Source organism: Tenrec ecaudatus, chromosome 10 (genome assembly GCF_050624435.1).
Source record: "Tenrec ecaudatus isolate mTenEca1 chromosome 10, mTenEca1.hap1, whole genome shotgun sequence".
NCBI classification, from domain to species: domain Eukaryota; kingdom Metazoa; phylum Chordata; class Mammalia; order Afrosoricida; family Tenrecidae; genus Tenrec; species Tenrec ecaudatus.
This window is the reverse complement of record NC_134539.1, coordinates 31,274,303-31,562,660: the sequence shown is the minus strand read 5'-3', so window position 1 is coordinate 31,562,660 and position 288,358 is coordinate 31,274,303. Positions and strand designations below refer to the sequence as shown.

The 288,358-nt window shown below is 41.7% G+C and overlaps 3 protein-coding genes, 4 non-coding genes and 6 pseudogenes across 18 annotated transcripts; 9 read left to right on the top strand and 4 right to left on the bottom strand.

The window, feature by feature from the left end:
- Positions 1-6,646: 6,646 nt before the first annotated feature.
- DCAF12 (DDB1 and CUL4 associated factor 12) lies at positions 6,647-32,927 on the top strand. Its single transcript, XM_075560046.1, has 9 exons — positions 6,647-7,047; positions 8,121-8,375; positions 17,350-17,556; positions 19,542-19,602; positions 23,420-23,613; positions 26,853-26,918; positions 27,900-28,062; positions 30,177-30,355; positions 30,805-32,927. Exons 1-9 carry the CDS (start codon positions 6,970-6,972, stop codon positions 30,961-30,963), a joined length of 1,362 nt encoding a protein of 453 aa, XP_075416161.1. The 5' UTR covers positions 6,647-6,969; the 3' UTR covers positions 30,964-32,927.
- Positions 32,928-72,311: 39,384 nt separating this feature from the next.
- LOC142457849 (cofilin-1 pseudogene) lies at positions 72,312-72,788 on the top strand (annotated as a pseudogene).
- Positions 72,789-78,900: 6,112 nt separating this feature from the next.
- Positions 78,901-202,150, top strand: UBAP2 (ubiquitin associated protein 2). 12 transcript variants are annotated; one of them, XM_075560037.1, is made up of 29 exons: positions 79,150-79,275; positions 100,684-100,909; positions 116,631-116,770; positions 136,315-136,392; positions 142,253-142,363; positions 147,323-147,479; positions 152,001-152,081; positions 160,493-160,547; positions 162,821-162,924; positions 168,579-168,631; positions 173,029-173,096; positions 176,543-176,732; positions 179,378-179,588; positions 182,588-182,829; positions 183,051-183,220; positions 186,983-187,196; positions 192,008-192,047; positions 193,911-194,094; positions 194,882-194,951; positions 197,354-197,549; positions 198,019-198,182; positions 198,453-198,500; positions 200,140-200,218; positions 200,338-200,543; positions 200,760-200,856; positions 200,943-201,050; positions 201,182-201,249; positions 201,333-201,524; positions 201,614-202,150. In XM_075560037.1, exons 3-29 carry the CDS (start codon positions 116,672-116,674, stop codon positions 201,707-201,709), a joined length of 3,381 nt encoding a protein of 1,126 aa, XP_075416152.1. In that variant the 5' UTR covers positions 79,150-79,275; positions 100,684-100,909; positions 116,631-116,671; the 3' UTR covers positions 201,710-202,150. The 12 variants fall into 12 exon arrangements, with proteins under 12 accessions (XP_075416154.1, XP_075416157.1, XP_075416152.1 ...); XM_075560036.1 differs by lacking the exon at positions 100,684-100,909 and adding an exon at positions 111,232-111,387 and having other exon boundaries at positions 79,153-79,275; positions 198,019-198,110; XM_075560034.1 differs by lacking the exon at positions 100,684-100,909 and adding an exon at positions 111,232-111,387 and having other exon boundaries at positions 79,153-79,275; positions 201,348-201,524.
- LOC142458980 (adenosine 5'-monophosphoramidase HINT1 pseudogene) lies at positions 92,263-92,781 on the bottom strand (annotated as a pseudogene).
- Positions 104,311-104,584, bottom strand: LOC142457848 (ATP synthase F(0) complex subunit f, mitochondrial pseudogene; annotated as a pseudogene).
- On the bottom strand, positions 142,469-142,599 carry LOC142460538 (small nucleolar RNA SNORA13). Its single transcript, XR_012786726.1, has one exon. It is a non-coding gene; the product is annotated as a small nucleolar RNA SNORA13 (small nucleolar RNA).
- Positions 150,941-151,265, top strand: LOC142460172 (cytochrome c oxidase subunit 7C, mitochondrial pseudogene; annotated as a pseudogene).
- LOC142460529 (small nucleolar RNA SNORA5) lies at positions 159,519-159,654 on the top strand. The gene has a single exon (XR_012786718.1). It is a non-coding gene; the product is annotated as a small nucleolar RNA SNORA5 (small nucleolar RNA).
- LOC142460660 (small nucleolar RNA SNORD121A) lies at positions 176,841-176,921 on the top strand. Its single transcript, XR_012786826.1, has one exon. It is a non-coding gene; the product is annotated as a small nucleolar RNA SNORD121A (small nucleolar RNA).
- LOC142460662 (small nucleolar RNA SNORD121A) lies at positions 193,190-193,269 on the top strand. Its single transcript, XR_012786827.1, has one exon. It is a non-coding gene; the product is annotated as a small nucleolar RNA SNORD121A (small nucleolar RNA).
- A 1,075-nt stretch (positions 202,151-203,225) lies between the features above and the next one.
- UBE2R2 (ubiquitin conjugating enzyme E2 R2) lies at positions 203,226-274,252 on the bottom strand. Its single transcript, XM_075560031.1, has 5 exons — positions 273,539-274,252; positions 222,415-222,501; positions 220,148-220,245; positions 209,057-209,191; positions 203,226-206,386 (listed from the first exon to the last, which is right to left on the bottom strand). The coding sequence occupies exons 1-5, from the start codon at positions 273,713-273,715 to the stop codon at positions 206,167-206,169; spliced, it is 717 nt and encodes a 238-aa protein (XP_075416146.1). The 5' UTR covers positions 273,716-274,252; the 3' UTR covers positions 203,226-206,166.
- Positions 219,161-219,348, top strand: LOC142460171 (NADH dehydrogenase [ubiquinone] 1 beta subcomplex subunit 1 pseudogene; annotated as a pseudogene).
- Positions 225,949-226,542, top strand: LOC142460170 (geminin pseudogene; annotated as a pseudogene).
- Positions 274,253-288,358: the final 14,106 nt, after the last annotated feature.

Genomic DNA, 288,358 nt, shown 5'->3' with positions numbered 1-288,358 from the left:
CTGTCTTCAGGTAAGTCCCAAGCTAGTGGGAGAAACAGACATGAGTACAGGTCATTATCATAAAGTGTGATAAGTTACCTGTGAAAAAGTTCCATGTGAGCCAAGAGGAAGGGTGTCTTAGCCAGGCCAGAAGTTGAGTGATGACAGAGAGGACCAGGTCTCAGAAAAGGTGGTGCTTGAGTCCAAGGACTTAGTGTATTGACCAAGAATGATGTGTTTTTGATACTGAGATGAGTGGACAAAGGAGAAGCATTTCTTACTTTGGGGAGACAGGTTCTAAATTTTGGCATTAATCAATATATTTAATAAATTAATTTAATCATTTTACTGGGGGGCTCTTACAAATCTTACAAATATATATTTTTAATTCCAGAAAGTGCTAGGCACGAGACACACAATGGTAGCAAAAATAGCTACACTCCCTACTTCTATGGAGCTTACGTTCTAGTGAGGGAGAAAGACTTTAATCAAATAAATCACAGATAAATGTAAAATGCTAATTGTGGCAAGTGCTACAAAGAAGCATTTGGTGTAATGAAGGCAAATAATGAGGACTAGGGTTTGTGACTAGTCTAGGGAGGATGGGAACACTTCTCTGTGGGAGTGATGTTCTAACAGTGATCTGAAGAAGAACTAGGTCTTCCAGCAGGAACTGCGTACCGAGCAGTGGGAACGCTGTGCCCGGGCTCTATGGAAGGACTGAAGAGCGACAGTGTGGCTGAAGCTGAGCTCAGAAGAGGACTGTGGCACGGATGAGACTGGGAGGCAGCCCATGCAGGATCTCATGGTCCTGACTCAGTTCATCTGTATCCCAGGAGCAAAAAGCAGGCATGGAGAGGGTAAGCATGGAAGTGGGTCAAACATGCATTAAGACAGACAAAGCTGTCTGCAGAGTGCCAATAGAATTCTCCTTTTTTTAAAGACTAGAGCAGCTTCAGAAGCCTTTGCAAATAGTTCGAGTAAGCAAACAGCAAACACAGTGCCTTGCCTAGGTGGTCATGATGGTGATGGGCAGGGATAAACTCCAGATATTTAAAAGGTAAAAGTCATTAAGACTTGTGTAAGGAGAGGATGTGAGAATAGGGAGAGAAAAGGATGTTTTCCAGGAGTTTGTATATCTGGAAACTATTTTTGTTTGTAGTGCTGAGACCATAGTGATGAATTGAATGTCCGCTCAGATTAGATTAAGGTTGTGGTTTTTTAAAAATGTTTTCTTCCCTAGCATGATTATCTCTTTAAACATCCAGAGAAAGCGCCTAAGTGGAGGATTTTTGAAAATTTATTTCCATGGAAGTATATTTGTATAAGGAGCCCGGTGGCATAGTGGGTTACGCCTTAGGGCCTTCACTGCAAAGTCAGCGAGCTGTTCAAAACTAACACTCCTCAGGAGAACGATGAGGCTTTCTACTCTGTAACGATTCACAGTCTCAGAAACCCACAGGGGCAGCTCTATTCTGTCCTACAGATAGGGTCACTGTGAGGCCGAATCAACTGAACGGCCGTGAGCTTGAGTTTATATTTATATAAAAGAGTGCTGGTGGCACAGCAGTTAAAGTGCTCAGTTGCTAACTGAAAGCCCAGTCATTCGAACCCACCACTCCACGGGAGAATCTAGTTACAGGCTTGGAGACCCTTTAGGGCAGACCTTGTCTGTCCTATGGGATTGCTGAGTTGGAATCAACTGCATGGCGGTGGGTTAACAGTAGAGGGCTTCAACAACACAAACAGTAGAGGACTTAACCATTGCACCAATAGGGCCCTTCCCATATTTCTATAAGACCCCAAATTGAAAATGAACAGCTTGATGGATTTTTAAATAGGCATGCACTAGAATAATCACCAACAAAATCAAGTCATATATACATTCCCAGCACACACAAAAAATTCCCCATTCCCTTCCCCAAATCAAAACCAAACTCACTACCATTGAGTCAATTCTGACTCACAGCGACTCTATAGGACCGCGAAGAACTATTTCCACGGACTTCTGGGACTGTAACTCTTTGGGGAAGTAGAAAGTCTTATCTTTCTCCCTTGTGGTTTCAAACCACAAGGACCCCAAGCGTAACAAATATTCTGATGTCTATTACTATTAATTGTGTTTGTTTTTTCACTTCACAAAAAAAGGAGTGGGGGATAGATTGGAGAAAAATGGAATTAGATAGTATATGTTGCTTGGAGGGTGTCCTGATGGTTATGATTTGAGCTACTAACTGCAAGGTGGGCAGGTCAAAAGCACCAGCCGCTCCAAGGGAGAAAGATGAGGCTTTCTACTCTTCAAAAGAGTTACAGTTTCAGAAACCCACAGGGGCAGTTCTACCCCGTCTTATAGGATTGCTATGAGTTGGAATCAACTCAATGGCAGATTTGTTTTTTTTAATTGCTTTGTGTTTCATTTCACTCAACTTTGTAAAATTTACCCATGAATATTCAGTCATATATATTGCTGTGTGGCATTCCATTTTGTGAATAAACAATAATATATCTGTTATGCTATTGACATTTAAACGATTTCCAATGTGGGGCTCTTATGAACAAAGTTGCTGTAAGCATCTTGAACTTGCCTTTTGGTGGACATACAAGGGGGTACCCAAAGAGCCGTGAGAGAAAAGGTCTACTGGGAAGAGCTTTCCTAGAACAAATTTTCCCTGCTAGGCCAGCATCTAGCAACTCACTCTGAGTCAGTGCACCAGTGCCGTTCCCTGAGAAGGTTCTCTCTGGCCACAGTGAATTTTTTCATAAAAGCAGTTTCGCTCAAACCTCATATTTTGTGGCCAATTTAAGAGAACAGGGTGCAACCGTGAAATTTTGTTCCTGTGTAGGAAAAAATGCCGACACTGTTGTGATGTTGAACACAGCTTAGGACACTGGGAAAAACGCAAGTGTACGAGTGGTTTTCTCATTTCAAAAAAGGTGAAATGCCGATTGATGACAAACCTCATTCTGGACATGCCAACTTCCCGAACTTAGTGCACTAGTATGTGAAGACCAACGACGGACCATTGAAGAGATGGGGAAGTTATCTGGACTGTCTTGGAGCTTGGTTCAGCGAATTTTAATAGGACATTTTGGGGATGAGAGAGGTCACTGCAACATGTGTGCCCTGGGTTCTGACTGACCAGGAAAAAGTGTGTCAAGTAGAAACATGCTGTGCTTTGAAAGAACAGCTCCAAAGTGACCCAGGCTTTTTTCCCAAGGTCACTACTGGTGAGGAGACAGGGTGTGATTCTTACGACCCTGAAAGCAAACATCAGTCAAGTCAGTGGAAGATACCATCAACACCTCATCCCCAAAAAGCTCATCAAGTGAAATCAAAGATCAAGACGCTCTTTTTTTTAAAAGATCATTTTATTGGGGGCTCTTACAGTTCTTATAACAATCCATACACCTATTTGTATATATGTTGCCATCATTATTTTCTAAACATTTACTTTCCATTTGAGCCCTTGGTATCAGCTCTTTTTCCCCCTCCCTCCACTATCCCCTTTGTGATCCCTTGATAAATTATATTTTCATATCTTATACCACCCACTATCTCCCTGCCCTCATTTGTTTTTTGATGTGAGGGGGATAGTGCATTCAGAGTTCATTCCACTAGGTCAAACTGTTCATCAAGTTTTCTATTTAGAGCAGTGGTTCTCAACCTGTGGGTCTCAACCCCTTTGGGGGAGGTCGAAGAACCCTTTCACAGAGGTCACCTAAGACCAGGGGTCCTGAAACTTTTTAAACAGGGGGCAAGTTCACTGAGGGCCCTCAGACCTGTTGTTATAGTCCCTCGGACCATAGTTTAAAAAAAAAACTCTGAACAAATTCCTATGCATACTGCACATATCTTATTTTGAAGGCAAAAACACCCGGCGGGCCAGATAAATGTCCTCAGCGGGCCGCATGTGGCCCACGGGCCGTAGGTTGAGGAACCCTATTTTAAAACTTATTCCTGATGGTCTTAGGAACCGAGACACCGCTCCTCTGTCTCCAGGAGGGTCTGTCCACATGTAGACACACCCACATACAAGTATCCAGTGTGGACTGTTTGTTACCCATGCTATACTATGCTTCAAGACAAAATTTCATTTAATTGTAATTAAAAATAAATATTTTGCAATATATAATTATATATTGTTTTTATGATTAATCACAATGCTTTAATTGTTCAATTTGTAACAATGAAAATATATCCTGCATATCAGATATTTACATTATGATTCATAACAGTAGCAACATTACAGTGATAACGTAGCAACGAAAGTAATTTTATGGTTGGGGGTCACCACAACATGAGGAACTGTATTAAGGGGTCGTAGCATTAGGAAGGTTGAGAACCACTGACCTAGAGGTTCTGAAAAGATTGCAAAACTGCGTGACAAAAAAGGCCTGATTTGTGGCAGACGGGACTGGTTTTGCCACGACAATGCACCTGGTCACACAGCCTTTCAGTGAATCAGTTTTTGGCAAAAAAAACCAAAACAGCATGTCTCTCTTGCCCCACACACCTGACTCACCTAACCTCACCTTATGCAACTTTTTTGTTTCTGCGAATGAAGAGGGACATGAAAAGATAGCAATTTGACAACGTAAAGGAGGTGAAGAAGCCAACGGAGGTGCTGTGAGCCATCCAAACAGATGAGTTTGAAAAATGTTTCCAAGAATGGAATCTCAGATTTGACAAATGTACTAAGTGTAATGGAGAGTATTTTGAAGGTGATAAGGTTGTTTTGTAAAAAAAAAAATTTTACATAGCTTTGGGGAAAAAACAGTTTTGGGGCTACCCGCTCATATATACTCATTTCTGTTGGCTTATCAGAAATAGAATTGTTAGCTTAGCTTTAACAGGTGCTGGCACCGATTTTTCCACATTGGTGGTATCACCAATATGCCCTCCAGCAATGTGCGTTCCAGTCATTATAACTCATTGCCAATTCTTGCCAGTCTTTTAAAAGTAACTGTGAACTAAACTTCCAAATAAGGAGCCTTGGTGGCACTGCCAGTTAAGTGTTAGACTGCTAACCAAGGCCAGCTATTCAAACCCACCAGCCACTCCCACAGGAGAAAGATGAGACTGTCTGCTCCCATAAAGATTTACACAGCTTTGGATATATCATATATACATAAGTATATATTCATAAGAATCAGGATTGACTTGATGGCAGTGGGTTGGGTTTTAAATTTCCAAACTGACCCTCATTTCCACAAAAATTGAGATCTGCTGGAAAGTGTTTTCAAGGGTGATTCCTAGGCTGCAGGATCCGTCAAGATGAAGCATGGGATCTCAGGAATGAGTCTGCAGCGTGTCTAGTTGCACCCTTGTGACAAGAGCAGAGGAGACCAGGATCCCGGCAGCCCAATCCTGGAGAGTCTCAAAGGAATTCCAGGCTTTTGCCCAATGGGCTCCTGGGTCATGCAGGGCATTGTGAGGCAAGAGAGAACCAGAACAGCAGGCTCAAAAAAGAAACTGACCCACTCATTGGGGACCGGCCTGAACAAGTAAGATGGGTCTGCCTTTCCCAAATGGCATGAGGGGTTGATGGCAGTGCCCACTGGGGATGACCGAGGACCCTGCCTCAATCTGATTTGGGGTTCGGCTTAGAAAACAAATGCCAATCTCCTTGTAGGCAGAACTTTCGATGGGCCAGCAGAGTTCCCTGGAGGCAAGAGGCCTGAAGCCTGAAGGGACCAGCAGGTTAACTGGGCACCACAATCTAAGACGCCAGCCCCAAGCAAGAGCATCCTGCTTCTAGAAGGGTTTCTTTGCCTGAGGAAAGTGGTAGCTGGCACTCATACTCCTTCCTGTAGGATCTTCTGGAAATGGAGGCAAGGGTGATCTTGCAGAAGCCCCCTTGTTTGGCTAGGGACCGCTCACAGTCCACATTAGCTGTTCAACCTCCCTTATGGGGAGGAAAGCTGGGCCCTGAGGGAGATGCGGGCTGTAACCACTGTCTGCCCCTGCAGTACAGGACTGCATGGGAGACATAGGAAACCTGAACTCCAGCATGAGGTCTATTTCACAAAGAACAAGAAACTGTGTGTACCCTGGACGGCAGGTCATAGGACTCCAAAGGCGGTGAGGTCAGCGTACGGGAGAGGAAACTGCGCAAGCCTGCCACACAGAACCGCAAGGGTCCAGCGAAGTGGGGGAAGGAGGGGTAACCGGAGAAGGCGGGCGGGACACCGAGGGCTCCCAGGGGTGGAGGCCGGAGGCCCGAGGGACAGCCAGGGCTGGTGGTGTTGGGGAGGATCGCCGCAGAGGGAAGGTGCGGTCGATCTGGCCCAGCAAGTATGGACTCCCTGCCGGACCGCACCCTGCGAGGGAAGCGGCTTCGGGCTTTCCCCGCAGCGCCCGGCCCAGCGCGACCGGCCCCGGCTGGTGATAGGTCCACTAGAAGGGAGGTACCCAGTGGGGGCTCCCGGGTAAAGGCGTGCGCTGGGGGCGTCCTTCCCGGAGCAGGGATGGGCGTCCTCGCTGCCGGGGGCTGGGCAGGCTGGGGTCCGGGGCCAGGGTCCAGCCGGGACACTCCCTCGGCCGCTGGCCGGCCGCTGGCAGCGGGCGAGGGGGCGGCAGGGCAGCAGCCACTAGTTTCCCCGCGGGCGCGAAGCCCCGCCCCCCGTCCTTGCCGAGTCACCGTGGAGACGCGCTGCGAAGTGCGCCTGCGCGGGGGTGGCTGCGCGCGGCGGGGGAGGGGGTGTTTTGGTTGCAGCCGCTCGCCGTCCTTTTCAGACTCGGTCGACCGAAAGCTTCGGGTTCCGGCCTTGCCTTCCGCGGCCGCTCTTGCCCCCCATTCCCGGCTTGCCCTCTCTTTTGCCCGCCGGTCCGCCTCCCCTTTTTTGGCTTACCACCCCGGGGCCGGGCCACTCTCAGGGCCGGGCGCCCTCCGGTGCGCGGCCCCGGGGCCCAGTATATGACCCGCCGTCCTGCTGCCGCTCGCTCCCCCCGCCCCATGTGGCTGCGGGGCCGCGGCGGCGCTGCCCACTATGGCCCGGAAAGCAGTTAGCAGGAAGCGGAAAGCGCCCGCCTCGCCGGGAGCCGGGAGCGACGCTCAGGGCCCGCAGGTGAGGGTTGGGAGGGAGGCTGGAACCTGGGTGTCTAGGCCAAGGCATCAGCAGTGGAGGAGGGTCCGCGGATGGGACGAGAACGGGCCCCAGAGCTGCAGTCAGAGGCACAGGACCGGGGAGCCAGGCCTGTAGGGCCAGGAGCCGGCCCGCAGGAGTTCCCTCGGACGCATACAGGCCGGAAGATTAAGGAGCCTAAGGAAGGGGAACTCGGAGATGGGGCCGCCTCCTCGGGGCCGTAGCCGGGTATGGGGCCTTGGAGGAAGAGGGAACCGAATTGGAAAGGGATCAGGAACCAAACCTCCAAGGAGATACATTGTAGGAGAGTGAAATCGGCCATCCAGGGGGCCCGGGAGGCGGGCAGTATTCCTAGGTCGACGAGGAAAGTGCCTTCCTGTGGATACGCACGCCTTGAGTGTGGGCCCTTGGGCACTTCGAGCTCTAGATGAAACTGCGATCCCCAGTTCAGGTATCAGCTCTAGACCGCCCCCTTCAGAGGGGCAGACCTTGGGGGACACAAATGACTAGGGCCCCCTTTTCCCGCAGCCTCCATCCCGTTTGTGCTTAATTTTTGAAATTCTGCAGCTGACTGGAGCGAGTGCGTGACGGCAGGAGAGCGACCATCCACCAACCGTAGAGCATCCCCGGAGGAGCTAGAGCCCCTGTCTGGTCTTGGGTTGTCCTCCTCAGGCTCTGTGGGGGGTGGAGTGCAGGCTGAATGGGAGGAGGGGGCAGGCAGAGATGCAACCCATGTTGGTCTGGGAGTCACTCCCGAATAGCTCTGGGAAATGTGAATGCCTCGCTCCAAAACTGTGGAGGGAACCTGACATCCTGTTTTCTGCTTCCATTCCCTTGTAGCCTTGTGATTCACACAGGTAGGTTTGACTGTGAGCAGCACTGTTTCAGTGTTGGAAAGGTTACACTGCACTTTCTGGAGCGAGCTGCTTGTATTGTTGCTTTTGTTTGTCAAAGCTCCAGGATGGGTTCTTGGTGTTATTTCCCGAATTACAGTAGAAGCCCTTGTTCGGAAGATAAGGTAGGCACAACCCTGATTTCTAGTTTGCTCTCCACAGTTTGGCTGGGATCACTCACTTCATAAAAGGAAAAGACTGCCCCCAGTGAAGAGGTCCTTAGTGTACTACCTGAAGGGCCGAGAAGTCAAGCTACAGAGCGAAGCCAGCTACTCCCGAGTGTTGCATGGATATGCAGCACAGCAGCTTCCCAGTCTCCTGAAGGAGCAAGAGTTTCATCTTGGGACCCTTAATAAAGTGTTTGCCTCTCAGTGGCTGAATCATAGACAAGTAGTATGTGGTACAAAGTGCAATACGGTAAGTGAGGGGTCTGGGGAGACTTGCCCTTTCTTCCCCATCCTGGATATGTGGCTTCTCAGGCTCTAGAACCTCTTGGGGATTGAACCCCCCCATCTTTGGGGAAGGGATAGTTTTACGCGTCTTTCTAGTGCAGCGGTTCTCAACCTGTGGGTCGTGACCCCTTTGAGGGTTGGGGGGGGGCTGCGTCAAACAACCCTTTCACAGGGGCCGCCCAATTCAGAACAGTAGCAAAATCACAGGGATGAAGTAGCAACGAAAAGAATTTTATGGTTGGGGGTCACTACAACATGAGGAACGGTATTAAAAGTTCACGGCGTTAGGAAGGTTGAGAACCACTGTTCTAGTGCCTCCTATCTCTTGACGGCTTCTTCCTCTTGTTACTTTTCCTGGGCCTACATGGCTTTTCTTTCAAGTTTCCAGAGGAGCCTCTTCTTGAGGCCTATTCATGTCTCAAAATGCTGCAGTGTTTAGTCTTTGGTTTTCCCCCCCACCCTTTCTGCTCTGCTCAGGCCTCTTCTAGAGCTTTGTTTTTTGTTGCTTTTTAAGAGACTCGTAGGGCATCATTCAGGTTACGCGAAGATGAAAACCCAGCATTGCCTGCCAGCCTAAGGATTGCTATGTGTGTATTTCAAAGACCCATGTGTTTAAAATATTCTGTAATAATAGGCCATGAGTTCTGTAACATTTAAAATGCTTTTCTGACAATGCAAGTATTTTTTCCTTTAAAATTTTTTATTAAGGTGAAATTCACATACTAGAAAATTATCTTAAAGTGAATAGTTTACTGGCCTTCATTCACTCGTAGTGTTGTACAGCCACCACCATCAAGTACCAAAACATTTTCATCACTTCTTAAGAAAACCCCTAACCCATCAAGTACTTGCTTCCCATTCCCCACCACCACCCACCCCTGGCCCCTAGCAATCATCAATCTCCTTTTTCTATAGAATTTTTTGTGTTGGTCAGCTCATATAATTAGAATGTAATGTGCTGTAGATCGTTTTTGATAACTGGAGCGCTGGTGGTGCTGTCAGGTAAGCATTTGACTGCTAACCCTTACATGATTGGGGGTTCAGACCTACCAGCTGTTCCCAGGGAGAAGAGCTTGCTTGCTCCCACAACAACTTAAAGCCTCAGAAACACTCTACAGGGTTACTGTGAGTCGGAACCAGCTAGATGGCAGCCAGTCAGTCCGTTGATTTAGCATAACGTTTTCAGGCGCATTCCTTTTGTATCAGGTGTCGATGCTTCTTACAACTGAGCAATGTTCCATTGCATGACACCACATTTTGATTATCTGTTGAGCAGACGGTAGACATTAGATGGACCTGTCTTGTGAATAGTGTTGCTAAGAACCTGCTCGTACGTGGATTTGCGTACCTCTTTGCAGTTCTTTGAGTTTCTAGTGAGACTTTAAAAAGTGCTTGGAAAATGGGGTTGGAAGATAGTGGAATTTTTCTTTGAACTTTTAGAACTCATTTATGTAGGAGTGGAAGTGCGGGTTACGTGGTGAGTCTACATTTATTTTTTGAGGCGCCACCAAACTGCTTTTTCACAACTACTAAACCATCTTCTATTCCTTCAAGTAACAAGAGACGCATGGTTTCTGTTTCTCTATATTTCTGTATCTTTATGTCGTCACGATCACTTATTTTTTTCTTTTTAAATAACCATGCTATACGATGAGGTGTGAAGTGGTGCCTGGCCATCTTTTCTTGTGCATATTGGTCCCTTGTAAAGGAAAAAATGTCTATTCAAGTCCTCTGTCACATTGATTTGATTTTTTGTTCTGGGTCTTTGATGCCCTATACATGTTCCCATCCACACCTCGTGATCAACAGGCTAGTGTGCATTTTTTCCCTGTGGGCTTTGTTGCTTCTGAGCTAGATGGCTGCTTATTTACCTTGAAGCTTTAAGACCCCAGACACTTTATCTTTTGATAGCTGGGCACCATTAGTTTTCCTCACCACATTTGCTTATGCACCCGTATTGTCTTCAGTGAACACAGACACCGATTTTTAAAAGTTAAACAATACATAGGATTGAAACAGGTGCAAGTAGCATGTTGTGAAAAAAATATCAAGTGAAAAAGCCAGGACTTGGAGAGAGGTCATGATTCTGAAAAATATGTGAGGAAAGATTGGTTCTAGACCCATATCTGTTTCCACCCCACCTCACGGGGTAATGTAGTCCAAGGCTAAATAGAGTGGGCCTGGGCAAAGAAGCGTCTTAGGCCAACTAGAAGACAGTTTGCTCTAGGTGTTCTGGGGCAAGAAGTCGTCATCCTCTGGTGTGTGTGTAGACGAGGAAGTAGGTAAAGATTTGAACATCTATTTTAATGAAGGAAGTAATGCTGTGGCAGTTGGAGGCCATGCTTCTAGTTCCTCTTCTGTTAAAAGGTTGTCAAGCTTATACAGAGACTGCATCTCTGAAGAGTGGCAGCTTTCCGCCACAGAAATTCCTTCTCATAGTCTCTCAAGCTGTTCGCCTCAGTGGCCTAAGATGGCTGCCATCAGTTGTCTCTGGAAGTAGACAATTCAAGAGTTAATCTCACCCCCACACAGGCCCTCAGAGTATGTACATAGCAGTTGCCCAGCAAATAGTTGCTGCTTTGTACACAGAATTAGTCATCCTCGTGTCGGCTTGAGTTTGTTGCCACTATTTTGAAGCCTGAGTGAGAGCTGGTGACGTGGTTCAGGAGAAAGACAAGGCTTTCTACTCCCGTCAGCAGTTACAGCCTTGGAAACCCACAGGGGCAGCTCTGCCCTGTCCTACGGGGTCGCTGTGAGTTGGCATCGAGACGATGGCAGGGAGGTGAGACGTTTTGAAGACTAGCACAGTAAGCAATGAAGATATCATTTAACCTTCCCTCATACCTGCTGCCTCTTGTCATCTTCCTGCATCTTTACGATCTAAAGTGTTTGTGGCATGGGGCTGCTTCCTTGTCTTTTTAAAACTGGAGTCTGTTTTTCGAGAACAAAACAGGGAAATCTTGGAACACTTGTTTTCTGGACTTTGTGTTTGTTTGCTTTTGGTTTTTAAAAACAACTCACTGCCATTGACTTGGTGCCAACTTATAATGACCCTATAGGACAGGGTAAAACCTGTGGATTTCCGAGACTGTAACTCTTTACAGGAGTAGAAAGCTCCATCTTTCTCCCAAGGAGCGGCTGGCGGTTTTAAACTCTGACCTTGCAGATCACAGCCCATTGCATAGCCACTATGCCTTTGGACTTTGTGACTTTGGAATAATGCTTTAGAGAGGCCAGTCAGACCAGTGCCGTGGTGAAACTGGGAGCGAAATGAGGTGGTAAACTTGGGATAGTGACAGTGAAGAGATGGCTGTAACAGACAGGTAAAATCTGCAGATGGTGACCTATTGAGAATCATTGCAGGGAATAAATCAGATTGATTCTGATATCTTAAATCTGGGTAACTGAAAGAATAACAGGATGAGTACTAAGAAGCAGTATTTGTAGAGAAAATTAGTTTGGTTTTGTGCTTTCTGTGATTAGTTTGGGAGAGGGAAAGAATTAAAGTTAATAGGGTGGAATTGCTTGTGTGTTAAGTGCTAAAAGGAAAAACATTTGGTGCTGTGAAGGCAAATAATGGGGGAGAGGGTTGTGACTAGGGAGGATGGGAACACTTCTCTGGGAGAGGGCCAGGGGTCACCCCTTCCCCCCCCCCCAAAAAAAAAGAAAAGCTCCACTGAGCCGAGCTTTCCTAGTACACGGTTTTCCCTTCGGCAAACATCTAGCAACTCTGAGTTAGTGCATCCAGTGGCTTGATCGCTTGAGAAGGTTCTGTCTGGTCACAGTGAATTTTTTCATAAAAGTTTCGCTCAAACATCATTTTTTATGATGGCCAATTTAAGACAACATTGTGCAGCTGTGAAATTTTGTTGGCTGCTCTGGGTAAAATGCTGCAGAAACTGTTGTGACAGCTTACAAGGACAGCGCTATGAGAAAAACAAGTGTACGAGTGGTTTCCTCATTTCAAAAAAGGTGAAATGTCAATTGATAAACCTTGTTCTGGGCGTCTGTCAACTTCCTGAATGGACAAAATTTGTGCACTTGTGTGTGTGAAGACCGACAATAGACTATTGAAGAGTTGAGGAAGTTATCTGGACTATTGAATTTTAATGGAAGATTTGGGAATGAGAAAGGTCACTGCAATTTTTGCGCCTCAGGTTCTGATTGACCCGGAAAAAGATCATCCCAGACGTATTTTTCCAGCGTCAGTACTGGTGAGAAGAAGACAGGGTGCTATTCTTACGATCCTGAAAGCAGACATCAGTCAAGTCAGTGGAAGACACCATCGTCACCTCACCCCAAACCCTCATCAATGAAAGACAGTGCTCATTTGTTTTTTTATGGGAAGGGGATGGTATGTGTTTTAAGTTCTGAAAACATTGCATAACAGTGTGTGACAAGACCTGATTTGTGGCGGATGGGGGACTGGTTTTGCCACCACGACAGCCATCAGTGTGCCAGTTTTTAGCAAAAAACAGCATGCCTTTCTTGCCCCAGGCACCTTACTCACTTCACCTTGCTCCGTGCACCATCTTTTTGTTTCCACAAATGCAGAGTGGCGTGAAAGCACAGAGATACAACATAGAAGAGGTAAAGCAAAAAATGTGGGAGGTGCTGTCACTCATCCAAACAGATGAGTCTGAAAATATTTCCCAAGAATGGAATCTCAGCTATGACAAATGTATTAAGTATAATGGAGATTAAGATGATAAGACTCTTGTTAAAAAAACAAAAACAAATTTTAAACATAAACCTTTGGCGGGGTGGGAATGCCAGGTTTTTTGGAAGTGTTATTTCGGCCAGACAAGCCTCACTTTTTCTTGTTAAAACATTGGTGAAAGTGGCCTTGTCCAGTTAACATGGATGACTTCTCTTGGCTGGTCAAAAAATTGAACACACATCTTGGGGGGAAAGGAGCATTGTAGGGTTCAATAATAGTATTGGGTGCGCAGCTAAAGGAGTCCTTTCTCCACCCCATTCGCACAGGAAGTGTTTTGGAACTCAAAATAAGAGCAGTTTGCTCTTGGTGTGCAAACATGTTTGGGAGATATTGAAAAAATAAGAGAAAAGGGATTCAATTAGTGTTTTAATGACATTATTGAGAGTTTATGATCTCTTAATATACCAGATAAATAGTTGATATTTAAGGCTTCCTATTAATTATGAGGAAACTTCCACTTGGACATACCATGAAGGAATGAAGCGTTGAGACTGTCCTGTGTAGAAATTGTTCTTTTCTGGATAATTTCTGTATTAAGTGTGGTCTACGTGAATGTTGGAAAGGGGGAGGCAACTGCTGTCCCTGGTTACGATAGAAGTCAGTTTCTATCTTCTGTAGGAAAAATTCGGATTTGTATGAGTTCAGCCTAGTAGGCCAGTCCTTTTACTTAGCTTTTTGTTTTTCTGGTTGGTTGGCATCACTTGGCAAAATCTTAGGCATAATACCAAAGCTGACTCTCAACACTTAATTCCGTTTTTAACAAGGACCTCCAGAGTCAGGGTTTAGAAATCAATTTACTGGATTTTGCTATGAAGCCTGTAAAGAACTAATGTCACTTAAATCTAGTATGATCATAAATTATAATCATAAGTCCCTTTTCTGCAGTGTCTTGTTTCTAGTGGGGAAAAATTAGAATTCAGAACTTACTATGAAGTGACATGTGTGGTCTCAGCCAGCCTGTCTTCTGGAGAGGCACTTTGAATTCAGAATTCAAAGTGCAAGAGATCTTGACGTAGTACAGGTACCTGAATTTGAGGTACATGATGTTCCTGGCAATGTTTTATATTTAAAACAAAAAACTGGCAACAACATAAATATTCTCTAGTAGGGAGTACATTCAATAAATACTAGCATGCCCATGCAGTGAGCTACCATCAAAGATCATGTAGAAATATGTGTATTACTTGGGAAAGGTGTTAATGCTGTACAGAAAGTAAAGTACAATGTATGGGATCACATGAATAAGTGTAAGACAAGTGTGTGAGTGGGTGTGTGTAGTGGAGGACCTGAAAGAAATGCACCCCGTTGTTCACTCGGCATCCCGTGGTAGTGGTAGTCACTCATTTTCTCGATTGTGCTGTGTTGTTTTGGTAATTGGAGACACGCAGACAGCATGATTCTTTTCGAGTTTGTTGAGTTAGCCACATCGCCTCGTTCTCAAACAGTCCAAAATGTTGCCTGTTACGGAGTCTTGCTTGCTCAGACCAGCTTGGGGAGCTCATCCTGTACAGCAGGATGCAGGTGGGCAGGCAAAACAGGGTTTAGAGGTAGACTGGCCCCTAGAGTCCTGTTATGCGTGTCTTTAAAAAGCTCATTCACTTAGCGCATGTTTACATATCAAGTTAAGTTCCCCATTTGACAGTTTGTACATGAAGTTTTCTGTCACATTCGTTTTACTTATCACAATATATCAGTATCATATTTAATTATATTAAGTTTGTTTCCAGCAGTCTAGTTTCCCTGCCTGGTTATCACTTTGTGTCTCTTTTTGAGTGCGGCACACCCAAGAATCATCTGTTGTCTATAAGCATCACCTGGGGCTCTTGTGGAGCCAGACACCCTGATTCAGATGTTCTGGGGTGGAAAGGTACATTCTTTTTTCATCAGAGGATCTAAATGGAATGTACACATTCAGTGCCCTGCTTTTAGGTCATCGTTGACTGTTTGGAAGTAGAGACCAGCAGAAGTGTCTTACTCGGGAGATTTGAAGAACTCAGATCCTACTCTCTTTACTAAGACCCAGATCTTGATGCTGTGAACTATGTTGGGCCAATTGACAGAGTTGCCCTATGAGACTGTGCTCTGTATTTTTACATGGTCCATTGTATGGCTTTCCAATCCCCTGGGCGTGACTAATATACTGCACTGTGATTGGTACTACTGACCTTTTTTTGTCGTTGATTTAGGATATACACATTTTCCATGGAGATTGTCTGCCCACGTTGTGTTGTTTCTCTTTGGCCTGCCTCCTTTGCTCTCCTCTCTTCCTCAGTGTGAGACAAGGAAGGGATTCCTCTGACTGCACTTGCCTCCTACTTTCCAACATTCATGTCTGTTGAACTGGCCTTTTGCTGCTGACTGCAAAACTTTATCTTACGTGCCTTGGATGTGGGTTTCCCTCCATTAGGCTCCAGTGTAAAGACCCTTGAGTTTTAGAAACTTTTGCAAGGCTCCCCCCTTTTTAAAACTCGTTGGTCTTTATGTATACATATTTGCATGCTTCTTTCTACGCAAGCACGTATTTATGTAGAGATGTGCTCATTCGTGTTAGTCGTACTAGCACCCCCCACTTACCCCGAAGTCCCAGAGTGTGAACTGCAGGGAGCCGGGTCACTTCCAGCATCCCTTGCCATGCTCCTGGTTACTGGCCGGGATCCCACAGTGTCAATGAGGAGCAGCCTCGCTCTGGGACATGTTAGAACAGCGGTTCTCAACCTGGGGGTCGAACGACCCTTTCACGGGGGTCGTCCAATTCATAACAGTAGCAAGATGACAGTGATGAAGTAGCAACGAAAATAACTTTATGGTTGGGGGTCCCCACCACACGAGGAGCTGTATGAAAGGGTGGCTGCATGAGGAAGGGTGAGAACCGCTGCCTTAGAGGAGCTGCGCCTCCGTGGCCCCTTGTCAGAGGGCTTGCAGAGAGGTTCTTTGGTAGCTCATCCACATCCGTGTTGTTCCCAAGACAAAGCAAACCGATTCTGTCCTTTACGTGGTGGTCTGTCATTCCTGTGCAAGGATGAGAGTGAAGTTGGGGTAAGCTCTTGGTTTGTCTACAGACCCCTAATATCGTGGTTTGTCATCCAGTGCACAATCTTTTATACACCTTGCAAAAGTAGACATAGTAATAATTAGTAGTAGCAATAGTATTTGTTAGGCACCTAGTCTATTCCAAGCTATGTGTTAGGTACTTTACAAACACTGTTAGATCTCTTAGCAACCCTATTGTGGTTGTGGTGGTGTTCGAACTGTCGCACGCCATCCTCCCAATTGTTCTTTTTTTTTTTAATTTTAATTTTATTTTTTAAATTTTTTTCTCCCAATTGTTCTTATGTTTGAGCTTGGTGTTAAAACTATGTCGAGCCATCTCTGGTTTTTGACCTTTTAATTTGCTAAGCATGATGTCCTTTTCCTGGACTGGTCTTGCCTGACATCATGTCTGAAGTACATGAAACAAAGTCTTGACATCCAGGCCTCTAAGGAGCACTCTGGCTGTACTTCTTCCAAGTAATAGAACCCCTGTTAAGTTCATAATGTTAGACAGGTTTTATAGATGAGAAACGAGTCGGGAAGATTTAAGTGACTTGCCTGAGCTACCACAACTAAGGTTACCATTGTGGCATTCAGCTCTATCTGTCCAGCCCTAAAGCTGGAAAGGTTGAACAGAAGGCTCTCTCGGACGTGAACAGATAAAGCCTTTTCCACTCGGACTTACCTGGTTGGTGGAAATGGAGCCGTGTCTTAAGGCTAGATTAAAAGAAGTCTTAACACTTTAGCCAGCTCTCAAACTCCATAGAAAAACTCAGATTTTCCCAAGTGACAAATCCATGTAATGGTATCACAATGGTTTGACGGCACACAGCAGCCATGAATGAGCAGAGGAGGTTTAAACTTACAAGACATGTCCTAGGGGACGGGAGCTATTTTTTGGTATTTGACCTAGTGCAAGACATGTGAAACCATCTGTGACTATCCAGGTGGAGTTTGTTGCTTTCTCATTTGTTTATTTAACACATTATACTTAACCTCTAAAAATTATGCTGTCTTTACTAATTTTCATGTTTTATTTGACTAGTAGTCTTAACTGTGCCTTTACTAATTTTAGGGTCTCACATGGAGTACACAGTATGTGATGGGTAGTTGAGTGAATGGTGTGTGTTCCAGTGTGAGTCACATTCAGTAGAAACGGTTCAACCTCTTCATCCCTTTTATCTTGTAGCTGTTTGTCGTGGATGTACAGACAAGCCAGATTACCAAGATTCCCATTCTGAAAGACCGTGAGCCTGGCGGAGTGACCCAGCAGGGCTGTGGTATTCATGCCATAGAGTTGAATCCCTCCAGAACCCTGTTAGCCACTGGAGGAGACAACCCCAACAGTCTTGCCATCTACCGGCTGCCAACACTAGATCCTGTGTGCGTGGGAGATGTAAGTTTTCCCAGTAACTTGCAGAGGGGGTCTTGGTCTTATGATCAGGGCCCGTGTAGCGTGGGCCCTCTATTCACAGGCCCTCCTGGAAAGGGGTGGTATTCTTTAGATTTCTCCAGACTCCAGGGGCATGGGGTAAGGTGTAGGGGTACAAATATCAGACCAGAAACTAGTTTCCCTATCTGGAGTACCAGGTATGCTGTGTGATAAAGGAGCCAGTGGCAGTGGATAGGTAGGTGTCCAGAGAGTGGTAAGTGCCTTGGACAGAAGTAAAGCAGCTTAAGGGGATAGGGAGGGAGTATTGGTGAAGAATGCTCTGGGACTATTTCGGAAGAGAATTAAGGAAGACTACATACCAAAATGACGTTCTGGCAGAGACAGAGGGATCATGAAGAGCAGAGGAGCTGGTGGTAGCCATAGTGCTAGGGGCCCAGGGTGGGGAGTGGGCAGTCCACGTGGACTGGAGGTTGGTCGGGTGTTGTGTCTAGACCTCCACATCAGACACTCACCAGTAGTAAAGAAGTTCCAGAGCTGTGTGTCCACTGGGCATGCTCAGAGGGGTGTCAATTTTATTCCAACTCCTCAAGTTCCTCGAGGAGATGGGGGAAAGAGAGGGGGGAACCAACAAACTCGGACATGGGAACAAGAGATCTGAAATCAATGACGAGGCCGTAGAATGCCTACCTGGTCGGGTTGGATCAAGTGCAATGTAGTCGAGAGGAATTAGTGAGCGCTGAATGAAGGTCGAACATGAAAGCGGGACAGGAGGAACATAAAAGGAAATAGAGGGAAGAATTAGGAAGCAAAAGACATTCATAGAGGAATAAATGTAGGCATCTAAATATATTAATATATAACCATAGGGATATAGGTATATGTACATATGTTTATATGTTAGGTATTTAGGTAGCAGATGGACCCTAGGCCTCCACTCAAGCCCTCCCTCAATGCAAGAAATCTTTGTCCTAATATCTGGGGATGCTCATCTTCCAGGCACGATTGCTGAAGACAAAATGGGCATTTAAGCAAATGTGGTGAAGACAGCTGGTGGTGTTTGGCTATTACAAGATACAGCATCTGGGGTCTTAAAGGCTTGAAGTTAAACAAAGCAGCCATCTAGCAGGGAAGTAACAAAACCCACATGGAAGAAGCACACCAGCCTGTGTGATCACGAGCTGTCAACAAGATTAGGTATCAGCATCGGAAGAGCTAACCAACCAACCATATCAATGCAAATGAGGAGAGTTGGAGTGGAGACCCAGGGCCCATCTGTAGACAATTTGACATCCCCTCAAAGAAGGGTCACAAGGAAGGAACGAGGCAGGAATCAACCAGGATGCAATATAACACTGACAAAACACACAACATTCCTCTAGTTCTTTAATAGTCGTTCTCCCCCACCTCCCAGCTATCATGACCCAATTCTACCTTACAAATCCGGCTAGACCGGAGCATGTTCATTGGAATAAATAAGAGCCCTTGACACCGGACTCTAGGATAGATAACTCCCTCAGGAACAGTAATAGGAGTAGCGACCATGAGGGTAGGGGGAGGAATTGGGAACTAATCCCAATGATAAACATATTAAACACCCCTCTGGGGGGGGTGCCCAGGGACAAACAACAGAAATGTGGGTGAAGGGAGACAGCAGACAGTGTAAAAATAGGAAAATAATAAGGGAGGGAAAAAAGTTGATATCAAGGGCTCAGATAGAAAGGAAATGCTTTGGAAATGATGGCAACATATGCACAAATGTGCTTGATACAATTGATGTATGGGAAAAAAAACAATTGATGTATGGATTGTTATAAGCTATAAGAGCCCCCAATAAAATGATTTTAAAAAGACAAACTACAAATTATGTCGCTGTGCCATATGGGTTGAAATCACCAGTTGTAATTTTTAGAGATTTTTCAGTCAGACTTTTAATCTATATTTCACTAACATTTTTTTTTCCCTTTACCTTTCACTCTCCCTCAACCAAGGATGGACACAAGGACTGGATCTTTTCCATTGCATGGATCAGCGACACGATGGCAGTGTCTGGTAAATTTGCCTTTTTGAAGGGAGCTTTGCTGTAAGGGAGCAGTAATATGGTTGATGAAATGCTTGATAGCCCAGAAAGAAAAATCCCCAGGGTCCTGGAGAACATGTTTTCAATCGGAATTCTTTCTCTGGCTTACCATGTGACCTTGGATGAGTCATTTGCCTTCTATCCTAACTTCGTCTGGAGAGTGGAGCTTTCTCTCATAGTCATATGCGGTCTTGTTCCAAATTGCACGCATGGTAGCCTCAAGGTGTTTGTGGGGCTTCATTAAATACTGGTTGTGAGAATCTTTTGGGAAAGGTAGATGTGCTCTCCAGAGTATCCAGAGCTGTTATCTTCCACCACTGTGTAACTTAAATTTCTTGGAGATAAACGCTGAACAGGATCGGGTGAATTTCTTTTTCAGTGTTGTTAGACCTGCCAGGAAAAAAAAAAGATGTGGATAAATGAGTTCAGTGAAGATGACCTTCGTGAATGGGCTGTACGGCAAAGTCAACCTGTAGCAGATAGAAGGAACTGACATACTCTCTTGGTCTTTAGAGTGTTGTTGGAAGTTTTTCCCAATCATACAAACCAAAAACAACAGATAACATCACCTGGAGATAGAAAACGCTTCCTGGGTGCCTACTGCGTCCTGGAGAGTAGGTGCAGAATGCTAATGGGCTTTGTTGGGTTCCCTAAATAAAGATGATAACGACCTACTTAAGGTTCCCAAAGACAGCAATCACCAGTCACTCACTAAGTACCTCACCGTTGTTTCATCATTCTCACAACCGCAGGAGAAAGCTTGTATTGTCAGCCTTCTTTTATAATATGGATATTTAGATTCAGTGGAGCCAAGATTTGAATCTAGATCAACCTGATTTTAGAGCTCATGTTTAGAACTACCTAGAAAGCTAAGAGAACATACACATATTTTCTCTGGATTCTTAGCAAGGCAATGGAGAGTAACTAGAAGGGAAACTATATACTCGTGTATAAGCCGAGTTTTTCAGCACAAAAAATGTGTACCCCAGCGAGGTTTAACATCTCACACCTGTTCCTCCGCTGTTCATTCAAAGCCCCGCTGACACTGCAGGGCGTTGAATGTTTGTTTACTCACATCTTACCAATCAGAGCCGTCCTATGACATGGACGGCTCCAATTCACAGAAGCACCCGTAGTGATTCACTTATGCTGGCAGCTGAACTGGTAAGGATGTGTCTGTGACTGCGCTCCGTCTCTCCCCTCTGGTCTCTGTGTTAATTCGCATCCTGCATTTCCACCCTAGGCTTATACTCGAGTCAACCAGTTTTTCTGGTTTCCCAGGTAATAATTAGGTACCTCGGCTTATACTCAGGTCGGCTTGTATTCAAGTATATACGGTAAGTCAAATAAGGACGCATAGTGGCAGTTCTGGTAACAGCAAATTACACTATAGAACGCTAACCATGAGGTCAGCAGTTCGAAACCACCAGCCACTCCATGGGAAAAAGATGAAAGTTCCTACTTCCATAAAGAGTTATATTCTAAAACTAAAAAAAAGATTTCCATTCTTGGAAACCCACAGGGACAGTCCTACCCTGTCCTGTTGGGTCGTCATGAGACAGAATTGACTCAGTGGCAGGGAGTTGATAAGTTTTGTAGAATGTCTCATAAATCTGTCAATTAATTTTCTTCTGTACTTGAACTCTTCTGTGTCTTAAATTATGCTAATACCCTTCCATATTTCTGTCGGCTTCTATTTTTGTCTCCCTTCCAATCTTGCAGTACTTTCCCTTAGTATAAAAGCAATAATTTCCTTTTGGAAGAAATTGTAAAAATACCTATCACCCACAGTATCACCAACCAGATAAAACCATTGTTGACATTTTGAAATATAGCTTGCTTTTTATTCATTAACTTACCTTTATTTAATGACCTGCCTTTTTCTGACACATAATCTTCATTGACAAGAAATGAGATAGCAGGATGGATAGATGAGTGATTAGACAAGCAGACCCACACTTCACTTCTTGGGATGGTTATGTTCCAAAAGACCAGGTCACATTATTCAAAAGTAGTGTTCTAAAAAAATTGTTATACAAAAATGACCATTTCAGTGATTGTCACATAGAGAGAGAGAGAAAGTACATCATTCTATAACTATTAAATTTTGTCATTAACAATTGCCAAACCACTGAGAATCAAGGCCCCGCCAAGCTGACACATAACCAAAACCATCACAGCTAACATTACTTAATTGATAATGGTCAGCTGTATGTATGGGCACAGTTATTTTTGAATTCTTTAAACATTTTAATGCATTTGCACGTTTTTATAATGAAACGTTTGGGGGGTTAGATCACACTACACACCTATCTGCCTCTGTCACTTTGATAGGTGATCTTCCAGGTAACTTCATGGTGTCTAGGATACAATAGAAACACCCCCCCCCCCAAGAGCATGCGTGCTGCTCACTTCTCCAGCGTCATCCGGCGCGTGCTCGCTTACTGTACTGCATGCAGGTCTCCAGATGCGCTTCTTTGGTCTTGTTGGAGTTTCAGATACACATGGGAAACCCCCCTCTCTGAGTTCTTGCCTACTACCTTCATGATGCAAACAAATAGGATCTATTTCACCCATGGTAAATAATTTTTACTGTGAAGCATTTGGAAGATTTGTAATGGGGGAACGGCAACTTGTGGTCTCAGAGACGCAGTGGCAAACAACTTTACTGGAAAAGGATTTAATTGGAGCGGTGACATAGTTTTCGGCTTCAAGGCCTGCAGTGTAAATAGGTCAGAAAACTTCCCCTTATCTGCACATCTCGAGCTCTTCTTGCCCTCACTGCAGCCAATCCTGGAACTTTGCTAGAAGGTCCTTCCCGTCTTACCCTCTGCTACTGCCTTGCGCTCCCAAGATCAGTTTTTCTTTTTCATCGTTCTAGCAGTTTCTAACCTCAGATCATTTTTGTCATTTGAGTCAAACTAGTAGGGGTTTCAGTTGAGGAAGAGGCAGAATTTTTAAATAACTTTACCCCAATTTGTTGTTCTTTTAAATTTAAAAGAAGCCTATTCTCATTAGAAATTTTAGAAAATACTGAAGTTAATGTTCTACAATAATGTGAACATTTCCCCTGTCATTAAATATCTCTCTCTTTCCCCCGCCCCCTCCTAGCCATCATCTACTTGATGGCTAGAACATAACCTTGTTGGTGGACATGCAGATTGTTCTGGGTTAGCATCTTTTTATATAGGTCTTCCTTTCCCATAATACACATCATAGTGGATTGTTTCTAGGTTGGAACTTACTGTAGATTGCTCAGTTGTTCTCTAGAAAGTTTAGTCACAGCAGTATATTCAGGACTTCGTATTAAAGAAAAATATTCTTGGTGTTTTAAGTACTTCATTGTTATTTGCTAAGTTTAAAAAAATCTATTTTGAACATGCATTTTATGTAAAATAAAATTGTTTTTAAATAGAGGATGGTGGTCCCAGTGGGTCCATGGAAAGCCTTTAGGAGGCCCATGAACCTCCTTGAAATTGAATGTAGAATGTGGCGTGTGCGTGTATTTTTTCGTAGAGAAAAAAGGAGTCTATAACATTGCTATGTGAAAGTGGTCTTAAAGAGCCAAAGGTTGTATTTTAATTCCTGTGTCTTGGTTGAATCATCCCCTCAGTGTGTCTATTGGAATTCATACTGTTTTATGTTTTGGGGGTAGGGTAGGCTACCTGACTCAGCTTTAGCATATCTGAGGATGATGGATCAACAGCTAAATTCAGAAAATCCATCTTGTCTTCTGTGGGACATGGCGATTTAGACATTTCTGACATCTGTGGTCTTCTTGCTTTGCAGGCTCACGCGATGGCTCCATGGGACTCTGGGAGGTGACAGATGACGTACTGACCAAAAGTGATGCGATGCACAGTGTGTCCCGGGTCCCTGTGTATGCCCACATAACTCACAAGGCCTTAAAGGACATCCCCAAGGAGGACACAAACCCCGACAACTGCAAGGTCCGGGCTCTGGCCTTCAATAACAAGAACAAGGTATGAGCTTATTAAATTATCCCTGAAACTTGTGGTTCAACTTCTTGGCTTAGCTCTTAAAAGATGTATTTTCATTTCCCAACCAGTGTTAGGGGCTTGCTGCATAGCTTGATTCTCTTACCACAAAGCATCTGTTTTAGAGTTATGGGATGTCGGTGAAAAATTAAACCCGCCCTTTAGACCAGGGGTAGGAATTACCCAGCCTGGGGGCCATATAAAGTCCATAAAATCATCAGCACCAGCCAACACACACCTCACCAGGGAGAAACGGTTCCAGCCATCACGTTAGGGGTGCGTTAATTAAATGCTTGACCAGATATAGCAGGTTAATTTTTAAGTTGATCATTTCATATGGTCCACAAATGATGTTATAAATATCCAAATAGCCCTTAGCAGAAAAAAACTTCTCCACCCCAGCTTTCAACCATAGGTTCCCAAACTTAGTGGGCCTTTGCCCCCTTTTCAGGAAAATATTACCCTTGCAGTGAAAATATTTTGTATATAGCCTGTGATCTGGGCTAGACTGTAGGTATCTGTGTTTGCAGCCCTCCTGGATCATTCTAGACCCCACCCCTGCCAGGGTGGATCACTGGGAATCACTACCTTAGACTGATCTCAGGGTTTTTCCCTGAGTAATCTGTATTTGTAGATCAGTGACAGTTTTATGGATTGAATTATGAAACCCCAAAATTAGGTGTTACAATTCCTAACCTCAGTCTCAGAAACCCTAAGGAATAGTTGTGTTCTAATAGGGTCAGCATGAGTCAGAATTCACTCAAGGGTAATAGGGATGGAATGAAAAAAAATGTATGGTATAATCCTGTTGGGAATATGTTGTGTTTTTTATGCTAATGCAGCAGGAATTTATATATGGTGTGTCTTGAGACAATCTCTTAATATATAAGTTGAATAAACTCACAAACCTATTCAGAAATGCCAAGTCACACACAGACTCTGAGAATGAGGACTTTCCTCAAGAGCCAGCAGTGGAAGAAAGCTCCCTGAGAGCTGACACCCTGCATTCAGAGCTCTAGCTTCGTGAACTGGGGGAAAATAAATTTCTGTTTGTTAAAGTTACCAACTATCACAGCAGAAAACCCACCTCCTTTGACTGAGGAAGGAGGGCACAGAAAGAACTGAAGGAGGAAACATGTGCCTCCTGAAGTTTCACTGACAGGAAGCAGACCGACAGAGCTACGTCTGTTGACTTCCAAGAACAAAGAAGCATCCTGAGATCGAGCAGAAGGAGCACACGAAATCAAGCTGCCCCAGTCTCCAAGGGTGGGGCTCTACTTGTGGGCGTTCAAAGGATAGGACCATGGTCTCTTGAACTGCTGATCAGGTTGCCCTCTCAGTGGGCCTGGGAAATGGAACTGAAGGCCAACGAGCCTCTACCCTGAACTCAGAGAGTGTAGTCAGCACCCAGAGTCTGGAGGCGAGGGCCATTGCCTAAATGGCTTAAATTATTCTGCTGGATGTTTTGTTTGTTTGGTATCAGTCATCCCATCTTCCCCTCCAATTTATTCCATTTACAGTGGAAATGTCTTTCTTGTGCCTGTTCTATCGTAGTACTTTAGAAATAGATAATTTTTAACAATGAGCTGATAGCAAGGGCTCAAGTAGAAATGATGATGGCAGCATAAGTACAAATGTGCTTGACACAATGGGTGAATGTGGACTGTGATAAGAGATGGAAGAGCCCCCAATAAAAGTATTTAATTTTTTAAAAAAGAAATAGATAACTTGCATTCTAAATCTCACAGGTTCAATTTGTATATATGTGGATTAGGTACCAATTAAAATGTAAAATATAGAAATAAATCTCACAGGCCCACAAATCAAGGGGAATTTTGGCTCTGAGTTTTGAACAAGCAGTTTTTCATAGGGTTATCCAGTCAGGGAAATTTAGTCCCCATCTGAAGAACTCCATTCTAGGACTGAAGTTAAAGGGAGCTGGCAAGCAGCTGATACACTGTCTTGTGATGACCAACTGAGTCCACTTGGTAGTGGACGTGGAGAAGGTAACCTTGGTGAAGAGACTGGCTGAGTTTGGATGTGTTCCATCGGCACCTGTTGACCTAACTGTCAAAGGCTGGGATGAGAGAGGAAGAGATTGACTGTGTGCTGCTCTGAAATGCAGGGAGGTGTGAGGATTCCCAGTGTACAGCTTTGACCTAGCCAACAGTAGGTGGGGACAAGCTTACCAGAACCTGATAAATGAGAAGAAAGATGGTGGACACCAAGAGCTGGTATAGATTGCTGCAATATATTATGGCTAGCTCCCAACTAGGCTTTTTTTATAGATGCAGATGTTCAAAGTTCAACTGAAACTGAAAGAGATTATAGACTTGGAATAGATTTAAGCTTTTGGAGTGATATGGGGTGTTTTACATGTGGCAAAGACATGAATTTTAGGGGCACCAAAGTTGGAATATCATGGATTGAATTGAACTCTTCCAAAAATATATGTGTCAGTTTGGCAGGTGCATGATTTTCAGTCGTTTGGCACTTGTATGATGATGTAGTTTGGTAGTTACGTAATGATGTGAGTTGGCGATTATATAATGATGTGAGTTGGCGATTATATAATGATGTAGTCATCCTGTATTGTAAATCTAATGAAGTGGTGTAGGGTTTGGTGTGGCTCGATTTGCACTCTCAAGTACCTCCTTCCTGAAGGCACGCCCTTGCACGAATCCGCTTTTATTTTACAAGGAGGTGCTTCAGTAGGTGGGATCTCAGTGCTATCAAGAAAAAGGACCAGAAGTGGATCTGGGTCTCTGAGCTGAGAAACTCTTGGGCACAGGGGAAGATTGACAGCAAGGTACATGTTGAACGCAAACAAGGGCCTTTCACCCACAGTTGGCAGAGAAGAAGCCTTCCCCTAGAGCCAACACCCAGAATTCATCTTCTGTGATGAATTATGGACTTCCTGAACTAGGAGAGAATAAATTCTGCGTGTGAAAGCCATCCACTTGAGATAGTTCTGTTCATAGCAGCACTAGATAAATAAGACACCAGGATACCTACCTCATTGCTAGGTCTTGGATTTGTTTTTTCCTCAGGAAGCACCCTCAAAGCCGTCTAGTTGCATTTCATCAGGACACCGAGATTGCCCGTTACTTTTTACTGCTGCTGGGATGGCAGAGAAGAACAGGGAGAGCTCAGCTTCCTGGTTGATACTGGGCAATAGTTGCTACCTATTGGACTGTAACCTGTGTTTTGCATTGCTCTTGTAGGAATTGGGAGCAGTCTCTTTGGATGGCTACTTTCATCTGTGGAAAGCTGAAAATACACTGTCTAAGGTGTGATTGATGAGCCTTCGTAACTTTGCCTGATAATTCACTGTCTGGTTAAAATACTCTACTTCTCCTTGACCTTTCTCGTTGTCTGAAACCCCATTTCTCCAAAGGGAATAGAAACCTCTGTCCCAGTCCGCTGGGCTTTTCTTGAAAGGAAAATGCCTGTAAAGTGATTAGAAGCTGATTCCTTCAATGGAAAAGGCTGCCTGGGAGGCTGTTGGCGTTAGTTGCCCTCATTCCACAGACATTTCTGACTACTCACCATGCTGTGTGTGTGGAAACACCCGAGTAATAACCACTGGCAATTGAAGGTCAGCTAAAGTAAGATAGACCAACTCTGAAGTTAACCATGTAAGTTAATACAAATGGAGTTAATGTACAATATCTGCCATCAGTTTTTTCAGAGAGTCAAACACATACATGAGTCTTGCCCTCTTTATAGCTCTGAGGCCTTTGCTTCTTACTACTTCTTTGTCTCGCGAGAGAAAGCAGACCGGGTCCAAGCAATATCGTTTCTTTTGTGTCACAGCCCCTACCTCCCATGAGGATTTGCTGAATGATAAGGAGCCAAGCCTAAGACCACTTGAGGTTTTCTGGGTTGAGTCAGTGCCAGGAGTGTGCTTTCCCAGGAGTGTGGTTTCCACCTTGATCTGATGAACACTGAGGAGGGTGGTGGCTCTTCACAGGAGAACAGGCTTTAGTCCCCTGAGGTTCGACCTAGAAGCAACCTGTAGGCCTTGGCCACTTCCCTCTCCCTCCGATCATTCAGTCCCAGATTTGTCTCCTAACCTATCCTTCTTCTGTACCTGGAGCTTAGCCTGTTATCACAGCCTCCTCTTCAGTGCCTTGGGGTGGAGCGGGGTGGTATTTACTTATTCAGGGCTGTTACATGGCTGGTGTGGGGAAACCCTCAGAGGTGGGAGTCTGGGAACACTGCCCCCTTAGGCTCTCTGATGATACCACAGGTTTCTTCCGTCTTTTCAGCTTCTCTCCACCAAACTGCCATATTGCCGTGAGAATGTCTGTCTGGCCTATGGTAATGAGTGGTCAGTGTACGCAGTGGGCTCCCAAGCACACGTCTCCTTCTTGGATCCACGGCAGCCGTCTTACAACATCAAGTCCGTCTGCTCCAGGGAGCGAGGCAGTGGTAAGAGTGCTCAGGTGCTCCTCGGGCCCCCAGCCATGTCGCAGAGGAGTTTTAACTGTAGGTGTCCGTGTTGGTGTAGCCAACAAGGTTGTGTGTGGAACAGCTGGGTGTGTGCTGACTCGACCTACAAATGGCCTGGGTTTCAAAATGCCACATGCAGGTGTGTGGTCACGGAAATCAACTGTCAGAGTGCTAATGGTTTCCAGCTTCCTTCACAGAACTTTGCATATGCGTCATGTTGTTGAGGTGTGGGAAGGAATTGTGGTGGTGCTGCTGCTGTCTTGGGTATTTGACAGGACAGAGTGTACTGCAGATACGGGCAGCATGTTGTATGTCATACCTCACTAAGCTGAACAAAGTATTCGGTTTAGTTCTGGCTAGTGGGTGACTATATTGGAGGAAGAAGTAAGGCCAATGAAACCCAGGATTAATGAATCTACAGGGACAGCAAGTTGAAAAAGGCGTTCGTGGGGAGGGGTGGGTGACGGTGGTGGTGGAGTGAAAGGAAAGGAGTGTGCATGTAGAAAAAGGATGTTTGGAAACTGATGGGGGGTAGCAATTACACAGCTTTACTTGAAGTGATTGAAAAATGGAATGATATGTTATATGTATTAGATCCCAACCAATGTTTGTTTTGTTTTGTTTTTAATTAAAAAGAAGTAAGAGGCAAGGATGGCAAGACTTTGTCTTAGATACTTTGGACGTGTTGTCAGGAGAGACCAGTCCCTGGAGAAGGGCCTCGTGTTTGGTAAAGTGGAGGGGCAGCAACAAGGAGGGAGGTCCTCCAACAAGATGGATTGACACTGGCTGCAACAATATGGGTTTAGGCACGGGAACAATTGAGAGCATGGCCCAAGACCGGGGAGTGTTCGTTCTGTGGTGCTTCGGGTCTCTGTGGGCCAGAACCGACTCGAGCACACCTAGCAAATGAGCAAAACAGTAGGCGACTTAGACTTCACTCAGCCTCCATCTTTTACAGCATATTCTCTTAGAAAGTGGCCTCACTGTCAATGAGGCGTGACACTATCGGAGGGAAAAAGAGACTTGGGTTTGTAATGTGCTTCAAGGTTTCAGAATGCCACCATTGCTGTCACCTCAACCAAGACCGCGGTGGAAAGCACTTAAGAAAACGTGTGTGGACCCCAATTTTGGGGTGTGATTGAAGCCCCAAACAGTTGTATCATCTGGCCCAGTGTCTTACAGCCTGGTGGGAGAGAAATCTTTCCTGAGGGTCTTAGCAGATACAATGTGGATCCCAGTTGAACCACAACTTGTCAAGAAGCCTGTATTACTGGGTTCATATTACAAAAACGACTTTTCTCTTTGGATTTACTTATTTTGAATTATACTGAGACCCTCACATTTTGAAGCAACAATATTTGTAATGAGTAGGAGTCAGTAGGTTTGGCTGGACTGTGTGTGTGTGTGTGTGTGTGTGTGAGAGAGAGAGAGAGAGAGAGAGCGCAAGAAAGCAAGAAATTAAGAGAGAGAGAGAGAGAGCGCAAGAAAGCAAGAAATTCTGGTCACTGGTACTGGAGGAGCTTACCACCACAATATTTCCAGGCATCTCTTACGTGTGCCAAGAGGCAACTTCCAGTCCTGTGTATTTGATACACAGGTGGAACCAATACGTTTTTAATTGTGGTGCAAATTGTCATGACAAAACATTCACCAATTCAACCGATTTTATGTGCACAGTTGAGATACATTTTTCCCTGTGATCCGAGTGATCCGATGGCTGTCTAAAGTGAGGCAGTGCTCCGATGTAATGGTTTGTGCTCTGATTTGCAGTCTACACTGGAAACACGATAGAAAAGAGCTTAGAATTGGGAACAGTGACTGCAGAGTCAGTCTGGAGGAGGCAAGGACAAATTGGGGCGTGCTTTTCGTTGGGGCTGAAAGTGTCTAATCGCAGGCACTAGCAGTCCTCCACGGCTTCACAGAGAGTTCCTGTTGGTGTGTGGATGGGCACTGTGGTGTCAGGCTTCCCTTTGGCTTTTGCTGGAGCTACATCTGTGATTGGAAAGCGGTGCCATGGGAACATGACACTGGAGAAACCAGGTCAGCAGACGATCTGGCCTCCCGCTCCCTTACTGCTTTTCTCTACCTCTCAGGGATCCGGTCAGTGAGCTTCTACGAACACATCATCACTGTCGGCACAGGGCAGGGCTCCCTGCTGTTCTACGACATCCGAGCTCAAAGATTTCTGGAAGAGAAGTTGTCGGCTTGTTACGGGTCCAAGCCCAGGCTAGCAGGGGAGAACCTGAAACTAACCACTGGCAAAGGCTGGCTGGTGAGTAACCCCCTACCTGCGATGCTTACGGGACAGTGACCGAAAAATTGTCTGCACTCTATACCCCCAACCTTGCTGGCACACATACTCAGGTAGTTTCTCATGGAGCAGAGAAAGCCAGATTCTGTCCCTTGATTTTGTTTTATTCCGTACTTCTCTGTTGTCTGTGGGAGCACTGAGGCCCAGTGACGTTCACTGATGGACCAGGATCCCACCAGGTGGTGGTCGAGCAGGAAGGAGAGTGCTGCCAGTGTGTTCATTACTGAGCAGCTCAGCCCCAGCTCTCCTGAAGACCGTACGTTTGTACAGCAGTCTTCAGCAGGGTGTCCTCCCAGATTCTCCATCCTCCTGGCCCTGCTCACCAGGAGGCCAGAGAGTATTCTTGTCCCTCCCCGGTTTCCTCTTCCTTAGCCTGGGGTTGCTCACAGATTCTCTTTCTCTCCTCTTAGAATCATGATGAAACCTGGAGGAACTACTTTTCAGACATTGACTTCTTCCCCAATGCTGTTTACACCCACTGCTACGACTCGTCCGGAACGAAGCTCTTTGTGGCAGGAGGTCCTCTCCCTTCAGGGCTCCACGGAAACTACGCTGGGCTCTGGAGCTAAGGACCACTCTCCCCAAATGCAGAGATTTACACTAACTTCCATCCTCAGTTTCCTTGTTTCTTCTTTTGATATTTTTCCTTTTCCTTTCTTGCAGTTGTGTGAGGCTCTCAAATTTTAGTGGGAACACCAGGCTTACCTTGTGGTTTAGGCATCTGACAGGGAGAAGCTCTGAGCAGGAATCTGAAGGGGCCTTCTCCCTTTTGGTAATGAGAATTTCACTTTATTGACTTTTATGTTTGTTTCTCTCCCAACATTCTTATTTGTCCCTGTTTGTATTCTTTCTCTAAGTGACACACGCTCTCTCCTCTTTAGGCCGACCCAGTCATTCTCACCCTTACTTCACTCTTGAGGTAGGGCTCCTTTATAATTATGTGGTTGCTGTCAGACTTTCTGTGAAAGTTTGGGGGCTGTGTGTGTGTGTGTGTGTGTGTGTGTGTGTGTGTGTACACGCATGCACTTGAGTGTCTGTAGATACTGTGTGTCACTAAAATTACCTGGAGTGAAAAGTACTTGTAATTAAAATATTTATAAAAGAAACAACTTTATTCACAGAGTCTAGCTTTAGGGCTAGTCTTTATCTTGTTTTTTAAAAGTCTGACAACACTGACTATATGAAGTGGAAACAGCTCTCCCTTGGGAAAGCCTTTGAGTTCCATTCCAGGCTTCCTGGGGGGCCCCACGCAGGCCTCCGAAGTGATCCAGCCCCTACCTGTCCTCCCACATGTTTGTCCCCAGGTGAGAACGTGTGTGTATGCGTGCGCATGCACTTGCTTGTGTGTCACTAGCACTTCCGCCCACCTCCTGTTTGGTTAGCCAGTGGCCCCTCCCCTAAAACGTCAAGGTCTCCGTCCATCCACTTGCAGCTCTGCGGTGAGTCAAAGGCTTGGGCACAGTCTGTCCGTAAAGAGAGTCTCCATCTCAGACATGCACCGCCCCTCCAGCAAAACCTGATCTGTTCTCCCAGGGCCTTGGTCCAGGGGCCTCTAGTCCTCTAAGGCTCTCACATACTCAGTCCCCAGTCTCCCCAGTGGGTTTTGCTTTTGTTTTCTAAATTGATGTCCGTCTGGGAGGTTGGTGGGTGTGGCTGTTGGAGTGGGTGCCTCGTGTGTGGAGTGTGTTTTCTTGATGCAGGGGGATGGGATTGAGGCCCTCCTTTCCTCCCTCCCTCCCTCCCCCCCTTCCTGTTGGCTCAGCTCTGGAGTGGTGGTGGGGTGGCCTGCAACCAGCGCCACTGTGCATGTGACGGCATTGATGTGGTAGTATTGTGTCTGTTCCTCCCTTGAACTATCTGTGTAGGCTGAGGTTCTTAAACTCACAGGCAACTGACTGACCATGGTGTCCAGTTGGTCCCTGCTTTTTACGCATCGTGCTGCAGATAACAGCTGTTCCCGCCCACAAATTCCTCCTCTCTAAGCACATACACCATGTCTCTGTCAGTAGCCTATCCTGGAGAAAGGAAAAGCCCTATTTTTATGCCGGCACCCGCTTCTAAACTGCCCTCCCCGGCTGCCCCTCTGCTCTGGGGGCCCGTGGGAGAGTGGAAAGAGAAGTGCACCCCTGCTGTGGTTGTGACTGCAGGGGTGGGGACATGGGAAGTCCACCCTGACTTGGTGGAAGGAGGCAGGCACCACTGATTCTGATTCTCATCTTCTAACCTAGAGAAATAGGTGCTATACACAGGGAATTAAGCAAATGCTGGATGCTATCGAGCTTTTAATTGTCTTAATTTTTATTTCTATTATTAAACTACAAGCTGTAGATTTCTTAGTTCTCACAGAACTTCTATTATTTTAAACCAACTTGTATATTGAAAAACAAAAACAAAAAAAACCTTCAGTAGGATGTTTTGTACTGTTGCCCGACCCTCTTCTGTGATGGTTGATGCGTTTGATTGTTTGAAATTTTCTGTTTTTAAAAATGTAGCACTTGACTTTTTGCCAAGGAAAAATAAATATTATTCCAGAGCCAAGTAGATTGCGTGAGTGTTTCGCCAAGAGGATGCAGAAAAAGCCCCTCGAGTACTGGTTGGAAAGGGGGTGGAGGGGAGCTGGGGGTGGAGGGGGGAATAGGAGTTCCTTGTGCTTGGAGGCAGCTCAAGTACAGAGAAATAAACAACACCTGCTTATCCCTTGGCCCCAACTTTGGCCCAAACTGAGGGTGAATATGCCCAGGGGGCGTAGTTTGGTACCTGGGAACGAACGAACACAACACGCTGAGGCTGGAACGTTGTGGGTCATCTTCACTCTCACTCTGGATGCTGGACCGGCATCAGACTTCCTTTACGTACATCAGGTGTGGTGGTGGTTTCAGTCCAGGGAGCCTAGCGTGCTGAGAGTGGTTGCATGGTGCCCTGTTAACGGGCTATTGTCTTTTTGTTTCGGGGGTGGGGGGACTGAGGCCATATAGCCTCTCATATTCGCTGCCTTCAAGTTGATTCTGAAACTGAAGACACAGGGCCTGTGTGGGTAACCAGCTGAAAGGCAGGCAGGCTACTGGGTCAGACCACCACCCTCACAAAGTCATCTCTGCGAGGCCACGGGCCAATTCCTCTGCCACGCGTCACTTGTTCCCAGCAATGCACGCTAGACACAGCTGCCCTTTCACCTGCTGTAGGGACTGGTTCCGAACAGAGACCTGCTTGATCAAAAGCAACAAGGCAGGAAGTGGCGGAAGGTGATGGAATGGAAGGCCCAGTGAAATGCATCCCCAAATGCTGAAGAAACGTTCTGTGAAATAAGACATTACATGAATTGGACTTTGTGTGAAACCTTTATTGTACTCTGATCCTGCTTTCTCTACGTATCTAAAGCAAGCATCTTTTCTTAGCAGCACTCATAAATGTACTGAGAACTCACTTTTTGTATGGTCTTCATCCCATGTCATTAACAGTTTCTCATCTGAAGCAGGCCCTTTCCACGTTTTCATTAGCCTTAGCTTTTGGTGAAGCCAAGCATTTTAACAACAGAATTGTTGCATCTGTTTTTGTAGAGTCTGGGGATTGTCACATGTGAAATACTTTAATTGCCATCAGTAGCTTTCACTAATTTTCCACCTTGTTTAGTCAACCTGTTCTTTTTCTTCCAAATCAATAATACTCTCTTGCCCCCAGCTGTTGCTTTCCCTAGCATGGATTTTGCTCTGTTTGGAAACCAGAGTACACTTACAGTCGTCATTTTGAAAACGAAACTATCCCACTGAAGAGATGTGTCCTGTGACTGGTGACTGCTGCCTACAAGGCAAAGCATACGCTTACAGGTAACGTTCTAGGTAGAAAATACAGGATAATAAATACATAAACCCGTAATGGGCATTTATTAAAACATTCAAGTCATTTATATTACAGGTTATGGATGTTCTGAGTCAGTCCCACCTGAATTTTGTGAGGCCGTATCAGGAACAGATTTGAGGCATTGACTCCTAATGACAGAAGCCCTGATGAGCTGTGGGAAAACATCGTTCGTAAAAGAAAACAAAATCATTAAAAAGACAGTGAAAAAAAGATCAAAGATGTCAGAAGAGACTGGAACTTGCTCTTAATTATGAGTAGTCAAAGCAAATGAGAGGATAAAGTCAAATCTGGAAATCAATTTCAACGGTTACCTACCTCTTGGAACATGTGGGTTTTTATCTTCTTTGCATTGAATTGTAATGCATCCTGAAGGCTCCAATCCTTGATCTTCCATCAGGAAGCGCCTGAAGTCCTCACCTTCAGCAAGCAAGGTTATGTGCATATTGCAGGTTGTTAATAAAGACTTCCTGCAATCTGGATGCCACATTCTTCATATCTTGCAGTTTCTCTGCTTGGTTGCCCAGCACACATATTGAGTAAGCATGATGAAAGGATACAACTCTGATGCCCACCTTTGAAACCATGCCGGATTCCCTAGTTCTATTCCCACAACTGCCTCGATCATGTTCTGCAAGAGCACAATGTGTTCTGGAGTTCTCATCCTCAAGGTAGTCATGATGAGCACTGGGTGACCTAAAACGGTCCCAGCACTAATCCATAGTTCCAACTAAAGATAAAGGAGCTGTGAGCATACTCAAATGGGTATCCTAAGTAATCTTTGCTATGGACAACATTCTGAATTTTCAAACTCAATTTTGGCACAAAATACAGAGCACACCCACTGAAAAGAGGACCAAGAAAGCTTTTAAAACCACGTAATTTCACAAACTGCCCAACTCAAAACTATGCCATCAGAAAAACATACTAGTTGTTTACTAAAATAGCAGCCCTGTAAAAACCAGGTGGTAGTTGGGGATGATGTCAACAGTGCACTCCCACGTAGACATGGGGTTAAGCCTGCCAAGTGGTCGTGTGATGACTCCTCGCGGGGTATGTGGCCTTTGGTATAAAAGAAAGGGACTTCGGGAACTACTAGTTCTCTGTTACTTCTCCTTTCAGCTTCTTAGAACTCTGCCTGCCTCAAGGGCTGCGTAACACTGACAGCCGCTGGTGACTGGCCATTTTTCTACTGACTTTGGGTCTCCATGACTCTAGCCTATGATCTTCCTGCTTCCCGTTCATCATTCTGTGTCACCACCTGTGGCTGCCTAAGTCTGAAGAGGGACTTACAGATTAGCAGCAGACTTAAGGACTTGAGCTGCTTACAGATTAGCAGCAGACTTATGGACTTGAGCTGGACTGGACTACGATGTCTTCTTGATACGTAATTATTTCTTGATCTAGATCTCATATAAAATGAAAAGTTCAAAGGGCAGCTCAAAAAAAAAAAAGCCAAATAGCTTAATGAAATGTGTAAAGACCTGGAATTAGAAAAAAGGGAAGAACATGGTCTGCATATCTTAAACTGAAAGAACTTAAGAAAAAATTCCAAGCCTCGACTTGAAATCTTGGGCAATATTTTGAATGATGCAAAGAATATTCATTCACTGTACCAAAAAGAATTAGTCGACATTCCACCATTTCAGGAGGTAGCTTATGAGCAAGAACCAATGGTGCTGAAGGAAGAAGTTCAAGCTGCAGTGAAAGCAATAGCCAGAATCAATACTCAAGGAATATCAGTTAAGATGTTTCAGGAAAAAAATTTTAAATTTTTAAATAAAATGTTTCAGCAAGCTGATGAAGTACTAGAAGCACTCACTCGTCTTATGTCTGGAAATTTGGAAGACAACTACTTGACAACTGACTGGAAGAGATTCATGTTTGTGTCCATTCCAAAGAAACGTGACCCAACAGAATGTTCAAGCTATAGAACAGTGTCATTGACATTGCACGCAGGTAAAATGTTGATGAAGGTCATCCAACAACAATTGCGGCAGAACATTGACAGGGAGCTGCCAGAAGTTCAGGCCTCATTCGGAAGAGGACATGCAACAAGGGATATCATTATTGATTGCACATAGACCTCGGATCAAAGCAGAGAATACCAGAAAGATGCTTGCTTGTGTTGTTATTGACTGTGTAAAGGCATTCGAGTGTGTGACCATAAGAAACTATGAGCAACCGTGACACGAATGAGAATTCCAGAGCACTTCATGGTGCGCAAAAAGAAGTGTACATTTATCAAGAGGCAGTTGTGCAAACAGAACAAGAGAATGCTGCATGGTTTAAAATCGGGAAAGGTGTCTGTCAGGGCTGGATCCTTTTTTTTTTTTTTTAAACAATTTATTGGGGTTCATACAATTCTTATCACAGTTCATACATATACATACATCAATTGTATAAAGCACATCTGTACAGTCTTTGCCCTAATCATTTTTTTCTCCTCTTTTCTTTTTTTACATTTTATTAGGGACTCATAGAACTCTTATCACCATCCATACGTATACATACATCAATTGTATAAAGCACATCCATACATTCCCTGCCCCAATCATTCTCAAAGCATTTGCTCTCCACTTAAGCCCCTTGCATCAGGTCTTCTTTTTTTTTTCCCCCTCCCTCCCCTTTACCCCCTCCCTCATGTGCCCTTGGTAATTTATACATCGTTATTTTGTCATATCTTGCCCTATCCGGAGTCTCCCTTCCCCCCTTCTCTGCTGTCCCTCTCCCAGGGAAGAGGTCACATGTGGATCCTTGTAATCAGTTCCCCCTTTCCAACCCACTCACCCTCCACTCTCCCAGCATCGTCCCTCACACCCTTGGTCTTGAAGGTATCATCCACAGGGCTGGATCCTTTTACCACACTGGCTTAATCTGTATGCTGAGCAAATTTTCAGAGAAGCTAGCTAGCTTATATGAAGAAGAGTACAGTATCAGGATTGCAGGTAGGTTTATTTATTAACCTGCTACAAGCAGATGACAGAAGCTTGCTTGCTGAAAGTGAGAGCTTGAAGCACTTGCTGATGAAGATCAAGGATTGTAGCCCTTCAGTGTGTGTTATGACTCAATGTAAAGAAGACCAAAATCCTCACAACTGGGCCAAGAGGTAACATCATGATAAATGGAGAAACGGTGGAAGTTAAGGATTTTGTATTACTTAGATACACAGTCATTGTTTATGGAAGAAGCAGTCGAGATAAAAAAATATGCTGCATTAGGTAAATTGCTGCTATTCTAAAAAAGACCTTTTTAGAATATTGAAAAGCAAGGTTGTTACTTTGAGGACTAAAATTGCCTTTGGCCACCCAACCCATAGTTTTTCCATTGTTTCATAAGCATGTAAAAGTTGGACACTGAAGAAGGAAGACTGAAGAAGAATCGATGCGTTTGAATTGTGGTGCCAGAGAAGAATATTGAAAGTCCCAGGGACTGCCGAGAGAACAAATAAACCTGTTCTTGAAGTAGTACAGCCATTGTGGTCCTCAGAGTAGGGCTTCATCTTACATACTTCACATTGTCGAGAGAGACCAGGGTCTGGAGAAGGACATCATGCTTGGTAAAGTGGAGGGGCAGCGAAAGAAAGGAAGGATTGACAGTGGCTGCAACAGTGGGCTCACGCATAGGAACAATTGTAAGAATGGCTCAGCGTTCATGCTGTTGTGCATAAGGTTGTTATGGGTGTAGCTAACTCAGGGCACCTACCAACAACAATATGTTCTGTACCATTGTATCCCTGGCTGCATAATCATTTGGTGTACAAAAGACTCAATAACGTGTCGCATGTTGGAAAGAAAACAAACCCTCGCAGTTTTCAAGTTGATTCCCACTCAGCAACTCAGCAGGACCGAGTAGAACTGCCCCTGTGGGTTGGCCAGGCTGTAAATCTCAACAAGAGCAGAAAGTTTCATCTTGCTTCATTTGAGGGGCTGGTTTTAATACTGCTAATCATGTGATTAGCAGCCCAACTCCGTAACTCACTCTGCCGCCAGGGCTCCATTAACTGTTGTTAAATGGGCATGTATGCACTAGAACATTGCCAGCACGATGTTGCTAGAAGGGGCATTGTGTGGCACGTGATGGTACATGCTTTCTAAAGTATGAGATCAATTAGACAGTAATTGATATTTGTAAAATAGTCCCTTGTCACCTGATCTGACCCCACCACACCAAGGCAAAACACTAAGGGTGTGCAACAGAACAGCAAGGGGAGCAGAACAATGAAGTCTCTGGGAGATGCTGTGGGGCCAGGGCATGGCACCCCATCAGACTCGACCAGAAAACACTCGTAAAGGTCAACAACAGACCTTAAATTATTTACAGGCTTTTTCTCTTGTTTGTTGTTTTGTTTTGTTGCTTTGTTTTGCTTTTCCTTGTTTTTGTGCATATTATTATCTCTGCATGTCTATCTAGATAAGTGGGATAAGCAATCCGGAGGAGAAAACAACAGGACCAACAGTTCCCAGGGGGACATGGGAGAGGGGGAGGCAGGGAAAAGGAAAGGAAGTGGTGTTAATAAACCCAAGGACAAGGGAACACCAAGTGATCTAAAATCAATGGTGAGGAAGGTGTAGGAGGCCTGGTTGGGTTTGATCACGGTCAATGTAACAGAAGAATTACTGAAACCCAAATGAAGGCTGAACATGATAGTGGGACAAGAGGAAAGTCAAAGGAAACAGGAAATAACTAGAAGGCAAAGGGCATTTATAGAGGTCTAAATACAGGCATGTACATATGTAAATATATTTATGATGATGGGGAAATAGATCTATGTACATATGTTTATATGTCTAGTATTAACGTAGCAGATGGATATTGGGCTTCTACTCAAGTACACCCTGAACACAAGAACACTTTGTTCTAATAATCAGACAGTCTGTGATGCTCAACTTCCCGACATGATCACTGAAGACAAAATGGGTGCATAAGCAAATGTAGTAAAGAAAGCTGATGGTGCCTGGCTATCAAAAGATAGTGTCTGGGGTCTTAAAGGCTTGAAGATAAACAGGCGACCATCTAGCTGAGAGTAACAAAGCCCACATGGAAGAAGCATACCAGCCTGTGTGATCATGAGGTGTCACTAGGATCAGATATCAGGCATCAAAAACCTGGAACAAAAAAATCATATCATTGTGAATGAGGGTGAGTGCAGAGTGGAGACCCAAAGTCCATCTGTAGGCAATTGGACATTCCCCTTAGAGAAGGGTCATGGAGAGGAGACGAGTCTGGCAGGGTGCAGTATAGCACCAATGAAACATACAACTTTGCGCTAGTTCTTTAATGCTTCCTCCCCCCAACTATCATGATCCTTATTCTACCTTACAAATCTGGCTAGACCAGAGCATGTACATGGGTACAGTTAAGAGCTGGAAACCCAGGGAATCCAGAACAGATAACCCCCTCAGGACCAATATTGAGAGTAGCCATACCAGGAGGGGAAGGGGAAGGTGGGGGAAGAAAAGGGGAACTGATCACAGTTATCTACCTATAATCCCCTCCCAAAGGGATGGACAACAGAAAAATGGGTGAAGGGAGACATCAGTCAGTGTAAGACATGAAAAAATAATTTATAAATTATCAAAGGTTCATGAGGGAGAGTGGGAGGAAAAAAATGAAAAGCTAATACCAAGGGCTCAAGTAGAAAGAAAATGTTTTGAAAATGATGATGGCAACAAATGTACAAATGTGCTTGACACAATGTTTGGATGTATGGATTTACATATGTATAAGAGTTGCACGAGCCCCAATAAAATGATTTAAAAGAAAAAATATATTCCCTTGTCTAACCACTTCTGGAAAATACAGATTAAAGATACAAAACTTTCTTTCACAACTTCTCAGGTCCTTATTTGATTACCGTAGAACTCACATTCCAGGAAACATGCTCAGAGAAGGCCTAGGAGATCTGGGTGGGCCTGACCGGGGCCTCTGGCCTCAGTGGAATCTTGGCGTGGCTCCCATTTCCCAGCCAGACTTTCCAGCAAAGTGTCTATCACAGAAGGGCTCTGTGGACTTTGTGGGTCCCTCCATTTCCTGCCTGCAGTCCCTACTGCCAGGCAATGAAAGAACTTCCTTGTATTCCCTTCAGGCCACATGCCCCATTCCAGATGGTCTCTCATTGGCACCTTCCATCATCCTTTGAATTCCTTCTAGAGAAGTTTATGGAACTCGACTGGATTCATAACCTTTCAAGTTTTGTTGATGTTCCTGGTGCTAAGTATGTTTTAATAAAAACGGAAGACTCTCAATCTGTACTTCTCAGAGACCAGTTCATAGCAACCCCATGCTCAACAGAAGGCCCGGTCCTGCGCTCTCCATCCCCATAACTGTTCTTATGTTTAAGCCCTTTGTTGCAGCCACTGGGTTGATCCATTTTGTGAAGTGCCGTCCTGTTTTCCACTGCCCTCCATCTTTACCAAGTGTGATGTCCTTCTCCAGGGACTGGTCTCTCCTGACGACATGTCCAAAATATGTTGAGACAAATTCTTCCCACCCTGGCTTGTAAGGAGCATTCTGACTGTACTTCCAAGACAGATTTATGTGGGGTTTGTTGGCAGTCCCTGGGACTTGCAATATTCTTTGCCAACATCATAATTCAAATGCATCGATTCCCTTCTTCGGCCTTCCTTATTTAGCTGTAGCCCAGACAGGTCCTAAAGCAGGAGCCCAGAAGTAGCAAGTCTGCATGTCTGCACCCTTGGATTAATCAAGGATTAATCTTGTTAGGATCCGTTTATGACAAAAGTGTTTTTACCCCCTTTCATTTGGCTGGGGTCTCACTGCCATCAAGTTGATTATGACTCATAGCAACAGAGTAGAAGGGCCCTGTGCGTTTCCAAGACTGTAACTCTTCATGGGAGTAGACAGCTTCATCTTTCTCTCTCTTTTAACTTGGGCTTTTAATGCTGGAACCACTAATGAAGCCAAAGGAAAGCTTGAGTGTTTTGATTTTGCATTTCCCTCAGCTTCTGCAAAGAATAATCTGAAGAAAGAAATGTGAAGTTCGCCCTAAAGAGAGAAGTGAGAGCTGAGTCCCTCTCATCTCTCCAAGACAGAGGTGAGAGCAGTCCTCCCAAAGGCCCACGTGGTCGTGCCTCACATCTGAACACTCCCTGTGATTTGGGTGGGATTGGTCAAGTCAGGATTTTAAAAGGATAATGGTACTCATTAACTGAGCCGAGAGTCACATGTTTACTGCGTTTCTTGTTAAGCAGAGCTGTAATGAACATTTCCAGTATGGACAGAAAGAAAACAAATGATCAACTCGTGTCGTAAAGAAAATGAACTTCCCTCACTTCTGGCTGTTTTGTTCTCAGCTGGTGGCAGCCTACACATAATACTAGAATGAATAATAATAATGAGCCTGTGAGTCAGCAACCGACAACTGTTTGTTTGCGTCTTTCTGCTGAAACTTCAGAATCAGTGCTCCAACCAGTATACATAAGGTCCTGGGGTGTGGGGGTAGAGCTGTCATATTACCTTATTTAAGCTATCTCTTTTAAAACATCGCTCTTCCCTCACAGAGGGGTCTAGGGAAGGAGATGAGTCAGTCAGGGTGTGATGTAGCACCAGTGAAGAATACAGCTTTCCCCCAGATCATGGATGCTTCAACCCCCCCCCAACTACCATGATCCAAATTCTACCTTGCAAGACTGGATAGAGCAGAGGTTGTACACTGGTGCATCTAGAAGCTGGAGGCACAGGGAATCCAGAGTGGATGATACCTTCAGGACCAGGGGTGTGAGGGGCAATACTGGGAGAGTAGAGGGTGAGTGGGTTGGAAAGGGGGAACCGATTACAAGGATCTACATGTGACCTCCTCCCTGGGGGGCGGAAAACAGAGAAGGGGATGAAGGGAGACGCCAGATAGGGCAAGATATGACAAAATCATTATAAATTATCAAGGGCTCATGAGGGAGGGGAGAGCGGGGAAGGAGGGAGGGAAAAAAAAGGACCTGATGCAAAGGGCTTAAGTGGAGAGCAAATGCTTTGAAAATGATTAGGGCAAAGAGTGTACAGATGTGCTTTATACAATTGATGTATGTATATGTATGGGTTGTGATAAGAGTTGTATGAGCCCCTAATAAAATGTTTAAATATATATATATCGCTCTTCCCTAAGGGGACGCATGAACCTTCAAGTGTCGACCACTGAGAGTAAGAGCAAAACCTCAAAATAAGGATTCTAATTGCAACTTAACGATCATACGCTTTGGAGTAATTCTCTTTCCTTCTCTGGACAAGAGTTTTCTCATTTTAGAAAACGAGTTTAGATTAGACGTCAGGTGAGTATCTGAAACCTTAATGTCCACATCAACTCTTCTGATGGTGCAGGGAAGTCAAAGACGAATAGGACGTGGTCCCTGTCTTCGGGCAGTTTGTCTTGAAAACAGGTAACCACTGCAGCAGGGATGGCTAGAGCAAGTGTTTGTTATGTGGCTTCATTCCTAATGGCTCCAATGAAACACCAAAGGTCGTAGAGGGTTGAACAGTGTGACCCCAGAAGTCAGGCCTCCTGCAGCTTCAGAAGGTGATCAGATTTGGACATAGGGTGTTTGCCAATATAGCTAAGGTAAGGATGGAGAGGCACTCCTACTGGATTTGAGTAGGCCCTAGAGCCAATGAATGCCCTTATAGGACAATGGGACACCTAGAGGACACTAAAGATGGACACCGAAGTTGGAATGATACCCGGGAATGCCAGAAGCCCCAGCAGTTGGGAAGAGGCAAGGAAGGATTCTCTCCTGGAGCTTTGAAGGGAGCACGGCCCTGCTGACACCTTGGGTGGGTGGAGACTTTAAGCCCCACTCCCCAGAACTGTGGGAATAAACAGTTATTTTAATCCATCTGTTGTTTTAATCTATCAAGATTTTGGTGATTTGTTACAGAAGCCCTAGGAAATAATACAAGAATATTAAGAATAAATGTCTGAGGACATTTTTTATATAGATTTATATCAGATCACACTTGAGATTTAAGGAAAAAAATGTCCTTTAATGCTCTAAGGATGAATTACACCGACACAGTAAGGTCAAGACTTGGAAAAGTACACATTAAAGCTCAGAGCGACACTTAAAGTGATGCTACCTGAGAAAACCTTCTCTCCTGCCCTCCTCTGATGGCTCTTTCCTGCCCCTCCTGAAGTGTCTCAACTTATTTAATTGTAGGTCATCTTTTCACAGTCCGAACTGTGTAGCATCTTAGGATGTTCTTCCCATCCTGAATTTGACCACCCAACAACCAGTGCTAACAACATGTCTTCCTTGCTAGCAGGAGATAATAGGAGATTTAGCTGAGATCATTCAAATTTCCATACTGTAGAAGCTGCCTGTGCCCACCTATGCAGACCTGGGGTTATCACTGGAGGCGTAGTGAGGCTCTTTGAGGATCATTGATGGGTGGGTCAGCAGATAACATCAGCACTGGCATTAATGGTCCTAGGCTACTGGTTTAACAGGACTGTGGTCTTTATGAGAAACCTTTAGCTCAACTCATGTGTTGCCATGATTCAGAACCAACTGGGAACTGGGAACTTGACAATATGGTATTTGTTGCCTTGAAAAATGATTTATTATATCCATTGACCCAGTAGTTTCACTTTGGGGGATTTAAGGAAATGTCCAGGCAAGTATACACAGATATATGTTTAAGAACAGTCACAGATCTAGTTTATCAAGAAAATGATCAATAAAGATTATAGGAGAGGGGAGGGCAAAGTAGGGAAGATGAACCATAGGCTAGAGGGTTAACAAACACTGACTTGGGCGAAAGGAAGAGAGATCGAAGGAAGGGGTTAGGGTAAATTATTGGAATGGGGTTAATAAGTAGTTTAACCTGTTGAAGACAAAATTGATTATCCGAAGTGTAAAACCCTTACCTAATTCACAATTTTTTTCTTTTTTTCCCCCCACAATTTAAAAATTGTTTCAAAACAAAATTTAAGGGACTCAGGTCAATCTTGCCACACACACACACACCTACAAAAGAGAGAGATCAGATTACAACCAGGAGAGTGCAGTAGGACACATGTGCTTCTGTGGACCTGCAGTTCGTGCCCGGTTCCTAGACGCAGTTCCTAGGCACAAGGTCAGGGTTTCTTTTAGAGCAGAATGATCCACATGAAAAACAGGAGTCCACCCAAGCTCTTGGACTTTGCCATCCAGAGTGTGTTGCAGAATGAGGCCTCGGCCATTGCCTCTCTGGAGTGTCTGCCCCAGACAAGCTCTTGCACTTTGCCATCCAGAGTGTGTTGCAGAATGAGGCCTCGGCCATTGCCTCTCTGGAGTGTCTGCCCCAGACAAGCTCTTGGACTTTGCCATCCAGAGTGTGTTGCAGAATGAGGCCTCGGCCATTGCCTCTCTGGAGTGTCTGCCCCAGATCTCTTCCCACCCCTGTTCATGGCAGCTGTTGTTGGGGGGCCACAGAGAGACAGTGAAAGCCATGGTCGGGGCCTGGCCCAAGCCTCCCCATGAAATCTTGAAGGCTGCATTGGATGGTCTTGATATCTTGCTTGCCCACAATTTTCAACCCAGGAGGTTCAAACTCAAAAGTGCTGGATTTACAGATGAATAAATACCGACCCAACTTCTGGAACATGTGGACAGGACCGCAACAGAAGAGTCAGAGGTCACCCAGCCAAGAACTCAGACTCAAAAGAGGGACAAGCCCATGTCAGTAGGGATGCATTAACTACTGACCCCTGTGAAGGTGCTAGCTGACCTCCGCTTTCAGGAAGAATTCCCAGGTGAATTCCTCACATTCCTTTATTGACAGAGTGAAGCAGAGGAGGGATCTGCCACACCTGTGCTGTAGGAAGGTGGTATTTGTTAGGGATGTACTGTAACTTCCTATTATAATTATTGGGAAGATTCTGTAAGTGGTGCTTCTGGGCTCTGTTCAGGAGGTGGAAGTGCATGGTAGGTAGGACCTGCACAGCCTCACCTTGGCTCCTTACCTGGCCAGACGGTCCACCTGCATATACTTTTTCTCTCTGGATGCACCCTGGATTGCTCACTCCCCGGGGAGGAGGAGGAGCTAGAGAAGCTACTTGACCAATTCACCCCTCAGCTCCTCAGTCTCCATCAGCTTCAGCACCTCATCCTGAACTCCATCTTCTTCATCAATAACCGCTTCTACCTGCTGCTCAGACGCTTGCAGACCCCCTTGGAGACCCTCCATCTCAGTCCTTGCATGCTGTTGGAGCATGACTTGACATACCTCTCCTCGTGTCCCTGGATTTAAGGGGTGTACTCAGGGGTGGTGTCAGTTATGCATTCCTCCTTGCCCCGCTGAACAGGGTCTCCACCACCTATGTCCACCTGGACTTAGCAGACTGTGGCATCCAGGATGCTGACCTCAATGACTTACTGCCTCCCTCAGCACCTGCTCTCAGCTCAGAACATCGAAGCTATGTGGAAACCCAGTGTCCATGGCTGCCCTACAGGACCTGCTGGTTCACACTGTCCCAAGGTGTAAATTTACCTTTCTGCAGCTTCCTGTCCTTCTACCTTGCTATGTGGGCCCCCAAGGAACTCTTCCCCAGGGTACTCTTGAAGAGGTGATGGGAGAGCTAAGGCTGACCCTGCAGCCCAACAGGCCCCTTGCAGTAAGCTTTACTTACAGATTGTGGTGCAAAGTTTGTGATGCTTCTGCATTCAACTGGACAACTGATGCCATGAGAAGATCCTCTTCTTTGCCATCTCAATCCTCAATTCGGCTTCTGGACCTCAACGCCATTTTTGACAGACTAGTGTTTCTTATATTAGTGAGGTTTTGATTGGGTTCATGAGGATTAGGTCACGTTTGCTATGGTTAAGACGAAGGTTGGAGGTATAGCTTAATAATAATACATCTGAGATGACCAGCATGACTGAAGTCAACCCTTGATGGCTTCACGAATCAGTCTTCTGCAAGAGATGGAAAGGTAGATCAGCCATCAGGTAAGGGCCATGCTGACTCCATCGAGAACCAACAGCCAGGGGCAAAGTATATCCCTGTAAACCAAGGCCCCTGCCCTGGGCACATGCAGGATCTAGGCAACAGAGGTGCCACAAAAAATGGAGATCTTCTAGTACTGCAGGCTCCCAGATGTTGCAAGGTGACAAGACCTCCCCCCACCTCCTTCCAAGAGAGAAACCCACTTCCCACAATTGTGCCCTACCTTTCTATTTCCTACCACTTGCAGTAGACGACAATAAAGGCCTGTTTGAGAGAGAGAGAGGGAGATCACCAGGTACTACTTGCCTTCTGATAAGTTACATATGTAAGAATATATCACCTAATTCATCAAGGAATTTATTACCTAAGATATATATTTTTGCCAGAAAATCAAATTTAATTTAAACAAGCCTCTTGATTGATCAATTCTCAGAAAATGTTGCAGAGAGAGGAACATAGTAATGTACATCAGAGATGAAGTCAACCACATCCAGAAGGGAAAATAGGACCTGGCTTCTTCAACAAATCACGAGGAAAGAGAGGAAAGAAAACTGCTAAAGATGACAAGAGCAGGGAGGAAGCCTTCGAACTGATGGCGATGATGTATAGACAACTCTTTCTAAATGAGATTTAACTATGGAAGTGTGTGATATGTGAATCTTTTAAAAAAAATTTTATTGGGGACTCGTACAACTCTTATCACAATCCATACATCCATCCATTGTGTCAAACACATTTGTACATTTGTTGCCATCATCATTTTCAAAACATTTTCTTTCTACTTGAGCCCTTGGTATCAGCTCCTCATTTTCCCCTTCCTCCCTGACCCCTCCCTCATGAACCCTTGATAATTTATAAATTATTATTATTTTGTCTTGTCTTACACTGTCTGACGTCTCCTTTCACCAACTTTTCTGTTGTCTGTCCCCCAGGGATGGAGTTAGATGTACATCATTATGATAGGTTCTCCCTTTTTACCCCACCTTTCCATTCCCCTCCTGGTATTGATACTCTCATTACTGGTCCTGGATTCCTTGTGTTTCCAGTTCCTATCTGTACCAGTGTACATCCGGATCTGTAAGGTAGAATTGGGGTCATGATAGTTGGGGGGTGTGTGTGTGGAAGAACTACAGGAAAGTTGCATGTTTCATTGTTTTCTATATGTGAATCTTATATCAAGGAAACTACTTAAAAAAAGAAAGAAACCAAATTTGACCTATGGTTACCATGGGTGAAAGAGGAAGAGTTTTTGCTAGGGGCATTAAGTTTATGTTAATGGTGGTGGAAACATTTGGAGAGGGACATCAATAATGCTGTACACCATGAAGAGTATAATCAATGGGACTGAATTATATGTGTAGAAGTTGGAGAGTCTTTTGTTGTGTATATTTTTGCTAAAATTGAAAAAAAAAACTTGAATAGCAATGAATATGTGGGAAAAAGTTCCAAAATTGATTGTGGTATAGATTGTACAATTCTTCTTGATATGATCGAACTATTGTATTGGATGATGTGTGGATGAAGTGCTAATAAAACTGTTTAAAAAATTATAAGAAACTGAAAGACACAGCAAGCAAATGAAATGTATAGACTGTGTTTAGGTTTTGATTCAAAACAATCCCATTGTAAAAAGGTAATCAGAGAAGATTTAATGCTGATTAGATATTAGAGAATAGCAAAGACTTATTGTCAATTTTTCCAGGTATAATAATGGTATTGTTTGGGGAAATTCCATTTTCTTTTGAGTTTATCTTCCATCAACTTTTTGAAGCTCCACATGCACTCGATGCCATAGATAGGATGCTCACTGCAAGTCACCCTATGGGGCAGACTAGGGCTCCTCCCTCAGAAGAGCTGGTGCACCCAAATCGCTGACTTGACAGCAGCCAGTTCACAACCAGCTACAACATCAGGGCCCGCCCCTCCTGTAGGGCGTCCGTCCGTTATACCGTGGTGGACTGCATCTAGTCAATCGTGACTCAACCTGACCGCCTCTGGCTGAGCAGAGCCGCCCCAGGGGTGTTCTTCCTTGTAGTTGCCAACAGATTTCCAAGCCTTTCTCCTTCAGAGCTGTTGCTCGCCTTTGAACCGCGAGCGTCAGGTAAGCAGCCGCGCGCTTAGCCACTCACCAGGAGGGCTCTTTTAACTTCATTCCTCTCTAATTTTGTAATATTTGAACGGGTCCTACCCGCGTCCCTTTGCATGTGGGACATCTCCAGGTGTTGCTATAGAACGATTGCTCATGAAGTGATCAAATGGACACAAACCAATTTCTAGAGTCCGATCTCTCTTTGGTAAAATTCATGCATGTCTCCCTTTAGGCACGGGAAAAATCTGAAATGTTATCCGAATGTCAGTAGTGATTCTCTTGGCAGCATTCTCTCCCCCCCCCCCCTCCTTTTTGCTTCTCTGGGTTTTCTAGTAGTACCACTGAAAATGTAGCCCTTCTTAGTTCTTCTTCAACATGTATTGTTTGTGAAACTAAAAAAACATAGTGAGAGAGAACAGAGTACTTATTGATGACCCCTCTGCTCAGAGAGCCTGCAGCACTCTTCTCTTCTGCTAACAGGAAGATTCTCACCCTCTGATGTAGTAACCCAATTTGGCTTGAAGAACTCCATTTTGTTACAATTGCCCTCTCGTGTCCCTAGTCCCACTTGCCCACAAATACTCTTGCCATATGAGCCCCTCTCAACTTCCTGACAGACTTGGACCCACTCCACCAAGGGCCTTCTAATCCCTCCAATAGCCTGTCTGCCAGATAAACAAGGAATGTAGTCAATCTCGACAGACCCTGACTCATTTGCAGGTGTCCCCTCCTGACCCCTCCCACCGGCCGGCCTGATAAGTAATTAATGTAAGGACACAATGTCCTCTCCCAGTCTAGCTCCCTGGGTTGACTCTGGTATAAAGCATGTCTACCGCACTGACGAGGGTCCAGAGTGTTTTCCAGGTGCTAGATCCTCTCTCGACCCAGCTAGTTGTAATAAAAGGCTTGTTCTTTAATTTTAATAAAGTGGTATGGTTTGATCTCACTCCAATATTACACTTAAACTCCAGCCCTGGGCACACACCTGTGAGGCTCATTCAGCACTGCCTGGACTTAGGGACAAAGTGGCAGGAGAGTATGGGAGATGTAGGCTAAAGCGAACGAGAAGAAAGTTGTCTTTTGACTCATTTTAGAGCTGTTTCAGTTTTAAAGAAAAGAAGGTTGCACTGAAGATACAGGCCGGGAGAGTGTGGGGGTCTGTCCACACCAGCGGAGCAAACTAAGAAGGAAAGAGAGGCCGAGGCGGAGAGAAAGAACTCCGTCCGGATGATACTCATGCTCAGAGAGGGCCTTAGGGCCGGCCCCACCATAAGACACAATGTCCCTTCACTGGCCCACAGCACTGCAGGGGACAGCACTGGAGACATAGTGCAGCAATTGCTCCCAGTATGACTCCCCAACACCGGGAAAAGCATGAAGGGACCACAACAGAGCAGCAAGGGGAGCAAAACAAGAAGTCCCCCAGGAATCCCCCAAATAGACTTCAGACTTGTAGGGCAGGGCTTGGCACCTCATCAGAATCGAATTGTAACATACTTAAGGGCCAGTAGACAGACTTGGAACTATTTATAGGCCATTTTCTTCTTCTTTTTCATGTCTATCTATATAAGATAGGCAAGATCAACAATCCCGAGGAGAGAACAATGGGACCAATGGTGCGGGCCCTCACAGGGGGGAGGGGGAGGGGAGGGAAAGCAGGTGGGGAGCCAACAAACCCAGGGACAAGTGAACGATGCCTGGTGGGGTTTGATCAAGTGCAATGTAGCCAAGAGGGTCTTAAAGGCTTGAAGTTAAACAAGTGGCCAACTAGCAGGGAAGCAACAAAGCCCACATGGAAGAACACACCAACTTTGTGTGATCACGAGGTGTCCATGGGATCAGGTATCAGGCATCAGAAGACCCAAAACTAGCAATCTTATCTGTGACCATCGGGGGGGGTGGGTTTGGAGTGGAAACCCAAAGCCCAGGGTTTCCACTCACAGGAAGGGACAAGCCAGCCAGGGTGCAGTATAACACTGACAAACCATACAACATTCTCTAGTTTTCAGTGCTTCCTCCCCTGGCTATCATGACCCCAGTTCTACCTTACAGATCTGTCTAGACCAGAGCATGTACACTGGTACAGATAAGAGCTCTCCATACACAGAATCCAGGCCAGGCAAAACTCTCAGGAACAATAATGTGAGTAGCGATAGACCATGAGGGTAAGGGAAAGGCAGGGGGAGAAGCGTGAGAAAGGGGGAGCTGGCCTCAATGATCGACATATAACACCGCCCCACCAGGGTGACGAATGATAGAAACATGGGTGAAGGGAGACAGCAGACGGTGTAAGATATGAAAATAATAATACTTTACAATTTAACAAAGGATCACAAGGGTGGGAGGGTGGGGGAAGGAGGGAAAAAAGAGGAGCTGATACCAAGGGCTCAAGTAGAAAAAAAATTTTTTTTAAATGATGATGGGGACATATGTACAAATGTTCTTGATATAATTGATGCATGCAAAGAGCTGTATGAGCCCCCAATAAAATGATTTATTAAAAAAATATAAAGGTGAAGGGGAATTACACGAGTTTAATACATGTGGCAAATCCCCTCTGGCCACGGACCAGGGTTGTGAATAGCCTGACTATATGCAGAATTCACTGGAAGTGGATGTTGAAGATGCAGTTAGGTTAAAATTTAGCATCCTATCAATTGATTTTCCTTATGATCCATTTAATTTTGTTCTAGTTTTTCATATTTTGTTTCCTATTCAATTGAGGTTTTTATCTGTTTTAGTTTGTTGTCGTTAGCTTTTTAAAAATGTTTTTCTGTATATGAAATCCAAGATAGGTAAATCTATAGAGAGAGTAAGTAGATTAAAGTTCCTGGGGGGTATGGCAGGGGAGATTGGGGGGAAATAGTGAGCTAATAACAATGAGGACAAGAATGAAGAAAATATTCTAAAACTGACTGTGGTGATTGATATGATTGAATTACTGAATTGTATAGGTGAATTCTATGCCACTAAATTCTGTTACTAATAAAACTGGCAATACCAAAATTGTTTTTTAATACCTTTACAAGTATCTTAAAATGTCCTTTTAACAATAAATGTGACGTTATTTCTCTTATGGAAATAAAAAGAAATAGAAAGTCAAGGGTTTTGAAATCGATAAGCCGATGCTGTCGAAATTGTTATAGATATCTTCCCTTACTGAAAGATTTTTTATTGTGTTTTTAAATTCCTTTTCCTCATTGGTTAAACTGAAATAAAGCTATGAAATATATTACTGTTTTTAAAAAGTAAGCTTACACCAATACGTCTGCACTTCCACTAAAGCATGAGCCTTGGTAGGCCCACAGGACATCCTGTCCCCTCCGCTCAGACCAGCATACTCGTAGCTCTTTCTGTGTCCAAGTTGCTCCCATCTAACTCTCCCTGTCAAGCAGCCACCTGCTTAACCATGGAGCCACTAGGGCTCCTTTCATTTCATTCAGCTCTAATATTTAATGTTAGGAATTTCCGTAATAAAACTTTTTTATAAAAGAAGAAAGAAAGTCAAACCAGACCCTCTCCCTCCCGTCGAGTCAGTGCTGGCTCATGGCGACCCTATAGGTCAGGGTAGACGCGCCCCTCTGAGGTTTTCCCTAGCGCAGCTCCCGACTTCCAGAAGGGTCTTTCATGATAACCTCTCCTTTCAGGGCGCCTCCTTCCAAGGGCTTTGAACACGTGAACGAGGTACAGTTGGTGCACTGGTGGGGCCAGGAGGCCCAAGACTCCATCATATACCCAGTAGGGGGAGCCAGAGCTTAGTTCCCAGCCTGGGAAGGTGCCGCCAGTTGGCTGTAATACAACACAGGAATGAGCAAAACCCACTCTTCTTCAGGGAGGAGGGACAGGCAGGGCTGTAGCGCGAGCTCTGAAGGAAATGTTTAGTGTTTTTGTTGTCCCTTTCCTAACTGTGATGTTTACCGGGTAACAGTTCAAGGCCCATGCTCTCCTGAGCATTTTTGTGTGGGTTCGATTTATTAAAATATGATTATATACAAAGGGTAAAAAATATATAAATATGTACATACACGTCTCATCTCAAAAGTGTGTGCATGTGTATGAAGCCAGATAAACGTTCAAGTGATAAGGATGAGATGTTGCCATTGGATTCCCAAAGTCCGTGACTCGAGTCTAGGCTAGAGCAGTTAGGTAAGAGGCACCTCGGAGAAAGAACTGGATCTGAGGATGAGGCTCCGCGTCAAATCCTGTCTCGAATCCTTAATCAGCTGTTGGACCATTAGAAAAGCAAACTCACCGCCAATCGAGTTGAGTCTGCTCATGTAGGACAGGGTAGAACTGCCCTGGGAGTTTCCCAGACTAACTGTTTACAGGAGCACAAAACCCAGTCTTTCTCCTGTGGAGTGGCTTGTGGTTTTGAACTGTCGGCCTTTTGGATTGCGGCTCAATTCATCGCCACTGCACCACCAGACCATGGGCCATAGGTGGTGTTCTCGTCCCCACTGAGCTGATTATGAATTTCTGCCATAAAGGATAAGAACACAACTGCCAGAACCCCACTTCCCGTGCCTGTAGCAGAGCCTGTCTGTTGAGAAACTTCAGTCCCAGGGAGGCGTCGGGTCTCCAGCACTTCAACACCCCCCAAATCATTCTTGTACCATCAAGAGCAGGGAAATGGGTTGGCGGGAACTTGGAAAAACAAAACAAAATGAAACCCAAAGTCCTCAAGCCTGAACCAGGAACCTCTTCCCTCCTCCTGGTTTGTCCCAGACCGGGCAGAGCAAGCCTCCCCAGCGGCCTGACCCAGCACGTGAGAGCGCCAAGCAATGTGGAGAGAGAGGAAGGCTGAAGGGCTTCTCAGGGAGCGTGGAGAACTGCTGGGTGCTGAGCTGGCCGCCCTGGAGCACAGCCCCAAGCGAGAGGCAACGCCCTCTGGAGCAGAAGTGGCCATGCTGCTGGCCAGGCTCCGGTGTTCATTCGGTTTGCTGGCCAGGCAAGGCCCAGCTCTCCAGGGTCACTTTGGGTCAGTTTGGAAGCAGGTGTGGATTTGGTTTTCCTGAGCCTCTCCCCTCCCTGGGTCGCATGCTGCCACCTGGGTCGCTGGCTCTGGCTAGTTGTGGCCTAGAGGGGGTGGCATGTCCGGGCCTGCAGGAACTGGTTTAACTGGCTTCAGAGAGTCTTGGCTCCACCCCAGACTCCTTTGCCTTTTGGGTGGAGCTGGTGGGATGACTGGGGCAGGAGGAGACACAACAGGGTCAAAAGGGATGTGGAGGTGCACGCGGACCTTGAAGACATCAATGGGCTCTGAGAAAGGAGGACAGGACCCCTCAGACTTCCCTGCACGCCTCCCAAAGGAGTGCCCCACAGGGCCCTTCTGCTTCCAGGCCCTCTGGGCTTCTCCTTTGAGCACCACTTGCAGTGGGTCTCAGCTTGAGCCTTCAGAAATGGCCTGCCTAAAGAAGTCTCTCCCCCTGGTCTCCTGGACCCCACCCCACCTCCAACCCACCCCCCGCCCCCTCCAGCAGCCGATGCTTCTAGTCAGGCCTCATTCCTTGTGGTTCCTTGAGGGCCGGCCGGGCCTGAACCACCAGCTCTGTGGGAGGTCACTGTTGGGCTGAGGAGCAGAACAGCCTCTGGAAACCTCGGGCCGGCCAGCTCTCTGACTCCATCAGAATGTGACAGCCCGGGTTCGAAATGGCAACGCTTCTGACACTTGTTTGCAGTGCTCCTGGTGGCCACTTCTAGGCCCAGGTTCCCAGGCACAAACAGCACGGCTGCCGTTCAGTACAAAGCTGATGGTAGGTGTGCTGCTGATGCCCCCGCGTCCCCCACGTCAACTCTCCATCAGCGGGTTGCCCCCTCTCTGGCTTCCTCTGAGATGCAGTCAGTGGGTCAGAAAAGAAGAGCGAGAGATGCGACATCACACCCCTCCCCTCGTCCAAGCAGGATCTGCACCCGTGTCCCCTCTGCTGCTGCTCCTTGTCCACACGGGCCCAGTTGTGTTGGGTCCCCTCCCTGTCACTGGTTCCAGAGTGCCACACCATCCTTTGTTGCCTTGCTCTAACTCTGCCCCATCGTTTCACAAAGAGATCCTTTATTCGGACAAGTATTATTGGAGGCCACTGACATAAGGGAAACAAAAACAAGATAAGGACATTCACCCCAACCGGGAAAGACTCCGGAGACTGCTGAGGCAGGGAGGGTAAGGGAGAGCAGATAAAACGGGGCTTTTATCTTTTGTTGAAGAGGCTTTGCTTTGGCGAAATGGAAGCTAGCAAGGCGTCCACAGAGGGAGAAGAGAAATCAAGGAGCGGGTAAGGTGTCAACTCTTAGGGCATTTGGTTAGGAGTTTAAGCTGCTGAGCACAAAGTTGATGATCGAATATAACCCCCCTCCTAATTTCCAACAGAAAAGGGTTTAAAATAAAGAAATAAACAGACTGTTTAATAGCCCCCCCACCCACCCATCCCTACCCCTTGATTCTTCATCTACTTGTTACCAGGAGCCTCACTTAGTTCTACCACTCGTCTGGGGGATCCTGGCAAGTATACCCCATCTCTCTTGGCCTTGGTTTCCTCATCTGATTGGCTTTGCGGTCTTCCAACGCCTAGAAAATCACACAGGGAGACAACAGGTGCGCTCAGGTGGTAGGTGTAGCTCCTACACAAATGTGTATTCAGGAGAATGTGGGCCTGAGAGGGAAAAGAGGCTCAATCAGTTCATGGGCATTTGGGTGCAAAATCCCTCAGAATTAAGAGTTGGTGGGGAGAAAGGCAGGCATGCCTCCATCTGGGTAGCGTGAGTATTTGTTTTAAACGTGGACCTTTTCAACATATTTTCCAAAGCTGTGGCATCAGCTTTTCCTTTATCTTCAGTTCTGTTTGCATTCTGTTAGAAAATAGCTGAGAATTCGCCAAGGGTGTTTTTCTTTGCTCTGTTTCTTTTTATTGAGCCTCTGGGTCTCTCTTTATACCTTTGTTTCTTTCTATTTCTCTTCAGTAAAGCAGAGAAAGGGAGGGAGAACAGGAGGAGGAGGAGAAGGAGGAGGAGGAGGAGGAAGAGGAGGAGGACATGTGCAGACATTTGTTCCCCTAGGGCCCTACTTAGTAGCAAGGGAGAACCAGAACATTCTTAAACAAAGGCTTCTGGCCAGCACACAGAGGAGGCAGCCAGGACTGACCAGCGCCTGGAACTGCCAGTTGCTGGAAACTTTTGGCCCCCCGAGAAGAGTTTTAGGCTGAGGCCAAGGCTGACAGTTAGTTTTAACTTCCCACTTTGATCTGAATCCATTTTGGAACACATCCACCTGGCCGTTTCTTTCACTACCCAGGTGTTTTGTACCTGTAAATGCAGGAACAACTGCTTATAAACCAGAAGGAAGGCTGAGCTTTCTCTTTAACTGGAATCAGGATATGTTCTGCAAGTTTTCAGAGCTGGAAGGACTTCAAAGATTATTTATAAGTAAAAGCCCTGTGTTCTACAAACGACTAACGAAATTCCTGAGAGGAAGGGTCTTGCCCCAAGGTCATAGAGTCAATTAATGGCAGAGCTCATAATAACAAAAATGTGCACATTGTCCAGTTCTGCTCTAAGAGTTTCTCCTATATTAAGGCACTTAATCCTCCCAACAGTTCTATAGAGCAGCATTAGTATTGTCATCTCATCCAGCGATGGAAGAACGGGAGAGGTAAACCAACATGCATGCCCAGAGTCTGTGTTCTGCACTCCGTCACTCACTCTACTACTTCTAGAATGGTTGTGAGGACTTGAATCCAGGTAGCCTACCTAGTCACACTAACTAGTAATAAAGATGAGGAAGGAGTGTGGGAGGGCAGGGGATGTAGTGTCCTGCTGACCTGACTGAAGGCAGAAAGCTTGGGGCAGAGCAAAGGCCTGAGAAAATATTCAACCCTCCGTCTTGGGTCATTTTGCCTCTGTCTACGTTTTGCCTTGGGCTTCATGTGAGCCCAGGTCTTGCTGAGCTCTCCAAAGAGCTCCAGTGAAATGAGACAGGCATCGTTTGACCTCATCTCCTTCAAGGAATCTGCATGCCACAAAGCCCTAAGCAAATGATCCGTCACTCCTGATTCTCAGCACTTCTTTCTCTCTCCGTTTTTTCCCTTCTCTTTTTAAGGCTCCCGCACCTGTGGAAGGTACATTCATCAAAGCCTAGGAACAGTGGCTGAAGGCGACTGTGTTAGGCCTGGTTGTCTAGGGAAACCGATCCAATGACACTCATCTATGTATAAGAAAGAGCTTTATATCAAGAAGTATTTTATATCAAAAGAACAGCAGCCCAGCCCAGTCCAACTCAAGGCCTCAGGCCAAGGCAAGCCAGCATCCGGGAAGCAGGCAGATCACTGGTCTGTGGGTGCAGAGTTCTGTGGATCCAAAATCGGTGGAAACATGACAGGTCACCGACAGCTCTCAGAGTTGTCTGCAGGGTCCCAAGGGGCAGGAAGACAATGAGGCAGAGAGAACACCAGGCTCCCAGGTTCCCCACTTATAAGACGGACACACCCTAAGGAGGCAGCATCAGGGTGTGACCTGATTGACAGGCTGGATTTGCTGAAGGGGCAGCCCTGGGCAGATCACATGAGCTACCACCACCCCATTGCCTCAGCTGATAGGGAGCAGAGGTGGACAACTCCGTGTCCTCCAGTGACGTGAAACTGACAGCATTATCTGACTTGAGCAACTGAGTTCAGCTCTTTAAGACCTCTCTTTCATCAAGTTGCACTTGGAAACAAGACACAGGTGCACGGATAATAGGAACAGAAGCAAATAGTACTACAGTGCGCTAGGCATAATGTTAACTATTCCCACTCCTTCGAAATATTTTAAAATCTTGATTTTTACAGCGGAGGAAATGGACTTATTAGATTAAGTCATTTTCCCAAGGTCATAGGCTAGTAGGTGGTAGAAGGGGTTTGACCCTAAGCAGAACAAATCCAGAGCCCACACACTTGATGCCTGTGTCTGCTTCTGTAGGAGCTGAGGCAGCCTGGACGGTATTGGGTAAAACAGGGGCAATGGTGGTCACGCTAAGCCTGAGTTGTAGAAATTAGAAGTCATGAGGGCTAGGAAACTGGTGGTGACAAGGAAAACGAGCAGATCTATAGGGAGGAGCATGAAAGGGGTGGAGGGAGCACCATCCAAAGACCTCGGTTCCCTAACTTCAGATGGATCCTTTTCCATTCACACAGGGTCTTCATTTGAAGTCTGTTTCTTGAGTTTTCTTTGTGTGTGTGTGTGTGTGTTTTGGTATAATGTACAGTGATACCTTAAACTCCAAGCTCCAACCTTCCACTACTTGCACAGCAAAGTTAGAAAACAAGCCAAACCTCTGCTCAGTGTTTGTAATTTGGCTTGATGATTGAACTGAAAATCCAACTTGAAAAAACCCGTATGGGCAGGAGTGAGTCACACGCGGAGTCTCAAAGGGGACACACAAGGGTGATACTTCAGTCCAAGTGCCACTCTCTCTCACAACATATAGTGCAGTGTGTGTGTTAGTGCATGAAAATATTCATCGTTCATTGTCTCTCTTCTTTTGCTTTCTATTTGAGTGAAATAGTGTAACCCAGGCTCCCAGGAAAGTTGGTGAACCAACAGTAAAGCTAAGAGGAAAACTGTGAGAACCATGGTAGTTAAAGAACTCATTTGAATCAGGTTGCTGCTTGTCTGATTTGGCAGTTGAATACAACGTGACCAAGTCGACATTATCAATATTTTGGAAAAAAACATATTTGAAAAAAAAAGTGTGGCTCATGTAGTGAAAAGTGTGAAATTGTTAACCAAGAAACAAACACCCAGACCATGGAAGACACTCAGAAGTTACTGCTCATTTGGGTACATCAGAAACTACTCGATGTGATAGTGCGTCTGAGACAGCCCTCTGCGAGAAGCCTAAAAGACTCCATAGTAAATTTATCAGTGTAATTTTTGGGCCCCAAACGCAATTATCTGAGTTTCCATCATTTCTTTTTTTTAAAAAATCTGTAAGAAAGAGCTTTATTCAAGAAGTAATTATATGTCAAGAAACATCCCAACTCAGTCCATAAGTCCCTCTTCAGACTCATGCAGCCACACGTAATGATGCAGAATGCAGGAAGATCACAGGCCAGTGGATGCAAACTAGTGTAGATCCAATGATGGTTAGTAACATTGTAGGCTCTTGCAGCAAGCAGGGTGAGCCAGCAGGCAGGTGAAGGCGGGAGTGGGGCAGGGGAGGCTCTCAGAGGAACTTCTGAGAAGGCCACGCCCACCAGGAGGCACCATCAGACTGTGACTTGACTGACAGGTTGAATGTCAGCCCTACACATTTTTCCCACCATAATTCCTCATAGGGTAAATAGGTTTTTGAACTTTTGGGTATTTGAACATGGATTTGGAACTGATCGGATTCAACAACCCGAGGTATCACTGGTTATGATAAAATAAAATGTAGAGTTATGAAGTGTTCAATTTGTTGAGTTTTGACAATGTATATACACCAGGTAAACCATCACTCAAAATGAGACACAAGATATTTCCCTCCTATCTAGATAATTTATTTAAACCTCTTTCTGAAACTATCTACCATGATTTCCAACTCCCACCAGAGACAACTACTTTCTGGTTTCATGTAAATGAAATTTTCATTTTCCAGTTGATCAACCTTAAAACCTTGGCGCCATCCTTGACCCATCTCTTTCTCCCACATCCCACAGCTACGCCGTCAGCCTTTCCTATCACATAGCTTGAAAGATAGATCTAAAATCCACCTGCTTCTTACCCATTCCACGACTTTGTCCCCCTCATCCAAAGTCACATCTGGATGACTGCAATGACCCCCGACAGATCTTCCACTCCCTCTCTTGCCCGCTCCCTCTATTGCCTGATCTTTTTAAAAATATAAATTCAGATTAAGACATACTCTGTAAAGCTCTCCAATTTTCTTCTGTGTCTCATAATAGAATAGACCTCAAAGTCTCTACTGTAATCTACAAGGTCCTCTCCACCTTTGCAATCTTTTAAAAATAGATCATTTTATTGGGGGCTCATACAGGTCTTATCACAATCCATACACACATCCACTGTGTCGAGCATATTTGTTGCCATCATCATCCTCAAAATATTTTCTTTTTACGCGAGCTCCAAGATCAGCTCCTCGTTTTCCCCCTCCTTCCTCCACCCTCCGTCTCTCACGAACCCTTGATAATTTATCATTTTATTTTAATATCTTACACTGACTGATGTCTCCCTTCACCCACTTTTCTGTTGTCCTTCCCCCAGGGAGAGGGTTATATGTAGATCACTGTGATCGGTTCTCCCTTTCTCTCCCCACCTTCCCCTCACCTGTTGAATCCTAATCTACTGTTTCCCATCAGCTTACTGCATGATCCAGTCAAACTAGTTTAGCTGTTCCAGGAACACGCAAACATGTGCTCACCGTTTACAGCTTTTGTCCTTGCTCACTCCTCTATTTAGGACACTCTTCACATGGCTCACTGCTGTCAGTTCCTTCAGGTTATCAACTGTTATCTTATAAGAGAGACCTGCCCCGACCACTCCATCCAAAAGAGCACATTCCTCAGACACGCCTTCACCCTGACTCTTCCTAATTTTTTGTTTCCTCACATTATATTATATGCCTGTTTCATTGTTTACTGTTTCTTCCAGTGGATTTGTTGGTAAAAATAGCTAGCAACTAGCTTTCTGAAAAACAAGTAAACATACACAAAGAAACTTTACAAGCTTTGAGGGTGGCAGAATGGAATTAAAAGATAGTAGACTGTTGCCATGAACTTTTTAAAGACCTGGCATGTACATACATAATTGTACTAAAATTTTTTACTAATATGAAGACTGTAAACACAAAATTTACAAATAATTATTCAATGTAGTCACTCTTTAGTGTAAATTCCATTTTCTCATTGAATACTTTTATTTTTGTGAAGCCTCGTTTCCATAGTTGATCTATAGTTGCAACTGATTCCTGAGTGTAATACTAGTATTGATTTAATATTGGTTGGTATTTTTATTCATAGAGTAAGATAAAAGCATAGGAATTTCACTAATTCATCAACAAAGTGAATTTTTTTGGTTGCTACTTTTTAAATCATTTTATTGGGGACTTGTACAACTCTTATCACAATCTATACATACATCCATTGTGTCAAGCACATTTTACATTTGTTGCCATCATCATTCTCAAAACATTTGCTTTCTATTTGAGCCCTTGGTATCAGTTCCTCATTTTTCCCCTCCCTCCCCGCTCCCTTCTCCCTCATGAACCCTTGATAATTTATAAATTATTAATTTTTTGTCATCTTACTTACACTGTCCGACAGCTCCCTTCACTCACTTTTCTGTTGTCCGCCCCCCAGGGAGGAGGTCATATGTAGATCCTTGTAATCGGTTTCCCCTCTCCAAACCACCCTCCCTCTACCTTCTGGTATCGCCACTCTCACCACTGGTTCTGAAGGGATCATCTGTCCTGGATTCCCTATGTTTCCGGTACCTATCTGTACCACTCTACATCCTCTGGTCCAGCCAGATTTGTAAGGTAGAATTTGGATCATGATAGGGCCGCGGGGAGGAGGCGGTGGAGGGGACGGTGGAGGAAGCATTTAGGAACTAGAGGAAAGTTGTATGTTTCATTGTTGCTACATTGCACCCTGACTGGCTCGTCTCCTATCCTTCTGTGAACAACTTTTTTTTTTGCTGACTTGGATAACAGTTTTGTTTTGTTTTTAACTTCTTATTGTGAATTGTGTGAAAGGTTACAGAACAATTCAGTTTTCCACTCAACAAGCCATACACAGATTGTTTCATGTCTTTGCAAACCGCACAATGTAACATCATTATCCCACCTCCTCCCGGTGTTTCCTTTTCCAGCCTTCCATCTTTCCTGATGAGGCGCTCTGGTGGTTAAGCTGTGGGCTGCTTCCCAGGAGGTTAGCAGTTTGAAGCCCTTGGATGCTCTGAGGGGGAAGGATGAGGCTTCTCTTCTCTTAGAAACTTACAGTCTCAGCCACAGGAGCAGTTCCACCCTGTCCTATAGAGTCAGAATCGACGCCAGGGCAGTGAGTGAGTGATTTTTCTTAACCCATCTGAACTTGGTCTTTGGGAATTTGCTGCCCTTTTGATCCCAAATGGTTGCTAATTCTGAGTACCTGCTTTCTTAGTGTTATTATTCACCACAAATTTGGCTGAAAATTGAGCCATAGGGGTGAGCTCCCTTCCAAGCCTGAAGGGTGTCAAAGGGTCATAGTCTCCGGAGTTTCACTAGTCTTTATCTGACCAGTAAGACTGTTCTTTTGTTTTGATTTGGTTTTTGTTTTTAATTGGGAGTAAATCTATATATTATTCCATAGCTTAATCAAAGCCTTTTTTAATGATTTTGAGTTTTCTTTCTGTGTAAGTCTGGGTTGACTAGAGAGACAAATTTAGAGGCAATCTTACGTGTATAAGAGAGAGCTTTATATCGAAGAGTAATTGTATATTAAGAAAACATCCCAGCCCAGTCCAGATCAAGTCCCTAAATCTGATGTTAGCCCATGTGTCCTATACCAGTCTGTAAATTCCTCTTCAGATTCACACAACACATTGTTAAAGTAGCTCTTATTATAGCATGGATGATTTCTGAACACAGAGTTAGGATGAAATGCATAGGAGAATATGTGCTATTATATAATATTTTTACCTTATAGATATGAGTGTAGGTAATAGTATATCATAAAAAACAATTAGAGCTTTGAGAATGATGATGGCAACAAATGCACATATGTTCTTGACACAATAGATGGATGGATTGTGATAAGAATAGTATTAGCCCCAATTAAATAATTAAAAAAACAATAGAAAATTATAAAGTTGGAGTATTTACTATCTTTATTTTTAATATAATTTGCTTAATGGTGAGTTTCTGTAATTTAATTTTGAAAACTGACTTGGAAAATTCCAAGGAAGTGAACAATTGGCTCTCTTGAGCCCAAATCAGCTGACTCTAGCCTACATTTGGTTTTTCTGATTAGAATGTAAAATCCATGAAAAGAATGTCTGGCATATGATAGAGACTCAAGAAATACTTCTTTTAAAAAAATGAATGTTATTTGAGTGGCATTTGGTTCCTTGCCAACCACAGCGCATCACTAAATTGATTTGGGGAAAGTGGAGGGTGGAGGCTGGGCATCATGAGCTGCTGTTTGCCCTTTACATCTTGTCTAAAGGAGCCTGGGGGCAGGCTGGATGATGAAGGGGACACAGAGGGAGTCCTGAGATCTCCAGCGCTGCAGGTAGGGAGAATGAGAATATCAATATTGTTACTTTGTTGCTCCACAAAACCACCCTTATTTTAAAAGTTGCAGACCTGCTTAAATTCTTGCGATGGCTCCTAGCTCCTTCAAGATGAAATTCTAGCTTCGTCTTTGCCACTGTGTTCTATACTCCCAGCTCCAGCCTCACAGGCCACTCCCCTTCCCCTGAACATGCTCTGTAGTTTCCTGTCTAGAGATCTTTGCCCATGGGAGAGTTCCTACGGGATATGCCCCTCCTTCTCTGTCCCAATCGTTTCATATCCTGCACACATAGTTTCTCTTGAGGGCTTAGCTCAGAGCTCCTCCCCCAGGCACAATCTCTATTTCCATGCACCCAAAGAATTTACCTATCTGTTTCCCTGCAAGATTAGGAAAGCCTGGAAGACAGAATTCGATTCACTGTGTCCCAACGCTTTTCACGGTTTCAAGCACTGACTGCTTACTTAGTGGGCAACGAAAACGGTTTGTCCAGGGGGCAGCCTACGAAAAGGAAAGCCTGGCAGCTAGTTTCTCTGGGCCTCAGATCCCTCTCTTTAAAAGAAGGGTAATGTTTCCGTGCCTGCCAGGAAGCTGGAGGAGAGAAGCTGGTGAGTCATTTCCCAGATCCATGACCTGACCCACTTCACAATTTTTCCTAGAGCAGAGACTGCTATCTGAAAATGTCCAGAAGCATAGTGGTTTATCCTTCCACCCAAGGGCATTTGTTTTTAACTTTAAGAAGTCAACAGGTGTAGTCATTTTGTCCCTGCAAAAGGCCATACTTAACTATCCTTGGCCAGGAATAGGGACCAAGCGGCTGGGAGATTAGTACTTGGCTGGGGGAATGTCTGAAAAGTCAGACTGAACAGGTTGCTAAGCCCCCTCCTCCCTTCTCCAGGGTTTTCAGGGAGGTGTGTGCCCTTCAAACCTGGCTGCGGAGTGTGCGCCTCGGAGCGAATCTCTCCTGAGGACTGCCATGTGTACGTTCCCTTCAAAGCTCCATGGCGGAGTTTCGTTCACATTTATTCTCTGATTGAAAGTTGACATGTAAATGGGTGCTGAGTGAAGATATTCTTTAATACCCACAGCTGGCCCACCCTCATGTTGACAGAACCAGTGCCATGTTAGCAGAGGATCTGAGGGGGTGGCCTCGTCATTGAAAATATCAACCCGACAACCTGTCATTCCACTATTAGAGCTTAATTCCTCAGGTGTCTCTAAGGAGGCTTTTCGGCTTCCGGAGACCTTGACCAGCATTCAACTTCCTATTAAGAGGGCATTTTAACAGAAGGAAGCAAATAGGCTGTCATTCAAGTAACCATACAATCAGATGCCACTCACCTCTTCAATTTCATCTTCCACCACATAACCCCCTAAATAATTCTCCCCTCTGGTCAATCTGGACTCAAACTGTCGAACTTGTGGTTAGCAAGCTCAAGGTATAACCCACTATGCCGCTAGAGTTCCTTCTTTTTTTATTTGGCACCTACTTCATGAAACACTGTGGTAGGGTATCTTTATGTATACATTTGCATACATATATAAAAAGAACTAGTCGACATTCCACCATCTCAGAAGGTAGTATATGAGCAAGAACCAATGTTGCCGAAAGAAGAAATTCAAGCTTCACTGAAAGCATTAGCCCAAAACAAGGCTCCAGGAATGGATGGAATATACACACTGAAATGTTTCAGCAAGCTGAGGCAGCCCTGGAAGCACTCACTCATGTATGCCAGGACATTTGTAAGAGAGCTACTTGGCCAACTGATTGGAAGAGACCTATATTTGCACCTATTCCAAAGAAAGGTGACCCAACAGAATGCTTAAACTATAGGGAAATATTATTGATACCACATGCAGACAACATGTTGCTGAAGATCATCGAACAACAGTGGCAGCAGTACATGGACAGGAAGTTGCCAAAGGTTCAGGCTGGATTCAGAAGAGGACATGGAACAAGGGTTGTCATGGATGATGTCAGATGGAACTTGGTTCCAAACAGAGAATCCCAGAAAGGAGTTCACTTGTGTTTTATTGATCATGCCAAGGCACTCAACTGTGTGGATCGTAACAAACCAGGAGTAGCCTTGAGAAGATCAGGAGAGGGATGTCATGCTTGGTAAAGTGGAGGGGCAGCCAGTGGAAGGTCTTCGACAAGATGGGTTGACATAGTAGCCCAGGCATCAGAACAATTGTAAGGATGGCAAAGGACTGGCAGTATTTTGTTCTGTTGTGCCCAGGGTCACTATGGGTCAGAACCAAACCGACTCAATGGCACCCTAACAACAATAACAACAATTATTTACAACATCCTGAACAGAACTGGGCACATGGTAGGCAAAGGATAAATCCCAGGTCAAACTTGCCTCAGATCCCACCCGTCTCTGTTGCTATTGTCACGTTGGTTCTGATTCACGGTGACCCCCAGTATGACACAGAGAAACACTGCACCGTCCTGTGCCGTCCTCACACTTGTTTTGTTATGTTTCGGTCCATTGTTGCTAACACTGTGTCAATCCATCTTGTTGAAGGCCTTCCTCTTTTTGGCCACCCCTCTATTTCCCAAGCATGATGTCCTTCTGGGACTGATTTCTCCTTATAACACTTCCAAAGTACATGAAACAGGGTCTCCCCATTCTCGTCTCTAAGGAGCATTCTGGCTGTACTTCTTCCAAGAGAGCCTTGTTGGTTCTTTTGGCAGTCCGTAGTGCTTTCAATGTTCTTCACCAACACCATAGTTCAAATGCATTGATTCTTCTTTGGTCTTCCTTGTTCAATGTCCAACTTTCACATGCACTCTAGGATTTGTTAATTCCTAGTTTGGATTTGTAGCAGGGTGTGTATTCATTTCTACATCTTCCTAATAAGCAAACTGTAGAAATGCAAAACAGAGAGTTTATACAGGATAATTGAAAAAGTCACTCTTCTTTTTAAAGACATTTATTAAGTATACATATCATGGTGTGTTAGACTGGGTTGCCTACAGAAACAAATCTAGGGATACTCATATATGTGTAAGAGAGCTTTATACCAGAAGTAATTATATATCAGGTAAACATTCCAGTCCAGGCCAGATCAAGTCCATAAGTCCGATACTACTCCATAAATCCCTCTTTAGACACACACAGCCAGTCACAATGATTCAGAATGCAAGAAGGTCACAGGCCGGTGGGTGCAAAATCTTGTAGAGCCAATGGAAGTGGACGCATCTCCAGGGCTCTGGCTGCCATCAGCGTGGCTCGAAGTGGCTTATAACAGGAAGGTGAGGCGAGAAACAGAGGAGCCAGCCTCCAAGAGCCATGCATCTCCCACACTTCGAATCAAGCTGTGACCTGACTGACAGGTTAAATTCCACCCACATGGCTCATCCAGGAGCCATGCTGGCACAGAAAAACCTAACTATCACACAAGACTAGATGCTATGCTAAAAACCACACCAATTTCCAATTGTGGCAACGCCATACATTGTAGAACAGTGCATGGGGTTGTGCAAACAGTGTGGAGGTGGCCTCCTGACTCCTTTGGCTTCTCTAGTGACACAAGGCAGAGGTCAGACATGCCTCCACCTCTATCTCTCTTTACCTATTCTAAAACCAACCCTTCCCCCCACAGCGTTCTATTTTTCTGCTGACTTTGATCATTGTTGCAATGGTAACACAGAACTCACAGACAATACTTACAACTAAAGGGGCTTATTAGGTGAGGTAACAGGTCACCACAAGCTAGGATTAGTAAGCAGTAAGAATCCAGTCATTGGCCCGCGGCAACACCTCTCCCTAGTCAGTAGCCAAGTCCCTCTCCAGTCCTCAACCTCTCAGCACATGGTCCCTTGGCCTCTTCCTCCAGGGTCCTGGAAACCAGCCCATTGCTCTGCCCCATAGTCGCAGCACTAGTGGCTCCTTTGTTGTGTTACATGGTCTCCTTGCCTTGGCCCCTGGTCTAGACCTGGCTTCTTTGTTCTGTCCCATGGTTTCTGTGCCACAGCCTCTGGTGGCTCTGTCTTGGCCTATGCCACTTCAGACAGAGATCTCAAATGTGCGTCACTTCCTCTGGTCCTAGTGTGTGCCTCTGTGTCTGAGACAGCTCTTATGCAGAGGAACGGCTTTGATGGTGTGCAGTTTTTGATTTTTAGGGGACCATACTCCCAAGGAAACAAAAGGGAGTGGCTTGGTTCACCGAACCCAAAACTGTCCTCAAGACAATGCCGACTTCATGTCGACCCTATAGGACAGAGTAGACCTTCCACTGAGAATTTCCAAGATTATAAATTTGCAGTGTAGAAAGTGCTGTCTTTCTTCAGAGAAGCTGCTGGTGGTTTCAAACTACTGACCTTGAATTTAGCAGCCCAATGCATGATCACTATGGCACCAGGCTCCACCCTTTACTAAATTGGAGACTTATGCTCACCATAATTCTATCCATTAGCACAGCAGAGAACTCCCTTAAAATTGGGATTATAGCCACAGGGATATAAAGTGCAAAATTAAAATATATCCTAAAAGGAATGATGGCTAGAGGGCCATATGAATTGAGTACAGCTCAAGGGGTTTTAAGGCTGTGCCTTTTGGGAGAAGATCACCAGCCCTTTCTTCCATTGTACCTCTGGGCTGGTTTGAACTTGGTACTCAAATGTTTGCACCACATAGGGTCTCTTGATCCTACATTCTAAACAACTCGAACTCATTAGCATCAAGTCAGTTGTGACTCAGCGTAGAACTGCTCCTGCAGGTTTCTGAGACTGTAACTCTTTTTTTAAAAAAAATCATTTTATTGGGGTTCATACAACTCTTATCACCATCCATCCATCCATTGTGTCAAGCACATTTGTACATTTGTTGCCACCATCATTCTCAAAACATTTGCTTTCTACTTGAGCCCTTAGTATCAGCTCATTTTCCCCTCCCTCTTCGACCCTCTCCCTCATGAACCCTTGAAAATTTAAAAATTATTATTATTTTGTCATGTCTTACACAGACCACTGTCTCCCTTCACCCACTTTTGTTGTCTGTCCCCCTGGGAGGGGATTATATGTAGATCCTAGTTATCAGTTCTCCCTTCCTCCCCGCACCTTCCCCTTAACCTCCTGGTATCGCTACTCTCATTATTAGTGCTGAGGGGTTTATCTGTCCTGGATTCCCTGTGTTTCCCACTCTTATCTGTACCAGTGTACATACTCTGTTCTAGCCAGATTTATAAGGTAGAATTGGGGTCATGATAGTGGGAGGGAGGAAGCATTAAAGAACTAGAGGAAACTTGTATGTTTCATCGGTGCTATACTGCCCCTGACTGGCTCAGCTCTTCCTTGTGACCCTTCTGACAGGGGATGTCTAATTGTTTGCAGATGGGCTTTGGGTCTCCACTCCATGCTCCCCCTTTCTTTCCTTTCCACTCCTGTAAACATCAAAGTCTGTTTCTCTTAGTATGGAAACCTTTTCTTGATTAAAAAAAAATGGTGGTGATCTCATAAAACAATTGTCTTTTTGTGATCGACTAGTTTCTTCTCTTTTTTTTCCCAATTGGAAAATTGCTTTGCTTTTTATCCATGTCAAACACAGATTTATTATGTAGGTCTGAATTATGAACTCTCAGAGGCCCATAGTTGAATCTTTCATTCCCTCTGCAATATCCATAATAAATTATTTGTTGTTTCCCAGCACTTCCTATAGCAGAAATCTCTTTTATCTTATAAGGAATATGCGTATTGCGCACACTCAACACTGAAGGCCACAACATAAAAGACCACAAAAAGTTCTGTGCTTGAAGAACACTTCACTTGCAAGATCACCTTCACAAATAGGTAGGTACCAACGAGACTCCCATGAACAGAAATTCTGTGCTCACCGTTTTTGTGCCATATGGGCAAAGACTCCATTTGCTCCTTGCTGGTGATAGAAATAGAAGTTGGATTCTTCCGGTACCACATGTTGCCGATGCATGTACAAGAGGCAGGGAAAGTTACTGTGTGTCCAGAACAGAGGACGGCTTCTCTAATAAGAAGGTGGAGCCAGGAGAAAGAAGGCAATCCAATTCCCAGGTTACTAAATAGAGAAGGTCTAAGCCCAAAATCTTTACTTAAATAACCTAGATGGGAAATTTAGAGGCAGACTGACCATTCTCCCTATCTACACTAATGATTATGTCATTTCATAAGTTTTTAAATGATCTATTACTGAGAAGAAATTGCCCTTTAAAAATACTTTTATTGGGGGCTTTTACATCTCTTATCACAATCCAGACATTCCTCCAGTGTGTCAAGCACATTTGCACATATGCTGCCATCATCATTTTCAAAGCATTCTCTTCCCACTTGAGCCCCTGATATCAGCTCTCCATTTCTTCTCCCTCCCTCCCCCACCCACCCTCCCTCAGGAACCCTTGATAGGTTATAGATTATTTTTTCCTTATCTTACATTGTCCTCCGTCGTCCCTCACCCACTTTTCCATTATTCATCTCCTTGGGAGAGGGTTATAGGTTGATTCTTGTTATTGATTCCTCCTTTCTCCCCCCATCCTCCCCTAATCTTCCTGGTATCTCTTCTCTCCTTGTTGGCCCTGAGGGGTTTATCTATCCGGATTCCCTGTGTTTCGGGCTCTTATTTGTAGCAGTGTGCATGCTCTGGTCTGATTTATAAGGTAGGATTGAGGTCATGATAGTGGGGTGAAGGAAGCACCAAATAGCTAGAGGAAAGTTGTGTGTTTCATTGGTGCTATACTGCACCCTGACTGGCTCATCTCTTCCCTGTGACCTCTCTGTGAAGGGATGTCCAATTGTCTACAGATGGGCATTGGGTCTCCACTCCATGGTCCCCCTACCCTCCCCATTCATCTTGGGTATGGTTTTATTCTGGGTCTTAGATACCTGATACCTTATCCCTTCGACACCTCGTGACACAGGCTGGTGCTCTTCTTCCATGTGGGCTTCATGGCTTCTCAGCTAGATGTCCGATTATCTTCAAGCCTTTAAGACCCCAGACGCTATATCTTTTGATAGCTGGACACCATCAGCTTTCTTCACCACATTTACTTATGCTCCCTCTTTGTCTTCAGGGGTGATCAACTAATTTCACTCAGCATAATATCCTCCAAATCCATGTCATGAGGTGTTTCACTATTATTCTTGAACGATACATTGTGTTTGTACCAAAGTTTATTTACCCATTCTTCTACTGATGGGCATTTAGTTTGTTTCCATCTTCTCACTATTATGAATAGTGCTGTGATGAACACAGGTGTGCATATGTCTGTGGTATGCGCCTTGTTTCTGTAGGGTATATGCCAAGTGCTGTATCAGTTTTGGGGGGAACATTTTAATTGGTATTTCATTAATTCCAAGAGCCTTATTTTTTGCTAATGCCTTCAGTGCAGCTTGGTCTTCTTTATTTCAATACCACCAGTTCTTCATCATATGTTACCTCTTGAAATGATTTGATAGACACTGATCTTTTTGGTACAGTGACTCTGCATATTTTTCCATCTTATTTGGGTACTTCTGCATTATTTAATATTTTGCATAGAATTCCTCAGTATAACAGTTCAAGGCTTACTATTTTTCTTCACTTTTTTTGCTGAGTGTATCCATCCTTTAGCTTTCTCTGAGCTTTTGCATATTTTATTATGATGCTTTACTTTGCATTCTTGATTTGCCTTTTGAGATTTTGTTTAGCTGTTTTACTTCATTATTTTTTCCATTTGCTTTAGCTATTCTATGTTTAAGAGCAAATTTCAGAGTCTCGTCTGATATCTACTTTGACCTTTTGTTTTTTCAATGAGCTTTGTTTGCTTTATATATGATCTTGATCTCATCCCAAAATATGTCTGATCTTCATTCATTAGCATTCATTTGTCAAATCTGTTCCTGTGATAGTCTCTAAGTTCATGTGGGAATACTCAAGACTACATATTGGCATATTGACATTATCTTATAAAATGTTCATAGTTAATTGTGTTGTGTTGTGCAGTATGGACTCATGCGGTTATGCAAGGTACATAAATATACATTGTACATATAAAGAATTATCAATGCATTTATGAATAAATGTAATAAATAAATAAATACATGTTTTGCATTTTTGTAATTGGTAGATCAATTTGACTTGATCATTTTATAAGTAATCCGCATGCTGGAAAAGACCAGATGACATAATTTGACACCATTTAAAATTGAAAAAAAAAAAAACTTGGAAGGAGAGTTGATTCTTCAAAAGGCTTTTGAAAGTATCAGCATGTGAGCAGTAATGTAGTTTCCACAAAAAATAATCTGTCACATAACCTGTTAATTTTGATTTTATATTTATATTTTTGTAATTAAAATTGATTTGTAAATCAGCTTTGATCTGATAGTTGTATCAGAACTATGAGAATTAAAGCATGACTAATTTAATTTCATTAACATTTATATTACATAATAAAATTATAGCTAAAAAAAAAGGAAGAGACTAGATTTGGCCTACAGACTAGTTTGCTGATCACTATTCTAAAATACAAAACTTTTAGGATCCCTAAGTAAGATTTTAACCATTAATTAGGGCTCTGTAAGTATTGGTGGAACCAAATAAAGTTCTTTCTATAGTAGTAGTTCCTTACAATTTTTAAAGTTCAGTTATTTGAAGATTTTCACACATATTATCTTAAATACATTTAAAAACAGCCTGTATTAACTCCTTAGCCTGAAGCAACAAGCTTAGAAAGGATAAGTTATTAATTAATAGGGTCTGATAGGAGCTTGCTGGATTAAAAATTTTTTTAAATTAAAATATCATTTTATTGGGGACTCTTACAACTCTTGTTACAGTGCATACATCAGGCATGTTTGTACATATGTTGCCTTCATTCGTTTCTAGACATTTACTTTCTATTGAGGCCTTGGTATCAGCTCATTTCTCAAACACACACCCCACTCTCATACCCCACTTGCTGGATTTTTAGGGAAATGGGCGCGGATATTATTACTGGAGTCTTTTTGATCACTGAAAACAGGAAAAGACAGTGATGTTACTTGTTTTGGGTCAATGTAGTCAAGGGTCAGCATACTCAGAGCTCAGCTGACTTGGGGATTTACTATTAACTAAATCGACCTCCCACCACTTCTCCGTGTATCGTCTTGTGGTGGCTTTTGTGTTGCTGTGTTGCTGAAAACTGTGTCACTGGTACTGGGAGGGCAGGGCCACCCATAGCGAACAGGTTTCAGCAGAGCTTCCAGACTAAGAACAGACTACAAATAAGTCCACTTCAGAGGAATTAGCCACTCAAAACCCTATGAAGACCATGGAAACATTGTTAGTTAATGAACACCTAATGGGCAGAAGCAGAACACTGGGAAAGATCATGCCACAAGATGAGTCCCCGGGTTGGGACGTACTCGAACGTGACTGAGGAACATGTCACCTCAGAGCTGAGTCAACCATAACGATGGTGATGTGGTAAAGCATGCAGGAGAAAAGCTTTAGGAATTTTCATTTGCTGATGGGGCCTGGCTCAAACTGAAAGCAGCTGCAAACCTCTTATTAACTATCAGAACTTAGAATGTACATAGTACGAATTTAGGGAAATTGGAAGTCATTAAAAATGAAATAGAATGCATAAAGGTTGAAATTCTAGGTGTTAATGAGTTGAAATGGACTGGCATTGGCCATTTTAAATCAGAAAATCATACAATTTACTATGCCAGGAATGGCATTGCATTAATTGTCAAAAGGACATTTGAAGATCTATCTTGAGGTTCAGTCGGGTCCTAGCAGCAGCTACAGCAGCTCCCATCTTTTCTGCCTCTCTTTGCCATTCTCCTCTTGCTTCCAGAAACATGGCCTCTGGTGTGGCTGTCCCCAATGGTGTGATCAGGTGTTCAATGAGACGAAGGTGCAAAAGTCCTCGACACTGGAGGAGGTCAAGAAGTGCAAGAAGGCCATGCTATTCTGCCTGAGTGAGAACAGGAAGAACAGCATCCTCGAGGAGGGCAAGGAGATCCTGGTTGGGGACGTGGGCCAGGCTGTGGACGGGTCCGATAAGACCTTCCTGACAAGGAATGCCGCTATGCTCTGTACGATGCCACTACAAAACCAAGGAGGAGAACCTGGTGTTCATCTTCTGCGCCCCCTCGAGTGTTCACCCTTTCAGAGCAAAGTGATCAATGCCAGCTCCAAGGATGCCATCCAGAAGAAGCTGCAGGGATCAAACACAAATTACAAGCAAGCTGCTATGAGGAAGTCAAGGAGCGCTGTACCCTGACCAAGAAATTTGGTGCGGCATGGTCATCTCCCTGGAGGGCAAATGCTTGTGAGCCCCCTCCATCCCTGTCAGGAGCATTCTGCAGCCCCAGACCTGCCCGTGGGGGCTGCAGGCTAACCCTCCCTGCCAGACCAGAGAGGCTGAGGGACACCAGCAGGGAGAGGGCAATCCCTTCATCCCAGTTGCCAAACAACCCCCTCAGTCCCAGCCCCTGGACCACCCTCCTCCCTCTGCCCTGACAGCTCTGGCCTTCTCAAGTGGCTTCTGATATTTGATTCCTCTGTTGAAACAGACCAAGTTCCTCCCTGCCACCCCCCACCCCCAAGGCACTACAGCTTTTTTGGGGGGAGACTGTATTTTGATGACCACTGCCCACCTCACCCCTCACCCCATCCAGTAGTGACTTGTGAGTAGTGAGTCTGTACTTGTTCATTTAGCACTGTGTGCAAGTAGAAACTTAAGATGACCCGCCCACGCCAGCTGTTCCTCCCACCCCTTCCCCACCCCCAGTTACGGACAGCCACTTGTTTGGGTCAATGAGGAACCTTCAGTTAAACAAAAATATATCTATCTTGAAGGACAATGCTGTCTGTAACAGGATAATGTCTATCCAAATACAAGGAAATCCAATCAATACAAATGTTATTCCAATTTATGCACCAGCCACTAAAACTAGTGATGCAGAAATTGAAGAATTTTAAGTCTTCAGTCTGATGCCAATCAAACATGCAATCAAGATGCATTGATCATTATTGGTGACTGAAATGTGAAAGTTGGAAACAAAGAGGAAGAAACTGTAGTTGGAAAAAATGGTCTTGCTGATAGAAATGAAGCTGGAGATTGAATGATGGAATTTTGCAAGCCCACCAACTGGTTCATAGCAAAACCCTTATTCCAACAACAGAAAAGGCAACTCCACACATGAGCTTCTCTAGATGGGATCCACAGGATCAAATTGATTATATCTGTGGGAAGAGATGATGGAAAGGTTAAATATCAGTAGCTAAAACCAGGGCAGGGGCTGATTGTGGAACAGATAATTAATTGCTCATATGTAAGTTCAGGTTAAAGTTGAAGAAAATTAAAACAAGTCCACAAGAACCAAAATATAACTTTGAGTATATCCCATCCAAATTTTGAGATCATCTCAAGAACAGACTTAATGTATTAAACATTAATGACAGAAGATCTGGTGAGCTGTGAAATGACATCAAGAACATTCTACACGAAGAAAGCAAATGGTCATTAAAAACTATTAAGACAGGAAATAAAAGATCAAAGTGGATGTCAGAAGAGACTCTGAAACTTGCTCTTAATTATAGAATAGCTAAGGCAAAGGAAGAAAAGATGAAGTCAAAGAACTGAACAGAAAATTTTAAAAGGCTGCTTGAGAAGACAAATTAAAATATAAAGAAATGCACCACCAAGACCTGAGGACAATATCCCTGCTCAGAGCAGCCAATGCACAGAGAGGACCATAGGGCTGGCCCCACTAGGAGACATGACTCTCCTCACTGACTCATAGCACTACGGGGGACAACACTGGAGACACAGTGAGGGAATTGCACCTGATCTGACCTCACCACACTGAGGTGAAACATTAAGGTCATGCAACATAACAGCAAGAGGAGCAGAGCAATGAAATCCCAGGGAATACTAAATCTAGACTTTGGGGCCAGGGCATGGCACCCCATCAGACTCACAGGAAAACTCTCCTAAAGGTCAACAAACAGACCTGAAACTATTTACAGGCTTTTCTTTTTTTGTTGTGGTTGTTTTGTTGCTTTGTTTTGTTCTGTCTTGTTTTTGCACATATTATTATCTCTGCATGTCTATCTAGATAAGATAGGCGGGATAAACAATATGGAGGAGAAAACAACAGGACCAACAGTTCTGGGGTGACATGGGAGAGGGGGAGACAGGGGAAAGAAAATGGGTGTTAACAAACCAAGGGAAAAGGGAAGAACAAGTGATCTAAAATTGATGGCGAGGAGGATATGGGAGGCCTGGTAGGGCTTGATCAAGGGCAATGTAACTGAGAGGAATTACTGAAACCCAAATGAAAGCTGAACATGATAGTGGGACAAGAGGAAAGTTAAAGGAAATAGAGGAAAGAGGTAGGAGGTAAAGGGCATTTATAGAGGTCTAAATATAGGCATGTACATATGTAAATATATTTATATATGATGATGGAGAAATAGATTTATATGCATATATTTATCGGATTAGTATTAAGGTAGCAGATGGACATTGGGCCTCCACTAAAGTACTCCCTCAATGCAAGAATACTTTGTTCTATTTTTTTTTTAACGTCATGACTCTCACCAGATTACGTTTTAATACTTGGAAAGTAATGTGGCTAAATTAATGTAAAATGAATGAATTAAAATGGTTATTAAAAACAATATTTAAAATAAAGGATTGGTGGTTAGAAAAAAATAGGTTTTACCTTTCAAGTGCTTGGAGCAAAAAAATGTGTGAAAGGAAGTTATTACATTCTGGGGAGAAGTTATTTAACTCCAAATATTTTCAAAATATAAATCTGTACAGAACACAAATATCTGCATTGAGAGCCAAAATAAATGACTTTCAAAAATGAAGTGATTCTGCTGAGCAAGAGTAAACATTCCAAAGAATGTAGTCATTTACCCATCTTTGCCTAGACTCTCAGGGTATCGATACTTTGTTCTATTAAACTGCCATTCCATGATGCTCACCTTCCCAACACCATCACGGAAGACAAAGTGGGTGCATAAGCAAATGTAGTGAAGAAAGCTGATGCTGCCTGGCTATCAAAAGATATAGCGTCTGGGGTCTTAAAGGCTTGAAGGTAAACAAGCAGCCATCTAGCTCAGAAGCAGCAAAGCCCACATGGAAGAAGCACACACCAGCCTGTGTGATCACGAGGTGTCGAAGGGATCAGGTATCAGGCACCATCAGAACAAAAAATCCTATCATTGTGAACGAGGGGAAGTGTGAAGTGGGGACCCAAAGACCATCTGTAGACAATTGGACATCCCCTTAGGGAAGGTTCATGGGGAGGAGATGAGCCAGTCAGGGTGCAGTGTAGCAAGGATGAAACATACAACTTTCCTCTAGTTCTTTAATGCTTCCTCCCCCCACCCACTATCATGATCCCAATTCTACCTTACAAATCTGGCTAGACCAGAGGATATACACTGGTACAGATAGGAACTGGAAATACAGGGAATCCAGAGCAGATGATCCCTTCAGGATCAGTGGTGAGAGTGGTGATATGGGGAGGGTGGGGTAGAGAAGGGTGGAAAGGGAGAACCTATTACAAGGATCTACATATAACCTCTTCCCTGGGGGACAGACAACAGAAAAGTGGGTGAAGGGAGACGTCAGACAGTATAAGAAATGACAAAATAATAATTTATAAATTATCAAGGGTTCATGAGGGAGCGGGGAGTGGGGAGAGAGGGGGAAAAATGAGCTGATGCCAAGGGCTTAAGTGGAGAGCAAATGTTTTGCGAATTATGAGGGTAATGAATATACAAATATGCTTTACACAATAGATATATGTACACATTGTAATAAGAGTTGTATGAGCCCCTAATAAAATGACCAACAACAAAAAAAGAAACACAACTTTCCTCTAGTTCTTTAATGCTTCCTGCCTCCCCCCCTCACTATCATGATCCCAATTCTACCTTACAAATCTGGCTAGATCAGAGCATGTCCACTGGTCCAGATAAAAGCTGCAAACACAGGGAATCCAGGACAGATAAATCCCTCAGGACCAATAATGAAAGTAGCAATACCAGGAGGGTAAGGGAAAGGTATGGAGAAAGGAGGAATTGATCACAATGATCTACATATAACCCCCTTCCTGGGGGATGGAGAATGGAAAAATGGGTGGAGGGAGACATGGGTCAATGTAAGACATGAAATTTTTTTCACAAGGTTTTGGGAAGGAGGGAAAAAAATGAGGAGCTGAAACCAAGGGCTCAAGTAGAAAGAAAATGTTTTGAAAATTTTGTTAGCAACAAATATACAAATGTGCTTGACACAATGGATGCATGTATGGGTTGTGATGAGTTGTAAAAGACCCCAATAAAATGACTTAAAAAAGGAAGAAAATAAATGTACAAAGACCTAGAACTAGAAAACCAAAAAGAACACATAGTATATCTTAAACTGAAAGAACTGAAGAAAAAATTCAAGTCTCAAGTGGTAATATTGATCCGTTTTTAATTTAAAATTGATTCTATGAGCAAAATATTGAATGGTGCAGGAAGCATCAAATAAGATGAAATGAATACAGATTTACTGTACCAAAAAGAAGTAGTCTACATTCAACAATTAAAAAGATTTTTTTTCATTCAATAATTTTAAGAGGTAGCATATGAGTAAGAACCAATGGTACTCAAGTAAGAAGTCCAAACTGGACTGAAAGCATAAGCCAAAATTAAGATTCCAGGAATTGGACTACAAATTGTAATGTCTCAACACGCTGATGAAACACTTGAAGCACTCACTGGTCTATGCCAGGGAATTTGGAAGACAACTAATTGGCCAACTGACTGGAAGAGATCCATATTTGTACCCATTCCAAAGACAGGTGGTCCAACGGTGCACCAGGGTTGTATTCTCTCACCACACTTATTCAATCTGTATGTCAAGAAAATAATTAGAGAAGCTAGATTATATAAAGAAGACGATTGTGAGAGAATTGTTCCATTGCATCCATACAGCAATAACTGCTATCAATGAGCTTTTAGGACTCGATTACCCCTTAATTTTTCTGGTTTTAGGTAGGCCATCTCTTTTGATAAATGATATAAATTTAATGAAAGCTCATAGGTACAGTATGACTGGCAAAGAAGAGGCAGACTTTTTTTTTAATACAACCGAAGAGTAAATTGAGACCATAGCTAGTACAAGGTTACAGAGCTAATATGTGGTATCGGATCTCCTTTTAATAAATCTCCAATACTCAAATACCTTGTCCTTGTAAAAGTGAAAACATCATAGATTTGACTGTAGTCCCTTCTGACTAGTGCCCTCAACCAAAGAACTCCTTGGAGGCAGATGCCAGGTTTGTGCATATCCTTTCAGATGTATTTTCTTGTGCTTCTTCCACTCAAGTCCTTGCCTCTTGAGATCTAGAGTAATTTTTATCTTAGACACTCCTAAAATTTTCTATAAAGCAAGAGTACACGGAGGAGGTAGACTGAATAGAGGAGGGAGATACAATCCTAGCTCACTATCAAAAGGGGAGAGGTGTTGATAAGTTCACTTAAAGGAATCCTTTAATTCTAAGAAATAAGAAAGGCTTCCTTTGAAATGTGCAGGACTGTTGATAGTTTCTTTTTAAAAACTATGTTGTGAACTTAAAATTATCTTTTTTATTTTCGTAAGACGGTTAAGGTTTCAAAAAATACAACTCTTGAGGTTCAAATAAAAGGCCAACAAATGAGAAAACACTTAAAACCCTAAAGCACTATACTAAAACTACAAACTTCCTTATACTCGATTGTAGGAGGGCCAACTGGGTCAGATCTTATAGCGAGAAGGGTGAGAGACAGAAAACCTGATGCGAGCGTCTTAAGCCGTGAAAGAATTGAACCTAATCCTTCCTCAGGAGATGTACTGTAGCATTTCATGTTTGCAGCAACGGTTAACAGATGCTAGTCTTTCCACACAGAAAAGGACTGGGGAAATGCAGGACGAACTGGAGCACAAGTGAGACACGACTGAGCTTGAAAGGTTCTTCTGCCGGGGAAATTTCGGAGCCGAGGAGGGCTTCAGGAAGGCAGCTTCGCGGGGCAGCGGACACCGCAGCAAGCCGTTGGCCTTTTCCCGCGCAGGGGGCGGGGCAGGGAGCAAGCCCGGGAATTTGGCGGCCGTGCTCGCCCTTCAGAACTACATCTCCCAGCAGGAACTAGGCTCGGACACCCGGCCGCGGGCGCCCGCTGGTGTCAGTCCTACAAAGCAGGCCAGTCCGCTCTCCGTCTGGGCCTTCTCTTGGCGCTAAGCTCCCGGCGGCTCTCTATGAACCTAAAAGGGAAAGGCTGAGGCAGCGAGGGCCCCTGCGGCGGGGCATGCCGGAAGCGGTAGTTCGCTCGTTCAGGCGGGCCTGGAATGGCTCGCCCGCATCACGTGACACGCGGACGAGGTCGCGGCCGTGCGATTAGTGGTGCCTTGTGAGGTCATCTCCGCGCGACGAGCTTCGGTTCTAGGGGCTCCTGGAGGCGGTGGGTAATATTTCCCCAACTTTGCCAAGTACGAGACTTCCTCTGTAAGCGGCCTCAGCTACCCCGGTCCCTTTTCTCCCCACTGTGGGCCTCGCTGCTTAGAGCAGGGCGGTGGCCGGAGGCAGCGGCGCGCGTCCTCGGAAAACGGAGGCGCCGCGCGCCAGCGACCTGTGGTGACCCCGCCTTCGCGGGTGACGTACAGGTCACGTGACGGGCCGGGCCGCCGCCGCCGCCGCCGCCGCTTTGTAAGAGGCACATTGGCAGGTAACGAGCGGCGGCGGCGGCTGGCGGGTCCCGACTCCAGCGTGAGCAGCAGCGGTAATTGCCCCTCTTTGCCTCGCCTTTTCTGCTCCAGGCCCTTGAGCGTTGCGGTGTTCGCTTTCTCGTCCTCGACGCAGCTCCTCTTTGCCCCCAACCCTCTTCAGACTGCCCCGGCGCCCACCCGCGAGGACCGGGCCGAGCTACTCTCGCCGACTGGACGCGTCCTCTGAACGCTCAGGCCCGCGCGTCCCCTTTCCTCTCTCGGTTGCTCCAGTCCTCCTTCCTGTCTTCCCCCCACCCCCCCATTCTGGTTCGACCGGCCCCACCCAGACCCTGGGGGCTCTTCCCCTCCCCCCCAGGCTTCTGCCCTGGAGGGTGTGGTTTCTCCCACCTCGGTCCCTGCCAGTCCGGAGGCGCTCCCGCGCCACGCTGTCGCTCGCATCCTGGCCACTTTTCTGCTCTTACGCCCGTCGCTGGCTCTGGGACTGGCCGTCTTAGAGCCAACTTCTGTGCTCTCTAGCTTTACCGCCACTTCTCCTGCCGGAGAGCCTGGGGCTCAGACCCCTGGGACCGTTTTCTTCCTCAGCCCCGGTTCCTGCGGTCTCCGGCCGTGTCACACACAGTGTGCTCTTTAATGTGGATCTGCGAGCTCTTTGTGAACCGTGAGTCGCTGTCCTACATATTCAAATGCTGCATCTTTCATTGCTCGATGACAACTCAGTTTTCCTTGCCTCTGAATCACTTTCTCTCACTGCTTTTCTCCCCCCTCCCCCCCCCCTCCGCAGGCATTCTATCTAATTAGTTACCCAGGCGTCTCAAATTCACTTCTCTGGACTCTTACCCTTGTTTCCTCTGGGGATTGATCCCACCATCGTTCCTGTTATTCCTGTTTGACCTAATTCTGTAGTTTACTACCGCCTCTCATGGGCTTTGTTTTTTTTCCTCATCTCCAAAGTGTCCGTACACTCTCAGTATGCGGGCTTTTGTCTACTGCGCCAGCGCACCCTAACAGTCGGGAACTTTGAAAGTCTCCATAAATTACCCAAATGCCATCTTTTATTTGAAGATGTTTATATATAGATAGATAGATATATCATTCACTTTTTGGGTGAGCCCCTTTTAAAAGCAATTTCTCTTCCATTACGATAACACTGAGTTTTCCCTACCCGGGAGTTAGTGTGTTTCTCTCTTTTCTGTCATAAATTGTGTATTCCTTTTACTGTTAATTTGATTGGTACAGTGGATAGAAGATGACACCTAACCTTCCCGTATCTTAGTCATTGGTTGGGTAGATTGCCGTGGTCCCCGTACATCTCTGGGAAAGGGAGTAAAATCCAAGCTGGAAAGGATACCATCTTTCAGTACAGTAAGAAGGCTCCCCTGCTTGTGGAACCCTTGACCGGCGCATCCCTTTTTTGCTGTAAATCTGCTCTTTAGGCAGAAGTGACTAGTTTGCCCCTCGTGTGCTGCTCTGATTTTTCCTCCTCATGACTATTGCACACGGGATGAAAGGTGACCTCCGCCCAATTTCCCACAGTTCTGATTTCTCTTCTTTGTGACCCTCAACAATTATTAAACAGTTAAAAGAGGGGAGGCTTTTGGATGTGATTGAAATATGGCTGGAATGGTGGCTTGGGAGATATTGGGGCCTTAGGAAGGGCTGTGGTAATTGCCCCTTCTGCCCATTTCCGTCTGCTGTGGTTTCCTCTGGCCTCTCTTTAAATGTGGGCTGGACCGATCAGCAGAAAGTAGTCACTTGGAGCTGCCTTTACAGCAAGGCAGAAATACCACCACCTCTGCTTCCCTTTCCTGGTAACTGGTGCTGCCTGTGTAGGGGCTCACCAGCAGGGTCTCTCTTGGTACTATCTTGATAGGCTTTAGATGGTTTATGGGACAGATGGTGGTAGAACACAGAGAAGAATGGACTTAACTGTCTGTGTTTCAAATATGCAGTTGTGTTTTCATGGAAATCGGTTGCTGTTTCCACCCCCTTAAAGTATTTACTGGACGAGAAAGTACAAACCTATTTTGACCATATGAACTGTTTTGAAATATTAATCTTAACCCTAGGCATTTCATTTCTCAATAATGACTTAAGATTTCCTTTGCGATAAGATCTTTGTGTGTGTGTGTGTTGAGGGGCGTATATTATAAAGAATTAATGACTTCAAAAGAAACAGTCTGTATGAATGCACAAGGTTGTGAAGTTCCTCTGGTCCTCCTGGTGAAGTAATTCGTATGTCAGCAAATCCTAGCTAGCCCTTAGTTGTGAATTTGAGTAAGTGGAGTGTCCTTTAAAGCCAAGTGTTAGGGCACCTGTGGTGTTGACTGGTGTGTTGGTGGATCTCTGATAGATTTTAGAAACAGCTGTTGCCCCCCCCTATTTAATACCCCCCCAAAAGTGGAAGAAGGCAAAGAGAGGGAGGACCTGTGTCACCATGATAGTTTTGACTCAACTATTAAAGTATTTATTTGATAAGTAAAGATCAAAGAGCCAAATTTGTGAGGTATGTTTTGACATTACTTAACTAATGTAAATGACTTAACTAATCTTATTTGTTTTTCTTGACAGTGTTCCTGTATGTCCTGTACTTTTTTTCTAGTATGAAAATGCAACATTCATTAGTTTTGATTTAACACTTGATGCTTGCAAAATCTTAAACTTTTAAATCATGATGACTATTCTGAAGAGATTTCAGCACCAGTGCTAAGATTTGTACATTCAGTGTGTTTGCAATTGACTTATTAGCCATTTACTAGAGTATATAACACAGATTTGTCATAGATCAGGTCACCGTGTTGACCTCTAATTAGGACGGAGCCCCTAACTACTCAGCTTAAGACATCCAATGTGCAAAACCACAAAAACCATCATACTTGTGTGGCTCCAAGAAAGAGCTTTGATAATAAGGAAAATAACAAGTTTCTGTTTCCCATTTTAATCACTGAAATCTCTAACAATGACACCTGCTATGTGTGACAGCAAATGTCTTGTCCCCTACTTTAAAAAAATGTTTTTAATTAAAAGATGATTTTATTGGGGGCTCTTACAGCTCTTATAACAATCCATACACCAGTTGTATAAAGCATATTTGTACATATGTGTCCATCATTATTTTCTAAACATTTACCTTCTAGTTGAGCCCTTGGTATCAGCTCCTCTTCCCCCCCTCCCCTGTCCTGTACTTTTTTTTGTGTGTGTGTCCTGTACTTTTTTAAGGAAGGAAATTATTTTAGTTTTTAACTTTCTTAGTATAGCCTTTGAAGCGTGAGCTGGTGGATTTATGGCTGCCACAGCTTGTGTATCAGACTGAGTCCCATTTTTCAAATAACTCGTTTTCTGATGGCATTTAAGTATTTACTTGACTTGAACCGAGTTCATTTGGAGTGAATATTTGGATTAAAGAGAGGTATTAAGTTTTTTTTTAAAATTTTAATGCTATTAAGTTTAAGACAGAAATACTTGTGGGAGTGTGTGTGTTTCCCCTCAGGTATTCCAAAAGTTAATAGGACATATTTTTTATTGGATTTGAAAATTAAAAAAATTATTTTTGTGGCTGTGAAAATATTTTTAAAAGAATTGTGGAGGAGGGATTTCATTTGGATTTAAAGCTTTGGATGGAACTGTATTTCCCGCTGTTAATGTGGTAAGTGTCACAGAGGTATGACCTCACTTGCAGTTGTGCTGCCCTCATGCTGCACATACACATTGGAACAGCAGTAAGCCCTTTACTGCTTTGACAAGTTCTGTGTCGTTTCAATCTTATATCAGCTTTAAATATTAATGGTATGAAATGTGTGAACTCTTAAGATGGTTTAGTTGTTTCCTCTTAATGCTTTGCACTTTTCTGTTAATTTTTCTTTTCTCTTAATTTCTCTCCTCTTTTCTCCCTCCACATCCCTCTTTTCTCCCCTGCAATTAAAAATTCTCAACACTCCATCTCAGCTGAGAAAGTTATGGACCCTATTCTCTTGGGAGACCAGTCTTCTGACTCTTATTTGCCACTTGCCCCCATAACAAATACACGTCCTTAGCAAGCAGATTAAACATTACATACATTTACAACTCCATGGGCTTGAGCAAGGTGTACATGGGTAAGTGAGCAAACATTGATACCCTGGTGGTGGTTCAGGTAAGCTTTGGACAGCTCACCATAAGGTCAGTGGTTCAGGCCTGCCAGTCACCCTGTTGGATCTCTTCTGTAAAGATTTACTTTCTTGGGAGCCCCATATAGTGTCTCTAAGTTGGAATTGGCCCGATGGCACTCCGTTGAGTTTTTGGTCTATTCACGCACAGGTTTATTCCAGATAAAATATTTAAACATGTCTCTGTGATCAGTGAGCGGCTGTAGATAAGTTCTCTCACTAATAGACTTGTCTTAGTCTCATTAGGGTACTTTCAAAAAGAAAAAAAAAGGTCTAGTCACAGCAGTGGCTTCATTTGGGATCTGCTGGGCCAGTTAAATTCAAGGCAGAGAGGTCAGCTCAGATTATTTGGGATTTCAAGAAGGTCATCTTGATAAGTTTTCTTGAAGGATACAGGTGCTCACAGGGGCTTCCTATGAAGACATTTGAAGAAAATTGCAAACTGCATTGGTGAGGGAAAAGAGCAGGAAAGTTGTGTCCAGGAATTTTTATCCACCATGACAGTGTGCTGCTCATCTTTCAAAGACAGCAAGGGCTTTCCTATGAGATTTTTGTGGGGCACCTCCCACCCACCTACCACATGCACCCGATCGTGTTCCTTCTGATTTCTTTTCTCCAAACTCAACATTTTAAAGGAATCCCTTGAGGCTGCCAAAGCTGCATTCAGGTGTAAAGTGCAGAAGTGAAAGGGTTAGAGAGATGGAAACTCCACTTTGAGAAGTGGAGCATGGATTTATTAAGAAACGTCATATTTTGACAATTTTAATAAGGGCTCATAAGATTTTTGTAGCAATACTTATTCTCATATAGTTCTGCTTGTACATGTGTGCTTTCCTGGCTACCCTGTGTGCTCTTTGAAAGGTGGGATTTTTCATTTTGTAACAGTGTTGGCACTGTAAAATCATTAGACAAGAGACTGAATGAATGCATGTTTCACTGAAACAGATTTAGAAGAAATGTTTGGCCTTTAGGATTTATTGGCAAGCTTAGCTTTAAATTATTTTCCAGACCAAACCAGATTTTCCTCTATTTTCACCAATTTATATTATCAATCTCCAATTTAGGGTATGTTTTTGGATCAGATGACAACAATTTTACCCCAGAAAGTAGAGCTGTAGTGTGAGACTCTAATTAGACAATCTACGTGAAAAGCATTACTATCACTTTCTATTTCTCTGTGATTTATAGTTAGAAAATTTGAGTCATTACCCATTTTAGAAAACCTGAAAAAGACTATCACAGTTTAACATTTCAGTGTAAATCTTCAGTCTTTCCTTTACATAAAGTATATATATATATTTTGAAAAGTCTTATAATATTGTGCTTATATATATTTAAAAATACACTGTACATTCAGAAGGTGATATGAAATGCAAAAGTTCTTAAACGTGTAGTTTTTTTTCCTTTTTTATTGGGGCCTCTTACAACTTATCATAATCCATCTATCCATTGTGTCAAGCACATTTGTTTTTTGCCATCATCATTCTCAAAACATTTTCTTTTTGCTTGGTATCAGCTCATTTTTCCCCTCCCCCCATGAACCCTTGATAATTTATAAATTATTATTATTTTGTCATGTCTTATATTGTCCGACATCTCCTTTCACCCACTTTTTTGTTGTTCATCCCCCATGGAGGGGCTGTTTGTAAGATCCTTGTGATTGATTCCCCCTTTCTACTCCACATGTAGAGTTCTTAAAGAGATTAAATGAACCATTCAAGAAGTAGAACATTAAAAGAGCTAGAACACTACTACTTAGACGCCTCTTGCATATTCCTTCTCTTTAAAGCTTTCCTTTCTTTTCCAGAGGTAGCCATAACCTCAAACTTGGGTTTGTTAATGAGTTTTTAAGAGTAATTTTTGCCCCATGTATATGCCTGTAGATATGTGGTTTAATATTGCCCATTTTTAATCTTGTTCTAAATGAATTACGATCCTTTTGAGATTTGCTTCTTTCACTGTTACACGGAGATTCACCTGTGCTGACTGATAACTGTCAGTCATTTTCTGTAGTATGGTATTTTATTTTAATGAACTTTCACAGCTATGTAGCTCTTCTATTGTTAATGGGTATTTGCCTTATGTCCAAATTGTATAATTACAAATTGCACTTGTCTCCTGGTGAACATTTGTGTCCCATCCTCCACCGCCATTTTCTCAGTTCAACTGTAGACCTTGTCTGAAACACACAAAAGTTGAGTGACTAAGTGACTATTTTTGATTTTTTTTTGAGAATGGTACATAAGCTAACATCAGTGGTTCTCAATCTTCCTAATGCCACGACCCTTTAATACAGTTCCTCATGTTGTGGTGACCCACCCCCGAAAATTATCTTCATTGCTACTTCATCATTGTAATTTTGCTACTGTTATGAATTGGACGACCCCTGTGAGAGGGTCATTCAAACTCCCCCCCCCCCCCCCCAAAGTGGTTGTGACTCACAGGTTGAAAACCACTGCTCTAGATGCCTAGGGAAGACCTTTAACTTGCTATGTACAGTGGATGTGCCCCAGGCTTTGGGACTTCATTCTGAAGACAGTGAATTGTACTTCTCACATCCTTGCCAATCACTTAGTATTGTCTTAGTTTCTGGGAGGAGTTCCAGTGGGATGTTTTAGACAGGGAGGGGCTTCAAAAAGTTTGAAAAAGACTTTTTCCGCAAACTTTTAAAAGTTTCCATGTATATCATTTTTGAATATCATGTAACTGGATTTGTATTATCACATAATTGAATTTTTGCTTTTTAATCTATCACTTTCTCTTAACTGGAGCAGTGATTGTTAACTATAAATATATGGAATATGTTTCTGCCATCACATTTTGCTTTCACCTCTGGTTTTTATTTTCCTGTGTCTTTTAACTTTTGAACTTAAAAATTTTGTTCCATTCAACTTTTAGATAGAAAAATTTTCAGATCTACCAAATAAAAATTGAGAGAAGAATGAGCATACCTAAATGCTTTACCTAAAGTCACTTCTTAATATTTTGCCACATTTGCTTTTCTCTATATTATGCTTATCTTTTAAAAATGTTTTGTTTTGGAGAACAGATATGTTACATAACACTTGTCATTTCAAGATTCTAAAACACATGTTGGCTTGAGGAATGATCTGAAGGTAAAGTGCAAACATGACATCATGGTATTGCCCCCAAACGTTTCAGTGTGAAGTGCTTCTCTTACGTTCATAGCTACAATAGTAGTATTCCTAGGAAAATGCATTAATGACTTAATAATATCTGATTTAATTCCACATTCAGATTTTCTGTCATACTTAATATGTCTTCTATAATCTCTCCTACTGACTCATTAAAATTTCTTTGTATATTTCACTGAAGTATTCTAATGAATCATTCATTTCTCAAGTGATTATTTTCTCACTTATTTATCACACATAACTTCATCCAGATTATCTGATAAGTTGATGATTAAAAAAACAACAACTCTGAGTCAGCCTTAACTCATGGTGACTCCATGCATGTTAATAGAACTACTTATTGCAAGATTTTCAATGGCTGATATTTTGGGAAGTGAGTCACCATGTCCTTATTCTGATGAGACACCTCTGTGAGGAATTGAACCTCCAGTCTTTTGGTTTTCATCCATGTGAGTGAACATTAGAACCAGCCAAAAAAACAGCTACTGTATATACTGGAGTATAAGCCGACCCAACTATCAGCTGAGGCACCTAATTTTACCACAAAATGCATTAAGAATGTGCTGAAAAAATAGGGCTTATCCACGAGTATATATGGTACTTCTGTTACATCTCCCATAGTAAAGTAAAATGACCAGTTTATTATAGGGAAAGTGTAACCATTTGGGCTTTGGGGAAGACTAACAATGTTTTACATATACTATTCACTGCTATAAAGATTCCAGGTTTTGAGACACTGATGAAAGTTTCTCTTGTTGTGTCGGAATGAGGCTGAATTATTAAATGTGATACAGACTTAGGTAATTCATTCTTAAAGCTTAGTGAAATGCACTCTGTGAAGTGCTCAGAATTTAGGTTAAACAGATTAAGTCTGAAGGATTGATACTGTTTTTAAAATGATATGTGCTCTACAGGTGTTCACTTGAACAAAGATTTATTGGGGTATAGTTTTTCAACTTAGTAAATTTACTAAAAACCATTGACATCTACATTTAAATGAAGGATTTTATGATACTTAATAAATTATATTTTAGTAAAATTACTTAACATTTTTGAGCAAATAGAGTCAATATTTTAGAATAAACAGATTTAACAGACAAAAGTGGCCTGTGTACATCAATCCTCCAGTTGTCACTACTATGATAGTTATTACAGCTGCTCCATCGGAGAGATAGATGTCAGTTTGGTTCTGTTCTGTAAAGATTACAACCTTGGAAACCCTGTGGGGAAGTTGTACTCTGTCTAGTAGGGTTACTGTGACTTGGAATAGACCCACAGCGGTGGGCGTGGGGAATGGTAGTGATGTGGATCCAGGCTAAGCAAATGTACTCCTTCCATACCTACCTGGAAAGTTGGAAGTTTTAGTCCATCCATAGGTACCTTGGAAGAAAGGCCTGGTGATCGACTTGTGAAAAATCAGCCATTGAAAGAGCCCTGTTGGAGCTTGAGCTGGAGTCAATCCCACTGCTGCTTTTATTTTATGCTGTCTCAGGCTTGAGAGGAAAAGTACTTGGCCAAGGTTACCTATCTAGTAATTTGTGGAATCCAGGCCCATCTGACTTCTAAACCTGTACTTTTGAATATAATCTTCTACTACAGATAGGGCTTGAACCCATCTGGACTACTGCTGTCTGTGAGCAGAGCCATTGGACGGGCTGATAGACTTGGTCAACAGGTCTGTCCAGTCGAATGTCCTGGACTCGCTAGAAAGGAAAATGCACTCATTTGTGGTATGTAAGGCTGAGGCTTTTCACTGACTGGGTGAGGGAGGGGGGCTGTGCAGACTCAGCCCTTGAATTCCCAGGCCTAATTTAATGCGGCTCTCATTTTCATCTATTTTATTGTTGGAATTTAGCCACACATTTGATTCAACTTTTGTTGTGTGGCTTAAAAAAATCTGCTTTTTAAGTTTTCCAGGCTGATTTTGCTAGCTGTTGTAATAGTGAGCTGGCCCCTCAGCCCTGCTGATGTATGTACATCTTCTGAGGGGACCATACCCACAGCAGTGTGGAGTGGTGATTGATACCTTGTGGTGAGCAAAAATAAAATTAAACTGAAGAACTCAAATTGCTGTGCTAAGTGTTCCTAGGAGGCCTCAGAGTTAAAATTGACAGAGTAGAAAGTACCATATATATTTGAGTATAAGCCAATCCAACTATCAGCGTAGGCACCTAATTTTACCACAAAACTGCATTAAAAATGTGCTGAAACTTCGGCTTATACATGAGTATATACAGTAATCACTACTCACATTGAGGAAGGGAGGATGAGAAATGGGGTATGTTCGGCATGTGGTTGAAGGCGGAGGCTAAAGCATGACTGTAAGGTAGAGGAGCCATGGTGGCGCATGCCGCGGTGCCTGACTCCTAACTGGTTTGAACCCACCAGCTGCGGGCACTGTAAGAAACATGGCAGTCTACTGCTGTAACGATTTAGTCTTGAAAACCATATTTAGCTTGGTCAAGGGATAGAATTTGAGGTGAGGACATTTAGCTATCTATTACCACTTTCCGTGAATATCTAGAAAGTAGCCCCCCCCCTCAGTAATCATCTTAGCTAGCACAGAAGTCATTCTGCAGTTTGCCAAAAATGAAGCGTATTTGAGGTCTTCCTCTGGACTCGGTTCTGTGCTGGGATGCTAGAACCCACTAGCTGCTCTGGATGAGACAGCTGAGGTCTGTTTCCGTAAACTTTTATAGCCTTGGAAACCCAAAGGTGCAAGTACCCTGCCCTATAGGATCTTATGAATCAGAATTTACTCAGTAGTAGTGGTTTTTTTTTTTCTTTTTAGTCTCTAAAACTTGACAGAAAAGCCACTAAAAAAAGAAAAAAGATTGGTTTTAAAAGTGATGATTTTTAACTGACACGACCCCAAGAAAACCCCCCGCAAAAAAACCCAAACCAACAAAAAACACTTGAAAGATTGCTTTGTTCCTGGATTTAGATTTATTTTTCTTTTTGGAAAGTAGCCGTATTCTGCCTTGAAGTCATGCAGATACACATTAAACACTGCTACTTTGGTGAAAGAGGCCAAGGACAAGAAAGCAAGCAAGATGATAATGATGAATTTACTTGCTTCCTAACCTTGCTCAGGTTAGAATGGCTTCAGACTAATTCCCCACCTAACCTGTCACATGGTTACAATAACTGAATCAGAAAAAGTTAAATCAAGTTTGCTTATTTTAAAGAGTTTATTTTATTATTATTATTTGTTGAAGTAAGGCCCTGAGAGCAGTTGGTTAATGTACGTGGCCTCTAACCGGAAGGGTGGACGTTGGAGTCCAACTAGAGATGCCATGTAAGAAAGGCCTGGTCATCTGTTCCTGAAAAATAAGCCGTTGCAAACCTCAGAGAGGTTTTTTCTCTACTCTATGGTGTCTACTCTAACACACCCTGGGGTTGCCACGAGTTTGCCATGAGTTAGAATCCACTCCGTAGCAACTGGTTCTGAGTTTTATATCAAAGGTTGAAGCCAAAAGAAGTCTTGGTCTCTAAAGAGTTTATTTTTATAATACATGATTCCTCAGCTATGCAGGATAATTGCGATGTTATAATTGCAATGTACCTTTGCTTTTCCACAAGCATTTATATGTTAATGTTCAATGATAACAGCATCACACAGCCATGTTTAGTGCGTCACAGTGATGTAAAACAGCACACTGACAGGATAAATACAGGTGTTGGAGTAATGGAGTTATAGGTGGTGATTCTGTTTTCTTTCTGTTTTTTAAACACCGGATAATGGCCATATAGCCATTATATATATAAACTAAGTGAAATTATGCTGTTTGCTACTTTATCATCTTTTAATTTGATACTCAAAGCAATTTTTCCTTTTCATGTGATTTGAGTAAAAGTTTAGAGAAATTTGGTTTTCCATTTACTGTTCATGCATTTTGTAATACACAATTTGTATTGCCACATTGATGACAATTCCTGCAAGTAACAACACTGTTCCCGCTACCCTGTGTTTATCATTTCTCTTCCTCTTTTCCTACCCCTTCCTGCCTTCCTAGTATTATCTCCTGCAAACACTGCCCCTTTGATCTCGCCGGTTGATTGTTCTACTGTTCCTATGGAGAGAGCCCCTCCCAGGTGCCTATTGTTCACCTTTTAGGTCTGATGAAGTTGGGGTGGGGTGTGCTTCAGGGTCTTAATTTCTTTGCATGAATTTTCTCATGAGAAGGCAGTGGTTGGAGGCAGTGGTTCTCAAACTTCCCTGTGAATTAGATTTAAAAAAAATAATTAACAATTTTTATTGGGGGTTCTTAAAATTCGTATCACAATCCATCCATCCACCCATTGTGTCAAGCACATTTCTACATGGTTGCCATCATTTTCAAAACATTTTCTTTCTACTTGAGACTTTGGTATCAGCTCATTTTCCCCCCTCCCTACCCTCTCTCCCTCATGAAACCTTGATAATTTATAAACTATTACGGTATTTTTTCTTGTCTTACACTGTCTGATGTCTCTCTTCACCCATTATTTTGTTGTCCATCCCCCTGGGAGGAGGTTATATGTCGGTCATTGTGTTCAGTCCCACCCTTTTCCCCCCACCTCCCCCTACCACTCCTGGTATCACTCCTCTCATGATTGATTGGTCCTGAAGGGTTTATCTTGCATGGATCTCATAAGTAGGATTTTTTGTTTCAGACCTGATTCTAAGGTCTAAGGAGGGTCCTGAGAGTTTTTCTCAGGAGCTCTGGGACTGCTGTTCCAGACACCAACCACTCTGAAAACCACTACACCATTTGTTGTCCTGCTTGCACATTTAGAAAACTGGAGAACTTTTCTTTGTATTCTAGAAATGAAGAGATAACTAATATTACCATAGTACGCACCTATTTAAAGTATACAACTCAATGGTTTTAGTTATTCACAAGATTATGCAGCTATCTTCATTGCCAAACTTCGGAAACTTTTCATCAGCTCCCAAAGAGACCCAATACCCAGTAGTAGTTTCTTCCGTTTCCCTCATCCTCCCAGCCCCTGGCAATTATTAATAGACTTTGGTTTCTATGGATTTATCCCTTTTGGATATTTTATATAAATTGAATTATATAATACATGGTCATTTGTGACTGGCTTTCTTGACTAAGCATACTCTTTTCCAAGTTTCGTCCACGCTGTTGTCTATATCCGTACTTCAAGCCTCAGTCTTTGGGGAAGGCCATCATGTTTGGTAAAGTAGGGAGTCAGTGAAAAAGAGACGTACCCTTAACAAGATGGATTAACCCAGTGGCAGCAACAGTGTGCTCAAACATAGCAAGCATTATTATTATGATGGCCCAGGACTAGCAAGGTTTTTATTCTGTTACACAGAGGGTCCTTATGAGGTGGAGTGGATCCCACGGCACCTAATAACAATAAGTTAGTATTTTGTGTGGAGATACCACATTTTATTTACCCATCAGTTGATGGACATTTTGTTATTTCTGTTTGGGTGATTATTGGGTGTACATGTCTCTGTGTGGCCATGTTTTCAGTTCTCCTGGTTATATATCTTAGGAGCCCTCATGGTGCTGTGGGTTAAACACTAGGCTAACTGCACGATTGACATTCAATCCCACCAAAAGAAAATGATGAGGCTGTCAGTTTCTGTAAGGATCTACAGCCAGCCTTGGAATCCCATAAGAGCAATTCTGTGTCCGGTAGGGTCGTTACTGAGACAATTTGACTCCATGATAGAGGGTTTGGGAATAGAATTATGTTTAACATTTTTTAACCATTCAATAATGTCTTTTATTACATATGGGGGTCCCCCCCAGTATTCCCTTAATCTCTCCATACACAGGCAAATTTAAGGGTACTGTTGAATACATTTTAACTTGCTGACCTGATCATTGCCTAGAGAAGGGATACGTTTCCCTGAAAGCATGCTTAACCTGGAGGCCAACTCATCTGCCGACCACCGAGAACATGCAGATGGACGTGATAGACAGACTGTTCCCCATCCGAACCTTCATTCACCACCATTCGATATCCCTTGTTCAGGTCCAGGCCAGCTGCACATTTCTTGCCAACAATCATTAAATGTCCAAGGAGACTTTCATCATCATCTTGTGACAGAAATCTGGGAAATGTACTTCTTCGGTATCACCAGAAAATGTGTTGGTGCTTGTGGGGAAATGTCATGAAAAGCAAGGCACCGGTCGTCCTCAAAAATGATCTTGGCTGGGATTTCTTTGTGGATGATCTTTCTGAAGATTGTGTCGCCGCCAGGCCGGGCCACCTGAGCCTTGGTGATCTCCTCGGCCATCTCGACCTCCGGGCGCGGCTGGGGAGGGAGGAGCTATGTTTAACATTTTAAGGAACTTCTAGGAGAGCTTTAGGCAATACTAATGTCTGAGTCCTAATCTGAGCAACTCTGATTTTAATATGATGTGGCCTCAGGCTTTAGACATTCCTGTTGATGTTCTGTGCCCTTGGGATAGTGACCCACCATTCCACAGTCTTAAGCATCATTTGCTGAGAAAGTCGTGATACTTCTGGAGATACTGTCACATTGCCATTGGGACATGGATAGGATGGCACGGTAAAAGCTGTGTGCTGGCAATTCTGGGTGAGGTTTTCTAGTATTTCATGGCGGCTTGGGTTTTCTGAGCTTCTAACTTACCATTCTATTGATTCTCTGACCCATTGTGTATCAATAGGCTCAGAACCAGACAGGTGACAATAGCATAATTATCCTGTAATTCTTTGTTGCCATAGCCCGTGAGGGATTTGGAGGGTTTTAGAAATGCAGATTGAAAGGAAAAAGACTGAAGATTTGCCTCCATGTTTGTAGTGGGCACAGATCCAGGAGGAGCCTAGTGATGATATACTGGGAGGTAAAAGGGATCTGATAAGTAGCCCAAGGAAAAAAACTGCAATATGGGAAGTCTGTGTGTTACTAGATGAGGAACTTATTAATACTGCTTTCTGATTAATGGATGATGTGTGTATAGAAGTTTTTGATTTGGGTACATTTTAATACATTTTACTAGTCCTTATCTATGCAATTGTAAACTTTAAATTTTAAAATTATTTTTATACTGGGTTACATTTGCTTTTGAAATTTGTATTGGGAACCCTTAATCAACCATATTGCTTACACACATATAATAAGATAGGAAAAAACATTTCTGATGGAGGAATTGAATGCATAGTATATGGAATTTTTAAAAATCAGAAATAAAATTATACAATGATTCTTGCATCAATTTGTCAATAGAATCTTTCAGTATTATAACTCAAGTTCTTTTGTTTCTTTTTGTTTCAAAACCGATTTTATTGGGAGTCAATACAGATATATTCCAAAGTGTAAACTTCTAATGAAGATATTGTTTGAGAGGTACTTATTTGAGTGTAAAGAGCCCTGGGGTCCAGTGGGTTAAGGTTCTAACTGCAAAAGGTCAGTGGTTGAATCTCCCACCTGCAGCGGAGAGTGCAGGACAGTCTGCTTCTGAAAAGATTTATGGCCTTGGAAACCCAGTGGAATAGTTGAGTTCTGTTAGTCAGTGGGTTTGATAAGTCTTGTGAATTGTATTTTATCAGCTTGTTTTTGTGTCCTGAAAGAGGGCTTTTAGAAGAAGGGGGATAAAGACTGATCATCAGTATTCAGCGACTTATCAAGGGTTTGTAGGGCGAAGACTCAGAAAGTACCTGCTGGAATGAGGATCTTTGTTTGAAGACTGTTCAGAGTTGAGAAAGGAGCAGGAGGGGGTGGGACAGATGGGTGAAGCACCTGTAGGCAGTTAGGTACTTTCTGTCCCTGACCTTAAGTAACCCAAAAGGGAAATGTGACTAGCAAATCATTTCTACTGCTGTGTAATGATCAAGAGTTCACCAGCAGTCATCTTTTCCATGGGCAGATTATGTGCATGGAACAGCAGATAAAGTTGTGGCTCCCCTGCCAGTCAAGCCTGGGAGTTGGGGAGTTCATCCTTGTCCACCAGCTGCTTTAGGCCTGCCCCTGCCCGCCCTGGCAGCTGTGAAGAATGAAAGGGTCAGCTTGGTCAGCTCCTGGCATGCTAGGCACTAGCAGTTGAGCTGCATGGAATTGAGTCTCCCAGTAGAGTTCCTTAGTCCCCTTGCTACTTTTCTCTCTTGGGTTGAGAATGTAGACTTCCTTTTAAGAGTTTGAAGATACTTGGCCCAAACCTTTTTGCCCTCTGCAGTAATTAAAAAATGGTCTCTGCAGGAGGAAGTTAGGATAATGGATATTTTCTTAATAGAGAAAAGGAAGAACACAGATTAGAAGCTAAACAAATAAAAATAAAACATTACAGTATAAAGCCAAAGAGGAAGGGCACCTGTGGGTATATGAAGGCTAGGAAGCTTGGTGAGATTCTGGCCCAGAAACAGATCTTTCTCACCAGATGTGAAATATGCAGTGATGGCAACAGCAGTTTGCCGCGTATAGATGAGAAAGCTGGGTTTGAGACTGTTCCAAGTTTGTAATTGAGCAGTTCGCTTTGAAGTATAGCATAATAGTTAGGAACATATTTTGCCTTCATCACTTACTAGCTGTAAATCTGTTTAAATTTCTTGTCTCTAAAATAGAGTAGTAGTGATATGTGTCTCAGATTGCTTTTGGAAAGGATAATGTCCCTTAGTGTCGTGTATGTAAAACATTTCGAAAAGTGGGTGGCATATAGTGAACAGTCTATGCTTGCTGTTACCATCATTGTTTTTTTTAAGTTTTTTTCCCATCATTATTGTTTATTGGTTCTAGACTTTTGGGCATAAGGGGATATAGATGGAGGACACTAGACCCATCCTTGGCTGACTGAGAGAGAACTCCCACACCACTGGCCTCATAAAGGAATAGCATCTCTGTGGGTGTTCTTGATAAGGGAGACTTGCTTGTTGAAATAACATCCTGTTTTTAATGATGAACCCGTTAGCCCATGAAGTAATTATCTAGATTGTCTGGATTAATTATTAATTAATTTTGCTCTTCTGTAATGTAATTTTATTAGATGTTGTGGATGATGTAGTCTGTGTGTATGTTTGGACATGTCATAGAATATGTTTGAAAAAAAAAAAAAGAATATGTTTGAGTATATCTTAGAAGTGACTTCCAAACTTGACATCTTTTGATACTGTCTTAACAGTTAGAGCCTTTTGGTACTTTCAAAGGAAAGAAAACTTTTGGAATGGGTCAAAACAGAAATACTGATTATGTTTTTGAGTGAAGTTTCTATGAATGAACGGATGCAATGTTCGACAAGGGTAAGTCTAAAAGTGTTGCTGTTAAGGTCCCAGTACATGTATGAACAGGCTTATTCCAAGTTAAGACATGTTTCAACACATCTCTGCGGTTAGTAGATGGCTGCAGCCAAGTAATATGTATACCTGCAATTTGAGATTTAGTGATCGATTCAAAATTCTGTCAACGCTGGGGGAAAAAAAGTCAACATTGAAATCTTTCCTGTTCTCAGAGTTAAATCAACAAATCTGTAATTTTTCAGAGTTATCAAATGTTCCCTTGTTTTTCCTTAAGATATGATATTACCTGGTTTTTAGATAAGTTTCAGCAGGCAGTGTTTTACGTACCTTAAAATGAAAGATTCTTCTGATAAATTTGTAGTATTGGCTTATGGAAATCTTACTAGAAATGAAAAAAAAAAGAAATGCAGGTGGCTGTTAACCATTTTCATTTCTTTCTAATGAGATCATTTGAAAATGCAGCTGTTTCACTGGCTATCTTACCATCAAAAAAAACCTTGGAGGGGGGTGGGAATCACTTTATAGAACTTTTTCTAGAAATGTCCAGAGAAGACTTTTATGATTTACTCTACAGTTTTACGTTCCTTACATTACAAATAATTTACAATAGTCTAGTACTTTAATCTAGGAAGCTTTAGATGGTATTTTGCTGAGTTTGTTTATGAGAGGCTTAGACTGTATTAGCATTCTTACTAATGTTAAAATCTACCACATCTTTAATTTATGCTGAATGAGGTGTGGTAAATGTGGCTTTTTTGTGTTGATTAGATTGAAATAACCTGGTGCTCTCTGTAGTTTAAACCTGAGATAGATATGTTGGAGTTTCTCCTGAATTATTTTTAGAATCTCTTGCTCCTGTCTGTTTCTATTCTAAGAATTCTCTTGGAATCTGTTCTGGGATAATAGGACTTGTGGGTGTGGAGAGTGTTAGAGGGGATGGAACACAGCTGTAACCTGAATTCCTATGATCTGGCAACTGGGTGCTGGTTGTAGAAGTGAAGAGTTCTTATTTACTACACATAACTTTCTAGAAAAAAGCACATCGACGTACCTCAGATGACAGTGTTGACAGTATTGATTCTTACAATATAGCTTCCCTGACCTAGTCATTTTCACATTCCAGGGATGTCAATAATTGTTAAGGATGTTCATTATTATTTTGGTAGCTTATGATGTTTGCCTTAATTTACAAATTGGCTATCTTCAGGAGTTTTACGTAAAATATGAGAAAATTGTTTGAATCATAGGGTTTTAAAAAAAAAGTTTGTAGAAAAATGATATTAAAACGTAATGGGATTTTTCCACCAATTTTTAAAGCCCCCAGTATGTCATGGAGTTCTGGTGGTGTAGTCGGCTATACACTGAGCTGCTAACCACAAGATCAGCAGTTTGAACCCCCCAGCTGCTTTACAGGAGAAAGATGAGGCTCTCTATTCCTGTAAAGATGTAAAGTCTCAGAAACCCAAAGGAGTATTTTTACCTTGTTCTATAGAATTGCTGAGTTGGAATTGACTTGATGGCAGTAAATTTAGTGTGTCATGGTAACTTTCTGCATTTTTTGGTATCTATCTTATTTCCCCTGTTCTTCTGTAAAATAGTAGTATTACAAAAGTTTTTTGCAGACATCTTAAGCATTAACATTTTTGGTTGACAGGACAAACAATAACTTAGGCATTCTAAGTCTTTACTGGAGCAGAAAGCCCTGTCATTCTCCTGGGGAGAGACTAGTGACTTCGATCCGCTAACCTTGCCGCTTAACCACTAAGCCACCAGGGCCCCTCCTTATGCTTAACTTTAAGATGCTTAGAATTGCAAAGGATTAATGCTGAGCTGCACAGTGGGTTAAGATCCAAGGCTTGAGCCCATCAGCTGCTCTACAGGAGAAAGATGAGGCTGCCTGCTCCCACAAAGATGTACAGTCTCAGAACCCTAGAAGGTCACTCACTATAAGTAGGGAAACAGCATGATGGCAGTGGGTTTGGTTTGGGTGAATGCTGGGGTGGGGTGACTTTGGAAATAATCAAGTTGATCGATTTGGATCTCTTCACTATACAGTTATATAATTTGCATATCTGAGTATACAAAAAATGCTAACTAATATAATCATTGCAAAACAATTCACTTTTCTCTAAGTACAATCAAAATTATAAAAGCACTCAAACCAAACAAATCTTAGAGTTGTTAAAGCAAAATGTGTACTCATACTGACCGACTCACATGCAAATGTAGATGGAAAATTAAAATCAATCTACTGGCCATGTGGAGTATTCTAGTTAATTGAGTATTTGCTATTACCATGTACCTAGTGGGCAGTGCAATAATTTCCCCATGGCTTTTATCTAGCCGTTCAGTTAACAGGACCTACTGAGAAAATAAAGTAAACGGTATTACACAGCCAAAAGGGAAAAAAACCTGCCATACCCTTTCTAGCTGTAGTTTAGTAGGTTTCAGGAACATAAGTTTTCTTGTGATACCTGAATTGGTATAATTATGTTTAATTTTAACTCTAAGAAACACAGATCTAAAAGGTAATATATTTCTTATTCAAGGCCATGAAGCTATCTAGAAATTCTAGTATAATTTCCTTAACTTGAAATATATAACATTTATGAAAATAGAGGTACGTAGTTACAGTGTTTTGTGAGGTATCCACACTGGTTTCAGAAAACAATTCTGTTTCTTGTTCTTTTGGGGATCATTGGCAGTGCTATATAATGTCTTTTTTAGGTAATTCGTAATTTCTATTACCAACTATCAGCACCTTTGTCAAATGTCTATTAAAGCTGGTAGTGAACTGAGGGGAAGGGAGAACAAAAAATTATTGAATACCTTTATGATTCTAAGGATAGGAAGGCCAATCAAATCTAAACTAAATATAGAATAAGCTAAAATACAAATGTACAAATGTACTATATAGGATCCAAAGAAAGCTAACATACAAAGTTTTCGGAAATATAACCCTGCAAACTGTCGCCTAGTTTGCATCTTTTCAGTGAATCTTAAGGATCCTTGGTGGCACTGCTGGATAAGCGTGATTCTGCTAAAAGCCTCGAAAACACTGTATATAGAGATACCAATGGAATGTGATAGAAACTTAAGGGTTTGTCAGTGTGATGTAACCTGTTTTACTTCAGGTTATTATGGCCGCCGCCCCCCCTACCCCCGCCCAAAAGAAAAGACCCAAGAGCTTTGCATGAGGAATAATCCTTTTTATTTTATTTTATTTTTTTTAAAGAATAATCCTTTTTAAAATACATTTTAAAAGTATGCATTACTCAACATATTTTTAAAAATCATTTTATTAGGGGCTCATACAATTCTTATCACAATCCATACATACACCAGTTGTGTAAAGCACATTTGTACATTTATTGTCCTCATCATTCTGAAAACATTTGCTCTCCACTTAAGCCCCTGGCATCAGTCGGACAGTATAATATATGAAAAAAAATTTATGAATGATGAAGGGTTCATGAGGTAGAGGGGAGTGGGTTGGGAGGGGGACAATGAGCAGTAGATATTAAGGGCTCAAGTAGAAGGCAAATGTTTTGAGAATGGTGATGGCAACAAATATACAAATGTGCTTGACACAATGGATGTATATGTATGGATTGTGATAAGAATTGTATGGTCCCCCAGTAAAATGATTAAAATAAATAAATACATTAAAAATCATTTTATTAGGGACTCATAGAACTCCTATCACAATCCATACATACATCAATTGTGTAAAGAACATTTGTACTCAAAATTTTTAAAATTAAATATTGAGTAACTGGAATAGAACACTTAATTTTAGATGTAGTCGATTTTAGTATGCTGATTTTCAGAACTATTATAATAAATGTGTAATCAGTGATGCCTGGTATTAATAATATATATAATAATTTTAAGGAGCAAAACAGATACTGTTAGCAGTGGTTACACTTTGGGCTGCTGCCAGCAAGGTCAGCTGTTTGAAATCACCAGGTCTCAAAGGGAGAAAAAAACGAGGCTTTCTACTTCTGTAAAGAGTTAGTTTTAGAAACTGACAAGGGCAAGTCTTGCAACATGTAGATTTTCCCGGTATGTTTGTAGCTATTATTCATTAATTTTGTTGCTTTATAATATTCCCTTTAAAAATGGTTTTATTGCCATGTAATTTACGTGTTTTATAGTATTTCTTTGTCTGTTTGTGTATAAACAGTGTTTGGTTGTCCCCTTGATGATGATTCTTGGTGCTGTTGTTGGGAGTTGCCATTGTGCTGTTGGGGACAATAGAATAAGCCGCCGAGGCCTGCACCACACTTGTGGTTGATACCAGAGGAATACACTTCGGAGCTTTTGAACTTAGTGGGAAGTTTTCTTTTAATTTGTTTTTTTTTCCCCCTGCATGAACTTTTTGAAGCTCCCTTGTGTAACTGAGCAGGTACAAATCAGGCAATGAATTGCTAAGTCATAAGGGATATGTAGTAAATGTGTGTTTTCTTTCATTAGATAATACCAAATTGTTGTACAAAGTAGTTAAGTCAATTTACATTAGGCCAGAAATGGATGAGAGTGCCTATTATATTATAACTTACCAATATCTACTTGTATAATTATTGTTCTAAGGAACATGTTTTTGGTTATTATTGTTTAGTTTGGGGGCCTGTCTGTTGTTTGGCTGAAAGGTGGTGTCTGGAAGTTGCTTCAGTCCCAGGTGAGAAAGGTTTCTTTTTTTTTTTTTTTAATATATTGTGAAATATTTATTTCTAATTACAAATTGAGGTAGTTTATTGTGCCAACCTGGCCGATAAATACATGTGGGATTAATTGAAGGGCTGAGAGATAAATGGCGAGCCTTGCCTTTCCTGTCTCTTGCTCTTTGATCATCGGACCAGTGTGCTTTGCTTGTTTTTTGCCTCAATTTTCAAGCTACATGACCTGTAGGACAGCTAACCTGTGGACTGTGTCGCTGTAATTTGAGGTTCCTTCAAGACCTGCTTTGCCACAACATTGGAATTTACATCTGTTGAGCTGGGGACTGTCGGACCCTGTCATCTGGCTGACTGTTGGTGACCTGCCTTGCTGTTTGCCGTCTGTGCCTGGATAGCCTGAATTTCTCTCAGAGGACTACCTGGCGGCCCTCAAGACTTGAAGGACTGCCAGTGTCTCACAACTGTCTCAAGGGAATGAGTTGCACTGAGCCATTGGTACTGCTTTATAATTTAATTAACTGTTTATTTCTTAATGTTATCTATCTATCTGTATAAATATAAATATATATATATATATATATATAATTGTTAGCATTTTGGTTTTGTTTCTGTAGAGAACCCTAACAGAAATAAATGAAATTTTGTCTTGAAGCATGGTGTAACATGGCTAACAGTCTTCACATTGAATACTCGTATGTGGGTGTATCTGCATGTGGGCGGGCCCGTCTGTAGACAGACAGAGAAGTGGTGTCTCGATTCCTAAGACCATCGGAAAAATGTGTTTTCTGATGGTCATAGGCCATCCCTGTGAAAGGGTTTTTTGACCCCCGTGGAGGTTGTGACCCACAGGTTGAGAACTGCTGCTCTAGACTCTAGAAATTTACCAAGTAGTAGCAAGTGAACTTGAAGTAGGACAACAGAGATTTAAGTCCTGGCACCACCATTGTCTGCGAGAAAAGTGTCTTAAGGTCCTAATCTGGAGGATTCCTCCAGCCTCTGTCAGACCAGTAACTCGGTCTTCTTTTGTTGGCTCTACGTTTCTGTTCTGTTCTGTCTGGGACCCTCTGGGTTTTAGATATCAAAGTTTATTAGTGGTTCCTAGGGTCAGTGCACAGAAAGTGCGGGGATGGAAAACTACATAGATCATGGAATGGCACACTTGCAAACATTCTTTTAATTGCTGTCAATAAAGCTTAAACCAGTAAATAACTGAACGGGCAAAAGTTGTGTGATATACAAGGAGGCTTCAAAAAGCTTGTGGGAGACTTCCATTATTTTAAAATTTATTTGCAGTCATCACTGGAGCTATATCTTGCTGATTTGTTTGCTGACCTGCTTTTCCACCTGCATGGCCAGGCGCAGGGCCTTCCTGAAACCTTGGAAGATTGAGAGGTGCTTGGTAAAGTTGGCAAGGGTGGATTCTACTTTGTTCTCAATGGTCTCCAGGTCATAGTCAAGCTGCTTGGTCATCGTGGGAGAGCTTGCTTTCAGCTGAAGAGGTGCAAGGAGTCTCGGGCAAAAGACACATCTATGTGAAAACGGTGGAGGGGGGTTAGGAGAGACAAAGTGAAGAGTTGGGGAACCCCGACCCCCAAAGCATGGAACCCTCTATTTTAATCCTAGTTAGAGCAGTGGGTCATGTTAGCTGGGCATCATCTAGTTCTGCATTTTGGGCTTTGTAGACTGTGGTTTATGTGGTTTAGTGGCCCTTTGGACTATTTGCTCCCTTGAATTTTCTTGCCACTTTAGACAGGAAGAGTTGGGTTTTTTTTTAACATCATTTCATTTGGAGGCTCTTACAATTATTTTGTTTTTTTAAAAAAATTATTTTATTGGGGGCTCGTACAATTCTTATCACAATCCATGCATACATCCATTGTGTAAAGCACATTTGTATGTTTGTTGCCCTTATCATCCTCAAAACATTTGCTTTCTACTTGAGCCTTTAATACCAGTTCCTTATTTTTCCCCCTCCCTACCCGCTCTCCCCTCCATCATGAACCCTTGATAATTTATAAAGTTTTATTATTTTGTCATATCTTACACGGTTCAACATCTCCCTTTACCCACTTTTCTGTTGTCCATCCCCCAGGGAGGAGGTTATATGTAGGTCCTTATAATCGGTTCCCCCTTTCTACCCCACCTTCCCTCCACCCTCCAGGTAGCTCCACTCAGCACTAGTCCTGAAGGGGTCATCCGTCTTGAATTCCCTGTGTTTCCAGTTCCTATAGTTCGGTACCATTGTTCATCTTCTGGTCTAGCTAGATTTGTAAGATAGAATTGGAATCATGATAGTGGGGCAAGGAAGCATTTAAGAAGTAGAGGAAAGTTGTATGTTTCATCGTTGCTACCCTGCAACCTGACTGGCTCATCTCCTCCCCACGACCCTTCAGTAAGGAGTGTCCAGTTGCCTACAGATAGGCTTTGGGTCTCCGCTCTGCACTTACCCTCATTTAAAAGGATATGATTTTTTTGTTCTTTGATGCTTGATACCTGATCCCTTCGACATCTTGTGATCGCACAGGCTGGTGTGCTTCTTCCATGTGAGCTTTGTTGCTTCTCAGCTAGATGGCCACTTGTTTAGCTTCAAGCCTTTAAGACCCCATACACTATATCTTTTGATAACCAGGCACCATCAGCTTTCTTCACCACATTGGGTTTGCACACATTTTAGACAGGAAGAATTTTTAAGATCCCAGGTGCTACTCATCAATGTAGCATACAGAACATTGTCTTTATGAATTGTTGTGGCAACTGGCATAGATGTGGCCCAAGTCTATGGTCTCTTGACTTCAAGTCCGTGATTTTCAATTTTTCCACAAAATTTGTAACGCTCCCCACCCCCATGTAAAAATATTTACAACCTGTTAAACAAATCTTCAGTTTGGTAGCTCTGTCTTATGACCTTCCACATCCCAGGGTCAGAATTTCTTTTAGATAGTATACTAATGAAGTAGAATGTATGAAATGTGAACGCACAAATTTTGGCATCAAGCCACATGCATATCATTGCAGCTACATCATTTTAGTTACTTATGACTATTGTTTTATTCTTTCACTTTTAAATAGATAACTTACGTAACTTGCACAGATAATAGGGAATTAAAGTGGCTCCTGGAGTATCTAATAACATAATGACGATTGCTGCTATTATATTTAAATTGTAATTCTAAATATTAAGTGTACTTAGCTTTGTTAAGAATACTTCTCTTTTATAAATTAGTGTATGTTTATATCATGCCAGTTGACATAGTTCTATTTGTACTTTTATACCCCTTTCCATAAATATTCTTTGGCTTTAGAACTAGCCTAGTACAAGCTTGAATGTAACTTCCTTTTATTCTTTGTTGCTAGTATACACAGCAAAACATACACCAATCCAGCTGTTTTCACATGTATATTTCAGTCACATGAAGTTGGGTTTGCGTGTTGCAACTGTTCTTACAACCCTTTTGTGAGTTCTTCGTCCCCTATTAACATAAACTTAACTGCTTTTCAAGTTCCTGTCTAATCGTTCTGTTGGTGTGGTCATTTGGGTCCCATTTTGATAGATCTTAAAAAGAACCATAATGCTCAAGGCAGACATTGTCAGTTCAACTGTTTACATGTGTGCAACTTACATCAGAGACATCAATCAGCTGTGCCACCCCAATCACTGTAAACAGAAACTTAGAGATCTGTAAGCAGGAAGTCTCCCTCTTTCCTTCCTTCCATCCTGGTGACCACTAAGACATTTTGGTCTCTCTACATATTTGCATGTTCTCGTCTTTTTTTTTCTTCAGGCCTGCACCTTTTACTGGGCACATTCTCAAGGGCTCTTGCCGGGTGGAGGGGAGGGGGTGGTGGCAAGGCAAGTGGTCTGACCAGGAAAGCAGGCCGCCCTCACCGCGGCATTCTCAGTGGTACTTCCGTAATCGCGCGTGTTTGAGCTCCTTGTAGGGTAGGCAGTAGCTGAAAACCACACAGGCCGCCAACACCATGGACAGGCCTGCGACGCTCCCCTTCCTCACGTTGACATACTTGCTATAATACCGATCGTAACCTCTTCGAAAGGTGCTGACAATGCCAATCGGGGTGAAGTCCCGCATCAGCACCCAGCTGGGCAGCTCCGAGATCCTGACATCCAGGAGGTGCTTCTCCTTCAGGGGCACGGGAGACGCCATCTTTCAGTCCTGGGTGTCCGCTGCGCTGGACCCGTTCTTGTCTTTTCATATGGACGACTTATACAATATTTGTGCTTTTGTGATTGACTAAATTACATGTCATATAATGTCTTCAAGCTCCGTAATTGAACTTGAATTTCTTCTCATCTGCTTGATTTACCATATTTTTACCCAATATTGATTTCAGAAGGTACTCCACCCCCACCCCCACCCACTCCCCTCAGGTGTTAACTTTTAAAAAAGTTATGATTAGTACCAGTAAGTGTTCTTTCTGATTTCCTGGATTGTGGTCTTTCTACTGTGCCTTGATCACAGAATTGTGTGCTGTTTCTTTGATGTGTGGATTGACTTCACATCTCGACTGCTTTGCTTTCCTTAGGATCATAGCTTACATGTGAGTTCACATGGAATCTGCTTCTCTTTGTTAGGAGACTTTTCTTTTTCCATGACACAGATTTTATTCTAGAAGGACTGAGTGCCCATTGCCTGCCAAGTAGGTCATTCCTCATGCTAAGAGTTGGGGTAGGGGTTGTTATTTTTCAGTAGCTAGCTTAGCCCCTCTTGGCCACAGTGGGGGTGGGGTGAAGATGGTACAGTCAGTATCAATGCCTTGAGTAATCACCCCCCTACCTTAATTCTCATTTCTAAATCGTACACTTTGAAAACACTCCTTTAAAGATTGTGTCTCTAATTTCATACAGGTTACTTCATTGTTTCTGGCTTCAATTCAGGATGTGATCATGTTTGTTTTTTGTGCTTTGCTGGGAAGTACCATTGTAGACCTAGAATCTTTACCGTTTGCAAAAAACTGGATGCAGAGAGACTGGGGTGGGGGTGAGGGTAATGCAAGGCCCCTAAGGCGTTATTCATCAGGTAACTAGGAGCATGCAGATACTGAGATTCCTACTCTCATTTTTCTTTCATTTTCAAATGATTACATTGGTAATGGGGCAGTGGGGCCTTTTAAATAAAATTTCACTATAATGTGATACAACTTGAAAAATGTAAAACATGTCATTGAGTTGTCAATGTGCAAGTCCTTGTGTTGGCAGATACTGATGTGTATGTTTTCGCTACAACTTAAAAAAAGCATGGGGGAGGAATACTATTGATTGAGGATTTAGGTACAAATTATTTTTTCCCTTGAATAAAATAATAATGCTCTTCTGGGAGCAAAGCCAGTGATTTTTGGCTTTTGGGGAGCAGAGTTGTTTTTTAAAAAAGTAGTATGAATTTTAAGATTTTGTTCCATGATATATTGAACGAATTATATCCGATCACGACTACTGTTAAGCTTTTTGATTGTGGGGAGATACCTGTAGTCACTTAGGGGATTGGGAAGGGTTGCTTATCATGGGTGGACTTAGGTGAATTTAAAAATGGCCTGGTGGTAGTATCTGGTCTTTTAAGTACAAAGGAGAGGAAGATTAGGATCAACAGCCACCTAATGCTGACATGCCTTCCTCTAACATTTTTACCAATTCTGACCTCAGCCATCCCTTCTGGAATACTTTCTACATCTTTGCTGGGGTTGGCCATTTATTGTAGTTCTGGTTGGCCACACAGAACTTCCAACACTCATGATAAATTATGGATTTTGGGGGGGAATGTAACAGTATCAGTAGTTTAGTATCAGAAATAACAGGATATAATTCTTCCATCAGGACAGTGTCTTCTCAGCTGTGCCTGCAAGCAGGTCTTCATTCACCCTTGACTCCTTGGCCTAGCCTTGCCTTCTTGTTCAAAGAGTTATAGAACACTGTGCACTGCTGATTAAGTGCCCAGAGACACCCTGTTCTACCAACAAGCTTCATGCCCAAGGTTCCCGACTTTCTTGTTCCATAGTTGGGAAGCCCACTGCTATGTCTTGTACGGTCTCTTGATTCTGCTGCCGCCATTTCTCTGCCATTGCTTCTTGCTTTCCCGGGTGTCACAGTTCTTTGTGTCTGTTTTGTGGGTTGAGGTGGTTAAATAGAGGGATCTCAATGGGTTTAAAAGACACAGTCCATTCCTGGCTCTTCTTTCTTGATTTTAGTGAGATCCCCTTTTCTGCCTCTGGCATAGTCCACTTGAATTGACCAAGACCTATGTTAGGGTTCCATGTACCTTATTTGCATTATTAGCAGATGATCCAATCCCTTTGGGGTGGGACACAAACACTTCACATTTGCATAGCTCTACCCAGTCATTTGATGGGAGATAAAAATAACATGGCTAGAAGGACCTTGCCATGCAACTCGGGGAACTACAGTGGGCTTTGTTGGGAGGATATAGGTTCCTGGAATTCCAGGCAAAATTATGTGTGACTGTATTTTTCTGCAGAAAGGGTCTATAAGTGTCATCAAATTGTTAAAGTACTTAATGACCCAAAAGGCTGAAATTTGTTTTGCAGTAATAAACATCTTTAATAAAAACATTTATTAATTTAAAAGTGTTACTTTTAGCGTAGTTGCAAAACATGAATCTGATGAGATTTTAGCAAGTAGAGATTATTTTTTCTGAGAACATTCTTGAGAAGAGGGTTTTGGGATATGTGCTTATTGAAGCTTAAATATAATAGGAACTACCACTGTATTAAAAATATATATGAGAGGCTTCAAAATTTCATGGAAAAATTCCATCATCTTTTTATTGCATTTTTCCACAAACTTTTTGAAGCTGCCTTGTATGAGCACCTCTTCACCAGGCTGCAACAGCATCTGCCGTGAAAAGACTTACTTCATCTAAAGGTCCCTGGTTCGATCCAAAAAAAAAAAAAAGAAAAGACCTACTTCTTTCCAGTTAAACATTCAAATCCTTTGAGATTGTGGGGCATTTAAACAAGGGATCTATTCATCTTAACTCACACATCTCCCTTGATTATTCAATTATATTATGATACTGAATTTTTGAAGTTCCAGTTGTTTCCATGGTAATACGTGGATTAGTGTCTCTAGATACTCAAGATTTTGGATTTCAGTGAGGATCTTCATTTACTCTTCCATTCTTTTTACTTGTTTTCAGTCACCTTCCTCATATATTCCTTTTAAGAAACCTTGACCTTTCTCCCCCTCCACCTCACTCAGCTTCTTCAGTAATCAGTTTGCAGATTAAAAACAAAACTGTAGTGGAGAGCAAATGCTGTGAGAATGATTGCGGCAGGGAATGTGTGGATGTGCTTTATACAATTGATGTATGTATATGTATGGATTGTGATAAGAGTTGTATGAGTTCCTAATAAAATGTAAAAGAAGAAAAAAAAAAGAAAATGATTAGGGCAAAGAATGTACAGATATACTTTATACAATTGATGTATGTATATGTATGGACTGTGATAAGAGTTGTATGAGCCCCTAATAAAGTGTTTTAAAAAAACCATTAAAAACAAAACTTTTACTGAAAAATTAAAAATTGCTAATATAAACTCCACTGATTGTGTCTCCTAATCTGACAGTTTAGCTGCAGCCATACCTACACTGCCTTCCTTTATCCTGCTGGACTCTGGTCCAGGGGAATCCATTCACTTTTTGTAGTAGTCATTGTCGCCAGACTGTGTCTTGAATTGAAGCCTTCCCTATTGTCTCCTCAGTTTATAGTCTTCTTATTTAAACTCAGTCAATACATTTTTTAAAAATTAAAAAAAATTTTTTTAGTCAATACATTTTAAGTTATACACATAGCCCTTGTTAGCCCTTGGAAGGACAAACATGACAGGACGGTCCTTCTGCTTTTGGCACTTTGTTTAGTAGGCTTGTTTGTTCACTCCGCCTTTGCACAGTGCTCTTGATGCTCTCTCTATCCCCTCTGGCCACCACCTGTTGCAAGTACACTGAGCTTTGCTGTCTCCTCTTTTCAGTCCCTTCGTCCTTCTTCACCACTGTTCTGAAATCTAATTGGCAATGGTTACTAGTTACTAATTGTAGAGCCCCAATGGATGCAGTAATGCAAAGTTTAGGTATATTTTAAGAGGTGTGTATATGTATACATACATTCTAGATACTCGTGTGGAAGCTGAGTTTTTCAGCACCTTTTTCAATGGTTTGTGGTAAAATTAGGTGCCTTGGCTGATATTCCTAACTGGTGTATAGGAACACAAAAATAAGGCCTATGCCAACTCCGCAGTTTTCACATGTATAATTCACTTACACTCGTGGTTTGCGACTACTGCCACTTCTTCAAATTACTCCACCACCATTACCTTCGTACTTTCAAAAGTTCCAAATGACCTCAGATGGCAACAACATATTAAAGCTCTTTTTATTGGTTGCTGGTAGCCCTTTTAGTCCTGTTCTAATTAAATTTGGTTACTCTGTAGGTTTCTTGACTAACTATCATTTTGAGTTTTTTCTTCATCATTTGAGGTAACCTCCTCCTGTGTTAGATTTCTTTGTTATTCCCCCAGTCCCTGACAATACTCTATGATATTAAGTCAAGAAGGATTGCTACAAAGCCATAAAAACTTTCATTAAATAAAAGCATCCAAATGTAAAGCTCTTGTTCCCAGTATATCTTTTATATGGGCCTATACTTCTGAGGAGAAACGCTGGGGCACAGGGGTTACGTGCTGGCTACTAACTGCAGAGGCAGCGTTTTGCAGCTCCCAGTTGCACCCAGGGAGAAAGAGGAGGCTTCCTGCTTCTGTAAAGAGATACTGTCTAAGAACCCCCCAGGGGCAGTCCTGCCTTGCCCTTGGGGTCACTACGAATAGGACTTGATATGAAGGCTGGGAGTTTTTTGAGAGAGATACTTTTGAAGGCATTTCTCTCTCTTCTGACCCTTCTCTTTCCTAAAGAATTCTGTACTTTTCAATTTATACCTCAAAATAGTAGTTTTGGCAACGTAGAGGGAATCAAATCTGAGATTTAAATCATGTTTCTCTGAAAAGTTCTTGGAATTTGGGGAACAAAAAGAAATCTAAAGGGGCAATATCAGGCTATAGGTTGGATGGGTGGTACTTTTTCTCAGTGAAATTCTCACAGGACAGCCCTTCCTACTCTTGAAGAATGCCTACCCACCAGAACCCACTGATGATAGCACCTTTCTTTTGAGGGCACCCCAATAAGTCTAAGACAAAGTGTATTCAACGCGTTTGAATACATTTTGTTTGGAATAAACTTGTGCCTGTATGAACTGGAACCCTAATGAGCAATACTTTTTGGCTTCTGTGTTGTAGTTCGTAACTTCACCAGTTGCAAAGTTGTGTTGCCACTAGATTTTTGGAGGAGTATGAATAAAAGTGCTATGAATCTTCACATGCATGTCCAGAAAAAGAGCTTGGGGTTATCCTGAGCCTAGAGAGCCTGATGAATTGAGTCGCTGCACAGCGTTTCTCCAAGTGGGCAATACCCCGGGGTGGGGTGGGGTGGGGTGGGGTGGGGGTCGCTGTAAAAGCAGGCCTGCACTTTGTTCTGGATTATGGCCAGTAGTGCAAACGTTTCTAATTACCAGGGGGTGCTGAGCAATTTTTTTCCACCTGAAAAGTGAATGGTAGGGCAAATCAGTTTGGGAATTTAGGATTGATAGAAAGTAGGTTGTAAATGGATTTTGGTAGATAGATAATCTATGATATCAATTAACATTCCTTTTAATTTTGACTGTGCTGTTTCTAGTGTTTCCCTGCTCATTTATCCTCTCTTCTTTGTTTTAGAGTAATTGCTGACCTTTTAGTTTTCATATAGATGTTTTTAGTGGAGCCCTTGTACTTGGGTAATAATGTTTATTTTGTGTACCAATCATTTATTTTGCCAAAAGATGGTTTTGATTCAAAATGTAAAGAGTGTCCCAGGGCAATAGTATCAAGGAGTCCTCTAGTCTCTACTGGTTCATTTAAGTCAGGTTTTTGAGAATTTTAGTTCTGTTTGTTTTTCTCCCGTATTCTATTAGAGGCCCAGAGCTGCTCTTGTGGCCCTGATCAGAATGGTTGATAATGGCGTTCAGCCACCATCTAGTTCTGTGCATAAGCCTTTCTTGATTGATTTGCTCTTTCATTTTATTAGCATGTATTCAGGAACATTCTGAGAGCTAAGAGAGCTTGCATATGTGAACATGACTTGTTTCTGTCTTCGAATTGATTGGTATTTTTGCTTTGTGTAGAGTTGTAGGTTGGAAGTTTTTCTTTAAACTTTAAGGCATTGCTATAAGGCGTTGTTGAAGAAGGCCTGCCTTTCTGATTCTTGATCTTGTGTATGTGAACTGCTTTTCTCTTTATAGAAATCTTGAGCATCTTCATTCCCTTCTCAGAGTTTCGAAGTGCTTCAAAGGGAATCCTTTTATTTCTGGAGAAAACAGTTTAATAAGAACATGGCCATGAGAAAAGGGAAGAAAAACTTTGGAATTTGACATCAAGAAGTATAACTCCAAAAGTGAAGGTTAACAACCTTTGATGGCAATGAAGTCTTACGTGGTCAGTCTCTTAGCTTCTTCATTGTCTTTGCTGCCTCCGTGCCAGGAACGTGTTTCCACTGAATTGCCATGCCTTGGGAAACGTGATCAATTTTCTTGAAATCACTTTTATTGACCACATCTCTTCTCCAAGCTGTTTTCCATTTGTTTTGTTTCCTGTTTCTAACCTATTCTGCCCAGTTTTGATGACAAACTTGCCGTCAGTTTTATTTTGACTTATTGTTCAATTGCTTTCTGAGCTGCACTCAGTTCCCTTTTTTGTCTGTTGTCCAGAAACCCTCTCACTTACAATCAGTGGGTTGCCACGTCCCCGATAAACTCCGCATCCAGCTGTGCCATTATTGCCGCAGCTACCACCAACATACATGTGCCTTGGCCAAAGTCCTGCCCGTGCAGGTCCCTGGAACTCATGTTGGATTTTCCACCAAGGTCAGTGACTTCCTTAGTCCCTGTGGTCTTCAATTCAGATCCCTGCAGGCGCAACCAGATTCACTCTCTTTTATTTAGAGTACATAGAGCTTCCCCAGTCTGAAAACTGAACATATTCTTTAGCTGTGGGATATGTTCTTAAATTTCTTCCCCTGCTTTCCTAGATTTATTTCTCAAACAGAAACCCCAAGTTTGGTGCCAATGAGTAGATTCCACTTCATGTAGTGACCTGATAAGACAGTTCCCCTGTCCCTTCAGGGGTATGAGACTAAATCTTTACAGGAGCAGAAATCCTCCTCTTGTTCTGAGTGCCTGGTGGATTGGAACTGCCAGTCTGTGGTTAGCAGCCTGATTCCATAATGTATTGAACTAAGCCACAAGCACTAAATCCTACTTTTGTTGTTGTTGGGCCACTTTATGTGTGTGACATTGCTTCAATTCTTACCTTTTAATCCTTCTATGTTATTTATGCTGTCATATTCAAGATCTCTTTCATCCTCCCTGTACATTTAAACATAGCTGCTCTTTTGTGACTTTAATATATCTTACCTCTCTGAGGAAGTTAATTTTTCTTGTGTTTTCACTACAATGTTTCTTGAGTTATTTATATAAATTATTTTATTGGGGGCTCGTACAACTCTTATCACAGTCCATACATACATCCATTGTGTCAGGTACATTTGTTGCCATCATCGTTGTCAAAACATTTTCTTTATACTTGAACCCTCAGCTCATCATTTTCCCCTCCTTCCCCGCCCCTGCTCCCTCACTAACCCTTGATAATTTATTAATTAAAAAAATTTTGTCATGTCTTACATTGTCTAACATCTCCCTTTACCCATTTTTTTTGTTGTCCTTCCCCCAGGGAGGGGGTTATATGTAGAGCCTTGTGATCGTTTCCCTCTTTCTATCCCACCTTCCCCTTACCCTCTTGGTATCACCACACTCATTATTGGTCCTGAGGGGTTTATCTGTCCTGGATTCCCTGTGTTTCCAACTCTTATCTGTACCCGTGTAAATCCTCTGGTGTAGCCGGATTTGTAAAGTAGAATTGGGATCATGATAGTGGGGGGGAGGAAACATTAAAGAACTAGAGAAAAGTTGTAAGTTTCATCTTTGCTACACTACACCCTGATTGACTCATCTCCTCTCCACGAACCTTCCGTAAGGGGATGTCCAGTTGCCTACAGATGGACTTTGGGTCTCCACTCCTCACTCCCCCTCATTTACAATGATAGGATTTTTTGTTCTTTGATGTCTGATAACCTGGTCCCATCAACACCTCCTGATCACACAGGCTGGTGTGTTTCCATGTGAGCTTTGTTGCTTCACAGCTAGATGGCTGCTTGTTTATCTTCAAGCCTTTAAGACCCCAGAGGTTATATCTTTGATAGCCAGGCACCATCAGGTTCACATTCGCTTATTTATGCACCTGCTTTATCTTCAGCGATTGTGTTGGGAAGGTGAGCCAGTTTAATAGAACAAAGTGTTCTATTGGCATTCTGTCATGGAATGCCAGTTTAATAGAACAAAGTGTTTTTGTGTTGAGGGAGTACTTGAGTAGAGGCCCAATGTCCATGTGCTACTTTAATACTAAACCTTTAAACATATGTACATACATCTATTTCCCCATCCTCATATTTAAATATATTTACATATGTACATGCCTGTATTTAGACCTCTATAAATGCCCTTTGCCTCCTTGTTCTTTCCTCTGTTTTCTTTTACTTTCCTCTTGTCCCACTATCATGCTCAGCCTTCATTTGGGTTTCAGTAATTCCTTTCAGTTACATTACCCATGATCAATCTCTACCAGGCCTTCTATACCCTCATTGCCATTGATTTTTAGATAATTTGTTGTTCCCTTTTCCCTGGGTTTGTTAACACCCACATCCTTTCCCCTGCCCCCCCTCGCCCCCACATGTCCCTCTGGCACTGTTGGTTCCATTGTTTTCTCCTACAGATTTTTTATTCAGCCTATCTTATCTAGGTAGACATGCAGAGATAATAATATGCACAAAAAACCAAGATAGAGCAAAGCAACAAAAGAAAACAAAACAACAACCACAAAAAAACAATGACAAAAGAAAAGCCTGTAGTTAGTTCAAGGACTGTTGACTTTTAGGAGTGTTTTCTGGTCTAATCCGATGGGGTGCCACTCCCTGGTCCCAAAGTCTGTTTTTGGTTTTCCCTCAGGATTTCCTTGCTCTGCTCCCCTTGCTGTTCTCTTGCACACCCTTAGTGTTTTGCCTTGGTGTGGTGGGGTCAGATTGGACACACTCACGTTGTGTCTGCAGTGTTGTCCTCTGAAGGGCTATGGGTCAGTGAAGGGTGTAGTGTCTCGTAGTGGGGCCGGCCCTATGGCCCTCTCCGTGTATTGGCTGCTCTGAGCAAGGATATCATTCTCAAGGCTTGCTGGGCCAGGATGTGCTCCACTCTCTCCCTTCCTCCCCCTTCATTTGCTCCTGTGTGCTCTGATCAGACATGTCCCTCTTCTGAACTGTAGCTTCAGTGCTGTCCTCTGAAGTGAATTCTTCCGGGGGGGGGGGGGGATTTTCTATGTAGTTGGGATTGGGGCTGGCCTCTTGTTTCTTGAGCTTTTAAAGTACCTTTTTCTCTCTTTTGCTATAGTTTTTTTTTCCATGCTTAGAGACCTTTCTCAAATGTCTGGTAATCTTTGGTTTTGTGTACCTGATGGACATCCTTGTAACTGACCTGATGGGACTGCTTGACTGGTCAGGATACCATCCAAATGCCATTTCCTGCTAGGCTTTTCTCTCAGGCTGTTAGTTTCCTAGAAACAATTTCTCCATCCTCTTCTGAGTTTACAAAAGAGGATGAAATTAAGGGCCACCTGGCTAGTTTGTAGACTTGGGATAAATCACTCTATTTTCAGAGTGGTATTGAGTCCCTTCAGGACTGCTGATCATGCAGTGATTAAGGACTCAGTTTCTTGGAAATCTCAGTAGTTCAAACCCACCACTTACTCTTTTGGAGGAGTTGGTGATCTGCTTCCATAAAGATTACAGCCTAGGAATCCTATTCGCAGTGCTATGCCTCTGGCTGAGCCTGCTATCCTTGAGTTACTCTGGAGAATAAACCTTAGGGTCTTGATGTGGATGGAAATGAAGTCCTAGTTATAAAACTGTGTAGTTTGGGGAAGGGACCTAGTAGCAGGCTGTTGCCTCTTATAGATTCTTAACTAATCTGCCCATAAATACCCTTATCATCAGTGTTGTTTGGTGCCCTCAATTTCTTAGCCTTTCTGGGATGCAGCAGTGAGAATTGGTTTGCTTATGTGCTTTCCATTGCTAATGTAGGAACTTTCTTGGTCCATGGAGTTCCTAAATCTAGCTGCTTTTTAACCTATAAGGTTTTGTCTCTCTCCTTTTTCTTAGTTTTTCGTTCTTCAGGATTTGTGTATGGTGACTTCTTACCCTTCTTGGTAGTCATTGAGTGGGACTTGATGATAAACAGTTATGAGCATGCTTATTTGCAGTGTTTGACTAGAAGTATTTTATATTACGTAAAATGAAACAAATTCACTGTCTAATCTGACTCAGAGCAATCCTTTAGGATAGAGTAGAACGGCTCTGCTGAGTTTTGGAGACTAGATCTTTACTGGAGCAGACATTCTCATCTTTCTCCTGCGGAATAGTGGGTGTGAATCACCAACATGTCAGTTAGCAGCCCAGTGCTCAACCCAATTTGCCCCAGAGCGCCTTTATCTAAGTAATAGCATGTTATTTTATAGTATAAAACAGTACTAACTAGTATAACATTATGTGAGCCAAGCCATATACTATTTTAAGAGTTCTAGTAACCATATTTAAAAATTTAAGAGAACTAGATTAAAATTCTTTGAAATACGGTATAGATTTTACACTTGTAGCACCATTAGACTGACCACATTTCAAGTGCTCAGTGGCCACATATAGCTAGTTGCTACTGTATTGGACAATGAAGGTATAGAGGGCCACCTGATTAAAACGTGCCTACTCTGCTGTTTTGCTAGCAGAAACCCATTATCTTGCTCATAGTAGTCATTCAAAATGTTCTGAGAACCTTTTAATAGAGCCAGCAGTATTGTAGTTTAATTGTTGGACTCTATCTCATTACCCTCGGGTTGATGCTAACTTATAGTGACCCTATAGGACAAAGCTGCCCTTGAATTCCGAAACTAACTTTACAGGAGTAGAAATCCCCATCTTTACCTTGAGTTGGACAGTACTCAAAAACAGAAACAAAAAAAACCAAATAAACTCATTGCCACTGGGTCAAGTCCGATTCATAGTGATTGACCTTGTAGGTCAGGGTAGAACAGCCTCTGGATTTCTGAGACTGTAACTCTTTTTTTTTCTATTGTCATTTTTTTTCTTTTAAAAATTATTTTATTGGGGCTTGTTATCACAATCCATACATCAATCCATTGTGAGAGTGTAACTCTTTACTCCCGCAGAGTGGCTGGTGGCTTTGAACTACTGACCTTGTAGTTAGCAGCCCAACTCATAACCCACTACCCACGGTTCCTTTGTTGGACATTAGATAAAATTAAGTTTTGTGTAATCATATGCATAATTATATTTTGATGGCATACAATTTATATGGTTGGCACACTTAGAAGCTGTTCAGTAAACAGTTGATTAAATGAAGGAAATTTTTATGTGTAGTTTTATCTCTGGGAGAGTTTTTATTTATGGGAGATTTAAAAAAATTTTGTGGGGGAAATTGTTTATAGATATATTTTAGCCTTTGCATATGGCTTCTCTAGATCACATCTTGAACTGGATTATTGCTAGGTACAATCTTGACTGGAAGTAGGCTCAGCTTTGAATTCACATACCAATTGTAGAACTAACTACATGTAATAAAACTATGCCTCGTGGTATGCCTAGTGGATGGCACAGGACTGGACGATGTTTCAGTCTATTGTACATGGGTTGCAATGAGTAAGAACCATTTCGTTAGCACCTAAGAACAACAGATGGTAAAACGATTACCCACTGAAACTGGTGGCACTTCAGATTTTTGTTTAGAATTGCTAAGCTTGCAAGTCATATGGCTGTTTCAATTGCATACATAAGGCTGGTTTAAGAGCTACTTGCACAATAAAAAATCCCAAGACTGTTTCTTAACAATTTGAGTTTCAGAGTTTTTATGTTTTAACTCACCTCTGTATTTTCTTTTCCCCTTTTTCTATGATTTGGAAGTTTTGCTTACCATGTCTGTTTTTTTTCCTCCAGATTTTCTATTTTGTACATACATTATTTTGTATATACTGTATATGATGACTTCAGTGAGCAGTGACCGGTCCCGAGGCGCTCGGGACAAACCACAGGTTTCCATGACACAGTCAACACAACCACAGAAACAAGTAATACAGGTAAGTTTTTGTGGAGCTTTCCTTGCCTTATTTAGATTAAGTAAATTAAGAGCACATAGATAATTTAAAGTTCTCTCGTGGGAAAATGCAGGGCTTTGAATCATGTATGGAAAAGTAGGTAATAGGAAAGATATCACTGAACAAGTATAGTTGGGTGTTGCACCTTTTTAATCCTGAACTTTTCCCTTCTACTCATTAGCAACTAGCGGTTGCTTTTTCTTTGTAGAGTGCTTTAACCACCTCTCTACTATTAATGTAGAGCTTTAACCACTGTGCCAACAGGGCTCTTTATTAGAATTTCCGATGGATGATCTGACTTTGCTTTAATGGCTAATTAATTATGAGCTTTAAAAATATATCCCCAAGTGTTCTGTGAAGGACACAGAGGGGAGTTCTCTACTTCACTGTAATTTTAACTTCATATTGTTAGTGTTAACAGATAGATGTCTTTGCTTATTTGGTGATTGCCCCTAAATACTCTTACAGTGATAGGCTTTTATTCAAAATTGAATTGGATAGATTGTCCAATGTTGAAAAACTTGGACTTTTTGAATGGGCCCTCCATTTAGAAATGAGTGCTAAGGACAAGTTTGTTTCATGAATAATCTGTTTTCAAGGAAGATATATGAGCTGTGTATGTATATTCATGGGTACCACTCTGCTGACCAAAGAACAGACATTAAAACGAGGACATTTAAAAATTTTATTTATTTTTTTATCAAGTTGGCAAAGATTAATTTAAAAACATGGTTTTCTGAAGGGAGGGTCAAATGATATGTTTGGATTGTAAACTGGAGTATCTCTTTCTTCCCTGGGTTGTTACCCAGAGAATTGAGACGAATTGGGGGGTGCCTTTCCTTCCAGGGCTTGCCACTGGTAGTGTTTCTCGGGGCCCTTTGAGGATTGCTCTGTTGATCTAATTAGGAGAAAAACCTACTTACCGAGTTGAGCAAGGCATTTCTAAATCCTTAGATTTCTAATCTTTCCTTTGTATAAAAATGTAATGAGCACTTAATATTGTGCATTGTAGATATTATGCATATATCTAGTCATCTAATCCCCCCAACAGTTTTATATTGACACATAATTTACATATCATAAATTTCAGTAGTTTAATCTTTCAGTCAGATCAAGGAGAATTGTACGATTATTACTACAATTTTAGAACCCCACTCTCCCATGGTTAAATCACCTTTAAAATGATTTGTGCAATCACAATCAGTTCTAGTTCTCTGTCCCCCCACTCCCGACTTCATTATTTTTAGGCATCTAAGTTTTTGAAGTCTTTTTTAGTGAGCTAATTTTACCTTTATTCAGTAAAGTGTTTATTACCCAGTTTTTAATTTCCAGTAAGCTTACTGCTATCTAATTGATTTCAACTCAGTGACCCTATATAGGATTTCTGAGACGACCTAATATTTCTTCCTTGGAACTGCTGGTGGGTTTGAGTTGTCGACCTTGTCATTGGCATTCCAATGCTATCTCACAGCGCCACCAGGGCTCTTTAGGATGTCCAGTTGAGGTTTTCTCAGATAATCCATCAGAGAGCTTGATGTGAGAGAAATGCATGAATACTTAGACTATGAATAAATGTTATGTAAGTCTCTTTGAACATCACTTTGGTAGATTTTGTTTGCTTGTTTAATATTTCAGGTTTAGAGAAAAGTTTCATAGTAGTACACACAATTCTTGAATGTCCTTCATCTAGAGCTAACATTTTTACCACATTTGCTTTTGGCCTTTCTCCCTCCTTTTCTCTACGTATTTCTCTCTTTGGAATCTGTGAGATGAAGTTTGTAGACATGATGCTTATATCTTCCTAAACACTTCGGTGTGTATTCTGAAAACAGAAAATATAAAACAAAAAAAACCCAAACCCTAACACGGGGACATTCTCTTTATTACAGTGCAATGATCAAAAGGAGAAAATTAATCTTTAGATGTTGTTTGTTTTTCCAGTTATGTCCTTCATACATAATTAAGTCCCAAATTATACATTGTATTTAGAAGTCAATTTTTAGTCTTCTTTAATATGAAACTCTGTTTTAGTCTTTTATTGTTTCATGATGTTGACATATGTGAGTAATGTATGTCAAGTAATATTGTCGGATGCCTTCCAGTCTGGGTTTGTCTGCTGCTTCCTTATGATTAGAGCCAGTAGAACTACGTTATGCGTTTTTGGTAGAAATAGGACAGAAATGATTTGCTCTTCTTAGCACACCATGTCATAAAGTGCTAGGTAAAGGTTGTTTTATATGCAGAGCTCAGTTTTATTACTTGGTTAAGGTGGGTATCTATAAAGTCCGTCCAGCATCTTGTGAGCTACTACAAATCCCAGTTTTTTTAAAATTTTTAGTGCAAGATGGAGGATGATAATTATAATTACTTTGGATTAGAGATTGTGTAAAGTTGTGATCAGGAATAATTTACTCTGATTGTATTCTTCACCCAAATTATAAAATTAAATATAATTTAAAGATTATAAAGTGCCAAAGAAAATTCATGGTTTCTGATAAACCAAGGAAAGTAAGATGCAAACTTATACACACAAAATTTAAAATTAATTAAGCCATTAAGGAAATAATATGAGGCAGAAGAATGATGTCATTAATATAATATTTTATTTTTCAACTCTTCTGCATAGTAAATAGGAACAGGAAAGCGTTTGATTGCATTTGGTCAGAACATTCTTCATTGTGAAAACTGCTTGCCCCTTGGAGCTTCAGCTCCATACAGATTGTTTATGGAACATGAGGTGCATCAAAAATCCCCTGGAAAATGTTAAAAGTGAAAACTTAGTTTCCATGCACTTTTTGAAGTCCCTTTGTACAACTCCATGCAGCTTGTATGCTGGAGAAATTTGGAAAGAAAGTTAGTACCAATGGCTCTTTTCTTGGCAAGACTTTTTCTCATCTTGTAAGTTGCCTCACCACTGTTTATATAAGAGGAGAGTACACTAAACTTGTTTAACTTTATTTTTTTTTAACAATTTATTGGGGCTGATACAGTTCTTTACACAGTTCATACATATACATACATCAATTGTATAAAGCACATCTGTACAGTCTTTGCCCTAATCATTTTTTTCTCTTTTCTTCTTTTACATTTTATTAGGGACTCCAACAACTCTTACCACCATCCATACATATACATACATCAATTGTACAAAGCACATCCATACATTCCCTGCCCCAATCATTCTCAAGGCATTTGCTCTCCACTTAAGCCCCTTGCATCAGGTCCTCTTTCCCCCCCCCCCCTCCCTCATATGCCCTTGGTAATTTATACCTCGTTATTTTGTCATATCTTGCCCTATTCGGGGTCTCCCTTCCCCCCTTCTCTGCTGTCCCTCTCCCAGGGAAGAGGTCACATGTGGCTCCTTGTAATCAGTTCCCCCTTTCCAACCCACTCACCCTCCACTCTCCCAGCATCGTCCCTCACGCCCTTGGTCCTGAAGGTATCATCCACCCTGGATTCCCTGTACCTCCAACCCTCATATGTACCAGTGTACAGCCTCTGTCCTATCCAGCCCTGCAAGGTAGAATTCGGATCATGGTAGTTGGGGGGAGGAAGCATCCAGGATCTGGGGGAAAGCTGTGTTCTTCATCGATACTACCTCACACCCTAATTAACCCATCTCCTCTCCTAAGCCCCTCTATGAGGGGATCTCCATTGGCCGACACTTGGGCCTTGGGTCTCCACTCTGCACTTCCCCCTTCATTTAATATAATATATATATACACATACATATATACATATACACATATATACACATACATACACACACTTATATCTTTTTTTTTTTGCATGATGCCTTATATCTGGTCCCTTGGGCACCTCGTGATCGCACTGGCCGGTGTGCTTCTTCCATGTGGGCTTATTTGTTTCTGAGCTAGATGGCCGCTTGTTCACCTTCAAGCCTTTAAGACCCCAGACACTATCTCTTTTGATAGCCGGGCACCATCAGCTTTCTTCACCACATTTGCTTGTGCACCCATTTGTCTTCAGCGATCCTATCATGGAGGTGTGCAGTCAATGATATGATTTTTTGTTCTTTGATGCCTGGTAACTGATCCCTTTGGGACCACTCGATCACACAGGCTGGTGTGTTCTTCCATGTGGACTTTGTTGCTTCTGAGCTAGATGGCCGCTTGTTTATCTTCAAGCCTTTAAGACCCCAGTCACTATCTCTTTTGATAGCCGGGCACCATCAGCTTTCTTCACCACATTTACTTGTTCACCCACTTTGGCTCCAGCCGTTGTGTCGGGAGAGTGAGCATCATAGAGTTCCAATTTAATAAAAGAAGGTATTCATGCATAGAGGGAGTGTTTGAGTAGAGGCCCAAGGTCCTTCCGCCACCTTAATACTTGACCTATAAATATCGACACAAAGATCTATTTCCCCAACCTCCTATATATATTTGCATGTACATGTCTTTGTCTAGACCTCCATGAATGCCCTTTGACTCCTAGCTCTTTCCTCCATCTCCCTTGACCTTCCTCCTGCCCTACTACCATGCTTCATCGCCACCTGGGCTAGAGTATACCTCTTCTCTAAGCAACCTTACCCTTGATCATTTCCCATCAGGCCTGCCACTCCCCCTTCTCTACCCTTTGGGGTCCCATGTTTTTCCCTTGTCCCTGGGTTTGTTAACACCACTTCCTTACCCCGCTACCTCCCCACCCCAAGTCCCCCCGGAACTGTCAGTCCCGTTGTTTTTCATCCAGATAGTTCATCCAGCCTGTCCTATTCATACAGACCTTGTTTAACTTTAAATTACCAGTTGGGCCCGCTTTTTTTCTCTCTTGTTTCTCAAGTTATACAGACCACTTATCGTTTAATTAATGCTAAGCCTCTTAACTCTTCTATCCTCTAGTTTATGTTTGGTTTTAAAATCCATTATTTAAAATACCATATATACTTGTGTATAAGATGAGTTCTTCACATTTTTAATGTGGTTTCTCTGGTAAAATTAGGTGCCTTGGCTGTTTTTCGGGTCGGCTTATACTCAAGTATATATGGTAATATTCTTCTTGACTAGGAGTTGGCAAAGGTGAAAAAAATTAAAATTCTTAGTAAACGGAGATTTAATTAATGTGGTGCCCTCCGTGTTGTAATGAGGAGGGCAGTGGTGATCCAATGCAGAATTGTGCTTTTCCATGCAGGAGGCTTGGGTTTGAGTCCTAGTCGGTGCTCTTATCATCTCAAGCACCCCACTGATGTTGAGTTGATCGCTACTTGCAGTGACCCCGTAGGACAGAGCAGAACTGCGACAGAAGGTTGTGACTCTTTATAGGAACAGATAGCTTCGTTTTTCTCTCTGATGTCAGTGATGGCTTTGGACCTCTGACCTTGTGGTTTGTAGTCCAGTGCTTGCTTAACCCACTGTGCCTCCAAGTGCCTCCAAGTCTCTTCCAGCTCAAGCGTAACCAGCTCAAGCGTAACTCATTAATGGAACTTTGATTGGTACTGTGATGGTGACAAGGTTTTAGTAGAGCTTCCAAGTGAATTGATAGTAGGAAGAAAGGCTTAGTGATCTATATCCAGTGAAAACCCTACGTATCCCAGTGGTTTGATCCTGTTGTGCGTGGGGTCCTCGTGACTCAACAACAGCAAACAGCAGTGTTAAGATTCTGTGCTTGTGAACAGCTATTGGGTATATCAGCTGTGCTTTCAGAAAGTTTTATCTAGATGGTCTATAATACACCCTCTTAGAAATAAAGCAGGTGGTACCTCTGAAGAGAAATACGAAGACTATTTGAGTCAGAGTATTTAAGCTGAGGAAACCAAGTCTTTGATTATATTAGTAATTGAATTTACATTTGTGGTATTGGTAAGGACTATTGAATATACTGTGGACTACCAGAAGAAGGAGAGAATCCGTCATAGAAGGAGAAATGCAACGTGAAAGCTCTGGATATGTACTCAGGAAAGACCAGCTCCTAGAAAAGGACATCATATTTGTTGTCATGTTAGAGGGCCAGTGGAAACCAGGGAAATCCACAGTGCAATGGATTGCCACCACAACCACAACCATGAACTCAAACATACCAATCAGCATGAAGATAGATGGCATCAAAAACTCACTGCCATTGAGTCAGCTCACCACACAATCCACTAACTCACCAGAGCTTCTGAAGATGGCACGAGGCTGGGCAAAGATTCATTAATATACATAAGGGTGCCATGAATTGAAATTGATTCCACGGTAACTGATATCGACATAGTAATGAATAGTGACTTCACAGAAATGTCTGACTGAAACCGTATCAAAATGAAAAGCAGAAATACCTAGAGGCCCTGGTGGTACTTCAGGATAAGCTGGGCTGCTAACTGCAAGGTCCACGGTTCGAACCTGCCAACTGCTCCATTGGATAAAGATGAGGCTGTTCTATAAAGATTACAGTCACAGAAGCCCTATGAATTGGAATCGACTTAAAGGTAGTGCATTTTTTTTTTTTGTATTCTGTTTATAACCTGCCTCTAATGAGGTTCAGTTGACTTATTTTCTTATTTTTAGTGTATGAGGTTTTAAAAATAGGGCCTGGGCAGTTTGGTTGCTCTTGTTCTTACTTAGTGTACATTTATAAAGAATGGGGGATTTTCTGGCAGTTTGTAAGTTTAAATATTGCTACATTAGGACTATACAAGAGGGTATCCCCCAAACAGAATTTTTTTCCCCAAAGCTATGTATTTAATTTGTTTACAAAACAACCGTATCACCTTCAAAGTATTCTCCATTACACTAATACATTAGTCAAATCTGTGATTCCGTTCTTGGAAACATTTTTCAAGCTCATCTGTTTGGATGGCTGACAAGCCCCTCTTTTTTTTCCCTTCACCTCTTCTACCTCATCAAATTGCTGTCCTTTCAATCCCTCTTCACTCTTGGAGCACGGAGCAAGGTCAGGTGAGTAAGGTATGTGGGGCAAGAGAGGCATACTGTTTTGCCAAAAATTGGCACACTGAGATGGCTGCGGGGGTAAGTTCATTGTCATGGTGGCAAAAGCAGTCCGATGCCTGCTACAAATCAGGCTTTTTTTGTTGCACAGTGTTACACAATCTTTTGAGGACCTCTAAATAGAAAGCTTGATTAACAGTCTGACCTGGTGGAAGGAACTCCAAATGACTATCCCCCTCACATAAAACACAAACAAATGAGCATCCTCTTGATTTTCAATTTCACTTGATGAGCTGTGTCTGGGCGAGTTGATGTTGGTGTCTCTCACTGGCTTGATTGAAGTTTGCTTTTGGGGTCTTAAGAATAGCACCGAGGCTCCTCATCAATAATGACCTTGGGAAAAAGTCTGGGTCATTTTGGAGCTGTTCTTTCAAAGCACAGCATGTTTCCACTTGACACTTTTTCTGGTCAGTCAGAACTCGAGGTACAAATTCTGTACCAACCCCCCCTTTTTTTTTTTTTAATTTTAACAATTTATTAGGGGCTCATACAATTCTTATCACAGTTCATACATATACATACATCAATTGTATAAAGCACATCTGTACAGTCTTTGCCCTAATCATTTTTTTCTCCTCTTTTCTTTTTTTACATTTTATTAGGGACTCATACAACTCTTATCACCATCCATACATATACATACATCAATTGTATAAAGCACATCCATACATTCCCTGCCCCAATCATTCTCAAGGCATTTGCTCTCCACTTAAGCGCATTGCATCAGGTCCTCTTTTTTTTTTCCCCTCCCTCCCCTTTCCCCCCTCCCTCATGTGCCCTTGGTAATTTATACATCGTTATTTTGTCATATCTTGCCCTATCCGGAGTCTCCCTTCCCCCCTTCTCTGCTGTCCCTCTCCCAGGGAAGAGGTCACATGTGGATCCTTGTAATCAGTTCCCCCTTTCCAACCCACTCACCCTCCACTCTCCCAGCATCGTCCTTCACACCCTTGGTCCTGAAGGTATCATCCACCCTGGATTCTCTGTACCTCCAGCCCTCATATGTACCAGTGTACAGCCTCTGTCCTATCCAGGCCTGCAAGGTAGAATTCGGATCATGGTAGTTGGGGAGAGGAAGCATCCAGGATCTGGGGGAGTACCAACCCTTTTCATTCCCAAATCTCCCATTCGAATTAGCCAAACCAAGCTCCAAGATAGGCCAGATACCTTCCCGATCTCTACAATGTCCGTTGTCGGTCTTTGTGCTCAAGTGCACAAATTTTGTCGATATTTTCTTCTGTTCTGGAAGTTGGCGGACTCCCAGAATGAGGTTTGTAATCAGTCAACATTTCACCTTTTTTGAAAGGAGAAAACCGCTCTAAACATTTCCCATAGTGCTGTCCTTGTAAGCTGTGTTCAACATCACAACAGTTTCTGCCGCACTTCCCTCAGCAGGAAACAAAATTTCACAGCTGCATGCTGTTCTCTTAAATCGGCCATCACAATAAATGAGGTTTGAGCGAATCTGCTTTTACAAAAAAATTCACTGAGCCGAGAGAACCTTCCCAGGCTGTGCCACAGGTGCACTAACTGAGTGAGTTGCTCGATGCTTGGTACTCGCATGTGTATCCATGTGTCTCTAATTGTTCTCTGTTTTATTTTTTTTAAATTCTAGTCTCTCATTTCTTTCCCAGTGCTTGCTTTGGGTTTTATTGACTTTATTCTTTTTAGATTCTTAGGGTGGTTAGACTAATAATTTGAGGGTTCCCCCCCCTTTTAAAATGCAGGTATTTGTAGCTGTACATTTCTCTCTGAGCACTACTTTTAATGCATGTGCGTTTTCATTTTTCATTCATTTCAAAGTAGTTTGTAGTTTACCTTGTGATTTCTTTGATCTTTAAATCACTTATTCGTTTATTGACTTACCTGGGTTTTCTAAGACCCATCTCTTTAGTGCATTCTTCATCTCAATTTTATAACTTTCGTTCCACTGGCTTTCTTTCAGGATTACTATCTGCTTGATGAGGTTTTCTACTCCCCCAAAAGTGTTACAGCCTCAGAAACCCACAGGGACAATTGTACCCTATCCTATTGGGTTGCTTTTTGTGAGTCAGAATTGACTTAATGTCAGTGAGGGTTTTTTAATTGAGTTTACAAATTTTAAACAGACTAGACATATTGTGAGAAAATGCTTCATATCCAACACCCATTGCCATGGGGTCATTTTCAACTTATGGCAACCCTATAGAACAGATTAGAACTTCTTAGAGTTTTTAAGGCTACAATCTCTTTTGAAGCAAACTACTCTGTCTTTCTCCTACAGAGTGGCTGACCTTTTGATTAGCGGCCATAGATCTTGTGTATTTAAAAATATCCACAATCCATACCAAGAATGGAGGTATTTTAAAGTTTTGCTTTAAAACTTTTATTATAAAGTGAAATGCAAATATAGAAAAGCACTAAAACAAAAGTATAGTTGCCAAAATGGTGTGGTGGTGTCAGACCATGTCCAATTTAGGAGAGAAAAGGTGGGGGGAAGCAAGACCAACATTAGTCTAAGACTGATTCTTAGAATGTGATATTCAGGTATGCCTCCTCTCTCCAACCATTTTACAATTCTGACACCAACTATTCATCATGGCACTCTGTACTTCTCTGTTGTAGTTGACAATTTGTTGTAGCGGATCAGCAAGTTATAATTCAGGATTAGGAATGACTCAGGATACAGTTGTTTGATTAGAAAACTAGGGCAGCCATACCTGCCATCTGCCTCTCAGCCTCTTGTCCTTGCTAGAGCAGGTAGGGCAAGTGTGAAAGCTCTTTAGCACCACCAGCAAGTGCTCAGGCACCTCATTCTATTAAGTAAGCCTGCTGCCCAGAGGTACTCTCCCTCTGTGAGTGGACACACCTTTGTAGCTAAACTGGGAAGCCCACCTGTGCCATTTTTCACTTGTCTCCTAGTTCTGCCTTATCTCTACCTCTGACTTCTCTGCTTGTTGCTGTTGCTTGTTGTTTTGAGTTACAGCACTCTATTTACTAGATGGTTTCTTAGTGCAAGAACCCCAGGTCCAGGGGTGTGAGGGGCGATACTGGGAGAGTAGAGGGTGAGTGGGCTGGAAAGGGGGAACTGATTACAAGGATCTACATGTGACCCTCCTCCCTGGGGGACAGACAACAGAGAAAGGGGTGAAGGGAGACGCCGGATAGAGCAAGATATGACAAAATAACAATCTATAAATTATCAAGGGCTCATGAGGGAGAGGGGAGCGGGGAGGGAGGGGAAAAAAAGGGACCGATGCAAAAGGCTTAAGTGGAGAGCAAATGCTTTGAAAATGATTAGGGCAAAGAATGTACAGATGTGCTTTATACAATCGATGTATGTATATGTATGGATTGTGATAAGCGTTGTATGAGCCCCTAATAAAATGTTTAAAAAAAATAGAACCCCAGGTCCAAAGGATGTGCTTCACTTCTGGCTTCACTTCTAGTTCTATTTTCTTAGTGAGATGTCCCCTCTTTTGCTTGTTGGATTGACTTCCTTTAAGTTTAGCTTGATAGCAAAACTAACTAATCCTCTTGGTAGAGATCCATATACTTTACTCCATGGTTTCACACTCCCAAGGCTTACGTGCACATTATTTGAGTCCCTCTTTCCCACCTTCCACCCCTCCCACACTCAAGACCCCTTGATAAGTTATAAATTATTTTCATATCTTACACCTACCACTGTATCCATTCCCCTACGGTTTCTGTTGTTCCTCCCCCTAGGGCTGGGTTATGGCTCGATCATTGCGATTTGTTCCCTCTACCTTACCCCCCCCCTACCCACCTTCCCCTCATCTTATGGCTACTACCATTTCTGTACCTGAGGGTTGTATTTGACCTGGATTCTGTGTGTCCTGAGCTCTTATCTGTATCAGAGTACATATTCTGGCCTAGCCCGAAGTGAAAGATAGGCCTGGGTTCATGATAGTGGGGGTAAGGAAACGTCAGGGAACCCAGAGTGTTTCATCGGAGCTATATTGTGCCCTCGTTGACTCATCCCTTCCAGTGACCTTTCTGTGAGGTGGTGTCCCATTGTCTACAGATGGGTTTTGGGTCTCTGCTCCAGCCCCCTTTGTGTCAACAATATGTTTTTTTGTTTGTTTGTTTTGAATCTTCTGATACCTGTTGCCTGATCCTGTTGACACCTTATGATCGCATAGGTTGGTGTGTTTTTTCCATGTGGACTTGTTTCTTTGCTAGATGACCACTGGTTTAACTTCATAACTTTTAGACCCTGGCTCTATATATTTTGATAGCCAGGCACCATCAGCTTTCTTCGCCACATTTGTTTGTAGACCCTTTTTGTCTTTAGTGATTGTGCCAGAGGGTAAGCACCACAGAATGCCAGTTATTAGAAAAAAGTGTTCTTGTATTGAGGGAGGGAGGGCTTGAGCAGAGGTCCAAAGTCTGTCCACTACCTCAGTGTATTGCCATATAAATATATGTACATAGGCCAGTACCTCTGCTTTTATGAATTTACATATGTACACACCTATGTTTATACCTCTATCCAGAGCTTTGCTTCCTAGATCTGCCCTCTGTGTCCTTTTACTTTCCTCCTGTCCTACCATCACGGTCGCCCATCGCCTACCACTTAGCTTATTGGGCTTAAGGAGATTAAAACAAGGTACCTTAAGGAGGAGATTAAAACAAGTATGTTACTGGCAGAACTTATTTGTAACCATCACTGATCACAGAGATCTATTTAAATATAGGAAGACATATTTAAACAGGTTTTGCCAATGCATGTAGGAACTTGAGCAAGAAGTAATATGTTTTGAGTTACCAGTAGCTTCATATGTATATAATCTGTTTATATAATCACTCATAGTTTTAATTTATTTTACTTATTTAAAAAATTTTATTGGGGTCTCATACTACTCTTATCACAATCCATACATACATCAGTTGTATAAAACACCTTTGTACATTCGTTACCCTCATCATTCTCAAAACATTTGCTCTCCACGTAAGTCCCTAGCATCAGCTCCTCATTTTTTCCCCTTCCTCCCTGCTCCCCCTTCCCTCATTAACCCTTGATAATTTATAAATTATTATTTTGTCATATCTTAGACTGTCCGACGTCGCCCTTCACCCACATTTTTGTTGTCTGTCCCCCGGGGAGGAGGTTATACGTAGATCCTTATAATTGGTTTTCCCTCTCTACCCCACCCTCCTTCTATCCTCCTGATATCCCCACTCTTACCACCGATCCTGAAGGGATCATCCGCCCTGGATTTCCTGTGTTTCCAGTTTCTATCTGTACCAGTGTACATCCTCTGGTCTAGTCAGATTTGTAAGGTAGAATTGGGATCATGATAGTGGGGTGGTGGTGGTGGGAGGAAGCATTTAGGAACTAGAGGAAAGGTATATGTTTCATCACACTGCTCCCTGACTGGCTCGTCTCATCCCTGCAACACTTCTGTAAGGGGATGTCCGGTTGCCTTCAGTTGGGCTTTCAGTCCCCACTCCGCACTCCCTCTCATTCACAATGATAAGATTTTTTGTTCTTTGGTGCCTGATAGCTCATCCCTAAGACACTTGTGATCACACAGGCTGGTTATTTTACGTCAACAATAATTATTTGTTTCATGGTTCCCACCAATACTTATGTCTTGTCTAGTCATTTTGATTGTCTGAAGGTGGTGATTTTATTTATTTCTCAGGAAAGGAACATGGTAATATTATTTTTAAATTCTTTTATGTTGGTTGGTAACAATTTATATCCTTTATACTTGAGCATAAAGTCAGTTTTGTTGACTATGCATGCTAGACTCACTTTGTGTTCACTTAAGTATCTTAAATGTTACTTCACCACATTTGCCCGTCTCTTTCCTTTTCTGCCTTGATGTCCAGCAGTGTATTTCTTTCCAAGGCCAATACTTTTACTAGAAAAGGTCTTACTTATGTGTTCATATTACTAAGTATGTTGCGTTTTTCCCCCCTTGTATTTTTACTGTTTTTCTGATATTTTTCTTGGGTTTTAGTTTTAAGTATTTATATTGTTCCCTTCTTTACGTTTCTTCCTCAGAGATGCCATTTTCACAAGTTTGAGGTTGAATTATGTTTCTTTCTCCCATTATATTTTACTCTTAAAAAAATTACCCTAACCCTTTACTGTCTTATTTTCTCTAGTTTTCAATCTGTGTCGTAACTCCTTTGGGGGTCGAATGACCCTTTCACAGGACTTGCCGGATTCATAACAGTAACAAAATTACAGTTTTGAAGTAGCAACGAAAATAATTTCATGGTTGGGGGTTACCACAACATGAAGAACTGTATCAAAGGGTTGTGGCATTAGCAGGGTTGAAAACCACTGCTCTAGAAGCACTAACTTTGTTATTCTAGTTTAGTTATCACTCCTGAAATTCATATTTTTCATTTCAAATAATTTTCTGAATTCTGTTACTTCTAGTCAGAATTGGAGAAACTTATAAATATGTTCTTTTATGTGATGCATTGTTTTCTTTCAGTTCAATCTTTAATTCAATCTGAAACAGAATTAAGCAATGTTACTTATTTTCTTGAATGATTTCACTGGGATATTATCCTACTCTATTCTTTTTCTTTTACTCATTTTATTGGGAGCTCTTAAAGACATCATAACATTCCATAGTTCAATCACATCAAAGCAGTGCTGTACAATTGTTACCACAATCAGTTTAAAAACATTTTCTTTCTTCTTGAACTCCTTGATATCAACTCCCTCCCTCACTCACCCCACCGTAGGAACCCTTACTCCATTTTTAATGTACTTTTTTTTGCCATATCTTACACAATCCAATATATTCATTCATATACAATTCTGTTCGTTCCCGTGGAATGGGGTTATACAGTCATCAATGCTAACACATCCTCTTCACCCCCATTTAAAAAATTATAGTAATTTTGCACAGGGTTTTGTTTATTTTTCTCATGATTGCTTTTTAATTTATTTTATTTTATTAATAGGTCATTTTCTTCCCTTTTTAAAAGAAATCATTTTATTGGGGGCTCGTACAATTCTCATCATATTCCATACATCCATCCACTGTGTCGAGCACATATGTACATTAGTTGCCATCATCATTCTCAAAACATTTGCCTTCTTCTTGAGCCTTGAATGTCAGCTCCTCATTTTCCCCCTCCCTCCCCACTCCCTCTTCCTCATGAAACCTTCATAATTCATAAATTATTATTATTCTGTCATATGTTACACTGTCTGACATCTCCCCCTGCCCTTTTCTCTGCTGTCCATCCCCCAGGGAGGAGGCCTTACGTAGATTCTTGTAATTGGTTCCCCCTTTCCACCCCACATTCTCTCCACCCTCCAGGCATTGCCACTCTTATCATTGGTCCTGAAGGGGTCATCTGTCCTAGATTACCTGTGTTTCCAGTTGCTATCTGTACCAATGTACATTTTCTAGTCTAGCCAGATTTGTAAGGTAGAATTGGGATCATGATAGTGGGGTGGAGGGAGGAAGCATTTGAGAACTAGAGGAAAGTTATATGTTTCATCGTTGCTACCCTGCACCTTGACTGGCTCATCGCCCCACAACCCTTCAGTAAGGGGGTGTCCAGTTGCCTACTGATGGGCTTTGAGTCTCCACTCTGCACTCAACCACATTTACAATGATAGGATTTTTTGTTCTTTGATGCTTGATACCTGATCCCTTTGACAGCTCTTGGTCACACGGGCTGGTGTGCTTCTTCCAAGTGGGCTTTGTTGCTTCTCAGCTAGATGGCCGCTTGTTTTTATCTTCAAGCCTTTAAGACCCCAGACTCTATGTCTATTGATAGCTGGCCACCATCAGCTTTCTTCACCACCTTTGCCTATGCACACGTTTGTCTTCAGTGATATTTTCGGGAAGGTGGGGCATCCACTGATATGATTTTTTGTTCTTTGATGTCTGATAACTGGTCTCTTCTAACTTTGTGGTCACACAGGCTGGTGTGCTTCTTCCATGTGAGCTTTGTTGTTTCTGAACTAGATGGCCGTTTATTTAACCGTCAAGCCTTTAAGACCCCAGACGCTATATCTTTTGATAGCTGGGCACCATCAGCTTTTTTCACATTTGTTTATGCACAAATTTTTCTTCAGCAATTGTGTTGGGAAGTTGTGCAAAAGGTAATTTTCTTGAGGGCTCTTACAGCTCTTGTTTTTTTTACCGCTCTTATAACAATGCATACATCAACTGTATCAAGCATATTTGTACACCATTATTTTCTAAACATTTATTTTTCTATTGAGCCCTTGGTATCAGCTCCCCGCCCCCCCCCCAATCTAGTGATTATTTTGTATGTGAAATTAGTTTTCTTGTACTTGTGGGCAACAGCATGTTCAGAGTGACTTTCTTAACTTAAGAAACTGTTTTTGTGTCCTTAACATGGCCTGTTTCTGAAACCTTTCTTGTTAAATTTTGATTTTCTTCTCAGCAGTCCCAATGGAAAGGGAGTCCTGTCTGATTCATTTTAAGAATTTATAGTGCACCATAACTCAGCCTTTTTAAACTAGGGCTTTGAACTTGTTCAGTGTGCCTGATGAAGCACAACTGCATTGTACTAAAGTTTGCGAAAAAGTATGGGTACCTGGAACAGTTATCAGTAGAAGAAAGTTTAGATAACCTGCTGGAAATGTAATGTCCCCTTAGGAAACAAAGGCAGTGTTAGCATTGCATCACGTGTTACCTGGCAGAGTCAAACTGCAGTGCCCTGCTCAAAGATGGCCACCGGCTGGGCCACTTTGAATGTTTTACTTGGAATAGTCGGTCCAGTCTCCAGCTTGATTCCAGATTTTAAAGAATCACTACACCTCTTCTGAATCTCCAGGGCTTTGATCTATAATCAGTTCAGTTCTTGTCCAGGCACCCACAATTTGCAAATTTTGATTTGCCTTGGTTCTGCTTTATCAGCCATGACTGAACTTGAACGAACAGGTTTGAAGCTCTGCTTTAAACAGTTCTGCAACCCTTACACTCAGGCAGCTAGTGGAGCAGTCAAAATCCTGCAGTTCCAACGTGTACCCTCAAATTGGCCCGCCACACTTTCGAGTATGCATTAGCTGCTGACTGCTTGAGAGGATCTTCTCTAGTATTAGTTAGGTATTTTGTCTGCTTCTGCCTTCGGTGGCACAAACAGAAACCGTGCAAATCTTTTATCTGTCAGTGGTTTCTTTTCACCTCTGTGTGTTTGTGGGATACCTTGTACCTAGATTGGTTGTAAATTGTTGTCTCTGTGTTTTTTGTTTTGCTGAAAATTTGCAGGAGGATTTTAGAGAATTCCCACATACTCTTTACCAGATCTGCCTGATTTTTAACACTGTGTAACATTTGGTCTCTCATTCTTTTTGTATTTGTATGTTTATATCTCTCTACCCATGTGTACACTTGTACATATGCCTTATTCATTGCTTTAAATTATTTGAGAGTAACTTATATACATTTTACTTTTTCTATTAATATTTAAATGTATGATCACAAGGTCAGCAGTTCAAAGCCATCAGCCTCTCCACCGGAGAAAGAGGGGGCTTTCAACTTCTATAACGAGTCAGTCTCAGAAGCTCAGGCACTGTCCTGCCCTATGGGGATGATGCAAGTTGGCATTGATTCAATGGCAGTGAGTTTGGTTTGATGTATTTTCTAAGAGCAATGGTAGTTACTCATACACCGTTTATACTCGTGTATAAGTCAAGTTTTTCAGCACATTTTTAATGCAGTTTTTGTGGTAAAATTAGGTGCCTCGGTAGATATTTGGGTTGGCTTATACTTGAATATATATGGTAGTTCGCTAATTAAATTTAATGAATATTTCTAGTGTTCTCTACAATTAAAATCTGGTAATATTGGTAACTCCACATAATGGTCTTCATAGCACAGTTTCTTCCTCCAATACAGAATCATTGCATCTTGTATTTAATTGACACTCTTTATTTTTAAAAATTTAAAAATATTTTTGGACACATTCTTTAATCTCCTTTTGTCTGGAACAAGTTTTCAGTTATTGTCTTTAACAAATACAGGCCAGTTTTTTAAAAAATGATAAATCATTTTATTGGGGCTCTTACAGCTCTTATAACATCAGTTGTATCAAACACATTTGTACATATGTTGCCATTATCATTTTCAAAACATTTTCTTTCTGCTTGAGCCCTTGGTATTAGCTCCTCTTTTTCCTCTCCTTCCCTACACTCCCACCCTTATGTGGACCCCTGATAAACTGTAAATTATTATTTTCATATCTTACACCATCCAGAATGTTTAATATTTGCTGATAATTAGATTCAGGTTACATATCTCCTGTTGGAATACTACATGAATGATATTGAAGTACCTCTTGTAGAGGGACATGGTCCCTCTCTTCCTTCTGTGCTTTTGATTTTAATCAAAGTTTTGTCTATTTTCTTTAGTGTATAGTTGCTGTTTCTTCTAGCAACTAATAAGCAGTTTGCATGGTAACATTTTGATACCATGTGCAGATATCTCAGTCCTCATGAAATGTTCCCTCTTAGAATTAGCATTAGTTGATGATTCTTGTCTGAACCAGTATTAACTAGAGTGCGTGCAGAATGGTGATTTTCCAATTGCTGCTGCCCTTGACTTAGTCTTTTTTTAATGTGTTATATTAGTGTCTTTTGTAAAGTTTTAGCTTTAATAAGTGATTAAAAGCTGAACCAAAATGGTACTTTTAGGTAAATTAAATTTCAAAGTTATCATTTTTTTTGGGTGGGGGATCGGCAGGAGGTGGGAAAGATTTGAAGAGGCCGCCCTTTGCTGCTGGTGGAGTATAAACCTCTGTAGCCGCTGTGAAAAGCGTTCTTGTGCAGATGCATGATCCTCCTTGAACAGTTTGTTTTCATTTCTCCAGACTCAGCAGCTCCCCATTTTTGTACTTATTCTAAAACAGGAAGGGATGTTTATAAACATTTCGGTATAATGATGAGTCTCTGTAGTTCTTATGCAGTGATGAAATTTTGCTAGAGTAAATAAAATGTAACACTTATTTGTGGATGGTTTACATGGCCATGAAACATTATTGTATAGCTATTCATAATAAAGTGTGTGTGTGTGATTCTACCAAACAGTTATGTTCCTGTTCTGCCATTGATAAGAAATACTAAACATGCAGTACTTTATGTAGTGGGTGGATCACTTTAATTTTCGTGTCTATGAAGTGTTTAAATTCTATAATTTAAAGAAGCTTAATGGTGCGAAGGGATGAGTATTAATTGTGCATAAATTGAAGCAAGACAATAAATTTGTAGGTATATGAGTAAGTTACATTTTTTCGGTTTGAAACTCGGGGAATGGAAGTTGATAATAGAGGGAAATGGACAAATCCCGTCTGGGCTTTTTGCATCTTGGGCGTTAGCAATCTACTTGAATTCCAAAAGGTTGCCATTCCTCTAAGCCCAAATGTGTCATGCCGTCTTTCCAGATGCATCTTCCATTCTGGCTTCTCCTTTTGTCCTATCTGGTTATTTCATGTCTTTGGTACTTTTCGCAGTTAGCTATAGGTCAGGGAAATTGTCTTTTTAAGTTGCAGTTATGGATATGACAGTGTGTGCAGACACCTGTACACAAGTACATAGGTAGGAGTGAGGTGAAAGCATTGGGTGTGGACCCAGAGTTTCTGTATAAACATCAGTCTGTGTTTAATGTAGCAGCAGTCAGGCTGAGGTCACAGCAGGCTCAAGTTGGTGTGAAAGGACTAGCCATTTGACTGGACAGTGCAGGACAAGACACCGGAGCTTTATAATCAGCCACTGACGTGTATTGGAAAGCCCTTGTGCAAAATGGTTTAACAAAGCTTAAATGAAACATGTATTAAAAGCTGAGATGAAAAGCAGTTAATTTATGATGTTTTCATTCTAAGATAATTCAGCAGTTTAAACAGTTTGACGTAAAATTAAAACATTTTTTGGGGAAGGGGGATGCACATAAAGAGTTTAACCTTTTTACTTCAGGAGTTCGTATAGATTGCTAGCTAACTAAAAGTACATTTCTTTTTTTAAAAATTCAACTATGTGGAGTAATGCCAGACGTATAAAAGCGTTCGTTGCACAGAGGTGGTAGGGACAGGGTTCTTGAGTGTCCTTCACCTAGTTTCCATGATCACTTTTTACACAACCATGGTACATTAGTTACAACTAAGAAACCAAATGGGTGCACACTATTTAACTGTTCACAAAAGGATAGCTTTAAAAATTGTTTTTATGTAGCTAAATATAGCCTTTTTTCTTTGGAACTGACCAGGATACCATTTTAGAGTTGACAGGTTAGCTGGCTGAGTTGGTTTTAAGCCAATGTCAGGCAACTTTTCCCACTGCTTTCTTCCTGTTTGATTCCCTTGTTCTTGTGCTGTCTGGTTCCCCCACCCCTAAGAGAGAGACTGTTTAACTAAACCACCTGGTCCATGAAGATGAACAGGGACTGTAGCTCATTTGGCTAAAGGAATGGGACCTTTATACTATTTAATTTAGTGGCTTCTCTTTGCTCTATGAGAACAGGTGCCCCATATTCAGAGTCCTTTTGTTTAATCAGTATTCCTGTTTGTTTAGGGCTAGTGGTTGATCGCTCAGTGTTTGACATCAGATCTTAAACTATCTTATGTGCTTTCTAGGCAACAGCGGAACAGATGCGTCTTGCTCAAGTTATCTTTGATAAAAATGATTCAGACTTTGAAGCTAAAGTTAAACAGGTAAGTTTCTGGTAAAGCATAACTCATTTTATAATTTGTTTTTATTGTGCTTGAAAGGAGAATTTTAGCTTTGAAGTAGCCTTCTTGCTTAGTCTCAACTCATATTTTTATATTGGATTTGGGATTAACTATCATTTAGAACTCAGTTAACTGCTGTTGAATCCTACTTGTAGTGATCCTATTAGGCATGATAGAACTGCCCTTTGAGGTTCTGAGACTGTAACTGTTTATGTGAGTAGAAAACCCGTTTTTCTCCCTCAGAATGACTGGTGGTTTTGAACTGCTGATCTTTTGGATCGCAGCCCAATCTGTACCAGCCCACCCCCAGTGCTCCAACTATCATATAAGGTGTTCACGGTGAAGGAATAGAACATATTCATCATTTTGTCAGTGAGATCTTTCTGGAGTTACTGATGTTTACTTGTGGGTACTGAACTAGACACTTGTGACAGTACATTGGCATTTTCAGCACCTGTGTATGGAAAGTAGATTTGATCCTTTATTAGTTTAATGTTAGGAAAGAATTGAGTTGCCTTTTCCAAAATGGGTATAATTCCAAACTTTAGTTGGCAAGGTTTAACATTGTATTTTAAAGAAAGGTGTTTATTTATAGCTTTATCAGTGATATCTTAATTTCAAATCCTTTCCTGGCAAAGCTTCTTTTCCATTTAAGGTTATAAAAAGCAAGCTATAACCCTTATTTTGGGCACAGAGTTTTTGGGCCCCTGGTATAAGAATTCCAATAATTGTTTCATGAAAGTCTCACATGTACATTTAGCTCATTACTCTGTCATGTTTTATTCTTGCTTACAGTTGCTGTTATTAGGCTAATGGTGATTTGGGGGAAGTAAAAAAGGATTTATTAAAAATTATAGAACACATTCTTAGTGAGGTCTACTTAAAATTTAAGACACTCTCTACATACTTGTCTTTTATCTGAAAAGCATAGAAGATATACAAAAATGAGAATATTGGACCAGAAGTTCCAAGTTTTAGTTGTAATTTTAGCTCTTTTTAAAAAATTTTATTTATTTATTTTAACAATTTATTGTGGCTGATAGAATTCTTTTCACAGTTCATACATATACATACATCAATTGTATAAAGCACATCTGTACAGTCTTTGCCCTAATCATTTTTTTCTCTTTTCTTCTTTTACATTTTATTAGGGACTCATACAACTCTTACCACCATCCATACATATACATACATCAATTGTATAAAGCACATCCATACATTCCCTGCCCCAATCATTCTCAAGGCATTTGCTCTCCACTTAAGCCCCTTGCATCAGGTCCTCTTTTTTTTCCCCTCCCTCCTCTTTCCCCCCTCCCTCATATGCCCTTGGTAATTTATACATCGTTATTTTGTCATATCTTGCCCTATCCGGAGTCTCCCTTCCCCCCTTCTCTGCTGTCCCTCTCCCAGGGAAGAGGTCACATGTGGAGCCTTGTAATCAGTTCCCCCTTTCCAACCCACTCACCCTCCACTCTCCCAGCATCGTCCCTCACACCCTTGGTCCTGAAGGTATCATCCACCCTGGATTCCCTGTACCTCCAACCCTCATATGTACCAGTGTACAGCCTCTGTCCTATCCAGGCCTGCAAGGTAGAATTCGGATCATGGTAGTTGGGGGGAGGAAGCATCCAGGATCTGGGGGAAAGCTGGGTTCTTCATCGATACTACCTCACACCCTAATTAACCCATCTCCTCTCCTAAACCCCTGTATGAGGGGCTCTCCATTGGCCGACACTTGGGCCTTGGGTCTCCACTCTGCACTTCCCCCTTCATTTAATATGATATATATATATACATATATACACATACATATATACATATACACATATATACACATACATACACACACTTATATCTTTTTTTTTTTTCATGATGCCTTATACCTGGTCCCTTGGGCACCTCGTGATCGCACTGGCCGGTGTGCTTCTTCCATGTGGGCTTATTTGCTTCTGAGCTAGATGGCCGCTTGTTCACCTTCAAGCCTTTAAGACCCCAGACACTATCTCTTTTGATAGCCGGGCACCATCAGCTTTCTTCACCACATTTGCTTATGTACCCATTTGTCTTCAGCGATCCTATCATGGAGGTGTGCAGTCAATGATATGATTTTTTGTTCTTTGATGCCTGGTAACTGATCCCTCTGGGACCACTCGATCACACAGGCTGGTGTGTTCTTCCATGTGGACTTTGTTGCTTCTGAGCTAGATGGCCGCTTGTTTATCTTCAAGCCTTTAAGACCCCAGTCACTATCTCTTTTGATAGCCGGGCACCATCTATATTTATAGGTCAAGTATTAAGGTAATTTTAGCTCTTTATCCTACTAATCCTTTCACTGGGAAATTTTGATGTTAACCATGTACTGTAACAATTATAAGTAACAGGTATTCAATTAATAGAGATTATTGATAAAAAGCTAATATTCCTAGTATGTGTCTCGAGACTGTGCAGGGCATTTGCTTCTTAAGAAAATGAGAAGAGGTTAACAGGGAGGCAGAATGGTGTACTGCAGAGAGCTGTGACTATGAAATCCGAGACTGGATTCTTCATGGGCTTTTTTCTTAGCTTTGTGAAATGTTGAGGTCAAGGTTAACACCCTCCCGCCTCTCTAATATTTTATTGAGCATACACAGCAGGTTTGGTTTCCATTTCACAAGCTCCACACCAGTTCTTGTTTGGTGACATTGTTGTTTGGTTTACATTTATCACATTGTGTCAACCTTCTCTTTAATTATATTCAGTGTTTCCTTTTCAGTACTTTAATTTCCCTGACCTCTATATTCTTATTGTTTTTGAGTGATTGTTGAACCAACAGTTTTAAATTAGGGCACGGATCTTACTGGTAATATTCTATATTTTTGTACCATTCCACTGTTTCTCTAAAAGGGATCTGTAGATAGGCTCAGGTCTAGGTTTAAAGAATTTCCAAGGGACCAGGGATGCCTTTGTTCTTTACTGTTCTAATTTGCCTGGAGTATTTTTTGTTGTTGTTGTTGTGGAGTTGTTTCTTTATTGAGGATTGGGGTGCACCGGGGAATGTCCATTTTAATCTTCCTGGACTGGTTTAAAAAATTTTTTTTTAGTGTTATTGCTCTTGCTGTTAGCAGCTGCTTCCTGGAGTATTTTAATTACTATTTTTTAAATAAGAATTTTACTTCTCTATATTTTTCTCCCATTGTTTTCAGGATCAACTACTGTGACCCTGGTCATAGCTGTCTGTGGTGGTCACCCAGCACCATCTAATTCTTGATTTCAGGACAGATAAAGTTATGGCTCGGGTAGACTTATTTCTTCTCTGAGCTTTTGGTTACCACCACCTTATTGTTTTGCTCCTTATAAGTAGAGACTTGTAGTGATGATGCCTCAGATGGCTGCTCACAGTTCTTAAGACCCCAGATGCTGCTCCACTAGGATGCTCATCATGTATTTTAATTATGCCCATTGAACGAGTTTGTCCAATGGCACTGTGGCCCTCGGTCTTCAGACTCAGAAAACTACTGTTGCAATGTGTTTGGCTATGTCTGAGGAATATTTGTATTTGTAACGTTAATGAATACATGTGCCTGCACTCACATAATTGTATTTACATGTACTAGTGTACCTATACCCCTTCATAAGTGCTCAGTGTTCAGTGTGCACTCGGTGTCACTTTTCCGTGAACAACAGTAACTAGTGTACTCTCTTCAACCCCCCCCCCAACAAATGCCAATGAACATTGGTTTCTCTTTGTTTCTTATTCTTGTCTTATAAAAGATAGATGGATCACATAATGTATGTTCTTAATACATATACATGACTTAGTCCACTGAGCAGTATACCCTTCAGGTCTATCCATATTATAATACATGTATGCTCTGAGGATAATATTTTGTGGTTGTGTATTATTCCATCACATGTGCCACAGTTTGCTTATCAATTGATCCATTGATGGAAACCTCAGTTGTTTCCATAGATTGTGAACAAAGCAGCAATGACCATATGTGTGCATGTCTGTCGTGTCATTTATTTTAAGCTTTTAGAGTCTGTACCTAGGAGTGGGACTGTCGGGTAGTTGTAGTTTTCTCAGTAAGCAGCATCCTAGCTTCTATTGTGGCTTTACCATTTACAGTCCCATCAACATTACAAGGGTTCTAAAGCTCCCTACATCCTTGCTGATGCTGTTACTTTTTGTTTCTCCCCAGTCAGTGCCATTTAGTAGTTGTTGGCTGTTTGGATGTCCTCATTGGTGAACAAGTTCTGTCCTTTGACCCATTTTGTGATTGGGTTGTCTTTTCATTGCAGTTTTCCAAACATTTTAGAGATTATTGGGTCAAGCAACTGTCTAGTAGGTATAAACTGTAGCTAGTAGATATAAAAACAATTAAATATAATTGAAATACAATAGGTGTTTAAATTACAGATTTGTTCACCGATATCTATTTGCTTCTAATCTATGATTGTTCCTAGTGATTTTGATTACTTCAAACACAGTACCTTGTTGAAACTAGGGGGAATAGGATGTCCAGGAGTGAATTTTGGGACTGCAGAATTATAATCGTGAGACGTTGGAATACAACTTTCTGTGTATGTGTAGCAGTGCATTCACGAAGCAGTAGGTCAGATCGGGAGCATTAGTTTTGTGCCAAGTAATTGTACTGGATGTGCTGTGCAAGGTGGGTCACATAGTAATACTTGATCTTTGTGAAACATGCTTCTTGTTAGCTGATGTGGACTTGGCTCTGACTCCTGGCCCCACAGACTAAATGTTGCTCAGTCTTACACCAGTCGTCCACCATTTTTGTGGTTATTGGTGTGGGAACCATTTAGTCTCATCTAGTACTTGAGGAGTTCATAAGTTTGGAATCCTCTGCTGTTGAATTAAGCCTGAGTAGTTAAGTATCTGATCTTGGATGATCTGGGATGTTGGGCATGTGAGTAAATAAATACCTGTGTGTGTACTTATCTGATAATTGGTCAGCTTGGAAGAGGATTGATTTGTAGTTTGACTCTGCTAGTATCTGTGAAAGGACATGGGATAATTATAAAACAATAACAAAACTAAAAACAAAATAATACAAAAAGTCAACTTGTTCTTAAATTTTTTTTTTTCACAAGAGAAAAGCTTGTAGTTAGTTCAGGGATCGTTTGCTGGCCCTTAGGAGAATTTTCCAGTCCAGTCTGTTCGGGCACCACACCCTGGCCCCAAAGTCCACTTTCAGCATTCCCTGGGGACCTTGCCACTCCATTCCCTTGCTGTTCCGCTGCACTCCCCCAGTGATTTGCCTCGGTGTGGTGGGATCAGGTCAGGTGCAATTCCTACAGTGTCTCCAGTGCTGTCCCCTGTATCGCCCTTAGTCACTGAGGGGCATCATGTCTCATAGTAGGGCCAGCCATGTTGTTCTCTCTGTGGACTGGCTGCTCTACTCAGGAACATCATCATCACGGCCTGGTGGGCCAGGCTGTGCTCCACTCTCTCCTCCTGCCCCTTCATCTGCTCCCGTGTGCTCTGATCAGATATATCCATCTCCTGGAGCTGCAGAGTCAATGTCGTCCTTTGGAACAAATTCTTTTCGGGGGAGGGGCAGGAATCCACTTAATTTATGGTGCTGAGGCCAGCCTCCCAGACCTCTCCACTGGTTCCCTCCTCCAGGCCGGGATAATTGCATTCACACCTTGCAACACTGGGTTGAAGTCTGGTCCCACTTTCCCTGTGGAGATATAAACAATACCCTCCCCTCTTGTTCTTAAATTTTATGCTCAGAGTCTAGAAGGGTTGAATATTTTCTGTTTTTATGTAGAAGAATATTGAAATTAGTAACAAGTGGTGTTTTTGCTCACCTTAACCATTTTCTGATCATTTCAACAGCTTATGGAGGTGACAGGGAAAAATCAGGATGAATGCATAGTGGCCCTACATGACTGTAATGGAGACGTGAACAAAGCTATCAATATATTGCTGGAAGGGAATTCGGATACGGTAAGTATTATTAATAATAATTATTCATGGGTTTCTAGGGCTAAGATTTGTCTCCAATTTAGTATTACAATTTAATTTACACCTTAGGTTTCGAGTAAAGTTGGCGGACATAAACTAGAAAACAACCAAAGAAACCAAATTCAAAAGCAGCATGTGGCTGTCTGGGTGTTTGATTTGCACCTTTTTTTGACACCACATTGACCAGTTTCTGAAAGTGAACAGGCAACACCAAGGCCAGTATTCTATATTTATTTTATGTTCCAGAAAGAACACTAATCCAAAGTGACTATTTTTGTTACCCATGGCTTCTCTAAAAAGTTGTAGAATCCGAAGAATAGAAAGAAAAATTGATCATCTACTCGAGCTTTATGTTGCCAAGGTTCAAGCCTGTGGCCATTTTCAGCACTTGGAAAACTGCTATTGACTCCCTTGTTTCTTCATCTCGCTCGTCACCTTTTACTGCTCTTTATGTCTCTAGGCTAACGGAAAACCAGGATTTATCTGTATAACGATTTGCTTATGTGTTCATATTGCATAGATAACATCCTCACGGCGATTCGCAGATATTTATAAGATTAAAATAAAAGTTTACTTTTAACCTTTGTAGCACGTTAGCGCTCACCCCTTTGATTTTAGGAGGAATGCAAGTAAAGCCACAGCAGGCCATTGCCAAGCTTTTGATTTCTATGTGGACATTACACAGCATCTTGAGTGTGTGTGTTTTTTTTAATTTAATAGATCTTTTTATTGGGGCTCATACAACTCTTACCACAATCCATACATACATCAATTGAGTAAAGCACCCTTATACATTCGTTGCCCTTGTCATTCTCAAAATTCGCCTTCCACTTGGGTTCCTGGAATCAGCTCATTTTCCTTTGCATCTTGAGTTTGAGGAAACAAATACAGATTCCACTAAAAAGGGTACAAAGATTCTTGTCAGTGTGGTCTTCAATTTTAGGGAGATGTAGTATGATAGACTATAAAAAGGAACTGTTCAGAGGAAGATTGTCAAAAAGTACTAGAAACAGGGAAAGATGTTTAGGGGATGTTTGCTGACTTAGTGAATATAAACCTGATTATCCGCTCTCTAAACCTTCACCTAGTTCACAATAAAAAGTTAGAAGAAAAATAATTTCTCTCTATTTGTAGGTCCAGAAAAGCAGAATTAATTTTGTGTCTGTAGAATTAGGTAATTGGGAAAACATGATTTGAATAGAACATTATCTGTGGGAGTAAAATTGTTTGTAGGACATCAGTGAGACTGTTCTGCAAATAACGTGAACTGCTTGGGAAAATGTTTTATGTTAACAATGTTATACTTTATTTTTAATAGTTCCCCTTTTCACATATAGGCACATATTTTTATAAAATAATAGGAACTTTATTTACCCCATTGCTTGAGGCTAAAACATAGAATGGCTCTCAGTTATTTTCAGAGTGAGCTGGAGATCTTCCCTGTCCACTTTATAAAAACAGAAATAATGGTTAACAGACTAAATATTTCCAAATTGTTAATTGGAGAGATTCTTTTATGGTAGAGAAAAGCAGAACACTTGCTTTTTCTTCTCTTTCTTTAACTCTAGTGAATTTCTTTTCATTACCTTTTTTGTGGTAGATGGCAAAATTTTAATTTTTAATTCTTTCCCTGCATTTTGTTGAGTTTTAACTTTCTGTCCTCCTGTGGAGCTGAACCCAAAGGAGGTGTATTCCAGGCTCTTTAGTTACCTCTTGAACAACAATCGTATGTGGGAGGGGTACAGAAGCTGACTCAAAGACCAGAAAATAGTAAAACAGCTTGAATATGGACATAAAAGGTGTACATTGGTTTGGGGTTGAGAGACCTGAAGGGAAAACAAGAGTCAGGGAAAATCCTGATTTGTTTGGGACTGTTCTATGCTACATCTTTTCTTTTATATTGTTTGCCTTGTCTCCTACTTGGTAACTCTGTGTTGCAGCCACTGCTAACCAGCTGCCAGGAATACCATCTGGCTGGAAAATAAGGAGTGGAGTGGGGCTCCCCGCTGTAGGGTGGCTAGAAGCAGTGTTCACAGTGAGCCAGCACCAAGACAAGCTAATCTTGTCTGGTGGCTAACCTTGCTCTGTGTGAGTGTCTGCCACACAAAATGATGGCTTTGAAAAAGTGTTAGTGGAGTTGTACATGGTATTTTTAAAACTATATCTTCTTCATTTAAGAATACCTGTCACAAAGGAAAATATTGAACGTGATGGGAAGTCCTGAACTTTTTTTGTTGCATGTTGCTGTTTTTGTGTGGGTGACAGAATGAATACTTTTGAAGTGCCAGTGTCCTGCGTTTAATATGTTGTTAGAGATTGTAGTGGTTGTGTTGTGTAGTTCCTGGCAAAGCTACACAACACAAGGGAGGGGTGGGAGGTTGATTTCGAAATAGCTGGCCTTGAAAGTCGCTTTTCTGACTACTTAATATGATGCCTAGTCGTAGTGCTTTTTCTCTTGGGATTTCTGCACATTCTTTCTGTCGGAATCAAAATGGAGACGACACAGGCTGTTAGAAGTTCTCTTGTCATCATTTGGTTTACCTTGAAATCCGAGACAGATGCTTCTAAATCATTGTGCAAAACGTGATCGTTTCTCTGTCCTTTACTATGATCGTATACCAATTGTCCCTTCATGGGTCCTTTACCTAGTTTCTGCCACAAATCTGTTCTTGTTAGCTTTTGTAGAGTTCGCAAAGGGGGCTGCCCTTTCCTGAATGAAATTCAGTAAAATTTTCTCTCAAGTGTTTTCATGGAAAATTATTCTTTCATAGTATTTGAGTACTTTTAGGTCTGGCTACGTGTCCATGTATGTATGCTCTGTGCTGACCCTATTATATAGTTTTTTTCAGGACATCTGAAATTTAGTTTTTGTCTTGCTAATCTAAGAAGAGCAAGTCATATTTTACACAGTGGTTTGTTCATTTTGGTAACTTAAGTTGACAGGTTATGGAATTTTATTCTGGAATGAAAAGATTATAGTATATGAAGATTTATAAGCAATTAGAGTTAAACTTCTTCACATAGGTAACACAGACATTTTTTGCCAATCTAGACACATAGGCTTCTATTCCAAGTAAAAACCATGGTCCCATTCTATCTGCTGTTGTTTGCAGCTTGCTGTGCTTGTATCACAGACCTCTCTCTATGTGCGTTCGTTTAGTTATCTTGAATGCTGCTTCCTTTATGGACTTACCAGAGTAGTAGATAGTTTGAGATTTTTTTTTTTTGGTTTTCTCTTGCCTTTATCTGCTGCTGATTGCTTGCACATAAATGTTTGCTTGGTTACCAATTCTTTCCTTTGGGTAAAGGCCTAAAAGTGAATTACTGGATCAAAGGGTGTGCACTAGCAAAATTTAGATACTCTTTCCAGGTAGCCTTCTAGGAAGGTCATGACAGGTACATGCTCATTAGAACTGTTTAGCTATTGGGGTGTCAAACCAAACCAGCTGTCAAGTTGATTTGGACTCATGCTGAAAGCTATAGGCAGTTAGAGCAAAGTAGAGCTGCCATCCATGGGGTTTTCAAGACTGACCTTTCAGACACAGATCACAGACTTTCTTTTGAGCACCTCTAGTTGGACTTGACCCACAAACCTTCTGATGAGTAGTCCAGCACATAATAGTTTTCACCACCCAGGAATTCCACAATCCAGCGCACACATTTTAAATTCTAAAGCTTCATTGTGGAAATTTACATGTTCTAAATTTGTTCCCATCACGCATTTTATCTAACTAGATAGGATGAGTTCACCAGAGGGTTGTAGAAGTCCAAAAAGCCCATTTAAAACAACAACAAAAACTTTAAAGATGGCTTTTACTGTTCGAGAAATAATGAAACTATTGTCCTTGTGTTTTACTTTGTAAATTTCCTGTGCTTGTATTTAGATAAACAAAGCTAGTAATTTCCCCCGCCCCTCAAGATTAAAAAACAAAACAACGGTTTTTATTGCATACATTTTGGGGTTGAATCACTTCAGAAACCTCTTGAAATAAGCTAGAATGAAAATGTAATTAGAAACCAGAAGGACAGTTTTCGGTTTTCTTAGTAATTTGCCTTGCTTGATATTGGTACATTCATTATTTAGAAAGAGGGTACTGTCTCATTCTTTTCTGTTTTTTTGTTTGTTTTTATATTTTTAATTTTTTTCTTTTCTGTTATTTAAAAAATAATTTAATTGAGGGTTCATACAACTTTTATCATAATCCATGCATACGTTGATTGTGTAAAGCACATTTGTACATTCTTTGCCCTCATCATTCTCAAAACATTTGCTCCCCACTTAAGCCCCTGGCATTAGCTCCTAATTTTTCCCGCTCCCCCGTCCCATGATTTTCTGAGTAATTTTTACATGTTCTGTGATTGAATTGGTATCATTGGGAAAAGGTTGGAATGGAAGTTATTCAGATCAGTTTGATTTCTTAGAATCTTTTCTGGAGATTCAGTTTTGGGTACTATCTTTAAATACAAGATTAAACCCAGCATTTATTTGTTTCTCCTTACAAATGTTTTTAGATGATTTGTTTCGATTACTGAATTAGCAAAGTGTATTCTTAGAGATTTTAGAGCCTTATTTGTATGTAGTTTTCTAATCGTTGTGTTATGGTATGTCTTACAGCTTATGCCTACCACTGAGGTAGGAAGGAATGATGTACATTGAGAGCTTGGGGAAATGACATTTGCTTTATAGGAAAGGGCTCTATGGTAGGAAAAGAACACATAGTATGTTGTGGATTTAGCGAAAACCTGTATTTGCTCTCTATATGACATTGGGATTTTAGCATTTGTCACCTTTATCATCACCAGATAAGTTGCACTATATGAAAATGGTAGACAACCTTGCAGGTAAGTTGCAGGCAATTAGTATTGAAAGATATGTACACCCTCTAAAATTGTACTACTTTGAATGATGACTCTTAATGATATAGCTCTTCTTTTTGGTAGACCTCATGGGAGACCGTAGGAGGAAAGAAGAAAAATTTTGGAAAAGAAAGTTCAGAAAACAAAGAAAATAGAGAGAAGAGAACCGAGAAAGAAGCGAGTCGTGGCCGTGGAAACACCAATAGCCGAAAAGGAAGAGGTGGCAGTCGAGGTAGAGAGTGTAAGTACAGACTTTTTTTTTTTTAATTTTAACAATTTATTGGGGCTCATACAATTCTTTTAACAGTTCATACATATACATACATCAATTGTATAAAGCACATCTGTACAGTCTTTGCCCTAATCATTTTTTTCTCTTTTCTTCTTTTACATTTTATTAGGGACTCATACAACTCTTACCACCATCCATACATATACATACATCAATTGTATAAAGCACATCCTGGTCCTGAAGGTATCGTCCACCCTGGATTCCCTGTGCCTCCAGCTCCCATATGCACCAGTGTACAACCTCTGCCCTATACAGTCCTGCAAGATAGAATTCAGATCATGGTAGTTGGGGGGAGGAAGCATCCAGGATCTGGGGGAAAGCTGTGTTCTTCATCGGTACTACATCGCACCCTCACTGACCCATCTCCTCTCCTAAACCTCTCTGTGAGGGGATCTCCAGTGGCCGACAAATGGGTCTTGGGTCTCCACTCTGCACTTCCCCCTTCATTCACTATGGTATATATACACACACACACACACACACACACACACACACACATATATATATACATACATATATATACACACATATATATATCTTTTTGTTGTTGTTGCATGATGCCTTATACCTGGTCCCTTTGGCACCTCGTGATCGCACAGGCTGGTGTGCTTCTTCCATGTGTGGGCTTTATTGCTTCTGAGCTAGATGGCCGCTTGTTCACCTTCAAGCCTTTAAGACCCCAGACACTATCTCTTTCGATAGCCGGGCACCATCAGCTTTCTTCACCACATTTGCTTATGCACCTGTCTGTCTTCGGCGATCGTATCATGGAGGTGTGCAGCCAATGATATGATTTTTGTTCTTTGATGCCTGATAACTGATCCCTTCGGGACCACGCGATCACACAGGCTGGTGTGTTCTTCCATGTGGGCTTTGTTGCTTCTGAGCTAGATGGCCGCTTGTTTATCTTCAAGCCTTTAAGACCCCAGACACTATCTCTTTTGATAGCCAGGCACCATCAGCTTTCTTCACCATATTTACTTGTTCACCCGCTTTGGCTTCAGCAGTTGTGTCAGGAGGGTGAGCATTGTAGAGTGCCAATTTATTTATTTATTTTTATTTATTTATTTTTTCATTTTCTTTTTTTTTAAATTTTAACAATATATTGGGGCTCATACAATTCTTTTCACAGTTCATATATATACATACATCAATTGTATAAAGCACATCTGTACAGTCTTTGCCCTAATCATTTTTTTCTCTTTTCTTCTTTTACATTTTATTAGGGACTCATACAACTCTTACCACAATCCATACATATACATACATCAATTGTATAAAGCACATCCATACATTCCCTGCCCCAATCATTCTCAAGGCATTTGCTCTCCACTTAAGCCCCTTGCATCAGGTCCTCTTTTTTTTCCCCCTCCTCCCTCCCCATTCCCCCCTCCCTCATATGCCCTTGGTAATTTATACATCGTTGTTTTGTCATATCTTGCTCTATCCGGAGTCTCCCTTCCCCCCTTCTCTGCTGTCCCTCTCCCAGGGAAGAGGTCACATGTGGATCCTTGTAATCAGTTCCCCCTTTCCAACCCACTCACCCTCCACTCTCCCAGCATCGTCCCTCACACCCTTGGTCCTGAAGGTATCATCCACCCTGGATTCCCTGTACCTCCAACCCTCATATGTACCAGTGTACAGCCTCTGTCCTATCCAGGCCTGCAAGGTAGAATTCGGATCATGGTAGTTGGGGGGAGGAAGCATCCAGGATCTGGGGGAAAGCTGTGTTCTTCATCGGTACTACCTCGCACCCTAATTAACCCATCTCCTCTCCTAAACCCCTGTATGAGGGGATCTCCATTGGCCGACACTTGGGCCTTGGGTCTCCACTCTGCACTTCCCCCTTCATTTAATATGGTATATATATACATATACACATATATACACATACATACACACACTTATATCATTGTTGGTTTTTTTTTGCATGATGCCTTATACCTGGTCCCTTGGCACCTCGTGATCGCACTGGCCGGTGTGCTTCTTCTATGTGGACTTTTTTGCTTCTGAGCTAGATGGCCGCTTGTTCACCTTCAAGCCTTTAAGACCCCAGACACTATCTCTTTTGATAGCCGGTCACCATCAGCTTTCTTCACCACATTTGCTTATGCACCCATTTGTCTTCAGCGATCCTATCATGGAGGTGTGCAGTCAATGATATGATTTTTTGTTCTTTGATGCCTGGTAACTGATCCCTCTGGGACCACTCGATCACACAGGCTGGTGTGTTCTTCCATGTGGACTTTGTTGCTTTTGAGCTAGCTGGCCGCTTGTTTATCTTCAAGCCTTTAAGACCCCAGTCACTATCTCTTTTGATAGCCGGGCACCATCAGCTTTCTTCACCACATTTACTTGTTCACCCACTTTGGCTCCAGCCGTTGTGTCGGGAGAGTGAGCATCATAGAGTTCCAATTTAATAAAAGAAGGTATTCATGCATTGAGGGAGTGTTTGAGTAGAGGCCCAAGGTCCTTCCGCCACCTTAATACTTGACCTATAAATATAGACACATAGATCTATTTCCCCATCCTCCTATATATATTTGCATGTACATGTCTTTGTCTAGACCTCCATGAATGCCCTTTGACTCCTAGCTCTTTCCTCCATCCCTTGACTTTCCTCCTGACGTACTACCATGCTTCGTCGCCACCTGGGCTAGAGTATACCTCTTCTCTAAGCAACCTTACCCTTGATCATTTCCCACCAGGCCTGCCACTCCCCCTTCTCTACCATTTGGGGTCCCATGTTTTTCCCTTGTCCCTGGGTTTGTTAACACCACTTCCTTACCCCCCCCTACCTCCCCACCCAAGTACAGACTTTTTGTCTCACCTTTATTATGAAAAATCTCACCATACTGAAGGCCAAAGACTTGACCAATATCGGAATGCCCATAGATCCATCTCCTCAATGCTATGTTGTTTAACATAGTTAATACTTAGTAATGAGCTACAGTTGGCTACTTTATAAGGTTGAGCTCTGCTGCAATTTCCTGTCAACACTGGCCTGGTAGGTAGTTGTGTGTCTCTCATGACTACCTTATGCAGCAAAAATAGTGCACTTTGTACTTTATTCCTTGATTGACAGAACTGTGTTTTCCTCCTTATTTATTGATGCTTATGGTGTAGGTGAGGGTTAGATTAATAGGAAAGTTACTGAATGGGAAGACCTAGGGTTTGACACAACTTATCCAAAACAACCCTGCCTTCTATGCAGACTAACCAAAATACTTAAATTATGAATGAATAAAATGTAAACACGTTCCATATTACCCTAGAGATTTTTGCTAGCTCAGATATTTAGTGTCTACTCTTTGGGGTGCTGAGAATACAGCAGTGAATAAAATATATGCCCTCGTGAAACTTCTCTTGTAATGGAAGCGGAGTGAGAGATCATTTTACAAAGTAAGTATATGGAGAACAAGGTGGTGAGCATAGGAACTGTACCTCCGTTCTTCTGTGGTCGCTCTATGGGAGTTTCGTGGAGCCTCCGGCAGCGCCAGGTTGGGGCAGAGCATGTGGAGGTTGGCCACCGCAGTGGTCCGAAGGAGCCAGTGTGAGCACGGCCCTGCGAAGAATTTGCCATTTTCTGTGGAAAAGAAGTTCAGGTTACTGGTTGTGATGACTGTGTTCTCTGGGTCGGGATTTGCTGCACCTTTCTTTATAGTAAGACACCAACTGCTTAAGAAATCAGGATGCTTAAATGCGTCTGTGAAACAGATGAGAAGAGCATTGTAAGAAGCCCGACCTCTGAAATCGGATCAAGCTCTGTTGAACTTAATAGGCTGCTGGTTATGTCTGAAAATCAGTTTCATACACGGAAAACCAGAGCTAGCATGTAGTAATGGTGCTGAATGCCGTGGCCTAAACCGAAGGAGAGAGAGAGGAATTATGGGAAGCGGTGAGCAAGTATAAGTGGCGTGGCTTCACTGAAAACTCATTTTTTTGAACCCTGACAGGTGAGTGTAGCAAGTTGCACAGATCTCTCATAATACTGTTATAGCGATGACTACAGCTACTGTGAGGATGAAAAGGAAAGACCGGGGATTGATATCTTCTGAATTGCATCCTGGATAAGCTGTCTCTAACACTTAATTTTTTTCTAAGGATTCATTGTTTCCTTGGTATTATTACCTGTTATATGTGTCTTTCTAGGGTTTGAAATGAACAAAACTGGAACAAATTCTGTGCTGTAGTTTTGATTTGGGGCAAACTCAAATAGAAGAAAAAGTATCACTATTTTAATTCCTTTTCAGAATTTTTGGAATAATTCCTTTTCAGAATTAAGAAATGCTATAATTGTACATTTTTAATCTACTGCTGTTTTAGTTTTCCTATTTTCTGAGCCTTTTGGTTCTGTTTTAGCCTTTTTAAAAGTGTGTTTCTGCTCTTGCCTCTCATAGATATCAGGTGTGGTCTCTTACAAGAGATTTAATAAAGGAAAGTAGCTATTTCTGCTCTTTTTTTCTTTAGTTAGGACTGAAGAGAATGGAATCGATTGCAATCAAGGGGACAAGTCTTCAGATCGTGGCAAGCGAGCCCGTGGGGGTAGAGGTAAGCCTTGGGTAAGAGGGAAGTAAGTGCTTCTGATCTGAGGGACAAAGGCAAACTTGACTGGACTCTGTAGCACTGTCCTTGTAAGAATGATTGATTTTGTGGATTCAATTGATTTGTTTCCTTGTGTCTGTGAATGAACTTTTGGGATCAAGTAGTTTTGAGGAAACGTATTGGTGGTTTTCAAATGAGCTGAGAAAGTTTTTTATATCAGTTATTTAAAACTCAGGGACCAAAAGTGATGATCAGGTTCACTTATATTGGGCTTTGACAGATGTGTTTTATCCCTGTGTGGTACTGTTTTTAAAATGGAAATTATTAATGTCCTTTTTCTTCTTCCAAATGTTCCCTGGTAGAAATTATTTCATACACTTCCCACTTAAGGATGTCATAAGGTACTTCAAGAATGCACTTTCATAGATTTGAGAGTTATGAATAAATTTATTCAGGGTTACAAAATCGATATGTAATAAAATATGCACACTTTGAATCTAACCGGAGGGCACCTGAATTGATTGCAGTTTTGCTTGATGCATTGCTCAGATGCAGCAGGGGGTGTTCTCCAGATGAGCATTTCATTCTAAAAATTGTATTTATCAGAAATACTAATAAGGTTTGTTCATTCATTCAACTGTGCTTTACTGAACTTCTGTTATACTTGTGCCATGGAGTTGTTCTGACCCCTGGAAACCTTGTGTACAAGAGACTGAACCCCTCCTGGCTGCATGCCCTTCATGATGGTTGCCGTGTGAGAGGCCACTCTTGTAGCCACTGTGTCCATCCATCCCCTTGAGAGTTTTTCTGTTTTTCACTAACTCTCTACTTTGTCAAGAATATTATTCTAACCTAGGGACTAGGTCCTCCTGATAAAATGCCCAAAGTACAGGAGACAGCGTTTCACTGTCCTTGCTTCTAAAGAGCATTCTGGCAGTGAAAGATGATGATATGCATTGTATCAGAAGTCACTTTTATCTCTCCCTTCCTTTTAATGTTAATTTAATCAGTGGGTTATCCATTTTCAGTAAGTTTATTGATTAGGGGTTTTAGTACCACCTTTATCCTGATTGATATGTTGTAGAACATAGATAATCTCTAGAGTAAAGAATGCTATAACATACACAGTTGGTCTTCTTCATGGCAATATTCAAATGTTTCATGCCTTCTGATGTTGAATGTTTTAGCAACGTTTATTAGCACTTTTTAAGTGCAATAAATTTCTGCGACATTTACTTTTTTGTCTTTGGAATTACTTGTTTATGGAATGTTTGGGGATTGGACAAAAATGAATAGAGAATAACATTTACTGTGAGTGATTTACTTTAGCACACATTTTGCTAGAAGTCTACATGTACAGAATTCTCTGAAGGTTGTTGGTATTGTTTTTGTTCTCATTTACAGATGAGAACACTGAGATTTAAGAGAGGCAGATTACTTGCCTAGGGCCATGGTGAGCTTCTCTTTTGATTTCACATCTGTCTGTCTTATTCTGGAACCTGAGTTCTTAAGGGAGATGAGAATTAGTGGGAGGATGGTTATCTGCGTTGCTGCCTCCTTCCCTTAAAGGTTGCAAACTTTTTCTTCTCTGAGATCAAGGTAAATAACTTTTCATTATGAAAAGATGGGAGTGCTGATGGATAGATAGCCCTGAGAGCAAGTGAACTTGAAGCTCTGGTAGTGTAGTGGTATCATGGTGGGCTGTGATCTGCAAGGTCAACAGTTTGAAACGAGACGCTTCACAGGAGAAAGATGGAGTTTTCTAACTGTAAGTGAACACTTACAATTTAGGAAACTCGGGGAATTCTTCCCTGTCCTATAGGGTCGCTCTGAGTTGGCAATGACTCGATTGTGTTAGGTTTGTTTTTGTTAGATTGAAAAGGGGTTGATTTGTTAAGAACCAAACCAAGTAACAACACATGAAGAGACAATATTGGCTAGCTTCAAAATCCATAATTCAAGTAAGTTTACTTTTAAGAAAGCATTTAAAGTAGCAGGACTTGGGCTTTATGTCCCATGTAAATTAAAAATTTATATATATATAAAACTTAGGTAGGGGTTTACGTTTCAGGTGATTCATTTTGTATTCCAGTCTAAGCTACTCTACAAGCCCCCTTTCAGCTTACTCCTCCTCCTAACCTTAAAAAAATAGCAACACATACACACATTGTACGTCATCACGTCATACACCTAAATGTAAGTGCATTTAAACAGGCTGCTGAAGGGCAGGAGGTCTGCTGGGTGCTGTTGGATGAGCGTTGGACTACTAACTCCAAGGCTGGTGGTTCAGAAACAGCAACCGCTTCTTCAAAGAAAGATGCGTTTTCTGCTACTCTTAAGATTTTATAGTCTTAGAAATTCTTATATAGAGTCGCTATTAGTTGGAATTGACTTGTTGGAAGTCGATTTGATTTTGGGATTTCATTGAAGGGTAGCAACTTATCTTTTAGCAAAAAATAGATATCTTTTCAAGCGTGTCTTGTCTAGAGAATTACACAGGGCCTGAGAGAAAAAAACAATACTAATATTTACAAAAACACAATCATTTTGCTTAGCGAATATTCGTAAAGTACAGTTTAATACAAAGTAGGCAGTGATATAGGATTTTTTCTTTCACTTTCATAGTTTTAGGACAAATATCCTTGTTTTATGTATTTTCCCAGACATTTCGTTATAAGTCATTTAATGTCTTTTTTTTTCCCTCCTCCTTTTTAACTTTTCATTGTGAATTAGGTGAAGGTTTACAGAGCAGATCATAGTTAACACAGAGGTGAGTTCAGTTCCAGACCATAGTCTTGGGGGTTTTACCAGTATCTGACCAGTCAGCTTTGTTGCTTTTGTCATTTAATATCTTAATTTAATTGCTGGTGAATTAGCCTTAAAACAGTTGAATGTTTCTCCTGGTTCCAAGTTAATTGGTCATCTGTTGGGTAGTATCCATACTTTTTTATTTAAAATTTATTTCAAATGGTGGTGTAGGTGAAGGTTTACAGAGAAAAGCATATTTTTCTTTTTTAAAATCATTTTATTGGGGGCTTGTACAACTCTTATTACAATCCATGCATCCATCCATTGTGTCAAGCACATTTGTACATTTGTTGCCATCATCATTCTCAAAACATTTGCTTTCTACTTGAGCCCTTGGTATCAGCTCCTCATTTTTTTCCCTCCCTCCCCTTTTTCCCTCCCTTATGAGCCCTTGATAATTTATTATTATTTTGTCGTATCTTACAATGTCAAACGTTTCCCTTCACCCACTTTTCTGTTGTCCATCCCCCTTTCCACTGCACTCTCCCCTCTACCCTTCATATTACTTTTTCATTCAACAATTAAACACACTTTGTTTTATGAAATTAATTTTAGGCCCTTCAATATATACCAGCACTCTTCCCACGTTTCCATTTGTCCCCACTTGTTTGCCCCCTTTGAGGAGTACATCTCTCATGTGCTATAGTGCTTGTTTAGTGACTGGCTGAGAAGTGCTCGCTGTGGGTGGATTTAGTTCCAGTCTTGAAGGTCGTCCTAATGTCTTAGGGTCACAGTGTTGGGGGTCCTAGCAGCAGCTCTTTGACCAATGAATATGGTCTTTGTTATGATTCTGAGTACTGTTCTATATTTTCCCCACTGTATTTGTTCTTTGATTTTGACTATTCTTGTCTCTGAGCTATTGAACTTCACATCTCTTGGTACCGCTTTCTGGCTCCTTCTCAATATTAATTCATGTTAGATTTTTAACGCTTGCTAAAATTTCAGTAGTTCACTCTCTTCCTTAATCTCTGCCTTACCCTCTTACAATTGGTTGAAAAATGAGACAGCATGAATTAAATATGCAAACTTATAATTTTTTATTTGAATTCATAATCTTTTTATTACTTCAAATCATTCATGCTATAATGTGGGTGAGTTTTATATAACATTAGAACTGTGAATGTGAGTAAATAAAGTAAAATTGGGTTTTCCTATGTATACTTACTTTTCCTTAATCGTTGCTGAAAATTTATCCTGTTTTCAGAGGAAAGCCCTTTGTAATAAGTCCCTTTGTGGATTCTTGTAACATTTGAGAAAATATCTTTGAATTGTGTTTTGTAAGCAAATAGTAGCTTCTTTAGGGGTTTTTACATTTCTATTAGTGAAGGTAAATAAACAAGAATTCCCAAAAATATTGCAGGGAGGACCTGCTTATCTTCCCCTGGTCTCCTCTAAAGGAAAATGATGTTGTACATGATTGACATGGATACAGTGTATGTGTATAATTTTGAGGCATTACATATCATACTTCAGATTCCTATAACTGACATCACAATCAAGATACATGCTACCAGATCAGTTTCCTGGGGCTGTCATAGCAAATTATTATACTTTGGCTGAACAGAACAGAGATTTTTTTCCCCTCACAATTAAGGAGGTCAAAGTTTGAAATTTACTGTTGATGGGAACCGGCTTTTCTCCAGAGATTTTAGAGAAAAATCCTTCCTTTATGTCATTCAGCTCTGGGGCTCTAGATGGTCTGCCAGCCTTAATCAGCTTTTTAGAGAACTGGACAAGTCCTCCAAACTCAAGCCCTATTGCTGCCTCACAGAACCCTTCAGTTCGCCCCATTCAGAGTGGCTGCTTCAGACAGTTTGAAAAATTAAAGGCCAATGGATGTTGCCAACAAAGCAGATATATTGTTATAAAAAACACATTCTAGAACTAACCAGTGAAAATAAACAGACCAAGCAAAATCATCATAGTTTTTCTTAATATAAATGTCTAGATTAATCATGGAAGGGGTTTTTCTTTGTCTTGACCTTTTGATGTTCTTTCTAGATTCTATGGTTTATGTGGGATTTTCTCATCAGTTAATTTAACAAATAGGAACAGAATGCAATAAAACATACAGTCAGTTTTTATTCTGGGTGGGAAAAAAGGGGCAACTTTGTTTTCCTAGACAAAATCTTTCAAAATAGAGATAAAACCAGCCAGACAAAATTTTTCTTTACTTTTTGTTCTTGACTTGAACAACTGGCCTTATATGGGCAGTTTTCACACGTGTAAAAAGGAGCTGGTATCAGGTGAACTTCTTGGAAAATCTTTCCTGTTGTAACTGTTGGAAGTGAGGATCTGACAAAGGATTTTGGTAGGGCTGAATTGCTAGAAAACCAGGGCAGCGTTTGCCAACAGGCTCCTTTGGTAGCTTTCCCATGCTGAAAGGGGCTGTCAGCTGCTGGCATTCCTGATGCATTTGTCTGGGACCTTCTTGAAGGGTAGCTTATATCTAGATGGTAAAACTTTGCAAGCAGTGGACTTGTATAGAGACCAGCCACATCTGTGATGATCACAGAGCAAGGAGCAACTAAAATTATATTCTTTGCATCAGTGTTCTAAAGAACATGCGTGATAACATTTACTGTTTCATAAAGAACAGTAGTCAAATTGCTGTTATTTGGTTAGTGGTTTTTGTAGCCTGTCAGTGGATTTTAATACTTTTAGAACATTTTCTTCTGTCTTGTATCATTGTTAGTAGCTCCCTGTTGTGAATAGCTTCTCTATCTGTCGTGAAGAGTGCATGGGAAAGTGGATTATTGCAGATGCGTTAGGCTCTATTAATATTTTCAGCTTTATTATATATTGTTTTATTGGGGGCTTTTACTGCTCTTAAGATTTTTTTTTACTTAAAAGAGCATTTTATTGGGAGCTCTTATTTAACTCTTATAAACAATCCATACACCATTTTTAGAATATTTTCTTCCTACTTGAGCCCTTGGTATCAGCTCTTCTTTTTTTCCTTGCCCCCTCTGCTTTCTTTTAGATTGAGGTTTTAATTTGTTGCTGCTGTAGCTTGGTTTTTTTGTTTGTTTTTTTGCGGGGATAAGCTTTTCTTTATTTGAATTCCAGAATAGGTAAATCTATAGCAAGAGTAGCTGGATTCAAGGTTTCTTGAGGGTAAGGCATGGGAGGTATCATGTTTCTTCTCTTCATGTATTTGTATTACTTTTTAAGTGTGTGTGTGTGTGTGTGTGTGTGTGTTTGAGTAAATATACCCATACTGTTCTTGGTATAGGTTCCAGAATAATATGGAATTTAGCATCATTGACCATTTTTTGTTTACTGTGGCTTTCAGTGTTAAAGGTATTTTTTTAGTTAACCAAGAATCTGAGCATTTGCTGAGTGTAGATGTTGTAGAGTCCCAGTCCTGGGAAAAAATGTAAGAGTTACCAAAACACTGATTTATTCTTTAGAATGATCTTCTAAAACATTGGACTTAATTTTTTTTTTCCATCAAAAGACCTTTGGTCCTTCACTGGGCTGTTGGATGAGAAAAATGGTTTTAGGGTCATGAATATACTTAGGATACATGTTGCTGGTAGTAGTATGAGGAAGAGAACAATTTTGCTGTCTTCCTCTAGTTGGTGCAGCCTACTGAAGATGTCTGAGTTGGTTGAAGTGGAGACTTGAGCACAGCTGCTGCTGTTGATACTGACCTTTTCCAGCACCCTTGCAGAATTCCCTTTTTAACTTTCTGGCCTTAGGATTTGTATGTCTCATAAATTCCCACCTTGCCACTCTTTCCTTTTATCTTGCTTTGCAACTCAAGTATTTTTGATACTGTTGAATGATTTCTTAGAAGACTCCCTTTTTAAAAACTAGCCCCTATTAATATTTAACCATGGTTAGTGCTATTTGCCACATGGATGACACTGAAATTGAATTTCTGTTAAAATGGGTCTCCATGAACCCACTTACCAGGATCAGTTAAGTGTTTTTTGTTTTCCTTTTGTAACAAATCATACAATTCACCATTTAAAGGTACACTTTGCTGCTACTTAACATAGTCACAGAATTGTGCGACTCTTAGAACATTTTCATCACCCCAAAAAGAAACCTGGTACCTTTTAGCAGTCACCTCCTATTTCCCTTCACTAGCTCCAGTAACCACCATTCTATTTTCTGTCTTACTGACTTGCCTGTTTTGCGTATTTCATAAAAATGGGATCATATGGGGGTCTTTTGGGACTGCCTGCTTTAACTTAATATAACTTAATATAATGCTGTCAAGTTTCATCTGTTTTGTAGCATATTCAGTATTTCATTTATGGCCCCAATAAAATGCCATTGCTCATTATTTTATTTTTATTTAAGCTTTGCTCTTTTAACTATTTAGATAATTAAATGTTTTACGTCTTAAAAATTAGCTCTCGTTTAATAGCCAGGTTTTTTACTTATTAAAAATTAACACTAATATGAAACTTTCTTATTCCTAAATTTGGATTGTTTTCTTGCCCAAATCTTATGGATGAAAGCTGTCATCCTAGATAAAGTTTGTATTCGGTTTAGTTGTGGTTTACCTTTGGCAAACCTTGGGTCTGTGAAACTGAAGAAAGGTAACCTTATTAATCAGTCTGGGCCTTGAGACAGGCCTTTAAAATAGTAAGATAAAAATTTTTTTTCTTCCTTTTTTATTGCAGCTGTGTCATATTCAGTGCCTTGCCCCATACATGGGGAGCACTGGCCCTAAAGGCTGCCACAGAAACACTGTAACTCATGGGCCCTGTACATCTCCTCTGGGCCTCAGGGATAAATGTTGTGACAGACGTTAAGCTACTAAACCTTGTGGGGTAGACTGGCGGGCCTATTGCCCTCACCAGGTAAACTTGTGGTCTACTTAAAAAAAAAATCACTTTTTAGATTTTGTAAAGAAAAGATTTCTGATTTATGCTTGTTTGGAGCCTTGGTGGCATTGTTTGGGGAGAGGTAGACTGCTAACTTCTAGGTCAACGATTTAAACCCACCATCGGAGAAAGATAAGACCGTTGGTGCCTGTGAAGATTTACAAAAAGTTTCGGAAACCCTCTAGGAACCCTAGGAGTCAGAATGGACTTGGTGGTTTTTTTATTAAGTTGCATATAAACGACCATCTCTGGAGACACAGGGGCTCCTCTTATTCTCCCCGCCCTCTGATTCTGCCCTGACGCAGACTTGCTGCCATCGTGCCTGCCTGCTGGTTCAAGGGGCAGTGTGTAGAGAGTGATAGAACACAGCCTGCAGGTTACTTAGTGATTGTTCTCCTCCTGGTTTTCTTTAAAATGAAAATAGAGCCTTATGTTATGATATTTGCACTTGCTGATTTAAAAAGACCTACTTTATTTTATAAGAATAAAATAAAGTATTATTTTATTACTTTTTGCATTGTGCTAAGCTGCAGCATCCGCAGATATTATACAAGCAGAATAATTAGATGCTGTCCTATATCACTCGGGTTACTTACTGGGCAGGTAGCTGTGCCAGCAGGGACCAGTAGGTTGGGTGCACTGGATGAGATGTTGATGTCAGGAATAATGACAGCGCTGTTTGGGTAGAGGAGTGTCAAATGAAGTTGGTAGCAGTATGATTAATTGTGTGGGACATGAACTGTATTTGTTTCTTTCGTTTGAAAGGATTTGGACGTGGCAGAGGGAGAGGGGCAGGAAGATTCTCTACTCAAGGAATGGGGTAAGTCAAATAATCCTACATTTGTAGTTGCTGCCTTTTTACTCTGGTTTCTCCTGTTCTATGCTATACCAATTTTACTAGTGATTTGGGTGTTTTTAATGTTTAAAAGAAGCTTGTTAATAAGTGAAGTGGATAAAATTGGTATTTTAATAGACAACAGAGTAGGGCTTCTCTACCTCGGCATTTGGACATTTTGATTGGACAATTTTGTGTTTGAAGCAGGCATTATTGGGGCAATTTAAGTTGTTTAGCAGTATCCCTGGTTTCTGCCTACTACAAATCAGAGGCACTCTCTCCATCTCCTTGCCTACCATTCAAAACATTATAAAACAAACAAACAAAACACAGAACTGCACAGCCATCAAGTTGACTCAGCAACCCTAGAGGACAGACTAGAGCTGGTGCTTTCGGGTGTCAGAGACTTTGAATCTTTATAAAGCCGGCATCCTCCTTTTTCTACTACAGAGAGAGGTTGGTAGGGATGAACAACTGACTTTGGGGTTAGTACTCACCAATAAGAATATAAAAAAGTGCCCCACATGTTGTAAAATTCTCTCTGGAGGCACACTCATCCCTGGTTGAGCCCTGCTGCTTTGAGAACTGTTCGGAACCTAAGGAGCTTTGTTGGTAAGACTCTTTCAGTGCTAAGTAAACACAAAGCTTACATGAAAGTGATCATTGTTCCCCTGAATCATGGTACTAAAGGGCATACTTTCACTAAATACGTTTAATTAACAGTTTATTGAAGACTTATGAATATGAACTTTTAAATTTTCTGCTGCTTCTAAAGCAGCAGTTCTCAACCTGTGGGTTGCAACCCCTTTGGTGGGGGCTGTCAAACGACCCTTTCACAGGGATTGCCCAAGATCATTTGAAAACATATTTCTGATGGTCTTAGAAACCAAGAAGTTGGCTTTTTACGCATACTGTCGCAAAATATAGCAATTTAGTTTACTGTTGTTCTATTAAGACTGTTACCCATGCTGCACCATTCTTCAAGACAAAATTTCATTTATTTGTCATTAGAAATGAGTATTTCACAAAATGTAATTACATATTTTTTTGTGATGAATCACTATGTTTTAATTATGTTCAGTTTGTTACAATGAAAATACATATCAGGTATTTACATTACGATTCATAACAGTAGCAAAATTACAATGATGGAGTAACAACAAAAATAATTTTATGGTTGGGGTCCCCACCACATGAGGAACTGTATGAAAGGGTCATGGCATGAGGAAGGCTGAGAACCGCTGTTCTAAAGGATTTGTTTCCATTGGGCTTTTAGAGAAGCTAAATTTTTTATCACAAACAGAGGGAGGATAGGAATAAAAGGAATGGGCTTTTGTCTCCAGGAGCCTCAGCGCAGTCCTGTTGGGCCAGTGCCCTCTAGAGGTGGCGTCCCTAATTTAGCCCAGACCTTCCTGCTTTTTTCAAAAGGGATGGACCAAAACTCCGGGAACAAACGCTAAAACGTTTATGTTTGACCCATTAAGCTCTAAACTGCTGTGTGCTTTTTTTGTTGTTTTTAAATCATTTTATTGGGGCCTCATACATGCTCTGGTGCTTTTTGTGGTTGCTTTAAAAAATACTTTGTGAACATGTCAAAGATAGTTATTTTTTTTGGCCTTTGTTTTAAAAACTCAACTCATGATTTCCTATGTTTTCAGTGTAAGAGTTTAGCTTAAGATTTTATTTATACTTAACATTTCTACACATAAAGCACCGTTTCTCTGGAGTCAGTTCTGACTTGGGCCCACTTGGTCAGAGCACAGGTGTGATTCGTAGGGTTTCCAGTGTCGGGGTTTTGGGTAGCTTGATAAGGTTTTCTTTCCTTAAGGTGCCTCTGGGTGGACTCAAACCTCGACCCTTATAATGAACAGCCAGTTACTTTAACTGCCCCAATTAAGGTCTTCTTCCTAGAAATAAGGAACATACAATTTTATGGTAAAGATTAAACAAGTCAAAATTTGATTTTGGAACAAAGACACTTGTTTTCTTCTTCAGTCTGGGCTTGATGTCCTGGAAGCTGTTTTCTTCTTTGCACACAGTGATCTCAGCCCTTGCCACCTTCTCCAGGTTGCAGAGACATCTGTTTTTGACCCTGGTAGTAGCCTGATGAATAAGCTACAATTGAATAGGGGACTGAGGGCTAAGACTTTTGGTGTTGTTGTGTGAAGAAATTGAACTTGTTTGAGGAGATCATGTACAGTCAGTTTTGTGGCTTTGATGCTTGCTTCATTTGCCTTTATTCTTTATTTTTACCCCAGAACATTTAATCCTGCGGACTATTCAGATCCTTTATCCTCGGATGGATGTGGAACAAAACCAGCAGTTTGGGAAGCTACTCATAATGGTGCAGATGAAGGAACTGGTAAGTGTTTTAGTCTTGCTTTGCTTTTTAAATGTTTTACTCCCACCCTTTTGTGTTTTCATACAAAGATGATGTCAAAATGTGTGCAGGTGGAGAACAAGGAAGCACAGGCTGTTGCCCTAGCTCTGAGCCGGCTCCTAACCCCCAAACTCTCTTACTTCCTAATGCTGTTTGTTTTGTTTTTACCTTCCTCACTGATTCAGGGGTTGTAGATGGCAATCAGCCACAAGTTAATCCAAATCAGGTTCCATTCTCCATGTGTCTGGGGAGCGCTCAAGTTTGTTAGATGTATTCACCATTCAGAATTGTGGAAACTAAAATTTAGCCAAATAAAGTGCTAGGTGGTTGGTGGGGTTGAGACAACATTGTTTCTGCAAGATTTTCTAAGTCCTGCTATTTTGGGGTTATTTTCTGGGTAAATATTTGTTATTGCAGTATTTATTTACATAGAACTCAATTCAGCATTCTGAAACATATATCTATAGCTTAAAAAGTTAGCATCCATTAACATCAACCCTGGAAGTATAGACTAATGAATGAGAAATCAAGGATAGACAGCAAAAAGTTGTAATGGTTGTTTGAAAAGACTAATAAGATTAAAAAACTTCTCTTGAGACTAAACAAAGAAAAAGAGAGGAAGCATAAATAATTGGTGGCAGGAATGAGAAAAGGGACATTGATAGAGATTGTATAGGTAGTGACGTATCCTAAGAAGATACTTGTGTTAGTCCAGGTTGACTAGAGAAACAAATCCAGAGACCCTCATATACATGTAAGAGAACTTTATATCAAGAAGTAATTTATGCATTAATAAAACTTAGAGATCAAGTCCATAAGTTCAGTATTAGCTCATAAGTCTGATATTAGCCCATGAATTCCTCTTTAGACTCAGGCAGCACATGCAATGATGCTGATTGCAGGAAGATCACAGGTCAGTGGGTGGAAAGCTCCGTGGGTCTAGTGGCAGTGGATGCATCTCCAGGGCTCTAGCTGCCATCAATGTAGCTCCATGTGGCTTGTTAACAGGAATATGAAGCAGAGAGTGTGTGTCCCAGCTTCAGGGAAGAAGAGAAGAAACTGGAGAATCCACATGAGAAGACTATGCCCACAAGGAGGGATCACCAAGCTGTGACCTTCATTCTTATTTATCAAGTTGACATGAAATTATATAACTACCATGATACTCTATGGACTAACACAATCTCACTTATCAGCCCAGATATAAAATTATTAATCATAATAATAGAAAACAGAACCCAATAAGACAAGAGAGAATAATATTATATCAAAACCATGTTAAAATTACATGAGAATAGGAATTGTGTGTTCATACAAAACTTTGTGCATGAATGTCATACCAACAGGATTCATACTAGCCACCACCACCGCCCCCCTCCCCCCCAAATTCATTAACTTGATTAGTGGATAAATGACATCTGGCATAGTGATATGATGGAATTTATTTAGCCATCTAAAGGACCAGTCCTGATATGCTTCAGCATAGATGAGTCTTAAAACATGCCAGGGGGAAGAAAGACGTCAGCCATAAAAGACCATCTATTGTATGATCCCCACTCATATCTATTATCTAGAGATAGAAAACTGATTAGTGGCTTCCAGAGTTGGGAGAGGCAGGAATGCAGGGTGAGTGCTAATGGCCCAGTTTTCTTTTTGAGATGATGAAAATGCTCTGGAATTAGATCATGGTACTTCACAACGATATGAATATACTAAGAACCACTCAATTATGTACTTTAAAATGATGGAATGTATGTTATATCAGAAAAAAGCAATATTATTTCTTTAACAGAATAAAGAAGAAATTTACTCAATAAGAAAAGCATTTGACAAAATTCAATATCTGTTCATAATTTTAAAAGAATCAGAGATCAAGAATAGCAGGGAAATGTCCCATAGGGATTATCTGCGTAAACCAGAGCGAGCCTTGCACATAAAGGTGATGTGTTGAAAGCTTTGCCTGTGGCGTAAGAGAAAGATGCTTGCTCTCATTGCTTGTCTCCATCACTCTCTTAGAGATTCTCGCCATACAGTAAGGGAGTAAACACAGCGTGTAAGGGATGAAAAGGAGAAAACATTCTCTGTCATTTTTCGAGATGATACAGAATCTAGAAAGGTTATTAGAGTTAAAGGAGGTTCGCAGAAGTCTCACTATTGTGCCTTTACATTCATCATTGACTCAGTCTTTACATTTATTCTATGGTTTTCCACCACACTACAATTTTCCACATTATTTTTTCTGATTGTTTAAAATCATGTTTACTCAAGTGTAGTTTACATATATTAAAATTTACTCTTCACACAGGCATACAGATCAGGTGGGTGAATTCTGACAAAGGCATAAAATCACAGAACCACCACTAATTACTAAAAGGAAGGATGGTATTCTTATACACTGATATATATTGTATATAAAAACCAAAATCACAGTCATTGAGTTAGTTGTTGCTGACTCATAGTGACCCTGTAGGACATGGTAGAAACGCCCTATGAGTTTCTGAGACTGTACCTCATTATGGGAGTAGATAGAGCCCCATTTTGCATGATTGAAATAAAATTGACAGAAAAAAAATGTATAGTTTAGAACACCATTGTAGGGATGGGGGAGGTAAGGTGAGGGGGCTATGAATAGATCTGACAACATAGATGCAAAGTTCTTATTCCATGCTGAAAATTATGAGAAAAATCAGTGTCCCAAATGTGGGGATGGCTCTCCTTACTGTGTTCCATAGATAGGGCATCTGTTACAGATTGAAGGGTTGCAGGCAGCCCTGTGTGTCATGCTAATCTATTGGCGTCGTTTTTCCAACGTATGCTTGCTTTTATCTTTTCACATTTTAGTAATTCTCACAATATTTCAAACTTGACTTACTAGACTCTAGTGTAGTGTAAGCATAACTTTATATGCACTAGAAAACAAAAAAAAAATCATGATAACTTGTTTCATTGTGATATCCCTGTAGTGAACTGGTCTGGAACTGCCTTATACATCTCTGAAATGTGACAGTAGAAAGGGTTCATAGTGTTCATGAATTGGAAGGCTCAATATTCTTAAAATGTCATTACTACCTGTGATAGTTACATGTTCTGGTGTCAATTTGAGAGTATTAAGAGTGAAGGGGTAGAGTGTAGCCTGCCATTCAGCTTGATGGACCTCATTTGGAGGCGCTAAGAAGATAAATAGCTCGCTGGAGGCGGGGCACACACTCCCTGTGACATTACTGACAACAAGCCTGATGGAGCTATGCTGATGGCAGCCAGAATCCTGGAGCTGGAGGAGCCACTTGGAGACCCACGCCAGCACTGAGAAGCCTCTACCGCCATTGGATCCACAAGCCTTTCTACCTACTGCCCTGTGATCTTCCTGCATTTGACATCATTGCATGTGTTTCCTGAGTCTGAAGAGGAATTTATAGATTGGTATTGGGCATATGGGCTAATACCGGACTTATGGACTTGATGAATACCTTTGTTGTTTTGATATGTTAAAAACCTTCCATTTTATGTTCGTCCACAGAACTGACATCAAATACTCACAAAGTAGTTTGTGATCTGACAGATGAAAGTTCTTTTGGACTCAAAGATATGGATGGGTTTGAAATACAGAAATTTACTTGGTTTAGAATCTTATGAAATGCTTGTAGTATTTCCATTCAGAAAATCAAAGCTAGCTATACAAATTCATCAGACAATGTAAATAAACTATTTTTACAACCACTTGGTAAAATAAAAACCATCAGCCTTAGCTTATAAAAGTATTTGACAGATTGGCCTTCAAGGAGTCTCCGAATTTTGCATTGTTATTTTCCTAATTAGCTTTCTTTTAAGTACCTACTTTAGAGGTGTAACCTTAAATTCATTTGCACATAGAGCAGTCAAGTCAAATTTTTTGGCTTATACTGTACATGCTGTCATTGAAGCTTGTCCATATCTTCAATTATCTTTCCAGTGACAGGTGTGACTTTGGCACCACTCAGAGTGGTACCCACATCCTGTTTAGTGTGGAGGCTTTCAGGTGTGTACGAGTTGGTTGGTAGCTGATGGATGTATGGGTTCTTAAGGAAAATTCTACCACAATCCCCCCACCCCCCCAATAATCCTAAGTGCCTCATAGATGAAAGTTTTAGGAATGAGTTTTCAAGCAATTCATTTCTGTTTCACAAGTAAATATCTATTTCATTCCCAAAACTATTTAGTGCCAATCATTCTTTTTTTTAATTTTATCTTTAAGCATTCATTTTGTGTAGAAGTTGCAAGCTTGAAATTAAAATACAGGCATATTTCAAGATATTGCAGGTTTAATCCCAGACTATGGCAATAAAGCAAGTCATAAAACATTTTTTGGTTTCTCGGTGCATATTAAAGTCATGCTTACAATGTTCTAGGAGGTATCAGAAACTTCGTGGAACCATGGAATGAAAACATACTGAGCTCTTTGAAATCAAATAACTTTTAGGAAAAAGAGATATTGTTAGATTAGCAAATGTGTCTCAAAGACATGAATGATCATTTGTTGTTGGGAAAATGGTGCCATAGACGGATTTTATGCAGTGTTGCCACAAACCTTTACTTTGTAAAAGCAAAAACCTGCGTTTAGGAGGTTAACTTAGCCCCCCCAGCCCCCCCCCCCCCCCCCCAATGCACAAGCGCTCACATGCAAAGTGTTTGCTAGAAAAGTAGCTTTTGTGGGTTAGCTGCTGCCCTGTCTCAGGAAACTGACAGAGCAGCTATACATCTCACTTCCTTGAGGTGATTACCATTCATATGTTGATGTATTTCCTTTAAAATATTTTCTCCTGGATTTGTTTGGATCATTGCTTTAGATTAGCAGGCTGTTCAGAAGGAGTCTCAGTCCGAAGCCGGGTCCATAAGCACCAGCACTTTCTGTGGAGCTCTTGCGCTGTTGGGAGCACCTCTAACCTCCTCTGCAGAGCCCAGACAGGGCTATGAGCAGAACTAATGTTTTTCTTGGCTGGAGGTCTATTAGGAAACCATAGGATAGAATTATTATCTTTTAAAAATGCTTTTCTATATTTAATATTCACTAGTCCACTTGAAGTAGTGTTTTAAGTCACACCTGCCCTTGAGCTTTGTTTGGTTTTAAATTGTATCCATTATAGAAAATTTTAATGTTGTTAATTACATATATTTTGCATCGTCCACATTTTCTCACTTAATGCAGAATTGCTTGGATATCTACAGAGTAGATTTAAGCAGTAGAATTTTGCCATGAATTATGAAACTGCATTTATGTGTATTATGTAGGCAAGTTTCTTTTGAATATGACTAATTTTATCGAGAGTACATTTAAGAGCCTTGGGTTTCCGTTCTTTTTTGAAAAAGCATTTTATTGGGGCTCTTACAGCTCTTATAACATCCCATACATCAATTGTATGAAATATGTTTGTTGCCATCATCATTTCCTAAACATTTTGTACTTGAGCTCTTGGTATAAGCTCATCTTTTTCCCCTTCCTTCCCCCACCCTCCCTCTAGAGCCTTACATTTCATGCATCATCAATAAAATTGTTCATGAGCTGTGTAATAGTTGTCTTTCTTGTGCCATACAAAAGAGAAATTTATTTGGAAAAAACTATGGCTTTATGATGTAAACATTGACTTGTCATTTCCAAACAGGGACTTGGAAGAATTCTGTGGAAGAGTGGACAACGGAAGACTGGACTGAAGATGTAAGAGCTTTAAACTTGATCAAACACATCTTTCTTTTATCATCAGGTGGGGCATGTGTGTTTTGGGAAAAAGCCTAAGGTAAGACATCTTACCTTAGCCGAGTTCTCAGACATGTTGCTTTCTTCAGAGTTTCATCTCAGAAAGAAAGTGGTGGTTTGAGATTTTAAAGGGATATGGATTTAAAGCATCTATTTAAAAATGGTTAGGCATTAAATAGGACTGAGAGTTTTGAGTTTACTTTGTGTGGCCTGTTAGGCAAATAACCCTTTAACCTTTGCCTGTGGACTGCCCTTGTAGAATGTTTTTGTGGTATGAATTGGGGCGCCAGCTACCCACCACTATCATGGGTTCAATAAGCACAATTGTACGGTTGAGCTATACAAATATTGAAGTCATTGAGAGCATGAGAGAGAGAAGAGTCAAATACTGGATTCAGACACAATTCATGGCAGCATGCTCACCTCCTGGATGGCCATGATCTTACCAGCCGGGTCCATGCACAGTGTGGGCTGAAGGGAGGTGGGGTGGAGACCAGGTAGGAGGCTCAAGGACCGTCTCACTGCTAACCAAGGGTTATATCTCCTTCGGGGGCATGATTACAGGTCACCATACGTCACAGGAAGGAGCAGTACAGTAGCCATGCACATCTTAGGAAGGGGATGTATGATAGGCATAAGTGTGACAGGAAGGGGATGAGCTAGGGGTGTGCCCACGGCAATGGGAAGGTCTAGGGGTATACATGTGACAAGATGGGCAGACCCTAGAGTCATGATGGCAGCCTAGCCTTAGTCATCCTTGGGCAGGTTTGACTTCTCTGGAGTCTCCTACAAGGAAACAGACAACTACTATCCTTATCAGAAGGGAGTGGGCCCTATTTGTTGTGAGAGAAACAGTGGTGTCTGCTTGCTCTAGATGGCTGACTTACTTCTGATGACCTCCAAGTGTATAACATTCCCAAGCAGCTACGTTTGGCATATATTTGGGGGAGACAGCTTGGGAGAAATCCTTCTGTATCCCACAGGGATACAGTTGAAATTAACTTGTGCAAGTCATCCTAATTCCAGGTCCCACCCTTCATTCTCCCTTTTGACTAGACAAACTTTTTTGATCCACAGGTGTTTTGTTGGGGGTGGGGAGGGTTGTTTTTATTTAGTGTACTACATTAGTTTCTGTGCAGTACTGTATGTTTTGTCTTCAAAATAACTTCTTTAGGAAAACATTTTCTACTAGATAATATAAAAAGGAGCAATTGAAGTAGCATAATTTCTTACCCTACACTGTCTTTCTATATGGTGTTTAAGGTTTGGACAGAAGCATGTGCTTGAGAGTTTGATCAGACATGAACCAGGAAAAAATTAAGGGACGAAACAATTTAGAGTTGCATAGGCCACAGACTTGGTTCTCTTTCCTAAATGCCTCTATGGATTTGTGCTGACAGAAGCAGTTTGGAATGAGAGATGAATTTTTAAGGACCTTAGTCAGGGCACTGTTCCTGGGGCTTGATTTCTTTACTTGTGAGAAAGGGTAGCAGCAATTCCTAGACCAGTTATCCTTCTAAATGGCATGTTAACAATATTGTGGCATAGAATTATTTTTACTTTATAAAACTGTAAGAAGAAAATAAAAACTAAAGTAACTTAAAAGGACTTTTTAAAAACCTTTGTACGTGTGTTATTTCCCTTTTTAGTAATTGTATATTTGACTTGTAAGAGAATTAGGGTGGGTATGAGGCAACAACCCAAAACACAAACCAAGAAAACTTCCTCATGCTCTTCAGTCAATTATAACTCAGAGAGCCTGTCAATCTTCACAGGAGTGGACAGCCATCTCTTTGTGCCCCAGAAAGACTGGTGTGTTTGAACTGCCAACTGTGTGGTTATCGGCTTGTCACCTAGCCCATAGGATAAAAATAAATACATTCATTTGATTGAGATTTAGGCTGTTTATTCACTGCTGCTCTATATTAACCACCAGTCCTTGAGATGGGATGTCACTTGGTTCTCTGTTACTAGTAATGTGAGAAGGGGAAGAGCTGAGTGCTTATGTAAACCAGTGGAGAGCTCTCCTACGGATAAAGGGAAGTCAGAGTGAGCACCCCGTGGTACCGTTTGGTATTTCAAGCACGGCCATCCTACTGTGCATTTGAATTTTTGTTAGAATGAATTCAAAGCAAAAAGACTAAGGCTAAAAGCCAGGCATGTCCTGTCTTGACCTCTCAGGTTAGAAAACACCAGTGGAAGGCAAAGCTTATATTCACGTTGTAGCTCTGTTGACCTTTTGATCTTGGCTTGGACAAGACATCTTTCTGATTCTCTCAGTTATTACCATTTCAATGAATAGTGTTAATGGCTAATCAGATAAAGTCTTACAAAAATTTGCTAATAAGTAATATACAATAAACAGTGAGACAGCATTCTGTGCAGGGCAGACGTTATACAGTGTGATATATAATTAATGAAAATAGCACAGTAGGTATGTGCATCTCTTTTTAATATGAAATTATCAAGAAAATACAAAAATTTTTGAGGCAACACAAAATAATGTGATTGGTAGGGAAATAATTTTAAAATGTAGTCCTAAATTCCATTGATACCTTAGAACAATCACTATTCACCTCTCCTTTACGATGACAGCCCTGTTTTAAGAGAAGGGGGAAATCCTGTCTCAGTACAACACCAGGGGTAGCTCTGGTGTCAGCGTTTTGCATCTCTTTTAACTTTATAGTTAAGTGACTCTAGGGCTACTCTGCAGCTGCTTTTCATAGAATTACCCCTTGCTGTTCTTTCTTGACTCTTACTTAATTATAGTTAATAAGTTTCTTTAAGGTCTGTAGGCTGTTTTAAAATACTACCTACAGTTGCTGCAAGCCTAATGCGCGCTCTGTTTTAAAATACTACCAGGAAAGGGAGTACAATCGTCCCTTCCTTTTGAAATATCATTGGGTTGGCACTTTTTGTTTTTAAAGAAAGGGAACACCTCTCCTCAGTCATTGCCTGGATAGTCCTGTCTCAGAAAGTCTGATTTTAAGAGTCTCAAAGATCTGGGAGACATTTCAGGGTGTGAAGAATAACATCTGCCTTTGAGTAGTACTTTTCATTAGTTTCTTGTGTTATTTTGTTTGATCAATACTTGTTAGCCTTCAGAAGACCATGCCAATTTCATTAATGAAAATTGAAGGGGAGGGAGGGGAAAAAAAAAAAGAGGACCTGATGCAAGGGGCTTAAGTGGAGAGCAAATGCTTTGAGAATGATTGGGGCAGGGAATGTATGGATGTGCTTTATACAATTGATGTATGTATATGTATGGATGGTGATAAGAGTTGTATGGGTCCCTAATAAAATGTAAAAAAAGAAAAGAGGAGAAAAAAATGATTAGGGCAGGGACTGTACAGATGTGCTTTATACAATTTATGTATGTATATGTATGAACTGTGATAAGAATTGTATGAGCCCCTAATAAATTGTTAAAATTAAAAAAAAAAAGAAAATTGAAGTTTCAACCATTTTTATTGTGAGTGGCAATAAAAATGAATGAGCTAAAACAGTATGCATGAATCTCGAAGCAATTATGCTCTGTCAACAAAGGCAGGAAGGGACGCAACTTGGTACATACTGTTAGGAAGCACGCCTATGCTATGCGGGCCCACCTATGAGTGGTGGTAATTCTAATGGAGTATGTGCATGCCACTCACTGTTCAGTTGTTTAAATATTTACTGTTTAGATCTGTTTTACCTCAATACAATTTTATTTTTTCAAAGCCAAATTTATAGTCTAATAAATCAATATAGATTACTGGTCAGCGAAATATAAAAGCCATCTTTGGAGGAAACAGTTTGTTTAATTTACTTTTTAAAACTTTGTTCCCTCTTGGCATTTTTGGGTAGCACAGACCATGGTTTTATTGGGGGTTTCTTTTGATGTAGTGGCAAATAGAGAGTAGTTGGGCTGGGACATGAACACTCGTTGGACATTAGTGTGACTTTGTTGTCTCCCATCAGTTATATAATGGTGTGACACCTTTATTGTAGGCTTGTCAATCTAAAAGTTTTATCACCGGGGGAGGGGGGAGAGGGGAGGAAAATGAGGAGCTGATGCCAGGGGCTTAGGTGGAGAGCAGATGTTTTGAGAATGATGAGGGCAATGAATGTACAAATGTGCTTTACACAATTGATGTATGTATGGATTGCGATAAGAGTTGTATGAGCCCCTAATAAAATGATTTTTTTAAAAGAAAGTTTTATCACCAGAAGGAAGGGGGAAAAACCTATTTCCTTCTTTTTTGCAGAACCCCTTTTGGGTATAGTACAATTGAACGTACTGGTGAAAAAATTTGCCAGTCTTCAATACATTTCTGGCTTTACATCTAAGGGTAAAACATGTTTTGTTTCCCACACAGCTTTCTGAAACAAAGGTCTTCACTGCTTCATCTGTCCCAGCAGAGAATCATGTCACCCCTGGACAAAGGTAAACACCTTTTGCCCCCTTTGTTTTGTGAGTCAACCATTATTGTAAGTTTTTTTTTTTGCTAGGGCAAAGTATTTTGGTCTTTGAGTATGTCTACCTAGCTTTAATTTTCTTTTCTTTTTCAATCTCAAACTAGCTTTTATTTTATTCCTAACCTATCTGGTCAGCTGAGGAAACTTCAATTATATAAAAATTAGAACACTGACAAAATGTCTAATACACGTAGTTCAATAGGTGTCTGTTAGCAAAGCCAGTTCATGTACGCACAGGTTTATTCTAAACAAAACGGGTTTAACCATGTACCTGTGATCAATAGGTGGCTGCAGACAGTTCTCTCAGTAATACGCTTTCCTGAATCTTGTTAGGGTACCTTCAGAAGAAGGTTCCATTAAACTATTGGCTTTGCAGGGGAGGAGGGGGCAGCCTCACTGGTGGATTTTCAGCAGAATTTTCACCCTAGGTTTGGGAGCCCTAGCTTTGATTCCTAGTCAACACACTTCATACGGAGTCACTGCCTATCAGTTCACAGAGGCGTGCATGATACTAGGATGCTGTAAAGATTCCAGCAGAGCTTCCGACTGAGGTAGATTAGGAAGAAAGGCCTGAAAGTCCACTTCTGAAAAGCGTAGTTACTGTTTTTTAAGCTTATTATAGGATATCCTTTGGCGTTTTCACGTAATACTATTGATTTAGATTTAAGACAAATTTCTTATGCCTATTGTAATCTACTTGGCTTGTGAATTGCAGAACAGGAAGAAGCTTTGGGGATAATAACATTCATAGAACGTGTACAGAACTGAATCATTAAAGAAAATCAACACGTCTTTGTGCCGCAGCAACCAGAGACACGTTTACATCTGATTGTAAAAAAGCAGCCAAGAAGCAATTTAAACACTTATCACTATGGTTTCAAAACACAGTGCTCTGTGAGGTGCCTCCAAAAATATTCGTATAGAATGCAAAGATGTGGAACCTCCCACACGTTTTGGAGATACTCTCGTAGAAGGATGATGTTTCAATATGTAAGGCACTATTGAACCTGCCTTTCTAATCTCATGATAATGAGCTGGGTATTAGGGAAAACTTTTTGAAGCATCTTCTTTCTTTCTCTATAATGCTGATAGGATAATTTTCATTATAAAAGATGGTTCTTTTCAGGCGTCAGAGAACCAAAAAATCATATCATTGTGAATGATGGGGAGTGCAGAGTTGGGACCCAAAGCCCATCTGTAGGCAACTGGACATCCCCTAACAGAGGGTCGTGAGCCAGTCAGGGTGCAGTGTAGCAACAATGAAACATACAACTTTCCTCTAGTTCTTTATTGCTTCCTCCTCCCTACTTTCATGATCCCAATTTTATCTTACAAATCCAGCTAGACCAGAGGATGTACATTGGTACAGATAAGAACTGGAAACACAGGGAATCCAGGGCAGATAACCCCCCTCAGGACCAGTGGTGAGAGTGGCGATACTGGGAAGGTTGGGTAGAAGGGGATAATCGATTACAAGGATCTACATATAACTCCCTGCTGGGGGACGGACAAGAGAAAAGTTGGCAAAAAGAGATGTCGGACAGTATAAGACATGACAAAATATTAAGTTATAAATTATCAAGGGTTCGTGAGGGAGTGGGGGGCAGGGAAGAAGGGGAAAAAATGAGAATCTGATACCAAGGGCTCAAGTAGAAAGCAAAATGTTTTTGAATGAGAATGGCAACATCTGTACAAATGTGATTGACTCGATGGATGGATGGATGGAGTGTGATAAGAGTTGTACGAGCCCCGAATAAAATTATTTTTAAAAAGAAAGAAATATTTCGTAATATATATTTTTAAAGATTATACCTTTTGTAGTGGTTAGTATTTTTTTTTCATTTTCATTAGATAATCTAATTTTCTGTGTCCCTATCTTATCTAGCTCTTGGAAAAGATTTTTGTTTAAAATTCTTTTATTGCAGACTCTTACATTGGATAAGATATTTTTGTAGTCATGAAAATCCTAAGTAATAAAAAACTATGGCTGTGTATCCCTAGGTGTAGACCATCAGAAGCTTCGGTACTAAAGTACCGAATCTAAAGTACTGGTTTGGGACTTCGGTCTGGCCATGGAGACATGAGAGTGGCAATTTATAAGGAGCAGGAATCAGGGCTGGTAACATTGCTCTGTTTTTGAGGGAGTCATGAATGATTTGACCTCCCAGAATCTGCCAGCCTGACTGGTACAGAGCGAGAACTGCTGGGAACCAGCCCCTGGAAATTTGTTAATGGAACAAATCAGTATGGAAGAGAACCCTGAGCATCTTGGAGTTCCTGTGATACTAGGCAAGCTGGGGAGAAATTGTTTCAGGAAGTTAATAGCTCATTCACATGTCAGGTAGTTTTATCTGGAGGAACCCTTTCCCCTCTTGCTTTCAGATCTTAAATGGAAATGTTGCTTTTCTGGCATCTTCACAAGAGTTCTAGTTGACGTTGTGTGTGTTGTTATCTTGGGCACCTCCCCTGAATATTTAGGTAAGAAAATTAGGTAAACTTAAGTTTATTATGGAGTTGAATGAAAAACTCCCAGGAATATATAAGATAAATAAAAAACTCTTCAAATGATCTGTTCAGATCTTGACTCTCATTCTCCAAGGATATATTCTCACTCTCCTTTGGGAAGGTTAAAGAAACCCTGAATCTAAGTAATAAAAGCTGCTGAAAGAAATAAGCCAGGCTGGTACAAATAGGTACAGGAAACCCAGGACAGATGATCCCTTCAGCACCAGTGGTGAGAGTGGCGATACCAGGAGGGTAGAGGGAGGGAGGGTTGGAAAGGAGGAACCGATGACAAGGATCTTCACATAACTTCCTCCCTGGGGGACAGACAACAGAAAAGTGGGTGAAGGGAGACATAGGACAGTGCAAGATATGACAGTATAATCATTTGCAAATTATCAAGGGTTCATGAGGGAGGGGGGAGCAGGAAGGGGGGGCAAAAAATGAGCTGATGCCAGGGGCTCGGGTGGAAAGCAGATGTTTGAGAATATTGAGGGCAGTGAATGTACAAATGTGTTTTATACAATTGATGTATGTATGGATTGTGGTAAGAGTTGTATGAGCCCCTAATAAAACGATTTAGAAAAAAAGAAATAAGCCAAACTTATTTTACTGTATTTACTCAATTGCTCTAATTTTTTGAACCAGTCATCATTGTACTATTTCTTTGGTGTTTTCTCAGGACACTCTGGTCTCTTTCTTGGCAAAACCATGTCTCAGTGACTTGGTATTTTGTGCGCTTTATTTGATGATTGATGCTCCCCTTCTGGCTTCTTCAAACTCTAGTGTCCCAGGTTTCTCCTTTAAGTAGCTGTTTAGCATGAATCAGTTTTTATTGGTTCATTTCTGAAATTAATGTTTTTGGTAAGATTGGCTTCTGACTGGTTTCTCATTTGCTTTTTGTCTGCATAGCATTGATCTCGTAGCCTTGCTGCAGAAGCCTGCTCCTTCCAGCCAAGCCTCAGAAGCCAACTCCTTTGACTCTTCCCAGCAGCAGGGTTTTGGCCAAGCCCTTGTCTTCACAAATTCTCAACACAACAATCAGATGGCACCAGGGAACGGCAGCTCCTCTGCTGTCAACTCCTATTCTCCTCAGAGTCTGGTAACTCACTTTGATTTCAGTATAAGACTTTAAGGAAAATGTGCTCTAGAAATGGATTTGCTTCTTACCATTATTTTTTAAACATAGAGACTTTTACAGTAAATGTCCGTCCAGAAAACAATGATGTGCAATGTCCAAGCACATATCTGATGACTTCATGTGGACTCAACTTCGCTGAGTTTCCTGGACAAAGATAAAAATAGTTCTTTTTTATGATTGTCCATGTTCTCTTCAGTCATGATCATTTAGTCAGATTGAAGTCCTTCTTATTAATGATTGCTAGCGGGAGTTGCTTCCCTGCCTGGCACTGGGCTTAAGATGATAGAATTTCTATGTTTTCTTTTTTTCAATGTTTGTCAATATTGGCTTACCCCTAAAATATGTACAGTTTGTTCTTTTCAAGTCTGCCAAGATGCTTATATGTTTTGCATTTTTCTTCTTTGTTCTTATATAAAATACAGCTGCAAAAATGCCAAGCTGTGTAGTATCAGCTTCCAGAGTTTGGGAGTGTGTCTGTGGAAATAACCTTATCAGTGCTAGGTGCCCAACTTTCCATGAGAGTGATTAATGAAGCATCTGGGCGCAGGCTGGTGGGAGCATGTGGGAAAATATGGCTGGAGGCCAGTGAACTGAAGTGCTTGCCCTGCTGGCGGTAGTCGTGGGGAAGGGGGAGGCCTTGAATGGAGTGTGTGCCCCACAGGCCTGCCTACAGCTCTCACTAATGATGACTGTCTGGTTCAGTTTTTCTGGTGCTTTCCCTTGCATTCCACTCTAGGGAAACAGTAGAATTTAAGAATTTGATGTAATCTTTCTCCCCTGCTTAATTCAAAGAATCATTAGCTGCCATCTAATAAAAGGAAGGATTGATTCAATTTATCACCTTTTCATTGCTACCAATCTTCAACTTTGTATAGTGAGTCTGCATTGCTGGCTTGTGAAGTTAGCATTTTTAGTGTCGTTGGTGACCGTGCATGAGGTGGTGCTAATGACTGCAGTGGGAGAGGCCGAGGCATGATGCCATCTGTTGGTTTTAAAGCTTCAGTAAGCGCTCCCACCCCACCCCAAGTGTTTTCCTGAGTCATCCACGTCCTTTCCTCCTTTGCCTTTCCCTTTTCTGCGACAGTTGTGATGCAGTGTCCTTGGTGGAATCTCCATTAGGGGCCCTGAAATCATAGGTCACTTTTATAATGACCTTCAGGTGTGTTGCTTACTTACCTCATGACCAACACTCCAACGCTTTGAGGAAGCAGAGTAAGAAGTGGCTCCATTTTTAGCGAAGCAGTAGACAGGGCTCTGGGGTGAACAATAATACAGAGGAGTGTGTGCTCCTTAGAGCACCTAGCCACACTAGACCGGAAGGGCAGCATTTGCCCAGGGCTAAAGCTCAGAAGGCAAGAAAGAGTGGGAAGGAAGACAGGAAGGCAATGGATATGACTGACAGACACAGGGAGGAAACAGGAAGAGGGCCAATACATTTGTGGGGATTACAGCCAGTGTCATAAAGCGTAATGTGTATGGATTGTTGATTGGAATAAAAAAGTTGTCCTGCAAACTTTTACCCAAATCACAAGAACTGCACTGAAAAAAACAAGCCAACAAAACCCCCTTAATTTTCTAGATTTGGTCTTTTCAGGAGAATGAAAAGTGTATTGGTTTTTTATGGCTTTTAAAAAGAAGTCCTGGTGGCGCAGGGTGATTATGTGTTGGGTTGGCAACCACAGCAGGTTGGGAGAAAGATAAGACTTTCTTCTCCTGTACAGAGTTACAGTCTTGGAAACCTGCTAGGGACGTTCTGCTCTGTCCTACTGGGGCTGTTAGTTGGAATCGGCTTAATGGCGGTGAGTTTGTTTTGGGTTTGGTGATGTGCAATCGTGTAGTTGATCTGCCACCTGCTTCTTACTTCTCCTAGATCCTGCTTTTTGTCCTGACAGTGTAGGTAGGAGAGATGCAGCACTGTCTTTTGTGTACTTACTTATGGAGCATGCATGGTGTTTGTTACTGGTCTAAACAATCTGAAATAGGAACACTATCCGGGAATCTGCTCAACGTCAAATCCTTGTCTATTTCCATGTCTGATTTTGGAGTATTAGTTGTTAATTAACTTAGTGCTCTGGCCTGCATGTGTCCTTGCAGGGTGAGCTAGTTCATGGTTGATATCTTTGATGTCCAAGCCTGTCCTTTTCTTTAAAAATGACTCTTTTGGCCCATAGATTAAGAAAAGTGTTTGATTGTATGTGTCAGGCATGTATTTGTCATTTAACACATAGTTGAAAAAAAGTGGTATTTTGATTGTGCACTTGTGGCATCAGTTCTTTTTTCTTTTAAGATTAATTTCTTGAAATAATTGTAAAAATATTCTCATCAGAATTAGAAGAGAGTGCTAAATTTATTTGTGCAGTTATTGTTGCATAGTAACACTATAAAGTAATATTTTCTTAAGTGGCTCTTGGTAAGTGTGATATTCAGGCTCTCACAAGGGAGGAGGCACGAAGTCCATGGAAAGAATCTCATTATCATCCAATTCTAGTTTTTTTTTCATGAAATTTGAAGCCCTTCTAATAGTATTGGAAATGACTGGTGTGTTTGAAAGCCGGCAGTGGGACTTCTGTGTGGCTGAGAGTATCTACTTTCCTTTCCTTTCAAAGTCATCCGTCCTTGGTTCCGGGTTTGGAGAGCTAGCACCTTCCAACATGGCCAGCATCACCAGCTCCCAGATTCTGGACCAGTTGAAAACGCCTAGCTTGGGCCAGTTTGCCACCCAGAGTTCACAGCAGAATAGTACAAGTTCCCCAGCAACCACTTCTTCTTGGGACCTCAAGCCCACAGCATCTCAGTCATCAGTCCTCAGTCACTTTGGTAAGTATGTCTCTTCTGTGCTGTTTTCTCCTCCTGAGCAGAGCCTTCTGACTTGTGAATGCTAATGGGGAGCTTATCCAGAGAGATTTCTTTTTAGTTTTGTATAAGTGCCGCACCATTTCTGAATTAAATTGAATTGGTCAGCTTTTTATTGTGCAAATTGCTCCATTCATCTATGTATCTTTCTTTGTAGGCCTTTAAGAGATGGGCAAAGGCTCGGTAGACATAGGCAGATGCAAAAGAGTCACATTGAGTACATTCATAAACAGAATTTTCTGAATTCCACTAGAATCGAGTGGTGGCAGAACATGGAGTGTGGACAGCCTTTTAACCTTCACTCTCCATGTTGCTTTCTCAGTCTTAAATCCCCATGTATCCACCATTATTTGGCTGGCCAGCCTTACTTACTGTGGTTTGTATTGTTAAGACATCATGTGTAAGTTAAGTGTTTCTAAACTATACTCCTATTGAAATTGTGGCTTGAATCCTCATTCCATAGTAGGACACCGGTGGGCTTCTGTAACCATATGGAAAGGCTATCTGGGTTGTTCTGTGTCTAGAGAGCAGAAGGAGAGGAAAATGAATTTTTCGGCTCGGTGAGAGGCCTTACTTGTTGCAGGTCCTCGGACCACCACTAGGTTTCACGTGTTGTCTCCTAAGGAAGCGCATTAGCTTGGTGCCTGAGGGTTTTGATGGGGCTGCTTACAGAGCCAAGGAACCCTGGTTGTGCACTGGTTTCGTGCTTGACGACGAACAGAGAGGGGTGGTTTGACCCCACCAGTGCCTCCCTGGGGAACAAGATCTGATATGGTGCTCTGTACCCATAAAGATGACAGTCCAGCAATCTGTTCTGTAGGACTATCTTGAGTCAGAAGTGACTCATTGGTACAGGGCAACAGCAACATAACAAGCGCTCTTGGCCATGCACAACCCAAAATTTCAGATTCCATAGAGACCCAGGCAGCCCTCAAGGGTCAGCCTTGCAAGTGTACCTTTCTAAACGGAGCTCAGTCTCAGGCCTCCCGTGGTCTACTTCTTTTTTGCAGATTCACTAAGAAGTAATACATGAACATTCCAGTTGCATTTTGTTTATGAAGTCTCTTTCTGGTTCATGCCTCTAAAATTAAGTTCAAAAATAGTTTAATTTAAGATAGAAATAAATATATCCAATCGTGAACCGACAAACCACAGACCTTCAACTGGATAGGCCACCTATTTAGGTGGTAAAGTTTACTGGCACACAGCTTTTCTGTATTGACCGTGAACCCTTGCACACAGCAACGACAGGCCTTCAAAGCCCATTGTATTCACCTTCTGCTCGCTCTGTACAGAACAAGATTGCTGGCTTTGTCGGTGGGAACAAGACAATTTATTTAGTAAATGATGGTTAAACTGGCTATTTATTTGTAAGGTAAAGTTGGATTTCTGTCTCCCACTGCAAACCCGAGTGCCAAATGAATCAAATATTTAAACATAATGGATCAAGAACACAGTGCGGGGTGGGGGTGGGGGAACATGGGAAATTTTAAGTAATCTTTGAGATAGGTATTTCTAGATTTGCCGAAAGCACCATAACCAAACTGAAAGTCAGATCATCATTGATCAACATGTTTGAAAACATCATAGACAAAGGACTGGTTTTTTTTAACATGAAAAAGAATCAAATGAGCAGAGATATGGACACAATAGGAAAAGACCACTAAAGAATATGAAATAAGATGTTATTGAACTTGGATAATTTTCATGTACATTGATTCTCTATCATGTTCCACCAATCAGACTAACAGATGAATGTTTGGTATCTGAGTGTGTTCAAGAGGGTGTGCTCCCTGATGGAAAGCAGTTTTGAAATGGCTCTGAAAGTTTACATACATTTACCTTTGGGACCAGGAACTCTAGGAATCCTCAGGAACCCTTGGCACTGGAGTCAAACGCCATGCAGAAAGACTGGGAGCCTGTGCGGATGGCTGACTGCTGTCCGAGTGCACTCTGACCACGGTCCTGAGGGCCCTGTGAATGGAAAGCGCTCGGGCTTTTCCTCTGGCAGACCGCTGCCTCACACAGGTTCTGCTTTCCCAGGTTTCACAGTGTATTCACGCTAGCATTGTCTTTAATACTAAAGATCGGAAAGCCTAAAAGTTGGTTAAAGTGGTGCTGGTTGTGTGAAGCACAGTCCGTGCATGGTGGGGTGCTGTGCAGTCATGGCATGAGCGCCCTAGCTCTTCATCCTATGTGGATATGGAACATAGGGGGTCTTAAAAATTAGCTGTCTATGAGAAATGCAAGGTATAGGACCGTACATAGTATTGTGAGGGAAATAAACAGTAAAATTTAAAACAAGTGTGCAGACATAAGACATCTAGACTTACCCAATCCCACTGCCTTTAGTACAGAGTAGAAGTGCTGGGTTTTCCGAGACTGAACTTTATGGGCAGACTGCCTCATCTTTTTCCCAGGAAGTGGCTGATAGATTCGATCCATTCATCTTTCAGTTAGCTACCCAATGCCAGGTATACAGGGATACTTAAAGTCCTAGTCGAGCCTCTGTGGAGCAAATCTGGAGGTTTGTGATGGAAGGGGAGGTTTCTCTTCATCATACACTGCCCTACATCTTTGAATTTTGGACCATGGCATATATTCCCAAGTAAAAGAAACAAGCAAAAAACAAAGTAATTTTTAAAATTAAGTATAATTCTATAAAACAAAGAAAATATTTTTGTTGGCTAAAGGCCAGGCATGTGTAGCCGCACCTGGGCACTGTTCTTATCTACCTGTGTGTTTTACTGTAAACTGTCTTCTATATGGGATATTAGACACAGGCTGGTCCTTTCCCATTTGTCATCTATCTGTTACACACACACACACACACAAGATTCAGCTAGAAGTAGTTCAGGAGCAACTAGAAGTTATGGTGGCAGAGGGACCCCCTAAGCCCATTCAATTAATGAATCGATTATGCCTCACATTCTTTTTCTTTATGTTCCTCACATGTTTTCTAGATTTCAAATCTCAGCCTGAGCCATCCCCAGTTCTTAGCCAGTTGAGCCAGCGACAGCAGCACCAGGCGCAGGCAGTCCCTGCTCCTCCTCCTGGCCTGGTCAAACTTGGAGAGTCAGCATCTGGAGACGGGACCTCTACTGTGAACAAACGTTTGCAGCTTCCTAGCATGGCTGTGCCTGCCCACCAACCACAGCCCAAACACATCAAACTACCCAAAAGGCGGATTCCTCCTGCTTCTAAGGTGGGCGTACCATTGGGAAGTCTCAGCCCAGGGGTGACTTTCCATCTAGCTCAAGTCATAGGTTCGGTCTCAGAAATAGTGATGCTATGTTTTGGTCCCTCCGGCTTGCCTGTAGGGCCCGGTGCTTGCTGAGCACACAGGTATTTGTTTGCCTATGCAGGAGGCCTATGGGACTGAAAACCCCTGACCCTCTGTTCCTAACACTTTGGCCCTGCTTTCAGATCCCAGCATCTGCCGTGGAAATGCCTGGTTCTGCAGATGTCACGGGATTGAATGTTCAGTTTGGTGCCCTGGAATTTGGATCAGAACCCTCTCTCTCTGAATTTGGATCAGCTCCAAGCAATGAAAATAGCAGTCAGATTCCCATTAGCTTGTATTCAAAGTCTTTAAGGTACACAACTTTTTGATGCTCTTTCTTTGACTGAATTAAATGTTTTTCTTTGTTTGTTTGCAAAGCAAAACCCACATGGAGGCCAAGACATGACTCTGGAGAAATGCAGCCTATGGCAATAGGTTTCTACAGCCCCCACCTCTGCTTCCAGAGTGCTCCCGTGGCCCCAAAGGAAACTTTATAGCAATCATGAGGCCCTCTGCATTTTCCCCTGCCTGGCAGCCAATAATCTCCTTTTGTCCTCTTGATTTGCTTATTGTGGACAATTTTTTTTCCTTTTAAAAATCATTTTATTGGCTCATACAACTCATCACAATCCATACATGCATCCATTGTGTCAAGCACATTTGTACATTTGTTGCCATCATCATTCTCAAAACATTTTCATTCTGCATGAGCCCTTGGTATCAGCTCCTCATTTTTCCCCTCCCTCCTGGCCACCCCTCCCTCGTGAACCCTTGATAATTTACATATTATTTTGTCGTGTCTTACACTGTGCACAGTTTCTATAATGGAAGTAGAACCCTTCACTTAGTGTAGTATTTCAAAGTTTATCCATATTGTAGCATGAAGAGTACCACAAATGAGTGGATTTAACAAACCAATTTATTTTCTCGCAGTTCGGAAGCCTGAGTGAAGGCATGCTATTTCTATTAGCTCAGGAAGGTGGCACTTCTATTCCTGGCAGGCTAATGTGGTGTTTCATGTCTCCCATCTGCTTCCCTCACCTCTCTCAGAACCCTGACTTACCTCTTTAATATCTGAAGAGATTGACTTGAAATTCATCCTATACCACTCTCATCTCACTAATACATAGCAAGGAACAGAAATAAAGAGATTAATGGTACACAGTTCAAACCATAACAGTGTGTTGGTACTTCATTGCTTTTCATGGCTGGGTAATATTCCATTGTGTGGATTCCGTATAGCCCATTTTGCTTATTCCTTCATTGATGCACATTCCAGGTGGTTTCTGTATGTTAGCTCTACGAATCAGACTGCTCCAAAACGTTAGTCTAGGCGTGAACTGTTCTCTGTGTGTCTACAGACGTCCGAGCAGACCTGCTCTTGCATGTAACCATGTGAGGAAGCCCCAGGTGATAAAAAAAAACCTGATCCTTATTAAAGTTCATAGAGCAAATTAGTGTTCTCTTTAGCAATTTACATACACTTTGGTGATGTCATTTGTAATATCTTCAGTGTAATAACCCTCTTTTCCCTTCTGCCGTGGGCTCCCCGTTTCCATTCTTCCTTCTTTCCCTCTTTCCTGCCCTTCTGGACTGTTTGGGGGCAAATGCTGCCCTTTTGGTTTCACATGTTTGATTGTCCTGAGGCACAGGTCCCTCGCAGGTGTTATTGCTTACTTGACATATTCTGTTTCATGGTTTTGGATTTTGTTTATGTTTTTCTCCCACTCTGCCTATGACATTATGTTGTAATTCTGCTGGTCCTGGTGACTGGGCACCATCTTGCTCTTCTGGCCCGTTAAGTGCTTTGGATGAGTTGTTCCATGCGTCTTAGATTTTCTTCACGCTTTTTTCCTTCGGGTAAGGAGAGACCATCTTAGATAGCTGCTCATATGCATTTCAGACCCCAGTTGCTATTCACCAAAGCAAAAGGTAGACTTTTGTCTTTGTAGACTGTGTTAAACCAATTTACCTGGATGTCTCCCAAACTGATGCTAAGCCCCGGAGTCCAGTGACTCATTCCTTCAAGGTGTTTGATTTTGACTTACGTTTTTAAACCTTACCCTCCTTTCCCCTCATATTCTGTACTGTGCACTCAGGTGGATATCTTTACAGCATACACAGATGTACATGTAGAACTAGCCTCAGCCCAAACTACATACTCATGGGACTCACTCCATTCAAAAGTATTACTTGTTACGACTGTTGTTGTGTATGTATATATACTTGCTACTGTTGCCTTGTGTACTTTCCCTTGCCTTCCTTTGCTTTGGACCTGGATTTCTGCCCCCCTCCTTATTGTACCTTCCCTTGTCCTTCACCCAAGTTAACACATTCCTGTAACTATCATGGAAGTTTTGCCCTGTGCAAACCTTTTCTTGACGTTTTAATGTAATGGTCACATAAAATATTAGGTTTTTTTGTGCTTGACTTGTTTCACTCTGCACCTTAATGCCCACCAGATTCATCCAGCTAATTTTCACAGATTTATTGTTACGATTGAAAGGTGTGTTGTAATGCATTGAAGGAGCCCTGTTGGAAACCACTAGTCCACTCCGAGGGGGAAAGGTGAGGCTTTATAGTCTCTCAGACTCATAGGGGCAGTTCTGTGCTGTGTTAAAAAGTCGCTGTGAGTTGGAGTTCAGCAGTGCAGTGAGTTGGATTGAGCATGTGTATGCACCATAGTTTGTTTACTCAGTTTTTTAAAGGAAATATCATACATTTTCCACATATATAGAAATAGCCTCTGTCAAAACTATACATACTATATCATTTCCTGTCCGACCATCAGTCTCTCCACACCCTTGTATTTGTTATTTCTGCTTTCTGTAATCATTGCTGTTTTTCTTAGAGTGATAAGATATTGTTAATATTTCATTTTCATCTCAAATAGCTAATTAGAGAAGATCAGGTACAGTTAGGTTAAACATTGGGCTCCTAACAAAAGGTCGATGGTTTGACCCTCTGGGCACTCCCTGGAAAGAGGCAGTCTATTTTTGGTAAAGAATGGCCACCTCTGAAACCCTGTGGAGCAGCTCTACCCGGTCCACCAGGGTCACCATTGAGTCAGAGTTGACTCCGCAGCAGTGGGGCCGGGACAGAGAGAGGTTAGGGGTGTTTTTATATTTTCTTATGAATGGTTAATGATCGCAAACATTGCTGTATATTTGTTGATCACCTGATTGTCCTCTGGATACATGCTTATTTGTGTCCTTTTCCCATTTTTCAAATTGGATTTTTGGTTTTGTTGAGAAGGTGAACAAATTCTAGAAATTGATCCCTTGTGTCAGAATCACTGTTGCCAATTCCCCCTGCCTCCCAGTCAGTAGACTCTCTTTATATTTTGAACAGTCTTTTGATGAGCACAATTGCTTGATTTTTTTTTTTAGGCATTTCCATTTATCTAGTTCATTTTCTGATGTGTACTTTTTCAGAAATATATTCCTTAAGGATTCTTTATTACTGAGCAACTATGTTTTAAAAATTACTACTGATTTTGTTCTAATGACTATGTCAGGGGAATCTGTAGTATGATATTTTTATACACAGCTTTCAGAAATGCTGGATTAAGAGAAATGGATAATTTCAGCATGTGGACAAGAGAAGTTACTGTTTTTATATAATAAAAAAGCATTTTCAGGTAATAAAAGTGAATGATTTATTGTGAAATAATGATTCATTTTATAGATGTAAAATTATTTTTACAAATTGCATTGTTAAAAATTTAAAAATGACTAAGTTTTCCATTTAAATTATAGTAAGATTAAAGTATTTCTGAACTGTGATACCACATTATTTTACTGAACTTTCTAAATAAAGATTGAAACAAAGAATAACTGCAACAACAACAACAAAAGGATTCTTTATGTCTTCTTTTTGTTACTCAGATGAGGTTACCCCAGGGTGGTTTGTTTCGAAACACTCTTGGCATTTTTCAGTCCAGCTGTGTTAAGTTTGTAGTCGCAGATACTTACTTTATTTCAAATATGACTTCAAAGTGATTAGTTCTACTTCATGAAGCTATGTAAGTGGACACAAATGGACTGAAATGGTCATACGTGTTTCTCTTTTTGAGTGATCCTTTGAAGACGTCTTTACCAATGACCAGTGCAGTTCAGGACTCTACCTGTACAGCATCTGCCACGCCTTCCTCCAGTCTGAGCAGCTCATCCCTGAGCTCCACCAGTCCAGTAACCACGTCGTCCTCCAGTGACCAGAGTGCAGTGCACAACAGGACTCCGTACCAAAGCTCTGCGAGTCCACCAGAGTCTGCTGCAGGAGCCGTCACGGTAAGTCATGTTTCCATTTCCAATCTTAGAACATCTTATTTTTGTAGCTCAGTGTGTGAGTTGGGAAAGTAAGTCTTGAATAGTCCTTCCTTGGTGAGCCATTGCCTACCATTTTTAGTAGCACCCTGCTAGTTCATTGTATGTCCTTGTTATCTTCAGGAACAGTGGCCATCTCACTTGAAACCTGCTTCTCCAACACGCATGCATGTGAATGAATGAAGTTACACACGCTCACTGTGCAGAAGACTCGGTGTGGTGTGAGCAGTTTGGCTCTCTGTCTGTATGACTCTGGCATCCCTCTCCCTGAAGAACTTCTTTTTGCCAACTGCACATGGTTCTGTTCTGTGTTACCATAGCTGTATTGAGTTAAAAGACTCAGATTTTATTAAGATTGCTGATTGACAGTGAAGTGATCAGAGGTTTCTGTTAAGCATTTCAGACCCTCCCTGGGATGCACTCTTCCAGTGGCTAGCTCTGCTCCTCGAGGGCTTGTTTCTAGCCAGCAGCTTCTTCCTCGGGGCCTCTCTTTTCTCCTGTCAGTGGCTCTTTCTCGGGAAAGGCCGTCTGCTCTTGTTTTCCTGTGCTCCCAGGAGACAGCTTTTCAGGTGTAGGGCATGACCTTTTTCTTGCATGGTCTGACTCTGAAGCAGGAGTGTACAAATCTCCCTTTAAAAACATTGGGGGGAAAGTGCCCAACTATCCACTGTGCCAACCTAACTCGTTTCATCATCTTCATCTTGTCCATTCTCTCAAGAAGAGACAACTTATACGACTAATAATTGAACACCTTTTCCTTGTAGAAAATCAAAATATGGCAGATGATATAGCCCACCTTCCCAAACTGCTACAATTTGGGTATACCCCTCTACTCTGGACTCGCATATCCACATTTTAAAAATGAGATCATGAGGGTATGTCAGCAAGTACTTTCATAAAGTCACAGACAATAACACCAACGTGCGAAGCGGTTGCTTCTTGACATAGCCTCCATCTAGGTCTCTGTCCTAGGGGAGCGCTTCCGTCTCTGTCCCCCTTCCCCAGAGAAGGTGCTCTCTGATTCACACTGCCCCAAAGTGGCAGTGGCAGTGGCAGCATTTTTGAGAGACACAAGTTGTGTTCTTTGAATTTAGGGATAAAAATAATTTTGAAGGGAAGGATCAGGCTTGCCTTCCTCACCCCACCCATTCTCTCCCTTTTTTTTCCAGCTTTCCCTTCCTGTTCTAGAAGAGTTTTGTTTTCAGTTTTGCATGTCTTTGCTTTTTGCTGTTCTGTTGTTACTATCCAGAGCCTCTTTCTCTCTCCAGGTTGTTGATGGGTGCTCATCACATACTGCTTTTGAGGGTCGTCTCCCTCCAGTGTCCCCAGTGTATCCCCCACCCTTTTGTTTGTCAGCTTTGATGACATGTTTTACTGAAGGGTTGAATTGTCTTGCCTGCCATGTTTAATTTTAACATAGATTTATCGGCATATAATTCACATATACAATTTAATAGTTCATTCATATTGAGAAGAGTTGTACATTTATCACCACAATCAATTTCAGAACATTTCCTTCTTCCTCTTAGTTATTATTATTAGTTCTCCGTTTCCACACAACCTCCCTTGCCATGTCCCCAGGTATGTGGTAATCCAGTTAGTGTCCATAGATTTGCCTATCTTGGATTTCATATACAGAAAATCATGCAAAACAATCCAAGAAACCAAAAAACCAGCAACATTGATCAAACAAAACAAAGGAAAAGTTTTACAAAAGAAAGAAAAACTGAATCCACTTTTAAATGGGTCAAAGGGGAGAAGAGCATATGAAAAGGTGTTAAATTTTAACCTGATTACCTCTGTCATAATGGTCTTTACTGGCTGTCTGATAGCAAGCTGATTCAGAGTCGCAATCCATGTCAGGACCCTGCAATGGATTGTGGGATTCCACTGTCATTCGTAGCCTTCTGCAGAGCAAGGGTTAAGATACCATTCCCTTCTCCAGATTTGAATTGTATTATTTTTCAATTCTTGGATCACACAGGCTGGCGTGCTTCATCTCTGTGGACCTAGTTGACTCCTTACTTGGCTGACATATTTTATTGAAGAGATTGGCAGTAAGAAGTTTAACTAGGTTCTGGCTTGGGGAAGATTTGGGCTCTGGACTTTGATATGGGCAGACAGACAGGGTAGGGTCTGATTTGGGGGATGGCAGGGGGACTCTTATGTTAGACCCTTTAGGTCTTTACCATTAACTGTATTTCGTTTTCCTCGGGCATAGTCTCAAGTCTCTTTCCCAGAGGGCAAAATGCTGTTCTCGGAGAGCCTAATGGGAGAGAGCAACTGGGGTCACAACATTAATTTTGTCATCATAACTTTATCTATTGATATTTTGCTTCCTTTTTATCTTTAAAAAACACTTTTATTAATTAATTGGTATTTACTACATATCCTTCCATATTTCTATCACTTCAAGTAGAATTGTACAATTGCTTCCTCAATCAGTGTCCACCCATTCTTTTTTTTTCCACCCATTCTTTTTTTACACGGACTCCTTGACATCATCTTCCTTTTACGCCCCCAACGGTACTCCCCTGCCTCCCGTCCCCAAAACCCTTATTCTGCTTGCTGCCCCTCTATGTTTATTACTCCTGGGTTTCACATACCGAAAAACAGAAGAGCATATGACACCGCTTCAAGAGGGTGACCTCCATTGAATCACGCCTCTGAGACACACCCTACTGTGAACGAATAAACACCAAACAAAACAATACAAACCCAAAACACTGAAAATTCTGGAAACCAGATCATATCTAAGCCTGCATCACAGAGGGATTTGACTGTCAGGTCAGATTTATGCTGTTGATCTTCTGTCCTCCTCTCTCCCAATCACTCTGCTTAGAGACCGCTTTCCGCCCAGCCCTCTCCTTTAGATAGAGGGACTTCTCTGTAGGCTTATTTACCATCCTTTTTTTAAACTACACCCGTGACCCGGTGTTATTTTTAGTTTAGTGCCTGCAGGAGGTGGTTTGTGTGTGTGTGAGAGAGAGAGAGAGAGACGCAGAGACAGACAGACAGACCGGGGAGAGCAGACTTTAAGCAAACCCTCCAACTTTGAGCTCCACCTCGACTTTTGCTTCCAGGTCCGCTGTTAGGGTTATGAGTTGCTTAGTTTAATTCTTCCATGTAAATTGGGCTCTTTACTGTTTTCCGTACTGCCGGGTTTGGCGTTGGCTTGTTGGCATCCCTAAGTCAGTTACCATCATTGGTACGCTTTCCAGTCCGACACTTTTGTGACTGCCACTGTTTTCAACTGTCACTTGTCTTTCTGGTTTGGCAGTGTTTTGTTTTTAAAGCCGCGTGTTCTTAATGTATCATCCTTAATCAGAAGTCTATTCCTGTACTTGTCATTGTAATGTGGTTATTTACACTTAATTAACATTAGTAATTAAAATTCTACTGGCACATGAGCCAATTTAAATGCTCCATAAGTATATATGGCTAAAATATGACACTGTACAGATAGAATATTTCCATTATTGCAGAACATTTTCTTAGTACTTATTTATGCTGTTTATAAGATAAATGCCAGACACATGCTTCCCAGGCTTCAATCCTATCGTCCTACCGTCATGCCTACCATAGTGCAACTCTGCAAGCGCAGAGCCGCCCGTCCTGCAAGCCCAGTGGGACTGCGTGAGGCCGGGCTCGCCTGGCCTTCTGATACTTCTCTGCTTTGGTCCAGCCAGCCTCAGTCTAGAATATGCCCACTTCAGATAGTGTAGCCTCTGTGTCACATTAATTTGTTTTTCCACATGTACTTTAAAATTGATTGTCAAAATGTAATCAAGTTCCCTAAGGTCTGATGTCTGTTTTTCCCTATTGCCCATTCCCATTCTTGTGTCACAACTTCTTTGTGTGTCATGGTCTTTGCTGTTGAGGAAGCTTGATGTCCTGTGTGTATGTAGTGACAGTGAGCCCTGGTCTCTGTATATTTGAATCCCCTCTCTTGATCTTAACCCTTTTGGTCACGCCCGCTCCTTTCTAGTGGTTGGCATTTGGCTATTGTAAGCAGTCTCAGCTTGCTTAGCGTAAGGTGCATTGTGATAAGTATAATGCTGTGAGCAGACATTGTGCATGGTTTGGGCTACAGCACAGTTACAGCCATGTGGTCTCTTCTCTCTTTCTTTAGTAGCTCGACACTTGGAAGAACAGAATGTGATTTGTTTTTCTTTCTGAGCCATGTTCCCCTCATCTCAGGACAGATTTCATGGGTGTAGGGTAGCCTTGAGCCAGGCTGTCTCTTGTATGAAATATATCAGGGTCATTCAACTGGTGGATTTTTATCCTGTACTCTCTTGGGCTCTGCCACACTGCCTCACCTGCTCGTCACTCTCCAGTTCAGAGAAGCTATGTTTTAAAGTAATCAATCTCTCTCTCTCTCTCTCTGAAAACCATTTTACTAGTGATATAAAATATGATCGTTTCTGGAAATCATCTTAGTTTTACTTTGGGATATATTTTTCTCTTGTATAAGTTTTACTCAGGAGACAGTTGTAATATGAGACCAAAAAAAAAAAAAGCACAATAAAACTTAAGTTCTTTGAATACTTTGCCTTTTCCAAATGTGCCTTGGCACTTCCTGTCTCATTGCTTTCTGTGACGTGGGCCTTCTGTGTGTCCATTGCTTGTCTGAATACTCCTCTCAGCTCCGTGAGAATTCTTAAGAGCCTGTTGTAGTTCTCTTTCCTTAAAAACTGCAGCAGCCACTTCCGCTTCTGAGCGCCACTTGCGTTTTGTGGTTTATTCACTTTCTTCTTTTCTGTTCCTTATAGAGTGGACCTGGTGGCGGCCGAGGGCAGCAGACTCTAGACAGTAAGTACATAAGCTGACAGCTGGCGTGGCCTGGGGAGGCCAAAGAAAGCGAGCATAGCTAATGAGATGCAGAACGACAATTGTCCGGTGCCAGATTCTGCAGCAATAGCTGTTGTACGTTTTTCTCCTGGTAATTGCTCCTAACCCATCATCAGAACAGAGAGAAGCCAGATTCATTGGCAATAGGAAACCAACTCTTGTTTTTCTGACTAGAGATTCCTGAGTGACAGGTATGAGTAGAAATGTCATAGCCATAGTAAGGCGCGGGAGGTGATGGTCCAGCAGTCATGTCCCTTAGTACGACTGCAGCCAAACCTAAGGTGTAGTGTGGGTTTCAAAGACACTTGGCTCAGAGGCAATTTCTCAGATGGTGGAAGGACCTCTTATGGGAAAATTAGTGTACTGGTTCAGGAAGGATGTGCTCCCTGCTTTCAGTATCTAAAGGGCTATTGCTGGGAAGAGAGGCACAGTGTTTGCTCTGGGCGCTTGGGGGAAAAGAGAGGCACCCCTGCCGCCTCCCCCGCTCCAGCCCATTCTGTATCAACTCCGTGATCACTGGAAGCGGTGCAGGGGAACCTCTGTGAGCTGTTTCTGGGGATTGGCTAGCCTGTGTGTGATAGTTTATGTTTTTTAGATTTTCTTTCAGCAAGACAGACAGGTATCCATTGATGGTACTCCTGGGTTTCCCAGGTCCGCTTGGAGTGACTGCCTGGCTGTAGGCTCAAGCACAAACAGCTGCCCCAGATTGTGTGGGCATTTTATAGGAGACCGTAAGCTGTGGGCAACTCAGAAAACATGGCATACATTGATAGGTTTTCAATTTCCCAGCCTCTCTTGTCCATCCCGTTTTCCGAGAAGCTTTCTGTTGTGAACCACAAGGGCGGTCACTTTGGGCCTCTGATACACGAGGCGGGATGCCGGTGGGCCCTCATCTGGGTCCTCTCAGACCAGGTTTAATCTCGGGATTATTTTCACATGTTCAGTGAAGAGAAGACCCCGCGAATGTGAAGTCCATTGTAAGAGTTGATTTTGTCGTGACACTCACGAGGTTAGTTTTACTACCCTTCTCCTTCAAGCAAATCAGTGGCTTCTAGAGGCGAGATCAAGTCCCAGTTGAGGGGCAGAGGCTGATTCTCCTTAACCCGGAAAGACAGTGATGTTGTATTTCCAAGCACATAGCTGAGCTGTATGTGTGGACAACCTAAAACTGAGTCTTTTCCGTCGTGTGAGAAGGGATTGCGTCCTCAGAGCTGCTCTACGTGCCCCGAGGGGCCTCTGGAAGCACAGACCATGGTCTCACTGTCGGGAAATCGAGGCTGGCCACAGGCACGCAGGCACGTGCTCTTTTTGCAGCTAGAAGCATGCGACTATTCCACAGCATCCAGAACTCTGCACAGTCAACCCTCCCCTGCCTTAAATTGACTGTGACTTAGGCGGTGTCAGTCTGGTTTGATAAATGCAAAGACCTCTGGGTAGTCTGCTCACCAGGTCTTCATTATGCCTTGCCTATGCTTTGTAAGAAAAATTTTCCTTGTCTTATAATTTCATATTGTTCTCAGAGCCTCTCCCCTTTCCTGGTGCCACTAAAAGGCATATTCTTTTAGATGATAGAAGGCTGCCCATTGGACAGCACTATCAGTTTCTGGGTATAAAGGTGTCTTTTCCCATCCTTTGCCTGAGACCTGCCTGCGTAGCTGCTGAAGGGCGTTGTGATCGAGCCCTGGGAAGGGCTCGCTGGTACATTCGTAGGCTTTTCTCTGGGGAATATGACTGTTTCAACTGAGCCGGACATGTCCTTGGAGTCTGAGGGGATTTCAGACGCTCAGCATTGGCTTTGGAACTTATCAGATCTGTTTCTTGCAGCTACGTCATCCGTCCCAGCTCCAAAGACAACAGACACTCCGCCCGCCCTTCCCTCTGTGACCTCACTGCCCAGCACCACCACCGGCACGACGCTCCTGCCCGCCACCTCCCAGCACACTGCCACTCTGCCCTCCGTACCCCAGCCTGGCGACCGCTCCAGCAGCCCCCTCTCTCCGCTCAGCAGGTGTGGAGACCACAGGACCTGGGGAGAGGAATGCTGCAGTGGAGGCCTGGGTCCCTGTAGGTGGTGGTTCTCATGAACCAAAACTTACCTTCCCTCCAGCTTGATGAACTGGCTTGTTGCTAGCATTTTGGCTGGGTAACACCACTATGTGAAAATCTTGCTTGATCGTAATACCTTGGCTAGCACAGAACACTGGATCCCTTCCTGCTGCACCTCTCCGGCCCTCTGCAGGGTGCCTGAATCCTGCCTCTCCGCCCAGCCCCGGGCTCTTCTTGATACTGGGATGTGGACTGAGCGTGCTGCAGTGTGCACTCAACAGGCTCAGTAGTTGAGTTGTGGGAGCAGGGTTTTGGAAGTGCTTTCTGAGTAGTCTTTTGTTGCCCGCTTCAGCAGAGTGTGCCATTGGAACCTGGAGTGCAGTGGGGGCACAGGCTCGGATTACTCCATGTGGGCTTGAACATAGGCCCGTTTCCCTCACCCACAGATGTACTGGGAAGCCACCACTGGAAGTATTCAGAGTACCAGCCTGTGTTCACTTTTTTCAGCCGAAAGGGAAAATGGTGATGGCTGACTTACTTTAACTCTAGAGGTTTCCCTCGTCAAGATGGATCAGATCCCCATAGCGAATGGCCTGACCACCAGGGCCCTGCCACTAGGATTTGTGGGGTGAGGAATGATGGGTCTGAAAACAGAACAGCCTGGGGACAACGCCCCATTTGTTTCTAGCCAACCTGGCTCTTAGTTCAGAACTGGCTCAGGTGGACATGTGATCGCTTTTGTCTTCTAGCTCTCTCTCCAGCCATCAGAGCAGCCTCTCCTCTGCGCACGCTGCACTGCCGTCCAGCACGTCACACGCAGTGAGTGTCCTCAGGCCCCGGTCCCCCACCCTGCTCAGTGAGCTTAGAGCTCAGACACAGGCAGGTTGGCTTTACATAGCTGACACACATGCAGGAGCTGCTTGCCTGAGATGCCTTGATCTAGTAACGTGAGTTTCCCAGGCAGCCTGGAGGGGCATTTTGCTCCCCGAGTAGGGGCCTTCCTGAAGAAATTATTTCTTTGGACTGTGTTGTCCTCAGCAGGACTGTTAGGTGGTGGACTTAAACTTGAGAATCTGCTGAGCTCTCTAGTCATTATGTGAGACTTTTCTACCGAGCGGGCTAAAAAGGTTGAGGTTTTATGTAAGGCCTTTTAGCTTGGGCTCTACTAAGAATCTAATTAAGTGCATGGTTCCTGGTCGTTAACTCTGTGAAGGCCGTTGGAAAGGGGAAAGAGAACGTACAAAGAAGTGGCCTTCCTTTGCTGTGGACATACACATGTACAGCTCCCTCAGACTCCTCCCTGGCCCGAGCCAGCCATCTGTTGGTTCTCCTGGGTTGTATCTCGTGCCATCTCACACCCTCCCTCCCTAGCCCAGAGATTTGGGAAGGCCAGACATTAAAGAAGAGAGCCTGGAGGTGGGAAAGGCAAGGAGCCAGAGACTGCAGTTCAGGAAGTTGTACAGGAAGAGAGTCCCAGTGGGTGTGCCAGCTAGGACTGCCCCGGCATGCTGAAGAGTAAGCCGAGATGTGACTTAGTCAAGCGCGGCTTATGGAATTGTGATTGGGAGCATACGGTCAGGGTCAGGAGTAACTGATCATGAGGAGTTAGGGGAGGGGCATGGTGTCCCGCTGAAAGGTAGGAGGGCCTTGAGCATCAGCACAGGTAGAAAGGAAGGTGCCTGGAGAAAAGCAACTGTCCGAGCTCTTGAGTGTGGCTGGATCCGTCAGCGGTGGGTGGGGGGTGGTTCAAATGGATGTTCGTGGGAGAAGGCAGGAAATTGGAGCTCATTTTCTCTGATGGGATCATGTCATTTATAGGGACACAACGGGTCGGGACCAAACCTATCTCTCCTTCAATATCTGGCTAACGTTTTGACTTTCTCCATTTTTCTAAGTGAAATCTCATACATACTTCTGTATCATAAAACACACAGATAGCTTTCTTCCAAGTAAAGCCCAGGGTGGGCACCTGGCCCTGGAACCCATGCCCAGTGCCACCACTGTGGCCAGTGGAGTTGGGAGCTGCCCTCTTACCAAGTACCTCCAGCTGGCTGGCTGCGCCTACAGAACTCTTGCAGGGCTGGGGTGGCTACAGTCCAGTTTCTCAGCAAGAAATTCCAAATTGCACAGCCTATTTTCCACAGCCAGCTGCCGCCCAGCCCGGTGAGGCCCATGCCCTGCCTGTGTGATGGAAGGGCCACCTGCTAACATAATTGCATAGACCTGGAAACACTTCCTGTCTCTCAGCTGTTTCCCTCACCTGTTGTCATTTTTTAAACCACATAGAAACATGCGGGCATGTTCATCTTTCCCGTCTTCTGCCCTTTTCTCCCTTTTTCTCCCTTTTAACAGAAATGGGAGTGGCCCATAAACAAGGCCCTTCCATTTTGTTTTTCTGCACGCAGCCCTCTATTCTGGAGACGTGCCCGTGTTGGAGCATCCAGTGCGTTGTTTTCCCCACAGCTGTGCTGTGTTACGCTTTGACCTAGCTCATCGTCTCTGCAGGCAAAGCACATGGCAGTCCCTTTGCCTGTGGCCTGGCTTGGAGGCCGGTCCCCGGGTCGGGGAGCCATTTCCAATCTCTTCTCTGGTGTACCTTGCCCCTAACTCAGTGTTTCTCTTTCACTCACGTAGGCGCCTCATGATTGCAGTCAGGCGGCTGACCAGGGTTCCGGGAGCTCCTCGGGTTCTTGTGGGGCTTTTCTGCTGGGCATCACCCTTCCTCCGTAGGGGCTCTTGTCAAACAAGCACAGTTCTAGGTTGCGCCTTGTGGGTTGGTAAAGCTGTGATGCTCGTAAGAGGTCACCAAGTCTTAGTGCCAGAAGCCTCTCTGGCTTCTAGATCAGTATCTAAGAGGATACTCTAGGGGACTTGGACCTGAACTGGCTGCCCGCCTGTGGCCCTGGGCTCAGCTTACCCGGGACCGCTTGCATTTCCGTGAGGTAGATTTTCGTTTCATGGGCTGATTGTCTGCTTTGACTGTGCCGCAGGTTTCCCAGCCTTGTTTCAGATATGAATGTGTACCATCAAGTCACAGAACCCCTTTCTCATAATGTGGCTACTCAGCCGGGTCCCGGTGGTGGGGAAGGTCTCAGGGGTCCCAGGTGTCTGCCTTGTTTGCTTGCCAGTCCACTCTGGACACTACAGGTCCAGACCCCAGGCTGGGCTCTCCCAGCACCCTCCTCCTCCAGTCCCATGTTTCCTGGCTTTTGTCTTGCCAGCATGCCAATGTGGAGAGCAGCCCTGCCCTTCAGTCCGCGGCCACCTTCTCAACAGCAGCAACCTCCGCCTCAAATGCCACCTCCTCAGGGGCCAGCCTCCCCAGCAGCATGAATGCAGTGAACACCCTCTGCCTGGGCGGGGCCGCCGTGAGTGCACCCAGCAGCAGCGCCAGGGCTGCGCCCTTGGTCACCTCAGGTACATGCTCCAGCTGCCTGGCCTACTGCCCTGTGCTGCCAAGAGCAGTGTTGCTCTGGCCCTGAGTTGGGTTTTTACACCTGTTGACCTTCCAGCCTCACAAGGAGGAAGCAGGTGAGGGGTCCGACCCCCAGGCCGGCTCAGGCAGGATCTCGGCAATCATCAGGGTCCTTGCTCCCCAGGCTTTTCTGTCCAGTTTTCCTCGAGCTGAGAGGACGTGGTGACTTGAGAAGCCTCTTGAGATGCTCTGGCAGCTCTGCCTGGCTTGTCAGCCACCCCGGCCTTCTTAATAACTATATGTCGCTTTGGTGGAAAGCACTAGAAACACCCCCATCTTTCTCTGTCCTGTGCTGCGGGGCCATTTGGGCCCTGTGTCCGTGTTTGCTGGGTGTGGCCACCTTGGGATAGTGGAAGCGGTGCTTTTGTCTGGACAAGGCTACTTCCCTTCATTTGGTCTATGCCTTTGCAGGCAAAGCGCCCCCCAACCTGCCCCAAGGGGTGCCTCCGCTGCTGCACAATCAGTACCTCGTGGGCCCTGGAGGACTGCTGCCCGCCTACCCGGTGAGCGCCCGATGGAGCTCCTGGCCGGCCCCAGCCCCCCTGACCTCAGGGGCTGGCACCTGGCAGGACCTGGTGAGGGGGGCCTTGGGTTGGGCCGGGGGCGCCCACCCTGGGCTATTGCTCTTCCCCTGACTCCCCTTTTCTCTTCCTCTGGCCCCTGGTACGCCTCTTCTATCTCAACACCACCAAGGCAATCCAGACACTGTTCCCTTAGCGCCAGATCCAGGCCCCTCTCCTGGTTCTGTCATATGCCCCCAAACAATTGGAGGATCCCAGATGGGCCTGGGTACCCCAGAGGGGTGTGGTGTGGGTCCCAACCTGCTCTTTCTGGTCCGCGTGCAGATTTATGGCTACGACGAGCTCCAGATGCTGCAGTCACGGCTGCCGATGGTGAGTAGGGGGCAGGGCGGGAGCAGCCAGACTTCCCCATCCCCGATTCCCTCCCAGCCAGGCCCTCAGGATACCCACTTTTAATCCCCTGGTACCAGCGCTGACATAACTTCTTCCATTGGGTGGGTGTGACCTGGCCATATAGTACCTGGGATTCTTTGTGGAGAACATAAAGGCCACTCACCCAGCACACAGCTTCCCAACAAAATGTGGACCCTTTCCCTTCCCACTTAAAATTTTTTTTTCCAGGAAAACAGTATGATGCATGGCATAGGTGTTGCTTACCAAACCTAGGAAGTTTTAGAAAGCTTCCATTCGGTGACTCTGAGCTTGGGTACCCTTTGATTAAACCGCAGTATGAGGGCAGAGTCGACACTCCTCCACCCAGCCAGGCGAGCAGCTGGAGCAAGCTTAGGGGGTCCCCTGGTGCTACAGACTCACACTGGGCTGCCCCTTGAGAGTGCTTCCCCTGAGGTGGCTGTGGGAGCAGGCAGCTGGCAGCTCGGGTCGCCCAGCAGAGACTGTGCTGGGGAAAGCACTTTGGACCCTCTGCTGGGCTTGTTGCTTCTCTTCCCACAGAGCTTGGGGAGCTCTGCCCAGACCCTTCCTGGACAAAACTGCTAAGTACTGCCTGCCTCAGAGGCCCAGCAGCTAGACTGCTCAGCCCCCAGCATGCGGTTGTCTGCACCCCACAGTGTCCGGGAGGGTTTGATGACATGATGCCAGATTTTCAGGGTAGCCAACGGACCTATGGGCTTTGTGAGGGAACAGGCGGACGGGCTTCGAAAGAAACTGCCAAGTCAAGGGATCCACAGCCTTGGCAGCCTCCTGCATCCACACAGCCCTTGTTGCCCTTCCACTGGTGAAGTCCACTGGCCCAGCTTATGCGACGCAGAGCCTCCGCTGTTCCTCGGGTCTTTAGCCAACAGCTGGCAGTCTTCTCTACCCATAGGTCGTATGCTCTGCCAAGAGACCCCCATTTCCTTGCACCATCTTCCTCCTGGTGTTCTGCTCTGAGTCCAAGTGGAGTGGATGCTCTGGGTTTTCTGCAGATGCGCCCGGAGATAGGGTGCCAATGACAGTGCCAGAGCCGGCCCTTGCCAGGGCAGCTGGTCTGGCTGTAAGCCGGTCCTCTTGGCCTAGGAGCGCGCTGTGGTCCTGTGTCCAGGACTGCCACATCCTTCCTTCTGCAGAGCCCCCATGGCTTTGATGGGTGGTGGCTGCCATGTCTTCTCAGGGCCTGGGTGCACAGTACATTTGGCAGGCTGTTGAGCCAGGTGAGGGGTCTCACCCAGAGCCCTGCTGCTACCTGTGCCAGTCTGGCGAGGCCCCTGAGTTACCCTGATCATTTTAAACCTTTTAGCATCCCTTCCCTGCTGACCTGGGTTCAGGTTTATGTTGTCCAACCTATTTCCCTTGCTGCAGAAGCTTCCTACAGGAAAATACAGCAAAACTCTTCAGCTTGGGGCAGTCAGCCTGTAGCCCTATGTAAACGGAATGTGAGACTGGGCAGCCACTGTCTTTAGTTGACCAGTCACACAGGGTCACCCATCACAGTTCCTCTGGCCCTACAGCCCTGCCCTGGCTAGGCCTACTTTCTTGGGGAGGACACTGCTGATAGAGCCCTGGTCTCTCCTAGGATTACTACGGAATCCCATTTGCTACACCCACAGCCCTTGCCAGCCGAGACGGGAGCCTAGCAAGTAATCCGTATTCAGGTGGGTCTTTCTGATGGCGCAGAGCTGCCTAACTGCTTACTTTGGAGGGGCGGCCAGACCTGGGGGCTGCTCCGTGACTGGACGGTGGACAGTGACCAGCACCAGTGCTCTTCCCCTAGGTGACATCACAAAGTTTGGCCGTGGGGACTCCACATCCCCTGCGCCCCCCACTACACTGGCTCAGCCACAGCAGAGCCAACCTCAGAGCCACCACACCGCCCAGCAGCCTTTTCTGAACCCCGCGCTGCCCCCCGGCTACAGCTATACTGGCCTCCCCTACTACACCGGCGTGCCCAGTGCCTTCCAGTATGGGCCCACCATGTTTGTGAGTATTTGCAGGGTCCCCGTCCTCCCTGTGCTGGGCCAGAGTGGCAGTCATCAGGGATTCTTGGGCTTGGCGCCACCCTTCCTGTCTGGTATCAGCTCCTGCACCAGTTACTCTAGTAGCAGACAGGTCTCCTTGGTTGCGAGTTTGCCAACTGCTGCCTGAGGGTTAAAGCAAAGGGCACCAGATTTGTTGCACCTCCCCTGGTTCCTACAGGTCCCCCCTGCCTCAGCCAAACAGCATGGAGTGAACCTCAGCACGCCTACGCCTTTCCAGCAGGCAGGCAGTTATGGCCAGCACAGCTATGGTGCAGGTGAGGGGCTACCTGCTGGGGTGGGGCCAGGCTCAGCTGGACAGATGTGCCTGACCCAGACAGCCTTCTTGCATCTGACATGCTAGGTTATGACGAGCTGACCCAGGGGACAGCTGCTGGAGACTACACCAAGGGTGGCTATGGTGGATCATCACAGGCACAGAACAAGTCTGCAGGGTCTGGGCCTGGCAAAGGTAGTGTCTGCCCCCTCCCCCGAAGGCTTGAAGCCCAGGACAGCACTTGGCCCCCTGGCTACTCAGAGGGCTCCTGGAGGATCGGGAGGTTGGGACCAACTGCTTCAAAGAAACAAGGCATTTCTTTGCAGGAGTATCCGTGTCCTCAAGCACCGCTGGCCTACCTGATATGACTGCTTCTGTCTACAACAAAACTCAGGTGAGGAGGGCAAGCACAGGTGGACAGGTAGATTGGTGGGAGGTCCAACCCAGCCTGGGCCTGATCTGGTCTTTACCCTGCAGACTTTTGACAAGCAGGGATTTCACGCAGGGACCCCTCCACCATTCACCCTGCCCTCAGCTTTGGGTTCTACTGGGCCTCTGGCCCCTGGCGCAGCCCCTGGCTATGCGCACCCACCATTCTTGCACATCCTGCCCGCCCACCAGCAGCCACACTCCCAGCTGCTGCACCACCACCTTCCACAGGACACCCAGGTGAGTGTCCCTTTAAACAAGAGCTAGCCCACACCCTGGTCTGGGGACTCTGATCCTGTCATTACAGTCTTCCTCCTCCTCTTCCTCAGAGTGGCTCTGGTCAGCGCAGCCAGCCCAGCTCCCTGCAGCCCAAGTCTCAAGGCTCGAAACCTGCCTACGGCAACTCTCCATACTGGACAAACTGAATTGTGAAGGGGGGGCTGGGCTGGCTGGTGGGCTAACCCCAGGCAAGAGTGAACACACAGAGCTGTATCTGGGAGCCCAGAAATCTTTCCTAAAATTCCTGAGACATGTAACTGTCGGCAGAGCATCTGTGGGGAGCCCACCTCCCAGACTCGTTGTACGTAATGTATTTATGTATGTATTTGTAAATGTGATCTGAGGCAGGTGGGCTGCCAGGGAGCTAGGCCTGCTACCCTTTCTCAAGCCCCTCTCACTGTAGCAAAGGAAGCCCCTTCCCCTCTGCCCTTCCTTCCACAGTCCCTGCCCACTTGTCAGGGGAAGTCTTTGGAAGGACTGGTTTTGGAGTGTTGAGGCCAGGTACCAATGAAGAATCACAATTTCTCTTGCACCGTTGTAAACACTGAGGTGTTTTGCCTGTGTAAATTATTTTTCTCTTTTTTTTTTTTTTAAAGAAACTGGCTTTGTCATTTGTCACGTTCCTCTGCCAAGTTTTGACCTGGGACTAGCAGAAACCTCACCCTGTCCCATGTGGCTGGGCACCTGTGTCTTCAGAGCAGGGGCTTGTGTTTCTGGTTCAGCCTTGTCTGCGGAAACTTGCCTTCTTTGGGCTGACCATTTTAAAAATCAACTGAACTTGACACAGATGCTCAGCCAATCAGCTCCCCTTTTACAGAAGAAAACAAAGATTTTCCCAAAATCCAACTAATAAAGTTCTGAGAGCATGTATGGTCTGTGTGTGGTGACTAAGGGGTGGGGGTGGGGGTGGGGTGGGTGGCGCACTCTTGGCTGCTGGACTGAGCAAGACAACTCAGTGCCATCCAGTTGGTAAAGGTCCTTCAGTTTCGACACAGAATCACTTCCCCTGAGCCCACTGCCATGGGGTCCTTCCTGGCTGACTCATGTAACTGATACCATGAGGGTCTTGCAGCTCTCCACTTTATAGCAACAGCTTTCTCCCATGAAGCAGTGTGAGTTTGAACAGATGACCTTGTGATGAGCAGCCAAGGCTTACCCATGGCACCACCAGGGCAAAGTCAGCCGGCTTACGTTTCTGGCTTTGACCCCCAGAGAAAGCCATGGTGGTTATTTCCATGATGGAGGTCCCCTATAGCTTGCTGGTAAAACACTTCCGGAGAGAATAATGGGCAATCTTCACAACAGAAACTAAATAGGGACCTTGTTACAGTGTGATGTCTCCTGCCAGCAGGAAGGTGGGAAGACAAAGGAAAATGAAAACCAAGTGCTGGCCTATGGAGGGGCATTTGGAGCACCCTCTGCTTCCCTGACCTGCTCTCCATGTAGACCATGCCTGCATTTAGAGAGTAATTTAAAAACGGCTGGCTGATTTTAACACCTCCTTTAAAAACTAACGAAGACTGGAGATTATTCTTTCTCAGGGAGGTAAGATATGGAGTCAGTGAGTTCTGAGGCTTTAGTTTTTGTTTTAAGCTGAATTCTAGGACTTAGAGACTTAGCAAAGATACTTAGAGACTTAAACAAAAAAAAAAGGTCATCCCATGGGGAAGTAGCAATACAGATACATTTTATTTCACATTTTATTAGTAGACAGATGGGTAGGAAAAACACAAAATTAAGCACTAAAAGGGAAGTCAACACAAAATGCATCAGATAATCCTTTCCCATAAATTAAACTGAAGAAAAACATCTACAGTTTCAACTAAGAAAACTGTCAAAGTCAGGTGTGTCCTTGCTGGTTTCAGTTGAACATTGCATCTGATCTTTTTAGTTGTAAATGTAAACCTCGTTTATTGGGATGGGGAGGGCTTAAAGTTAAAACTTTAACGGAGGACTCCTATTTCCCACTTCCATCTCTTATGTCCCAAACAAAAAGGAGCCAGCAAGTAATTTCCAGGAAGGGGACTGGAAGAACTACAAAAGAGTTTGCCAAAAGAACAGAACTCTGGAATGATAGCAATTGGAAAGGAGGTGGGATAGGGTGACTTTGAGAGAAGCAACTCTGGAATCAATTGTCTACTGGCCTCCACACACAACTGAGGAGCTGCCAGAGGCCTCTTCTAGAACCTGAGGCAGTCGACTTTTTGAAAAGGCAGAGTGAGGTCATGCCACCAGCATCAGCACAGCTAGACCCACAAGGTTCTGGCCTGAACCTGAGACTGCCACTCCCCAAAAGAAAATGACAAAGTGATTCCCACAACAGGTGATGAGCTCGGGGACAGTTCTTGGAGTAGCCTAGGCTGCCAGAACATCTACTTGCTGCCAGGGCTACCAGCCCTGCTCTTGTCTTTTCTGGAACTGATTGTACTCTTTATCAGAGGTGGGCTGGCCCTCTCTGACCTGGCTCTCTGGCTCCCTGAGTCAATGCACAACAGAGGCCAACAGGACCTAATGGGAAAGGGCTGAGCAGCACAGCAACCTCCCATGATGCCAAGGTGCCTGAGAAACGGCAAGCTCCAAGAGTACAAGCGAGCAGCTGGCTGTGTATGTACGCTGAGGTGGGGGTTGGTGGGATTGAAGAGACTGTGCAGAGGGTCTGCCTGTTATCTGGATACAGCACTAAGGAAATATGGAGGAAAGAACTACTTCCGAAATCAGACTGCTTTTGTTCCCTAAAACCTATCTGGCCTCTAGACTAGATTCCAGGGTGCCAGTACCAGCCCTGGCCCCTCACAGGGACTGGACATAAAGCTTACAGGACCAGATCCACCCAAGTCCGACAGGAACTTTCCCTTGTTCGACATGCCTACTTAATGTCCCACGTACGTGGGAGGCTAGAAATGTTCCTGGGGAGTGGTCAGCAAATATGCAGAGCATTTGAAGAGCGAATGGAAACCCTGAGATCAGAAAGGAAGGAGGAGCTGAGCAAGTGGACACCCTGGAACCCTCCACTGCACTCCCGCCTGCCCGAGCGGCCCTTCAGTTCTTTCTGAGCTGTGACGAGACCGTTGACACGAGTGCATGGGGTCTGGTCTTCTGTATTTTCCCTCCAGCATCTGTGGTTCTCTTACCTTTTCAAGGTTTTCCCCACCAACAGAATCCTGCTCTATGGCTGCCTCTACCCTCCGTAGGAAATAAAAAAACACTCTCAAGTTCTGAAGTCCCTGGCTGGTGACAGCTGCTGATCTCAAGTTTTGACTGAAGCAACAAGATTGAGGTCTGGGAACTGGCGCTGCAGGTCTGTGTGGCAGGACGATGTCTCGTCTGCACCCTGGCTGGAGAGCAGCGGCCCAAGGTGGGCTCCGTGCACGTCTGCCTGCACGCCACAGCCACAGCACAATGGAAGGAAGGAGAAGTCCGTCACATGACACGAGAACGAAAGCAGGTCACTCGAGTCTCTCACACATCCACATGCATCACTGTGGGTAAAGGCAGCTCCATGAAAACCAAACCTTAACACACGTACTTAGGGTTAATACTTAGCAATTCAACTGGCTACTTACAGAACCCTCCTGGTCAGAGTGAGGAGAAAAACACAGAACCCCAGGGGCATCCTCTCTTGACAGTGGTCACTTGCAGTTCCAATTTTCCTCCAGCAGCATCAACCAGAAACGGCATGGTGATTTTTAACTTTGTTCTCAGCAATGAAAATACACACAAAACACAGACACACACACACACACACCCTTCACTCCCTGCAAAATGGGTTGGGAGGGTGGGAGAATGGGAGGAAAGAACAACCTTGCCTTTAAAATAAATAGCAACCAAGTGCTCAATGCTATGTAAAGTATGAATATTTATTTTTAGGCTTTAGATCCCAATTAATTCCAAAAACAAATTGATTTCTCTCAAAGTAGCTGAGGCCCCTGTGTTCGGTTGATGTCAGGGAGGCTGAAACAAGCTTGTGGCCCGCAGGCTTAACAAATTCCTGAATCCCAGTGCACTCCAGGGCTAATGGAGCAGAAAGGAAACGCCACCACAGGCTGACGAGTGCACACTCACTAATGCTGTAAATGAGCAGCTAAAACCTTGGCAGACTTTTTTTTTTTAAACTAAGTTTGTTTTGTGGCTTTTTTTTTTCCTTTTCCTACCCAGTATATGCAGCACTTGTGAACTCCCAATGGGTTCCCAGCTTTAAATACATCAAACGTCTTGATGAAAGACTATTTAATTCAAGAATCTAAAAACAGACCAAACGTGTTTTGCTGTGAACACTTTGTAGAGACGAAGTGAGGCGGGAGCTTGGGTCAATTTTTTTTTGTTCTGTTTTGTGTTTTTGTTTTTTTTAAAAAAAGAATCAATACAGTGATGGAGGGGTAAAGAATGCAAGTATTCAGACGTTCGGTGGAGGGTTACTTTTTCTCCATCAAGAGGTCCATAAAAAGGAGCAAACTGAGATCCTTAAGGGGAGCCAGCAGGAGCCGTGTTTCTTTTTCCCACCCCGTGAACAGGTTTTTGCCGTGGGGCCACAGCTAGGTCCCCACTTGCTCCCCTCCCTTTGGCCTGAGACGGCAGGGCAGTACAGGGGCTTCAACGAAGCACGTCACGATTCCTCGTTCCCGGAATCATCGTCATCATAACAGTCGGCATCTTCTTCCTCCTCGTCCTCATCATCGATGTCGTCGTCATATAAGTCGTCATAAAGCAAATCTGAGCTGTTGTCATTGGAAGGCACTTTAGTTTTGATGCAGTATTCCGCCAAGGTTGTGGGGACCTTCACTCCATCCTTTTCTGCTTCTGCCTTGGTGGCTGAAACCTGTTTCCTAAGTGAAGGATGAGAAAACCATGATGTTATTACATCTCTTCCTTGAAGGCAGACCTTTAAAATGGCCTCTTAGAATTCTACTTTCTGAACCTTGGTGCTTCCCTGAGAGCATCTGACAGACACCCAAGACCTTCAGTCCCTCGAGTCCCACACTTGGAAGACAACTTAAAGTAAACCTCTTAGGGTCCAGCCCGTGGGCCATGGATGGCCCTCAAAATCATCAATATCAGGTAACACCACAAGTCTCAGACGGGCTGGGTTCATCAAATGTCTGACCAATTATAGAAGGCTAATTGTTCAGGTGATAATTCTATGTGGCCTGTGAATGATACTATAAATATTCAAATGCCTTGGAATAAAAAAAGCTCCCCACCCCCTTGTTAGGGGAAAAATAAGTTATAAGAGTTTAAAGCAGAGGATCTCTAACAAAAACATTTAGTCCGATATCCTGTGGAGCTTTTCCTCAGTCTTCTTACCAGCAATAAAGAAGGCAGCTTCAAAAAGTTTGAAAATGTCCATTTTACAATTCAATTTTCCCACATACTTTTTGAAGCTCCCTCATGTATGGAGTCCCATCAACTCTCAATATATTATCTTCATTTACAGTTACAATACAGTCTCAATAAAGGCTTGTAACCCACCTGTCTACCTGGTCAATCTCAGTCCATGATGTTCTCCCCATTACCAACCCCAAAAACCCAGGCCCCCAAGTCCTTATGCAACTTGAACTCCTAGTTTTTTCTGTTGTAGATCAGTTGCTTGCCCGCTGATCTACATATGGTGCTCAGACAGCTTAACTATCACCTTGGAGAAGCCTTTCCGGACAACCCAACAAAAGTGGAAATCTAATTGCTCACATTGTTCAAAGACAAATTTTATTGGGGACTCTTACGGCTTTTAGAACAATCCATATACATCAATTCTATCAAGCATGTGTACATGTGTTGCTATCATTTTCTAAACATTTACTTTCTATTTGAGCCTTGGTATCAGCTACTTGTTTCTCCCTCCTCCCACCCCTTGTAACTCCTTGCTAAGTTATAAGCTATTCTTTTCATACCTTACACCACCCGCTGTCTCCCTGCCCCAGCAAGGCTGGTGGTTCTAGCCCAAAGGATTCACAAAGCCACAGAAATGCTCTATGGGTTGGTAGGAACTAGAACTGACTCCGTGGCAGTGGTGGGCTTATCACTATCTAGTGGGTTTTTTAAATTTATTTTATTCTTATGTTACTATTTCTCCTCACTAGAATGAGGGCAGGAACCTTTTCTCAGTCATTTCCTTTCTCCAGTGTCTAGATGCCAACCTGGAATAGAATGGCATGCAAAAATTATTGGATCTGTAAATGAATGGGAAGGTGAAATGTTTTCTTCAACAACTATGCAAATTCATGGCTTCAAAGGATTAGAGAACTGGAATTCAAACTTTCTGGCCTAAGTAAAGAGGTTTTTTTAGAGAACTGTGTTCTAATCAACTTTGTATTCCTGTCCCTAGGTAAGCACCAGACACAGAACTGGTACATGTAGGAGAAATAAAATTTGGGTACATGCTATGACATGGATAACTCTGGAAAACAGGTGAATTAAGACACAAAGGATAATGAATATTGTACAAATGTATTTATATGTAATATACCAGGCACATGCATAAAGACCAAAGTTCATTACTGGTCAAGAGTTGGTGGGAGTGGAAAAATGGGGGTTACTGCTTAAAGAGTTTTAAGTATTTGATAAGGGTATTTGGTAAGGGTGATAAAAATATTTGGGAACTGATGGGTGGTGACTGGAGCAGAAAATAGTCAATGCATTTAATGTCGAGTTTGAAATTTCTCCTTTCATTTTTATTACATTGAAATAAACTGGACCCAAACCACCCAACTTTAGGTTAATACTCGGAAGTGCAAACTGTTCATGCCGTTGAGGATCTGAAACCTCTCTCAGACCCTTCAACAGTAAGAAGAACGTGCATGTCTTCTTCACTAACTAAGCCCTACCTTTTTCTTGAACACCAGGATCCGATCTTGACTGCTTTGGGAAGCATTTCCATTCCTTAATCCTCAGTGTAATCCTGCTATATTCCACCCACACCCATGTTTTATTGGCATATAATTCACATACCATACAATTCAATAGTTCAATCACATTAAGAGTCGTACCCACAAAAAAAAAAAAGTCGTACCCACAATTAGTTTTATCATCTAAATTTGACTGTTTCTACTAATTATCTTCAAACATTGGTAGCATGATTTACCCTAGGTCTTCGTCTGTACAACAGTTGCTGAGAATGGAGATCCTTAGAAGATAATTGCTTCCATGGACAAAAAGACCAAACAAAGCCAGCTTACACACCTGGAATAGCCAGGGTAATTGTATTTGTTATGCTTTAATGAAAAGTCCATTACAGGGTCCCTAAAATGATTTGGAGGGAGACTTTGCACACATGGCTACTGCAGAACCCATAAATCTGGTTCCTGAAAATCATTTCTGATATAGCATGATTCCCTCAAACCCCAAACTTAGGCAGAAACTTACTAGACTCTTCCCACATTAAAAATGAGAGAAATTGAGTAGACAGGATATTTAAGTCTGATTTAAATCCTTGGTTCCCGGATACACTTTGGTCCTATATGAAGATGAGGTGATCAAAAAGAAGACAGAAAATACCTTACCTAATGATTTCAGCATACTCTTTGTCTTTTCCTTTACTGTCCCTCCATTTCCTGAACATAACTGAAGCATCCACATTGGCTGGGGAGAAGGTGTTGGGCTCATTAAGCAGTGAGATTACACTTAACAGGATCGTCCTAGAAATGGAAAAAAGGGTCAGCTATGAATACTCATAACCACACTATTCAAAAGTATTCTTTTGATTCAAGTACATTCTATTTTGACTTTTCCCGCAATCTTTTTCCTGATAATATTGAATTTTAGGCCCGATGAGGTCTGAGGAGACTGGAAGTCCAGCATCATAAAATTTTGTTCTTAGTATCCAGCTGACCTGGGAAGACAATGCAAAGGAATCTGTAAGTCTACCATAAAGGTGGAGACGAGTTGAGCAAAGTTGAGATTGGATGTGCTGTCTCAACTGGATGCAAAAAAGTTGCCTGGAAGCTTTTTAAATGCTACGTATAAAATTTTACAAATTAAGTGGAGTAGAAAAAAGGATAAGATATTTAGCTTCAAGACAGTCTTTTAGTGGGAGAAGATAAAATCAAAGATCTAAAGAGTGTTACTACCTATAAACAGCTTTCTTCCCCACACTTGAAAAAAGGAAGGTAAGAGTTACACAGGAGAATGGAGGCAAAGTAAAGGTTTTGATATGGAAGAACTTGTTTGAGTAAAAGAAATTTTCCTTTGAAAATATTTACTGAGCACCTACTGTGTGCCAGAAGCATCCAATTAGATGTTGAATATATACTAGTGGGCAAATTAGTTGCTATTCTTGATTTTTCAGGGCTTGTAAGTCTAGTGAGAGTCACAAATAGGTCATTTTCACCCACAGGGAAAAAAAACCAGCTACTTAAAATTATTAGGAACTTAAGTTCTATTAGATACAATATCCAAGAAAGCACAATAGGCTAAAAGAAAAAAATTGTTCCAAATTATTCCTAGTTATTTTTGTTTTCCCTCTAAAAACCCTGTGAATAGGAGAAAAATTAAATTTCTCTACTTTCCCTCAATGGTGAGAGGATATAGATCAGTGGCTCTCAACTTTCCTAATGCTGTGACCCTTTAATACAACTTCTCATGTTGTGGTGATCAACCATAAAATTATTTTCGTTGCTATTTCAAAACTGTAATTTTGCTATTATTATGAATTGTAATGGAAATATCTGATATGCAGGATGTATTTTCATTGTTACAAATTGAACATAATTAAAACATCGTGATTAAACACAAAACCAAAATGTAACTCTGTTGTCATTTCTAATGACAAATCAATGGAATTTTGTCTTGAAGCATGGTGTAGCACGGGTAACAATCTTCAAACCAGGTACTCGTATGTGGCGTGTCTGCATGTGGGCGGCCCACCGGGAGACAGACAGAGGAGCGGTGTCTCGGTTCTTAAAACCATCGGAAATAAGTGTTTCCCAATGGTTTTAGACAACCCACAAGCTGACAACCACTGCTATAAGTTCTGTTGCTGCAAAATAATAGCCCCTTTTTTTAAGGTTGTTTTTAAATAACAGCCTTTTGTGCTCCTGGCCCCAAGCAAAACATAGAGGGTACTATGCAATTTGATGTTTGATTTGTTGAGACCTTTTCTCAAAAAGGATAAAAAAGTTTCCCTTAAGTATTTATATAAGATTATGACAGAGGCACTTTCAAAGGAAACTCTCCCATGTAGTTGGATGAAGTACGGTATTCACAACAACAATTTCATGGTACAGATCAACACTAGCTAATATCTTTGATGGAATGTTTAACAATTTTAATGACACAGAACTCACCTATCATACATTTCAATAGTTGAGCCATATTGAAAAGTTATATAATCATTGCAATCAATTTTTGAACAAGGGAATGTTTTATAATTTGTGTTACTCATTCCAGTAACAATTAACCATATGTGGTGGCCGAGCACTTTGAAAAGTGACTTGTGGGTCAGATTAATTTCTAATAATGTACTTTTAGTTAATTTATATAGCTACATGAGGTTAGTTGCTACCATTTTGGAGAACACCACCTACATGAATCATGTTACCTGAATTAGGAAAAACATCTTACTCTCATGAGTTGATTTTCATATATATCTTATGGTTACTATTAAAATAACATCTGAAAATGTGTTTTGAAAAAATGGTGGCTCAAACATTTCTGTCAAAACAGACACTCATTTCTAGTGCTGTATTATGTTAAATGTAAGTTCATGATGCTTTCACAACCACCGTGCACTACAGTGGACTATCCTAATAGTTTAGGTCAGCCAAGGCATTCATCACGTCCTCTGTTCATCTACAGGCACGATCTTTTTTTAAGGAGAATCCATTTCAAGTGGTTCAGGTAAGACTAATCTCCTTCCACTGTCAAAGTCCACATCCCACATATACATAGCAATCTATTTACTCACAGCAGTACATACAAGACTATTGTCATGAAAATTTGTTTGGGGAGTACACACGCGAGCAGGGCCAAGGAACATCCTGCTGAGATCTATGCTGGTCCCTGACTAATGATAGAAGAATGAGTTTTTATTCTTAAATGAACTGAAAGCTGGGAAAATAAAGTCTAGAACAAGTGACCAGCTCTGTTACCAGGTGGTTAGAATACAATGACAAGGCCAATATAAAGCAAAGTCCAATTAAGATTTTCCCCCTCTAACAAATTGCTGATACAATTAATATAGAGCACCCCGATCAGAGTTTCCTAACCAGTAGGTTGTTATTTATGGTGTTGGTGAAGGACATTGAATTGTACCAGGGACTGCATGAAGAACAAACATCTGTCTTAGCAGAATTACGGGCAGTTAGCTCTTTCAAAGTGAGGATAAGACTTATCATGTGGGAACTGTCCCTGAAGATGGGAACAGTCCCCCTGAAGAAGAACATCATGCTGCATAAAGTATTGGGCCAGAGCAAAAAAGGAAGATCTTTAACCTAAAGTGGCTGCAACGAGTTCAAGTGTAGCAACGCTTGTGAGGATGTCATAGGATGAGGCAGTGTGTAGGCTGTGCTGCCTCCACTGCAGCCACTCATCAGCTGGAGAGGGAGGCCAACGTCCCGAGCTGGTCTCGTTTAGAGACAAAGGGGAATCAGGAGACATGGCCACAACTTCACTCCCAGCTCCTATGTTGTTGCCTTGTGTCATGTACATGCCAGTGTCATATGATCTGTGAAAAATATGGACAATTTAGTAGCTCATATAACCCCTTCTTCACTACAAATAATACGGAAGCCAACAAGATGGGGAAAGGCACGAAAGAATACCACACACACAAACCCCAAAACTGAAACTGCGCTGGGTGGAGCAGAGCTTTCTTAGTACGGATTGTTCCCTTTAGGTAAGCACTGAGCAACTTGCTCTGAGTTAGTGCACCCAGTGGGGCCACCTGGGAAGTTTCTCTCTGGTCACAGTGAATTACCTCATGAAAGCAGTTTCACTCAAGCCTCGTTTTTTTGTGTGTATGTGTGATGGCTGACTTAAGAGAACAGCGTGAGGCTGTGAAATTTTGTTTCTTGCACTGGACAAATGCTGCAGAAACTGTTGTGATGTTAACACAGTTTACAAGGATAGCACTATGGGAAAAACTCAAGTGTATAACTGGTTATCTCATTTCAAAAAGTGAAATGTGGATTGATGACAAACCTCGTTGTGAACGGCAAATGGATGAAAATGTCGACTTGTGCATTTGGAGTTCGTTCCACCAGGTCAGACTATTAATAAAGCTTTCTATTTAGAGGTTCTGAAAAGATTGTGTAACAGTGTGTGACAAAAAAGGCCTGATTTGAGGCAAGCTGGGGAATTGGTTTTGCTACAATGAAAATGCACCTGCTCACAAACCCATTTTAGTGTGTTTTCAGCAAAAAACAGCATGCCTCTCTTGCCCCACATACCTTACTCACCTGATGTCGCTCTTTTTGCTTCAAATAAAGAACATGAAAGGACACCAATTTGATGATGTAGAAGAAGTGAAGAAAAAAAAATGAGGGAGGTACTGTCAGCCAATCCAGATAAATTTGAAAAATGTTTTCAAGAATGGAATTGCAGACTTTACAAATATTTGAAGATGATAAAGTTCTTTTGTATTGTGAAAAAAATTTAGAGTTTTGAAAAAAAAAATTGGGGGGGGGGAGGATACCTCCTTCGTATTTCAGACTCAAATGCTTTCCTAACAGTCTCAGAGTTCCAGATTAACGAGGTTCCAAAATGCATACACAATGCCATCTAGCCTCAAGAAATTCACAAACACCATCTCCTCCCACTCACAAATCTATTCTACAAATCAACACATTGAGTCCAATGATCAGGCAACAAGTCCAACAAGGAAACTAATGGTGTCAAAGCAAATAGAGGTGGTTTTCAAAATGGTGGGGCAATTAAAAGATGACTGATTCTAGCTGATAAAGTTTCTAAATAAAAAAGCAGGAAAGCAATCCCAGAGCCGGTGACCAGGGAACACTCCTCAATTTGGACTTAAAGTGAAGAAAAAAAGTCACTATCATTGAGTCCATTCCAACTCATAGCAACCCTGTAAGAGAAAGTAGAACTAGAGTAGAAAGCTGTCTCTCTCTGTCATGGAGTTGCTGGGGGTTTTGAATGATTAACCTTGAAGTTAGTTAGCAGCCCAACTTGTAACCCACTATACACCAAGGGTCCTTTGTAGGAGACTCATGCACTCAACTACCATCCAATACACTCTGACTCAGGGATGCTACAGGACAGGGTAGACCTGCCCTCTGGGTTTCTGAGATTGCAACTCTAAGGGAGCAGAAAGTCTACTGTCTTCTACAGGGCAGCTCATGGTTTTGAATAGCTGACCCTGCAGTTAGCAGCCTAACCTGTAACCTCTACTCTACATGGGCTCCTGCAATTGAGGCTTAGGGGGCAATAAAAACAAGCAACCAACCAAAACAAACATAGGAAGACCTGAGGGGTCCAAAATGAAAAATCATGCTGGTACTCAAGTGCCAATGGCAGTTTTAGGCAGATGGAAGTGTGGACAGAGTTCCACATCCGAAGGACTGGGTCAAGTGAGAAGCTTGTCTTAAAAAAAAAAAAATTAAACACCCAAAAAGTCTATTTTAAGCTGAAACACTGCAAATCTCTCTAGAGTGCGCACATGCATAGGAGTGGGGTGGGGGAGCTACTTTTAAAAGTTTATGGAGAGAACTGAAACATTTTCCACAAACTACCTTGAAGTCCCTTGTACCACCTGTATGTATTGAATACAGGAAAGGTCAGGGGTAAATTGTTGAGTCAGATGATTCAGTTAGGCTGGATGTGCACCAGAACGCACCAAGGACAAGCTTATGTTGGGGCCTGTCTCAAGGCGGTTGTTGCTCAGAAAGAGTGAAGCCAGCATTTGCTCCAACATTTAAAGCCAAGACTCATGAGGACCTAAGAGCTCCCTCATGCTTTGGCCCGAGGTTGCTACTACGGCCACGAAAAGCAAGCACTCACACTCAAAGAGCAAAACTGCCCTTCATCTTATTTGTCTTTTTCTTATAGTGGTATTTTCGTTTTCTATTAATTTTAGGGATTATCCAAAATGTAATCGCCAGAAATTTTTGTCTAGTCTTTGGGTTTCTTTTACTCTGGGTAAATCTTGTGGTGCATTGAAGTGTCTAATTTTTAGGTAGCTCCAGTCATCTATTTTGTCTGCAGCTATATCTCATTATGACTGACAGTCTATTTATGGCATGTATCGAGGCCTCTAGGTTGGTCCCTGTGGGATCCCCAGCCCTATATCTGAATGGCTAAGGGGGGGTGGGTGTAATTGAGGGGTAAATTAAAGAGATGAGCCAAGGCAAGCAAGGCTTCTTCTATGTCGACTAGAACCAGAATCAAACTTTTACAAGCTTATATGATCTTGGGAATGCAAGCCACAGTAAGCACATACTAACAGGAAAGGGTTGTATTAGGGTGACCAGATTTTAACATTGGTAAAGCAGGACACCATTGGTAAAACTCATATCCTGGCAAAATAGCCACACGGCAGCCCAAAACCATACACCCTAGCTTGTCGTGCATTCTTTCAAAAAATCGGGATTTTTTTAAAACGCTGCGGGAGGCAGGAAAAATTGTTAAAATCGGGACGTCTGGTCACCTTATATTAGGGGCATAAACAGAACATGAAGGGGATGAGGTAGGGGCACACACACAGTAAGAAGGGGAAGTATTAGAGACGTAATGTGAGAAGAAGGCACATATGTAACACGATGGGAAAACTTTAAGTTCAGAGGGGGCTAATCCCAGTGCTGAGCAAGCTAGACCTTGGGTGTCTAAGCTCTTTTCCAAGGAAGCAATCTGTGATCCTTATCAGAAGGGAATGGGTCCTACTTAAAAAGGAGGGGAGGGGGCAGGCAATATGGTCTGATTGCTCTGATAGCAGACAGCCTTCAGGCAAGCAGCCTTCAAGTAGTTGATGTGCTTACAAGCACCTTAAAATTGGGCATCATTATTTGTGGAGGGCGGGGAGGGACTGGACATGACAATGTGGGCAATTACTTTTACTTTGGTGAATGTGACTGGAATGTATCTCCAACCTACTAATGTGAAGGTCTCCCTCCACGGAATCCAGGCTTCCAGACTCCCTAACTCCGAAGGTAGAGGATTTGTCCGCATACACCACCCAGTTCTGTTTCCAACATGTCCCTAGTGGTTTCCACAGGTCTAGGTTTTTACATTTGTCTTTGATCCATCTTGAGTTCGTTTTTATATGTGGTGTGAGATATGGGTTCTGTTTCATTCTTCGGTAAATAGATACCCAGATTTGTTGGAGAGAGGTTTTTTCTCTAAATAATGTGTTTTAATCCTGTAACAAAGATTAGCAAACTGAAGCTGTATGGATTGATCTTATCTATAGGTTAGATATACAGACCAATAGGACAGCAGTGAGAACCAATCATATACACACTGAGCTGTTTTGCCTCCCATGACTGCACAGGTAGGTGTGGAGATCAGGAACTAAGAGGCCTGCTAGCCTTTATCTTCAGCACTGCCTCATTTGTGCAGGGCTCCTTTTCACATGAACTTGAGTGCTTTCCAGCTCTCTGAAGAATCATGGCTCGCAGACTCTCTGTAAATCACTCTGAGTAGAGCTGTACACATTTTCTGTTTTTCTGGTTAGAATTAGTCCTGAGTATTTCATTTTCTGGATGGCTACTATAAATGGTTTGGTTTCCTTTTAAGTGCTGTTAGCATACAGGATCTTATCCTCTGCAAATTTAGAATATTTGCCAATTTTAACAACTCGCTGCAAGTCAATTCTGACTCACAGTGACTATCAGGCAGAGTAGAATTACCCCTACCCCAGGGGGTTTCCAAGAATGTTAAATCTTTACAACGGTAGGCCGCAGGTTTCTCCAGCACAGAGGCTAGTAAGTTTAAACTACTGACTTTGCAGTTAGCAGTTCAATGTATAAACCACTACACCGCGTGGGCTCCACTGCCAGAGTGATAACTTTATTTCCCTTTCCTTGATTTATCATTCTGGCTAATATATCCATTACAATATTAAATAGGAGCGGAGCTATGCGACTATCTTTGCCAGGTTCACACTCACAATGGCGATGCTTTCACAGCTCCTCTCCACTGGAGAGAATGGTGGCCACTGGTTTTGTCTGTCATTGTTAGGTGTCACTGAGTCCGTTACAACCTATAGACACCTTATACCTAACCGAGAGAAACCTGCCCGGTTGAGGGCCTTTTCTCTTTTTCACTGCTCCTCTCTGTTACCAAGAATGAGAGGAAGAGAGGCAGTTGAAAAGACCATGTCTTGAGTCAGGTGCACCTTAGTCTTTCTTCAAACATGCTTGCTTTTAAACATTCTAAAGGGGCCTTGTGCAGCAGGCTTGCCCAATGCAAAGTCTTTTGATCCCAACTGCTGGTTCCATGATCAATTGTGTGGATGCAGGGAAGGCAAAATCCTTCATAATTTGAACATTCTTCTCCAATTTATCATGTTACCTATTGGTCTAATTGCGAATATTTTGATCTTATTTACATTGAGTTGCAATCCATACTGAAGGCTGCAATCCTTGATCTTTGTCAACAAGTGTTTCAAGTTCTTTTCACTTTCAGCAATCAAGCTTGTGTCCTCTAGATAGTGCTGGTCTTCAAGTAACTTTTATGTCCAGGAATTATCCTTCTATCACTGTTTTGATGAATGCTTTTATCAGGAATAGCGTTGGATTTTGTCAGATGCCTTTTCTGCATCAGTATGACCATGTGATTCTCTTCCTTTGTTGTATTTAGTGATGGATCATACTGATTGTTTTGCTAATGGTGAACCATCCTTTTGTACTTTTTGAATCTCCACAATATATTGTTGAATCCTATTGGCTAGAATTTTAAATTTAAATTTTTTTTGGTTTATGACGAATCCTGGTGTATAGCTGTTTTTAGTAATGTCTCTGCCTGGTTCTGCTGCACTTATGTTCTTACATTTCATAAAAAGAACCTGGGAGCTTCCTACTCCCCTCTACGCTCTGGAATCGTTTTGATTAGAACTGGTCTCCATTCGCTGCATGTTTGGTAGATATCATTAATGAAGCCGGCTGTGTCCAGCTTTTCATTTTGGTGGAAATTTTTAATGAATGACCTGGTCAACTTCTTTTGTTATGAGTCTGCTTAGATGTTCTATGTCAGTTGTGATAGTTTAAGTAGATAGAATGACTGAATAATGATCCATTTTATCAACATACTTCATTTTACTTAGCTAGTCATTAGTTTATCCATTCATAAATTAATGGTTATTTAGTGTTCTTCCACATTAGGTTATTATGAATAATGGTGCTGTGAATACTCAGGTGCAAGTTTTGTGTAGATGTTTTCATTTATCTTGCATTTTACCTACAAGTGGTGTAATGGATTCATAGTCATATGGTATCCCTATGTTTAAAAAGCTGCCAAACGATTTTCCAAAGCTACCACACCATTTAACATCCCACCAGCAGCCTATGAAACGGCCATTTATTTTCTCTACATCCCTCATCCATACTTATTATTTTGTCTTCTTTATTGTAGTGGGTCTGAAGTGGCATCTTGTGACTTTGTTTTCTTTTAATAACTTTTAGTTATAGAGCAGTTTTTATTTTAGAAAAATTGGGAATGCTGCACAGAAGTTCTTAGATACTCTGCAACCGGTTTACTTTATTAACAAGCATCTGACATTGACATGCTGATATAATGGACATATTATTCAGTCATAGGAGTTCTGATAGATGTTAAAACATAGTAAACCTTAAAATATTATGCAAAAGCGAAAGAAGTTAGGCAGAAAAGACCTGAACACAACTGTTCTAATTATCTGATTAAGAAACTCATTTTCAATTATTATTAAATGTAAAAAGTGAAATTATTCCAAAAGTATAACATGGCAGTGGTCTGCTGAAATATTCAGAAAAGGCAGATTTATAAGGAGAAAGCAAACTGGGGAGTGTCTTACAGCTGAGAGTATTGTGAAGTAGTGGGGAGAGACTTATAAGGTACATGGCCTCTTTTAGGCGATGAAATAATTCTAAAACTGGCTAGATAATGGTGAGTACAAGAAAAAAGCTACTGAACTAGCTACTTTATGGCATATGAAATGTGTCTCAATAAGAGTAAATTGGTTTTTTTTTAATGACAAGTCTACCATATGATTTTAAAATAATTCCTAAAACCTCTAACTGCCTTAAAAATCGTCTTCTACTATATTTAAACTATGTCTCTTAGTCCTTACATGTAGGATGAATGCACCTGTTTAAAAAATTAAAGCAAAGCTCTGCACCATTCTAGCTCTGCAGTATCCACAGGGCGTCGGAGTGAACTGAAAGCAAATGTTCTAACCATCTGATGAAGAAACTCATTTCCAATTATTATTAAATATAAAAAGTGAAATTATTCTTAATCAACTGCATATTACGTGATTACACTTCAATATAAGTTTTAACAAAGCCTTATCACAATCAATTGAAAAATAAATTTATTGCAGAAAAGTATTAAAGAATAAGCAATATGAAGTATGCAGCACAAGAATTTCTTATTTTTTTAAGCAAAAAAATCAAAATGTAAATCCAGGTTGCTGCCCTTGGTCGTGGGTCATGGTTGGTAGCTGGGCCACAGCGATCATGGTGAATTTAATTCAGATGGTGCCTGACCACTGGGTGCATATCCTGACCCTATGGGATTGGTCGCTGGATACTATCTGGGCAGAAAGAATGATGCAAAACATACTACCTTCCGGAATAAGAGTTTATTATTTAAAAGGGAATTGAGACCCAATAAGGAATTAGCTGGAAGTGAAGGCCGTGGCTGAGTTACAGAATGCTTGCATTTCAAAAACCAGGCAAAAAATAAAACAATGTTTATTATTTGATAAAATAAATAAATAAATAAATTCAGTGGGCATTGAATAAAAATACTAACTAGTCCAGGAAGAAATTTTTTAACTATTTTAAATTTATGAATAGAAAAACTGATATCCACTTAAAAATAAAACAAGGGGGTTAAAAGTTTAAATTATTTCACAATCACAAATTATTTCACAAATCACAAGCTTAAAAAAAATACAAAAAAGATACTTAAATATAAAGCCATGTTGATAGATCAACACATAAATAATAAAGGAAATGATAAAAATACAATCACTCCAAATCTGAAGAAACTTCCATAAACACATACATAAAAAACCTAAAATCCGATAATGAAAGCTCTTTAAAATAGTGTGCAAATTCAGTTTTGAGTTAGTAAAAACGAATAAGGCTTTTCTGAAAAAGTAGTACAAATCCTAAATAAACAGCCTTACATACGAGTCATAGGGTCCAAAGAAACAGAGTGGAAAAAGAGAGAATGCAAGGGAGGGCTTCAAGTTAGAAAATGTCTTCTAAGGTGAATATAAAAGAAATTACGATTACATGCATTAATGCTTAATAAATACAACTGTTCAGATTAATACATAGTACATGAAGCTCTAGTTGAAGATAAAATGAACAATTAAAGAAAATGACTTTCGTGATGGTTAAATGACAGTATCCAATCTCACTTTATTAGGGACAAAGTAAACAGACTCTTAAGGTCTATCTCCCAAAATATTCCGGATGTTACCACCACCTTACCTGACATTCTGAGTAGGATTCCACCTTTCAGAGGGCAGTTCTCCGCTCTGTGGGTCATCTACAGGTGGATGGAGAATTGAGATGCATACATCTCCATTCTACGAGACAAACACCACATTCCATGAGTGCTCACAAAGAGGTTTGCAAACAACGGACAGCAGCTCCTAGAACGCTGCCCCCCCCCCCCAATCAGGACAGACAGCAATTCACTCTACTTGCAAAATTAAAAATCAAGAAGCATTCACATTACATTCATTCTGACCAATCTTCAAGATATATTTGTTCATTAGCAAAGATATCTTATGTGACACCACCCCTATAATATTTTATAAATTAAAAAATAGAAGCATAATAAGTAAAGAATAAAAAGTCTTGAGGAGCTAGCTGATGTAGATTCTTCATTGTGGGAAGAGGTCAACCGCTTGCAGACATCCTCCCCAGGGTAGTTAGTCATCAGACTACAGGGTAGGCCTCACTCCCTGCTACTGGGGACAATAAACTATTCCTCCTTGAGGCCTGAGACCAAGCATTCACACCCCACTGATAATGGTTCCTGTGGAGATCTAGGGAATAGGTCAAAGTTAGGCCGCCATCCTAAACCTAGGACCTGCCCATCTTGTCACATGTATAAGCCCAATCCCTCCCCTTCCTATTGCATGTATGTCCCTAGACCACCCCCCTCTCATTACTGTATTACCTATAGGACAGCCCCTTCCAGTGACGTATGTCCTCACCTGTAATTAGGGGGCTTGCATGTTCCCAGAGAATATAAAAGGGGCGGGGCTACCATTAAACTCTCTCACTCTCTCTCCCTCCACGTGGACCATCGAGTGGGGCTGAGGTGAGCATGCTACCATGAATTGTGACTGACTCCCATTTATTTCAATACGTCTATCTCTCATGCTCTCTATAACTTTACTATGATCTTTACTTATTATCGCTGTACAATTGCGCCTACTGGACCCGTAATGATGTGTTAGGGGCTGGCTTCCCCTGACACTTCGTGATGACGTGTAAGGTTTTCAAGGCTTTGTAAATCTAGATGGGAGCAGCCAACGCCTCTAACGCTTACCCGACAAAAGCCCCGAGGGCTGCTGCACTAAGCGACACCCCCCCTTTAATAGCAGACACTGCCCGCTTCAGTAGCTAAGACGCTTCAGTAGCTAAGACGTGCACTAAGTGCCGTACGGAGATTAGCCATGATTCCCTTGGAGATCTTCCTGGAAAGGAGAACTCATCACTATGGTTGTATTTGAATGATGAACTCTATCTAAATTAATAAAAGCATACGTGGATTTTTATCATATGCAATACAGAGTGCTTACTATTCAATAGAAAGTCAGTTTGAGTAAAGTATGATTTAAATTTTTTAAAAAGAGACAAAACTACACACAGCAAAACACACTTAAATCTGAGGCGTAGAACCTGAGTGAACACACGTATATATAAACACACAAGTACATATTTATATATACATAAGCAACCAAGATAACATTGCTTCTTTTAAAAATTGTGGTATGTTTTAATAAGACACCTACCATTTCAACATTTTTAATATGCACAATTTAATGACTTAATTGTGTAACTGCTCACATTTAAAAGGTGAATAACATTTTAATAGTGAATGCCAAATATTATATTCTAAAACTATTACAGTTAAATGCTATAAATTAAAAAGAACTACAGGAAAAAAGAGAAATACAGATGTAAGTTTCCCAAAGTATTAGCAAAGCAAAACTAGAGTAAAAGGATTATATACCATGACAAGAGGGGTTTACCCCAAGAATACAAAAGTGGAATAATATAAGGAAATCAATCAATCTAGCATACCATGTTACTAGAATAAAGGGAGGGTTAAATTGCCTTTAAAATGAGTTGCGCAATCATGCTCACTTCTAGTGCTCCCTCCCGCAAAAAGCTGAATTTCTGGTCATGGCTATAAATGGCCCTTGCTGTAAAGTTAGATATAAAAATATCTGTCTACTAAATTAAAAAATGTTAACGTTAACATATATGCCCTATAATTAGTATAAATGGGCAAAGGATTAAAATCTTAAGGTTAAGTTAACTAAGCTATACACGAAGACTTATAAAACTCCCTTCAATTTTGAACCATTAAACCAGAGACTCTAACTGAGTACAAAACCCCAGGCTTTCTTTGTGGCGAGGCTACTGCAGTAATTCTCACAGTACATTAAAATAGAGGTTAGTTTAGAGTGTATCTGAAAAACTACCTCCAGATAAAATTTTTGATAGACATCTCTTACCTCATAAATGTTGGGGTGCCACATTTTGGTCAAGAATCTGAAGGTAGGTGGTGAGTATGGGTAGTCAATAGGAAATTTAATATGAGCCTGCAAAAAAAACAAATGAAATGCTAATCAATTTATGATACTACTATCCATCTAATTATCTACACCTTTTACACACACCTCAGTGGGGAAAAATGCCCTTCTATATTTAGCAAGTGAAATGCAGCATGGTGTCCATAAGTCATCTCAGGACTGCAGTTATTTTTAAAAAAACAAAAAAATTAGTACAAACATGCTGGACTATACTGAACAATTGTTTTCTTAAACAACATAATTTAACTAGCATTCATTCCATCCCCCAGGGATAAAAAGTGCTAAAACTGATGCCGCTCCTTTGGTGACTTGGTGCACTCATATTTATAAAACTCGTTTTTAAAAACTTAAGCGCAACTACATTTTGAATTGTTTTCATGTAAAGTATATCATGAACATGTTTCCATTATAAATATTGCAGAAGTGAATGTCCTTGCAAGTAACCTCTTCTCAAATATGAAGATAATCCAGGAAAAAGGGTTCACTTAACAGACCAATAAAAGGAAGAAATGAAGGAGCTTTAGAACACCAAGCCAAGAGTAACTGAAGGGCATCGGTGAAAATTGCAGACCAAAGGCATCTAAAACTGCCAACTTTCTCAAAGTTCTAGAGAGTAGCCAAAGGCGCACAGCAATCTGGGGAAGGTACAGTAAAAAAAGGCTGAACCTCTCTCCACAAGAGCAGCAGGCTTGGTGGAGTTATTATTCGCCCAGGTCCACTCTCTGGAGCTCCCCGTGCCCGTAAACACCACTCCCTAGCCAGACAGACATTGGGAGGTTGAGAACAAAGACAAAACGTCAAAGTTCCAGGGTTTCCACACACAAGACCCAAATGCAAAGCTGGTTGTATTTGACCTGATTTGGATCTTACCCAATGTCTTTCCTGAGGCCATTTGTTGGAAGAAAAAAATGACAGACAACTGTTTAACTTCACAACTGTTTAATACAGTTAAGTGATTGGTAAGTAAAATGTTAGACTAAAAAAAAAAAGAAACACTGGAATATGAAACGTAAATAAGGTCTGTTATAAACTAGCAAATTATTCCTAAGACTCGAAAAGACCATGTACACACACAGGTCCTAAGTTAACATCTCTGGCTGATCTTGTGACTCTGCATGCAGAAAGTGAAGGCTAAAGAAGAGTTCTTTAACCTCCCTGGCGGTCTAATTATGTCAGGAATTTTGTACCCAAATTCTTCATTGTTTGTGAAGTGAAAAAATTTCATAATCAAGGAAACTCTGTATTCTGACATGACGGTGCCAAAAAATGGAGTTGCAAGTAATTTATTGGTGGTTCAATACCATTTCCACAGGGGTTTCCCCACCACTCCCTGAAGTATTATTAGGCCCACAAATTTCCAAATGTCATCTTTGGTCACTGGTTCCCACTTTCTGCTTCTTGAAAACTTACAAAGCAGAGTAGCAGATTGTTGCCCTTTGTACCGGTTTGTCTCCATAACAAATTTTCAATGACCTCATCAGTCAGAAATAATTGTAGGTACGCCAAAGGGTTGCCGTGGTCAACGTCTACTTTCATACCAGGTGCTCCAGGAAATGGGAATCTTGGGGGAGCTGCCTGATCCGTCCAGACAATAGAGCAGCAAGTTCACACATCGCTGAGCTCAGGTGCAGAATTGTTGCTGTCGTCATTTATCTGATCAGTGTCAGTGTCGGATGATGAATTTCCCCATGAACAGCTATCACTCAATTCTGCAAGTAATTCTAAGTCACTGTCGCTGTCATTTTTCTGGTCTAAAACTCCTTTTGTGCTGAAGTGACACATTTTGATACCATGAACAAAAAATTTTCCAAATGACAGTAAAAGGGCAGGCAAGGCACTGGAGACTGATCTAGGGACAAAACTGAGGTGATTTGCTTTGATACAGTGTAATCCTCACAGGTTACAGTGTGTGTGTGTGTGTGTGTGTGTGTGCGTGTGTGTGTGTGTGTGTCTTTTAGACTTGCAGTTTTGAATCACAGCGGAGGACACCGCATGGACCGGGGAGCAATTAAGAGACTTCTCTGCAGTGTCATCCCGAGTGTGGCTCGGAGTTACTGCTTCTGACAGTTAATCTTTACCCCAGCCACACTCGGGATTACCACCGCGGAGGTTAAGTGTCTGAGTGGTATAAGTAACACCCCAGCTTGCACACAGATCCTCTCAGCAAAGCCCAGGAGACTTATGGTTGTCTGACCAATAATTAGCTGACCGTTAACATATAAGTGAAGTCTTCAGTGATCACACACAAAAAAGACTTACAGAATTACGAAGAGCCATTAAATAAGTGACAGTAACAATTACAATAGCAACAACAAAAGCCTGGGGGTAGGAGCAGAATCTCATTTCCACATTTTATTATTTTAAACACTCATTTTAACAAGATTATCAAGAAATTATAAGTATAGACCAAACATGTGTAAAGAGAAACTGTCTCTATTGAATCACAGATACTAATTGTAAGAGTGTGTTAATGGCTCAAGTACAAAGAGAATGTTTTGAAAATGATGATGGCAACATATATACAAATGTGCTTGATGCAATAGATGGATGTATGGGTTGTGATAAGAGTTATACGAGCCCCAATAAAATGACTTTTTAAAAATTTAAGTATGGCATGGAATGAAAGGAAATCATAAAGTACTAAAGCAAAAATGAGGAAAATGTATTGCCAAACATAAGGGCTTCAAAATGCTTATGAAATATTAAATTAAAAGATAATTTTAAATTTCCACAAAATTTTGACACCCCTCACAGATAATATCAATAAAGTTAAACTTAAAAAGAATCAAATAGAAATCCTGACGTTCTAAGTTATAACTTATACAGACTCATTCAAGGAGCATAGCAACTACAGACTTGAAATGAGAGAACTAATCAGCGATCCTGACGACAGGCCTATTAAGATTATCCAATGTGGGTAAGAAAAACAAAACCTGGAGAGCCTTGTGAGAAAACATCAAGCACATCAATGTGTACGGGGGTAAAAAGAATATTTAGAAATTAGCCACGGTCTTGCCAATTTCATCAAAAGCATTAACCTATGCATCGAGAGCCCTGGGGTGCAGTGGTAGAAGCACGGGGCTGCTAACTGCAAGGCCAATAGTCTCTGCAGTCCAGCGACCGTCTTAGAAACCTTCCAGTAGTGGCCACTGACTCAGTAGCAGTGGGTTTGATTTGGGATTACATTTAAAAAGCTCAAAACAACCTAAGAGGCATATGCCTCGTAACATCATAATCAAACTTTTCAAAAGCTACAGACAAGAAACAATCAAGCCTAAGGAAAATCTCGGGCACCGCACATTAACCACTTCAGTGGCTTTTAGGTGGAACCTAAGTTGGCTTTCGGCTTCGTGAGAGCACAGCTGCAGCAGTTGCCTGCATTCTCTGAGACAATTCAGTCACTCCAACCCTTCCACCCTGCAAGTTTACTAGACTTTGTCCTTCACCAGCTGTATAATGAATCCCAGTATGAAGCAAAAGTAAGAACTCCAAGGGTATATAAAGAATAGTCCCTATCCCAAGAAGAGCTCTGATGATGATTCAACCTTCAGCAGATGGGTCTCTTGTTGGGAGAGAATGTGAGTTGGCCAAAGGTATTCAAAAGGAAACATGGAAATGGCCAGTTACCAACTAAAACTTCCAGGTCTGGACATGTTATTGTCCTTGAACATTGTGAAAATAAAAACCTTGGAGGAGTCACCTAAGAAGCATTTGATCTTATGATTAAAGAAACTGTATCTTCTCAATATTGGAAAGAACTAGTAGAAAAATAAAGGCAGGTTGTTCTCTATGATACACTTAAGGAAAATGAGAAACTTCATAAGGAAATTGAAGACAAGGACAGTGAGATTACACATCTTAAAGAGAATAAAGCACTAGCAGAAGTAGCAGAACACGTACAGTATATGGCAGAGGAGAGAGAGACTGAGAGATGACCTCTGGATAACTGAATCATCGGACAGTCAGGCATTTGAGTCTAAAGAGGAAACTGGTGAAGATTCCGAAGAGGAAGACTCAGAAATTGACCAAAGAAATTCCCAATCAGATTGACTAAATTGAATCCTGAGACCCTAGTGTATTAAAATACAAATACAGTACTATGTATTTTTATTCCGTTTTATGTAAATAGTGATTTCTCAATTGTTTGGCATGACTTCTGTACACGATAAACTTTAATCTGCTAAAAAAAAAAACCACTACATACAAAAGATCCTCCATAAAGCAAACAAAATCATGTGAGAAGACAGAAGAATAACATGCCTATATGCCAGAGTATAAGCCGACCCAAATATCAGCCGAAGCACCTAAATTTACCACAAAAACTGCATTAAAATGTGCTGAAAAAACTCGGCTTATACAGTAAGTATATATGGTACTCAAAATGTTGGGGGGGGGGAGGGGAAGCCCTGTAAAACAAAAATCCTTATACACAGTAAAACCGCCTTTCAAGCATTATACAAAATCAAGTCAAACCCACTGCTGTTTAGTCAATTCTTAGGAGAACCTATCAGTCAGAATTACCCCAAATGGCTTTTCCCAATATTTATCAGAGTTGTTCACAGTGCTACTCAAACTAAAACAAAACCATCAAACTCACTGCCCTCAGTACAAGTTACGCTAAAATATCACTTATGATCATTGTTAAAATACTGAACTTGATTTTAATCTTTAAACTTATTATAATCAACAAAATTAAAGAGAATAAAAATCTACTATGAAAGGCATTTAATTAGGAAAAATATAGAAATCTAGAAGTCTTATCCTGTTGTCTTTCAATACATACTCTTTTTGTTTGGATTCCAGAGTTAAGCATTCATGAATGAACAAACACCATAGGTAAGTAAATCTCTAGCTGATTAACTTTGAAACCTTAAAGTAGTTGCACATATTCCTTATACTTTTAATAACATATGCATTCATAACTGCTTCCTTTCTAGAACCATCTCTCGGCAAACAATAAGGCTTAAAATATCTGCATTTCACAATTAATATATCTTATATATAAATTGCACAATGTGGGAGAAGACATTTTAATTACAGGGAGTTCAGTTTCTAGACCATATTAAACACTGTAACTTGAAACCCAAAAACCGAAGGCAGATCTTTTCTTTTTTCTTCTCTTTCTCTCTCACACACACACTCTCTCCTTTTCCTTCTCCCTCTCTCTCTCTCTCACCCCTGTCAAGAAAATCCCAACTATTCACTGGGACTCAAAAAAAAATAAAGTACTTTGGATACTTCCAAGTACAATTCACTCACTGACATCAAATCAATCCTGACTAAGCAGTCCTATAGGACAGAGTGAACTGCTCTTGTGGGTTTCTGAGGCTGAAATCCTTATGGGAGCAGGCAGTCTCATCTTGTCCCCAGGACTGAGCACTTAAATCCACTATGCCATTAAGGCTCCTAAGGAGTCATTAAGAAATTAGTGTTGCTTTCTAAATGCTGAAGAAATAGTAAAACAGCAAATAAAGACTTCAGTCCAACATTTTGGGCAAGGTAGTAGATTTTTTAAAAAAGTAATCACTTCTTAAAACTTTAACTGTATAAAAGCAAACAAAAAAATTCATTCTCTCACTATTCACCAGTTCACTCAAAATTTTATTAAGCGTCCAGGTAGATACTCAAACCAAAACCAAGTCCAGTGCCACCGAGTTGATTCTGACTCAGAGTAAGACGGCAAATCTTTATGGGAAGAGCCTGCTTTAAGACCTGTATACTGCAGAGCAACTGGAGTTTACACCACTAGCAGCCCAAGGTTCAAACACTATCGCTCAAAATCTTGTCACCTATTAATTGGGGGGAAATTATTTTCTAATTAAGCCTCTCATTTTTTACTACCAAGAAACATTTTTGAAGTTCATAATTTTATCTTCTGGAATCTCTTCATTCCCTTAGCTTCTCAAAGTCCACTGTGTCCTAATGGTCTTCCTTTCTGTCCACACTTTCTCATACTTAAAAGTTCTCCCCAGTTTCCTTTAACTTAATATACGTTCACAGTAATTTTCACTGGTTCCCTATTCTTCTCAAAAGTTGAACCAAGGGAGAGAGGGGAGGAAAATGAGGAGCTGATACCAAGCGCTCAAAAAGAAAGCAAATATTTTGAGAATGATGATGGCAACAAATGTACAAATGTGCTTGACACATGGATGGATGGGTGGATTGTGATGAGTTGTACAAGCCCCCAATAAAATGATTTTTTTTTAAGTTTAACCAAAAAGTCATTTTAAAAAAGTCACTGGTATCTGTAAATAATATATGTCGGTTTGGAACAAAAGCTTTATGCCCTAATGTGCAGTGTTAAAACAACTGCTCCCTGCTGCTTTCTGCATATGGCATTTCAGCTATCATTGAAAATTACTTAATTTTGAGTTCTGAAATTTTTCCCAATTATTTCTCTACACTAGTAAGTAAAGATTCTCTGCTCTAAAAACAACTGTAGTTGGCAATATAGTGTAGATGATGAAAAATGTGCCATGTTTACCAGTGCATTTGGACTAGAGCCTAGAGTTAAGTGTGAAATGAGGATACTCCCCTCACGGCAGTATTTTTCTGCTGTATCATCAGCTCACATCTGCTATATGTCTCCAATATGACATCAGCAAAAGTAATCAAAACATATTTTCTTATTCCCCTAAAAGTTGCAAATATCTGCTTTCAGTATAAACTTTTAACATTATATAACATATATCATTAACAGTATAGAAGACTAAGTGAATTCTAGTGAAAATCAAATAAATAACTACAGACTTTAAAGAAAATTTATGAAAAATACTAATTTAAAAGTCTTAATTTAGAATTGCTATAATATAAAAATATAATTATCCTAAAAGTGAAATATAGCTAACAGGAAATTTTTGATGATCTTACTGAACTGAGAATGGAAATTTCAGACCTTGAAGGGGAAACATGTATACTCAATACAAATACTGATAAAAGGAATTTTATTCTTTAGATAATCAAAACTTCAAAGACCATATAAGACGACACAAAATTATGGAAGCTGAAAATCAGGATGAGTGGTAAAACTAGCTTAGCCAAACAGAGAAAACTTAAAACACTCATGGCTAGGAAGGCAAGGGATAGGTTTATTTCCTCCTCTGAACCACAGGAAAACTAGAAATAATAGGTACCTAAGCACAAGTATGGCTGAAAATAGGACTGGTCAACAATCCAAATAAAGAGCAGCCTGATCACTAGAATCCTCTGCCCCTCCCTCCCTCATGCTGATCCATGACTAACTAGGCCACTACACTAGCAGAAGACCATCCTGTCCCGACTAAATGAAACACTGAACTCAGGATCACCAAAGCAGAGTTGAATATGGGTGAGCCGAACTGCGAACAGGGAAAATCTAATTACTGAATAGTTAAGATGCTACATTTCCTGTTTCCATTTGGCTCTAAGAACGCTAGCAACCGGCCTACACATGCTAGGTAAAAAAAAAAAAAAAGATTCTACCCAGGCAAACTGAGTAGCTTTCACAGGCAAACTTCAAAGATTTAATAGATGGGGAAATGTCCAGCCAGATCACCATACAGCAATGGCACAATTTTTGCCCTTGCATAGTGCTGAGTTTTCAATCCACTTGGCACTTTAGTCTTAAAATATGAGTGGATATGATCTCTTGACAATTGAGGAATGCCTAAAGGGTGTAAAGAAAACAAAACAAAAAAGCACCTTGTAGCAGAGAACAGGAGTACAAAAATAGCAAGAAAAATCTCAAAAAATAGAATTAATATTCTCAGCAAGGTGAGATATATTCTTGAATTAGAATTCTTGAATGAGAAATGGGAGGCAAATAATAATAATAATAATAACCAGAACACCCAAATACCAACAAAAGAGGGAACCTCAGATACTTAAGAAGATAGAACAAAAACAAAATTAGGGGGGAAACCAAAAAAAAAGACAATGGTCTAGGAAGGCCAACATTCACAAATGGCAATAACAGAACAAAAAATAAAATCATAACATACCCTAATTTAAACACTTAGAACAATCAAAACATGAATACAAGAAATTGAGTTCTGAAATTGTGGTGATGAATGCACTTTTAAAAAAAGTTATTTTATTGGGGGCTCATACAACTCATATCACAATCCATACATCCATCCATTGTGCCAAGCACATTTGTACAAAATGTTGCCATCATTCTCAAAACATTTTCTTTCAACCTGAGCCCTTAGTATCATCTCATTTCCCCACCTTCCCCACCCTCTCTCATGAGCCTTTGATATATTTGATAGCTACTCTCATTACTGGTCCTAAGGGGTTTATCTGTCCTGCATTTCCTGTGTTTCCAGCTCTTATCTGTACCCTTGTACATGCTCTGGTCTAGCCGGATTTGTAAGGTAGAACTGATATCAAGATGGGTGGGGGAATGGAACACATTGAGGAACTAGAGGAAAGTTGTATGTTTCATCTGTGTGTTTTGTCTCTTCCTTGTGACTCTTCTGTAAGGTGATGTCCAATTGTCTACAGATGGGCTTTGTGTCTCCACTTTGTGCTCCCCCTCATTCATATCGATATTTTTTGTTCTGGGTCTTTGGTTTCTGATAGCTGATCCCACTGACACCTCATGATCACACAGGCTGGTGCACTTCTTCCATATGGGCTTGGTTGCTTCTTAGCTAGATGCTTGCTTATTTATCGTCAAGCCCTAAAGACCCCAGACGCTGTATCTTTTGACAGCTGGGCACTATCAGATTTCTTCACCACATTTGCTTATGCACTCAGTTTGTCTTCAGCAATGATGTTGGGTGAGCATCACAGAATGCCGGGTTATTAGAACAAAGTGTTCTTGCATTAAGGGCGTACTTGAGTAGAGGCCCAATGTCTGTCTGGTATCTTAATAGTTAACATAAATATATGTATACAGATCTATTTCCATATTATTATATATAAATATACTTAGATATATCACAACTCTTAATATGATTTAAGTATATAACAATAAAAATACCTTAAAAAAATCAAAACAGTGTGGTACTTGAGTATAAACAAATACAATTGAAAGACAATGGAATTTTTCCCAGAAACTTTGTGAAGCCCCACTTATGTACTTTTATATATGCATATATTTTTATTAAAATTTTAACTCTATGTATTTCAATGAAAAGGTTATGTTTACACATTTTGAGAAAAGATTTAAACTTTGGCAGAGTTCTAGAAAAAATTACTGGTAAGTACACTAAAAATATGTAAATCATGAACTCTAGCAAAAAAAATACCACTGCACATGGGGGGGGGGTAATAATAGCACACAATATGGCTCAAATGAAACATATCTTAGCATAATAAACACAAAATCAAAGCTCAAATTGTAACGATTAGAAGGATGGGACCAGGCTAATAAGTGTGCGATGAAGTGTTAAGTAATAAGAGAATTCATCTTCCATCCTCACAAATTCACTAGTTATTAACACAGCAACAAAATAAGAAAACGCTATGAATGCTTAGAAATGTAAGAGCAAATACCAAAGGTTCTATTCCTGAACCCTTTGCGGAGAATGGTTCAGGGACAAGGAGGGAATGGGGCAGAGTTTGTCATTAACAATGCTGTAAGATTACTACACCTTCAAACAATTTACATGTATTACTTTGATCTTGATACATCAAAGAGAAAGAAAATATTTCGAAACTTTAAAAATAGGTTAAAGAAAGAGACATAGGTTTAATGGGAATGCAAAATGGTGTTGTAGAAAAGTTGGGCAGCATTTCAAAAAGTTAAAAATAGAACCACCTTATGACTCAACCATCCTAGCCCTAGATATATACCCAAAATAATCAGAAGCAGAAGGAACACAGAAACTTGTACATTGCAGCACTTTTTATAAAAGGGGGAAACAAACTAAATGTTCATAAATGGATTAAAAAATGCAGTGTGTGTGTGTGTGTTTGTGTGTGTGAGAGAGAGAGTTTGTAAAATGCTATTTAGCCATAACTAGTTGGGCCATGTTAATGATGATGGAATAACTTGGAAATGGTGATGTTTTACAATATGATGAACATCACTGAATTATGCATGTAAAAGGCTGATTTGGCAAATATTTTGTTGTGCATACTTACCACAGTAAAATGATTTTAAAAAATAGGTTTATTAGCTGATACCAAGGGCTTAAGTAGAAAGCAAATGTACAAATGTGTTTGACACAATGGATGGATGTATGGATTGTTATAAGAGTTGTACGAGCCCCAATAAAATGCTTTAAAAAATAAAAATAAAAGCACAACCCTGATATTCAATTAAAATTTTAAAAATAGTTTTACTTGTCAACAATAGGATTATATGACATTTTTATCTCTCAGGGTATTTCTACTATATGATTATGTGTTACAGTAACCTATGAATAGTATATCACAGCTAACCTAAGTACAATGGACTCAACAGCTCATATAAGATACTTTATCTTGTGGTGAGGAAGATATATGTAGCTTTTCTGGTCTTGTCTGATCAATAGAATTCTTTCTGAAAGGAATTACTGAGAGGTGAACAATAGGTAAACATGATAGTGGGGCTGGAGTAGAAAAAAAGGAAAGAAGAAAACAAAATAAATAGGTATGCATATAGAAGTAAATAAATATATAATTATTTGAATATATATGTTTATAAATGCAAATGTGACAAGGAAGCAGATGACTTTTGGCCTCTACTTAAATCTTACCCCACTACAAGAATGGTTTGTTCTAATGACGTGGCATGGTATAATACTCACCTTCCTGACACAATCACGGAAGATAAAATGGGGCATAGGATATGTGACGAAGAAAGCTGGTGGTGCCTAGCTATTAAAAGATAAGTGTCTGGGGTCTTATGGCTTGTAGTCAAACAAGCAGCCATCTAGCAGGGAAGCAACAAAACTCACCAGCAGCCTGTCTGATCATGAGGTGTTGACAACTGAAAAAGGTAACAGAAGTTCAAAACCAAGCAACCAAATCGATGTGAAGGGGTCAGGATGTAGGGGAGACTCAAAACCCACCTGCAAGTTAATTGGACAATCCCTCTGAGAAGGGCCACATGGAAGGGATAATAAATCCAGGATGCAATATAGCACTGATGAAGCACATAACTATCCTATAGTTCTTTAATATTTCCTCCCCTTGTTGTTTTTGTTTTATCTCATTAATCATGTTAGACTTCGATATGTTCCTTTGTATAATTATGATCATTCGATACATGAAAGCCAAGATAGATAACCCTTCAGAAACAGTAACAGAAGTTACCGTTCCCAAAAGGAATTGGAGGGGTGGGGATGGCAAGGAGCTCATAGCACCGATGGTTGTATCACCCTCTTGAATGGAGCAAACAACAGAATTGTATATAAATGGATTTCTCGGAGGGTATAAGATTTGGACAAAAAATAAAACTTCGATGGAGGGGGTGGATATCAAAGGGAGCTGAAATCAAGGAGTTCAAGAAGAAATAAACTGTTTTGAAACTGACTGTGGTAGCAATTGTACAATACTGCTTGGTATTATATCTATAAGAGCTCCCAAAATTTTTTTAAAGGATACCTTATCCTGGTTATAAGCAAAAAGTTTGTGGTGTCACCACATGAAAACAAGCAGTCAGGGCTAGGAGAGGAAGTTGTTCTGCCCTTATTAATGCAGCATCTTTAGCATTATAAGCTTATATATACAAAGTACCATATATGCTCAAAGAATAAGCCGAGGTACCTAATTATTACCTGGGAAACCAGAAAAATTGATTGACTCAAGTATAAGCCTAGGGTGGAAAATGCAGAAGCTATTGGTGAGTTTCAATAATCAAAACAAATGAAAATAAAATTACTAAAATTTGAGACATCAGTGGGGTAAATTTATCAAATATTTATTTTAAATAAAAAACATAAAGGATAACAAATCATTTAACATTAGTAAACCAGCACAGTAAGTGGAAAATAGGTTCAACAAAAACAATAAGGTATCAACAATGATACCTTAAGAGTACTATTCTGAGCTCAATCAGCAACCAAGCTAAAGTGTAAAGAGTTAAAATCCTTCAAAACTGGATTCCTCATCATCATCCGTATCCTAATGCAGAGCTTTAGCTGGTGTGAGGTCATCATAGATGCTGTCCTCACTGTCATCACCATTAATAAATTATCAAGGGTTCATGAGCGAGGGAGGGTGAGGGATGTGGGAAAATGAGGAGCTGATATCAAGGGCTCAAGTAGAAAGAAAATGTTTTAGAAATGATAATGGCAACATATGTACAAATGTGCTTGACACAATGGATGGATTGTGAAGTGTAAGAGCCCCCAATAAAGCGAATTTTAATTTTTTCTTTGAATTCCATTAAGAAATGGCATGAGGGTAGTTATCAGGTGCACTCTAGTTAGCTCTCACTCATGTGACTCTACATACATGAGAACGAAGCACTGCCAATTCCTGTGCCATTATCATAATTGATACGTTTGAGCCTAGTGCTGCAGCCACTGTATGGACCCATCTTGTGGAGGGTCTTCTTTTTTTCTCACTTCCCCCTTTACCAAACATGATTGATCTCTGGATAACAGGTCCAAAGTATGTGAAATGAAGTCTAGACAAACATGCTTCTAAGAAGCACGCAGGCAGATTTGTTCATTCTTTTGGCAGTTCACAGTACTTTCAACATTCCTTGCCAATACCGTAATTCAAATGCAAAATTTCTTCTCTGGTCATCTTCATTGTCCAGCTTCCACATGCATATGAAATGATTGAAAATATTGTAGCTTGGATTAGGTGTACCTCGGTCCTCAAGTGACATCTTCCTCCTTAACATTTTAAACTGATCCTGTGCAAATTTGCCCAGTGCAATGCATCCACTGGTTTCTTAACTGCTGCTCGTGTGTGTACTGATTGTAGATCAAACTAAAATCTGTGACAACTTCAATCTTTTCTCCATTCATCGGGCTGTTGTCTATTGGCCTAAATTTTTTCTTTATATTGACTTGTAATCCATACTGAAGGCTCTAGTCTGATCTTCACTATTAAGTACTTCAAGTTCTCTTGGCTTCCAGCAAGTGACACTGTATCTGCATAGCCCAGGTCATTAATGAGCCTGCCTCCAATGATGACACCACATCCTTCCTCATATAGTTTATCAGATTATTTGCTCAGCAATGTGAATGAAAAGTTTGGTGAAAGGATATACCACCCAGAAGCATAACTTTCCTGATTTTAAACCAGGAAGTATCCCCTTGTTCTGTCTAAATGAGTGTGTCTCTTAATCTATGTACAGGTTCCAGAGGAGCACAATAAAGTGTTTTGGGATGCCAATTCTTTGTATCATTATCCAGAGTTTGTTATGATCTGCACATTCTAAGGCTTTTGCATAGTCTATGAAACACAAGTAGATACCAACAAATAAACAAGTATTCTCTGCCTTCAGCCAAGATGCCTCTGACATCAGCAATGACACCACTCATTCTACTTCTTCCTCTGAATCCAACTTGGAATGTCTGGCACCTCTCTATGGATGTTCTGCTGCAACACTATATTTGAATTATCAACAAAATTTTACCTAACATGTAAAATTCTGAGCCTGTTCAGTAACTTCTGCACTTTTTCTTTGGAATGGGTACAAATAGGGATCTCTTACAGTTAGTAGCGCTTCCAAATTTCTTGGCATAGATGAGTGAGCACTTCCATGCTGTATCATTTCCTTGAAACACTGGTATTCCATCAGTTCCTAGAGCCATGTTTTCCCCAATGTCTTCAGTGAAGCTTGGGACTTCTTCCATCAATACCATCAGTTCTCGATCATGCTAGCTCTTAAATGATCTGAACGGTCAATAATCCTTTCTAATACACTAAGTGTGTTCTTTCCACCTTCTTTTGAAGTGTAGCATTTTGGCCATAGAATCCTTCAATATTGAACTGGAGGAGATGAGCCAGTCAGGGTGCGATGTAGCAATGATGAAAAATACAACTTCCCTTTAGTTCCTAAATACTTCCTCCCCACCCCCACCCCCCCATCATCATCCCAATTCTACCTTGCAAGTCTAGCTAGACCAAAGGATGTACACTGGTGCAGATAGGAACTGGAAACGCAGGGAATCCAAGGCGGATGATACCTTCAAGACCAATGGTGTGAGCAGCGATATTGGAAGGGCAGAGGGAAGGTGGGTTGGAAAGGGGAAACCAATTACAAGGATCTACATGTGACCTCCTCCCTGGGGGACAGACAACAGAAAAGTGGGTGAAGGGAGACGTCGGACAGGGCAAGATATGACAAAGTAATAATTTATAAATTATCAAGGGTTCGTGAGGGAGAGAGGAGCGGGGAGGAGAGGAAAAATGAGGCGCTTGTGCCAGGGGCTTAAATGGAAAGCAAATGTTTTGAGAATGATGAGGTCAATGAATGTCCATATGTACTTTACACAATTGATGTATATATGGATTGTGATAAGAGTTGCATGAGCGCCTAATAAACTATTCAAAAAACACCCCCACCCACAAAAAATGTGCTGAAATGGATTTTAATGATTGTACAACTCTTAATAGGATTGATTAAATCGCATGACATGTGAATTGTATGCCAATAAACTGTTAAAAGAAAAAAAAATTGAACTGGAAACTTGAAGTTCTTTCTTCAGTCCTTTCAGCCTGAGAGTGTTCTTGCCTTTTTATTTTCTAACTCCAGGTCTTTGTATATTTTATTATAATGACTTACTTTATCTTCTTGAACTGTCCTGACATTTTCTTTTCAGCTTTTACTTCAGGAGTTCTTCCATTTGCTTTAGCTGCTCTGTTCAAGAATAAATTCTGAGTTGTTTCTGACATCCACTTGGGTCTTTGTCTTTCCTGTCTTCCCCCCACCCCCCATCACAAAGTAGTACAATTTTGTTTCTAATCATTTTATTGGGGGTTCACACATACATTGTGTCAAGCACATCTGTTACCATCATTTTCTGAACATTTTCTGTATACTTGAGCCCTTGGTATCAGCTCATTTTCCCCCTCCCTTCCTCATGAACCCTCGATAATGTATAAATTATTATTTTTTCATGTCTTACACTGACCGCTGTGTCCCTTCACCCAGTTTTCTACTGTCCGTCCTCCAGGGAGGGGGTTATATGTTGATCATTGAGATCAGTTCCCCCATTCTTCCACTTTCCCCTTACCCTCCTAGTATTGCTACTCTCATTACTGGTCTTGGGGGGGTTATTTCTCCTGGATGCCTGTGTTTCCAGCTCTAATATGTACCCGTGTACGTACTCTGGTCTAGCTATATTTGTAAGGTAGAACTGAGGACATGATAGTGGGGGGATCAAGCATTAAAGAAGAACTAGAGGAAAGTTGTATGCCCCTTCTGTAAGTTGATTTCCAATTATCTACAGATGGGCTTAGGGTCTCCACTCTGCACTCCCCTCATTCACATTGACAAGATTTTTTGTTCTGGGTCTTTGATGTCTGATATCTGATCCTATCAACACCTCACGATCACACAGGTTGGTGTGTTTCTTCCATGTGGACTTTGTTGCTTCTCAGCTAAATGGCCACTTGTTTGTCTTCAAGCCAGTGCTTTCTTCATAGATGTTGCTTTTGATGACATTCCACAAATCATCTGATCCTTAGTCACTGGTGTGCAATGTGTCAAATGTTTTCTTGAGATTGACAACAACGCAGTATATCTCCGTCCTCCTGTCCATTCCATTTCATTCACGTGCAAAGTCACTGTTTATGTTGTTCAAGATGATATTTGCAATAAGTCCTATATCTTGCAAAATTCTATCAAGTGATCTCCAGTTTTGTTTTTAATCACCAAGACTGCATTTTCCAATGACTGATTCTTTCTCGGTTTCCAATGTTCTCGTTCCAATCATCATTAATTACCAATGCATTTAATTACATTTTTGATCAATTTCAGGCAGAAGCATCTGGTAATTCTTCAATTTGTTCATTATTGACTCGTTATTGATGTGTAAACTTGAATAGTCATTGTGTTAATTGGTCTTCCTTGTAGGCATATCTGGATATTATCCTATCAAAAATAGTATTATACTTCAAGATAGATTTTGAGGTGTTTTTTGTTTTAATCATTTTATCACAATCCATACATATATCAATTGTGTAAAGCACATTTGTACATTCATTGCCTTCATCACTCTGAAAACATTTGCTCTCCACTTAAGCCCCTGGCATCACTTCTCTAAGTGTTTTGTTTTTTAATGATAAAGGCAATGCCATTCCTATCATTCCTGACATTGTAAACAATATGTCTGATTCGGAATAGCCAATACCAGTCCATTTTAGCAGACTAATGCCTAGAACAAGAGAAAGATAATGAGGCTTTCTACTCTGGTAAAGAAGAACAGCATCAGAAAACCCATGGGAACACCTCTGCCCTGTCCTTATAAGGACACTGTAAGCCAGAATTGACTTCATTGAGTTCTGAGTGATTTTAATGGCTAGGATTATCAATCTTTATGCGAACCACTTCATTTTTGAAGACTTCTAATTTTCCTAGGTACATGCTTCATACATTCCACCTTAGTATTAATAGATGTTTGTAGCCGTTTCTTCTTATTTTGAGATGTTCTACACCAGGAATTAAGGTCCCAAGAACTTTGCTTCATTGATGTCATTAAGATCTAAGGCCTATTTTGAGGCAGCAATTCTTTCAAGGTTGTATTTTTTTTTAGTGCCTTCCAACCTAAGGAGCTCATTTCCTGGCACTATGTCTGACTAATGTTCCACTGCTATTCATTAAGGTTTCCAGTAGCTAATCATTCAGAAGTGGGACACTACCAAGTCTTTCTGCCTTCCTAGTCTGTTCTTAGACTGGAAGCTCTGCTAAAACCTGCTAAAACCTGTTCACCAGGGATGATCTTGAAATATCAGTTGCATAACATGCAAGCTACCAAAGTACAAAGAAATTGACAGACAAGTGGACTATAAGTATAATCAGCATCCAAGAATCAAGCATCAGTCGCAAGAAAATGAACTAAATAGTAATTTGGCCTTTTGGGGGTGGGGTGGGGGGATTCCTGAATAATAGTTGCCAGGGAAAGACACTACAGATTCTTGAACAAAGAGCTAAAATAATTAAAGTGCTATTTAAGAAAGAATACTCTAATAAGATAACTGCTTTACAGCTCTGAAGGGGGCTAAAATAACACAACATATTCCATTTTAAGAACCAGGATATGAAGCAACAAAAATCTTGAAGGTGACTGGAACCATAGGAATTGAGGCTAAAAAAGCAGATAACCCTAATTTATGGGTTCTAGTGCAATGTTCTAACTGTCAAGGGGCACTAAGTAATTTCCCCGCCCCAGAAAGGGGGTGATAGGCCAAATTAAGTTTGAAAACCTAGTCTAGAGCAGGGATTGGCAAACTGTTGAGGCAGAAGAACCACCAATCTTGTCATTCTCAAAAATTATTTGAGAACCATAATTATATTTTTGCAAACAAATGAAATTATCATTACTACATGTACATACCGAAAAAGCCCTAGATGGCTCTGCAGCCAGTTCGCCAACTCTTGGTCTAGACCAGCGGTTCTCAACCTGGGGGTCTAGCGACCCTTTCACAGGGGTCGCCTAATTCATAACAGTAGCAAAATTACAGTGACGAAGTAGCAACAAAAATAATTTTATGGTTGGGGTCACCATCACATGCGGAACTGTATTAAAGGGTCGTGGCATTAGGAAGGTTGAGAATCACTGGTCTAGACCAGGGGTTCTTAAACTTTTTAAAAAGGGGGCCAGTTCACTGTTGTTTAAAATAAACTATGAACAAATTCTTATGCACACTGCACGTATCATATTTTGAAGTAAAAATAACGGGGCAAAAACACCCGGCGGGCCGGATAAATGGCATCGGCAGGCCACATGTGGTCTGTGGGCAGTAGTTTGAGGACGCCTGGTTTAGACTATATCAAAAGAAGGAACAAATCTAAGTTTTGACTCTGTTTATCATCCCAAATTACAAGCATTAAGTTTTATTAACCAAATAAGAGACATGAACAAATGATACCTTCGGTGACCGTTACAGAGAGACAATAGACTGAAAATATTTGTCATCCTTTTTTGCAAATCAAAACTGATACTTCAATTTTTGAGATCTAGAAAAGAGCTCTTCACTAAAGCAAAGGACTATCTCATATCATGTAATCTCATTATTTAATTAAATGGTAAATCTTAACAGTGAGTTAACTCATAGGTTCTGTTGTCACCTCAAGGGGAAAAAAAGCAAGTGGCAGACATAACCAACAAGCCAAAAATGAAAATATGATGTTATATAACAATGGACCTGGGAAAATTCTGATATCAAACATACATGGATTCAGGAGTGAACAAGTGTGACAAAGAATCATTTACAAAAGGCATTGACGATCATGTTACTGTACCAACAAATGGCAAAGCCTGACAAATGCACACCATACCACTATCACAATGTGCTGGACCTGCACGCTCCCAAAAAGCTATCTGCCACCTGCAGCCTAACTAATGATTGGAAATGTTAGAGAAACATCCTAGGAATCAAAAGAAAAAAAGAAAGTGATAAAATGCAACTTGTACCAAAGGCTAAGACGCCAGGAGAAAAAGAAGTCACACCAGGGGAGTTTATTTGCTCTGTCAGAAAGTTTCAGTCTCAATCAAAATAACTTTTACAAAATTACTTGGAAAAAAAATGCCTTACTATTTTAATTACATTTAAAAATATCTATCAGACAAAGATCGTACACTGGACATTAAAACCTACATTTTTAAAACGTTGCATCTTACTGGATCCAAAATAATTCTGGAAAACAAAGACCCAAGGCTCACAGTGTCACATAAGCCATATGTGACATATCGTCAACTATTCGGGAGGGGAGGGGAGAGAGAATCTTATTTCTAAATAAAGATGTAAAGAAGTACTAAGAAAAGAAGTGCTAAGAGTCTGTCCTACACACTACTTTGTACATTGGGTATTACCATTGCAGCAAATATATCAATGAGTAGGGTGGCACATATGAAGGAAAAGTTTTACAGACATAAATAATCAAACACCTTGTTGAAATGAGGCACTGAGCTTGTGGTCTCAGGACCACAGTGTGAGGATATACCAAGGTCAATTGGCATAACAGGGCGACCAGCACAGTGTTTTAGATTCTCCTTTGGTAAGCACATTTGAGTAGCCATCAAGGCTTAACTATTGGTCTCTGTCTGAGGAAAGAATGATGAAAACCCAAGACTCATGCGTACAAGAAGCCCATTCGTGCAAGTACTCGTCATCAGACGAGGGGAAAAGAATGAGGAAAGTTGAAAGATAGACGAAAACAGTTAGTCCAATGGGCTCATGAGCCATGCAAACATCAGCCTCCTTAACCAAGACCTGGAGAACTACATGGTACCCAGCTACCACTATCGACTGATCTGAAAGGAATCACATAGGGTCCTGTGCCAAACTCAAACTCACTGCCATTGAGTCTATTCTGAATCAAAGCAACTGTATAGAGCAGAACAGCACTGTCCCTGAGAGTTTCTGAGACTGTAACTCTTTACAGGAGTAGAAAGCCCTGTCTTTCTCCCTCGAAGCTGTTAGTGGTTTCAAACTGCTGACCTTACTGATTGCAACCAAACTCATAACTACTATGCCACCAGGGCTCCTTAAACATCAGTCTAAAAGAAATAAGAATGATGAAAGCTGAAAGATCAATGGAAACAATCCAATGGGCTGATGAGCCACAAACATCAGTCCCCACAACCCTAAAAGCAGAAGAACTAAATGATAACCCGGCTACTACTATTATCAAATGCTCTGAATAGAATCACAGTAGAAGGTTCTGCATGGGGCAAGGGGAAGATGACACGAAACTCAAAATCATAAAAGAGATCAAGCATGCTGGCCAGAGAGAGACTGGTGGAAGCCATGAGTCAACATGGACCTTAGTCACACTTAAGATCTGGAAGGGAACTTACTCTTGTGTTAGAACAGTGGTTCCCAACCTTCCTAATGCCTTCCTCAACCCTTTAATACAGTTCCTCATGTTTGGTGACCCCCCCCAACCATAAAATTATTTTTGTTGCTACTTCATAACTGTAATTTTGCTACTGTTAAGAATCAAGCAACCCCTGTGAAAGGGTCGTTTGACCTCCAAAGGGGTCATGACCCACAGGTTGAGAACAGCTTTGTTAGAATAATCAACCACTTTCATATGAAAAGGGTAGTATTTACCCAAGGACAAAGTACATAGGACTAAGAAAGGAGGAGGAATGGAAACAGAGAGGAAGTGGGATAAGTGAGGGATTTTTAAAGGAGGAGTTGAAACAAAATGTTTATCAATTGTTAAACATAAAAGTGATGGATCTGGAGAGAGAGGCTAATGGAGAGATGGCACCACCCTGGGTGGTCACCACTGAGAAGGTGTAGGTACACTATATAATACCACGCAGCAGCTATATGCAATAGATTAGATGTACGCAAAACATTAACAGGATCTTAAGAATATACTGCTTAGTTAGGTAACATTAAGAAAATTAATAAAATATCAAAAAAATTTAATGTATGTACATAAAATACCAGAAAGATACACATTAGAATAGTTGCCTAAGAAAGAGGAAGAAATGTTAAGTGGACTGGGGTAAAAGTAAGTAACAAAACAGAGGTGACATGTACACCTTTCACAATAATAGGCCATATACATATGGATTTGATTAACTTTACTCTGTACAAATGAGATTCAAATATTGTGAACAAATAAATTTTTAAATTTTTAAATCATTTTATTAGAGGCTCATACAGCTCTTATCACAATCCATACATACATCCATTGTGTCAAGCACATTTGTACACTTGTTGCCATCATCCTTCTCAAAACATTATAAATTTAAATTTTTGAGGAATTCACTAATGGTAATAATACATAATAGAATTAAAATGGAAAAGGTAAAGTCAGATGAGGCTTGTTTGGGGAAAAAGAACAAATTCTGATAGAAAGCCTTGGGCCAGTTCTACCCTGTACTCTAAGTTGGAATTGCCTATGAGCAGTCCGTCTGGTTTCATAGTAGGTTGTTTGACATCTACCCACTCACTCACTCCCTATGTTCAACAGGGTTCTCTAGAGAAACAAAACCAGAACACTTATGAGTTTAGATAGATAGATAGATAGATAGATAGATAGATAGATAGATAGATAGATAGATAGATAGATAGATACAGCATAAGAAATAAACACCTAATTAATCTGTAGAGCACTACAAATGACTCAGTGCCACCCACTTCCGTGAAACAATACACTGGCAGCCCTTTAAGTCTTGAGGGCTGCAAGGTTCAAGTCAAGGAAGCAAACAGCTGAGTCCTCATAGAGCAATTCAGGCAATCGGCCACAGGCAGCAAACAGCAAGGCAGGTCACCAACAGTCAGCCAGATGACAGGGCCTGAGAGTTTCCTGCTCTCGGTGTATACTCCAAGCGATGCATACTCCAGTAGTGTGGCAAAACAGGTCTTGAAGGAACCTCAAACTACAGTTTAGGTGTCCCACAGGTAGTGTAACTCGCAAGTTGAGGCAGAGAACCAGCTAAGGCAGCCAGCTGCACACTGGTCCCATCATCAAAGAGCAAGAGACCAGAAAGGCAATGCTCGCCGGGCCATTTATCTCCCCACATGTGTTTCATTGGCCAGGTTTGCATAATAAACCTACCTATCACACTCACACTTCACTGGACAACTGTTACCAGGAGGCACCCAACTGCAGCTAAGGCCAGGTCTTATTATGGTCAGTCAGCTAGAACCCTGTAATTTTGTCAGCCAGAGATAACCCTACCTCTCTAATTTTGTGTCTGAGATTTTTTTAACCCACTGAAAACTTTATAAATACTTTGACTATTCTGGAATATGACCTTTGAGACTTGATGTATCAATAGTTTAAAAGCAATTTAATCAAGGAAGTGTATGTTATTATCAAGGAAACTACTTGAAAAAAAAAGAAACCAAACGACCAATGGTTACCATGGGTGAAGGAGAAAGAGTTGTTACTCATGGGCATTGAGTTAATGTTAATGGGGATGGAATAATTTGGAAAAGGATATCAATAAGTCATACAACACGAAGATTATACTCAATGGTACTTAATTATATATGTAAAATTTGTGAACTTGGATAATGTTCTGTTGTATATATTTTTGGCACAATTAGAAAAAAAATTCTATGATAATGAGAACAAGGAAGAAGAGCGTGTTCTAGAATTGACTGGTGATATTTGTACAACTTTTCTTGATATGACTGAATTATTGAATTGTATGCTATGTGGATAAAGTGTTAATAAAACTTTTTAAAAAGGAAGTCCTAGTGGCACACTGGGTTAAGCACTGGGCTGCTAGCTGGTTGTCAATGGATCCTGTTTACCAGATGCTCCATGGGACAAAAATGAAGCAGTCTACTTTTGCTAAAATTTTCAAACTCAAAAAGTTCACTGCCATCAAGTCTCTTCGACTCATGGTGACCTTATAGGACAGAGCAGAACTGCCCCTTTGGATTTCAAAGACTGTGTGTAAATTTTTCATAGGATCAGAAAGTTTCATCTTTATCCTGCAGAGTAGCTAATTTGTCCACTATACCACCAGGCATCCTCTGTGAAGATTTACAGCTTTAGACACTCTATGAAGCAGTTGTACTATCCTATAGGGCAATGGTTCTCAATCTTCCTAATGCTGCAACCCTTTCATATAGTTCCCTCATGTGACCCCCCAACCATAAAATTATTTTTGTTGCTACTTCATAACTGTAATTTTGTTACTGTTATGAATTGGGTGACCCCTGTGAAAGGGTCGTTCGACCCCCCCCCCCAAGGGGGTTGTGACCCACAGGTTGAGAACCACTGCTGTCGGGTCACTATGAATTGGAAATGCCTCAACATCAGTGGGTTTCTGGATAATGTTATATAGTAAAATAAAACAGCATTACTTAAGCCAATGTAATGTATATGCATATGAAATGCATGTAATACTTTATTTTAATACATATGATTACTACTTAACGAACTGTACGATTGAGAACCCTGGCAGAACTCTGGTAAGTGACTGAAGTGAACATCACCAGTGCTGAGATGGTAAAAATCATGTACTACCTGAAATAAACATAAGGATACAATACCACAAACCCAAATTGGCAGCTATTATACAAAAAAATACTGCAATCATCAAAACTGTCAGTCATACAAGACTATAAGGAACCATAATAGTCTGAAAAAGATTAGCGAGATAGAACTAAAACCAACACATGATTCTGAATTAGATCCTGCTACATAGGTAAAACTGAGTGAGGTCTGAGGAATAGAGGATACTAAAGCTTCAATACTAATATTCTGATTGTTGACATTTATGATTACATAGCAAAATAATCTCCCAAAGGCTGCATGCACCCTATCCCAAAGTTCAGTCCAATAGCAGAGACCTATCTAATCCTCTTGTGACAAAATCTCCCTACCCAAACAGTCAAGTAAAGTAAAGGTAAGGGAAAAAGATTGAGTAAACAGCAGAAGTAGGACTACAAACAAATCTGTGTAACCCTTAACTAAGTTTATCTGCCTGTTAGCTTGGATTTCCCTGAATAGCTGAAACTAAATCAATAATACTATAGAATTAAATCAATACTATCACCTCAGGGTTGTCGGAGGAAAAACACAACCATATTAGTAGTTCTCATTTATCATGCCTTACTGTGTGCCAGGCACTGCTATAAGTTATTTAACATATATTAACTCATTTAATGTTTGAACAATCCTATGAAGTAGGTTTTTTATCACTATGAATGAGGAAAGCAGAGTTTTAAAACTTGGAGAAGGTCATACACCTGGAAAACGACAGGATGGATACAGGGTATTCATTTATTCCCCCTTCCATATTCCATATTTCTTAGCGCAGAGCAGAGCACGTGTTAACCACTCAATAATAAACTGTAGAAAATATCTTTGTAATTCATTCTATCACCTTAGATTCCTCTTGGCCTGGAAACTCTCTAGCCCATGAGACTGAATTGTTTTCTACAAGTAAAGCTGGCTCGGTTCCAAGCAGACTTATTTCAAGCATGTGGATAAGTCTGGTCCTAGGCTTGGACACTCTGCATTTTTTAACTGGTTTAAGTAACAGCCATAAATATCAACTTGATGATTAGTATAGATCAAGTATTTAAAAAAACAAATGTTTACCTCCACATATGCTGAAAAGACATGTTATTAACATGTTAAATCAAACCTTCATGTTCAATAAGTACCACCACTTCTCAGCAAAGTATAAAAGGTAGCTTTTATCATCAGTTAGCATTATTCTGCTCCTACCAGCCAATGTAATTAGGCAGGATAAAGTATAAAAATTACCAAGTTAGAATAAAGCTATAAGGATTTTCAAATTACATGTTTCCTTACTTGGCAATATAATGACCCCTGGCAACACTGTCAAGTAAGCATTGGACTGCTAATCCCAGTCAATCTACCAGTTATATGGAAAAAAGATAAGTCTATCCTGCTCCTGTACAGATTTACATATAATTAAAGAATATATTAATTACCGTTCATTATGTAATTTTGATAGGGCACAAGACAATTACAGGGGTTTATATGAAGAAGTTTGACGAACATTGAAAACACACTATAGTGTGAAAAAGGCCAGGAAGTTGCAGCAAGTAATTTTTCCCCTTCACAATGCACCTGGCTACTCATTTTACTGGAATGTAGGCAAAGGCTCTTGAGAATTTCACTAGAAAACTTTATCCCATTCACCCTACAATCCCTGATCCTGTTCCTTCAAACTACTTTGTTCTAAAAACTCAAAGATCATTAAAAGAAATAATTTGTGTCCTTTGAGGATGCTAATCCTACCATTTTGATATGGTAAACAAAAAAGAGCACAGAATTCTGGAGAAATCTAGGCAAAAAACATCACCTTTGGAAGTGGACAGACTAGATTGACAGCATCATGTCAAGAAACAATAGGTTCATATTTTTTCGTTTTGCTTAAAAAAAGTTTATTATTTTTAACCTTATAAAAAAAAGCCAAGTGCTGTAAAGTAAGCATACTGCCATCTGTGTAAGGGACATCGATGGTGCAGGGGTTAAGTGCTTCACTACTAACCAATAGGCTCGGTATAGCATCTGGAGTATTAAAAGCTTGAAGTTAAACAAGCGGCCATCTAGCAGAGAAGCAACAAGCCCACATGGAAGAAGCACACCAGCCTGTGCAATCATGAGGTGTCCACAGGATCAGGTGACCGGCATCAGAAGACCCAAAACAAACAAACAAACAAATTGTTGAGAATGAGGTGGGTCAGAGCAGAGACCAAAAAGCCATCTGCAGACAATGGGACATACCCTCAAAGAAGGGTCACAAGGAAGTGATGTGTCAACCAAGGTACAGTATAGCACTGCTAAACACACAATATTCTTCTGGTTCCTTGAGGTTTACACACACACACACACACACACACACACACACACTCATGACCCCAGTCCTGCCTTTCACTTTGGGCTAAACTGGAGCATGTACAATTGTACAGAAAAAAGCTCACGACACATGCAATCCAGGCCAGATAAACCCCTCTGGAACAGAAATGGGAGAACTGATACCAGGAGTGTAGGGGAAGGTGAGGAAAGGAGGGGAGGAAGGGGGAGCAGATTGCAATGATCAACACATAACCACATGCCCCAGGGGGTCAAACAACAGAAACAGTGGGGGAAGGGAGACAGCGATTGGTGTAAGATGTAAACATAATAATTTACAATTTTCCAAGGGGTCATGAGGGTAAAGGGGTGAAGGGAGGGGAAAAGGAGCTGATACCAAGGGCTCAAATAGAAAGTAAATGCTTAGAAAATAATGATGGCAACATATGTAAAAATATGCTTGAAACAACTGATGTATGGATTGTTTTAAGAGTTGTAAGAGCCCCCAATAAAATAATCTTTTTTAAAAAAAACTTTGGAGACCTATGAAAAATTAAAGGTATTTGAACTATAGTTTCAGAATGAAAAGAACCCTTCTTCAGTGAGCCAAAAATTCATGGCTCACTGAAAAATTCATTTTCAATTTTGATTATAGGTCAAGAAATCAGGTAGAGGATAGACAAAGGGTCTCTTACTAAAGAGAAAAAGAAAACAGTACAGGTCTGATAGTCACATGGGGTGGAATCAAAGAATAGAAACTCAAAGTGCTTAAAGCCAATTATTTCCCAAGAGAAATTTGCTGGCTCTAGGGCACTGACACAAAAACATAATCTCCCTTTAGATTTAACAGATGCAGGTGTGGGAACTAAAAAGCTAAATTTAAAAACCTCTGAAGGATAGAATTCATTCTCCTGTAGTCTTTCAGAGTTGAGGAGACAGAGATGTCCCTCTCCCACAAAATCCCTGGAGGGGAACAACAGAAGATCAAGGACAACCAGAGATGGACTGGGCCTTACTAAAACTGCAACCCAGCACTAATCTAAATATATCCTTAGCTTGTTAAAGATGAACAGCCCCAGATGTTATTTATCTAATATAGGAAAAATCCACAAGTCTCTATGATATGTAAAGAACAGAATAATGATTGATAATCAAGAGACTAAAACCCAAACAAAACTCACTGCCACTGAGTTAATGCTGACTCACAGCAACTCCCCGCCTTTGGGTTTCTGAGACTGGACCTCTTCATGGGAACAGAAAGCCCAGTCTTTCTTCCTCGGAGTAGCTAATAAGTTTCAAATTGTGAACCATGTAGATAAGAGCCCAACGCATAATCACTACACCAACCAGGTGTCTTGATAATCAGGAGAAGGGGGTAGGGGAGTAGAACAATAAAAACAAATCTACAAATGACCAATATTGAAGCAAATTACTTTTTAATGAATATGATCAGTTTTGTTGAATTAGGTAAAAAGATGAACAAAATTAATTTTTAACTCTAACAGATAGTAAAATTAGCTAGATTTAACCGACTGGAAACAGCATAAACAGAATTAATACACTCAAACTGAGGTCAATAGGAAACTGAAGGGGGTGGTGGATGAAAGAGTACAAAGAAGAGGTGGGGCATAGTCAAAAGGTCTAATATAGGAGAAAAGAATGAGGCGAGCAATAAAACAGGTAACAGCTAAGAATTTCCCCAAACTGTAAGAAAGCATGAAGACCAGGAAACAGGCCAAGTTCAAAGAAAACTGCATCCAAACACAACATAGTCAAAATGTTGTAAAAGAGAAAATCTTAGCAGCTGCCAGAGGGAAAGAGATGTTACCTTAAATGCAGCAGCTAATGACATTAATGGCTGATTTGTCAAAAAGAATTTAAGGAAGCCACTAAAACGATGAGAACAATTTTGGGGTGTTGAGAAGAACTGTGAGAGAGGGTTTAAGAGGAGGCGCAGCAATCAACCCTAGAACTTTATATCCAGAAAAAACTTCAAATATTTTTCATGCAAACAAAAGTGGAAAGCAGAATCTTTAACAAAACTATTACAGGAAGCTCTTCAAGCTGAAGGAAAAAGACATTTTCATTTTTCCTACACAGAGAAAAATTTTTTAAAGTGAAAAAACCCAAATATATTGCCTTAAAATAAAATCCTACTCACCCACAGAGTTTCCGAGACTATAATCTTTACAGAAGCACACTGCCACATCCTTTTCCCACACAATGGGCTGCTGGGTTCCCGATCTGAACCATCAACCTTTTGGTTAGAATTAGAAAGCCTAACTATTGTGCCACCAATGTCCCTTTTAAAAAAATTGCCTTTGTGACACAGATTATGTGAAATTCAAACTTCAGTGTTCATAAATAGAGTTCCACTGGAGTACAGCCACACTCATTTGTTTATGAATCATTGACCGCTATTTTCAGTACACCAGCAAACCTTGTATGGTAGGTACTCTGATGGTCTCTCAATGCTATTTGATGAATTACCAAGTGCAGTTCTTCAATAGCATTTGAGTGTCATGCACATCACCTTAATGCCTTAAGTGGAATTCAAATGTCACGTTAAGGTATAGTGTAATTGATTTTGTCATGAATTAGATGGTAGTGTTATCTTTATCATGTAATGACACTGTTATGCTACAATACACACAAACATGACCAGACTGAAGTCTCAGCACAGTAGTGATCAGTTCATAAGTTAGCATCAGTCAGAATTTAAAATTAAGAGTATCTCATCACAAAAGTTTCTTTCTAACATGAGTTTCTTCCTAAAAAGGAAGAAACTAGGTATCTAAGTGATCCATTTGTTAAGCAAAGAAAGCAATTTACTGATTGAGTTAACTGAGTTTGCTTACAAGAAGTGGAAGAAACCACGTCCAGAGAAAATAAAACTTATTTAAGACTAATGGCTTTTGGCAAGAAGAGTTGCTCAGAAAGTTGCAGGCACTGGAGGAACATCAATAGTCAATTAAAAATACAAAGCAAATGATTTCGAGTTGTTTTCTCTGGGTCTACACAAGTCAACAGATGTCACTTATTCATTTGAGCAGTTAATGCAGTGTTCGAAATGACTGACAAATTAGCCTCTATAAATAGTCTCTGTGGAATAACTACAGGCAAGAACATTTTTCAAAGTTGAGAAAGCATTCATTGAATACAACCTGAACTGTAATCAATCTGCTTTAAAAAAAAAAATCTGACAACTGGTAGTGATAAAAATATGTGGAACAAAATGAAGCTTAGCTGAAGAAATTAAGAGAACATCTAAAAATGTAAAATATAAGGTGCTTAAAGCTTGTGGTTACCACTCATTGTATCATTCATCATCAGGCATTTACCTGGAGGGAGGGTAATCTCAATCTGTCACGTGCTAAAGAGCTCTTGTGGTGCAGTGGGTTATGCACTGGGCTGTTAACCTCAAGGTCAGATATCCCAAACTACCAGCTGCTCTGCAGAAGGAGATGAGGCTTTCTTTTACCATAAAGACTTACAAACCTTGCAAAACCACAGGGGCAGTTCAACTCTCTTTGAAAGAAGCGCTATGAGTCAGAATTAACTTACTAGTAGTGAGTTTGGTTTTGATTTAGATCATGTGCTACTGATGCAGTTACAAAATGTAAACTTCATTTACTTTCATTGATTTAACCAGGGGTCCTCAAACTTTTTTAACAGGGGGCCAGTTCACAGTCCCTCAGACCCGTTGGAGGGCCGGACAATAGTTTAAAAAAAGACTATGAACAAATTCCTATGCACACTGCACATCTTATTATGAAGTAAAAAAACAAACGGGGCAAAAACACCCGGAAGGGCCGGATAAATGTCCCTGGTGGACCGCATGTGGCCCACGGGCCGTAGTTTGAGGACAACTGGATTTAACCATAACAGCTCAAAATACAAGGGGGATTTTAAAGATGGGGGGGGGGGGAGAAGGAATTTTCCCAAGAACTTGATGATACCTCCTTATAGAAACTAAGTATCCTGACTTGCCCTACCACACAGAAGTTCAAGTTATTAATGGTAAAGATGCTATTTAAATTTCTGAGCTTAAAATTTTGAGCTCAGGACCAAGACTGAAATTATTCTGAAGAAGAATCACTCTCAACTACTACTATCAAAAACTGCATGGCTCTGGGAATTTGCTTTTGTTGTGAATTTGACAATGTTTCTTAATTTAATATTAAAATTACAAAGTAAAGCCATGTTTATGTGTGAAATAAAGCATTTTGATAATAACTAATGCTGTTTTTGGAGACTAGTAGTTAAGCATTCAGCTACTAATGAACCAAAAGAGGGGCAGTTCAAATCCACCTAGAGTCAGTCACCTTAGAAGAAAAGTGTGGCTATCTACTTTTCAATAGATGGCAGCCACGGGAGTACAGTTCTACGCTGCACAAGTCAACCATGAGTTAAAATCCATTCAGCCACACACAGCTCGCTTGGCTTTTAAATGCTGTTTAAATCTTAAGCAACGCCAGGATGCATTAGATATTTCCAACTTCGTGAAAAGTTAAAACAAGAAAGGAACTCTCCAAAGTTTATTAGCAATTATGAGGACTGGGAGGGAGAAAGGGAAGTCATTATTTTTGAGGCAATGAGTATCTCTTATGAGTGATGGTGTATGCATTCTGGAAATGCATGGTGGTGATGGTTACACAATATGATGAACATAATTAATGTTAATGGATTATACATGCAAAATGTAGCAAAGGTAATTGTTTTATTTTTCAGACATGCACGAACGTGGATGGTAGTCTCCATTCACACACAAATTTGCAAATCATTTTCTGAACTCTAGCTACAATTTCAGCAGTGTTTTCCTTTTGGACCTTAAGCAAAACACAAAGGAAATTTATCTCTTTTAAGATCTATGTAACTGTGTAGACCAAAGTGTGGGAAACAATCGGGAAGAGAGTGTATGCTGGCAACCTCTCGACGTTCCTACTTTAAGGAGTCTGGAAGGCTGGGGCTCCTGAGGAAGGAGATCATCACATTTATGGGTTGGAGATGTGTACCAGTCACATTTTCCTAAGTAAAATTTGTTCCCCTCAATGTCCCCACATACTAATGCCAGTTTTGTAGTGCTGTTTTGCAAGCACATGGTCACTTACTATACTTTTGAAGGTTAACTGCTTAAATGCTAAATTTTAAATAGATGGAAAACTATGAGTCACATTGACTCCATGACAATGGGTTTTGAGAAATATGGAAAACTATGAAACAAAATAAATATCAGATAATTAACTACAGAGAAAAAAATCAAACATTACATAGGAAAAACAAAAAAGTTTATTTTACCGCAACTTAATATGATGAAAATAAGGAAGAAATGGGTAGCAGGGGCATGGGGCGCTAACCCACCCAAGGGGAGGGTACTGTTTATATCTCCACAGGGAAAGAGGGACCAGACTTCAACCCAGTGCCCCAAGGTGTGAATGCAACATTCGGCGTGAAGTAGGAAACCAGTAGAGAGGTCTGGGGGCCTGGCCCCAGTCCCAAATACTAAGTGGACACCTGTCCCTCCCCCCAGAATTATTTATTTCAAAGGACAGCATTGAATCTGCAGCTCCAGGAGAGGAACATGTCTGACTGGAGCACACGGGAGCAGATGAAGGGGAAGTAAGAGAGAGTGGAGCACATCCTGGCCCACCAGGCCTTGAGGATGATGACCCCAATTAGAACAGCCAGTTCACAGAGAGGACCACATGGCCAGCCCCACTATGAGACATGATGCCTCTCACTGACCCATGGCCCTGCAGGGGACAGCACCGGAGACACAGTGTGGGAATTGGGACCAACCTGATCCTGCCACTCGGAGGCAAAGCACTGGGGGAGTGCAGCGGAACAGCAAGGGAATGGAGCGGCAAGGTCCCCAGGGAATGCTGAAGGTGGACTTTGGGGCCAGGGCGTGCTTTTCCAGACTGGACTGGAAAACACTCCTAAAGGCTAACAAATGATCCTTGAACTAACTACAAGCTTTTCTTTCTTGTTGTGTTTTGTTTTGTTGTCAGTGGTTTGTTGGTTGTTTTGTTGTATATTGTTGCTTGGTTTTGCTGACTTGTTTTTGTGCATGTATCTCCACAGGTCTGTCTAAATAAAAGAGGCTGGGTGAACAATCTGGAGGAGAAAACAACAGACCGACAGTTCGGGTTGACATGGGATCAGGGGTAGTGGGGGGAAAGGAAGTGGTGCTAACAAACCCAGGGACAAAGGAATAACAAATGACCCAAATTGGTGGTGAGGTGGGTGTGGGGGCCCTGGTAGGGCATGATCAAGAGTAACGTAACCAAGAAAAATTGCTGAAACCCAGATGGGGACTGAGCATGATAGTGGGACAGGAGGAAAGTCAAAGGAAATAGAGGAAAGAGCTGGGAGGCAAAGGGCATTTATAGAGGTCTAGATAAAGACTTGTACATATGTAAATATATTTCTCTATGAGGATGGGGAAATAGATCTATGTGCCTATATTTAAAGGCTTAGTATTAAGGTAGCAGAAGGACATTGGGTCCCCACCGAAGTACTCCCTCAATGCAAGAATACGTCCTTCTATTAAATTGGCATTCTATGATGCTCACCTTCCTAACACAACTGCTGAAGACAAAGCATTTGAATAAGCAAATGTGGTGAAGAAAGCTGATGGTGCCTGGCTATCAAAAGATATAGCATCTGGGGTCTTAAAAGCTTGAGGGTAAACAAGCGGCCATCTAGCTGAGAAGCAACAAAACCCACATGGAAGAAACACACCAGCCTGTGTGACCAAGAGGTGCCGAAGGGATCAGTTACCAGGCATCAAAGAACAAAAAAAATCGTATCATGTGTGCTCACCTCCATGATACAATCGCTGAAGACAAATGGGTGCATAAGTAAATGAGGCGAAGAAAGATGATAGTGCCCGGCTATCAAAAGGTATAGCATCTGGGGTCTTAAAGGCTTGAAGGTAAACAAGCGGCCATCTAGCTCAGAAGCAACAAAGCCTACATAGAAGAAGCACACTAGCCTGTGAGATCATGAGGTGTCGAAGGGATCAGGTATAAGGCATCATCAGAACAAAAAAAACTTACCACAGTGAATGAGGGGGGGAATGCAGAGTGGAGACCCAAAGCCCAACTTTCCTCTAGTTCTTTAATGCTTCCTCCCCCCTCCACTATCTTGATCCGAATTCTACCTTGCAAGTCTGGATAGACCAGAGGATGTACACTGGCACAGCTAGGAACTGGAAACACAGGGAATCCAGGGCGGATGATCCCTTCAGGACCAGTGGTGTGAGTGGCGATATTGGGAGGGTGGAGGGAGAGTGGGTTGGAAAGAGGGAACCCGATTACAAGGATCTACATGTAACCTCCTCCCTGGGGGACGGACAACAGAAAAGTGGGTGAAGGGACACGTGGGACAGGGCAAGATATGACAAAGTAATAATTTATCAATTATCAAGGGCTCATGAGGGAGGGGAGAGGGGGGAGGGATGGGAAAAAATAAGGACCTGATGCCAGGGGCTTAAGTGGAGAGCAAATGTTTTGAGGATGAGGGCAATGAATGTACAGATGTGCTTTATACAAATGATGTATGTAATGTATGGATTGTGATAAGCGTTGTATGAGCCCCTAATAAAACGATTAAAAAAAACCTAATTGGAAAAAAAGCAGCAAATATCTATGGTACGATGTAAAATTATAAGACTGAATGATTATACATATGCATGTGTGTACATAAGGAGAATGCAAAACAATTACTGATTTGGCCCTTTTAGCCATAGTCCTTTTAATGCTCACCAAATTAAAGAGTAGGCCAATACAAATGTGAAGGGTTTTTGGTCGGCCCAGGGGACTAGCTAATTTGATAATGCAGTAAGTAAGGTGCATGACACCCTTGTGGGGATGTGGTCATACAAACAAGATGTTCAGACCACTAAAGTGAGGATGGGTTGGTTTTGCCATTTCACTAGGTTTAAAATGAGTCATCTGAGGAGAGAAAGGGGACATTTTGTACCATCAAGAAAGAAGAGCAAGTGTAGTGAGTCCTTTGGCTCCATAGTGCTACACTAAATCTCTTCAACCCAGAAGACAACACAGCAGGACTGAGAGCATAGGACAAAACAGTGGGCTTCCCAGTTCACAATGACTGACAACTGTGTGCCTTTGGATGAAAGCTTACTGGGCAGGTTAAAAACAAAAAGTTTATACCAACAGCTCAGATAGGAAGTAAATGTTTAGAAAATAAAATTTTAAAAAGTTTGAATTCACCGCCATCAAGTCAATGTCAACTCACAGCAATTCTATAGGTCAGGGTAGTACTGGCCTGTGAATTTCCAAGATGCTGTTTACAGGAATAGAAAGCTCCATCTTTCTCCTGGACCTTCACCAGCAAATCTAAAAAGAGCTTGCCAGAGAAGGGCAGAGCCAGCCATGGGACCAAGGAGCCTGGGCATAGGCATGCTGACATCAGGCTGTCCTGATCAAAGAACCATCTATATACTCAAGTATAAACCAACCCGAACATCAGCCGAGGCACCCAATTTTACCACAAAAACTGCATTAAAAATGTGCTGGGTTCCATGATGCTCACCTTCCCGACAGGACTGCCGAAGAAAAAGCGGGTGCATAATTGTGTTAGTCTGGGTAGACTAGAGAAACAAATCCATGGACACATATATGTGTATAAGAAAGAGATGCACATACAAGAGCAAGTGAACATTGAGAAAACATGCCAGCCCAGTCCAGATCAAGTCCATAGTTCGATATTAGCCCATATGTCCAATACCAGTCCTCTTCAGATTCGCGAAACACATGCAATGATGCTGAATGCAGTTTGATCACAGGCCAGTGGGTAGAAAGTCTTTGGATCCAATGGCGTTGTAAGCATCTCAGCGTTGGCAGGGGTTTCTATGTAGCTTCTCTGACTTCAGAGGTCTGGTTGCATCAGGGTAGGTCCATGTGGCTTCTCCAACTTAGGGAACTAGCATAGTTCCATGTGTCTTGTCAGCGGCAAAGTCAAAGTCTCCCAGGGAGTGGCAGAGAGAGAAGTGTCTCCTGCCTCTAAAGAGGAAGTACCAGATTTCCCAGATTTGTCAGAAGGCCATGCCCACACATTGGCTATGATCTGACTGACAAACTAGACTCCTCCCCTACACTCTTAATCCTCAAAATGACAAATGATTATGTATCTACCACAATAATCAAATGTGGTAAAGAAAACTGATGGTGTCTAACTATCAAAAGATATATAGCGTCTGGAGTCTTAAAGGATTGAAGATAAACAAACTGCCATCTAGCTCAGAAGCAACAAAGTCCACATGGAAGAAGCACATCAGCCTGTGTGATCACAAGGTGTCAGTGGAATCAGGTGTCAGGCATCAAAGAACAAAAAAATCATATCAATGAATGAGGGGGAATGCAGAGTGGGGACCCAAAGCCCATCTGTAGACAACTGGACATCCCTTGCAGAAGGGTCAGGGGAAGAGATGAGCCAATCAGAGTACAGTATAGCAACGATGAATCACACAACTTTCCTCTAGTTATTTAACGCTTCCTCCCTCCACTACCATGATCCCAATTTTACCTTATAAAACCAGCTAGCCCAGAGGATGTACACTGGTGCTGATAGGAACTGGAAACACAGGGAATCCAGGGCAGATGAACCCCTCAGGACCAGTGGTGAGAGTGGCGATACCGGGAGGGTGGGGAGAAGGTGGGGTAGAAAGGGGAAACTGATTATAAGGATCTACATATAAGCCCCTTCCTGGGGGACGGACAACAGAAAAGTGGGTGAAGGGAGATGTCGGAAAGTGTGAGATATAACAAAATAATCACAATTTATAAATTATCAAGGGTTCATGATGGAGGGGAGCAGGGAGGGAGGGGGAAAATGAGGAACTCATACCAAGGACTCAAGTAGAAAGCAAATGTTTTGAGAATGAGAATGGCAACAAATGTACAAATGTGCTTGACACAATGGATATATGTGTGGACTGTGATAAGATTTGTATGAGCCCCCAATAAAATGATTTTTAATGTGCTAGGAAACTCGGCTTATATACAAGTATATATGGTGTATACTGAATCCTTCCTGATCCTGACTGTTAAGTTCCCTAATGAACCCCATAATCATCAGTATGGTTTGTTGAGTTCTATATGGTTATTGTAATGAATTATGGAACAGAGAGATAGGGAGAAGAGGAGTAGAGACTCCCATGAGAGGGATGGTTGATTTAGAAACAGTCAAAACCCATCTCGATGGTGATTGTCCTCCTTCCTGCTTGTGAAGTTAGAGGAGTTCAGGCCTTATCCCCAAGGCATTTTATTGCATAGCCCTGGTGGGACAGTAGTAAAGCACTTGACTGCTTAACAACAAATAATCAACATTCTGAACTCCCCAGTCATTTCAAGGAAGAAAGGTATGGCAATCTGCTTCCATAAAGATTTGCTGCTGGATCAATAATGAGAGTGGCGATACCAGGAGTGGGGAAGGTGGGATAGAAAGGGGGAACCGATCACAAGGATCTACATATAACCCCCTCCCTGGGGGATGGACAACAGAAAAGTGGATGAAAGGAGACATCTGACAGTGTAAGACATGACAAAATAATATTAACTTATAAATGATCAAGGGTTTGTTGCAGAAGGAAGGCAGCGAGTGAGGGGGGAAAAGGAGGAGCTGATACCAAGGGCTCAAGTAGAAAGAAAATGGTTTGAGAATGATGGTGGCAACAGATGTACAAATGTGCTTGACACAATGGATAGATGTATGGATTGTGATACGAGTTCTACGAACCCCCAATAAAATGATTGGAAAAGGGGAGGGGGTGGCTACAAAGGCATAAAACAAAACAAAAGATTTGCTGCCTTGAAGACCCTATGGGGCAGTTCAACCCTGTCATATAGGGTCTCTGAGTCAGAATTGACTCCACAGCTATGGATTTTGGACTCTGCAGGGACAGATTTGGATGTGGGAAAAAATTGATAAATTCTTATTTTTCAAGTTGAAATATGGGGAGAGAGGGGAAAAAAGATAAGCTTACACCAAGGGTTCAAGTAGAAAGAACATGTCTTGGAAATGATGATGGCAACATATGTACAAATATGCTTGATACAACTGATGTATGGAATGTTATAAAAGCTGTAAGAACCCCCAATAAGATGACTTTAAAAATAATATTTAAGTAAAAAAGTAATATAATTAACAACAAGGAGGTAAACATTGAAAGAATTGATGGAAATGGGTGTTGAACTGCTACACTGTAATAATTTTACCAAACTATTTGATTCTTTAAGGATATGTATACATAATTTTTAAAATATTTTAATTTATTGAAACAAGACTGAAGGTTTAAGTTAAAAAGCTAACTATTCGAGAGAGGGGGAGGAAGTATTAAAAAACTAAAGGAAAAAAAAAGCTAACTGTTCATGAGAAAATGATAATTTAAAAAGAAAATGTTTTGAAAATGATGACAGCAACATAAGTACAAATGTACTTGACACAATGAATGTATGTATGGATTGTGTTAAGAGCTGTACCGAGCCCCAATAAAATGATTTTTTTAAAGAGTTAAAACAAACAAAATAAGTCAGCTATTAGAAAACTGGAAGTGGTGAAGGGAAATATATAGGAGGGAAATAAGTGGCATTTACATATCATAGCAGAAAACCAGATACCTACAAGCACAAAAATAAAACATTTAAGATATGATAGTAACCATTAGAGAAAGTAAGCCCTGAGGTGGGTAAAAACCAATGGGAAGTGAGACCAAAGACACAGTGAATGCGGTAGGGTAGCAGATACATAACCTTTTCATCCAAAAGAAGCCCGCATGTAGTAGTGGTTGCCCAATGGCTGTTAGCCACAGGTCAGCAGTTTAAAACCACCAGCTACGCCACAGGAGGAAGATGACGCTTTCTACTCCCATAACCAGTTACCCACAGGGTCCTACCCTGCCCTATGGAGAATTTAATCAGTGGCCATTCAGTTTGGTTTTGAAAGTTGCAACACTTTATACTTGTAATTTTTTACCTTATAAAATATATTACTTACAAAATTAAACATAAAACGCACAACTGTGGGTTTTTCACATCAGCTACATTCTAAGTACTTCATATGTATTAACTTATATGACATGAAACATGTATTATTGTAATATGAATAATACACCTGCTTTATTTTCCTCCAACTCACAGAAGAAACAGGCATACAAGTGTTAGTTTGTCCAAGACCACATCTGTAAAGCCTGTACTAGAGGTTAGCTAATTCTGGAGTGCTTATTTTTAACGAATAAATTGCCTCCCAGTTCATTAACATTAAGGAAAAACAAAGCTTAGGACAATAAAACTCAAAAGGATCCATGAAATATTTAATGCCTACTACTGTCATTAACTCAAATATAAAACAATTCTAAGTAGCAATCTCTATGTATACTCAAAAATCATTAACCTATTAAAAAACCCAAAATCACCATACCTAGCACTCAAAAGGGAAAAAAAAAAATCTAATCACAGGCTTTTTAACAGAAAACCAGAACTTAAATTATTCACTGACTTCTACTTCATAAACCCAGTGTGGTATACAATAAAGAATAACAATTACTTTTTAAGTTCTGCAATCAAGAAAATGTTCTTCCCTGGATCTTCTGTTAGCTGTGCCTTCATTATTTTATTATTTTTGCCTATTATTTTACTAGAAAAACCACCTTTTTAAGAGAATATCCAGAAAATGGGACCGACAGTTCCTGGGGGGACATGGGAGAGGGCGAGGTAGGGGGAAAGGAAGTGGTGTTAACAAACCCAGGGACAAGGGAACAACAAGTGATCCAAATTGGTGGTGAGGTGGGTGTGCGAGGCCTGTTAAGGCATAATCAAGGTCAATGTAACAAGAGAAAATTGCTGAAACCCTGGTGCGGACTGAGCATGATAGTGGGACAGGAGGAAAGACAAGGGAAATAGAGGAAAGAGCATTTATAGAGGTCTAGATAAAGACATGTACATATGCAAACATATTTATATATGAGGATGGGAAAATAGATCTATATTCATATATTTATAGGTTTAATATTAAGGTAGCAGAAGGACATTGGGCCTCCACTCAAGTACTCCCTCAATGCAAGAATACTTTCTATTTTTTAATAAATCATTTTATTAGGGCTCATACAACTCTTATCAAAATCCATACATACATCAATATAGTAAAGCACCCTTATACATTCATTGCCCTCATCATTCTCAAAATTCGCCTTCCACTTCGGTTCCCGGAATCAGCTCATTTTCCTTTTTTCCCTCCCCCCAACTTTCTTCTATTAAATTGGCATTTTATGATGCTCACCTTCCCAACACAACTGCTGAAGACAAAGTGGGTGCATAACCAGCAAATGTGGTGAAGAAAGCTGATGGTGCCCAGCTATCAAAAGATATAGTGTCTGGGGTCTTAAAGGCTTGAGGGCAAACAAGCGGACATCTAGCTCAGAAGCAACAAAGCCCACATGGAAGAAGCACATCAGCCTGTGCGATCACAAGGCGTTGAAGAGATCAGGTATCAGGTATCATCAGAACAAAAAATCTTATCATAGTGACTGAGGAGAGGAGTGTGGAGTGGAGACCCAAAGCCCATTTGTAGGCCACTGGACATCCCCTTACAGAAGGGTCTCAGGGAGGACACGAGCCAGTCAGAGTGCGATATAGCAACGATGAAAAATACAACTTTTCTCTAGTTCTTTAATGCTTCCTCCTCCCCCCCACCCACTATCATGATCTGAATTCTCCCTTCCAAGTCTGGCTAGGCCAGAGGATGTACACTGGTACAGATAGGAACTGAAAACACAGGGAATCCAGGGTGAATGACACCTTCAGGACCAGTGGTCAGAGTGGTGATACTGGGAGGGTGGAGGGAGGGTGGGTTGTGAAGGGGGACTCAATTACAAGGATCTACATGTGACCTCCTCTCTGGAGGACGGACAACAGAAAAGTGGGGACAGGGCAAGATATGACAAAATAATAATTTATAAATTATCAAGGGTTCATGAAGGAGGGGGGAGCGAGTGGGAAGGGAGGGAAAAAAATGAGTACCTAATCCCAGGGGCTTAAGTGGAGAGCAAATGTTTTGAGAATGATGAGGGCAATGAATATACAGATGTGCTTTACACAATTGATGTATGTATGGATTGCGATAAGTTTTATGAGCCCCTAATAAAACGATTAAAAAAAGAATATCCAATTTTTTTAAATTTACTATCTTCTCCCTTCTTCAGACACTACTTCCCTGTTTCACTTTTTCTCCCTAAGTCTTAGCATCTTCTAAAGTCATACACTTGTTATTGTCTACCTCTTCACCAGAATGGAAGCTCTGATCTTTTTGTCTACTTTGTTCACTGTATCCTCAATCTGAACAGTACCAGACAGAGAAGTCACTAATTTTTTTTTTTTTAGTTTTACAAAGAGATGTTTACTTTATCATAGGCAAGGTGAATTCATTTGGAGAAATGTAAAACAGGTTTTCAGTTGATCATCTGTAGTGAGAGGGAGTGGTCTCTTTTCATCACCTGGAGTGCCCCTCTCCCTTGGAGATCTCCATGAGTCCTGGCATGGGCATTCCAGAGTTCAGAAAGTTCCAAGGCAGGTAGGGAGGGACCTTGCGTTCCCAAAACAGGCTTTGTTCTGCCTGTCCTTTCATGAGTGTACTCAGCACTTATCCGTCTGCTGGCCTCTCTGTTCATGTCTTTAGTTGAGAGATGTGAAGCCAACAAGGATGAACTGTGGTGAAGCTGCTGATGTCAGATACGTCCTGTGATCTTCACCTCCATCCAGATGGCGACATTATCATAGCAAAGACCATGTCATGCTCATGAAGCTAGTCCCAACCGATCCCATAAACATCAGAAACATGAACATTTGACAAATGGGGTAGAAACCCAGAATGAGAGGTGAGGACTGAGAGGACACGCTAAGGAAGGTGAGCTGTCTTTGTGGATGATTGCATCCCAATCGCTGTCAGGACTGCAGGCTTTTGCATTAGCGCAGGATTGCACTGCAATGCTGAGTGCCTGCATTGCCTCTACAAGAGTATCCTGGCACAGAGGCTTGTAACAGGGAGGGACAGGGAGCTCCAGAAGGGAGAACTTGCACAATGGCAAAGTGAGTGACTAAATTTTTATCGAATTAAAGGTATAAATGAAAAAGATAAAGAAATGTTAAACTAAAGGTTCTCCATATTTCTGAAGCTAATATTGATAACCTCTAATCTAATCTTGTCAGTATGACCACAGCGGCTCATGCTAGGAAGCCACTGACCCTTCAATTACTCGACACGTCACACTAGACAAGTTTAGGCAGAACTTAGATTCAGAATTACTTGAGAGAAAGGCCTGGGAATCTATTTTACATAATCAGTCAATGAAAATCCAGTGATCACAACAGAATATTGTCCAGTATAGTGCTAGAAGGCACTCAAAACAGTGGCTAGAATAACAGACTCAAGCACAGCAATGATCATGAATATGGTTCAAGACTGGGCAATGCTCCATTCTGTTGTACACAGGTTGTCATGAGTTAAAACCAACTTGATACAGCAGCTAACAACAATACTGATAGATTTAATCATATATAAAGAATACATACCATATATACTAGTGATAGACTGAGTTTTTCAGCATATTTTAATGTAGTTTTGGGGATAAAATTAGGTGCCTTGGCAGATATTCAGGTTGGCTTATTCTCGAGTATGTACAGTAGTTCACCTGTCTTCTTAAACCCTTCTCCAAATGGTAATCAAACCAAACTCACTGCCATCAAGTCTATCCTGACTCAAAGCAACATTATATAGAACAGGTTAGAACTGCCCCAATGTCTCCCCAACCTGGGTGGGGGGGATAAATAATAGAAATGTGCGTGAAGGGAGACAATGGACAGTGAAAGATACAAAATAACATATAATTGGTCAAGGATTCACCAGGGTGGGGTGGGGAAAAAAGAGGACTTGATGCAAAGGGCTTAAGTGGAGAGCAAATGCTTTGAAAATGATGAGGGCAAGGAATGTACAGATGTGCTTCATACAATTGATGTATGTATGGATTGTGATGAGTTGTATGAGTCCCTAATAAAATGTTAAAAAAATAAAAATAGATAAGGATTAAGATTTTTTAAAAAAGACAGACGGTTCCCAATCCCCTCAAAAAGAAAATAAAAAGAATTGTGCAGTGTCTCTTTCTACTATACACAGGGTCTCTATGACTCAGATCCGAGTTGATGGCACATAACAACTGTGCATCAAAGCCATAGGGTCAGCAGTGTGAAACCGCAAGCCACTCTGGGTGAGAAAGGGACATTCTATACTGTCCTAATAGTCTTACGTGTCTGAATCACCTCAATGGCAGTGAGTTTTGTTTTGTCCTTCGGGGGCTTTTTTGGAAGGAGCCCTGGTGGCACAGTGGTTAAGTACTGGGCTGCTGACTGAAAGATCAGCAGTTCAAACCAACTAGCTGCTCTGGGAGAAAAGACATGGCAGTCTCTTAAAGATTTATAGCTTTGGAACGCCTAATGAAGCAGTTTTACTCTATCCTTTAAGGTCACTATTCAGGGGTCCTCAAACTACAGCCTGCAGGCTACATGCGTTCCGCCAAGGACATTTATCCGGCCCATGGGGTGTTTTGGTCCCGTTTGTTTTTTTACTTCAAAATAAGATATATGCAGTGTGCATAGGAATTTGTTCATAATTTTTTTAAAAAAACACTAAAATCCACTGTTATATATAAACAGTGAACTGGCCCCTTGTTTAAAAAGTTTGAGGACCCCTGCTGTAAGTCATACTCAATTTGATAGCAATGGGTTTGGGTCTTGGTTTCATTATCATCCCACTTGAAATACAAAGAGCAGTTTCTATAAGTACAACTTAGTGACACTGATTGCATTTGAGTTAAGGCAACCATGTTCATCCTATTTTTCTGTGTTGTTCATCCCTTAAGATAAACTCACTGCTCTCTAGGGTTCCAATCTCATCTTTCCAGTTGTCACTTTGATCCCATATAGTCAAAACCTAATCCACTATCATCACGTCAATCCTGACTCTCAGCAACCCTATATTTGGATACCAAAGCTGTAAATCTTTGAGAGCAAAGTCTTTCTCCCAAGGAGCAGTTGGTGGATTTGAACCACTGACCATGTTGTTAGTAGAACAACACATACCTAACAGCATGATCTTTAACAAGCATAATGCTCAAAGTAGATCTTTATCATTAGCTAAGTTAAAACTACTGCTGAGTTTCAAAGAAGAGTTCCAAAATATTTTTGGTTTGAAGTTACCACAGTACTTTTCAGGAATTCATCCACCCTCAATGGCTTAAAAACCTCTAGAGCAGGGGGGAGAGGAGAGGAAGGGGAAAAATGAGGAGCTGATATCAAGGGCTCAAGTAGAAAGCAAATGTTTTGAGGATGATGGCAATAAATATACAACTGTACTTGACACAATGGATGTATATATGGATTGTGAAAAGTTGTACGAGTCCTCAATAAAATGATTTTTTAAAAAAACAACCCACTAGAACCTGAAATTTTAAAATTCTGTTAGGCATGTTTCCCCTTTTGATCAGGATTCTGCTATGAAATCATTAATCAAAATATTTAGTAATGCTAGACAGACACCATCAGTTCTTCAGGTCTCCTAGAACAAAGGCAATTATTCCCTATCTTCTCCAATTCTTGACTGTTGCACCAAGCAAACAGGCCAATTATTAGTCCTTATATGGCTGCTTGCAAACTTTTAAGATGCTAGGCACTGTGCAATAAACTAGGAGGTAGAACAGAAGCACTAAACACATTATCATGCCAATTACCTGGATGTCTCATGGAATCATGACGCTGATCTCCAAACCGAGGAGTCAACTAATGTTATTTGGTTGTTATGGAAGTAGTCTCAGGACCTATTTTTTTTAAGAGGTAGTCACTGTTACATATATCACACAACTTTTGCCAATTCAGCTTTTAACAGAGGTAATCCCTGAAGGCAATTGCCATAATCATCTGTACCCTACCAATGTCATTTTTCCATCATTACCCCCCTTTTATCTCCTCGTCTACCACTTTGGCAACCTCTAACAGCCTTAGTCTCTATGCATTTACCTTTTCTTATCTTTGTAAATAGTGTTTGTCCTTTTGTGGTTGTCTTATTTCAATCCACATGTCTGCAAGCCTTATTCATGCTATGTCAAGTCCCACGACTTTATTTCTCCTACTAGCTTAGTAGTGCATTTCATGTGTTTAATCACCTTTTGTTTTGCTTTGATCTTTAGGCTACTATGAAGAGGGCTATAGGAAATACTGGTTTACAAGTCTCTTTTTGCTTTCAAGTCATTTGGGTGTATGCCTCAGTGATATTGCTAGGTCATATAATTCTATTTTTAATTTTTTGAGGAACTGCCAGTTTTCCAAAGTAGCTGCACCATTCTGCATTCCCAACTAGCAATGCATAAGGGGTTCCAATTTTCCCATTTTCTCTCAAACATTTGTTACTTTGTTTTTTCCCCTTATTTTATATTTCCTAATATTTTCTATTCCCTAATGGGAATGTAACGCCATCTCACTGGGATGTTGATCTGTATCTTTCTAACGGCTAATGATGCCGAGTATCCCAACCCTCATCTTAAGAGCCCTACTACTGAAGGACTCACTGCTGTAAAAAACCTCTTTCTACAGTATGATTCTTCATTCTCTAAATCAAGTAGTCCAAAAATACGAATTTAAAAAACCCTAAGGTTTCCAATAGCTCTAAGAAATATAAATTCAAGTCATCATAACAATCTCCAATAATCTTGTGATAATTACCCTTGTGACCTTTAAACTTAAGTAAAATTTCAAATAGCACCTTATAAAATGCTCCATAAATTTTATTTTTTTAAAGATCCACTTTTATACCTTCACACATCATCTTAAATAATAAAAGGTATCAGTAATAGCACACACATTAGAACCAAGCAATGTTACAATTTCCTAGCTGAGGACCCCTGGCCAAGTTAAATGAGCTGTGTGACTCAATCACCTTGCCAAAAATTTAACAGCAATTCAATTGATCATTTTATTATAATCAAAACATTTCTATGCTTGCTACTAAGACAAATCAAGTAAACAGGTTCAAAGCAGTCTGTTTATTTTCCATCTTAAATACATATTCCAAAATGTGAATTTTTCCAATTCCCATATGGAAAAAAACACTGAAGTAATATCAAACCGTGGCACACTAAACAAAAATTACTTCAATTACACTGATTCCACTACTCCATTCACTGCAGAATTAACCAACTTTGAGATAAGCAAGCATAAATGCTCAACAAGTCCTTGCTCCATAAAGTTGAAAAAAATGGGATGACAGCACATAATCAAAGTGACTCAATCTTACTCAAGCATATATGTAGTGGTCTGTGAATACAAAAAATTTCAGGAACATATAATTCTACCTTTTAAATAAGATTTTTCAGCAAGTTGGAGTTCTGCAGTCCTAAACCCTGAGAAGGAAGTGTATTTTTCTGAAACTAAATTAGCAGTCACCACTCATCTGTTAGTTTGTCATATGGTAATCGCTTGCATATTGCCATGAAGCTGTAAGTCATGCCACTGGTATTTCAAATACCAGCAGGGTCACCCATGTTGAACGTTTCAGGAAACCTATACTAAGTCAAACTAGGAAGAGAGGCCTGACAATATAATTCTGAAAACAAGCCAATAAAAACCCTAAGGATCACAACAGAATACTGCCCAATAAGGTGCTAACAGATGATTGCCCTAAGTTGGAAGGCACTGGAAATACACAGTCCCTGCAACATCTGACTCTAGGATCTGTGAAGGGCTGGGCAATGTTTTGTACTGTTCCATATAGGGTTATCAAGGGTCAGAGCCACCTCAGCAGCAGCTAACAGCATCAAATTAGCAGAGGTGCACCAATTTGCTAGATGGCCTCCTTTACTTCATCTGTCACCAAACCAACAGGTTCTTCTGGAAAGTTAGATTAAGATCACTAATATTAAGTTGGAAAGATGGAACAGTGCATTTTATATGGACAATAGTTATGTTGACAAATGCTCTAATTGGCTTTAAAACTTTAATATTATCCTTAGCTATCATCTACAATTGTTTCAATACCTACAAATATTTCCATATTAAATATTTCCAAAATTTTTATAAAGATTGTTCATAAAAAGTCTAAGATAATCAATGTCCTAATACTTTCCCCCTTACGACCTAAAAGGTCACAATGATCTGTAACCTACTGTGCTTTACTTTTGATAAGTATTCAGTTTTTTTTTACTAACAATCCATCTCTAAATATGGAGAATCAATAGGCTTTCGAGAAAATACTAATTAAATCCTAAATCCTTTATTCACAAAGAAATACTTACATTTTAACACTAGCATTTTTTTTTTTAATTTTACCAAGCAATATCAAAAAAAGCTTCTCTCAACTGGGTCACAAGTGCCAACTGGCTGTTGGCAATGATAAGATTTCATGAATTTAGGATAAATTTCAAAGAAGTTTAAAAAGTAAGGAAGATAACTATCCTAAAATCAACTATGTAAAAATCATATTCTATGAAGTACTAAAGAATTATTTATACTTGGCTTGAAAAATAGGGGTGGAGGGAAGGAACCTGAAACATCATTAAGTACTGAAAATAAAAACACTTCTATTTACAATGTTGCCTTAGCACACTGTTTTCTTACTGAAGACAAATTTGAGAGTTATTCGCAAAACTAAGAAAAAACGACTAACTGTAAAGTTCACACTTAAGGTGCTTTTTCAATTTTGTTTTTATTTTTTAAACATTTTATTAAGGACATACAACTCTTACCACAATCCATACATACATCAATTGTGTAAAGCACATCTGTACTTTGTTTTTAAGTTGCCTATTTAAAGCCCTTAAAACAAACTCCTAATCTATGAAAAAGCCCTGGTGACACCATGAGCTAAGTGTTGGTCTGCTAACCATTAGGTTAAGTAGCTCAAGACTCACCAGTCACTCCGCAGGACAAAGATGTGGTTGGCTACTCCTGTTAAGGTTTACAGTCTTGAAAACCCGACAGGGTCACTTATGAATGAGAATTTATTCTCCCAGTCAAAATTCATCAGTTTCTCCAAAGGATTTAGGTCTAAAATACTTTTCTTCAAAGATCTGCTTAAATTATGTACTAAAAATTTTAAGATACATGTGCTATAATCTGAAAGATATTGCTACATACCAAGGTTAAGTCTGGTATTTTGTTTTTTAAGAGGAGCACAAAACCGATTCATTTATTCTAGAACAAATGAAGCCTAACAAATAATACATATTGCCTTATTTAAAATACAAAAATCAAATTATCATTAAAGCTTTGTTAATATAAGCCAAGATGCTAAATCTGATAAAGAAGCTCCCATTAAGGAAAACTGAGTACATAGCAACTATTATCTGAATTATCAGTTTGGAGTCTTCTAAATATGGCACATACCTATACTTATTACCACATTACTGAATGAAATGAAAAGCATAAAAAATAAGCTGCAAAAACTCAAACCTTGAAAGCAAATGTTTTGAGAATGATGGCAACAAATGTACGCATGTGCTTGACACAATGGATGGATGTATGGATTGTGATAAGAGTTGTACAAGCCCCCAATAAAATGATTTTTAAAAAAAACAAAACACAAGGGAACAGTGAGGCATTCTTGCTCAGGATACTGATATTATAACATTATCTATTCATGTAAATGAAAGGACATGCAATAAAATAAGTATAATATATGCAATAAATAAATAATGAGATAAATCTAAGTGATAAAAAAAATCCTCAAAACTTCCTCTACCCAGGGTGCATGGAGGGAGGTTGGGGTGGAAAGGGGGAACAGATTACAAGGATCTACATATAACACCCTGGGGGGGGGGGGGGGGGATGGACAACAGCAAAGTGGATGAAGGGAGATGTCGGACAGTGTAAGATATGACAAAATAATAATAATTTATAAATTATCAAGGGTTCATGAGAAAGGTAGGGGGTAGTGGAGAGGGAGGGGGAAAATGAGCAGCTGACACAAAGGGCTCAAGTAGAAAGAAAACGTTTTGCGGATGATGGCAACAAATGTACAAATGTGCTTGACACAATGGACGGATGTCTGGATTGTGGTAAGAGTTGTATGAGCCCCCAATAAAATGATTTTTTTTTTAAAAAGCAAAAAAAAAAATTTTTTTTAAAGCAACAAAAAACTCCCTCTACCATTTAAGCTTTTCTTTTTGTTACAAACATCATGAAAGAAGCACTGTTTCTGATCTCTAACTCACTGCTATCTTGCACTATAAATAATGCATCAGTTCCAAGGAGGTCCTATACCAAAGTAGTTACATTAAGTTATTATGTTCAGTATCAAGAGCTATTTGAACATTTTAAAGTAATGGGGTGAATTTGTTAGACCTCATCATTTATTGCCGACTTGATCAACAATTCATTTGTTTAGTAACATCACAAAATTCTGACTTGCCCCATAGTAGCAGAATCAAGCTCGAGGTATTTTCAGTGTTCTACATCACCTCCTATTTTTTCTTTGTGAATGATTGACCCCTAGAGGAAAAATTCCAAGAAGCACAGAAATTCAGAGGGTCAGTTAATGAGTCAAGAAAATAGCAAGGCCTAGAAGTATTTTTAAAATATGCAGAACACACATACAACTATTTGTAACCATATAACCCCAAAACTAAGATTATTTCATGGGTTAAAAAAAGGCATGATGAATAAAATAATTTTTTAAATACTGAACTCACATCTCCAATGCACCAGTTTCATGGTTAAAACATACTGGAGTCTATATTTCATGGTGTGTGGGGGAAGAATAAGTTAAAAATCTATTAATATGTAAAAGTTAAAGGGCATTAAATTGTGAAAATATATAATGACTGACAGTCCCACTGCCTTCAAAAGCTATTACAGCAATAATGAAAAAGTTTTAAATTATACTAAATGATCAAGTACCAATATTTGTTTCTTGCAGCTGTAGTGGAACACACTAAAAGTCTTGTTTTAAAGACAGAAGTAGTAAAATACAAAAACAATTGTCTTAAACCTATCACCAGGGTTAACAGCTCATGAACTTAAAGCAGTTCTCAACCTGTGGGTCGTGATCCCTTGACCCCGGGGGGGGGGCGGGGGGGGGGGGTGTTGAACAACCCTTTCACCAGGGTCACCCGATTCATAACAGTAGCAAAATTACAATGATGAAGTAGCAACAAAAATATTGCGGTGGGGGGGGGGGTCACCACAACAAGAGGAACTGTATTAAAGGGTCGCAAGGTTGAGAACCACTGTCTTAAAGTTACTTTCCCCACCCCCAAGGAAATAATGGCATAAAAGGCCATATAATAAGAAAAAGGATAAAAGATGCACCAATAAAATGATTTTTTTTAAGAAAAAGAAAAGAAAGATGCAGTCAAAACTTCTCACACAAGAATTTTTTAAGGAAGGGCTCAAGTATAAAGAAAATGTTTTGGAAATGATGATGGCAACGTATGTACAAATGTGCTTGACACATGGATGTATTATGTATGGATTGTGATAAGAGCTGTTTAAGAGACCCCAACAAAAATTTAATAATAAAAAATGTTTAAAAGAATATTTTAAAGTAAGTTTTAGGTTAGCACATGAAGCGAAAATGGAAATTACACGATTCTTTCAAACAGGGCTGAAATTTTAGAAATATTTATTTCATTTAGAAATATTTAATTTAATTGATGTCTGCTCCAAGTCCTCCTTCCATACTACCGATTCCAAACTAAAGGACTTTTCCATACTCTACCATTTACAGCCCATTATTTTCTTTCTTTGTTTTTATAGAAAAAAATTACTTTAGGATGGCATTAATCTAAGTAGTACTTGTTTACGCTTAATTGACCTACATAGTGACGCTTTTTAGGCAATTCAACTTGAGTCCACCTAAAGTTAGCCTGTAGATTTTGCTAAAAACATACGCCTTTGCTAAAGAAGCTATCAGCAGCCCTGGTGTTGTAGTGGTTACAGATTGGGCCGATCACATGCTCCACAGCTTGAAACCACCAGCAACCAGGTGAGAGAAACACTGGGTGTTCCACTCCTGTAAAAAGTTAAGTCTTGGAAACCCACAGGGGGTCACTATGAGTTAGCAATGACTGGATCGCAGTGAGTAAAAGTTATCACCTAAAATTCCAATATTGATTTGATATCTATATACATAAATATCTCGACCTATAAGTATAAATGAAGATTTATATTTGTGTGACAACATAGTAGAGAATGAAGTCTCAACATAGACACAGCAATACCTTCTCCAATGACTGAGTGATTTCAAATAAGTATAAATGCAAAGCATTATGTAGGCGCACCACAAAAAGGGAAGCACACCCTTGGTAAGGAGACTACTCTTACACAGGATTATAAAAATGTGTTTTAAAGAATTCACTGCTCGTCAATGACCAGACAGACATGAATCTGAACACTGCCACATCAATCCCTCAAATTTTCTACAAAGTTGACCTAATTTCATACTGAAATTGAGACTTCTACCTTTAGAAGACCAGAGTTAAGTAACTGGGCAGTCCTAAAAATACACATCGTAACTACATGACTAAGATACTTGCTTAAAACTTGTGCCAAGGTAGCCCCTCCCTTCAAAACAAATTAAAATGAGTTCACAGATCTTTTACTTAATTGTGGAAATTAAAAAGAATTTTTCAGAGATTCATAAGTTTTCATTTCCTCTGTCTCTGGCAGAGACTGTGATCGAGCTCTGGGGGGGGTGGGGGGGGGAACGACAAAAAACAGACAAACAAAAAGACGCTACAATAAAAACAAAGAACAATAAAGATCAGGGTCTCTCCAAATTATCTAGGCACTTAAAAATAAAAATATACAAAAGGACAAATGACCACAATCGGGAATGAAAACCACATCGCGCTCTGAACCCTACAAAACAATGGGCCGGCGTCTCGGGTCGCCGTGCCAGCACTAGGAGCCCACCACCTGTCCTAAACCAACCCGGCTTCGATTCTGTCTCCCTGAAGTGGGGCGCCCGCGCCGCCCCCCCAAGACTGTTCCACTCTCTGTGAACATTTCTACACTAAGGGGCGGGGGGGACGGCACGACAAAGTTAGTGGCCGTATGAGGACAAAGGGCATTCGGAAACACCATGAAGTAAACAGAGCCAGGGGACCGAAAGAAGGCGACGTGAAAGTTCGCGGGAGTGGAGCGGCGAGGAGCGCCCGGCCCGCAGGTCGGCCCGTCGGATCCTGCCCCCACGCCGCCCACTGGACGCCAAGTTAGGGCGCCCACTCCCCAAAGAGCCCTCCAAAGGTCAGGGCTCCCGCAGCCTCGGGGTGACCAGCTGGGGGGTACCCCAGCCCACCCCCACCTCCACCCCCGGAAAGGTCCCCCAGGCGCAGGTCACCCTGCCCTCTGGGGCAGGTCCAGTAGCGCACGGCCGGCCCGGGAGCCGCGCGGGGCGGGGGGCCAGCGGCCTTTCTCCTCACCCCGCAGTCGGAGAAACCCAACAAAGGGGCCTCCAGCCCCCCGGCGCCGCCAGCCCCGGTCCCCGCCCCCAGGACAAAGAACAGGCACCGAGGGCACTGGGCCCCCCTGCGCCCCGGCCGGGGAGCCCCTCCACGCCCCCGCGGCCCCGCAAACCGCCGGGAGCAGCGGGCTGGGCCGGGGAGCCTGGGCCCGGAGGGGGTGGGGGTACCTTGAAGTAGCCGCCCTCGTAGAGGGTGTTGGGGGGTCCGAAGATGGCCACCTCCCAGTTGTAGAGGTCGGACTCGTCTACCAGGGTGATCCGGAAGCCCTCCACCGGCTCCTCCTGCAGGGATTTCAGCTCGAGCATCAGGGCCTTCTGCGAGCTGGTCATCTGCTGCTGGGCCATCGCGGCGGCGGCGCCGGGACCCCAGTCCTCGCGCTCAGGCCGGGCCGAGCAGGCCCCTCCCCTCCGCTCCGCTCCGCTCGCCCTCGGGCCCGACCGCTCGGGCCGCGGCTTCCCCCGCCGGGCGGGCCGCACCAGGCCCCAGACGGCCCGCGGGCCGCCGCGGCTCGCTCACACACGACGCGGGCCGAGCCGGGCCCTTCTCTTCACACTCGGGCCGGGCCGGGGGGTCGGGGAGCGGAGGGACTTCGGGGGAATTCGCTCCGGTTTCGGGGCCTCCCCCCCCCTGGAGGGGGCCTCAACTGAGGGGGGGGGGGAGAAGAGGTGGAAGCAGAGGGAGGCGGCGGCGGTGAAGGAAGGGGGCCCGGCAGGCTCTGGAGCTAGCTCGCTGGCTCGCTCTCTCGGTCTCCTCGGGGGCCGCCGGGGCCGGAGGGGGAGGAGGGGGCGCGGCGCGCTGGGGTCTCGCGGCGGCGGCGGCGGCCGCGGCGGCTGCGCGGGGGAGGGGCGACGGCTGGGAAGGAGGAGAAGAGCGAGAGGCCTCACGCCGCGGGAGCGACGGAGCCGAGAATAAGAAGGGAGGGAGGGAGGGAGGAGGGGCGCGCGCCGCGAGGGGGGCGGCTCTCAGCGGCCCGAGGCCCGACGCGCGTGCGCGCGCTCCTCCCTCCCCGCCCTCCTCCTCCTCCTCCTCCCTCTCCCTCCTCCCCGCCTCCTTTCGGAAGGCCTGCGTGCTGGCGGCGTTTTGTGACGCTGGCGCGTGTTCCCAGCTCTTAAAGGGCCAAACGGCGATGGGAGCCCCGGGTGGCCTCGGGGAACAGCCTTGCCCCAAAGTGGACGTTGTGCGACTCCAAAGGCACACCCCCGAAGGGACCTGAAGCCCTAAAGCTGCCCATGCCCTCCTCCCCTGGCAACCAACGCGAGCCTGTGGCCACCGGAGCCTTCCTGCGACGAGCTATCCTGTCCTCTGGGCACCCTGCCCGTGACCCTCAGTCTGCGGGCGCTGTCGGTACTTAAACATGTGCTGAGAATAGGGTCTTGTAGAGTGGGACCAAACCTTCCAGATCTCTCTTCCACAGGCCCCGACCTCCTGCCTGTGTGTCCTTGGGCAACTCACCCAACAGAGAGTGAGGGAGAGATGAGGGCCTTCTGAGAACTGAGGGCAGCCAGAGGGGCCTGCACCCACTTCCTCCACGACTGAGGAAGGCAGAGAGACCGGTAGTAGACAGCCTGACCACTGTGTTCCAGGCCCTTCCCTACCTGATCAGAGGCACGTGCTGTCACCATCCCTCAGTTTACCCGTTCATGAAAGGAAGTTCCGTGATTGCACCTTGACGCCTACAGAATATTAAAGTTCAACGTAGACCTAATGCACTTTTGAGATAGTCATGACCCAAGTGGAGAGGGCATTTAGTTCCCGTGAGTCTAGAATATCCCTTTCTCATAGGGATACACATCCTATGATAGTAAAGTAGATGTTTCCTAGAAAAGCTGGGATGTTAGGTTCTGGACACTCAGAATTTGGGGTTCGGAAAGATCTTTGTTCCAACTCTGGCTTCACTATTTACATTACCTCGCGGTTTCATTGGCTTTTGTAAGAAAGAGTTAATTATAGCTAACGCAAAGGTGTAATGATTACATGAGATTATCCTTGTACAGTTTTTAGCACAGTGATTGGCACATGGCAAAGTATCCATAAGTAAAATAACCTATTGTCATCGAGTCTATTCTGACTCATAGTGACCCTATAGGACAGACTAGCACTGCCTCCGTAGGTCCAAAGAGCCCTGCTGCTGCTGTGGGCTGTTAAACCCAGCAGCAGCTACTCAAGAGAAAGATGAAGTTGTCTGCTCCCCTAACAATTTCCAGTCCTGGAAACCTGATAGAGGATCCCTGAATGGGAACAGACTCCACTCACTGGTAGCGGGCTTATAAGTTTCCCAAGACTGTAATATTTACAGAACCAGACTGTCACATCTTTCTCCGTCAACCTTTGAAACCACCATCCTTTCTGCTCAGTGCTTTGACCACTGTGCTCTGGGCTCTGATCTATAAATAAGAGTTAGAAAGAACTACTGGAGGAATTTGGAAGGAATCGCTGTCTCATGGACAGTAGCCCTTTCATTTTAGTATTATTTTATATGCATACACTTAATTTTCCTAAAACTTTCAATTTACAGAAAAATAAAACTAGTCCTATATACCCAAGCAGCTAGTTTCCTCTATCATTAACATCTTTTTTTAGTATAGTACATTTGTTACAATTAATGAGCCAATACTGACATGTTATTAATTATTAATTAGCCAAACCAAACCACTACCATAAAGTCCACACTCTACTCAAATTTCCTTGGTTTTTTCCTTCATATATTGTTTCAAGATCCCAATCACGATTCTACCTTACACTTGGTCACCATGTCGCCTTACTCCTTCAGGGCAGCATTTTTCAACCTGTTCTTGCTGTTGACGAACTTCATAGTTCTCAGTATTGATCAGGTTTGGAGTCTGTATGATGCTTTCCTCATGATGAGTCGAGTTTCTGGTTTGGGGGAGAAAAATCACAGAGGTAAGTGCCATTTCCATGACACGCAGCATACATAGTCTCTACATGAGACTTTGCGATGTTGACCTTTACCACCTGGGTGAGGTCGTGTTTGTCGGATTTCCCCACTATAAAGGTTTGTTTCCCCCTTTTCTATATTATAACTCTGAAAGAAGTCGTTATGTGCAGCCTATACTTAGCAACCCACTTATTTTTGGTTCTTTTCTCAATAACATCTCAATATTTGAAAATCAGCCCTAAGTCCTTGACCCCACTCTATATGATGACCAAACTCCACTGGAATTAATTTCCCTCAAAAAAGTGAGAATGTCCCTCGTCAGTGCAGCACCTCCCTCAAAAATTATGATTTACGACTGGTTCTGATTCTCCTTCCCCCACAACTCAACTTAGGGACAAGGATATTGCTGAACAGGAAACGTGGGAGGTGATGTCGACATTTTTAATGACAAAGTTCTGAGTAGACAACTAGGCCGAAAGTTCACCTTCAAAACATTTCACCCACAGGACCTTGGAATGGCTCCACCCTGACCCAAAGGATGGTAAGTGCCTTAGCCTAACTCACCTGGACAAACATCTGGCCCCAGACCTGCTCCAGGAAGCTCCACTCAGAGCTCAAATCAACTCACAAAGTATGCACTGTGGGTCTGACCCCAAGCCAGGTAGCTGGTAAGCATATCCTACTGGAGGTTCACAGTCTAGTGTGTTAACAAGCTGTAATTCAAGGCTCTCTGTTCTGGAGTTCCACAGGACTGGTCTCATGCCTCCATAATCCTAGCAGGTAAGACACTGTCTATTAGTAGGCTGCAACTATGGCTTATTCACCCCTGTATCCTCAACAGCCTACACACCATCTGACCGAAAGCAAACATTAAGTAATTGTTCTGAATTCACAGCCAAGAGGAAGGAGGTCATCGGTAAACAAACAAAAAACTCAAATCTCCCCACCCTTGTCTAAAATGATCTCAAATAGTAGGTGCTCAAGAGTATATATTCCACAAAGACAACGGAGTTTGTACATGACCATATAGCAACTACGATAATATTTTTTAAATGCTCAAAGCACAATGAATGGCAGAAACAGCTTCCTAGAGTTTTCTCATGTTGACAGAAAAAATCAACTTCTGATTGGTGCCCTCTGGTGGTAACTAAAACTCACTCAACGCCATTCAGTCTGTTCTGACTCATAGTGATCCTGTGGGTTTCCAAGCCCTGCACAGTCTTTACAGAAGCAGAACATCTTATCTTTCTAGCCTGGAGCGGCAAATGGGCCATGGTCAGCAGCCCAACTCTTGACCACTATACCACTAGGGCTCCTAACTACTCACCAGGACTCCCTAAAAAAGTCAGTGGTTCACACTCTTTGGCATCACCTGGTACTCTCCAAACCAGGAAGTTTCTGAAGAATCTATTCCATTTCATCCACAGAAGACAGTTATGGAAATCTTGTTAAGATAATAAGAGAGGGAAGTATTTACAGTAGAAAGGTTCATTCCAACCTTACAGGATTAATCTTTTCAGGCTAATTTCTTAAATTCATTCAACACAGTAACACCAACTGTCAGACATGGACACTGCTCCTAAGCACCCACATTCTTTCTCTAACAATAAAAGCTCACATTTGCTGAATAACACTGCAGCAGGCATTTTACACCAGGATCACATATGTTTTACTGACTCTGCAAAGGAAATCAACTGTGGGGAACATAGCAAATTATGTGTAATGCTGCAAAGAATGGGGATTGCAGAATATCTGTGCTCATAAGGAACCTGTACAGAGACTAAGAAGGTGACTTCTTGTTTGAAGGGTGACTGCCTGGCTTAAAATCAAGAAAGGTGTGTGTCCAGGCTGGATCCTTTCACTGTACTTATTCAACCAGTATGCTGAGCAAATAATCCAAGAAGCTCGACTAAATGAAGAAGAATGCAGCATAGAATAATAGGAAGACCCACTAGCTGTTTGTGATCTGCAGATTACACAATATGACATATCTTGCTAAAAGTGAAGATGACTTGAAGCACTGACTGATGGAAATAAGTTTACATAGTGCTCAATATAGATTATACCTCATATAAAACAAAAACCACCCCAGATGCACCAATGGACAACATCATGATACGTGGAAAAAAGATTGAAGTTGTCAAAGGTTTCGTTTTTACTTGGATACACAATCAGCACCCATCAGTCAAGGAATCAATGATGTGTTACACTGGACAATTCTTAAAAGCAACAACAAACAAACTTTAAAATATTAAAAAGGAAAGATGTTACTTTGAAGATCAAAGTGTGACTGACTGGGTCATGGTGTTTTTGAGCCATGATATTTTTTTTTCATGTTCTGTTTTATTATTTATTTTATTTTTTTAAAAACAATTCATTAGGGGCTCATACAGCTCTTATCACTGTCCATACATATACATACATCAATTGTATAAAGCACATCTGTACATTCTTTGCCCTAATCATTTTCTTTTTTTTTCTCCTCTTTTCTTTTTTTTTACATTTTATTAGGGACTCATACAACTCTTTTTTTTTTAACAATTTATTAGGGGCTCATACAACTCTTATCACAGTTCATACATATACATACATCAATGGTATAAAGCACATCTGTACATTCTTTGCCCTAATCATTTTTTTCTCCTCTTTTCTTTTTTTACATTTTATTAGGGACTCATACAACTCTTATCAAAATCCATACATATAAATATATCAATTGTATAAAGCACATCCATACATTCCCTGCCCCAATCATTCTCAAAGCATTTGCTCTAGAGCCATGATATTTTAAATGACCCCATATGCATATGAAAGCTAGACAATGAATTAAGAAGACTAAAAAGAATTGGTGCCTTTGAATTATGTGAGATGCTGGAGAATAATATTGAATTGACCATGTACTACCAAAAAGACTTACATAACCTGTCTTGGAATAAGTACAGCTAGAATGCTCCTTAGAAGTCAGGACGGTAAGACTGTCTCACATAGCTTGGAGATATTATCAGGAGTGATCAGGCCCTGGAGAAGGACATTGTGCTTGGTAAAGTAGATGGGTCAGCGGAAAAGAAAACCCTCAACAGTAATGGAGACAGTGGCTGCAATAAGGGACTCAGAATGTGTACAAATGTTCACTATGAGTCAGAACTGACTCTGGTACAACAAGCTAAAGCTTAGGTTAAGAAAGTTACCCCCAGGTCATGCAACTGATAATGGCAGGCCCTGGAGTTTAACCTCAACCATCCCACAGCCCTGTGACTACTATTAACCACCATGCTGTAATGTTCTTAGTCTAATGTGCCCACAGCATTCTGTACATATCATAGTACTCCCCCACTGGACTGAAATTACTTGTTTACATCTTTCTCCTAGCCTTTGAGATGCCCTTGAGAGCCAATTGTCTATTCACCCAACAAATATTTCTTGAGCGCGAGGTGAGAAGCCCTGTGCTGCATGTCAGGGACATACAATAAATGAGACAGAATTGATTGGGCCCTGCCTTCATGGAGCTTACATGTTAGTAGCTTCGACAGAACATAAAAATAAGTTGTCAATAGACATTACAGAAATGTGGGATCAACAAAAGTGATTCATTTAGGGGGACACATGTTATCTACAAATAAAAATGTCAGGGCGGGATGCAAATTTTAATTCACGGAGAAAGCAAGGAGCAGGAGAAAGCTCTGTGAAGTTTTCAGATAGATAGATAAAAGGGAACCAGGCAAGTGCGCCCCTCCAGGTTTCGGGCTTGAATTCATTTCTACATCCTGGACACAGAGGTTAAGACATGACACTCTGAAGAAATACGGTGGGGGGTCACATCTGGCTATACAAAGGGGAAGGAGAATCTAACTCCATTTCTGCCCAAGGGTGATTTTTATGAGCAGGGGTCAGACATTCCTTTACGCTGACCCCCATCTTCCCTCCCAAAGCTCTCTACTTCTCTGCTGGCTTCCGTAGTCTGTTGCAATAGCTACCAATAACTCAGACGATCCTCGGGATTATAGGGTTTCCTGGGGAGGGTCACAGGTCACCACAAGTCGGGATCAGAAAACATTTAAGGACAAAGCGCTCTTCTCCATAGCAGCTCATCTTCTCAGCTGTGCCAGCCTACACATCTCTCTCTGGTCCTCAGCCTCTCAGTTATACCCCCCCTTGGCCACTGCCCTGCCAGGGCAAGTGTTTCAGAACTCAATTAATGCCGGTGGGTGCCCAAAGGGAACCACACTTTACAAGGCAGATTCTTCTTCGAAGGCACTTCGCTTGGCTCATTGTATGGGCCACAAAGCCAGAGAAGCTCTGCCTCACTATCTCAGTGCAGCCCTCTGTCCAGTCTCGTTGTCTTGGTGTTCCTGAGCCACGTCAGGCAGGGACCTTACACATGCTCTGCTGGTGGCTTTTCTTTCTTCATGGTCTCAAGATTCTCTCATCCTATTTCGGAGATGGCTCGTTTTTGTGCTCAGGGTAATGGCACAAACTGACCAATTCCTGAGTTAAGAGTCCTCTACATCATAAAATAGAAGAGCCCCCCCCCCCAAAAAAAAAGATAGACTTGCCATTTCCCTTCAGCGCACACTTAGATGGCATTCAAAGTGGCCTAAATGACCAAGATCCTACTTTGAATTTCCTAAGCTTCCAATATGCTGGGGATTTTCCCCCTCAATCCCAATCTAAATCATCTTTCACAACTTACCTTAAGTCCTGTCACCTCTAGGAAGTCTTCCTTAGCAATCAAAAATAACAGCGAGTGCAAGGCCCAGGGAAGAAAACAAGAGAGAGGGAAACTCCAATATGACTGGGGCACAAAATGTGTAGGAGAAACTGGTGAGAGAGAAAGAGATTGGAAAGCAGACAGTGGTCATGTTCATTCCATTAAAATTGATTGAGTCCCCAAGGGGCTTAAGTGGAGAGCAAATGCCTTGAGAATGATTGGGGCAGGGAATGTATGGATGTGCTTTATACAATTGATGTATGTATATGTATGGATTGTGGTAAGAGTTGTTGGAGTCCCTAATAAAATGTAAAAGAAGAAAAAAAAAATTGATTGAGTCCCTAGTGTGTTAGGCATTGAATAGATAGATCTGGTTCTTGTTTTCAGGGATTCACTGTGAAGGGCAGGGAAGTGTGCAAGTGATAAAAATCGTGAACAGTGCTAATGTTTTAATAAAATTAATAACATGCTCTCACTGCCATGACGTTAGTGCCTACTCACAATGACCCTGTAGGACAGGGTAGAACCAGCCCTGTGAGTTTCCAAGGCTGTAACTGCTGATAGGAGTAGAAAGGCCCCTCTTCCTCCTTCAGAGTGGCTGGTGGTTTTGAACTACTGACTCAACTCGTAACCACTGGCTCCTCTGATGACATAAAGGGAGAAGATATTTTCGATCGGATGGATGACTAAGAAAATCTAACTACAGAAGGAATATTTGTGTTGAGGTTGAAGGATGAAAGAAAAGGATAGAGAGCCAAGAGAACATTCCAGGCAAACAGCGTGGCTCAACTTCCAGAGATGGGAAAGAACTTGATGCAAGCAAGGAACTGAAAAAAGACGGGTCTTGCCGGCGTTTCCCAAGCAAGGAATTAGAGGAGCAAGGAAAAGGATATGACAGGGTGGGGTGGGAGTTGGGGTCAGACGAATCATGTAGAGGATTGAACAGTAGTTCAGTTGTGGAACGCAATTCGTTCCAAATTCATGTTTGACACCAAGTTATTTTTCCCCATAAGAAATAATAGAAAACCAACTAGGTGGTGTTGAGGTCCCAAAATTATCCTTCTAAATTTACTGTGGAGGCTTTCGCCTTCTCAAATATTACTATCTCCCATACACTATCACCATCCAGTTGTTTCTGATGTATCCAAATTAACAGTGACTTTACAGTCTCTTCATGGTCTGGGTTCTTTTGTTGTTTCATGTATAACAATTTCACACCTTTTGCTACATTACTCAATTGAATCACCTTCCCTCCCCCCCCAAAAAAAGATGTTGCTAATGTCCACTTATCCAAATGTCAGCTGCTAAATCAGACAAGCAGCGACAGGATTCAGATTTCACAGTGATTTATTTCTCTTATCTCTATCATGATTCTCATGATTTTCCTCTTAGCTTTACAGCTGGTATTGCAACTAACACACGCACTATCTGTTGTCTGAGTGATAACAGAGCTTAGAATTAAGTGTTCTTTGTGTCTGACGCAGGAGAGGAGACACATGACTCAGAGTAATGGGCGACTGGAGTATCACTAGATTTTATTCAAAATACAATTAGCAGTCACTGGAGAGTGTGTCAACAAAGGCTGCACATTTTGATTAGTCGCATTGGTTGCAATACCACAATGTCATAGCAGTAATCCAACTACTCCCTGGGTTTACTGTCCTTCTTTACTAATGCTTGACACCTTGAGCTTTAGCCCTGGGCAAATACTGCACTTTGATCTCCTTTGATTGGTTGACATCTGACTCTGGTGTTACTGTACCCTTTATAGGCCTATTGTTCGACTGAAGGTTGATGGGGTCGGGGACCGCTTAAAGGGCGGGTGACTAAGGACCATAGTCTTGGGGGTTCCACCAGAATCTAGCAGACCAGTAAGCCTGGTCTATGTTTACTTCTTTGAGTTTTGTTACATATTTTGCTTCCCACTTTAGCCAGGACCCCTTATTGTGAACCCTGTCAGAGCAGTTGGCAGTGGTAGCTGGGCACCACTAGTTAGTTCTTCCAGTCTCAGGGTAAAGGGGATGTTTCTGGGTGTCTTTGATTTTCTTCATTCTTATTTGGCCTTGATGGGAGCAAGTATCTGTACTGTAGATGGAGGCTAAGAAACGTTTATGTTGCCTTCCGCCATTAAATAAGAATTTAAATGGTGGGCAGCCTGCAAAGAAGGCTCTGAAAAGCTAAGCTCCACCCAGTGTCTTGAGTGCTCAGGACACTAGAAAGTGAAGAGACTTGCAGGGTCTGTTGATAGATTGAAGGAAAACAGGAACCCTTTGGCTTTTTAAATTTTGAACTAGTGGTTTGTGTCAGAAGCTGGAAAAAATTTGGAGCCATAAAGAAACTCTTCTCTGTAGGCCTGAACAGTTAAAGGGAGCCTGTGGACAGGCTGAAATGATTGCTAGGTGACCACCTGGACCCACTTGTTGAGTGGAAGTGAAGAAATGCAGCAATAAAGAGATGGGTCGAGTCTGGCCGCAGACACACGTGAACCTGGTTCACAGGGACTAGAGGAGGAAACTAGAGTGGATGACTGGTCTGAAATTCATGACCTAACACAAAGGGGCTAGGGTTGTAGAGAAGTTTTGATGGGCCCATAGTCTAACAGCAAGGCAGCCAATGGGCTCCCCGGTGAGGCTGTGAGGCAACCCACAATGAGTTGACCAAAACCCAACCAAATGAAGAAAAGTTTTTTGTGTTTTTTTTTAAGAAAAAGTTTTGTAAAAATAATTTTATTGGGGGTTTGTACAACTCTTATCACAATCCATACAGACATCCATTGCATGTGAAGCACATTTGTAAAATTGTTGGAAGATTTTTGAGCCTGTGAATTGGTGCATATTGCTGCTGACTTTATGGATGGCCTGTCCTGATTTGACTTTGCTTATGGATGCAGATTCATAAGGTTCCAACTGGAAAAAAAGCTTCTTCACATCAAAGAATATGATTCTCCTAACAGCACTGGGTTGATGTGAGTGGGCAGTATAGAAATTGGATACTCCAAAAAAAAAAAAAAAAAAGAAATTGGATACTCCAAATTGGGGGGCAAAGGCATGAAGTGGATGGCTTACAAACTTTCATAGGTAAGGGAATACAGTCATAGGAGTAGTGTAGGTTTACTTAACTGAAATTGTTAGGCATAGAATATTTTATTGTTCACTTATAGAATATTATGTTGAAATGAGGCTTTGGCACATACTGAATTCTTCGCATTTTAGTTCTGTCCTGTTAGGTACAGATAGGATTTTATTATTTTTGTTTAAAAATTATATATGGCTAAAGAGTTGGGTAAAAGTGTCAAGTTGACAAGGTGATCTGGAAGTTACATAATCTACTGTCAATTTGAGGAAGGCGTGGAGTCTAGCCTGTCAATCAGGTCCCAGTCTGATAACCTCATTTGGAGGCACGGCCCAGATAAATAGCTCATTGGAGGTCACATATACCCTCTCTCTCTCTGCTTGGTCTCGCTGTGAAACATTCCTGTTGGCAAGCCACATGCAGCTATGCTCATGGAGCCTGAGCCCTGGAGCTGGAGGAGCCATGTGGGGACCACACCAGTGCTGAGTTGCTTCCACTGGCACTGGATCTACAAGACTTTCCACCCACTGGCCTGTGATCTTCCTGCATTCGGCATCATTGCCTGTGTTGCATGAGTCTAAAGAGGAATTTATGGCCTAGTATCAGACATATGGCCTAATATCAGACTTATGGACGTGATCTGGACTGAGATGTTTTTCAATATACAATTGCTCTTTTATGTAAAGCTCTTATGCACACACAAAAGAAACTTTTATGACCACAGTTGCTACTCCTGAAATAAGATTTAAATATTGTCTTTAGGGACTCTGTTATGCCAGTAACTGACCTGCATGTCCCCCAAGATTAACATCCTGAACCCCAAACCCCAAACTCATTCCCTCAGGGTGTTTAGTTATGACTAGCAAGTTTTCACAACTTGGATCCTCTCCTGGAAGCCATGGTGGTGTTGTCAGGTAAGCATTGGGCTGTTGCCCACAAAGAGAAAGATCATGCTTTCTACTCCCATCAGCTTTACGGCCTCAGCAACCATATATAGAATTGCTAGAGTCAGAATTGACTCAATGGCAGTGGGTATGCTCTATTATATCCAGGAGCCTATTAGCAGTACATAAAAGAAGTACATATGCATGTAGAAATAAAAAACCTAAAAGACCCAGTATGTTTATTCATTTGCTGCTTCCATGAACACAAAGAGTCCTGGTGGCATATATCCTGAGTTACTAACCACTGGGTCAGTGAACGGTTCGACCCCACCAGTTGCTCTGAGGAAGATGAAGTCGTTTGCTCCCATGAAGGTTTAAAGTCTCAAAAACCCAAAGGGGCAGTTTTTCTCTGTCTTATGGGGGGACTATGAGAAAGAAGAATTGACTTGATGGGTTTGATTTTGGAGTCCATAAGCATTGACTGTAGATCTAAACACCTTCTAGCACATTTTAATAGCTTCTTAATTGACCTGACAGATTCCGCCCTTGCTTTCTTTCAAGCTACAGTGTGAAAAAGTGATGAGTGGTTTCTAATATATAAATTAGGCCATGGCTCTCTTCTGATTTCTTAAAATCATTTTATTAGGGACTCATACAACTCTTATCATAATCCATACATACATCAATTGTGTAAAGCACATTTGTACATTCATTGCCCTCATCATTCTCAAAACATTTGCTGTCCACCTAAGCCCCTGGCATTAGCTCCATTTTTTCTCCTCCCTCCCGCTCTCCCCTCCCTCATGAACTCGATAATTTATAAGTTATTTCATCATATCTTGCCCTGTCCAACATCTCCCTTCACCCACCACTCTCTTCTGATTAAAACCTTTTAATGACTTCCCTTGGAGACTAGAGGTTGGCTGGGGTGCATGAAAGTCAAGGATGATCTGTTAGAGAGAGATGAGGTGTGACCCAACATACAGATAGTAACAGTCTAAAGGGAAAAGAATTCTCTGGAATACTCTTCTTCAGAGTTTTCTTAACTTCATTCAGTTCTCTTTTCAAATGCCAACTCAGAAGCTTCCGTACCCAGTACTTAAAAGATTCTCTACCTTCAGATATCTAACTCCTTGCTCTGTTTATATTTTCCATAGCATTTGCAATGACCTGAGATTACGCTTTCATATAGTCATTGTATGTCTTTCCTCCTTCCAACCTTATTAGATTGAAAGCTTGCAACAAGTCTTGGTCACCCGTGAACTGAACTTTGGCTTGACACAAAGAAGATGTCAACGACCAGGATTGAAAAAAAAAACACCGGTGGGAACAGAACAAGGGGCATGATACATGATTTAAAATCAGTACAGATGTGCATCAAGATTGTATCCTCTCACCATTTTAATTCCAGCTATATCCTGAGCAAATAATCAGAGAAGCTGGATTATATGAAAAACATTACATCACGCTTGGAAGGCTTATTATCCACCTGGGCTATGCAGATTACACAACCTTGCTTGCTGAAAGCAATGAGGACTTGAAGCACCTGCTGAGGAAGATCAAGGATGGCAGCCCTCAATATGGATTACAGTCCAATGTAAAGAAAAGCAAAATCCTCACGACTGGACCAATAGGTAACAGCATCATGCTAAATGCGGGAAACACTTAAGTTGTCAAGGATTTCATTTCATTTATAGCCACAATCAATGCTTATGGAAGCATCAGTCAAGAGATCAAATGACATTGAATTTGGTAAATATGCTGCACAAGACCTCTTCATAGAATTGAAAAGCAAGGATGTTACTTTGAGGACTAAGGTGCTCTGATCCAAGCCATGGTATTTTCATTCGCCTCATATGCGTGTGAAGGTTGGACATTGAAGGCGGAAGACCAAAGAAGAATAGATGCACTTAAATGATGGGGCTGGCAAAGAATATAGAAAGTATCGTATCACGGACCGCCAAAAGAACAAACAAATTTGTCTTGGAAGAAGTACAAGCCAGAATGTTCCTTAAAAGCAAGGGCAATGTAATTGAGAGGAATTACTGAAACCCAAATGAAGGCTGAGCATAATAGTGGGACAAGAGGAAAGTAAAAGGAAATAGATGAAAGAACTAGGAGGCAAAGGGCATTTATAGAAGTCTAAATACAGGCATGCATGTATGTAAATATATTTATATATAACAATAGGAAACTAGATCTCTGTGACTATATTTATAAGTTTAGTATGAAGGTAGCAGATGGACACTGGGCCTCCAGTCAAGTACTCCCTCAAAACAAGAACACTTTGTTTTATTAAATTGGCATTCCATGGTGCTCACCCTCTCGACAAGATCACTGAAGACAAAGCGGGTGCATAAGCAAATGTAGTGAAGAAAGTTGATGGTGCCCAGCTAGCAAAAGATATAGCGTCTGGGGTCTTAAAGGCTTGAAGATAAACAAGCAGCCATCTACCTGAGAAGCTACAAAGCTCACATGGAATAAGCACACCAGTCTGTGTGATGAGGGGGTATTAATAGGATCAGGTATCAGCCATCAAAGAACAAAAAAGCATATCATTATGAATGAGGGGGAGTGCGGGCCAAGTGGGGACCCAAAGACCATCTTTAGGCAACTGGACATCCCTAACAGAAGAGGGGAGGGAGGAGAGGGGATGAGTCAGTCAGGGTGCAGTATAGCATTGATGAAACATACAACTTTCCTCTAGTTCTTAAATGCTTCCTCCCTCCACTATAATGATCCCAATTCTACCTTACAAATCCAGCTAGACCAGAGGATGTACACTGGTACAGATAGGAACTGGAAAACACAGGGAATCCAATCCAGTGTACCCTTAGGACCAATGGTGAGAGTGGCGATACCCAGAAGGAAGGTGGTATAGAAAGGGAGAACGGATTACAAGGATCTACATATAACCCCCTCCCTGGGGGATGGGCAACAGAAAAGTGGGTGAAGGGAGATGTCGGATTGTGTAAGACATGACAAAATAACAATTTATAAATTATCAAGGGTTCATGAGGGAGGGTGACGAGGAGGGAAGGAGAAAAATGAGGAGCTGATATCAAGGGCTCAAGCAGAAAGCAAATGTTTTGAGAATGATGATGGCAACATATGTACAAATGTGCTTGACACAATGGATGGATGTATGGATTGTGATGAGTTGTACGAACCCCCAATAAAATGATTTTTAAAGAAGCAAGGATGGCGAGACATTGGCTCATGTACCTTGGACATGTCAGGAGAGACCAGTCCATGGAGAAGGACACCATGCTTGGTAGAGGGAGAGCAGAAAGGAGGAAGACTCTCAACGAGATGCAACAGATGGACTGCCACAGAGGCTGCAACGATGGGCTCGAATATAACAACTTTGAGGAAAGGCGCAAGACCGGGCAGTGTTTCTTTCTGCTGCACACCAGGTCGCTACGAG

Bases quoted from the DNA above. Each gene is read 5' to 3' on its own strand.
- DCAF12 (XM_075560046.1), top strand. From the start codon at position 6,970: ATGGCCCGGAAAGCAGTTAGCAGGAAGCGGAAAGCGCCCGCCTCGCCG. The intron at 23,614-26,852 runs GTATGAGCTTAT...TTGCTCTTGTAG, and splicing joins CCTTCAATAACAAGAACAAG to GAATTGGGAGCAGTCTCTTT. The intron at 28,063-30,176 runs GTAAGAGTGCTC...TCTACCTCTCAG, and splicing joins CTCCAGGGAGCGAGGCAGTG to GGATCCGGTCAGTGAGCTTC.
- UBAP2 (XM_075560033.1), top strand. From the start codon at position 111,324: ATGTGCCTTGGCCAAAGTCCTGCCCGTGCAGGTCCCTGGAACTCATGT. The intron at 162,925-168,578 runs GTAAGTGTTTTA...ATTTCCAAACAG, and splicing joins TGGTGCAGATGAAGGAACTG to GGACTTGGAAGAATTCTGTG. The intron at 192,048-193,910 runs GTAAGTACATAA...TGTTTCTTGCAG, and splicing joins AGGGCAGCAGACTCTAGACA to CTACGTCATCCGTCCCAGCT.
- UBE2R2 (XM_075560031.1), bottom strand. From the start codon at position 273,715: ATGGCCCAGCAGCAGATGACCAGCTCGCAGAAGGCCCTGATGCTCGAG. The intron at 209,192-220,147 runs GTAAGGTGGTGG...TTCCATTTCTAG, and splicing joins AATCCTACTCAGAATGTCAG to GACGATCCTGTTAAGTGTAA. The intron at 206,387-209,056 runs GTAAGGTATTTT...TCCTTCACTTAG, and splicing joins GAGTATGCTGAAATCATTAG to GAAACAGGTTTCAGCCACCA.